Source organism: Mustela lutreola, chromosome 17 (genome assembly GCF_030435805.1).
Source record: "Mustela lutreola isolate mMusLut2 chromosome 17, mMusLut2.pri, whole genome shotgun sequence".
NCBI lineage: Eukaryota > Metazoa > Chordata > Mammalia > Carnivora > Mustelidae > Mustela > Mustela lutreola.
This window is the reverse complement of record NC_081306.1, coordinates 10,625,070-10,913,427: the sequence shown is the minus strand read 5'-3', so window position 1 is coordinate 10,913,427 and position 288,358 is coordinate 10,625,070. Positions and strand designations below refer to the sequence as shown.

At 43.6% G+C, this 288,358-nt stretch overlaps 1 long non-coding RNA gene and 1 pseudogene across 1 annotated transcript; one reads left to right on the top strand and one right to left on the bottom strand.

Annotated features, from left to right (window-relative positions):
• Positions 1–46,827: 46,827 nt before the first annotated feature.
• LOC131820243 (U4 spliceosomal RNA) lies at positions 46,828–46,910 on the bottom strand (annotated as a pseudogene).
• Positions 46,911–98,015: 51,105 nt separating this feature from the next.
• LOC131819598 (uncharacterized) lies at positions 98,016–280,928 on the top strand. Its single transcript, XR_009349252.1, has 3 exons — positions 98,016–98,125; positions 267,947–268,127; positions 280,782–280,928. It is a non-coding gene; the product is annotated as an uncharacterized LOC131819598 (long non-coding RNA).
• Positions 280,929–288,358: the final 7,430 nt, after the last annotated feature.

The following is a 288,358-nucleotide window of genomic DNA, read 5'->3' as shown; positions in this document are numbered from 1 at the left end:
TGTCACGGGGACTTAATATGGCTCTGGAGACAAGCAAAGCTGCTTCAGGGCCTGGGGAACAACTGATGACCCAGGGCTAGCGAGCCTGCCATTCTCCCAGGCTCTGCAGGGAATCTTGCTATTCGGTCTTCTCAGGCAGCTCAACAGATTGGAAGCTTTGGGGGCATCTGGAATAATCTGTTGGCTTCAAACAGTGGTGAAGCTTCCCTCGGCCTCTGGCACATTGGTGCCAGAGCAGACATGAAAGAGCTTGGAGGACTCTAATTGTTAAATGCAGATGGCCACAACGTGAACACTCCTCAAGTTGACTAGAGACCATTTTGAGAATGGTTAATTTCTGCAAACTGTCCACGTAAATGGGGCACAAGTGTTGTCATTTGTGTATCAAAGAAAGTAGGACGACTTTCTCAGGATCTGCCAGCATCAGAAACCTACATCTCCTTTAATCCAGCATTTCCGCTTCTTGGAATCTGTTGTACAGAAGCGTTGAGGTACGTGTGGAATGACATATGTTCCAGGTGTTTATTACGGCATTGTTAGTAGTAGCGAAGAAGTGCGGCCGCCTGAATGTCCATCAGGGAGGGAGTTGCTCAATCACAGTCGAGTGCCATGGAGTTCCTAAAAAGAGGAGAGACGTTTGGGTGTGCTCACATGGAGCTAATCTCCCAAATGTACCAGGTGTATTAAGCTATTGATCTATCTTTATATACATAGAACTATATCTAATATGTACGTAATTATATACAATTACACATGGAGCTCTGTATAAGTAAATATATGTGTAGATGTGTATATATATGTGTGTGTGTGCATACATACAGTATGTGTATGACCTTATTGATATACACTAAATATGCCCCCCAAAGAGAGGCAGCTGGGTTTAACTGATGCGGGAAACAAAGGCAAAAGAAAAACAATTAAATGTCCTTACTACTGACAGCCCACTGACAAGTCCTTGAAACAGAGTTACCTTCCTCTAGGAGTTCTGCTGCCTTGATGTTAATACTTTGCCGAGGGCAAAAGGCAATCTTAGCCTGAACCCCCACCCTCACCCCCAGGATCCTGTAAGTCTAGTATAAGAATTCCTTTGGAGGGGCGCCTGGGTGGCTCAGTGGGTTAGGCTGCTGCCTTCGGCTCAGGTCATGATCTCAGGGTCCTGGGATCGAGCTCCGCATTGGGCTCTCTGCTCAGCAGGGAGCCTGCTTCCTCCTCTCTCTGCCTGCCTCTCTGCCTACTTGTGATCTCTCTCTGTCAAATAAATAAATGGAATCTTTAAAAAAAAAAAAAAAAGAATTCCTTTGGAAACTTCCTTTATCTCTACCCGTCCCCCCAAGATCTATGTTGGCAATCATCCCCACGCATATGATCCAAGGATATACATCTGAGGGGTCTCATGACTGAGTTTTTACTAAATAATAATAAATGACCTTTTCAGAACAATAGCTAGCCCACTCAGGGTCCTGGAAACCTTGTTTCCAAAATACCTTGGAGGTTTGTTCTGTCCCCAACCCCCTCCCGACTTGGAAGCATAATCAGCCACTCCTCAGGCCCCCGGTGCAGCCCTCTCTGGCCACAGGTCCAATCCCTGTGCTTCAAGAAAACCACCTTTTTGTACCACAAAATTCTCAGTTCTTTCTTGGCCACCAGCTCTGAACCCCAGCATTTTTCCTACATCATTAACTAGCTGATCATAAAAAGCCATTGTCTTTGGTTAAGGTCATAATCAAAATGTTCAACTACCCATAGGGTATAGACACTAACTCACCAGAATGGATGTTGGGGTGTGTACTGGAGAACCAACCCTTACTGTGCCAGCTGTTAGCCTTTTAGTTCTTAGATCAGGGTGGAAGAGGGGTCTGGGAAGTCCCAAGAGTGGCTGTTGACTAACATATATGGAAGGCTTTCAATATTTTAACCACTGGTATGACCACAACAGTGCTCCTGGTTAAAGATCAGCCTTGCCAGTGGAAATCACATTTTAGAATTCTGTTAAAAATATGGCAGACTTCCTATATCCTTATCTGTGGTGTCAGACCACGGAGTGGGCTCCGTAGAGCCGAAGTGTCTGTGAGTTTCCTGGCCCAGCTGTGGATTTGCTGCTCTGGGAACCAAATCCCTGCCCTGGACATGGCCTGCGAGTACCGCTGTAGATCACAGTTTTGAAGAGAACTAACCCAATCTTGCAGAAAACTTGGTATAATTAGTTGTTAATAACCAGAGCCCAGGTTCCCCATGGTGCAAATTGTTTCCGTATTGATCTCCACCTGCATTGTCAGCACTCTGGAAAGATTGAACTTTAAGTGCTTAATTCAGCCCCATTCAACCAATAATTTTGGTTTTGTCCTCCAAACAAAAGCACCGCTATTTGTTCTTCTTTTTTCCTCCCACAAATAATAAAATCAATCAATTTCTCCCCCTTCCCCTGCCCAAACCTAGTCTGCTCCTGTAATCAATACATTTCGAAATGTCAATGTATTCCTCTGTGAGGAGCTGGGGCGGGCCCGAGACAGGAGGGGAGGGTACCGGAGCTGATGGGAAGACGGCTTCAGCATCTCCAGGCGAACCGCTCCTTCTTTAAATCTGCTCACGGCAAATCCTCACCTGTGTCCGATCTCTGGGCCTCCTTCTCTGGGTGTGCGGTGTTGGAAATGGCCTTCTGGCTATCCAACGCTTTCACATTTGCTTCACAACCTCAAAAGCATACTGGTAAGCTTTTGGCTTTTTGCATTTATTAAGTAAACGGTGTTAGGTTTACTCTCCCAGATCACTCACCCTGAGTCCCAACTTTATCCATGAAGCTCGTGTTGGTGGGAGGCAATGGAGGAAAGAGGAGAGAAAAGATGAGGGGAGATTTCCATTGGCTCGCTGAACTAGCCAACCAGAGGTCCACTTTTCCGATTTAAGAATTTACTAATGTTCCTGAATAATGAGAGTTTGGATAAGTTGTCAGAGGTCATTGTCAGAGGGAAGAGGCAGTCACATGGGGTATCTACCGTGTGCCAGTAATTTTATAAATAGTATTTTAATTATCACAGTAAATCCTTCTGCATCCCAGAGATGATGAAACAAATGGAGACCAGGTGAACTGCCTCGAGGTCATGTAGAAGGTAAATGACAGAACCACATTAGGAACTACACCATTCTGACTCTAAAACGTGTGTGTGTGTGTGTGTGTGTGTGTGTATGCACGCACGCATGTGTGATCTCTCTGTGCCTCATTTGCCTCATCCAAAAAGAGAACAAAAATAGTACCTCCTTGTGGAATGGTTACAAGGATTAAATGAGCTATGCTTACAAAGTGTTTAGTCATGGTAAGCACTTAAAATAGTTGGCATTGTTATTATCAGTATTATTATTCCCCTGATATGCATAAAGCATTTGCTTTCAGAGATTTCTGGTTTGCTTAGTTACAGAAACTTTTACACATCTTTTATCCTTAAAAACATGAGTATCATTGGAAATAAGAAAGATAGGATCTCTATCCTAAAGAGATGATCGTCTGGTTTTGGGGGGTTAGCGAAAGCATAAAAAAGAGCAAATTACAATACTGGGTCATGCTCCTTACATAAGGAACATGCTGGAAGGAATATAGGAACGAGACCTTATACAGCCTGGGGAGTAGAAATCAGCAAAGGCCTCTGGGGGGATTTGAACTCATGGAAAGATGATGATGAGGGTGAGCTGAGCAGCCAAGGAGTGGGAGGGACACACACAAAGAACCGCGTAGCCAAAGACATGGAGGTAGGGAGACTTTTGGGGGACTTGCAGGTAAGCAGTGGCATGTCATGGGAAGGGATTTGCTGAGAAATGGCCGGAGATAGGTCTGGGTAGGTAGGCAGGGCTAGATCAGGATGGGCCTTCCAGGCTGAGGAGCAGAGATTTTATTTTGGAGGTTTTCTGAATCCTTGAAGGTTTTTAAACAGGAAATTGGCAGATTCACAATCATGTTTTGGAGGATGACTCTGGGCAGCATGTGGGGCTCTACTGGGTGAGACTGGAGGCAGTGAGACCACACGGAGGCACTGTAGTGTTTGAGAGAAGCTCCGCTGAGCACCAAGTGTGAGTGAGTCAGAATCAGCTGGGAATGAAAAAATAAAAAAAAAATTGAATGTGAAACAACAAAAAATAAATTAAAAAGGTCATGGCTATCAGACACATGAAAAAATGTTCATCATCACTAGCCATCAGGGAGATTCAAATTAAAACCACACTGGGGCGCCTGGGTGGCTCAGTGGTTTGGGCTGCTGCCTTCAGCTCGGGTCATGATCTCAGGGTCCGGGGATCGAGCCCCGCATCGGGCTCTCTGCTCCGCAGGAAGCCTGCTTCCCTCTCTCTCTCTCTCTCTCTCTCTGCCTGCCTCTCTGCCTACTTGTGATCGCTCTCTGTCAAATAAATAAATAAAATCTTTAAAAAAAAAACAACACACTGAGATACCACCTTCCACCAGTTAGAATGGCCAAAATTAGCAAGACAGGAAACAACATGTATTGGAGGGGATGTGGAGAAAGGGGAACCCTCTTACACTGTTGGTGGGAATGCAAGTTGGTGCAGCCACTTTGGAAAACAGTGTGGAGATTCCCCAAGAAATTAAAAATAGAGCTTCCTTATGACCCTGCAATTGCATTACTGGGTATTTACCCCAAAGATACAGATGTAGTGAAAAGAAGGGCCTTCTGTACCCCAATGTTTTTTTTTTTTTTAAAGATTTTATTTATTTATTTGACAAACGGAGATCACAAGCAGGCAGAGGCAGGCAGAGAGAGAGGAGGAAGCAGGCTCCCTGCTGAGCAGAGAGCCCGTTGCGGGGCTCGATCCCAGGACTCTGAGATCATGACCTGAGCCGAAGGCAGCGGCTTAACCCACTGAGCCACCCAGGCGCCCTGTACCCCAATGTTTATAGCAGCAATGGTCACGGTCGCCAAACAGTGGAAAGAACCAAGATGCCTTTCAAAGGATGAATGGATAAGGAAGATGTGGTCCATATACTCCATAATACTATGGAGTATTATGCCTCCATCAGAAAGGATGAATACCGAACTTTTGTAGCAACATGGACGGGACTGGAAGAGATTATGCTCAGTGAAATAAGTCAAGCAGAGAGAGTCAATTTTCATATGGTTTCACTTATTTGTGGAGCATCACAAATAGCATGGAGGACAAGGGGAGATGGAGAGGAGAAGGGAGTTGAGGGAAATTGGAAGGGGAGGTGAACCATGAGAGACTATGGACTCTGAAAAACAATCTGAGGGTTTTGAAGGGGCGGGGGGTGGGAGGTTGGGGAAACCAGGTGGTGGGTATTAGAGAGGGCACGGATTGCATGAGGCACTGGGTGTGGTGCAAAAACAATGAATACTGTTACGCTGAAAAGAAATAAAAAATTAAAAAAAAATCAGCTGGGAATGGAGAATAATGGGCTGGGAGAGCCATTCAGACCTGAAATCCACCAGACTTGGGGATAGTTGGATGTGGGAGTGAGAGGAAGTCTCGAATAACTCCAGTTTGGGTGGTTGATGGAGCCAATGACCAAGAAAGAAGTCAGGAAGAGAAGCCATGATTTAAGAGAAAGATGGAATGTCATGTTTTGGATGCTTTGGTTTTCAGGTATCTTGGGCCATCCAGGTGGAGATGAGCAGGAAATGTGCCTTAGCTCCATATGCAGAGCACAGTGATTGGTGGCTAGTAGATAATTAATGAATATTTGAGGGAATGAGTAGATGGCTGAAACCATAAGGTGGATGACATTGTCCAGAGGAACATGACTCCAGCAGGGTACAGAGGGAAGAAGCGTCCTGGGGAACATTATCCTCAGGGATCCCCAAAGTGAATTAAGAGAAGCTTTACATTGAGAAATCATAAGCATATCGATCAAGCAAAGAAGATTCAGGGTATGGAAAAGAGTTGTTTCCAGGACTGATGTTGGCCCTATAAAATTTATAGACTAGCTAACCTTTTTCTTTCTTGAAAGTAATAGCCAACATTTATTGAGTACTTTCTGTGTGCTGGGCCCTGTGTCAAGAGCTTTCCTCTATTTCTTCATTTAGCACTTGTAATCCGATGACAGGGAGACACTAGGTTTATTCCTCTTCTAGGGATAAAGAAACTGAGGCTTGGTGACATTAAGTAATTGCTCACATCCTTATGCTAGTGTGCATTGGGCTTGGGAGTGAGACCCCCCAACCAAGACTTGGCTCTCAGCCAAGCTTCTTCAGCACTCTTGTCTCCCTGTATTTCCAGCCACTTACAAATCAAGGCTCAGGAAAAGGTGCTTTGGTTCTTAAGACAGTCATGTTGAGAGAATGCTACTCTTTTGGAGCAGTGTGGGAAATAGAAGCTGCTGTGTTCTTCTTGTCTATTTTTGGGTCTTTCCAGCCCTGTACCCTCTATTTGTCTTATGTCATCTCTTATGATACTAAGTTGATGGCTTTCACAAAGCTGCCAGCTCTGGGGGAGAGGTCTCAGTTTCTCAGCCATGCCTGGAGGATTTCTCTCCTGCTGGATATTCCAGTGAGAGCGCTGAGATCAAGGATGAGCTAGTCCCAAGGTCAACTGGATGAACAGATCCTTTCTTCTCTTGGTCTGTGGAGACCAATTAGTAATTGTGGATGAATAGATTCAATTAAATGCCTTCAATGAGCTAAGTCAACTAGGGACAGCTGTCAATTCCTCAGTGAAGTGAGGGCCTGCCTGGACTCAACATAGCACCTTGTCCTGGCTTTGGTGGCTTCGGAGCAGCCCCTTCAAGGATCCCATAGGAGAAGGTCTACCAGGACTCCCATACATTTATTTTTTGAGCAGCATGTTTTCCCTGGTTCCCATCCTCTGCAGTGGAAAAAGCAGTCTTTAGAGTCGCACAAACATAGCTTTGGCTTCTAGTCCCACTTGTGATTAATGTTCACACTTGTGCAATGATCTTAACCTCTTTAGACCTTCGTTTTTTAAATCTGAGAAATGGAGTCAGTGGCGCTTACCTGGCCATTCCCTCATAGTGGACAGGAAATGGGATAGCATTTTTTTTAGGTGCTCATCATGTGGCCTGGTACTGTGAAAGTGCCCGATATTTGTGAGCCCTTTTTCCTGAAGGGAATGTGAAGTACCTCCCAGATAATGTGTAGCTGCATACTTATTCTGTTACCTCTGGAAAGTTTGATATTTTCATAGAAATAAAAGCTGATATTAAAATCGCCTCCAGGGGCACTGTGGTTGCTCAGTTGGCTAAGCATCTGCCCTCAGCTCAGTTCATGATCCCAGGGTCCTGGAATCGAGTCCCACATCAGGCTCCCTGCCCGGCGGGGAGTCTGCTTCTCCCTCTGCCTTACCTCTCAGCTTGTATTCTCTCTCTTGCTCTCTCTCTCTCAATTAAATAAATAAAACCTTAAAAAAAAAAAAAAAGAAAAAGAATAAAATGGCCTCCATGTTTTATCACCACGTTGCAAAAGCAATCAGAAATCCTCCGAAGAATTTAAATGTTGTGATAACTTGCAGACCATTGCTTCTCTGTGAGCACAAGGGCACTTGATGGAACTCAGTACATATGCGTCCGTCTCACTTGTGCAGAAGCACATGAGCTGTATTCCAGCTTCACCGAAGAATATCCCTTCCCCCTGAGAAAGCACAGAGGTAGTACAAGGGGTAGCAAGCCAGGCTGACAATTCACAGCCACACTAGCTGGAACGTTTGCCGATGAGTCTGTGAGTCAGGGACAGTTTGGGATGTGGCCACCTTCCACGGGCTGATGAGTAAATAACACTTGAGCAAGACACTTGGCCAGGTTCTGAGAAGAGCATTCCATGAAGAGGGAATCCCAAAGTGCCTAGACACTGAGGCCCAGGCATGCCCAGCACTTTCAAAGAAGGGCAAAAAGTCCAGTGTAGCTAGAATGGGGCAAAATTCGGGCAAGAACAGGGTGATGGGAAATGAAGTAGGAGAGCCTGGATGGATGTTTCCTGGGGTGACCGAGTGAATGTTCGTCCCACTGAAGGGCTCATTGACATCATCATCCTTCCTCTTTTTAACACTTTTCCTTGCTGTGACATTTTACTAGGCACTTGGACAAGCACATTACTGTAGAATCTTCTCAGTCCTTCTAACAATGCTTTGAGGCAGACCATATATTCTTCCTGTTGCCCATAGAAGAAATCCAGGCTTGGGGAGGTTCAGGAACTTTGTAAGGCCCCCCAGCTCCATGGCAAAGGCTCAGGGCATGTTCCATCATGCTGGCCTGTGCTTGTTTGCGTCCAGCCTTCCAGATTTTGCTCCTACCTTTTCCAGTAAGAGCATTCAGGGAGATCTGGTGTATGCCAGTCTGATTTCCTCTTCCTTCTCTCTGGGATTGGTAAAAAAGGAGCGGGCAGATGGAGCTTTTTTTGGTCCTCCCTGTCATACACTACATGTTTGTGGCTCCACCAAATCACATTTTGAAGCCCCAACCTTTGGAGGATGGTAGAAGGAGGTGGAGCTTTGGGGAGTGATCAGGTTTAGATGAAGTCGCACAGGTCGAGCTTCTGTAGTGGGATTAGTGCTCTTAGAAGAGAAAGAGACCTGCATGTCCGCTCTCCAGGAGAAAGTGGCTATCTGTAACCCAGGAAGAGTTCTCACCAGAACTCGAGCACGGCGACACCCTGATCGTGGGCTTCCAGCCTCAAAACTGGAGTTCAAGCCCGGTAGTCCACGGGGTTTTTGGTAGAGTGACCTGGGCTAAGATACTCCTATTCATTTTGCACAACACTTCCTTCTTGGGTTGTGGCCAGGCGGCCTTGTTTGTAGCACCAAACTTCCCCACGTGCTTGGTGATCCTTGGTTGTGAATCTCACCAAATTCTCTCATGCAGAGAGTCCCCTTTTTTTTACTTGAGCTTTGCCATCTGGTTGCAAATTTTTGTTTCCGTGTTTTCTCTCTCCTTGGCCAGTACGTTCAGGTAGGATTTGTCAGGTGTTCATTGCTGCCCTGGAAGCTTCTTTCCTACTTTTACAGAAGCTGCCATGGCAGGGACCTTAGATGGGCCACTGTTGCTGGTCCTTTCCCCCAGGTGGAGAATGGCACTTCTCTGCCGGCTGCATAAGGTTGGGTCCTGTGCATGGAAGTGATGGGTGCTGCTTCTGGGCAGAGGGGTGTCATTAGTGGTGTGGGACACCCCCAGGGCCTTTTCCCTAATGGAGGCATAACCTGAAACATCTGGTGAGATGGCAGGCCCGCGAGCTCCACGAGTGCTCAGTCACCACCCAAAGGACAGTGGCCACCTGTCCTAGAAATCTGCTCCAGCTAAAAGAAAGAATTGTTACTGTATTGTGGTTCTGTGATTGTGGGTATATTGTCCCTGTCCCATCCCCTGCCACATACGGAGGGACGCCACTTTTTCTTCAGATCAAGGTTGTCCAGTCAGGCAGCGCCCTGCTGTTTTGGCTCAGCAACACAGTGTGAGGTTAGAACCGGAGGCTTGTAGGCCGACAGATGGTGCGCAAGATGACCTCGGGCACGTGACTTTACCTTTGTGCATTCTCTGCTTTCGTGCAGATGGAAGAGATGTGGACCCACCTTCTGAGATGTTCGTGGGAATTAAGTGCAATAACACATAGGAAGTGGGTGTCATACAGTAGGTGTTTAATGAATGCTTGTTTTCTTTCTTCTTTTCCTGCACCATCATTAACTACAAGATTCCCTGCCAGTTTGTCTTTTCCCAAGAATTCCACCCCTTTCCCGTCAACCAGTGTTTTCTCGTTGCCAGGATTTAGTGCCAAGTAACCATTTCCCCTGCCACGTCCTTCGACTTGTGAAAGATGAAATCATCAGCTAGGCAAGGCAGGGATTGATCAGATGAGACACCCAGCAGATGTCCAGAGAACACGAGTCCCTACTGCTGTGCCGTCTTGCCTCTGTGCCAGTTTCGTAATCTGTATTAGGCAAACACGGTCTGGTTGATTGCCCTGTAATAGACGTTCACAGCATTAGCACTTGTTTTCTCTTTCTCCTAGTTCTCTGCAATATTTGTTTTCATTTCCAATTTGCATTCAATTCAATTAGATGCTTGTTTTGACTCAGACACTGAGCTGGGCATGGGGGACACAGAGGTAGATTAAGGCATAGCTTCCGCCTGCAGGAAAGTCACTGTGGTGAGGGGGAACAGTTTAACAGTTTTGTTAGGCCGACCAGCCAGACATCCAGCCAAGAGAGCAAAACCCCCAATGCTGTGATAATCACAAAGATGTGAGCAGGGGCATGATAGAGGACGGAGGAGTAACTCATGAATTCTGCTGGGTGTAGGAGCAGGAGAGTGATGAGGAAGGCTTTTTCAGCAAGGTCATGTTCATCTGGGTTTTGATGCGTTCACCAAGTAGATTGTGGAGGAAGAGTGTTTAAGAAAAGGAACAGCATTTGCAAAGGCCCAGTGATGTGAGACATGCACAGTCCTGGGCAATCTGTGAGATTCTGTGTTTAATAGAGCATAAGGGGCCAAGTGGGAAGTAGAAGGAGCTAAGGAAGAAGATTATGCCAGGCAGGTGAGGGGAAGAAGATTAGAGCTGCTTCTCTTTGAGATTTACCCTTTATTTATTTATACTAGCCACAAACTCCACAATTACTAAGATTGTATTTGTTGCCTTGCCTGATAATGTGGGATGTTTAGCCGTCATAGTTCTGGATGGAGTAGAACACTCTGGAGATGTGCTGGAAGGAGCATTGAGTCAGGATAAAGACAGACTCATGTAATCCTGGCATGCTTTATTTGCCCCTGTTCTTGAGTAGTTACCAGAGGTTTCCAGAACCTCTGAAATCATGCTTGTCTCACTGAGTATCTGAGAGGATTGAAATGAAGGAAATACTTAAAAGACCCAGCTCAAGGGTACCTGGGTGGTTTGGTTAAGCATCTGCCTTAGGCTCAGGTCATGATCCTATGGTCCTCTGCAGGATCAAGCCCTGCCTTGGGTTCCCTTCTCAGCAGGGAGCGTACTTGTCCGTCTGCCTCTCCCCCTGCTTGTGCTTTCTCTCTCTCTGTCAAAGAAATAAATAAAATATTAAAAAAAAATTTAAAAAGACCCATCCCAGAGCATGGTATCCCTTGGGTACTTAGTACATCTTCCATTTGGGGAAATGATTTACAGTAGCTGCCCCCCCCATCCCCTGTTTTGTTTTCTTTGGTTGGTTCCCCACCGTCCAGAAGTAGATGATCCTCTTCCTGCCTTGTGGGCAGAAGGTCAGTAGTAGCCTAACACTAGGTCACAGCGCCTACGTCCTGCACCTCACTTGATGTCCTCACCTGGGCATCACATCTTCTCACACAGTCACAAGAAGAAGGATGGGTATGAATCAGAGATTTTGAGAGACAGAGACCATATTCACCTGAATTTTATTAGTATATTGCTGTAATTGTTCTATTTTGTTACAGTTATTATTGTTAATCTCTTACTTTAATTTATGAATTAAACTTTATCGTTGGTGTCTGTATAGGAAAAAACATAGTACGTATAGGGTTTGGTACTACTCCTAGGCATTCACATGGAGAGTGGGGTTGGGGGGCTGGGTTGGGCGGTGGCAAAGGGGTCCTGGAACGTAATCCCCACAGGTAAGGGGGGACTGCTGTATTTGTATTTGGGAATTGTGTTCAGCTCATAGAAAAAGAGCTGAAAATTATTATAATTGATCTAGAAAAATACAATTATGCTTTCTTGTTGAGAAAAGTTTTTGATTCTTTCTCATGACAAACCTTTCACTGCCCTCAGAGGAGGAAAACAAACTTCACACAAAAAAGAAAGGAACTTGAAACAATATGACATTTCTATGGTAGCAAAACCTCAAAGGTCTTACCTTGAGATTATTTTGGTAAATCCATTTACATTTTTTACCTTCTCCTCCCCCCACAAATGTCATGTGTTAGAACACTGCTATTTTGACATCTCCATTGTGATATTTATTTTAAGCCATCAGTAGAGTTTTAAATATCTCCACGGTGAACTCTGGCCTTTGTGGAAGGCAAACTAATTATTTGCCAACCACTCTGTAAAACAAGCCCCTGGTATTTGTTTCCTGCCAGCTCAGAAAGGAAATGAGAAGCCAGTGACTTTTTAAGGAAGAAGATGTGTGGTCAGACAAGACCTCAGGAATTTGGGGTCCACAGTCATCATGGTCACGCTTCAGGAGGAAACCCCAGTGTTCGTGGAGAACAGCTAGGACCAGAGTTCCACGTAAATGGTTTTGCAGAGGACTCAAGCTACACAAAAGTGGAGGTGGTAAAGGGGAAGATAAAGGTTTGTCATGGCAGTTGTCAAGGGCTAACTGAGGTCTCACAGAATCATCTGATGGTCCCAACAACTCTGTGAAGTAGAGGCCTTTAGTTTCCTTTTATAAATGTGGAAACAGAGGTTTAGAGAAAGTCTCCTGCTCAAGGTCACGGGCTAGGAAGTGGAGAGGTGTTTTCTGTCTGACCCTCGACTGTGATCTTAACCATGTGGCTCTGGTGCCTGAAGGTCTTTACGCTGTCTGACCTTGGGCAGCTCACCTAACCTCTCTGAGTGTTTCAGTTTCTTCTTCCATCAGATGAGGAGGACAGTATTTCCTGCCCGCCTCCTAGTTGCGATGATCAGATAGAATTCCTGAGGTAGAAACACTTAGAGAAAATAGGTGGAAGTAGAACATTGGGATTACTTGGGTTTTTAATATACTGACTTCGGTGTCTTACCTTGTTCCCAGCTCCCTCCTTGGTCCCTTACCTGGCCGTCAGTTTCCTGTCATAGATGGTCCCCTCCTTGGACCATAATACATGTCCCTCCTGCCCTTTATCTTTTTCTACCTTGGCATCTCAGGCTTTTGTTCTCACTGATATTCTCTTTGTTAGAGATAATTGTATGTTTCCTGGTGAAGATAAGCACTGGGGGTTTCAGAGTACACAGAAGAGAGATAACCGACCAGATTGGGGATTTAGTGGAGCTTTCTAGAGGAGCTGACTCGTGGGGGATGGAGAGGATTTGGGAAAGGGGAGAGAAGAGAGGGTATAGGGCATTTCTGGCTTATGCAGAGCCACAAGTATTTGCACAACATAAGATGGGCGTGGTGGAATGTCTGTATTGTTTGTTGAAAATTGGATGAGTGTTTTTTCCCCATGTCTCCCCTTCTCTCTTCAACTAGACTGTTAGTCCCAGGAGAGCAAAGACTGCACCTTAATTCCATGCCCCCACAGTATCCTACCTGGGGATAGGCACAGAGTTAAAGACTCAGCTTATTGAGTCATTAATACTCACATGGTCGTGAGTTGGGTTGTATTGAGTGAAATGGGCAGCATAGCAGTGAAGAAAGGACATAGAGTTTGGAGTCCCTCAGACGTCACTCAAGTCACTTCTCTCTGAGCTTCAGTTTCTCCATCTGTGAGATGGGGGCGTGCATACATACCTCATAAAAGGGTGGGCAGAGCCGACTCAGCACGGGCTCATTCTTACTGTTTGGCGGCGTCTCCTATGAGTTGATCCTGGCTGCTTCGTGGAGGCTCCGACCTCACTGACGGCAGCTCGGGGTGGCTGAGTTCTCTGGGCAGAGAACTGCCAAAATCGGCCACAGCTCAGGCTGAGTGCTGCTGCCATACCAGGAGAAGCTGCTTTTCCATCTCCTTCTCCTGGAGGTGGGAGTTTGCTTCCATGGCAGGTAAGGTAGAGGAGAGCGTGTGGAGGTGGGAAGCTTTTTTTTTTTTTTTTTTTACACTCCCCTCTGCCACAGTCTGTGGGAGCTATTATGGGCTTAGAGGACTTAGGAAGTGGTCAGGCTTAATACGGGCCCTTTTAACCACAGCCCTTGACCTCCCTCGAGATTCACTCTTTCCCTGCTAGAATGCCTGCCCCACAAGCGCGGCGATCTTTGGTTTGTATTGCAAGAGCTTAGGGCGGTGCTCGAACTCAGAGCAGGAGCTGCATCATCGTGTTGGAACAGTAAATTCACGAAGCCCTCCCAACCACTATCCCATGTTTGCCCTCAAAATGGAATTAGCTAGATCATATTCTCCCATCCTGTTACGTCTCTCTTCATTTGTGTGTGCCTGTTGCTGCTGTACTATCATTAGCATGGAGGGTAGTACAGGGGCAGAGCAACCAGGAGTGGAGTTCTGTGACATCCAGACACGCGGGCAGGCCTCACTTATTGGCTGCTTCCTTTGGTCTTGGCAAGAGTCCTGGGCCCAGGTTCTTGTGGTGGCAAGAACGTGTATGCTCTGTGCTCTTTGGTCAGCGTGCTCCCGATGTCCTGCTGACCTGTGCATGTGCCTTCACTTAATAACTTGACATACTCTCAAGTAACTGTCCCAAATGGATGGATTTCTCTCCCTTTAATAAAGGACCCATGCGTAACTTTACAGTTCAATACAATTGATGGTCTCAGCGACAGAATCCCTCCCATTCCCCTACCCTGAGAAACTGGGCCAGGTCCCCAGGCACCAGGCATCCAGAATGTGCACTCGCTGTTCATTGTCTTTCCCTCCTTCATCGGTATCTTATTTGTCTTCAGATACACACACGCATCTATGAAATGGACCCACACGTCTAACTCTGTGCTTGTGTCTTAAAAGCTCTCCTGGCTGGGTTTTATGTTACTTTTTATTGTTTGAAGATTTTATTTATTTGAGAGAGACAGTGAGTGGGGCAGGGAGGAGCAAGTGGGAGAGGGAGAAGCAGGCTCGATCCCAGGACCCGGAGATCATGACCCGAGCTGAAGACAGAGGCTTAACCCACTGAGCCACCCAGGCGCCCCAATCCTGACTGGTATTTTAAAAGACAGTTGAAATGATGGTAGCTGTATTTGTCTTGAAAATTCACTTTCATTCTGATTTTATTATTCAGAACAATGTGACATTTTCTTGCAAGGGATATTCTAATTTAGAAGCCAGAAGGTAGGTTAGCTCTGTCATGATAAGAGTAATAACTTCCAAAAAAAAAAAAAATGATTTTGGAAAGAATTAGTGGGTGCAACTCGTCTGCCTGAGTTTTGCTGTTAATTACCACCCTGCCATCCCTCCCAAAGGATGAACTCATTTCTAGCGAAGCTTCAGTTTACGGTGTGAGGCTGGTGATCAGACGCAAGGCTCACACAGAGTAAGAACGCTGGGAGAAAGAGCTCTAGGGGATGAAACTCTTGAAGGTGGAGCATAATGAAGTGGGAGTCTCGGGGATGCAGGCTGGAGTCTCCACCGGCCTTCTGTTTTTATTTCACAATCAATAAAGCCGCGATGAGAGAGAAATATATGTTGGTTACGTTACTTTAAAATAGCCTGGCAAAAATATAATTTCTTATTGATTAGTTTCTCATCGAAGGCAAGGTCTGTAGAGAACAGAAAATTGACTGTTGAAAATTCTTAAAATAAAGAAAGTAAATGAGGGAAGATGTTTAAATTTTTAAAGGGGAGTGAGGGGTGTAATCGATGTCCTCAAATCTGCCACTTACAGACGCACCCGCTGAAGCCAGATCTAAGTCGTTCTTGATCTGATTGACTTACTTTCATTTATGCCAATATTTAAAAATGTGAACTAGACTGACTGGCTATGGAGAGCAAAGGCCGTAAGAAAGATATTTTCAGGTACCTTGGAAAGTAAAGAAACGTAGGAGTGAAAATTGTCCCTGGAAATTAGATAGGGAATTGGAGGGGTCCTTTTGCGGTCTTGATTCAGGGTGTATTGGGCAATGAGTGGGGACCTTTTCGGTTGTCAGGGTTGAGGATGCTGTTGATTGACATTCAGTGGGTGGAAGCTGGGGCTGCTGCTTGACCATTCTACGATGCACAGGACAGCCCCCACCCGCCAGCAGAAAAAGCCAATAGTGTTGCTGTTGAGAAATTCTGGTTTAGGAAAAAAAAAAGAATTTATTGACCCATAATTTAACAATCCAGAGTCGTTCTAGCTGGACTCAGGTGTGCAAACAGTGTCATCAGAAGCATCTTTTTCTCGCTGGCCTGCTCCTTTCCCTGTAAACCTCATTCTTAGGAAGGTTTTCTCCTCTTAGTCCTAAGATAGGATTCAGTGGCTCAATCTTATGAAAAAAGAGCTTGCCTTTTTCATTGGTCTCTCCCCCACAAGAATCCCGAGATCATCTCTCATTTGGCTAGCCCTTGTCCCCTCATTCCTGAATCACTCACCATGTGAGAAGAGTAGGGTAACTGGCCAGACCTGGGCCATGCACCTGCCTCTGGCACTGGGGGGCCGGACATTGGGTAGTCCTATCTAAACCACTTGAGTGAAGAGGGTGGCAGATGTTTCTCCAAAAGGAAGCGTGGGGTGCTGTTTCTGGAAAGGGGGAGAATAGATGCTGAGCAGCCAAACAGTAGACGTCCATTATACTTATTCTCTGAGGAAATTCAGAGGAGCAGTGGCATGGGGGACACTCAGACCCCTCTCTTCCATCCCTTTCCTCCTCCATCATCCAAAGTTATTTTTAATACTCCTATGATCATCTTTCTATAGAGTCTTTTAATACTAGTATTAAATTATAATAAAGTTTTCTGTGTATATACATCCATCTGTTCTCCTAGATGGTGAAGTCCTAACCATAGGGATTCTGTCGAATGCGCGTTTGTGTTTCTAACACCTTGCACAGGGTAGGGCACCCAGTAGCTTAGAATAAAACTTTTTTTTTTCCTTAGAGGAAGGAGTAATAGAGAGCTGAAAAGGCAATTTGGTCCTTTCATACTATCAGATGTTTATTTAGCGGCTACTATGTGCCCAGCACCATGTCAAGCCCTGGACACATAGCAGGAAACAGGGCAGGTACATGTGAAGTGGAACATTGCTGGTGTGGCAGCCATTGCACAAGTGACCAAAAATTTGCATGCTGCTAAGTGGAGGTTCTAAGAGCTATGAAAACCCCAGCAAAGTCCACCTTAGAGTGGAGGTCTGTGGAAGTGATATTGAAAGAGAGTAGTCTGGAAGGTGGGCAAGAGCTCGTTTTGCAGAGAGTAGGTGGAAGAGCTTTCTGTGCAGAAGGAACAGCCTGTACAAAGCCGTGAGATGGTGGTGGAGTCCATGGTCATGGTTTGCAAGATGGGGTTGCATTTCAGCTCTGATTTTAGGAAGGGTGGCCTCAGCTCTTCACCTCAGTGAGTCAGGAGCGATTGTTTAATTTCAAGGAACAGAAACTCATTTAAGGAAAGAAAAGTGAATAGGAAGTTTTATTGTCAGGCCACAGAAGGTTCTCAGGGAATCCAGTGTAGCAGCTGGACCTCATGGGACCTGGAATGCTGTTAACTAACCGTTGTCTCCGTCTTGCTGTCTGGAGCCTATCTCTGCACATCTGTTCCATCCCCTCTCTGCAGACCAGCTTGTGCCATCAAGATCTCACATTTTGCTCTTCATCACTTTCCACTTGCCTGTGGCTCTGGCTCTTCCTCTTCACGACCTTACTGTTCCAGCTTCTACTGTTTCACGCTCTGACCAATTCAGCTTCTGTCTCCATTGCAAATTTCCACATGTCAGAATCTGAGAGGCCCAGGGGGTGGTTGGCATCTGCTCCGTTCCAGTCAATTGAGGCCAGGTAGGTGGTGTCATGTGATGGATGTCTTTGCCATGGATAGGCTAGAGAGGGGATGTGATGGGGGAAGGGATGCAGATGGGGCAGAACTGATGGACCTTTCTGGAGCAGTGTGGCGGGACACTGAGGATGATGACCACAGTGCCACTGCTGGTGCTCAAAATGTGCCCAGCCTCTCCACTAGCTTCATACTCGTTAGCCCGTTTAACACAACTGTGAAGGATTAATATTCTTCTCTTTTACCAAGCAGACAACAACCAAGATGCAGTAAGGGAGAACATTGCTTCCACTGTTGTGTTTGTAAAATGTTAATTGTCTAGGGTGTCTGGGTTCTAACCTAAGGGGAACCGTCACCCCCAGGTAATAGTCTGGGGGATACAGCCACAGTCATTTTCCCCACACACCAGTCGTTCTCTCCTCACTCGGGACACTCAAGCCATGTTGGTATTCTTCTGGTTTCTCAAACGCACAGCCTTTGCACCTGCTGTTTCCTCTGCCAGAAACGCTCATCTCTCCCACTCTCGACTTGGTTGACCTTCATTGTCCTTCAGGTAAGCTGACACATTGTTTTCTAAGCAAGCCCTTCTTCACTCCTTGAGCAGTATTGGTTTCACGCTATTTTTTTCTGGCTCATGGCACCCTGTCCTTTAATCTTAGTTTCTATCAGAATGTGTAATTTTATATGTTTTGTACAATTATTCTGCCTAGACTGTTAACTCTTGGAGGGGAGGAAACCTATCTACCTGGCGTCTGGTAGGTGTCCAGTATCAGTTAAATTGATAAAATAATTATGATTATCCAGAGGGATGATCCTTTGAAAATGTTGTTTACAAAATGTAAAAACTTATAAAGTTATTGTTTAAAGTGACTTCATCTTCCTGTGGAGATAGGACATGCCTTACATGGGGATAACTGTGAGGTTTGATAAGGTTGCTAAATTTAAGAAGCGCAAGTAACTCATACGTGGGTTAGAAGATCCATTCTCTGCTCTATGGTTTTTTCTTTGTGTTATTTCGGGAAGATTCACAGGGTCAACCTGTGGCAAGATCAGGGGAAAGTAAAGGGAAACTAATGGTTATTGACAACCTGCTAATGGCCAGGCGTCTGTGACACACTTTGTAAATACCATCTCATTAAATTCTCTTGACAGCCTAGTAGATGGTCTCCTTCAGCTTCCATTATAGCCTCTGTCAGCTGTGCCGTCTTTTCTTGCAGAGGCTGGGGAGCTAAAAAGCACAGTTCCCAGATTCCTGCATCAAGGTCCTGGCTATGATTCATGTTCCACGCATAGGACACATGGCCATGAGTCTTGGATGAAGACCGTTAGAGGGGAGAAAGGTGGGACACGGTTACCTTGCTGGCATGGATCCCTGCGGAGCAGGTCGCTCCTACAGCCACTGGCTTCCTGACAGGGTGACTTCTACTAGCAGCGGTGGTAGCTATCCCAGTCATCACAAGGCAGGGCTATTTGGGAGCAGGGGTTTGTTCTTAGGAGGTATAACTCTTTGAGTGCTTCCTTTGGTTTTCTAAATCCCCTTAACCCTGGTAATAAATTTCCGCTTCCCGCTTAAAGTAGCTGGAGGGGTTTCTGTTGTGTGCAGTTGATCACCACCGGAAACACTGGGGTTCCCACACCCTGCTCCCAACCCCCATTTTACAGATGAGGGCATGAGGTCTGAGCAACAGGGTTCGAGTGACTTGACCCGGCTTTCCCAGCAGGTGAAGCAGGGGAGAACTTGAAACCAGACTGGCTGTTTCCTTTTGTCCGTCTTCCCTGCTGCTCCCTGTTCTCTCCTGCGGGCCCCTTTTCTCCCTTCCTCTCCTCCCATATCCTTTCCCCGCACCACATTTGGTTCCAAACAGATGGGATCTGACAGGCAAACTCATTCCAAGGCCTTAGGGCCATGATGTAACTGACCCATCCCAGGCATTGCTGTCTTTGAGTGGGCCAAGGGGAGAGGGTGATGCTCAACCCTGAGGCATGCCTCATAAATGGGGTCCCAGACTCAGGTCCCAGCCTGAGGAGGAGGTGAGGGGGGCAGGAGAGAAGTGGGATGGAGGGGCTGCAGAGAGGGTCAGGAAGAAACTTGGGTTCTCCTCTCTTAATTGTTCTGGCCTGATTTCCTCCAGGCATGTGTTAATCTTCCCAATTTGCTGACAGGGACTTGCCCCAGGGGGTGAGCTTTCTAAAGCTTTGGATTCAGGTTTATAAGCCTGTTGGAGCACACCCCCCTTTCTAACCGACCCCCAAGAGCTCTCCCATCAGATTCTAGACATGCCAGCTAATTCCTTTCTATAGATTCGCCTGGCTTTATTAGGAGTAATGGTATCGAGGGTATTTTTCTTTATAGACATTATAATTAGTGATTGTTTTGAAGGGCAATCGCTGTTAAACTACTTATTTTTTCTTTTCCTGGAGGACAGGACAATTTCCAAGACTGATTATTTCACAATTGAAATTCCATGTCTCCCAGAGGTAGATTTTTATAGTGGTTGGTAGAAACAAAATTCTTTCTTTTTATTTTTTTCCATTACACATTCACACACACACACACACACACACACACACACACACACACACACACATTCCTGGGAAGGGAAGTGGAAAGACAAAGCCTCCACTGAGTGTTCAATGGTTTTTATAGATAGTCGCCTGGCTCTCCGGCTAATGGGATAGATGATAAATGCTCCCAAGATACCATTTCAGTCAATTAATTAGTTAATGTTTAAAGATGGAAAGTGTCAATGTAGATGGAGAACACTGTGAGTCTCTTAATAAAAAAGACTTAAAATAAGAAAAGATGGGGATGAGAAGATAGAGCAAGTTACGTCTTTGAACTGGAATGTCTCACTTTGGTTCGGTAGCTTTAAGCAGCTCCCCACTGTTGTGTCCCCAAGATGAGTTTCCATACTCAGGTGGGAAGTTTCATGATAGTCAGTATGGTGAGGTAATGGATTGTATTGGGTAGGGAATATCCAGAGCTGGGCATGTTGTTTGGGGCTCCAAAGCTGGGGTGGAGCAATTGCCTAAAATCAGCCCTCCTCAGAAATGATGAGAAGATGGGGGCAGAGCATACAGACCCTATCCTTAGGAAGGCCCAAGTTTAAAGATCCAGAAAATAAAATCCAGTTCTCTCTTTTGAGGCTTTTGAACTTTGAGCTCAGATAAGAAGTAAAGCCAAGGTGGGACCTTTGGGTGTATCTTACCCCCAATGGTCTTAGTAAAAGAAGAAGGTCCCAGAAAAATACCCGTGGGGCTGCAGGTTCCATCTCCCATGATTTTGCACCACCCACTTCCATGCTCGGTAGGTGGTCACTTGAGGGAGGTTGGGGGTGAGTGCAGACAGCCCATGGGAAATACAGGTCTTGGCAAGTCTATCTGCTACAACCATCCCAGACAGGTGCCTGCATCACCTAATCTGCTTTGACCTCATTTGCCTATTGGGAGGATCCCAAAGAAAGGGAGTGCAGCAGGGAAGCACAGGCACCATTGGTTTCTGGAAATTTCCTCTCTATCCAGTTATTTGACAAATTAGCAATGTTTGATTTGGAAGATATGTCCCAAGTATGACATAATCATGATTGTGGGCTGATAAAAGACTTTTTCTTTCCTTGTCACAGCTGCTCAGACATTTTTCATTAACAGAAGTTAGAAAACAATTGATTAAAGCATAATCTCCTGTCTTCCCACACAGTACGTAGTAGTGATGGAGAATTCAGGCTCTTGGCGTTGGGTAGTTCTGTGGTCAGAAGTCGGGCTGTTACCTCCGGCTGCGTAAATGTGTGGAGTTGACTGCCGTGCTCCAGGTCTCAGCTTCCTCGTCTGTAGTGGGTGGGGGTGGTAATAAAAATACTTAGCTTGGGGGAGGATTCATGAGGAAGTTATTTATTCAGTTCACACCACACAGGACAGGGCAGGCATGTGTTGATGTGGTGGACTCATGCAAATCAGGCAGGAAATTTCTTCGCATTCATGAAGTTTCTTTTCTCACAGGGAGGCAGACAGGAATTGAGGTAAGTTAATTAAAAGTGGTTGCGGGTTCTGAAGAAAATACAGTAAAGGAAGATGGTGGAGAATGGCTGGGCTTAGAAGGTGGGCAACTCAGCTAGGGAGAACCTCTGTGACAAGACACTGAATTGAACGGTGAGGGATGACAAAGAGTGAGCTGCGGAAGTATCTGGAAAAGAGCACTGCCAGATAGGGAACAGCAAGCACAAACGTCTCGAGGTAGAAAGACTATGGAGAGGGCTAGCATGGCTGTTGCATGTTAGGGGCTGTGGGAGCATGGGCAGAGAAGGCATCAGGCGGCCAGACCAAGTAAAACCTCACAAACTGTGGTCAGGAGTAAAAGCTGCGATCTCCACCCTGGCACCTGGCCCAGAGTCAGTGCTCGGGCATCTATTTCCTCTCCTGACACCCCATTTCCCTTGGGTTGAATTTTAGTCAAGATACCAAGTTACCATTCTGGCTTCTTCTTTATCTCCTAGAGCTAAAAGGATCTGTTAGTTTAGCAACAAAGAAGTCTCCTTTTCTCGCCATGCCCTAGGCCATAGGAGGGAACAGAGAAGGAAACTTGTGTGTCTTGGAGGGAGGATCCAAGATGCTTAGGGGACCCCATGGAGTAGCAGAAGATGAGACTTAATCAGCTTGGATTTAGAGATCTGTGAGTGAGTCTCCACCATATTAACTAAGATACAGTACAACTTATATGAGCTGGACTTCAGGCATCTGGAATCTACAAATAACCAGGACACACACTCTATCCTTTGCAATTAGAAGAAGGGACAAAGACAAGGAATATGAATATTAGCAAGTACTTTTTAAAATAAAAGCCCCACACTCCAAAGATCTCTGCCAATTCAACCTAATTTCTAACAGCATCTTTAGTCCTCTGGCCTGCAAGATGCTCATCTCTCTCAGACTCAATTTCTTTGGGGGAATTTATTTACAGTGGGCAGCAATGTGGGCTAACCTATTGATTCTTTTTCCAAGTAATAAGGGAGGAAGTAAATGGCATTTTCAGTTTTATCCCTCAGCTAACCAGAGGGAAAAAAAAGGCCCCCAAACCAAAGCACTGTGTGCTGAATCCTGGTTAATCAAGTTTTTGTCGTAGTTGGCAGACAAAAGCCGAACAGATTTCTTCCAAGTGTGGTGCAAAATGGGGCTGGATTTTTCTATAATTTTGTCATTAGAACCAAAAGAAGAAATCACATCAATCAGAGATAATTTCCCTGGGCTTCCCAGAGGGGTATGAAAGGAAGAGTGAACTCCCTGTTGCTCTGAAGTGGCAGCAAGTGACCGTCCAACAGATGAATCGAACAGATGGGAGGAAGTGGCAATGTGAAATTGATATGCACCCTAGTGATGGGAAAGGAGAAGCTGCTTAGATAGTAAAGCAGGGGATGCATAGAGTGGAGATCTTGCCGAATACCAACGGCCTCCTCTACCCTTCATCTGGCATTTGGAGAATGACAGAGTATAGGGAGACATGTGGCGAAAACCTCATGGTGGAAATACTTAACAAGGAAATTAATTACTTTAATAAACTTTCATTAAGCATCTACTATAACCAGATACTATGCTTAGGTGGTAAGATAAAGACATATATTGAGCTTTTCCTCTCCCAAAGGTCTGTATTCAGGGTGATGAGGTGGGGAGACAAATGGGGAGGGGCAAGGGACATTGATGATTAAATTCAGGGTGATAAGGTCCATGACAGAAAGGACACCGGGCTCTGGAGATTCAGAAATGGCTTTCTAGAGAAGATTTCTGGGATAAATATTTTCTAGTTATAAAAGTATTATATGCTTTCTTTTTTTCTTTTTTATTTTCTTTCTTTCTTTTTTTTTTTTTTTAAGATTTTATTTATTTATTTGACAGAGAAATCACAAGTAGGCAGAGACGCAGGCAGAGAGAGGGGTGAGCAGGCTCCCTGCTCGGCAGAGAGCCTGGTGTGGGGCTTGATCCCAAGACCCTGAGATCATGACCTGAGCTGAAGGCAGAAGCTTAACTCGCTGAGCCACCCAGGCACCCCTAAAAGTATTACATGCTTTCTTAAGTTGAGATCCTGTATTAGTTATCTATTGCTATGTAACAAGTCTCCCCAAAACTCAGGGGCTTAAAACAGTACACATTTACGATCTCATAGTTTTTGTGGGTCAGGAGTCTGGCTGTGGCTTAGCTGGGTCCCCTGCTTTGTGCTTTTCAGAAGATTGCAATCAAGTATTGGTGCAATGTCTGTTTCTGGTCTCATCTGAAGACTCAACTGGGGAAGTATCCATTTCCAAGCTCAGTGACTTTTGGCACGACTGAATTCTTTGCTGGGTGTTGGCCAGAGGTCACCCCCCATTTCCTCTCACATGGGTTTCTCCCACACAGCAGCTGCATTATGAAAGCAACGTGCATTATGCAGGATGGGAAGACAATAGAGTGTGCTAGCAGGATAGACGCCATAATTGTTTCTGACCTAATCATGGAAGCCACACTTCACCTGTAGACTTAGAAGCAAGCCGTACTCCAGGGAGGAGATTGCACAATGTCATGAACACGAGGAGGTATAGGTCATTGGAGCTGTGTCAGAAGCTGTTTCTTGCAGATCCCAGAAGTAGATCCTGGAATAAGGACTCATTTTAAACTGGTCTGTGTGGAAGTGTTTCCAGGAAAAACAGAAGCAAGTGTGTAATAGCAAGCAAAATCCTGCAGAGGAGAACTTTGGCTCAATCTGGAGAGGAGATCTGCAGACAGTACATTTTGAATTTATCTTCATCAGGAGACAACGGAGGGGGACTCTTTATACCCCTGCCCCTGACATTCATTGGATAAGTGCTGCTTTTGTAGGACGTACATTCCCAGGAACTCGTGGCTCTCCAAGCACAAAGAAAGAGTGGGTTTCAGTAGCCCAAGGCTGTTGAGAGTGATAGCCCGTAGAGACTAGTGTGTGTGACAATGTCAGAAGGATCTTGGGAGTGGGAGAGCAGTGACAGCATCTGCTATTCATATTCACTGTAAGAAATTGTGAAAATATAGACAAGTACAAATGAAAATTCTGCAGGAATAACTTCAGATGATTCAGACAAAACGGAGTCTTAAAGATTGTGCAGGAGTGAATCCAGGAAAAGGAGATGGGAGGGGTGATGTAGGCAGAGGAGAACCAGGGAGGGAATTACGGAGGTGAGCAGGCATAGTTCTATAGAGGACCACTAAGCTGACCACAAAAAGAGATTCTAAGTAAAGCACAGTGTAGGGATCCATGGACCACAGAAGGGGCTTGTCTGGGCTGCATAGTGTTTAAAAATTGTTGAGCCAGTACTGAAGAATGGCAGATCTTAAAAAAAAAAAGTCTGAATTTCCCTGATTCATTAGAAAACTTGGAAGGACTTACAGTGCTGAGCCTGTATGCCCATTGGAAGAAGGAACTGAGCCTGTGAAATTGCTTGGTTTTTGAACTGGGGCATATGTTTGTTGTTTTCTCTGGGTCCAGGACACTCCACTGTGTCCCACTGGGGGCACTGAGATTGGGACCCCTGGTCTGACTATGTCGGGGGAAACGTGAAGGGGAGGCTGGCATGATCTACATCATTTGGGCCTCAAACATCATGTTGAGTACTGAGGAGCATGTCCCGGGGCACTGGGAAACCACTGAAGTTTTTAGCAGATGACACTGTGCGATTTCTGCTCTCAAAAACCCTCACCACTTGATCTAACTGATACACCAAACAGATCCGGGGATTAGCTATGTTCTACCTCAAACACTAAATGGATCTCACATGTTCAGATTTAGGTTGATTAGAACCCTCATTCTTGACATACCATCCAAACTTCTCTAAGGATGACTTTTTAAAATTTTCTCTGATTGTTTAAGCATTTAATAACATTATAAATGCCCTCGCATGTATCATGCAGCCTGGGTGCTACAGCATTGACAACAGCTCACACCTATTCCTAGCTTACCTGTTTGTGAGATTTTCTCATCTTTGTTCACCAAGCATTCTCCATCACAGTTACTTGGGAAAGGTTAGATAAGCTTAGAAGCCACCTGATCGAGCTATTTTTTTTAAAGAATCTGTCTATCCAATGATGGAAAATCCACTATTTCAGCCAGCAACCAATTTTAGTTGTTAGAAAGTGGGGCTTACCCGTAACGCCTGTCCACTGATTCTAGCTGTGCTGTCTGTTAACATCCTTCCATTTACCTTGGATCCGGTAAACATAATCTTCATTCAACATGTACTGAGCATCTGCCTTGGATAAAGCACTGTGGGGAATACCAAGGTGGTTAAGACAAGGTTTTCTGCCCCAGTGGAGTTCATCGTTTAGTAGAGGAGAGAAGACAAATACACAAGTAATTATAATACAATGTCAAGAGTGCTGTGTACTATAAAGAGAGGAACAAGAAAAGTGGTATTGGAATTCAGGGAGAGAGGCAGAGATGAATTCCCGGTAGAGGAATCTAGAGCAGCTTCACAAAGGAGGTAACATGTGGGCTGTGCCTTGCTGGGAGGTGGAGATGATGGTTATATAGAGTGGAGCAGGAGGTGGGGCTCATGATCTCCAGGCAGAGGGAACAGCATGGACAAAAACACAGGGTCAGTGGCATCCCAGGTATACTTACGGATGTAGATATCCATTGGTGAGGAGTCCAGACGTAGAAGTCTAACATGGTGAATGCAGTGGCAGAAGAGACCACAGCCTTTCATGGTGTAAATGGTTCATCTGTCTCCCCTCCCCCACAGCTGTATGGATGCTTCCACATGCATCTCCCCCTCCAGGACACCTTCCACACTTCCCCAGTTTGGCTTAGGTGCCTCCCTGCGTACCCTCGAGTCTCCCTGGGTTTGCCTATGTCCTGGGCCTTAGCTCTGTCCTGCCCTGTCCTGTCTGTGTTAATCTTGTGCGTTTCTGTTTTGGTCTCCTTCACAAGACCCTTCACAAGAGCAGTGAGGGCTGGAATCCTGATTCCTGTCCCATCATATCATCAGTACTTAGCACAGTGTCTGCCATAAGCTGGGTATTCAATATATTGTTGTCGAGTGAGGGAATGCTTCCTGTTCTGTTCCAATTACTATTTCTCTCCTTCGTTGTCTTTCCCATTGGACTTAGAATGTGTATTTAGTTCCCTCCACTTTGCCCTCAGCTGTCACTCAAGGTCTTGACTTTGCCTTTATCTAGAATGTATTTTCATTTTATGCATTGTCTTTGGACTCAGATTCCAGCTTCCATACTGGCCCATCTGCAAAGAGATGGTTTGGACAAATCTCATTTATTCCACCAATCTGCTCGGCTTTGAGCCCCAGTATATGATCCCTTGGGCATTTTCCAATGAAGCAGTTATTTATAGAGTGCCTACTGCATGCCAGATGAGGGCAGCCCCACAGTACACCTGGATTGACCAAACTTTGCTGCATCCCGACATCTCGCCTGAAAGACTACAGGGCTGGAGTAAATAGCAAATTCCCTTGGAGGAGAGAGGCCTGATGTGTCAACCAGATTAATTCATCCCTTGCCACAGTTAGATGAGCGTCTGGGCCCTTCAAGCGAGTCCTGACGGCAGCTCCCTCTTCCAGTGATCATCGGGAATCTATCTGGGCTCTTGCGGGGCGGTGGGGGGGAACGAGAGATTGTAATTCTGAAGTGGAACAGAAAGAAATGTAATTGGATCAATGGGCTGTTAATGATGCTATTGAACACTTTTCTGCCAAGCTGGGTTGTGAATGGGGCTGGCCCATGCCATATGAATGCCCGACTTTGACACAAAGCATTCTGTAGACTATAGAGTGTTTTTTTGTATGCATGATCTCGTATAATTCATTATCATCTTCCTTGGCCAGAGATGAGGTTTAGGGTGTCAAAGCAGGCTCAGCAAACATTTGGCTTTGTGTGTGGGCATGGAAAGAAAGATCCACATGGACATTTGTACTTCACGGGATGGTTGCCAGCATCCGACAGCCTTTGGTTTATTGTTGTAGGATTTCTGATGGGGGAGAAATGGGAAGCAAAGTGAGTGCCTCTCACAGGGGAATGGCCGAGTAAATTATAGTGCATCTCCTCGGGGACTAAGTTTGTGCCCCTGAAGGAGCGTGAAGTAGGGCTATATCAGGTGACTTGTGGGGCTTTCTGCAAGGAATTGGTGTGTATGGTACGATCCCATTTCTTCAAAACACACAGGGCCATCCAGACTCATATACGCCCTTAGATCTGCCTCAAATTAAACGAGATTGGGGAATATATGGAAAATCACCAACCAGGCTGCTGATAGAAGGTTTGCAAGCAGGACAGGTTTTGGAATAGGGATGGACATGAGAGCGGGCAAGGCAAGCAACCAAAAAAATGATAAAGAAATTAAAGTGCTGTCTCTGTCTCTCTCACTGTCTGTCTGTCACAGTTTCTTTCTCTCTCACCACACATGCAGAGCATGTGTTGGATCACACATACGCATAGATATAGGCATGGATATAAGGCAAAATAACTTGAAAAAAATAATCAGTGAATCAAATGACATTCTTCTATTTCCATAACATGTATCAGTGAAGAGCTCTGTATCAGGCACTGTGCTTGGCATGGGTTATCCAGTGATAAGGCCCAGGACCCATCCTTTAGAAAGTACTTGGTAATCTGTGCAAGTGCAGTGCAAGGCAGAGTGGTTTGCAGTTCTGGCTGCACATCAGAGAAGCCATGGGAGAGTTTTAAAAATTCTGGTGCCTGGGTCCACACCCCAGACCCATTAAACCTGAATCCAGAGTCTGGACACCTGAATCATGAATTTCCTCTGATCTGAGGGTTGAGAACCACTGTGTTAGAACCTGAATTCTAATACACCCAGGCATATTATTCTAGGCCAGAATATTTATTAATAACTCTAGGGTAGGGGGGCGCCTGGGTGGCTCAGTGGGTTAAAGCCTCTGCCTTTGGCTCGGGTCATGATTCCAGGGTCCTGGGATCGAGACCTGCATCGGGCTCTCTGCTCGGCGGGGAACCTGCTTCCTCCTCTCTCTCTGCTTGCCTCTCTGCCTACTTGTGATCTCTCTGTCAAATAAATAAATAAAATATTTTGAAAAAATAACTGTAGGCTAGGCTTTTACAGACCTTGCATTTATTTAACAAAATGCCAAAGCTAAAGCAAGAATGGTAAATCAGTTTTGGCCCTCTGTAGGGTGACCCCTGAATGCCTGGCCAGTGCTGGCATTCCAAAGCTACTGAGCTAAAGCGGGGAAGCACGGGGTTGGGGGGATGCTAAAACATGGATGGAGATTGAGAAGGGGGTGGTCTGACCTCATGACCCTTTCCCCTTCTCTGTGAGCTCCCAAGTCCCCACTATCTGCTGAAGGTCTTTTTTGGGGGGGGGACTTTATGGCATTCTGGTAAAAGCAGTACTCAAATTAATTGGGGGCTCTCCCTCCTCTAGGATGTTGGCACTTGCTAATGAATTGTTTTCCCTCTTAAAAATACACACTCACATCGCTTAAGGAGACTCAACAGGTGAAGCCCAGTAATTAAGGCTCTCTGCAGGAAGGGGAAACGGCCAGCAGCAGCTGGGTCTCTTTAACAGTGCCATTAATCAGCCCCACCTGCGCAGGAAAGGCGAGGTGCCAATCAAGACACAAGCCCAAAGGACAGGGCCATGCTCCTCTTCAGGATTTTCACTGTCCCCCATTCCAGAGTCCTGGAAGGGAAGGTGCAGGGCCTGGCAGTGCGGAGGCAAGCCTGAGACTAGGATGCAGAATGAAAGTTGCACTCAGCCTGCAGGGGAGCCTTTCAAGAGGGAGAAGGCGGGAGGGGCAGGCCTGTTGAAGCTTAGACAGGAACTCCTATGACATCACTTCTTTGAGATTTTATCGGTCAAAGCAAGCCACTGGGCCAGCTCAGGTGGAAGAGGCCAGAGGAATAGACTCCCTGCCTTCTCGGGGGAGAGGAACAGAGTTGCATGATAAAGATGTGCGCATATAAGGGTGGGAAGAATTCGGGGCCCACTGTCGGTGGTCACTGTAAACCCAGTTTGGCTCCTGACTGCCTCTTAGACCAGCCATTGCTGGTTCCTCGTCCAAAAAAGCGGCAGAACTGCAACATTCCCTGGGAGTCCCAAGTGCCTATAACTGCATTTCCATATCTTTATAGAACTTCAACTGTCCTGTTATTTTTGTGCCATCCTCCCCCCCCCCCCCCCGCGCCTTTTTAAAAAGATTTTCTTTATTTGAGAGAGTGAGTGAGAGAGAGCAGGAGTCCGGGAGAAGCAGAGGGAGAAGCAGACTCCCCTCCGAGTAGGGAGACTGATGTGCCACTGGATCCCCATCCCAGGTCTCTGGGATTGTGACCTCAACCAAAGGCAGATGCCTAATGAACTGGGCCATCCAGGCGCCCCTCTGTTCCATCTTTTGAGGCACGTGGCACATCCCTAGGGTATCTCTGTCAACACTGGTTGGTCCCACACTTCTACCTACTTCTGTGCCCAAATTAGACATGCCCCCCACAACCTTTGTGGGACAGGATTTTTAAAAAATTACTGAATTAATTTTAAAAACTCAATTTTATTTAGCATGTAGTGTTATATTAGTTTTGGGTATACAATATGATCCAGCAATTCTGTGTAATACTCAGTTCTCATCACAGAAAATGTGCTCTTAATCCCCATCCCTATTGCACACATTCCTTCCACTCGGTCCTCCCCTCTGCTAACTGTCAGTTTGTTCTCTGTATTCAAGAGTTTCTTTTTTTTGTCCCTTTCTTTCTTTCTATCTTTCTTTCTTTGTTTTTCTTAGTTTCTTTCTTTGTTTTCCACCTTAGAGGGAAATCATATGGTATTTGTCTTCCTTTGGCTGATTTAATTCGCTTAGCAGTATACCCTCTAGAGCCACCTATGCTGTTGCAGATGGCAGGATCGCATTCTTTTTTATGGCCAAGTGTTGTCCCGTTGTATATGTATACCACGTCTTCTTTATCCATTCATGTTAATGGATGCATGGGTTGCTTCTGTAATTTGGCTAGTGTAAAAGATGCTACAGTTAACCTAGGGGTGCATATGTCTTTTCAAATTAGTGTTTTCATTTTCTTTGGGCAAATATCCAGGGGTGTAATTACTGGATGAGGTGATAATTCTATTTATAAATTTTTGAGGAACCTCCATACTGTTTTCCACAATGGCTGCACCGGCTTGAATTCCCACCAACATCACATGAAGATTCCTCTTTTTCCACATCCTCGCCAACACTTGTTGTTTCTTGTGATTTGGTTTTAGCCATTCGGACAGGTATGATGTATTATCTCATTGTGTGTGTGTGTGTGTTTTTTTTAAATATATTTTTTATTTATTTTCAGCATAACAGTATTCATTGTTTTTGTACCACACCCAGTGCTCCATGCAATCCGTGCCCTCTCTAATACCCACCACCAGGTTTTCTCAACCTCCCACCCCCCCACCACTTAAAACCCCTCAGATTGTTTTTCAGAGTCCATAGTCTCTCATGGTTCACCTCCCCTTCCAATTTCCCCCAACTCCCTTCTCCTAACTCCCCATGTCCACCATGCTATTTGTTATGCTCCACAAGTAAGTGAAACCATATGATAATTGACTCTCTCTGCTTGACTTATTTCACTCAGCATAATCTCCTCCAGTCCGGCCATCTGTATGTCTTCTTTGGGAAAATGTCTATTCCTGTCATAGGCCCATTTTAATTGGATTATTTGGGGGGTTTTTGGTGTTGATGTGTTTAAATTCTTTATATATTTTGAATATTAACTCCTTATTGGATATGTCATTTGCAAATATCTTTCCCCATTTGGTCGGTTGTCTTTTTGCTTTGTCAATACTTTCCTTTGCTGTATAAAAGCTTTTATTTTGGTGTAGTCCCAAGAGTTTATTTTTTCTTTTGTTTCCCTTGCCAAAGAAGACATAGCTTGAAAAATATTTCTACAGCTAATGGTCAAAGAGATTACTGCCCATGTTTTTTTCTAGGAATTTTATGGTTTCAGGTCTCACATTTAGGTCTTCAGTCCATTTTGAGCTTATTTTTGTGTGTGGTGTAAGAAAGTGGTCCAGTTTCATTCTTTTGCATGTAGCTGTCCAGTTTGACCAACACCATTTGTTGAAATGTCTTTTTCCCATTGTGTATTCTTACTTCCTTTGTTGTAGATTAATTGACCATATAATTTGGGGTTTATTTCTGGGCTCTCTTTTCTGTTCCATTGATTTATGTATCTGTTTTTGTGCCTATACCATACCGTTTTGATCATCACAGCTTTGCAGTATATCTTGAAATCTGGGATCGTGTTACCTCCTGTTTTATTTATTTATTTATTTATTTTCAAGATTGCTTTGGCTATTCAGGGTCTTTGTGGTTCCATACAAATTTTAGGATTATTTATTATAGTTCTGTGAAAAATCCTTGTGGTATTTTGATAAGGATTGCATTAAGTCTGTAGATTGCCTTGAGTAGTATGGATATTTTAACAATATTAGTTCTTCCAATTCATGAACATGGAATATCTTTCCATTTTCTTATATCTTCTTCAATTTTTTTTTTAAGATTTTATTTATTTATTTGAGAGATAAAGAGCACGAGAGAGAGAGAGAGAGTGATAGAACACAAGTGGGGTGGGGGAAGGTCAGAGGGAGAGGGGAAAGCAACCTCCCCACTCAGCAAGGAGCATAATGCAGGGCCTGGTCCCAGGACCCTGGGATCACGACCCATGCTAAAGGCAGATGCTTAACCTACTGAGCCACCCAGGTGCCACGTCTTCTTCAATTTCTTTCACCAACATTTTATTGTTTTTAGAGTACAGGTCTTTCACCTCCTTGGTTAAGTATATTCCTAGGTATTTTATTACTTTTGATATAATTGCAAATGGGATTGTTTTCTTAAATTTCTTTTTCTGCTACTTCATTATTAGTGTATAGAAATGCAACACATTTCTCTATTTTGATTTTGTGTCCTGCAGCTTTACTGAATTCATGTATTGATTGTAGTTCTAATAGTTTTTTGGTAGAGCTTGTGTGTGTGTGTGTGTGTGTGTGTGTGTGTTCTATATATATAGTATCATATCTACAAATAGCTAAAGTTCTACTTCTTTCTTACCAGTTTGGATGCCTTTTATTTCCTTGTCTTGTCTGATTGCTGTGGCAGGGATTTTCAGTGCTGTGTTGAGTAAAAATGGTGAGAATGGACATCCTTGTCTTGTTCTTGATCTTGGAAGAAAAGTTTTTCACCATGGGATATGATGTTAGTGTGGGTTTTTCCTATATGGTCTTTATTATGTTAAGGTAATGTTTCCTCTAAATCTATTTCGTGGAGAATTTTTGTTATGAATGCTATTGTCCTTTGTCAAATGTTTTTTTCTGCATCTATTGAAATAATCATACGTTTTTTAATCCTTTTTCTTATTGATGTGATTTATCATATGGATTTGCAAATATAGAAACACCTTTGCATCCCAGGAATAAATCCCATTTAATTGTGGTGAATGATTTTTTTGGATATATTGTTGCATTCAGTTTGCTACTATTTTGTTGAGGATTTTTGCATCTATGTTCATCAGAGATATTGGCCTGTAGTTCTTTTTTTTATTGTAGTGTCTGGTTTTGGTATCAGGGTAATGCTGGCCTCATAGAATGAATTTGGAAGCTTTCCTCCTTCTTCTATTTTTTGTAATAGGTTGAATAGAATAGGTATTAACTCTTTAAATTTTAGTAGAATTCACCTGTGAAGCCATCTGTGTGTGATGCCATTATTATGACCAAAGGAGTATTTAAGTCCAGTTATCCTGGGCCTGGAGGCCTTTTTTCATGATAGCTCATCAGTTTCTTCCCAACTGTACCTTAGCCATATTATGCTTCTCCAGTGTAAATCTTGCAATCAGCTATGCATTTATATTCCAAGAACTGTACGTTCCTGTTGGTGTTAACAACTTTCATGATTTCCGTTGTCCTGGTACTTTTGGCATAAGCCTATTTTTCTGTAGGTGGTTAGGTCTGTCTACTTAAAAAGTGAAATTGAATCTGAATTCCCTAGTTTCTTTAGATCTCTATTCAGAAATCATTTTCCTAGTGAGTCCTTTCCTGGCCCTGCTATTTAAGATCAAAGCCCCTCCCAGCCAGTCTCAAACCTTTCACTTTTGTTTTTCCTCTCCATAGCACTTAACATCAACTGTCATTCTATATGCTACATTTATTTGTGTATAGTCTGTCTCTCCTCTTTCTGGAATGTCTCCAAGACATTCTAGACTCCAGTAAGGTAGGGGATGTTTACCTGTTTTGGTTACTGCTATATCCTCAGCACCTAGTAGATACTCAACAAATAATTATTGAATGAATGGATAAACTACCTCTCTCTGTTTCTCTTCACTTCTATCTCTATTTGTCTGTATATAATTCTGTCTGTATCTGCCTGTCTCCATCCATCCATCTGTCCGTCCACCCACTCACCTCTCCTCCCTCCCTTCTTTCCTTCCAGTGATGGTGCCTGGTTAACACATTAATGTGGCTTAAATCATCATCAGAAGAACTGACACCTCAGAACAGATCCATTAATATCAGAGAATTTTTTTATGACTTTTTCAGGCTCCTTGTTCTTGCTGAGCATGTGTCTTTGAGGCTAGGCAAGACTATAGTCAACATAAAGGTGGTTCTTTAGTTAAACAGAGCCCAAGCCCTGCTATAACTGGAGTTATCATTAGGAGGCAAAAATTCTTTCATTCCTGAAACTTTGAAAGACTGAAACTGCAAACATCAGAGAATTTTTCCTTTTACTCTAAGAAGCTTCACAGCTTGGGGTGAGGGCTGGGAAGGTCATTTCAGGGGGGGTGAGACTCATTCCATCTTTAGATTATTCTTGAGGAGATTTGGGCGTTGTGCTCTGCCTCTCTTTATGTCTCTGTTTATTTAAACATTTGCTGAGGGATTTTTTGTGTGTGACATTGGCTGTGACGTAGTGAGGCAGAGGTTTGAGGGAACTACATTCAGGTCGGTTTGTTGAGGTCAGTGCTGGTTTAATATGAGAAAAGGGGAGGGCTGTCCATTCTGCCTCCTGTCACCGGTGGCCATAATCTGCCCCGTGGGGCTGGGGTGGGAGCATTTGTAGGACTTCTTTTCCCTGTGGTTACAGCTCCAAAAGCAGACTCACAACACAATGGCCATAGCTGTATCTCGGTCAAACCATTGTAGCGTTTGACTGATACAGTGATGATTTTATTGTACTTTTTCTTTTGGGCTAAGACTCATTACATTTCAACACAGGTCTTTGCAGGGCTCCAGAGCAAGTAGAAGTTCACAAAGCAGGAAGAAGCTTGCCTTCTTTAGAAGGGGATGCTTTTGGGCTTGACCCTTGACTGGCATCAGGGAACTCAGCTCTTGCATTGTTCCAAATGCTGCTAAGGCTCATTTGCTCACCAAGGGCACTGAATACCTGCTTCCCTTTTAGGATCCTGGGGTTTCAGTAGTGTGTGGTTGTTGTGCCTATGTGATCAGTCCCCAATAAAATCTCCAAACTTTGAGTTTTGAGTGGGCTTCCCTGGGTAGAAACACTGCATACATGTTGCTGATCTTTGCTCAAGGAAGGAGCATGGTCAGTGCGAACCCTGGGGTTGCAGAGAGGCAGGGAGAATACTGGGGGCCTGTGCATGGATTCCCCCAGACCCCGCCTGATACAGCCTTTTCCCCTTCCTGAGCATGAGCTACAGCCATGACTACAAGTGCCTCTCTCTCAGTCCTAGGTGCTAGTCTTTCTAGCGTATCAATGAATGTGTCTGTTTTATTTGCCTGTAGGCTCTTCTGCTTTTTGTCTCCACATCTTGCTTTCATTCATTTACATTGGATACCATTAAGAGGCCACTGTCTTATACTTAACAGATATGTTTCTGTTTGTATATATCCCTGTAGGGTGTGTATGTGTGTGTATGTATTGTGTATGTATACGCGCACACACACACAAATCTCTGTTCCTAGCTTTATCAAAATATAATTGACATCTGACATGGTGCAAATTTAAGGTTTACGATGCCTTGATTTGCTACACTCATATACTGCAAAACCGGTTACACCACAGCGTTAGCTAATGCCTCTGTTACATCATATAAATGACTATTTCTTTTTTGTGGTAACACTGAAATTTATTCTCTTTGGAACTTTCAAGTACGTAATACCTTCTGTTAGATTGCTACCCATCTTTACCTTATTTCTAATGTACCTATCTATTAATTATGGATTAGGATTCTGCATCAATATGTTATTTCATATTTTAAGTTCTCATTCAGTACAGTTGACTCTTTTGGGGGGTGTATATAGTTCTGTGAATTTAACACATGGATGGCTTCACGTTACCCCTCTCACCGTGATCAGGACACTGAACACTTGCATCACCCCGAAGAACTCCCTCATGCTCTTCCTTTGTCACCATACTCTCTCTCCCCTCGTAACTCCTGGTGACCCTTGAGCTGTCTCCCTCAGTACAATTTTGCCTTTTCAAAGGAGTCCTATAAATGGGATCGTGCAGTCTGTAACATTTTGAGATTGGTTTCTTTCAGTCAGAATAATGCCTTTGAAGTCCATCCAGATTGTTGCCTATGTGGGTAGCTTGTCACTACTGATGGATAGTACTGTGTGCTGTGGGTGTTTGTTTATCCGCTCCCACACTGAAGGACATTTGGATTGTCTCCGGTTCTTGGTGATTATCAGCGGAGCCACTAATAACATTGGTGTGTCCGTGGATATAGGTTTTTGTGTGAACATAGGTTTTCATTGTTTAGGGTTCTCAGGAGTGGGATGACTGGGCCATATTATAGGTATATGTTTAACTTTATAAGAAGCTGCCACACTGTTTTGCAGACTGGCTATGTCATTTTCCATTCCTATCAGCAATATATGAGCATTCCAAGCTGTGTATTTGCTAGTACTTAGTATTGTCAGTTGAATCTATATCTTTTTTTTTTTTTAAAGATTTTATTTATTTATTTGATAGAGAGAGATCACAAGTAGGCAGAGAGGCAGACAGAGAGAGAGAGGAGGAAGCAGGCTCCCTGCTGAGCAGAGAGCCCGATATGGGACTCGATCCCAGGACCCCGAGATCATGACCTGAGCCGAAGGCAGCGGCTCAACCCACTGAGCCACCCAGGCGCCCGAATCTATATCTTTTGAAAGTGCCCCTTCCGTGTTTTATTTTTAGTCAAGGTATAATTAACATAAAGAGCACACATTTTATATGTTTAGCTTGGTATTTTGCATATGTATAGACCGCTGTATAATTACCACCTAGATTAAGATACGGAATATTCCTATCACTGCAGAAATCTCCTTGGTGCATCCTTAAAGTCTGTCCTTCCCAAGGGGAACTCCTGTCATGACCTCTAACACTATTGATTAGTTTTGTGTGATTTTGAACTGTATTAAAGGAATCACACATTAATACTTTCTGTGTTTGGCTTCTTTTGCTGAACATTATCTCTGTGAGATTCATCTGTGCTGCGTTCAGTTGTGGCTCGTCTGTTTTCCTTGCTGTATAGTATTCCATTGTGGGCATATCCATCAATTTATTTAGTGACAGCTGGCTGTTTCCAGTTTGGGGTTATTATGAATTAAACTGCTATGAACATTCTTTAAAAAGTCTTCAGGTAGACCCAGCATTCATTTTTCTTGGGTATAGGTCTAGGAGTATAATTACTGAATCATAGTATTTATATTTGGCTTTAATAAATACTGGCAAACAATTTTCCAAAGTACTTGTGCCAGTGGATTCTACAAATGTGTACACTTAAAAAAATTGATGTGTGTGGAATTGTCCTAATGACCTCATGCTGCTTTGACTCCCCCTGCTCCTTTGCACTGTAGTTGTAAGGTCCGTCTCTACTGCTGCTTGCACATCTCAGGTGTCAATTCTAATAATTCTAATTCATCTACTTTTGCTTGTCTCCTTCCGCAGTCCTTCCGCAGTGATAGACACCCTGTGGCCTTTAACTTTCTAAAACCACAAATAGCGTCACAGCGATTATTTTCGTATATGTTGTTGTAAGGAGCTTGGTAAGAATTGCCTACGGAGCTACTCGTTTTTGGATCTGTTACTCTTGCTCTGATTAAATAGTAACATATTGCTTGGGCCATGCCTGTGTGCATTCCCACCAGCTGTGGGTGACAGTTCTTATAGCCCCACATTCTTGCCCAGACTTGTCGTTTTTGAATCACGTCAGCATACGAGGTATGAATTATCCCAGTAATATTTTAACTTGCATTTTTCTGATACACATATGTTTTAGCATCTCTTTATATATGCTTAATGTTTGTATGTTGTGGGCCTACTTTAAAGTTTTTTTTTTTTTTTTAAATTTATTTGACAGATCACACTACTTGCAGAGAGGCAGGCAGAGAGAGAGAGAGGAGGAAGCAGGCTCCCCGCTGAGCAGAGAGGTCGATGCGGGGCTCGATCCCATGACCTGAGCCGAAAGCAGAGGCTTAACCCACTGAGCTACCCAGGCACCCCTGTGGGCCTACTTTAGAGCAGGGATTTTCAGCATTGGCACTTTCGTCTTTTGGGGCAGGGATAATTTATTATGAGGGCTGTCCTGTGCCTGTAGGATGTCTAGCATCATCTCTGGCCTCTACCCACTAGTAGCCAGTTGTGACAACCAAAACATCTCTAGACATTGCCAAATAACCCTGTGAGTCAGGGAGCAAAATTGCTTCCACTTGTGAATCAGTGCTATAACCGGACCAGAGTGAAGCTGATACTAATAAAGATAAGATAACCAGTGGTATAGACCACAGAGTCCAGCATTTAGGGATGGTAGAGGTAGAGGAGCATAGACATTTTTACATTATCAGGGCCTAAGTAGATCCCAGTGGCATCTTGGTCTGGAGTGTTGATCTCCCACATTTTATTTATCTCCCCATTACCCATCGATTCTTGTCTTGGAGATTTTTAGAGATGCCAGTTGTGATTGAGAAGAGGAGAATCCCATGGCCAGAGAAACCGTGCCCTTCCTGGGAGCTAGAGATGGGCCTCAGAGTCTCAAGCTGGGTAGACCAGGAGCAGATTGGGTGCGGAGCCTGACACAGGGCAGAGAGTGGCCCTGTACATCCTGAGAGTCTGGGAGGTGTGCTCTTCAGAAAGCCAGATGCACCACGGGGCTTCCTTCCTTCTCCCTGAAAACTACAAGGTTGTTCCTGTCTCAGTGACGCAGTGTGTGCCCTTTCTTGTGCCTCACGTGTTTGTCCTTTTGTCCAAGGTAGCCAGCAACTTCTCATCACTTAGAACTTGGCTCAGCGATCACTGCAGACCACCTTTTGTTTACTGCCATGTCCTAGCCCTCAGAACAGTGTTGAATGGATTATGAATTTATCATGTTCATCATTTCACAGATGAGAAAAAAATTCAGAATACTTAAGAAACCTTAAGGTCACACAGCTATTATGTGGAAGAGTTGGGGTTTTGAACTCAGCTGTTTCAAGGCCATGGTCTGTCTTACTATTATATTATACTAAGTATAATATATCTTACTGTACATTATGCTGTAATTATATACTTACACTACTATGGTATCATTACACTGCACTTAAATAGGATAAGCCTTGCCCAAATTAGCAAATATTCAAGTAGGAATCTGGCAGTGTCCTTGACCCTGGAATACAGTGGAGAAGAAGAAAGAGCTTTGGGTTTGTGGAACCCACAGTCTAGTCAGACGGACCCCTATGAAGATGGTTACCATAGAGTGTGTTGAGTTGTGGGGTAGGAGATGTACCTGGTAAGTAGGAATTGGCCAGGCTCGCAGAGCAGGGGATGATGAAGAAGACTGTTGTAGGAAGAGAGGTGTTGCATGTGGGAAGAACCTCGTGACTTTGAAGAGCTCCAAGGAGTTCTGGGTCGCTGGAGGGTTAGAGGACCTACTGGGGTAATGAAGGTGGGAGTCCAAGAGATGAGAACTCTAGGGACAGAGAATCTGAACTTTGTCCCGAGGGCACCAGCCTGCTTCAGGGACTCAGGTTGGATATTACAGATATATGGGGTTTGGGTTTTTCTTGGTGGATCTTTTTTGACTCAATACCTCAAGTACCCCGCAGAGACTTTAATGGAGTTTATTAACCTGGTGGTCACACTGGGCCAGGCACTTGAGCTGAATTAAGTAACCACTTAATTAATCACTTAATCAAATAACTAACCAATTAATTAATTCATTTTAAAAATTAGGTATTGAGTGCCTAATATATACCAGACACTTCTGTGTGGCTGGGGAGGCAGCAATGAATGAAAAAACAGAATCCCTGCCTTCATAGGTCTTACATCCTACTGCAGGGAAGAGAGAGTAAATGAATAAGTAAAATGTTCAGTATGTCAGGTTGTATGTTTCATGGGGAAGGATAAAGCAGGGGAGAGGGATAGCAAGGGAAAGGGACAGGAGGGGCTCTACAGAGTTCAATAGCGCAAGAGAAATTCTCACTGAGAAAGTGACACTGGAGCAAAGTCCAGCAAGAAGTTGGCTGGAGCGCAGGTACAAATGACCTTGAAGTGTCCTTGGCATGTTTGAGAAGTGCAAGGAAGTCCGTGGGCCTAGAGTGTTAGGAGCTCTGGCACGAGTCAGAGGAGTTGAGGTCAGGTAGAGCAAAGCCAAGCCCATCATGTCTGCAGCTTGCAGGGTGAGTATCCCCAGAGGTCCTGGAAATTACAGCAAGGTTGTCTAGGCTATGGACTGTCAGATGGGGTGGTTGGTGCTGAATGGCTGGTGTTAATTACACATTTCCCAGCCAGGGTGGCTTAACTTAGATTAAGTCTCTGATTTAATACAAGGTTTGTGTCCCATGTGTTTAAGGATATGGCTTGATTTAACTGTTGAATCTATAAATTGACCTTCTAGTTGGGGGTTTTCTTTTAATCTTTCAATTAGATTTAAAGATGCCAACTCTCTTTGCAGAGGGATGGATAGCAGTGCACTTCAAGGACTTTTGGATCTATTTGGACAGCCCAAAGGGGATTCAGTTGACTTGGGCTTCCTGCTCTACCCTTTGTTCTGGGGTAGAGTAGTTTCAGCTCTATCCCTGGAAATTTGCACCATATACTTACAGGGGGACAAAAGAACCCCAAAGGAGAACTTTAAAGGAGGGAAAGCAATAATACGGAGTCTCAATGTTCTTGACATGAATATCACATTGATTTTTTTAAAAGATTTTATTTATTTATTTGACAGAGACAGACACAGCTAGAGAGGGAACACAAACAGGGGAAATGGGAGAGGGAGAAGCAGGCCCCCCGCGGAGCAGGGAGCCCGATGCGGGGCCTGATCCCAGGACCCTGGGATCACGAACTGAGCAGAAGGCAGATGCTTAATGACTGAGCCACCCAGGCACCCCCACATTGATTTTTTACTTAAAAAAGATAAAAGGAATTGGAGGTTGGGAAAGGTTACCTTCAGGTTTTGCCAATCAGTCATTCAAAGAATATTGAAGAGCTACCACATGGCAGGCAGTCTTCTGGGTGTTGGGGCCACGTCAACAAAGTCGACAAAAGTCTTGACCTTGTAGGAATTACATTCTAGTAGGGTGGTAGGAAGCAAGAGACAATTTAAAAAATAAGAACAGTATGTTGTATGTTAGATGGTGGTAAATGCTAGCCAGGAAAATGAAACAGGGCCAGGGCATGTTGGCGGTATTGGGGTTCCAATTTAAAATAGGGCAGTTAAGTCTTTTTGAATGCTATGAAGGGAGTAATTGGGAAAATTGGTGAAATATCAATAAGGTTTGAAGAGTAGATAATAGTATTAAGTCAACATAAATTTCCTGACTTTATATAGCAGTTATAAAAAAGTGACTTTGGGGGGCACCTGGGTGGCTCAGAGGTTAAAGCCTCTGCCTTCGGCTCAGGTCATGATCCCAGGGTCCTGGGATCGAGCCCCACGTCGGGCTCTCTTATCAGCAGAGAGCCTGCTTCCTCCTCTCTCTCTACCTGCCTCTCTGCCTACTGTGATCTCTGTCTGTCAAATAAATAAATAAAATCTTTAAAAAAAAAAAAGTGACTTTGGTCTTAGAAAATAACACACTGAAGTATTTAGGGTAAAGGAATATCATGACCTCAGCTCACTCTCAAGTGGCTCAGAAAAAGTCACAAAAATGTGTGTATAAGAAAAGGCTCTATAGCTAGTGGAGTAAAATATTGACCATTTGGGGGAACTAGGTAGAAAGGGTTGTATATTAGAGTTCTTTCTGTGAATCTTACAGCTTTCCTGTTCGTGTGAAATTATTTCAGAATTTAAAATCAAATGCCAGAACTAAGCCAGCAGAGTGGAGTGGTTGTGGGGCCATCGTCATTTGTTCTGCTCATCTCCTGCCACTCTGCTCCCCGTGCTGCACACGATAGCATTCCAGAATTATGTGGGATCCTCTTTTCTTCTTCCCACTCCCTGACCTACCAAACATGTCCTTTTACAGTTTCCTGCCTCTGTTTCCTCCGCTTCTTCCTGGGAAACTCCTGTTCATCCTTTACAAACCCTCATCTGTGAAAACTTCTTTATGTCCTCTCCTGGCCTCTCCAAAGAGAATAAATAACCCTACCCCTTTATCTACCCCCGCCTTGTGTTACTGCATGGAAAACACAGTCCTATTTTTATTTTGGTGTAAGTGGTTTACCCTTTCCTTCTGATGATGAATCCTGTGGGTCTTATAGGACCCGGGTCTCATCTTTCTATCCTCAGCCTAGTCTGGTGCTCAGCTCGTAGTTCAAGCTCAGTAGAACATCATTGATGTGAATTGGAGGGTCTGGATGGAGAACAGGAGCTAGGGAAGGGGTGGCATGGCGAAAGAAGGTTCCTAGCAGTCATTTGACTCAGCGGGAAGACCTTTTTATAGAGCTAGGTAATGACACCTCTGCAGTCAAGGCATCACTGTTTAAGGAATCCTGCGGGGCAGGGGGACCCTGGAGAACATTTATATCCGAGAACTGGCTTACAGTGATTGGGTACAGGGCAGGGACAGAGCAATGATGGGGGTAAGATAATGGATAGAATTATGACTGAGGTTGATCCGAAAATAAATTGAGAGTGGGATGTTGACCAGTTAGCCTTTTTCATTAAATGATCAAGACTTCTTTTGACCAAGATCCTCGTTAAGTTCTCTCGCCGTGTTGAACTAAAAAAAATCACAAGAACTCAGGGCTCAATGGAAGCTCACAGGTCACTATCCAGACCTCATGGCATGCTGGCACCTCTCATTACATTGATGCCCCTGGTCTTCAAGCTCAGGAGGAATGTGACCCTGAATGTTAACCTCTTAAGTTGAATGCAGAACATGAGACTGTTAGACCTATTTCTTTCTCACTGGGTACCCTGGGACTCTTCTTTGTTGTAGGTGACACAATTTTAGTTGTGGCTGTCGGTATAGTTCAAGCAAGACTGTTTCCTAAAGTTTAGAGACCCAGGCACAAATTGATTGGAACAGATTAGAGTCATGTTGGGTCTGTAGGGATCTGCTGATGACCAGGCAAAGGAGAATGCCGTGGAATAGAGTAGCGTGGTGGGTAGAAAAAGAGGAGTCTTGGAGACAGCTAGCTCTGGGTTTGAGTCGTAGCCCGGTCACTCACCAATGGTGAGACCTCAAGCAAGTTACTGGCCCCCTCCGGAAATGGGGGTAGTCACTTACCTTCTCAGAGTCCACATGAGGATGACATGAGTAAATGCTCATGGCATTATAATGCCTGACTCATGATAAATGCTCATCAAATTTAATTAATAATAGTAAAATGAGAAACCAAAAATAAAGTATCTCATTTTCTGGAATGTCTCTTCTATTTCATGAGCACTTCAGAGCAGGGGCCGTGTGGTTTTCACTGCGATATCCCACACCCTCTACAAGGGCTGGCCCGGGGAAGGTACTTGGCAGTTGCATGTCTGGAACTGAGTTGGGACCTACCCACCCACCCCCAACATCCAGACTTTGTCTTCAGGAATGGCCCTGTGCCTGTCCAGCTCCCACATGTATTCTGAGCACCCAGCATGGCAGCTGGCACATAGTAGGCATGAACACATTTGTTGACTGGTAGAGGAATGAACATAAGGGGCAGTGGATGTGGTTTCTGAGAACAATGTGCACGCCTCAGAGACTGCTCGAGGCTGCTGGTTCTTCTGCTGTATATCTCACTGCTCCTATATACATAAATAATATTGTATTAAACATGGTTTACTTATATGTGCACAGTAAATATTATGGAAGGTTGTGTGCCAGACCGTCACCAGTGATTTCCTAAGGGACGGGAACATTCATTTTTTACTATGCACTGCTTGATAGTTTGATGATAGGCATATATTACTTTGGTGGTTAAAACACTAAATAAAATAAAGTCTCGAGTTGCACAGATAGCTGAAAAAGGAGAGGCAAAAGATGAGGAAGAAGGAAGAGGAACAGAAATGAGCAGATTTTCTAGAAAGAAAAATGTCAAGCCTGGGTACGAAACCATTGGCCAAGGTGTTAACCTCCTGTCTCAAAAAGGCTGCTGTCAGGGGCACCTGGGTGGCTCAGTGAGTTAAAGCCCCTGCCTTCGGCTCAGGTCTTGATCCTAGGGTCCAGAGATCGAGTGATGCATCAGGCTCTCTGCTCAACAGGGAGCCTGCTTACCCCCCTCTCTCTGCCTGCCTCTCTGTCTACTTTGATCTCTGTCAAATATATAAAATCTTTTATTAAAAAAAAAAAAAAAAGACTGCTGTTTTTCTTGGTATGCTTTTAAATTTTAGGTTCCCCTAGAAGAGGAGTAAACTGAGCACATTTTAATATTTAGAGGGCAGTATTTTGTTTGGGATCATGCTAACAACTCATGAGAAGAGCTACCAATTATGAACACTCACTGTATACCACATCAGCCGAGGACAGTGTTCATTAGGACAGATTTTGCAGTTGGACAGATCTGGGTCAGAATCGGTTGCTAGTTTGACTCTTTTTTTTTAAGCCTTAAGCCTTGGCATTCTCATCTGTAAAAGGACACCAGTAAGTATCTACTTTCTGCATTGCTTAGAGGTTTAAACGAGGTGGTGTGACGTAGCCTTTGGTGCAGCCTGGTTCTTGGCACGTAGTCAGTACCCTTGATAGCCGTTCTCAGGACAGCCAGCCCGACATTCGGTGGGGATGGATAACCAGCCGCTCAGCTACTCAGTCACACTCGTGTTTCTTCTGCTATCCAGAGATTTACCACTAGAACTTGTTTTCCAATTCCCAGATGCTCTTCTGGAAGCTACATGTGCTGATTTTAACCTGGTCTTCCCAAGATGTCCCCACCTGATGATCCCGTGCAGTGCATTTGGCAGGCTTCGCACTTGGTGAGCTTTTGGTAGTTTTGTTAATCAGCTCTTCTCTAAACCTGCTTAAATCTGCTATTTTACAATCTCTAAAGTAATTTCTTCAGAAATCAGTGGTTGCCTCTGGTCCTTGGCTATCAACTTTCAACTCCTCTCTGCCTCCTTTGGGGCCTCCCTAGTTTCTCGGTTTCTCCCAAAGATAGCAAAGCCCAGATCTTTGAGAGCAGCTCTGTGAACAGAACCGTGAATTGTGACACTGAACTCTGGCTTCTGAACTCAGTTAAAGTGATGTGCTCTTACTAGCTGCTTCTTTAAGCCAGATTTCACATTCTTCTTAATGGTGTGTTTTTCATCTTTTGCTCTTAACTCTTTTTTTTTTTTTAAATCATCAAAGAGATGGCCTTTTGTAAATTTGCACTTCTCTGCTACCTGGGGTCAGGTGTTGTTTTGCTTCCTAGGCTCCTTCTTCTTCTGGTACCTGCTTTTCTTCTGGAAGGAGATTCAGATGGTGTTCAGTATATCCTAAACTCCAGTGTGTGTCATGTGTCCTGGCCTGGGCTGTCTGAATATCCCTTTCCGTTCGCTCCAGTTCAGAGATGGCATGTGACCCTGTTGGTGTGTCTCAGATGTTCTTGCCTCTGTTGGGGAAGGAAGCAGAGGCTCTTTTCTTCTAGAACTGCTTGTAGTAAAGTGAAGTGAGTCTAGATTTCCAGGGGCCACTACCTGGGGCCTGGTACTGAAACCTATATAGTGGAGAACTGAGTTAAAATAAAGTAAGTCAAGATGCTAGTGAGCTGGGACGCCTGGGTGGCTCAGTTGGTTAAGCAGCTGCCTTCGGCTCAGGTCATGATCCCAGCGTCCTGGGATCGAGTCCCACATTGGGCTCCTTGCTCCGCAGGGAGCCTGCTTCTCCCTCTGACTCTGCCTGCCTCTCTGTCTGCCTGTGCTCGCTCTCGCTCGCTGTCTCTCTGACAAATAAATAAATAAAATCTTAAAAGAAAAAAAAAAAAGATGCTAGTGAGCTATTCCAGAACTCAGTTCTTGCTCTGGACTCTTTATTAAGTCAATAAATTCCTTTTTGCTTCATGCAGTTGGAGTTGGGGTTCCTGTCAATTACAACAAAAAGCATCCTAACGAACACATTGCAGAAGGAACAACCCCCAAACAACCTCTCGATGCTTTAAATATCATTTTTTTAAATAGTTTCAAGCTTTTATAAGTCCAGTTAGTTCACATACAGCCTGATACTAGTTTCAGGAATACAGTTCAGTGGTCCAGTTCAGTGGACCACCAAGTGGTCCCTACAGCACCTGGTGTTCGTCATGGCAAATGTGCTCTTTCATCTTCCTCACCTTTGCCACCCACCCCCCGCCCACCTCCCGCCCAGCAACCATCACTTTTGCTCTCTGTAGTTAAGAGTGTTTTATGGTTTGCTTCTCTCTTTTGTTTTCCCCATGTTCATTTGTTTTGTTTTTCTTAAATTCCTCCTATGAGTGGAATCATACGGTATTTGTCTTTCTCTCACTTATATCACTTAGTGTAATAGTCTCTAGCACCATTCATGTCATTGTAAATGGAAAGATCCCATGCTTTTTTATGGCTAATACTCCATCGTGGGTATATATTACCACATCATTCTTTTTCCGCTCAACCTTTGATGGACATTTGGGCTCTTTCCATAATTGGGCTATTGTAGACAACGCTATCATAAATATCAGGATGCATGTACTTCTTCGAATCAGTATTTTTGTATCCTTTGGGTAAATACCTAGTAGTGCAATTGCTGGATCATACGGTAATTCTATTTTTAACTTTTTGAGGCACCTCTGTACTGTTCTCCGGAGTGGCTGCACCAGTTTTCATTCCCACAAACAGTGTAAGAGGGATCCCCTTTCTCTGCATCCTCGCCAACACCTGTTGTTTCTTGTGTTGTTAATGTTAGCCATTCTGACAGGTGCGAGGTGGTATCTTATGGTAGTTTTGATTTGCATTTCCTTTATAATGAGTGGTGTTGGGCATCTTTTCATGTGTCTACTAGTCATCTGGATGTCTTCTTTGGAAAAATGTCTGTTCGTGTTTTCTGCCTATTTCTTAACTGGATTATTTGTATTTTGTGTGTTTCAATTAGCAATAATCGCGCCTCGGATAAACCTCATTGGCTACGATACTGCCACTGCGCAAAGCTTGTATTTTGTGTGTTGAGTTTGATAAGTTCTTTGTAGATTTGGGATACCACCCCTTTATCATATATGTCATTTGCAAATATCTTCTCCCATTTTGTAGGTTGCCTTTTATTTTGTTGATTGTTTGCTTCGCCATGCAGAAGCTTTTTGTTTTGATGTAGTCTCAGTAGTTTATTTTTGCTGTTGTTTCCCTTGCCTCTGGAGACATATCTAGTAAGGAGTTGCTGTGGCCGATGTCAGAAAGGTTACTGCCTGTGTTCTCCTCTAGGAGGTTGATGGTTTCCTGTCTCACACTTAGGTCTTTCCTCTTATTTTTAATTTCATCCATCTTTAATTTTTTTTGTGTGGTATGCGAAAGTGGCCCAGTTTCATTCTTTCGCAGGTCTCTATCCAGTTTTCCCTTTGGTTGAAGAGACAAAACTCAATTTTGAGAGGCCCTTGGTTTTTTGGTTTTTTTCGAATGTTATTCTAGGATTTATGCCTTTCTGACCATTTCCTCGACATTTTCTGCCATTAATCCCTGGTGTCTGTTTCTCGATTATGAAGATCTTCTTTTGTGTGTTGTAGGGTTTTAAGCAAATCACTAGCCTTGACCTGTGACTTCTTTTATTTAGTTTTTTTTTTTTTTTTTTCTGTTGGAAGTTTTTCATTTTGTCACACATCTGAATTTAGAAATATAGGAAAATGGGACAAAAAAATCGAGTGGTCTATTACTCAAAATCAGTTAACATTTTCTTCACATTCTTTCCCAACTTTTCTTGTCCTTGCATAGACTGTTGGAGTACACTCCGTAATAGCTTAGCATGTTGCCTCAAATCATTTCTGCCACGTTGATACATGCATAACGACATGAAATTTCGAAGATCCCACACAGTCTTCTGTACCTTACATTTTTCACTTAATAGTAAATCTTGGCAAGAGTTTTATGTCAGTACAAAGAGAGTCCCTCATCCTTTCATTATGTGGACACACTAGATGCATGATTTAAGTAGGGGTTTCTCCTGTTGGGCACACAGTTTGTTTCCAGGTTTTGTGCCGCAATAAAGCAGAGATGCCCATCTTTGTGCTTGAAACCTTCGTGATAGTTCCAAAGAATGCACTTTCTGAAAAGAAGGAACGTGGTCAAATGACAGGAAAGCTTTTTAAGACTGTTGATGCCATTGTGGAACTACCTCTCTGAAGAACTATTGCCTTTGCTGCTCGCTCCAGGAGCAGATGAAAGGGCTGTGTATTTTTATTTAGGTCTGTTCGGCACTGAGATCAATGCCTGGCACGTAGTAAGTGCTTAATATGTTAGATATTATTACTGCTGCTCTTACTATTTTTCATTTTTACTCTGTTCACTTTTTAAAAATCTCATTAGTATCATTTGAGCACATACTGTCAGTATTTCATTTGTGTAAACCTGTCTCCTAAGCCTGCAGACTGTGTTCTTAGCAACATAATCTTTTCTCTGAACTTTAGGAAATATTCCTTTCCCCTTTCAGAGAATAGAGGACGTAATTCTGAGAAAGAGAAGGAAAGCAGTGATGTCTCCCTTGGATAGGCTGGGATCTAAAATACTTCTTTCTCGGAAGTTTCGTGTTTACTTCCCTTTTCTTTAGAGCCCGCTTCCTTAGCACAGAGCCCAGTACGGGTAGGGACTTAATTTTTGTGTGAATGAATGATCGCTCTATTGCCAGGCTCTTCGGTCAGCGTCTGCATTTGTCAGTGGTAATGATGAGGGAGCAGGAGGCTGGCTGAGGACAAAGCAAAAGCTGGCGCCTTGCACCCCCTCTTCACCTGCTCCCCTCCATATGTGTAGCATTCCTCAGGCACCCCTGATCATAAAACGATAAATAGTGAACTTGCAGGGATCGCAATCCTGCAGAACAGGAATCTCCCTTGCTCTACAAGATGTCCTAGAGACCTAAACAGGGAGGTTACCTTATCAATAGCACAAATTTCCAGAGGCAAATAACTCTTGGTTCCTGAAGCCCTAATGTCCCCCTCCCACCATAAACTGGAGACTGGGGTAGAAGGGAATGTGAATGATAGCCAGATCATAATGCCCCACCAAGAATCTCCCAACTATCTTGATGTTAATGCTTGACCTAAAGACGACACTGATCAGGCCATAAGGGCAAAGACTCCCCCCCCCCCCCCCCCGCACCTTGTAGACCCTCCCTAGCATGTGAGAACTCTGTCGAAATCTCCCATTCCTTCACCACCTCCCCCAACCATGGGGTATATAACATGCCCACCTTCACAACCTGGGGCGGCCGCATCTCTGCCTGCCCACGGGCCCTGTCCCCATGCTCTAATAAATCACCTTTTGCACCAACGACATCTCAAGAATTCTTTCTTTAGTCGTCGGCTCCGAACCTCCTCACCCCACCGAACCTGACTTAGGTTCTGGGACTTCATCAGTAAGCTTGGTGAGGGACCTGACCATCTTTTCCTTTTCTTTCTTTCTTACCAAAAATAAAATGCATATTTGTTAAATAAATGAATGAATAAATCCAGGTGCATGGATGGCTACTGAACTAATTATAAAATAATCCACGTGTTATAACTCATTCCGAGAAAGTTGGCTGCGTTCTTAGCATCATTGCTTCTGATTCTTGTAAAAATTGGGAACAGGTTGCCCGAGACCACTTACACTGACCCAACTAGAAACGTAAGGGAGGGGTCTGGATTCTGTACTTGAAAAACCTCTCTTGGTGCTTCTGATGTGACCGTCCTTATAGAAGATCATGGAGCAGTGCTCCAGTGCCTACTGGTATTTGCTCTCCCAATAGCCCATTACAATTTTTTATTTCTGACGTGGCCTCTTGGCTGCTCTGTGGGTGATCTTATCTGTGAGTACACACTATTTCATCCTGATAAGCCTCCCTGACTCTCCAGCAGCTCCCCCTGGCTTTAATCCTGCTAATAAACCTGTCCCCTGCCCTCTGAGGCTATGCCCTCTCCATCTTGCCCGTTAAGGCTGCAACAAACAGCTTTTCCTAACATCCTTCCACAACTCAGTTTTATTACAAAGTTTTGCTTTCTTTTGGAGAAACAGACTTGAAGTTTGTGATTTCAGTCACCGGGCTCTTGCTGGCCAAAGGGCTCATGAGGTTTTTAATGGGGCTCTGGTGATTCCACCATTGGTGCAAGTAGCACATGGGGAGGGACTTAACATCGGGCCAACCCCCTTTGTGTGCAGACACTGTGCTGGGCACGTTATGGCCATTTACATCCATCAGTGGGTTTTGTTTTTCCACTTTTCAGGTGAGGAGACTGAGGTCAGACACATGAGGACACTGGTTAGCAAGACACTGAATGCTGGGATTTATACCCAGGCCTGTAAGATTCTAGAGTCCCAGGTTGGAGCTGGGGGAGGGCTCAGAACGAGCAAGTCCAAAGGCAGCTGGATAAGATGCAGGAACCAGATCATCTGTGGAAGGGGAGGGCCCCTGGCCAAAGAGTTCGAGAGGATGAGCCAGGAGGGGTCCCTGAGGCTATCCGACTGGGGTTGAAACTTATAAAAGGGCTCCTGACACTTTGCTCTGGGAGGGAGGGAGCACTGATGAGGCATTCGGGTAGTAGGTCTGTAGGCTGCTCCAAATCACAATTTGTTACCAGCTAAGCTTGCCATTTAATTCCATCACTCAACAAACGTTTATTGAGTTTCCTCCTGTGTTCTGGAAGTGCGGGGGACTGCGAAAACAGGGTAGAAAAGGTCCCTGCTATTTTGGAGCGTATGTAATACTATATTAATAATCATCATAATCATTGCAACCAACAGTTACTGAGCACTCAAGTGCCAGGCACGGTCTTAATTACTTTACATATATTAATACGTTCAGTCTTAACAACTACCATAGGAGGCTAGCACTGGTATTATCTCTGTGTTGCAGTTGGCCGGTGGGAGGCTCTGCAGGGACCCTGACCAGTGACTCCTGGCTTTCACGTTGCACCTGGTCCACTGGACTCTGTGTCCTCCCATTTGGCCACTGGCCATTTTTCTCCAACTTCTTTCAATAGCTTTTGATAACTTCCAGTTTCATTTACTGTGTTTTGTGCTCTTAATTGTTCTCACAGGCATTTCTTAAAGAGTCTGCTTTTAAAATGTAAAGCACTTAATTGGCCTCTGTGGTGAAAAAGCAGGCACCTGCATTTTGTAGAATGTCATCTGTATGCAAATTACCAAACAGCCTCCTAGTCATTCCTCTGGGTGGAATTCAGGGTTGCCTGGAGATCCACTCCTGGCTTCCTCGCTGACCTTCTCCCCGCTCCTGTGACCTAAGACATTGATTTGGCATCTGTTGAGGTGCTCAATATGAGACATTTTTCCTTTCTTTCCTCTGAAGTGTTCAGCGGGGTGGGGTTGACCAAGACGTATATGAGACAAGGGAGCCCCCCTGGCAGAGTCTACAGTGTAGCTGTTGAGACAGGATTTATCTGGGGTGGGAATCCTGAGATGATCACAGCAATGCATAATTAAATTCTAAATTATGCAGTAGGAATCGCCGGATGCGACATAGGTTCAGAGAAGGGAAATTGCAGTGTGGATTTCACGAAGGGAGAGAAGTTAGGTTTTGAAAGATTCGGATAGGTGGGAGTGAAAAGGGCGGTCTTTCTGATGGGGTTTTGGAATATAGGGGAGGTTCAGTGGGATGAGGTCTGGCGCCAGTGACCAAGAAAGAATTCTCGAGTCGTCTTTGATGCAAAATGGTGGTTTTACGAAAGCATGGGCACAGGACCCATGGGCAGAAAGAGCTGCTGTCCCTTGGTTGTGAGGGTTGGCTGATTTTATACTATGGGGTTGGGGGAGGTAAGGAACAGGGAGGTTTCAAAAGGGTTTTCATATGTTAAAGAGGACCTACAAGATACTGGAGGCCTTGCCATTGTCAAGTTAAGGTGGTTTTTCTGCTCTAGCGAGGCATTAACATGAAGACAGTTGGGATATCCCTAGAAGTATGGCACACATGTCCTACCTAAGAGTGTGTGTGTGTGTGTGTGTGGCAGCGGGAGGGGGGGAGGTTTCAGGGTGTCAGCTCATGCTTTGTCCTCAGCTAGCCTTAGTCCCAGGCAGGAGCCACAAGGGCAGAGGGATGGTGGCAGCAATGGCCTGATGTCTAAGAAGCATCGAGGAGATTCGCGTTCCTGGAGCTTGGGGTTGTAGTGGTCCTATGGAAGGGAAGAGCTTTCAGTGTCAACCTCATCAATAGTTTAGTTATTTAGTAATAGCTAAACTTTAAGTGCTTTGTATGTGCAAAGCCCCATTTCCACTCTCCCTTTTGAATTTCAAGATACTGCGCAAAGTACATACTGTCTTCATTGTACTTCCTGGAAACTAGGCTCAGAAAGTTCTTTGGACAAGTTTTCTTGTCCAAAGCCACGGTGTAAGTGGTGGAGCTGGGGTTTGAAAGCAGGCAGTCCAGCCTCAACCTCCGGTTCTGGACTCCTCCCTTAGATTCCTAATACTGCTAATTATTCTTCCTGAAAAGGCTCAGAGGGGTGAAGTTACTTGTTCGTGATTATAGGCAACAGACAGCACTTGAGCTAGTTTAAGCAGAAAGGAGCTTCTTCAAGGTATGCAGATGATGAAGTTCTAGAACCTAGGTGAGGTTTGGTGGGCTGAGGTCCGGAGCCGATGACCAAGAAAGAATTCTTGAGACATCTTTGGTGCAAAATGGTGGTTTATTAAAGCACAGGACAGGACCCGTGGGCAGGAAGAGCTGCTGCCCCGGGTTGTGAGGGATGGCAGGTTATGTACCCTGCTGTTGGGGGAAGGTGAGGGGAAGGGAGGTTTCAGTGGAGTTTTCATATGCTAAAGAGGGCCTACAAGGTGCCAGGATGTTCTGTGAGCTCTGCAAGTTAACTATTTGCTTATTGTTCATGGCAGTCAGGGCTGCCTGAGGGATGCTACACTTATGGAGGGGAAAGGGTGAAGAGGGGGTGCAAGGCGCCAGCTTTTGCTTTGTCCTCAGCCAGCCTCCTGCTCCCTCATCACAGAGACTGTCTCTAAGGGCTGGAGGTTGGGCTTGCCAGGAGCTCCACTATAGGGCTGGTCTTTGAAGACCACACTCTTGCTGTCCCTGGCACCAAGCTCAGGTTACTGAGGGATTCAGATTTTGTTTTTAAAGGTTTTATTTCTTTATTTGAGAGAGAGACAGAGAGCACAAATGGTGGGGAGGGGCCAGAGGGAGAAGCAGACTTTCTGCTGAGCAAGGAGCCTACTGTTAGGCTCCATCCCAGGACCCCAAGATCACGACTGAGCCATCCAGGTGTCCGTGAGGGATTCAGATATATATGGCCTGGGGTATGACCTGGACAGCAAAATGTTCAGAAGCTTCCTATATGATTCTAACGTGAAGCCAAGGTTGGAAAGTACACTTTTGAGTAGGTCAACATCTATTTCTAAAACATGGCTTTGCACCAGCTACAATGTGGTTAGATCATTCAGCCCATCAGAGGTTACTGGCCTCCCTGTAAAACAAGGCTAATAATATGCATTTCCTTAGGTTATGTAAAGTGGGACCAAATAGCCAGGTAACAAGCACTTAGTAAGCACCATTATATTCCTTTATTGTGCAGTTTTGTTTTATTCCAGGGAGGCAAGATCATTCATGACAATATTCAAATGAGGGGGAAACCCTCACTTTGAGTCCTACTCCTACAACTTTCCATGTTACTGCTCTTCTTCCTGTTTTGTCTTCCTGTTGCACATATTTCTATTTTGCGTCTTAAGCAAGGTTGCAGTCACTGTGAAATACAATCTGTCCTCAGCTTCTCTTCGCTCAGCTTGCATGGTGATGAGGTGATAACCACTGTTTCCAGTCTGCTAGGGGTTTAGAATTCTGAATATCTCGGCAAGTTAGGATGGATCCCGTGGAGGGAGAGTCACAGAGAACTGTCGGCCTCCCTTCTTGTGATTTTCTTGATGACACTTTGGTCCCTATGAGGCCCTCTTGGCAAGCTCTGGAGCATAAGGTCTGGGGATTGGCCCCAAAGGTGGGCCCACCAGTCCGAGCTGGCTTTTCATCCGGAAGGTCCTGCGGCTCCCTGCCTGCATTCCAGGGTAGAGCTGCTGTGATCTTCATGAGGGATTAACCTTTTTTATTTCTGGGATGAGAGCTTGTCTTCTCTGTGCGACAGTGCGGGGACGTCTGCCTTCACTTCATCTGTCGGCCACCCCGTTACTCCCGCTTGCCACAGGGCTCACGCCCTTCATCTCCGGTCACACAGCGCTGTCCTCCCTGCCCACAGAACTGAGCAGCCCTGTTTTCCATCCAGCTGCCCTCACCTCCAAGCCAAGGGCTTCTTCACGGCTGTGGAAGAGGCACTGTGGTGGATGGAGAGAGGCCTCTGGGATCACAGCCCTGATTCTGATGAGGGAGCAGGAGGCTGGCTGAGGACAAAGCAAGAGCTGGCGCCTTGCACCCCCCCCTTCATCCGCTCCCCTCCATAGGTGTAGCATTCCTTAGGCACCCCTGACTGCCATAAAATGATAAATAGTTAACTTGCTAAGATCACAATTCTACAAGACAGGAATCTCCCTTGGTTTGCAAATGTCCTTGAGATTTACAAACAAAGAAGTTACCTTATCAATAGCCCAAATTCCAAAGACACAGAACTCAGTTTCTCAAACCTAATGTCACCCTCCCCTCCATAAAAACCGAAGGAGGCGGAGGTAGAAGAAAAAGTAAATAAAGTTAAATTTCTTTAAACCTAAATCTCATTAACAAGGATGTTTGAATGTAACATTCCACCAGGAGACTCTCAATTGTCTTTACTTAATAGTAACTAAGCCTTCAATATCCTGATAGTATTCTTTGCCCCAATAACCCTTTGTCCTCACCTACCCAACTCCTGCGTATATAACCAACCACCCCTCACAACCCGGGGCAGCCGCATCTCTGCCTGCCCACGGGCCCTGTCCCTGTGCTCTAATAAATCACCTTTTGCACCAACGACGTCTTAAGAATTCTTTCTTTAGTCGTCGGCTCCGAACCTCCTCACCCCATCGAACCTGACTTAGGTTCTGGGACTTCATCATTTTTGACTCCGATCTGCAGCTTGCTCTCCGATGGACTTCTGGTGATTACCTGACTCTCGGAGCCTGTGTTCCCTTACCTTTCTTTCAAAGAGGAACAGTGTTCTCTCCACCTTAGGATTGGATGAAGGTTAGCAATGAACTCATTTATTCATTCAAAAATATTTACCGGTCACTGTTATGCCACAGGCTGTGGGAGTTGCTGGGAATCTTGGCAAGCAATCTGGGAGCTCATGGAATTTGGCAGAGAGGAGCTTGAGGTAGGGATTGCATACCGGGGTGGTTCAGGTTCAGATGGGAAGTCCGGGATCCTCTGGAAGTCTGTGGCAGTGACAACTAACGTAGTCCTGGGGGATTTTAAAAGTAAGTGTAGTGCATGGGGCGCTTGGGTGGCTCACTCAGTCAAGCAACTGCCTTCAGCTCAGGTCATGATCCCAGGCAGGCAGAGAGAGAGGAGGAAGCAGGCTCCTGGGATGGAGCCCTGCATCCCTGCATCCCTGCTCTGCGGAGAGCCTGCTTCTCCCTCTCCCTCTCTCTGCTGCTCTGCCTAGTTGTGTTCTCTATCTCTCTAATAAATAAATAAAATCTTAAAAAAATAATTAAAAAATAGGGGTGCCTAGGTGGCTCAGTGGGTTAAAGCCTCTGCCTTCGGCTCAGGTCATGGTCCCAGGGTCCTGGGATCGAGCCCTGCATTGACCTCTCTGCTCAGCTGGGAGCCTGCTTCCTCCTCTCTCTCTGCCTGCCTCTCTGCCTATCTGTGATTTCTGTCTGTCAAATAAATAAAATCTTAAAAAAAAAAAAAAAAAAAAGCTGTCCTTACTGTTAAAAAAAATAAATTAAAATTGTTAATAGATTTTAAAATATTTTTTATAACATTGTTTTTTTAATTTTAATTTTTTAAAAAGATTTTATTTTATTTATTTGACAGACCGAGACCACAGGTAGGCAGAGAGGCAGGCAGACAGAGAGAGGGAGAAGCATGCTTCCCACCGAGCGGAAAGCCCGACGTGGGGCTCGATCCCAGAACCCTGAGATCATGACCTGAGCTGAAGGCAGAGGCTTTAACCCACTGAGCCACCCAGGTGCCCCAGATTTAAAAATATTTTTAAAAAGTAAATGTAGTGCAGTGAGCTGAGGGGGCAAATTCACTCTTATTGCTTCTCTTTAATTATAGGGCAATTCTGGGTAAGATATAACAAGAAAAAAGAAATGTAGCTAATCTTGGAAGAAAGAAATCTGGGCTGCACTTTTAGAAAGCTAGAGGAAGTTCAGAGTGAAAGTAATGACCAGGAGCTGGGTTTAGGCCGTCCCAGGTGGTCCCTCCTTGTTGGGAGCTCCCGGCTTCATGCACGATTTACCCATCAGTGAAATGGGATCTCCGAACCGCCACCTGCTAGCTTAGGGATGCAGCAAGCAAGCCAAGATTCTGTCTAGTGCTGTGGGTGGGAATAAAGTCCCCTGAGAGAATCTGGATTCCCACGGGGCCCTGTGTGTGTTTGTACATTCTGGCTTTGCCCTGTCACACAGTGTGGGGACCCTGAGCAGAGGGATTCTCAGAAAAACTGGTTCAAAGGGCTCCGGTCCCTAAGACCACCCAGGGAGCATCTTCCTACCCCAGGGCCTTGGTACAGGCTGCTCCCCTGCCAGGGTACTTTGTCCTGCTCACCCTCACAGCTGGCTGCCCCCTTTTAACCTGCTTCAGTGGACGGTGCCTGACTCCAATGTCACTTTCCTGGAGAGGTTTTCTCTGACTTCCAAAATGAGATCTGCGACCCCTGCTATGCATTCCTGACTTCTTCTTTTCCTCTTTCTTGTTCTTTACCTCAAGCACAACTTAATAATTGTGTAGTTATGTGTTATATGACTGCTTCCCCTACTAGGTTGTTCGTTTGTATAAGTAGGAACCTGGTGCATTTGTCTTTTTAGCTATATGCTGCCATTGCCGGCATGGTGCCTCCCCCACAGTCAGTGCTCAAAAATGGATATTGAATGAAGAATGAATAAATGAATAAATGAATTTGTTTATCCTCAACGCACATTACATGTCCACTACTCCTATTGCCCAACAACCTCAGCTGGATATAAAACAATAACAATGTTATAGTTCATTACCTCATTCACTCATTCATTCTTCATGCTTAGGAGTTACTGCAGAAGAAAAACAAGTGTTCTACAGCGGTGATGTTCAGACTTGAGTGTTCGTGGATATCGCCTGGAGAGCTTTCTCACAGGCGGCTGGGCCCTTCCCCCAGGGTTTCTGATTCAGTAGGTCCTGGTGGGGGGACTTGAGAATTTGCATTTCTGACACCTGCCTCGGTGATGCCAATGTTGCTGGTCTGTGGGTCACACCTTGTGAACCACTGCTGCACGGCAGCCTGACTTTGGCTTGTTTGGTTTTGAAGCCAGAGTTACAGCATATACGCCACTAGCGAGTGCACACGTTGTCCTGAAACTTAGTGTAAATAAGTGATGTGTGTGATGGCTGATGGTGCATAAGCGTTCTTCCTGGGACAGGTGAGCTTCCCGTTTTTCTTGTAAGTGGAGGGGAGAACTTGGGCTCTGGGGCCAGAGCCGCGGCGTTCCAACCCTGGTGCCCTCACCAGACGTGCCAGGACTCCTGATGGTTACAGGATCTCTCTGACTCCGTTTGCTAATCTATAAAATGGGATGAGTTATAGGACCTGCTTCACAAAGTATGGAGAGGTTTCTTTCGACAGTGCCTAGCATGTGGAAATTATTGCGAAAGTGTTCCTTTTTCTAATGGGAAAGGAAAGGAATATTTAACGGTAGGTATTAGGCATCCTGTTAGACCCACACACTGGATCTCATGTAAGCCTCTCAGCAACACTGAAGTAAGTGTGATTAGCCTCATTTTATAAGAGAGGACACTGAGGCATGGAGGGTTAAGCAGTTTGTTCAAGACTGTGTGTACAGGAGGGATATTGGGGCTTTGGCGTTGAGTCTGTTTCATGCTTCGCACTGTTATTGCGGCTTTGCCAGGCCTCCTGGGGTCTCTAGGAGACAGTGAGAGGCTTGGACAGCCCCACCATAGCACAGAGGGAGGGTCCTGGCCACTCTGTCAGCTTAGAGGCACCTCGTCTCCTCCTGTGTTTTCCCTCTTTCACGTGTGCACACACTACCCTGATGCGCCCTTCCAGCCCTCCAGAGACCTGGGATCTGCCCTTTCTCATTTGCCCTGAAGGACGAGGCTGGCAGGGAAGAATTTCACAGGTGCCTCAGCCAAGAAGGCTGCTGTCCATCACACTGAGAGAGTGGCAGTCTCCATGGGCTTCAGCTACCTGACGGCCATGGCACTTCTATAGAGCCACACGGATAGGACCGAAGCTTCTTGTGGCCCCGATTTCTGCCCTTAATGCAGGTTCACCAGCAGCTGCCTGACTTGCAAACCAGGCCCCTGGCTCCTGTCCCAGGGCAGGAGGTGACTTTGGCCTCCCTTTTCCAAGTGGGGGCTGAGTAGAAATGACAGTGTCCACCAGAAATGGCAGCTCTGCCTGATAGCGTTTTAAGTTGGCCCAGGATCTTTCTCTTGACTGTTTTGGGCTCGGTGCTTTTGAAGGTGTTTCTAGGAAAGCATCCCAGTGTGAATGGGGCTGTGAAGCAGGTTGCTTGGACCTGTATTTTGGCTTGCCTGCTCCCCAGAGAATGGGACCACCAAGCCTGGCAGGGGGCAAATTCCCTTCCTTGATTAGAAGGCTTTGTGTGTCAGCAAGCTAGACCACTCCCTTGGGTGTGAGTTGTGGGCTACAGGAAGTTCCCAGACTCTTAGGTCTTATTCACTTAATTTTTCAAACACATAATGGGTTGTGTGATGCTCCCTCTGTTCGTGGCTGCCCATTGTCCTCAGCGGTAAGTTCAGGATGGCTAACAAAGCTGTCTTAGTGTAGGTTTGCCCAGAAGTGGACCATTGAGATAATGGATGTGAGAATGGGTCGTTTATTTGAGAAGGATCTCGGGAAACATCCAGACAAGAGTATGGAAGTACAACCGAAAAAAGAAAGTAACTATTAGAAGACCTCTTTCAAACATGTTATCACCATTACTTGACTGTTACTGCACGGGGCACTTGGAGTAAGACCATGCAGGGCAGCTCCAGGGAACGGTGTAGAACTTGAACTCCAGAGAGCTGCGGTATTTATCCTCTTACCCTTGTCAGTCATTGATTAGGGGCCATTGGGGCTTGAGAAATGAATTCGCTGGCACTTCTGGCCCACTGATATGGGGCCAAAGTGGGACCCAGACCCAGAGAAGCCCCTCAGGCAAATCCACACTGGTGCTGGCGATTGGAGGCCAGCTTCTCGCACTGAAGAAGGGATGCCATTGGGACACCAGCAACATCTATGGCACCATCCATAGTCTGGTCTGGTCTACCTCTTTGGCCTTATCTACACACACACACACACACATACACACTCCCACACCCCCACACCCTGCAGTCCCCATATACACACAATCCACAACTCCCTCCACACAACATACCACCCCCACATAACCTAACACACCTAGGGACATAAAATCTGCAACACACAGTGGTTTGGGCGCGGTGCTTTTGAAGATGGTTCAAGGAAAGCATCCCAGTGTGACTGGGGCTGTGAAGTGAAAAACTCACAACCCGCCATTACCCACCATACACACATACATACACAGCACGCAGACACAGCCCTCCACAGCCAACAACCTTATTATTCCCCTGTTTTACACACATGATAGATAAGGCTCACAGGGTTTATGAGTTATTGCAGGATAGATCTTTAAGTTTCTGGCCTGCTGGGACCAGACTCTGGATCTTCCCAAACCTGCTTGGACACATGTTTCCCTTCTCCCCTTGAGAATGGATATGGGCTTCCTTAAAGTATTTATCTCGGGAAGCTTCATGACAAGTTCAGTAATGCTGCTGCTCCTCTAAATGTCTTACTTTTTCAAAATAAAAAGATCTTTTTAAAAGCAGAAAACTAAAATATGCTTTTCTTTTCAGATATTTTTGGAAAAGACCTTTAAAACAAATCAAAGGATGGTTTCATTTCAGTTTTTAACCAAAGCAGGATGCTGGCCTCATTTGTCCCTATCTGTAAAATAGAAGTGTTGCACTAGGTCAGACTTTCACTGTGGGTCTGTGACTCGCCCACGGCGTGCTTCAGGAAAGCTGCCGATAAATGGAAATTTCTGGGAAAAAAATCCACGTGTGCACATTTTTTTCTGGGAGAAGCATGTGATAACTTTTTCAGATTATTATAGTTCTGTGACCTCAAAATGTTTTTCAGTCATTGTGCTAGATATTCCTTAAGGGCCCTTCCAGAGGAATTGTGTTAAAATCTTTATGAAATGTCAGCAGGTACCATAAACCTGAGGACCAACAATTATTTTTTAAGAGTTGTAGTAGGAGAGTGGGACAGAGGCGGTATATCTTGTATATTTTATAGCCAACATTCAGTAGTCTTATCAGTTGACAGATATTTTAGTTGTTAAAGCACAATGCTGGGCAGAGTCTGTTTTTATCCCCTATGGGGTGGGGGTAGGTGAGGAGTATCATTTGGCCCAATCCTTTGGGGATACAGTTTGACAAAATATATGAAGAACTTTCAAACGTTTATATCTTTGATCTAGTAATTCTGCTGTTCACCCTGTGACATGGGAAAATAAAGGATTATAGAAATGTGCAGTGTAGGAAAAAAGTATTCTCATGATTGAGATCATCATGGTAGATCCTTAAAAATATTTGATAACATCTGACATCTGTTACTGATAATAGGATGATTGGAATCCGCAAGTGCTGGGTTTTTTTATTGACCAGAAAAAGAAATCTATACCAAACTAACAGCTAACCAATATTATGCCTGTCAATGCATGGAGATCCTAATGACATTTCCACTGAATATAGGAACAAACTACTCTTTCTCTCATTACACGTGCCCTGGGATTGCTCACCAATGCAATTATAGAAGAAAATGAACTAAGGATATATACTGGAAAGAACATGGCAAGATAATCATTACATAAAATGATGGGACTATCTACGTAGAAAATCTCAGGGAATTAACTAAAACCTATTAAAAACAATAAGAATTGGGTAGTTTGGTGAACCTTACCTTTTCTTTACTAACAATAGTTGCATAGAAAATATAATCATTTAAATATAATTATAATAATTGTCGAGAGTGGCCACCTACAATATAAACCATCTAGCAATAGATAATTGACATGCAGGCCATATATATTTATAAGGGCACTAAATGTTGTAAAAGACCGTTAGACATGCTCTAGAACAGGTGCCTAGGATTCGTAAGCCACTTTCTGCTAATGTATAAATTTAACACTAATAAGTTTAAGATAAATTTTTATGCAACAAAAATGATTTCTGAATTTTATATGTTTGAATGAATATGAGAGGACACGGAGTTCCATGGGTGAGTTTTGTAATGCACTGAAAAATTCCTGTAGTAGGCTTTTTAAAAAAAAATTCAACGATACACAAAGAGCACCTATTTTTAAGAATTATGGGAAACAGGCAGGGAGTGGACATGATGGGTGGCTGTGCTGAGCTCCCACTGGCTTTGTGCTTTCAGCAGATTATGGTGTTATGGTTATGGTGTGGCCGGCACCATTTCTCATGTATTAGTGGAGAACTTCCAGAATCACCCATTACTTCCCTACAGGTGGTTATAAACTGTGATGCTCCTGAAACAGACATCATTTTCATAGAGGGGGTCCTCTTATGCCTGGTCCTTTGTCCTTCCTTCATTCCCCCAACCCCGCCCCTGTCAAGTTTACCTGGAAGTTGCACGCAGGAAAATATTGCCCATCTCTGGGTCTGGCCATTGGTAACCAGACCTTAACCTTGGGGATTTTTGAGGCAGGGGCAGTGGGAGTTATTGATGGGCTTTGTGTTGGTCCTTACATCTCTTCCTAGGTATGGTATTGGGTCCCCATGGCTTAATGAAGGACATAGGGAGGCAGGGACCCAAGCTAGTGGCAGGAGCTTTCAGGACAAGCGGAGGCTGACTGACTTTCTCCTAATAACTGTCTCAGCAACTCAGAGTCACAATAGTATAGAAACCCAAGTCTGCAAATGTCCGAAGATATCTAGACCCATCTTGCATGCGTTTCCCTTATAGCATTCATTCAAGGTCTCTTGAACGTCTCCAAGGGGTTAAACCTGGTGCTGTGCAATTTATGTCTTTTGTTTATTTTCTTATTCATTATCCTTTTCCCTCACTGGAGTGTGGACTCTCTGCAGGCAGGAAACTAGTCCAATCTTGTTCACTGTCAAATCTTCAGTGACGTCAGCAATGCCTGGCCCACGTGGGTCCCCATTGGATAGTTATTGAATGAATAGAGGTGAGAAAAGTGGTTACTATTTCCACAAGCTCACAGTTCAGTGGGAAAAAAAGGGGGAGGGCAGATACAAATCATTGTAGTGCAAAGTGATAGTTCTCTAGTGAGGGCGTGTGCACGTGGCAAAGAAATAGAAGATGGGAAGGCAAACCTTGCAGGAGATTTCCGAGGAGGCCCCACCAGGGAAGGGGTGTCTGATATGCCTCTTAAAGAAAGAGTGAGTAGGGGTGGCTGGATGGCTAAGTCATTGGGCATCTGCCTTTGGCTTGGGTCGATCCCAAGTCCTGGAATAGAGCCCTGCTCTAGGCTCTCTGCTCAGTGGGAGGCCTGCTTTTCCCTTTCCCACTCCCCCTGCTTGTATTCCCTCTCTCATTGTGTCTCTGTCTGTCAAACAAATACAAATAAAATCTTAAAAAAAAAAAAAAGCGAGTATTTGTCAGATGATTAAAGTATGGGAGGGCATTCTTGGAGGAGATGTGTGTGGGCTCAGCGGTGTCCCCCACTCCAGTTCATATGTTGAAGTCCTAACCCCCAGTGCCTTAGAGTGTGACTCTCTTTGGGGTAGGGTCCTTAAAAAGGTACTCAAGGTTAAATGAGATCATTAGGGTGGGCCCTACTCCAGTATGACTGGTGTCCTTATAAGAAGAGGAGGTGAGGACAGACATGCACAGAAGAAGACCACGTGAAGATGCAGAGAGAGAGATACCTATGACCTCCCATGCCACCTTATCCCCCTTTGGAGTAACCCTGATTGATCCCTTCTTCCTGTGGACCCTGACCCATTGGAAGGAGCTTCCTAGATCACAGATGTCCCTAGAATTGTTCTGGCCTGCCGCAGCTGAAATGGCAAACTGCGTTCTGTCCATAGCAGTGGCAGTGAGAATGTTTAGCATCTCTTGCCTTCAGGTTATTATAGAGTCTCTGGCCCCTGGTGTTGGGATATGAAAATGGGTCTCCAAACAATTAGAGTAACAAAGTGCTCTGCAGAGATCACGGCATGCTAGGACTTGTGATGCCAATTAGCAAATCTTTCTAGGTCCCCACTTGCTAGAATGGCGTGGAAAGAAATGTACTAAATCATACTCTGAGCATAGGCAGCACGACCAGGCCAGAAGTGTGTCTCCCGGGCTCTGGTACGTGCCTGCAGGGTCAGGAGCCCACTTTGATGTGCTCCAAGTGGCCACCGGAGCCACCGTGGGGCATCAGCGGCTGCCGGACTCTCTTTCTTTTCTGTGCCGGAGCCCGCAGTTACCTCGAGGAAGCAGAGTGCTGGGCAGGATGAGCCCCAGGACCTGTTATGGAGCTAATGAATTCTGCTCATAGGTTTACGGTGTCTGCTGCAGCCGCTGCTGAGACATGTGTGCAAAATGGTCCCTGGGCACTTAGGAGGGAGACAAGGTAAGAGTCTACAGTCTGGTGTGCAGGGGGCTGGGCTGCCTCCGATGTTGAAGAAAGTGGCAGAACAGGACTTTGAGAGAGTGGCCCTGGGGGATGAGAGGCAATCTCTGCGGGGGTCAGACGGTATTTATTTTGAGACCCAGCTGGCCTGGTCCTGTAGCCAGAGTGTGTGAGACCTGGAAAATCCAGGAACCTGATAAGGAACATCCAAAGATGGGAGAAAGGAGACTCAGCCATTGATCTCTGTGGCAGAAGCTGAACTGGGGCCATCCACGCATTTGTTTCTCCTCCTAGCTCCTTGAAAGCTGGGTATTAGCAGGGATGCAATATAATTAATGTTGAGTGTTCGTCCTGCTTATGGCTTCATCTTGTTTTTTTCCCAGTTTTATCTCTTCTAAATATTTTTCTCACTTAAGAAAATTATATTTAGAGTTGGGGGTGGATTGAAGAAATCTAAATTGAGGTCTGAAATCTAAATTGTCATCCACACTTATCTGTGCACTGATTGGTTTTATCCGGGGACACATTGTTCAACAAGGAAGTTTGGGGTATTGTGGCTGACAGGAGAGGTTCACAATCCTCTAAAGGAACCTGATGATATCTGCTCCTGAGCCCCACTGGGCCCGGACCTCTAGGAGAATGAAGGTTCTGACACCAGCCGAAGGGGGCACCGTGAGCCATTGGTACCCCAGCAAGGCTGCTGTGGGGCCATCGCAACAAAGCACAGCGCCATCTGCTGGTGGGCTGCAGCTTGGTTCCCACTGTGACCCCAGAAAGGGAGTCCCACCACTCAGCTCTCCAGGCGTTTTAAGTCAGACTGTTCTATCAGAAACAGTTAATACTTCCTTCTCTTCTTGGGAAAGCTAAGTGCCAACACCACATCCCCTTCACGGAGAGCTGAATCTGTCACCCAGCCCCTGTTTGAGCTCCAGCATTGGGGGTGCCGAGAAAGACACATTCTGTTAAGGTCCAGAGAATTGGAACAGCTCTAGTCAGCTGCAGGGCTCCATGTGGTGGAGGAGGGGGGCTGCTGGTCTGGGACTTGTGGAATAGGTCAGGTTTAGCTAGGTGGGTGGGGGCTCATTCCAGGTGGGGCAAGGGGAAAACTGGTTGGAAAAGCAGACCAGCTCCCTGGCTCCTCTCTCTGTGTATGTCCTGTCCCACATGACTTGGTCGCTCCTGGCACCAAAGGAATGGAGTACATTTCCCTGTCCCTTGACTTTGGGTTTGGCCACGTGGACTGCTTGGGCAATAGAATAAGATGAGAGTAACAGTGTGCCTGAGCTTTAAGAGGTCTCGTGTTTTGTTTTGTTTTGTTTTGTTTCTCTTAAAGATTTATTTATTTATTTGACAGAGATTACAAGTAGGCAGAGAGGCAGGCAGAGAGATAGGAGGAAGCAGGATCCCCACTGAGCAGAGAGCCTGATGTGGGGCTCGATCCCAGGATCCTGGGATCATGAGCTGAGCTGAAGGCAGGGGCTGTAACCCACTGAGCCCCTGGCCTCGTGTGTTTCTGCCTGCTCTTTCACATCCCCGCCGTCATCATGAGAGGTGTCTACCTGGGCTAGTTGGCTAGAGCCGGAAGAGGGTGGGACTCACACGGAACAGAGCCAGAGACTCCAGCCAAGCCCAGGTTCCACCAGCCAGCCCAGCTGAACCTCCATCACCCAAACTGTGGATGATGCATGAGCTCTGTGAATTCTCACTGTTGCACACCACTGGGATTTTGTGGTTGTTACTCAGCAGCAAACACTGTTGTAGCCACAGTTAGTTGCTAGAAAGAATTCACTGGTGTCACCCAGCTCTGAAAGGATACACTGGCTTCTGAAGTCTGTGTACACATGTTTCGGATTATTTGTATTGGCCCCTGTTCCCATCTAGTAAAAGTTTCCCTGGAGAGATCAAGTGATTTCCTCAAGGCCATGCAAGTCAGCAGCAGAATCACGGCTCCGGTAGAATACCCCTTAGCTCCAGGCCAGGGTCCATCGAAGCCCATGACTTTTCTGTTCCTGGTAATCATGCACAGCACGCTCTGGAGGTCAGGAAAACTTTTCCTTGCAGGTTGGTGAGGTCTTAGGGTTTCAGCAGACACTAACACTCAGCGATTACCCAGATTGATGGGGCTGTTTGCCATAACATTTAGCAACCTCTCCATCAAATAAATGGCTGGAGAGGCTCTTGACACTTCTAGTACAAAAGAAAGAGGAGCCTTATTCTGTAGCTTTATGAGGTTGGTCAAACAAGACCCATTAAGGGATCCATGGGGGCTGAGGCTCCATGGCTGACTTCTGGGTATCACCCTACCTTACCTAGCATAGCTTCAAGGTTTCGTATGTGTGGTTCTGTAGGACAGAAGGGGCGGGGACAAACCACGGAGCCATCTGGCCGTGTGATTCACCCACTCTGATCCTTGGTTCCTTCATTGTCTGGTGAGCAGCTTTGTGACCTGCGATTCTGTCATCCTGTGAACTTCCATTGTGAGTGATGGAAGGAAAAGGTGGGAGAAGGTCTAGAGAGAAAAATAATGGATTTGGCGTTAAGGATGACGGATTCCCTGATTTCTTTTATTCTCTTTTCATTCGATTGTCTGCCCTCCCTGTCCTTCTGGAATTCTGTCACTCTGCTGGGTGTCCCTCAAGGATCACATCAGGTGGTACTCATTTTACTTCTGATACCATTGGGGTCACCTGGGGAGCTTTTAATAAAATACTGTTTCCCTCTGTGTTGTGTATCTAAGTCTTTTCTTCCCCGTGCTGTCACCCCTTACACATTCAAATGACTTCTTGTCTTAGCCACCAACCCCCCAAACATTTCTCTCTCTGGTTACTGGTTCTTTATCCATATGCACTGCCAAATCCCTTGAACTGGTCGCCCCCACCCTCCACTTTGCTCTTACCTGTTCTAATCACCAAGTTTTTAGATCACTTCTTTACTGCCAGTTACTTTCCTGTCTTTAGGGTTTGGCTAAGCTATTCTCATGTCTTCGAACATTTTTCTACCCGAGGTCTTGTGTGCTTGACCCTTCCTCATCTTTCAGGTCCCCATTCGAGTTCCATTCTTCAGAGAGCACTTCCTTTACTCCCCAGATCAAAATTAGGTCCTCAGTGTTTCTCTTTCTCGTAGCACCCTGTTCTTTGAATTTCCATGGCAATTTAAAATTATACGCACGGAATGTGCTGATCAGGAGTTAAGTGAATTAAAATGAGAGATTATTAGGTTAAGCAATATGTGTAGACAGGTATCCTGTAAACAAGAGTAGCAACGTATAGTGGTTTAGGACTATGGGATCCAGACAGCCTGAGTTCAAGTTCAAATTCAGACTTAACCACCTTTATGATACTGCGAAAATCACTTTACCTCTTGTGTCTCAGTTTCTGCATCTACACAATAGGGATGATAATAATATTACTTGCCACTAGAGTTATTTTGAAGTTTAGTGAATTAGTATATGTAAAATGCCAGGACTGTATCTGACACATTTACAGTGTTTGCTTATAACTATTATTATCAGGGAGTAAGTGACAACTGGAAGAGGTTCTATGTGGTAGGGAATATTTTGTGTATTTTGTTTTGTTCTTATAAATAGTATTGAAATAGTAGACTTAAGCAGTCATAACCTGCTGATAAGATGAAGTCTTTGCCAGAGAGATGGTCAGAGAGCCAGGCATGGTAAAGAAGAAGAGATGTTGCAGTTTTGATATTTTCACAGTCACAAGAAAAGAAAATCACTGGAAGTAAGTCCAGGAGAAATTTTCCCGGAAGGCAATAATGGAGATCATTGGAAAGTTTGAATCTGTGACCAAAAGAGAATGCATTGAGTTTTATAGGCAGGAACTTCTTGGTGGTAGTGCCTTCTTCTATCAGTATTGTTGTAACCAGGATGTATAAATAGAATGCTTGTGAATTCACACTCCTTCACTTGTCCTACCTCTTGGCATTGATCCATGGAGGAAATCCTTGACGGCGTGATAATGGAGGTCATTCTAGTGGCTTTTATAAGCTGGCCTGGGTTACTAGCCATCGTGACATTGTTTCACCTTGATTGCTTTTTTAACTTTTTTTTTCCTGGATCACCAAAAAGTGATGACCCACCTGGAGAGAAGAGGAAATGAAGTCAGCCTCTTGGAATGGTGAGCAGGGTCAGCGAGTCCATCCTGACCATGAGCCCTGCCCTATGGAAGGAAACTCTGGGCATGGGGACAGAGAGATCTCCAGAGAATTACGTGCGGGAGAAACAATACCCATGTAGAGAGGAGCGTAGTTAGGCCCTGAAGTAAGAGTGATCATAGCCATCAAGGAGCTGAAAGACGAGCACAGCTGGGCAGAGAAGGTTTTGGGGAATGCATAGAGAAATGAGGCTGGACAGGAAGGACAGTAGCTATGAAAATCATGGGCTAGCAAGAGAGGGCCACTTTACGAAGCACCCCTTACTAGGTTTAAATTTGAGAGTGGGAAAGGGTTTATTTTTGTGTTTGTTTTTTTTTGTTGTTGTTGTTATTGGTTTTTGTTGTTGTTGTTGTTGTTGTTGTTGTTTTTTCGAAAGATTTAACTATGTATGACCAAATGTCATCAGACTGTCATTTCTTAAGTCATTAGTCACTTATAAATTGCTAGAACTGCTGCATTTTGCATATGGCAGAATTCTCCTTTTGGGATTAAATATGTGTCATAACAATGTGAGTTTTCATTTATTACTGGAAAGATTGCATATAAAATGTACACAATAACCACATGACAAAAAGATAAAATTTGAGAGGCTGAGAGGGTATGTGTAACCTCTCTGTGACTCAGTTTCCTCTCTGTGACGTGGGGGTAATAATACCACCTATTTCTCTCAGAATTACAGGAGTGATACATGCATGTTCAGTGCTTAATGAAGAGTGGGGAATATAATGAGTCATGAATAAACTGAGCTATTATCAACATACTTATTTACTCCTCACCACAACCTCTGGAGGAAACCTTTAACAGCCCTGTTCCATATTTGAAGAACTGCATGGCTATGGAGGTTGCCTAGGGCCACATAGCTGGTAAACAGTAGAATCAGGATTTGAACCTGCTTCTCTTGGTCTCAGAGACCATGTACCTCAGCAGCTTGTAGCTCTGCTGGGCTAGTATTCAGAGGCAAGGAGAGTAACCCTGGAGCCAGACCAGCTTGCCCCAGGAGTCACTGTGGACTTCCTTACAGAAGCGAAGGCAAACCCAAAAGGCACTGGAGGAAATCAGAGTGCCAGCCCCAGGAAGCCGAAAGGCAGACTCTCACGGTGCTCATGCTGGTATTTAATGCATCCCTTTGAAATGCTCTGCTCATAACCTGTCAAGGGCAATTTGGAAACATGTGCTCGTGGAGGGGAGCACTAACTGCTCCCTGACATTGTCCGTGCTGTTATATACACAGTGACAGGCCCCCGACTCAGCTCGGGTAGCCCAGCCCCAGCTGAGCTAGTCTCAGCGCTGGCAGCAGACTTCACTTGAGAAAAGGCAATGCGCGGTTTGGGGAGATAATTATTTTTCCATATGCTCATTTAAAAAAAAAAAAAAAAAGGGAACTTTCCAATTAACAACTGGAATGTAAGTACCATTTTAAATTAAAATTTCAGGTTCAAATGTACAGAGACCTTGTACTGTATTAGAGATGAGGCGTTTGGGTTCCATGTAGGCCAGGGTACCTTTCGTGTTCCAGAACTGTCTTTGCCTCTTACCAGCCAAGTGATCTTGGGTGCTGCTGCTTTACCTGTCTGAACCTTAGTCTTCTGATCCATAAGACCCGCATTCTGATTGTTCTGGAAGGATTGTGCAAAACCTGGCACACAGTAGGTACTTAATGCCTATTTGCTGGTACCAGTCACCATTGCACTGGTGGCTTTGTGACCGGGGGTGAGTTGGTTCCCCTCTCACTATCAGTTTTTTAAATATGAGAAGGTGGGGCAAGAGTAGTTTGAGGTTCCTTCTAATCAGTCACACTCAGACTTCTCTTCAGTCCCTTTGTCTTGTGTCCCCCTGTGCCCGGGAGAACGAATGCATGTAAATGGATTCTAGTTTGCATCCATCCCATCATCTGTCTGTCCGTCTGTCTGCCTATCGGCTATCTACATCAGATGCCTATTCTCTGAGGGCTAAGGGGTAATAGGGAAAAGTCTCAAAACACTCAAAACATTCCCATTCCCTGAGGCTGAGCAGAGTGTAAACTTGCTGTTTGGATGGGTATTGAGTTTGTGGGCAAGGCATTGTCTTTTGAACTTATTATAGCTTTCCTAAGTCCAGTAGAGATCTTGGCCTTGGCTTATTTGATGGATATTTCATGGTTGTTTGACTTCCTCTCTCTCTGCCATTGTTGATAGTTTGGGAGTGGGCTGAGGCTAATGAAACCCGCTCTTACTCTCAAAATGCGTCACCAAATGGCTAAGGTCTAGCTTTTTTCCCCCTCAGACCAACATCTTGAAATAAAATCGTTAACTAATAACACCTTTAAAGGAGGCATACTGCCTAAAAGATGGTAATGGATTTAGATGAAATTTTTTCTGTAAGAAGAACTAACGGAGAGATGCAATTTCCATGAGTAAGAGCATGAATATTAGGATGCTCCCTGGCAGGCAAGGGGAAGGGAAGGTGGGGGAGGGAGCGCGAGAGAAGAACTCAAACCTGAGAGCCTGTTGTTATATAAATGACAGTCATTGTTCCTTGCATTCGAGTGCTTCTCCCTGACCCCCAAAGCACGCAGTCGCAACCACAGCCACTTTGTGAAGACCAAATGCTTTTCCCATTACACAGATTGGGAAGCTGAGGCTCTGAGAGGCTTGCCCAGGTTCTCCGACCTCTGGTAGGTGAAGAACCAGGGTTCCTACCTGGTTTTCTAGAGGCCAAGGTCACAGTTCTCCAAACCACAAGGCAGCCTTCTTAGCATAAACCCCCGCCCTGTGCTCATGCCCTGGAATCATTGAGAAGGAGTACTCGTGGACAGAATATCCACCTTAGCTGGAAACCGTCCAGAGAACATACCCTTCTAGCTGATTTTTCAGAAAGCTGGAACTCACTTTATTCTAAGACTCTATAGGGGAAAAAAAAATTGGAGTCAGAGAGCACTTCAAGATCTTATAAGGCCCGAGCATCTTGTGGTTAAGAGCATCAACGGTTCTTTTAAAATTCCAGGAAAACCTTTCTGCTTATTTTGAGTTCCCTGGTTGCTCGTATCCAGAATAAGCAGATGTTTGCCGAACTTGCGCCGCACTCCCAAGTAAATACTCTCCTCTGGCACAGGAAGCCTCTTTGCTTTCTCCGTTTCCCCTTGCGCTTTTCCCATTTCTTGCTGTGTTGGCATATGTATTAGTCTAGAGCAGTGCGACTTATTAATTAATTGATTATCTCGTTCAGTCAACTGTATTAAGCGGGAGGCTTAAGGACTAAATGCGCTGAGATGATTTTCTGGGCCAGTCTGTGGCTGGGGTGGAGGATCCCATGTGCTGCGAGCAGCTCTCCCAGGTCAGGGAAGCTGGCCTGGCAGCTTCTGTTCCAGGACGGCACCTCTGGAGCTCCGTCCAGGCTTCTCCAGGCCACCAGCTCATCAGCACCCTCTGGGAGAGGTAGGGAGGAGGGAGCGGGAGGGGGCGAGAGAGAGCTATGAGAGGGAGAGAGAGAAGGAGCCAGAGGAGGAAGAGGGATTTGGGCTGGAGGGAAGGGGGGAATTCTCCTGCAGGGCAGGGATGTGTGGCATCTCCTGCTCCGCTTCCTCCAGAGGCCCTTGTCCTTCCAGCTGGGTGTCTGTTCTGCATGCACTGCAGGTCTGTTGTCAGAACTTTCTGTGCAGAGAGAAAGTCGTTTTTATGCAGCGTTTGTATCCTTGCGGTGCCAGCGTAGTCCTAGGTGGATGCAAGTTGTGTAAATCAATTTCCTCATCGCTTGAACAGCAGGGGAAGGAGTGCATTTCTTGAGCAAAATCGCCCCCCCCCCCATCTCCCATTCCCACCCCTGTTTTTGGTAAGGCTTATGTTTGTTTGCTCATTTGCTTATTTGGTCCGTCTGCCGAGGCTGTGGGTCTGGGATAAGGGAAATAAAGTGGGTGCAAGAGACTTAGAATTCTGTTTCTCAAAGGGAAATAAATGTAAAGCCGAAATAGCATTTTGGGAAATGCGGAGAAGGTCATTCATGTCCCAAACCCAAGGAGGGGCTGTGCCCGCGTTACTGTCTTTGTTCCTTAATGCCACCGTTGAGGGGGCCAGGAAGCAAGGGAGCCGTGGGGCTCCACTGAAGCCTAATCAAGGAAGAGGAGAGAACGCAAAGGTAGATTTGCCAGAGGTCCCTGACTCTGAATTCTGGCGTTAAACGTGGAGCCTCCAGTAGTCTCTCCTGATGTCACCGCACACTCAGCCATCCTCGTGGGGAATGAGCACACCATTACTCCTATTAGAGCGGCATCTCCGGGAGCCCAGGATGCTCTTGGTGATTCCTGGGTCAACTGAAGAAACTTCCAGAGTTCCTTGGTTATTTTAGTGATTATTATAAGACAAAATAGAGCCATCACTTCAGACCTGTGTTCTTAGCAGTAACATAAAGTTTCCTTTTAAAGTAAATTAAGTAAAAACGTGGACTGTATTTGGAGAGAAATATTAAGCAGATAATAGGGCAGGTGGGGCACCAGTATGACAGAAACTCATGAGGGTGGTGCTCCCCTCTTGCCGTGTTCAAGGAGTTCACTACAGACTGTCTGGGAGACGTGCCTGGGCACTGCTTCTCCTATAGAAGCTGAAAGGCCACGTACTTGCTTTGCATGATTCCTAGAGGATAGAATGAGGCTCTAGAACAAGCTCAGCCAGGAGCGTGCCCTTTCCTAGGACTGTGATCTAGAGCTGTTGACACCATGACATGGACTGTGGAGGAGGTAGACACACTCCTACTGGATTCTCCTGGGGTGAGATTTTGACTACAATTTGCCTGTTTCTCCCTGATTCTTCCCTGTTTTCAAAGTAGATTTTCTCTTTCCTTTTTGACTATGTGAGCTATTGGATATTCTTCTGATAATCCCTTTTCTGTTTGAATTGCATATAGAGTCCATTTCTCTTGTTAATACCTTGGAACCTAATCCCAGGAGCTGGTCTGTCTAGTACTTACAGAACAGATTTTGGAATTAGGCTATTGGAGTTCAAATCTAGGATCTGCCACTTACTAGTCATTGGCCGTTAGACAGATTCCTTTTTAAGCTTCTGCTTACCCATCTGTAAAATGGGGATTATAACAGTGTCCACCGGATAGACTCATTCAAGTGAGCTATGTGAGATCAACATCTAAAGTCAAGTCTTTTGCAGAGCAGACATTTCATGAATGCTATTACAGTGACCAGATTTGAAGTGATAAAGGGGCGAGAAAGACTTATTTCAGACCCTTTGGGCCTACTCTTTATATTTTGGTTATTGGGTATTGTCTGTTTTTCTTCAGTAGGACTTAATGTGGGGAGGGATCCTTGTCTGGCCCACTGATCTATCCCAGATGCCTTGAACAGTGCCGGGTGCAGAGAAGGGCCTCCATGAATTAATGTCAAAAGTGAATGAATGAGAAAGAGCTAGTCTTATTTTTAATTCTCTGTCTTTAACTCTGCTTCTCGCTTTTGGGTAGGAGAAGCTAATATCTGGATGACAAAGAATTGGGGCTAAGTAGCTTTAGAAAGATAGATGCTCTTTGGGGGAGGGGGATAACTCCCCTTTTTCCTTCCATGGTGTCTTCTTTCTTTACACACATCCTTCTCCACAGTGCGTCCGTCTTCCCTTTTTCTCCCTCCTCGTTCCCACTCAGGAGAACTTCGTATACACGCCGGAGGTCTGTCATCAGGGTCTGGAGGTAGCTGAATAAAGGGTCAAAGCAACATGAAAATCTCATATTTAGGGAAGGGTCTTTTTTAACTGAGCTAGGCAAAGCTGCCTCTTCTGTAAATGAGGCCGTTGTTATAATGATGAGAAATGTGAATTCTGGCGTCAGAGTGGTTTTTCATCTTTCTACTACGCAGTAGTGTGATGACTGTTGGGAATTCTTCTCACTTCTTTAATCTCTTGGTGTTTTCATCTGCAGGACAGGGTTAATAATGGTACCCATCCTCCTACGGAAGTTGTGGGTAGTAAAGCAGTGAGGTACCTCTGTGTAGTCCTGGGTGCTGCGGATTGATTCAAGCATCAGAGGGAAGTGTTGTTTATTAAGATCTAACTCATTCACTGGGGCTCCTGGTTGGCTCAGTCAGGGGACCGTGCCACTCTTGATCTTGGGGTTGTAGGTTTGAGCCTCATGTTGGGTGTAGAGATTACTTAAAAATAAAAATCTTAAAAAAAAAAAAGATCCTCCTTATTCATCTACTCTAACTCCTTGCCAAGGACTAGGAGAAAGTATTTTTTTTCTTTTCTTTTTTTAAAAAGATTTATTTATTTATTTTTGGGAGAGCAAAAGAGAGAGCCCAAGCACACACGTGAGCTGGGTGAGGGGCAGAAGGAAAAGGAGCGTGACTCTCAAGCAGACCCCACACTGAGCCTAGAGCCCCACATGGGGCTCGATCTCACAACTCATGAGATAATGGCCCGAGTAGATACCAAGAGTTGAACAGCTGAGACACCCAGGTGTCCCAGACAATGTTTATATTTCTTTTTTTAAAATTCAATTTAGTTAACTTTTAGTGTATTATTAGTTTCAGGGATAGAATTTAGTGATTCATGAGTTACATATAACACCTAGTGCTTATTATATCAAGTGTGTTCCTTAATGGCCGTCATCCAGGGATCCCTCCCCTCCCCCTCCAGCAATCCTCTGTTTGTTTCCTATAATTAAGAGTCTCTTAGAGTTTGTCTCTCTCTCTGTTTCTATCCCATTTTATTTTTCCTTCGCCTCCCCTATGTCCATCTGTTTTGTTTCTTAAATTCCATATATGGGGGAAATCATATGGTATTTGTCTTCCTCTGACTAACTAATTTCACTTAGCATAATATCTTCTAGTTTTATCTTCTAGTTGTTGCAAATGGCAAGATTTCATTTTTTTGAAGACTAGATAATATTCCATTGTATGTATATATACCACATCATCTTATCCATTCATCTGCTGATAGACATCTGGGCTCTTTCCATAGTTTGGCTATTGTGGCCACTGTGCTATGAACATTGAGGTGCAGGTGCCCCTTTGAATCACTTTTTTGAGTCCTTTGGATAAATACCTAGTAGTGCAGTTGCTGGGGCATAGGCTAGCTCTATTTTTAACTTCTTGAGGAGCCTCTATACTGGGGAACTGTGGAAGGTGTTTACATTTCTAATGGCCAAAAGCATTTTGGGGTGTTCATTTAAAATTTTTTTGGACAAGCACTTTATTGAGTTAGCGTTGTTTTTTTGTTTTTTAAAAATTTTATTCATCTGTTTGTCAGAGAGAGCGCGAGCGCACTAGCAGGGGACTGGCAGGCAGAGGGAGAAGCAGGTTCCCTGCTGAGCAAGGGGCCTGATGCTGGACTTGATCTCAGGACCCTGGGATCATGATATGAGCCAAAGGCAGATGTTTAACCAACTGAGCCACCCGGACTCCCTATTGAATTAGTTTAGTTTGTGCTCCCTTTTTTCTGTGATCCCCATCTCCCCTATTTTTGGCATAAGGGAGTTTCCTTATCCAATTAAAACATTAAAAAAAAGATTGTATTTATTTATTTGACAGACAGAGATCACAAGCAGGGAGAAAGGCAGGCAGAGAGAGAGGAAGAAGCAGGCTCCCTGCCAAGCAGAGAGCCCGATGTGGGGCTTGATCCCAGGACCCTGGGAACATGACCTAAGCTGAAGGCAGAGGCTTTAACCCACTGAGCCACCCAGGCGCCCCAAAACATTTTTTTTACCTAAGGCTTTGGTGTCAGTAAAATGACATGTTTATCTGTGTTATTCAATAGGAATCCTCATCTTCTGGGAGAAATCTGTTGATTCTATTATTCATACTCAGGAATCAGGGTAACCAATGAGTGAAAACCTTTAGGGATCATGGAAAGCAGGCTTACCTCTGGCCAAGGGCAGGCACACTACCCCACAAGATCCTGCTGATGTGGGGCTCTGGGTCTGCTCCTTGCTGGCAATGTCCTCTTTGCTGACTTCTCTCTACCTTTTCCAGCCCCTCTTGTGCTTTTTTTCATTTACTCAATGACATTGTATTTCTCTTATTACAACGCATTTGTATCTTCTCTCCTGTCTGCCTCAAATGATTTGCCCTTCTCTTCTGCTTCCAATTCATCAACTTCTGTGCATCCTTTCAATATCATGCTAAAATCACATTCTCCTACATCCTTGGTATTAGGAGAAAGGCATAAATTAGTACCACATGAATTAAGGAAAAGGCAAGGAGTAATTGTTCTGGAGATCAAAATATCTCTTTGTTAAACCAGAAAAGCTGATGTGAGCAAATAGGGCTTATTTCTGTGGATAAGTGAGATTCTTACCACCACACCCAGAATGAACTGCACTCTCAGTGGTGTAGGTCCTCGCATGATCCCCAGGGGTGGGTCTGCCTCTGCAAAACTGAAGCATGATTGGCCTCCAGAAGCACAGGCAATGAAAGGAAAACTGGACTACACCAAAATTCATCACTTTGCTTCAAAGGTTGCTGTCAACAGAGTGAAAAGGCAACTCATGGAATGGGAGAAAATATTTGCAAAACTTCTATCTGATAAAGGGTTAATATTTAGACAATGTGAAGAACTCCTACAATATAACAACAAGCAACCTGATGAAAAGTTGGGCAATAGATAGATATGGATGGACAGTTTTCCAAAGAAGATCTACAGTTGGCCAGTAGACACAAGAAAAGATGCTTAACATCATTCATCATTAGGGAAATGCAAACCAAATGCAAATAAAAGCCACAGTGAGATACTGGTTGACACCCATGAAGATGGCTCTTACCAAGAAAAGAAATGTTGGCAAGGATATAGAGAAATTGGAGCCCTTGTGCCTTGCTGTTGGGGACTGAAAACGGCACTGCTGCCGTGGAAAACAGTGTGGTAGTTTCTCAAAGAATTAAAAATAGAATTTCCTTCTGGTCCAGCAGTTCCACTTATGGGTACGTTCCCTGAAGAACTGAAAGTAGGAGGGGCCCTGGAGGAGGAGGTGCAGCTGGGTAAGCATCCAACTCTTGGTTTTGGTTCAGGTCATGATCTCAGGGTTGGGTGTTTGAGCCCTGCATCGGGCTTCATGCTCTGTGAGGAGTCTGCTAAAGTATGTCTCTGTCTCTGTCTCTCTCTCTGCCCCTCCCTGCACATACATGCTCTCTCTCTCTCAAATAAATAAACCTTAAAAAAAAAAAGAATTGAAAGCGGGAACTTGAACAGATATTTGCATCCCCATGTTCATAGCAACATTTTCAGGATTAGCCAGAAGGGAGCGACAACCCAGGTGTGTTCTAATGGATGGATAACTAGATAAAGAACATGTGGTATATGCATATAGAGGCAAATTATTTAGCCTTAGAAAGAGAAAGGCAGTTCTGACACAGGAGGCGCCAAGATGGGTGAACCCTGAGGAGATTATGGTTGGTAAAATAAGGCAGTTGCCAAAAGACAAATGCCATATGATTCCACTTATATGATATATCTGAAGTAGTCAGACTCATAGAGACTGGAGGTGGAGGTGGTTGTCAGGGCTTGGGGGAGGGCAGAATGGGGGCGAATTTAATGGGGACAGAATTTCAGTCTGAAGACGAAAGAAAGTTCTGGAGGTGGCTGGTGATGGTTGCACCGTGGTGTGAATGTGCGTCACTGCCACTAAATTGCATCCTTAACATGGGTCAAGTGGCAAATTTTATGTTGTGTGGATTTTGCCACAATAAAAACACAAGCATGGAGGACCCAGCAAAGCAGATCTGGGGGGTTAGACTGCTGAGAGGAAGGAGAAGGAAGGGGACCCAGTAACGGTTCTCTCCCTAACTCAACGGTGGAGGACAGTGGAGGACGGCAGGGCTGTGGCATCACTGGAATTCCCCCCACTTGGGCAGCAACATAGTGCTGGAGAAGAAGCATCTCCCCAACACCATCCTGAACCTGAGATTTAGTCAGTTTCCCCTGTTTTGCTTTTATGTAGAATTGCACATTTTTTTCTGCATGGCTCCTAGATAATAATTGTATTTCGGTGTAATCATTTAAGAGAGATTATGAGATTATGAGATTGCCACTCTTGCAAATGAAGAAGTGGTTAAATATTGGCAATCTTATGTGGTTCAGTACTCAACAGAGAGTGAGCCCAGGAATCAGGGACTGGGCTGGTTTAGGTAACCCATTCTTTATGCCAGGCTTACTTAGCACAGAACCTGGCATCATGTTGAAGCTTTGCAGGGATCACTGTTTTTTTTTTTTTTTAATTTATTTTTATTTTATTTATTCACTTGAGATAGAGCGAGAGTGAGAGAGAGAGAGAGTGAGAGTGAGAGCGAGCATGGTGGTGAGCAGAGGGAGAGGAGAAGCAGGCTCCCCGCTGAGCAGGGAGCCCAAGGTGGGGCTCGATCCCAGGACCCTGGGATCATGACCCAAGCCAAAGGCAGATGCTTAACTGACTGAGCCACTGAGATGCTCCTGTTTTATATACATATGTATAAATATGTCTTAGAACAGATGACTTTGGAATGTAATTAGAGCTCTAGCAGTGGCAGTTTTTATTAATATCATCAATATTAATATTAATTGTTATTACTAATGATAGGGTAACAGTCACTTGAATCAGAAAGTATTCCTGGAAAGTCAGAAGCACAAAAAAAGAAAAGATAGTCAGCTAAAGTACCAGAAGTTTCTTTCTTTCTTTGTTTCCTTTTTTTTTTTTTTTAAAAAAAAGGTTTATTTACTCATTTGAGAGAGAGAGGGTGTGCGCATGAGTGGGGGAAGGGGAAGAAGCAGAGGGAGAGCGAGACTCCTCAAATGGATTCCCCACTGAGCACGGAGCCAAGATGGGGCTCGATCCCAGGACCCCAAGATCATGACCTGAGCTGACATCAAGAGATGGATGCTTACTGACTGAGCCACCCAGCTGCACACCCCCCATCCTTTTTTGAGAGTTGATTCTAAAAGAGGGAGGGCACAGAGCAATTCTGAATCTCAATGGCAGGAAAAGATAGTAGGAAATAGAAGGAGAGAGGAAAAAGCTCAGTCAAATGCACTCCTAAGGTTATGTATGAGAGGGTCAATGAGATGCGCTATTTCTCTGACACTTCAAACTTTAGATACTGCTTGTAAAAAAAAATGGACTCAGTCTTAAATAGAATGGGGGTAAAAGTGATACTGAATACAAATTACAGCAGTCAAAATAGCAGATAATTCTGGGGATAGGAGTTGGAGCAAATCTACCAAGAAGGAGAAGGAGTAATCCGTGACATGCAGGAGGTACGCAGTAAGATTATGAGATGAATCTGTTGAAACAAAGAAAATTAGCATTTGGAATTTGGGAGTTCAAGGCTTATGGGCACAAGTTGACCAAACCCATCTCTGACAGAAGCATTTCCACCTAGACAGTGATATAGCACAGGACCGCTAGGTCCGCTCCAAGATTCCAAGCCATCAAAGGGGATGTGGACTCAGCGTGATGTGTGGAAGTCCCTGGAGAGAGAGAAGAGAAGTTGCTCTCTGCATAGCAATATCCCAGATCACCTTGGAGAGAGGAATGACACTCTGAGCAGGATGAATTATGGATGGGAACCTTCCTCATAGTGACAGTGGCAGATGATAAGGATAATGATAGCGAGCCCCTTCCATGCCAGACACTGTTCTAAGCTCTTTTAGCACATAGACCACATGAGCCACGTATGCTGTCAGTCCTGTGTGCCTGAAGTCTTTGTGGCCTCAGCATCCTAGGACGACCCCCATGAGCTCTGCCTCCTGGTATAGTGCCCTGGAAGGTCTCTTCCTCCTTGAGTATGGGAGGACTGCAGCTTGCTTCTGCCAACACATGACGGATTCCTTGATTAAGTTATGTCATATGGCAATGGTGATCGGCTGTCACTCCCTTCATTGTTGATATGTACTTATATTTGTATGACTCTGAGAAGAGTCATTCTGATCCCTGCTAGCCTTGAAGAGGCAAGCCACCCCGACTTCCACAGCCACAGGAAAATGAATCCTGCCAACAATGTAAGTGATTTCCAAGGCTGATTCTTCTCCAGCCAAACCTCTAGATGAGCATGTGGCCCCACTGATCCCTTGATCACATCTCGTGGGCCCCCAAACAGAGGAGCCAGCTAAGCCATGTCCAGACTCCCGTCCCGTGGAAACTGTGAGATAATAAATGTGTGTTGTTCTAAGCTGTTAAGTATATGGTAACATGTTACACAGCTACACAAAACAAATACCTCTTTCGTCAAGGAATTAGAGCAATGACCTAGATTCTGTGATTCAGATAATCCTTCAGTCTCCCAAGAGGGTAGGATGCATGACCATAAGCATTGGGGCCCCCTCCTGGAATGGAACTACCTGTGTCCCTAAAGTCTCTCTCGTGATGACTTTGAGACATTCTGAGCTCCTTATTCCAGAGTTAGTTGTCCCATAGCACTCTCTGCATTGCCATGAGACACTTGCCACATACAACACTTGCTTATCCGTTACTCCCACTGAAATGTAAGCTCGCTGAGGGATGGGGCTGAATCTAGCATCTTCAGCTTCTACCCCAGTGCATGGTCCCATAAATATCTGTTACATGAAAATATGAACACGTAAGTGAGCAAATGACTTACTGTACTCTGTCACTCAGGGTGTCATAGCCTAGTGATTAAGAATAAGACACTGAGGCATTGGGCACCTGGGTGGCTCAGTTGCTTGAGCAATTGCCTTCAGCTCTCAGGTTACGATCCTGGAGTCCCGGGATCAAGTCCTGCATCGAACTCCCTGCTCAGCAGAGGGTCTGCTTCTCCCACTGACCTTACCCCTCTCATGCTCACTCTCTCTCATTCTCTCCCTCTATCAAATAAATAAGTCAAATCTTAAAAAAAAAAAAAAAAAAGACACTAAGGCATTGAGAGACCTTCCCAAGATATCATGACTAGAAAGTAGCGTATAGCAAAGGTCTGCTGACTACAGCCTGCCAACCAAGTCTAGCCCACCACCCATTTTTGATTCAACCACAACAATAGTTTTTGCATTTTTAAGTGGTTGGAAAAACCCCCAAAATAATATTTTATGATGTGTGAAAATTCTAGGAAGTTCAAATATCAGTGCCCATAAATAAAGTTTTATTGGTAAACAGCCATGCTCATTTGCATCCACCTCCTGTTGTCCAATGACTATCAAATGGTGGAGTTGAGTAGTTACAACAAAGGTTGTATTGCCTGGAAAGCCTAAAACATTTATTACCTAGCCTTTTCAGAAAAATTTGCCTCTAAAGTCAGGCCCTGTGGCTTCAAATCCCAGCTTATTTCTCTGCTGTTTAGCCTTGAAATGTCACTTAAATCTTTTGTTCTCTCATCTGTAGAATGGAGATAAAACATTACCTAACTCAGTCGTGATGAGAATCACTCACAGTGAATGTAACATTCTTGAGCACAAAGTAAATTCCCAATAAATGTTAGTTATGCTCATCATCCTGTTACGCCAAATCATGTCCAGTTCATGTTACAAAAATTTATTCTGTAAGAGAAATGTTTATGTTATGAAAGATGGCTACCTGCTATTTCTAGATACTTATTGATTATTTTAATTTTATTTTTTTAAAGATTTTATTTGAGAGAAGGAGAGTGTGAGTGAACATGAGCAGAGGTAAAGGGAGGCAGAGGGAGAAGCAGACTCTGCACTGAGCAGAGAGCCCACCATGGGGCTTGATCCCAGGACTCTGGGATCATGACCTGAGCAGAAGGCAGTTGCTTAACTGACTGAGCCACCCAGGCACTCTGATACTTACTGATTATTGCAGTTAAGCTTCTGGTGACCAGTTCCACCATCTTCTGCCAGTTCCATGCTGAGCAGAACAATACATTTCCTAGGCTTATTTGTATGTATATATTTGTGTGTGTGTGTGTGTGTGTACATAATACACATTGTACTTTGTGGGTGATTCTCATGTTTGGTAAAATGCCATGCTTTGAAAGGCTCATGATCAGACAACACAGAGATTTTGGACTCACAGAATGTGCTAGGCTCTAGTATCCAATATATGGTCATGCAAGCCAACCTTCATATGACTCTCTCTTTTGGGAGAGAGTAGGGGAGGGGATAAGGTAGGGTTGTCTATAAATAGAGTTAAAATGCTTTCCCCTGTAGCCTTCCTGGTATCTGAAATTCTCCTCCTGGATATTCATTACTCAGGTTCTCAATTTTTTAGTCTTTCAAAATATTCTAGCACCTAGTGGAGTGCCAGGTGTCCTGTAGATAACATATTTCAAGTGAAAACTGGGCAGGATTGTATAGAAATATTGCCGTGCTAGTGGATGGTCCAGTGGAGGGTAAATGTCTCAGAAGAAATGAATGTTTTTCAGGAACCTCACCTCCCTTTTTCTTCCTGAGGTCCTCGTGATGGCTGCATTTTCAGAGGAAAATAACTAAAGGCAAAGAGAAAGACTTACTGGTGGCATCCGAGAGCTCTGCCTAGAGTAGATGTTCTGGGAGGTCTGCTTTGATCCATCCCAGTAAATCTTGATAGCCCCAGAGTTCTTACAAGCCACTGTAAGCCAACTTCCAGAGTGTTGAAAGTCTAGCCACTGGGCTTTCTGGTCTGATGCAGTTCAGTGGTCTGTACTTTGAGCCACATGTTCAAGCCAGAGGTGCCTCTTGAGGTCTTTGGAGGTGACAGCTGTTGCATGCTGGTCACTATACTATTCTCCAGAAAGGTCCTCAGAAGGAATGTTCTGCCGAAGCAGTGACCACTGACTTCATTGAAGAGTCCTCTTCCAGGGCCAGACTCTCACATCTGGATCTAAAACAACAAGGGACAGCACTATAAACTTCAATATAAAAGATTCCTTGGCCTTAGGCAGAGAAGCATTATAAATCTTGCTGAGAACTTGAGACGCTGGTTAAACTCATTATTTGCTGTTCAAGACTCTCCTCTTGCAGTTTTCATCCTTTGTTAAATTTATAATCTCTAAATCCTTAGCCAAGATCCAAGCCTTTAGGGAAGAAGCAGCCAGAAGATTTAAAACTTATCCTGTCCCCAGGGATGTTAATGGTGAAATAGACTTTGGTAATATGTTCTTAATTGTCACCATAAATCAACATCGTCCAATATGTTAAGTTTGCCCATGTAAATTGCCGATTGGAGAGCCTTTTCCATGCTTTGGAGACAGTTGTAACATTGAGGAAACAAGTGGTCTGTCTTTGGGGATGTGGCCCAATAAATATACTAATTCATTCCCCAAATACATGCCCTACTCTTTGCCCTCAGAGAAAGTGTCCTACCAGCTGAGGGAAGAAGCTCCAAGTCTTGAAGTTACAGGATACAAAGAGAAAGGCATTCTTGCCCCTGGGCTATAGTTTTTCACTGAAATCTTTTGTGCCTTAGCAATTGTTCCTTTGAAAGTGTCCTCTGGAATACGTCAGCCAGCTTATCCAGTCTTTGAGAATTTCTCCGAGGATATCCCAGTTAGCTTTTTTTTTTTTTTTTTTTTTTTTAAATACGTGCATTGCCTTCATTTCCTTTCCAATCAATTCATTCATCAAACATTTGCTGCACACCAACTCTGTGCCCTGTTCTTGGCACGAAACTGTCGCAGAGAATAACCTAGCAAAGAACCCCACAGCTCAGAGGAAGACAGTAGGTGACTTATTTTTATAAATGAAAATATCCGGTCCTGTGATGAAAATAATGAATGCACTTCACTTTCAAAGAAGGTGTATCAGGGTGGGGGTCACGGACATCTTATCTGAGGAGTTCACATCTGAAGCGAGACCCACAGGGAAAGAGGCAGCGAGCACTCCACAGTCCAGGGGAAGGGTCGTGCGGGCCAAGGACCAGTGAGGGTTGGGACCCCAAAGAATGAGCTTGACATATTTGATGCGCAGTTCAAAGTCAGAAGCGGCTGGAGTGTAAGAGAGAGGGTCAGTGCAGAGAGCTGGGTTGGGAGAGAGGGCAGGGGTCAGACCACAGAGGGCCTGACCCGGGAGTGGATTCTAAGCATGAAGGGAAGCACCAGAGGTTTTGCTGGCATGTCGTGATTTCCATTTAAAAGGCCAGCTCCTTCTGCGGAGAATGGCCTGCAGCAGGGCGGGTGTGGAAGCTGGGAGATTTCCAGGGGAGGAGTGCCGACCAGGAGTGGGTGACATTTGAGGTTTTGGCTTAAGTAGCTGCAGGAAGGGTGGTACCACTTACTGAAATGGGAAAGAGACACTTGGCTTTTGCTTGGAGTTTTATCTGGGGGACGGGCACTCATCAGTGCCGTTGTGGCCATGTGGAGTTTGAGGAGCCTGGAGAACACCGAAATGGGGCTTTCTGGGCTGCAGGTCACGGTTGTGCCTGGGGCTCAAGGGACAGGTCCGAGTAAAAACCACTACGGGTGTTTTGAAGGGCTTTTTGAAAAACGACAGCTTCCCTCAGCGCTGACTTTTTATGAGCACCCGTAATTAGCTGGGCCTCGATCTGGCAGGGGCATGAGACGAGTAAGCAGATAGGCAGAGTACTGGAGGCCGAAAGTTCAAGTCTGTACTCGGGTCCCCGGTGTCCCACTTGTGTCCTTTGGATCCCAACCCTCAAACATGCTAGTTCTCTATTTTCGAAGTTAATTTTGCTTTTTTAAACTGTCCTATGGTAAAAGTAATTTTGTGTATGTGTTCAGGTTCTACGAACTCTACCACAGGTATATTGTCTTCTAACCACCGCTATAACCAGAGCACAGAACCGTTTGTCAGAATGGAAATTTTCTCATGCTCTTCTTTTGTGTTCATACTCGACCCCTACTCCTGACTGAGTGCACCGTGAGGGACTGGGAGCAGTGCCAGGTTCTTTCTGAGTTCTCCTTCTATGTTTCAAATTCTGTGATCTGTGATCTCCAGCATTTCGGTCCATGTGGACAAGGCCACCCAAAGGTGCCTAACTTGAATGAGAAGAGGAATGCCAGGAGAAGCTGAACTTAGAAAGATATGGCAACACATCCGGCCCCAGAGAGGAAACAGTGAAAGCCTGGGTGCAGGCACTGGTCACCTAGAAGGTGTGCCTGCACTTTACCCTAGAGCTCTCAGCTAGAAAACCAGGGCAACAAACAAGAGAGCAGAAGCCATGCATGCCTACAGGTAACTGGTATCCCCAAGGGTAGGAGAACCCAACAGTTCCGATACCTTCCCTGTGAAATGAACTTTGGAAATGAAAAGTTCTCTTGTAGAAAAATAATGACATTTCTTGCTCATCTCCTTTGGACTCTGATTTTCCCAAGGTGAAGGATGACTTCAGAGGGAAAAGTGAGTCCCTTGTGGTTGGTTATGAATGTGTTGAGGCAGGAAGTAGAAATCCATGTAGTGGCGAGGTTGTAAAGTAGACTTTTGAGGCTAATGGAGGCATGAAGCCACTCAAAGTTCTTCCTACTAACATCTGATGCGCAAAACGGAGTGAGAAAGTAAATTAACCATCCCCAGGGCTGTGGGTGCTGCTGAGCAGGGCACATGGGGAACTTGGGTTGGGAGTCAGTATCTTGCCTTTTCCCTTCCCAGGCTACTTTCCCGGACTTGTACGGCACATTAAACCCTTAAACAATAACAGCTTTCAGGATCCACGATGCATCATTAAATGAGTTAAGGAGCTAATTAAAGGGGGCCCTGTCTCCCTGATTTCATCGTACTAAATCACCTGTGCCCCATTTCAGCAAGTGTTTCCAAGCCAGGAATTTGCCCATAAAATGATCTCACATTAGCCTGGCATGTTGGGTTTCATTTCCTCTTATGCAATTATCTATTAGTAATTGGAGAAGGCATCACCGCAGAATAAATAATAGAACATAAATTAGATGACGTTGGAGTCACACTTTGGCTGCAGAGAGGTGCAGTGTGTCACGTATTTAAATGCTAAGAGTTCAGAGCACCCTGTCCCTGTAGCCATCTGTCCCTGTTCTGCTGGTGTAGAATTCCAGTAGTTGCATATCCTCTTTTGGTAGGTGAAATGCAGACCGTGAAAAGGTCAGACTGTCTGTTCACGTGGAAGAGAAGTTGGCAGTAAAGTCAGGATGTCACCAGGAGAGTTTTAACTGTCTGACAAGGGGCTTCGCAAGCTGGCCTTTATTTGGGGAATGGATTTATCATACACCATCCAGGACCTCCCCAGGCTTAGAAGCTTTCTACATCAGTGTAGGAGAGCAGAATATTCTCTCAGGTATTGGGGTGAGAGCTTGACTCAAGCAGGCTTGCAGAAACGCAGGAGACATCTAAATGTCAACATAAGTCATTCAGAAGGAGGAAGTATGGCAGCCTGGAAGCCAGTACAGAGGGTGCCCGCATTACTCTTGGGGCCACAGTTCATATTGGGTTTCTTGCCAAGGACACACTTTTGCCTCCTGGGCCAATCCTTGTACTCTTGAAGGCAAGTGGCCCCTTGATTTTACAGTTGAAGAAATAGAGGCCAAGATAAATTGGTATATACCTAAGAAATACATTCACCCAATGGCAGAATTTGGGCTCAAACCCAGGTCTTCTGGTTCCTAGTTCAGTCTTACCTCTCACTGCCTGTTGACTTTTTAGGTTACATACCATATGACTCCATTTATATAACATTTCTGAAGTGACCTAAGTCATTTAGAATGGGAGGAGCCAAGGCTTAGCAACAGGGAGGGGTGTAGGTGGGGAGTGAGGTGGGTGTAGTTATAAAAGGCCAACATGAGGGATTTTTGGGGTGACAGAAGTGTTCTGTATGTCAGTGTGATGGTGGATACATGTTCCTATGCGTATGAGGAATTTGCATACAACTAGATGCACAACTAGATAAAAAATGGGGAGAATGGAGTTAGATCAATTGATGTCAGTGCTACGAATACATTACAATATTGTATTAGATCATGCATATGATTGTAATGTATTATATCATACATTATGGTATTGTATTAGATCATGCGTATGATTGTAACGTATTATATCATACATTATGGTATTGTATTAGACTGTGGTTTTGCAAAATGGTACCAATGGGGAAAACTGGGCATAGTGTTCGTGCGGGCTCTCTGGGTTATTTCTTGTGTCTGCATGTGAATCTACAATGATCTCAATGAAATTTTCAACTAAATGAATGAGGGTTTGATATGTAACAGCACAGATAAATCCTAAGTATGCTATATAGTTTTCTGATGCTTGAAATGTTTATTTAAAAACTGCTTAAAAACATCGGGAAGTCTTTTTTTTAATATTGTAATTTTTTTTTTTCACTGTTCTAAGATTTATTGTTCATGCATCACACCCAGTGCTCCATGCAATCTGTGCCCTCCTTAATACCCACCACCAGGCTCATCCATCCCCCCCCAACCCCCTCCCTTCCAAAACCCTCAGTTTGTTTCTCAGAGTCCCCAGTCTTGTGGTTCGTCTTCCCTCCGATTCCCCCCAACTCACTTCTCCCGTCCTTCACCCAGTGCCCTCTGTATTATTCCTTATGCTCCACAAGTAAGTGAAACCATATAATAATTGACTCTTTATTGTGAGACTTTTCGAACATACAGGAAAGTAGAAAAGACAGTATAACAGACACCCATACAGCTGTCCCCTAGCATTTGTTAGCATTTTGCTATATCTTACTCAGTCATTTTAAAGTAAGTACAGACCCATAACACTTCATCCCTAAATATGTGACCCTGTGTCTCCCAAAGAACAAGATCATTTTCCTGTGGACCCACAGTGCCATTATCATACTGGACAAAATGAACAGTTCTTTAATATCTTCTGTTATATTGGTCCATATTTAAATTACCAAATTATATTTTATAACAATTTTTTTAAAACCAGGATCCAGGGTTGCCTTGCTAGCTCAGTTGGTTAAGCATCCAGCTCTTGATTGCAGCTCAGGTTGTGATCTCAGGGTCCTGGGATTGAGCCCTGTGTCAGGGCTCCGTGCTGAGTGGGGAGTCGGCTTGAGATTCTCTCTACCCCCCTTTCTCGGCCCTCCCCCTCAAATAAATAAATAAATCTTAAAAGACAAACAAACAAATCCAGGATCCAAACAAGAATAATGGGTTGCATTTGCTTTTTGTGTTTCTTTTAGTCCTCCTTTGCCGCTAGTATCCATTGTCATTCTCATTGATTGATGGTCTCATGACCATTCTCAGACGTTGGTTGCCATATTCTTAATGACCCAAGGAAAGCCTTGGGAAGGCTGTGTTTTTGGCAACCTTCCTCCAAAAGACTGTCTTGAAAAGGCTCCTCTTAAGAAGTTCTTATTAACACTACCTTATCTTTGTAGGCTGCTGTTTACCTTATGAATGTATTTTTTTAAAGATTTTATTTATTTATTTGTCAGAGAGAAAGCGAGAGTGAGAGAGTGAGTGGACACAAGCAGGGGGAGCAGCAGGCAGAAGGAGAAGCGGGCTCCATGCTGAGCAAGGAGCCTCATGCGGGACTCGATCCCGGGACCCTGGGATCATGGCCTGAGCTAAAGGCAGACGCTTAACTGACTGAGCCACCCAGGCGTTCCTACCTTATGAATGTATTATCTTATCTGCTTCTCTCAGTAACACTGGATGCTCCAGTTTTTTTAGTTATAGACTTGAGATCATATTAGTTTTCATTCAAGTATTAATGAGATATTTCTTATTATCCCCACGTCACACATGGAGGAAACCGAGTTCTAGAGAGGTTAAGTGACTTTCCAAGGTCACCATTCCTGGCAGAAACAGATTCCTTGGCTCAGACATCTTTCTACTGTGCCATTCCTAGGACCACACAAAGAGAAAGGGAAGCCTCCGCGCTGTACACTGTGTCCCACCTAGCAGTTTCTGGAGCTAGTCTGCCTCCCTGCCATATTTAAAATGTGGCAGACTCTTGTCTTGCTGCTGCCAAAGGCAGAAATGGGGTTTACCCAGTATGGCTAGAGGGCTGGGAGGCTCTTCATATCATCTCTGCTTTGACTCACCACTGTTCTTGCAGGTGATACTGGTGTCCCACCCACAGCCCTTCTGCTGTCACTGTTTCTGTGGAAGCTGGCCTAACTTCCAACTGTTGGTCCCCGCGTCTCTTTGCCTGAAGGGTCTTTGTGGTCCCTGGAGCCTACTTTGCCCGTGCTCCTGGGACACTGGAAGGAGTGGGAAGTTAACATCTCTCAAGAGTAGGCACCAACCTATGATGATTGAAAGTTGGGCAACAATTTCCAGCCCTTTTGGATGACTCAACAATGCATATTCCTCATTGGTCCTAGAGAGTGCCAGGATGGCGAAGCCCCAGTTTCTCACGGTGGGAATTTGCCTGGTTAACCTACCCTTCGTAGCGGTTGGTTTCCCTCCCTGCCTCTCTCACTTCTCTTCACCGCATTCATGGGTCCTTGGATCACCTCTGAATAAATCCTTTGCATTTGAATCCTTAATTTTAGGGTTTGCTTCTGGAAGAACCCAAATGGAGACACTCCCCGAGGTCTTTGGCTAGAACCACCAGGAGATGTGGCTTTTGTCTTCTTGGGCACACAATTCATGTTGACTTTACCAAGAAAATGATTTGGGATGAAAAAACAACTTACAACAAGCTAGGAGGAAAGGTTTTCTCCCACAAAGAAGCTAAGTGGCCCGGGCTATAGAAAGTTATCTGGGGTCAGATCTTGGCTGGAAGGAGAATGAGATCCCTAAGGGAAGGAAACCTTAAAACATAGTTTACCATATCCATTAAGGGAGGCCTATAAATTCTAGGACTTGGGAGATCTGCAAGTATAATATCCCCCCCTCCCCAGGAAAAACAAGCCTGCATAAAACTCTGCTTTTAATTAACAACATGTAGTTAAACTAATATTGGTTCATTAGGTAGAGCGAGAGCTTCTACTGACAGCAACTTTCAAAGGGAGAAAGTACCAATCTGATCTATGTTGACTATAAAGCATCGTTTCTTAAGCAGCTTAGTAGAGGTAAGGCAGGGCAGATTTATTTGATCGTTAACCCTGGGAAATAAAACTGGAGCCCAGCGCAGGGTTTGTAAAACGGCCGCCTCACCCACACCGGGGTGCTTGGTTTTCCAGGGGTAGAGAGAAAGTGATGGAAAAGGCAGGGCACTGGTGTATTGCCGCCCACAGAGGAGCTTTGGGTGGTACGTGTCCCCCTCGGGCTGGGCTTTATCTTCTTCCCGGAGATAGCTCGGCCTCGATGTGTGCATTACAACACATCTTTTCCAGGCTTAGACCCCCCTCTCTCTCCTTGGTTGGGGCTGTTTATTGGCCAGTCTGTGCAGAAAAGCTACGATAAGGATTTTTGGCTGTAGCAATGAGACAGCAGCTTAATAATCGTAAATCCCAGGCAGATCTACCCAAAGGGGACATGGGGTGGAACAAGATGTGCAGACAGACAGGAGTTAGCCGGCCTCTCCCAGGAGGGGCAGGCACAGCGGGTTTGGCTGGGGTGGCCGTGTCTCAGGCCAACTACCTGATTGGCCCTTATGTGCTCAGAATGTTCAAGTCTGACCTTTTAAAAAACTGGGGGGAGGAGCAATTTTATATATGCTGAAAATTTGCAAAGGTGGCATAGATCATTCCTGTAGACCCTGTATCTAGATTCCTATGTTGTTAAAAAATTTTATTATTGTGGTACATTGGTCAAACACAGAACCCAACACAGGGGCATCACTATAAGCCAAATTCCAGACTTCATTCAGATCTTGCCAGATTTATTTTCTTTCTTTCTTTCTTTCAAAATATTTTAATTTATTTATTTGAGAGAGAGAAAGAGCGCGCACATGAGAGGGGAGAAGGTCAGAGGGAGAAGCAGATTCCCCATGGAGCTGGGAGCCCGATTGCCAGGTTTTGTGTTTGTATCCTTTTCCTGTTCTAGGATCCAGACTAGGAGATCACATTACATTTCATCGTCACGGCTCGTGAGTTTCCTCTGGTCCAGTGACAGTTTCTCGGTCTTCCTTTGTTTTTCTTGGCAGTTTTGAAGGGTACTGGTCGTCAACTGTCTCTCTGTTTGGGCTTCTTTTATTGGACTGGTGTAATGGGCTTTGGGGAAGGATCCATAGAGAGAAGTGCCCTTCTCATGCACCATGTAGGGGGGGCATGCTGTCGACATGACTGGTCCCTGGAGAAGTTAACCTGATCACCTACACCTGATTCATAAATCCCTATTTTCCATTTTCAGGGCAGGAGCATGGTTGATGGGAATACTTTTGGCTGGCAGGCAAGGGTGTCTTAGGGTTGAGTCAAATAGCACGTTCTCGAGGAGCGCAGAGCCAGCAGATCTGGGGCAGGAAGGCAAATCTGTTGACGGTAATTAAAGATGATTCTGTTGTGCTCCTGCCCACGATGGAGCTGCTGCAGGCGGTTCGAGAACCTGATATGACAGGAGAATTAACTGTTCTGACACGGGATGAAGGCAGCACAGGATGTTGGATGTTTGTATACATTTTAGGTCTCATATTCACAAACGCGAAAACCCCAAATGCCTTTCACCATGAGAACGGATAAATGGATAGAAGCGGATTCGTATAATGCCATACTCCTCAGTCACGAAAAAGACTACAGTGGCAGTATGTGCTGCAGTGTGGGTGAATCTCAGAAGCCTCTTTCTGAGGGTGAAAAGCCAGAGGCGGAGGAGCGCGTTCTGTATGATTCCATTCACGTTAAATCCTAGAATGGGGAAGTGACCCCGTGGTGACAGAAAGGACTGACCATGAAGGGGCACGAGGACACCCTTTAGGGAGTCGTATTTGATTGGGGTATGGGATAGATAGCCACATGCACTTCTCTAAACTTGTCAGGCCATGCCCCCCAAATGGAAACATTTTATTTTACATAAATTATACCTCTTTGATACTGATGTAAAAAGATAAAACTAATTAAGGACAGAGTCGTAGACACTGAGGTTTTATGGAAAGAGGTAGATGAGAGGTCACAGGGAGAAGCACAGACCAGGAATATGAACCTCTCCAAGGGCGTCGAGTCCTCTGTGTAGGTGGCATGTGGGGACAGCATGGAGGGCTTAGAGCCACTCATCCTCCTTCCTGACCCTCCCCACGCCTCCCCCAGGGCCTCTTTCACAGCACTCAGTATTAAATATATCTGTATCCCTGAATTACACTAACTTTTATGATCTTAATGAAATGGCTAATACTTTTTTTTTTTTTTTTGGCCAACTTGAAAATCTCAATTTCTAGAGATGGAAATGTCTATTTACATTTAATTTGTTTAGTTCATATGCCAATTTCAATTTGGGTATAAAATAATACATCATTTTTGGGCACCTGGGTGGCTCAGTTCCTTAAGTAGCTGACTCTTGGTTTCTGCTCAGGTCATGATCTCAGGGTTGTGGGTTTGAGCCCCACGTCAGTTTCTGTGCTCGGTGTGGCGTCTGCTTCAGATTCTCTCTCCTTCTCCCTCTCCCTGTAGCATGTGTTCTCTTCCTCTCAAATAAATAAATAAATAAAATCTTTAAAAAACCCAAAATAATGGGGTATTTTAGAGCACAACTTTTTTCCTCGTGCTCCCATTTCATGGAATGATTTCATCTGGACTCTTCACATGTCTTGGGCCATCTGGGTCTCCACCACCGCCTCAGCCACCCAGAGAGGCATTCGTTCTGTTAGTGAGTCCTGCTTTATGCTTGCCACAGTGGGGACCCATTTGTCTCAAGGCCAACTGGCCCTAGACATGGCTGACATGGGGGGCGGTGACAGGGTTGTTTCGTTAGCCAGTTGGCTGTGTAGCATGTTCAGCACAGAGGATCCAGACACCCAGTGGAAGTGTACCCACTCCTTTAATCTGTACAGAGCATATCCTAAAAGAATGACCTCTCCGCCCACGAAATTTGGCCACATAGATGACTTTCAGTTTTGTTCACCCAGGGGACTTCCACTCACGTGCGTGGTCTGTGAAGTCCAAAGCTCTCTTGGCAGCTACTCCTAGAATTCTCTTTGGAGTCTCTCATGTAAAAGCAAGATCTTTGGGAAGAGCCCAGGGCTCTCTCATAGCCTGTTATCTTACAGATAGCTAACTAAACTTGGCTTTCTAGAAGCGAAATTCAGAAGAGCCTGGGGGAGGAGGAGAGTCTTGGGCCCTTGGGTCAGACCCTTCCTGAATACAGCAACAGCAACTAACTAAGGACTGAATAAGAATAAGAAGAAATTTCAATATTGGTATAGTTCTTTGTTCAAAAACCTGGATTTGAGCGTTGATACCAGGTAACCTTATAGATAATTCCAAACATTTATACACATGGGATTGTTGGAAGAGTGACAGTATGATGTAACTCTACCTGTAAAGCAAGCCTACATCATGCACGTACATTTGTAAATGTTTAGAATTCTGTCACAGTGGTTGAACTCTCTGATAGGAACAGCTGTAATGTTCATTAATTGCTCCCTCCGTTTGTAAGTAAGTACAATGCCCTGGACAATTTGTTATGGTCTGGGGATGTGGTAGTTGGCGTGGCGGTCTTAGAGACCCTTGATGACTTATTCATGGATGCGTTTCAAGATCCCAGAACACATCCAAGTATCTTATACTCTTTTGTCTTTGCATCTCCTACTGGTTACTTCTTCCTTTTTATTTTTTTTTAAACCTATAACTTTAATATTATACATAAACCTCCGTAGTAACTACCCCTGAGGTCAAGAAATAGACTATCATTTGCACCCTAGAATCTTCCCTCATACTCCATCCGAATCAGTATCCTCTGCCTCTCTATCCTTCCTACTGTAATGTTCTCCTTTCCTGATGGTAATTGGTCACTTCTTCCTGATACTTCCTCCTCTATCTGCCTGGCAGGTTCCTGCTTATCCTGGGAAAACCCAGACGATGCATTATCCCTTTTGTACGGTTTTCCCTAAGCTCTCCATGTCACTCCTCCCCAGGCCCTGATGGGATTAACTCCTCCCTGCTGTATGCTATACTCTAGCTTCTAAGTGCTGCGGCTGCTGCTTCTTGTTCTTAGTATTATTATGGTGAATTGCAGTGGTTTTACTTGTGTCTCTCTTTTCCCAATATCGTCATCATTTCTCAGTAGACTAGGAGCATCTTTGGGAAGAAAGTATATATTTTTTTCCCACTTCTGCATCATAATGCCCAACACATACTGAACACTCAGGAAGTGTTACGGCATGGCCTTCTAAGCAAGTTCAGTGTCTAGTTGCTTACTGTTGAAGCCAGTTTTTAAGAGCCGGAGGATTACCTAGGTGACTGGCATTCCACCTGGTAATTCAACTTCCCGTACCCACTTTTAAGTCCTGAGAGGACCCTTAAGCCAATGGTCTTTTGCTACCCCTGACCAAGGTATTGGTCAAACCAATCATCTCTCCTGTCTAATTACCTGCTCTGTGTGCTTTTCTTGAGAATCTTCTGCTCTGCCACCTTCCTGAGCTCTCAGAGTTGCTGCATCTCTTGCCACCAGAAACCTAGTGGGGCAGATAGGGCCTGTCACCCTCAGTCAGAGAAGAGCTCAGAGAAGTTGAGCCGTGTACAAGGTTGTGCCCTTCACAAGTAGAAAGTAGGAATTGAAAGTTGGATTTTCTGGTTCCAAATCTAAACCAGGGTACTTTTCAGAATGGGGAGGCTCCTTTGTCTACACATCCAGCGTGTATCATATGTGCTTATGTGTATTGTGTGTGCCATGTATTATAGAGGACACAGAGAACGTGAGGGTTATTTCCTAGAGGAACAAGCAGACACATGTAGAATGCAGAGAGACAATACAGAGTCAACATGGAGAAGGAAGGAGAGGTGAGAAAGAGGAAAACAGCCCTGGACAGTCAGGTGCTGACGTCACACTCACAGCTGGTCCTTGGTGCTCTCTGGGTGGACATCAGCAGGGGCAGAGATGACCAACACTAGATAGGGCCACCCTGTGGCTATCATGGAGCAAGACAAACACAAGACATTCTGTAATCATGTGTGAGCACAAAACAACACCACTGTTGAAACCATAAAATCTAGGCATCCTTATTCCCTGGCTTAGGGAGTCATGTCTTCTTCCTTACCAGTTATGACTTCAGTTCTGCTTTATTCCTTATGTCCACTAGATAAGATTCATTAGGATCCCCGGTCATAGAATTATCGTCATCTTCATTTCCTGACACGTCCAGTCCAGAGGGAAGCCTTGCTCCTTTGCCACTTCTCTCAATTCACACAATACCATCTCAAACCCTAACAAGTTTCTGCTAATACTACTAATAATCTCTTACTGAGATGCCTCATGGCATCTTCTCCATGGTGGGCCACCCCCCTCATTGCAGTGGTCCAGTAATGCCAACCTCATTTGAGGAAATGTGTTCGCAGGGGTCTTCGACTCATGGGTATACAACAAATGGAAAAAGAAACACCAGATGCCTGGTGCAGATAAATCGTGATTCACAGGCTTCCTGTGAGACCTCTGGAAGTCTGTCAATTCCAGTTTTCAGCATGGATCTCATCTCTTCTCTGAAAGAACCTGAGACTCTCAAAATTCTTCTATTAGTCATGGCATAGAACAGGATTTCCAACTTTGGCTGTGCACTGGAGCCACTTGGGTAGCTTGAAAAACACAGATACCTGGGTTCCAACTCCAGAGATGCTGGTTTCATTGGTGCGGCTTGTGGCCTGGGCATCAGCATTTTTAAAGCTTGTGGGTGAGGCCACTATGCAGACAAATTGGAGAATTACTGGTAAAATATGATTTCAGCAGGTGTGTGTATATATATAGTATAGCATAAGAGGATGTGAATGTATGCTTGACCCCGAGTGCTTGCGCGTATATGATATTTGTGATAGAGGAGCAATATGTTTATGTGTGTTGTGTGGAAAGGGGGTGACTCTGTGTGTATGTGTGCCACATTGAGGCAGGTCTCTGTGTGTGAGAGTGTGCACTGTGCAGCCCTGTGGAAGATAAGGACATCAAATGGCTGTGGGAGCCAGTCACACCTGTAGTTTATCATGGAGACGGTGGCCAGAAGGTATCTGTGCCAGGCTCGTTGGCAGTTGGGGAGGAGTTGCTGACTGGGGGCCTGGGTGGGAAGAGGAGGCTTAGTCAGCAGAGCAGGGCCTTGAGTAGCAGGTGGGAGCATCTGAAACCCACTGGTGTGCCAGTCACATATGGACCTGTGCTGCTGCCGTGATTGGGAAAAGATGGAGTGTGAGTCTTCTACCTCTAAAAACTTACCTCCCCAGTTAATGTTGCTTAGAGCAGGGTTCGCCGACTTTTGTGGGCATCAGAGTCACCAGGAGAGATTGTTAAAACATGGCTTGCTGGGCCCTACTACCAGAGTGTTTGACAGCATACATCTGGGGAGAGGCCTGAGAACTTGCATTTTAACAAGTGCCCAGGAGTTCCTGGTGCTGGTGGTCTTGGGACCACAAATGGAGAACCAATGGTTCTCAGTCTCCCTGGGTGACTGCTCACTGGACCCACTTGGGAAACTAATCTGGTCCTATTCTTATCTTGGACCACTTCAATCAACGTGTGTGTGTGTGTGTGTGTGTGTGTGTGTGTGTGTGTCCCCTAAGCAGTGGGAGTCCTCCAAACTCCCAAGACGATTCTAATAGGAAACCCTGCCTGGCAGGTAATAAGCTTCACAAAGGCAGACATGTTTCTCTTTTGTTCACTGGTATATCTCTGATGCCAAAAAATTGCCTGTCCTGCAGTAGATGCCCAGTAAACATTTGTTGAATGAATGCGTGAATGCTACTTAAGAGGTACCAGCCCTCCAAGACTGAGAGTTAGCTGTTAATTCAGCATTTATCTGAGCCCCTCCTGTAGGGAAGGAGGTGTATGAGAGTAGTTTCTTGCCTCTCCACATTGACGTTCTTAAACTGTTCGCTGGTGTATGTGTGTGTGAGGAGCCTACAGGGCTTGAATAGCCTGGGTCTTCTAGAGCTCTGGAGCTCACCACCCTCAGGTCCCTGTATATGATTGAGATTTTAACTTTTTTTCCCATTTAGCTGTTGGGAAAAACCTATCACTGGTGAAGAGAGCATGGACCAGCCATGGCCAAGGCCTTGGCTCTCTCATCCCCCCAGCCTGGCCCCAGTGATTGAGATACCCAGCTTCCAGTTCAGATTTAGTCCTGAGTGGACGGCATTGTGTCATCCAGACCTCTTTGCCGCTAGGACTGATGCCATGTACCTGGACACCAAGTTTGAGTTCAGAGCTCTTTTATCATTTTTATTCTGTTTATTGCTTACCAAAGAAAGGTGTTCATAACTAGTTTTTGTTGGAAAATGGGACAGATCTAAGGGGGAGGTATGGTTTTATTTCTCTTGCTATGTTGGGTCCTACTTTTTAAAGTACGGATTTATTTATTTATTTGGGAGAGAGAGCAGGATTCCGCGAACACATGATTTGGGGGCAGGGCAGAGGGAGAAGGAGAGACTCTCAGGCCGGCTCCACACTGAGCATGCAGCACGATGTGAGGCTCGATCCCCCGACCCTGACCTCATGACCTGAATTGAAACCAAAAGTCAGATACTCGACAGACTGAGCCACCCAGGCTCCCCAAGGTCCTAATTTTTTTTTTTTTAAAGATTTTATTTATTTGACAGAGATCACAAGTAGGCAGAGAGGCAGGCAGAGAGAGAGAGAGAGGGAAGCAGGCTCCCTGCTGAGCAGAGAGCCTAATGTAAGGCTCGATCCCAGGACCCTGAGATCATGACCTGAGCCGAAGGCAGAGGCTTTAACCCACTGAGCCACCCAGGCTCCCCCCGAGGTCCTACTTTTAATGAAAACATTCTCCTTACTGTATTTACTCAGAAAATGTTTATGAAATGCCTATAATGTGCCAGATTCTAGGAACTAGGGATGGCATGTGAGCAAGACCTGGAATCATGGCTAGGACAGCATTGTCCAGTAAGACTGTGCTGATGGAAGTGTTTCCTATCTGTGTCATCTGCTTGAAACATGGCTGGTGTAACTGTGAAATCAACGTTTGTTTTTGTTTTATTTGAATTAGTTTACGCTTAACTTTAAATAGCCACATGCTCTTTACCGTGGCTACCATATTCAACCAGATGGGACTGGTGAGTGAGGACAGCACATCATTGAATACATGCTCACAGCATCTACGATGTGCTTTGAAGGTGAAACATAAAGTGCTTTGAGAACATCTATCAGAGAGGCATGGTATGTCACCTGGGGGCAGGAGAGAGAGAGAGAGAGTGCAAGCACAGGCCGGTGGGAGGGGCAGAGGGAGAAGCAGGCTCCCCAGTTAGCAGGGCTGGGCTCCATCCCAGGACCCTGAGGTCAGACCTGAGCTGAAGGCAGACACATAACCGTTAGCCACCCAGGCACCCCTCGTTACATCCTTTTAATTGCCCTTGGTTTCTTCTCTCTCTAGGAGTCCTCCTTCTTACTCCTAAGCCCCAGAAAAGCATCCCCATGCAGATAAACCCATGAGAGGAGCCCTGAGTCCACCACTTCAAACACTTCACCATATCTGGGTAAGCGAAAAGGAAAGCTGGTACCATGGCATGTGTATGGCATGTGTACTGGTTATTGTGTAAATATTTCCCCATGGCCTTAGAGATGCTTCTTAACCGTCATTTTGATCGCAGTCATCATGTTTCCCCCTATGTTGCTACACCGTTGTGTATCTCATCAATTTCCTACGTTTGGCCTTTGGGCACTGTTTTGTTTTATCCCCAGTGTAAATAATGCTGTGATGAACATCCTTACGTGGAAATCCATGCTTATGTTGCCGACTGTTTTTTTGGGGTAGATTCTTTGAAGAGAGGAGGGTGATTACTGAATCAAAAGTCATGAAGGCTTTTTAAAAAATTTTTATTTTAAAGGTTTCTGATACATGCGGCAAAATTGCTTTCTGGGGCGTTTGTACCAATTCATAATTTCTTCAGCTATGAATGAGAATTGTGGTGTATTCTGCTCTTCTCTTTCTAAACTCCTATCAAACATGTCTGCACGTTGCTACGGAGACTTCATAACTATTATTTGTAGTGGCTGCATGAAGCTTGATTGCAGTGGTGTGCTATAATCATCCTCTCTCAAAAGAGGTTGCTAATTGATGCTGTTCACGCTGGGCTCTCCATGGCCCCGCCAAGTGGAGCGCCTCCATCAAGTCACAGCTGTCTGGAATCCATCTGGCCCTCCAGAGCTGTTCTGTCAATGTTCCACATCCATGGGCAGCATTTCTTAGGCACCTCCTTTCCTTTAATGATACTCCAGGAAATAGGGGTTTCTTGGAGTAAAATCTAGCCCACATATGCAATATTGGCCTTGGTGAGGACAAAAGATATCTCAACTAGGGCATTCATTTCTGCCTGAAAAGAAAGAACATTGGATTGGGAGTCAGAAGATTTAGGATGAGACCTGAATTTTTTTTTTCTGACATTCTTTGTGCCAATCAGGACTTTTCTGGTTAGAAACAATGGATAGAAACCTACCTCACACTGCATAAACAAAAAAGATAATTTGTTATTTCATATGCAGCAGTGTTCCTTATCTTCAGGGGGTATGTTCTAAGACCCTCAGGGGGTATGTTCTAAGATCCTCAGCAGCAGTTGGAGCCCTCATATACTGTGATTTTTTTCCTATGCTTATGCCTATGATCAAGTTTAATCTATAAATTGGGCATAATAAGAGATTACTACAATGACTATTAATAACAAAATAGAATAATTATAACAATATATTGTAAAAAAAAGGTTTATGACTGGATCTCTCAAAATATCTTAGTGTCCTGTACCCACCCTGGTTGTTATGATGCAATGTGTTGAAATGCCTACATGCTGAGATGAAGTGAGGTCAATGATACAGCTCTTTGACATAGTGTTGAGGCTGTTGTCAGAAGGAGGATCATCTGTTCTTGGTCCACGGCTGACCATGGGTAACCGGACATGGAAAGCAAAACCATGGATGAGGAGGGCGAACCTGTAAATGAAGATATCAGGGGGATTTAGTTGCAGGTGTGGCTGGATCTAGGATTTCTAATAATACTGCAGCCTTGATCTTCCTTTCCAGTATCTCCATTCTGCATCTCTCTACATTGGTTCAATTCTCAGAAGACTGTCCTTTTATAGTCTATCACCAAACATGCTCTTAAAGACCCTAGGACAAGGGCCAAATTTTACTTGCTGTCTATTTTCCTAAACAGAATTTTACTGACACACAGCCGTACCTGTATTCATATTACCCATTGTTCATACATGCATGGCCCATGAATGCTTTTACTCTGGAGCCACAGAACTAAGTATCTATGAGAGAAACTGGAGGTAGCCTGCATAGTGGTTAATAATTGCCCTGTGGTCCTTCACAGAAAATTTTTGCTGACACCTGCTCTTGAAGAAGGGTATTAATCCTCATTCTCAAAATTCTCAAAAATGTCTCCCTGCTCGATCAATTATTAGCTCCTCGGCCACCCTTTCATTCTTTGCTTCATATCATGGTTTCTACCTAACCTCTAGAGTCTTGGGTCTCGTTCTTTGGACCTTCTAAGTGGCTCGGATCATAATCATTCTAAAATATTTTCCTTAAAGGCCATCTTGACCTTAATATAAACCTTGACCCTAAACCCCAACTCTGGACTTAAACCTTAACGCTAACCTTAATCCTCAGGGAAGGCTGAGACTTTGAGTTTGATAACCATCATCTCAGAATGACTTCATGAGCCATGCTCTTCAGTGGATATTGTGTGCATTCTGCACTGAGAGAGGAGAGATGAGAAGAATTGTATTTATGATTTAAAAAGAAGCGCTTTGATCATTGGAAAGGCTTAGTGTATTGTCCCAGGCATGCTCAGGTAGATAATTATTTTAAGCAAGAAATAAGCATGTTCCTTTATGTCAACATGAAAATACAATCCCTGCCTCATTTTTGGACCATCTGCCTCATTTTCAGAGCCCTCACATTGAGAAGTGCCCATTAGAGTTTTCAGCTGTGTCAGAATGGAATTTTATCCCCTGAATCCCAGTTGTTGCTGTTAGGATGACCTAGCTTCATTCATGATCCTCTGACCCCTTGGGTCAACAAAAGCATAAATGGAAACTGTAGGAAAGGAAAGAATATATTCAAGAAGACATGGGAAAGGAGAACCGGATGGGAGGGTGGGAAGAATGGGAACAGATCAGATACTAGATCCCAGGCTTCAATCCCATGCCACAATCTGATCGAGTCAGCCTCCGCTTTACATTCTTCAATGGCTGCCAGTGTTTACTGCATAAAGGCTAAGTTTACTGATGCCCCCCCAACGCCCACCCAGCGTCATCTTACACTCCTGTACTCTGGAATCCTATATTTCAGTCCTGTGCAATTATAGGAAGTTTCCCCAGTACACATTGCTGTGTAATGCTTTTATACTTTGTCCATGCTCTCTTCTCTTTCTGGAATGCTCTTACTCTTTTTATCTGCCTGGATAAATCTTGCCTGTCCATGAAGATCCTGCTCAGGTATCACCCTCCATCAGACTTCCTCTGACCCCTTCCGTGCTCCTCCTCTGCGCCCCATGCAAACATCGATCACAGTACTCATTCCTTCATTCAGCAAGCATTTACTGGGCTCTGCTCTGTGCCCGGTGCTATGATAGATGGCGAAGATTAACGGTCAGTATACCATCTCAATCCCAAGTAGTTGTGGAAACAGATAAATCACCGAGAAACTACCCAACCATGCTGTAATGTGGGAGATTCAAAGGGCTCTGAGCCACAGAGGGAGGCAACCTCCTCGAGCCTGGGGGCTGAGTGTTCTAGCAGGGCCAGCGGCATGATGGGAGTGTGCGAGCACACAGAGTTTGAAGCCCAGGAGGCATAAAAGCAGTTTGGGAAGGGTTAGTTGCGTAGGGAGTTGGGTAGGACTTCAAGTTGTGAAGGGCTTTTCCTGTCCTTAGAACTGTGGGGAAACCACTTAAAGTTGTTTTTTTTTTTTAAAGATTTTATTTATTTATTTGACAGACAGAGATCACAATCAGGCAGAGAAGCAGGCAGAAAGAGAGAGAGAGGGAAGCAGGCTCCCTGCTGAGCAGAGAGCCTGATGTGGGGCTCGATCCCAGGACCCTGAGATCATGACCTGAGCTGAAGGCAGAGGCTTTAACCCACTGAGCCACCCAGACGCCCCTAAACCACCAAAAGGTTTAAGCCAGAGAGTCACATCATCACATCTGTATTTTGGGTTTATTTGTTTTATTGTCTCCAACACTAGTAATAATATCAGCTACTGTTTCCGGAGCCTGCCACAAGAAGGACACGATGTTGGGCTCTATATAGATCACCTCCTTTAAGGCTTGTTACTATCTTATAAGACAGGTACTGCTATATAAACTTATTATTTCATCATTTAGAGATTCAAAGAGATTAATTAACTTGTTAAAAGTCATGCTTTCAACCATTAGAATAATTCTGTACTTTATAGTTCTCTAAAAATTGAGATATTCATAGTTGCTACTCGAGAGAACACGGAGCACATTTGCTTATATGATCCCGTTCATCTGCTTGATATTCTTAGAACACTTGTAAAGGCTTCAGCTCCTTTTCATGAATGATGACACTGAGCAAGTGATTTGGCCAGGTCCTGCCAGGCATGGTCTCGGTCCACTTGGAAACCAGGCTCTCGAGGATTGCCCCTGTATATTGTTAGTCTTCGCGGCTTTGGCTTCACCTCACAGAAAGGACATGGCTGCATTACTCTCTTCAGAGATCAAAATAATAATAATAAATCAAAAAATAATTTTTAAAAATCCTCCCCTTGGGGGAGGAGTGGGCTGGTTGATCTTTGGAGTTAGAAGGATCCCAGAGGCAATGTCCATGGGTGTGTAGATAGGGAAGAGCCCATCTGTTCTGGTTGAAGGGACAGAGCACCTTAGTTTTGGGTGTGTGGGACCCAGTCACTCACGAGTTACAGTTGCTTCATCACAGAGATTCTAGGCTTTCTTTTTTTTAAATTCCTTCTTTCCTCTAGTTTGCTGCTTTTTTCCTTTTTGTTTTTTCTTCCTTCATCATATTCATCCTCACCAACATCATCACCATTAACAAACACGTTAACATCATGACCTCTGCTTATCAGGATCTTATCATGGCACTGTTGTCTTTGTCACCATGATCGCCATCACCTTGATCACCAAATTATCATCATCATCATCACTCACATCTACATCAAAGGCAACAAATCATTGTCTCATTGGGGTCTCATCTTTGCATCGTTTCCATCATTGTTGTTATCATGGTCACCGCTACTCCCCTCACTCCCTTTCAGTGAGTGCTTGCTCTGTGCTGGGCACTGTGCTGAGCTCTTTCCACGCCTTATCTCATAGCACCTTCAAAATGAACTTCTGTGCATGGTTATCCCCCTTTTACAGATGACAGAGCCGTGTCTCAAAGAGGTGAAATAATTTGCCCAAGGTGACAACAGTCACCACTCTCAGTATTGTATCTTCCATAGAATTAAGATTCATCCCAATGACAGCAGAAATTTCAGTTCCTTTTTAGAAATTAAGGAAATTACAAGGTTGCGCTCTCACGCTCTGTGAACTGGAGGCTGCCATGAATCCAGCAAAGGAGATTTAGGGTTATTATTCTCTAGCGACAGTTGTTCCCTAATTCAGAAGGGCTGTTCTTCTTTTGACTAATCATTAAATTTATGTTTATGATTATTATTTCTAAAGGGAAATTTGGAGTTGGACCGTTTTAGAAAATAAATCAGAGTCATGATTCAAATGAGGAGTTGCCGGATTCCAATGCCTGCATTTCCGGCACCACGCTGTCCGACTCCCCTTGGTGATCATGGCAAATGTAAGCCCCACAGTTTCCAGGCTTATGATTATCTACCTTACCAGCACACCTCATTTGGGTCCTTATAGTGTTAAGTCCTCTGTGGCAATAGTTTCTTCCAGAAAGTTCCACCTGAATTGGTGGTCTCATCTCCCACCTCTGTCCTTTCTCCTTTCTTAGTCATCATATAGCTTTTATAAGGAGGTGGTGTAATCACTCGGCATCAGGGAAATACAAATCAAAACCACAATGAGATACCACCTCACACCATTCAGAATGGCTAAAATTAACAAGTCAAGAAATGACAGATGCTGGTGAGGATGTGGAGAGAGGGGAACCCTCCTACACTGTTGGTGGGAATACAAGCTGGTGCAACCACTCTGGAAAACCGTGTGGAGGTTCCTCAAAAAACTGAAAACAGAGCTACCCTATGACCCAGCGACTGCACTACTGGGTATATATCCTAAAGATACAAATGTGGTGCTCCAAAGGGGGCACATGCACCTGAATGTTTATAGCAGCAATGTCCATAATAGCCAAATTATGGAAAGAACCTAGATGTCCATCAACAGATGAATGGATAAAGAAGATGTGGTATATATACACAATGGAATACTATCCGGCCATCAAAAGAAATGAAATCTTGCCATTTGCAACTACGTGGATGGAACTAGAGGGTATTATGCTTAGCGAAATAAGTCAATTGGAGAAAGACAACTATCATATGATCTCCCTGATATGAAGAAGTGGAGATGCAGTGTGGGGGGGTTTGGGGGGTAGGAAAAGAAAAAAATGAAAGAAGGTGGGATTGGGAGGGAGACAAACCATAAAAGACTCAATCTCAGAAAACAGACTGAGGGTTGCTGGGGGGAGAGGGGATGGGAGAGGGTGGTGGGGATATGGACACTGGGGAGGGTATGTGCTATGATGAGTGCTGTGAAATGTGTAAACCTGGCGATTCACAGACCTGTACCCCTGGGGATAAATATACATTATAGGTTTATTAAAAAAATAAATAAATTTAATAAAAAAAAATAAGGAGGTGGTGTAACATGGTGGAAAGTCAGATGGGAATTCAGATACTGGCTGTAATACTTACTGGCTCCCTGACTTGTAACAGTTTACCTCCATAGTTCCGAAGTTCTTCGTTCTTCCTCTGTAAAATAGAAGTAACACTGACTACTCCATAGAGATGTTGTGAAGCATAAGTGAGAATGCACGTAGATGGTTGGATGTGTATTAGGTGTCAATAAATGTTGATGCTAACTCTCCAGAGTGAACTCACCCTTCCTTTTCTGTTGCCTACAGTACCCTGCTAAAAGGCAAGTTGAAATCTTTAGCATACAGGACAGGGATAGATGAAGCTGGTGGGTCTGAGTGGTTCAGTCTTTGCCTAGCAGAGGGTTCTTTGGTAAGTCCACTAGCTTGGCTAAGAATCATTTTCCCTGGGGCGCCTGGGTGGCTCAGTGGGTTAAAGCCTCTGTCTTCAGCTCAGGTCATGATCCCGGGGTCCTGGGATCGAGCCCCACATCGGGCTCTCAGCTCTGCAGAAAGCCTGCTTCCTCCTTTCTCTCCCTGCCTGCCTCTCTTGCCTACTTGTGATCTCTGTCTGTCAAATAAATAAATAAAATCTTAAAAAAAAAAAAAAAGAATCATTTTCCTCGTCTTTTTAACAACCAGATGTCAGCTACCAACTTATACTACTCCTTGAGTCCTCCTTCTCATCTCCCAAATAAAAATCACCTCACGTGAGAGCATTAAGAAGCCAAGCAGAATTTACTGAAGATGTTGTGGGGAGACAGGGAGTGAGTGTCTAAATCATGTTGCCCACAGCAAGCAGAGTGAGAAATTCCCCAGTCTCTTAGAGTTTCATCACCCATGTGTCTATCTTTCCTGATGCCCACTGCAGTGCCCTGGATCCCTTCTTTTCTATTATCAGAGCAATTCTTCTCTGCCCCAGACTTGCAAATTCAACTCAGAACAATGCTTGGGGAAACAAAACAACCCCAGGGTCACTGTGATCATTGTTTAACCAAGGCACTTCCGGTGTCCTCTGTTGTGACTTGTGCATGACTTTTGAAGTCTTACGCTCTACTCCAAACTGTTAATCAGAGTGTTTCCTAAAAAAATACGGTGCTCTCTTCATGAGAAGTTATCAATTCAGTGAGTGAGGGAATCAAATCCTGCTCTACCTCATTACGTGTAAAATGACCGTGTTTGTGGATGCCAGCAGCTTTGTCATTTGAGTCTGTTTATACTCAATAAGTTATGGGCTTGGTATCCTCTCAGGGAAAAAAAAATCTGGTGGTTTCTATATTTGTTTAAACATACCCAGAATCAGACCCTCTCTGGATTGGGTGCAGTTTCATTGGAATTGGAGCTAATATCATTATCTCTCTACGTCTCTGTCCATCATCTCCATACATCTCTTTGCTTGTTTCTTCTTGTGCCACATGGACATTTGCACATGAACCTTGGAATTCAGGCCCCTATATGACCTTATTTCTGCTTTTTCTCTCCCTGATCTGTTTCATATCTTCTCATTAATTAATTAGCCAATTAATTATACACATGTTTATAGGACACCATCTATGTGCTGGGGACTGAGGTAGATACTGAAAATGTGGGAAAGAAAGATGGACATGTCCCCTGCCTTTACAGCCTTTAGTGTGTGTATGGGTGTGTGTGTGTGTGTGTGTGTGTGTGTGTGTATTAATCAACCAGGTAAAATAAGTTAAGGACAAAATTGTGGTATGTGCAATGAAGGAAAAACCTACACCAGAAAATCTGTCCACTTAGAGATGTCAGAAGTTTTCTAACCTCTGCCTCTGTCTCCTGTGTTGAATCCTGACCTCTCTGTCTGGACTTAAATTTTCAGTTCTTTTGGAGGTCATAGAGGTCTCATTCTGTGCTCTGGAGGTGGGACAGAAGGGCATAAGGAGATGAATGCAAATAATGGAAGTGGCAAGTTCAGAAGGATAATTCTGAAAAAGGATTATCACCTGGCCTGGAGGTAATCGGGCAAATCTTCCTAGAGGAGGTGATATGTGGGCTGAGTTTTGAAAGGCAATTAGGAGCTAGACGGGCACAATAGAGAAGGGGAAGAAGAGTGGACCAGGCAGAGGAGCAAAGTTTCAGGGAAGAGAAACAACTGTCGTATAGGTATGGGTGTGTGTGCGCACGTGCACGTGCGTGTGAGAGAGTGTGAGAATTGAGGGGATTTCATGGAGTGGGAGGCATACTGCGGGGAGCAATGAAGCTGAGAGGGCAACACTGGCTGCTCAGAACCTCCCGTCAGAGCTGAGCTCCACATGGAGCATGGTCACAGAGTTCTGTGGAGAAAGCTGGAATGTCAGCCGTAGCCATCCCACTCACCTGCTTCCTTCCAGGCACCTCTTTAAAGTCTTGTTTGTTGAGCCCTGTTTTCTCATGGCTGTTTGTCCAAACATCTCTCCCTACTTAGCCAGGTAATCCGTCCCTTCCCTGACAGTAACAAGGATATGCATCTTGGGAGAGGCTGCCCGGAGTGGCCAGAATTACTCCAGGGGGCGAGACAATGGCGGAAGTGTAAATCACACAAGAAATATTGAACTTCAAAAGACAGCGAACAATAATATGCCACTTTATTCCACTCCTCCTGGAGGTTTATATATGTTACTGTCACTTTTATACTGTTCTCCACCACTGGTAATTTTCTCTCAATCTAATTTTTATTTCCCAAGGGTCTACCAAGGTTAAAAGTGCCGAAAAACCAATGACTATTCTTTTGCCAAGGGATAGTAAATTAAATTAACCGTTGCTGGTGGCCAGCTCTGGTCAGAACCATTTATATGTAAATAGGTGAAACCCCCTCAAGGCATTGCTGCAATTATTAGTTGTTCATTCCAGATGTTGACCATAATAGGAGAGATCATGAACAAAACCGGGAACAGGGGGAGCGGAGGATTTCTGTAGCTCAGGCACCAGCTCCTCAATGATGAAACCTCTCCTGTAAGCTTAGTGAGTTGAGTCTGGGGGAGGGGGCAGTCTTGCTTCCAGACTGACCATAGAAACAAAGATGAAAGGGTTAAACCCTGTTGCGTGAGCATTGGTTGTCGTCCTGCCAGGTTCTGTCCAGTCAGAACAGTCAAAATTTGCATACTGCTTTCTGGATGGCCAACATAAATTATTTCCAACAAAGACCCCTCCCCTCATGATTAGAGTGTTCCTAATGGTTAGAGAGAGAAAGAGAGAGACTGTGTGTGTGTCTCTTTTGAGGTTACTTGCAACAACAAGGAACCTTCTCACCGAGTGGCATGATGTTGGTGGAAAATGTACCAACTTGTTGTCTTTGGTTCGCTGTCAGAGGGTTACAGAGGATTGCTTCGTAGTGGCAAGTCTCAGAGCCTTGGTCCACTCCCCCTGCTCTGTTGCTCCCTTCTTTTTTCTTCTCCCTGCTAAAGCGACTTAACTCTGGCACTCTTTAGGCTACTAGCACTCATGTTATCTGTCGCTCCCTACAACTGAATGGTTTCTGGGCTGCCTTCCTTATCGACAGCCTGTTTCTGTACTTGAAACCCACCTGGATGGCTCCCTAAATCAAGCCCCCCAAGACAAATGAAATTAAGGAAGGAAAAGCAGGCTTATTGAAATAAAAGAGAGAAGATGGTGATTTTTGTGGTTATCTCTGCCTTCTGTCCATTCTGCCCTTCTCACCTGGGAAAGGAATCTCTCCCCCATCCTAGAAGGTCCACTCCGGGGCTGGTATTGCCTTCCTCAGAGCTCCTCGAGCACCGTGAGGTAGCAGAATGGTTTAATTTCTCTGATCTATTCTGAAATACTCTGAACATACAGAGAGAAGTAGTACTTTGGAAGATGCGGTCAGTGCGATAACCCTCCAGGATAGTTTTGAAATAGACCATTGGGGATTTGAGGACCTCATTATCTTGGCCCCAGTAGAATTGTTTTCCCTTAAATTTCCCACAGACACTGTCCTTGGCTTTCACCAAAGACTGCGGTACTGCTTCAGGGAATCCAAAATGTTCAGAATTAAGTCCAGGTCCTTGTGCACCATCCAGCCAAAGGAGTGCATGGAAGCTGATTATCAAGCCAGCATGTGTTGGCCAAGCTGTTTTCCTTTCTTTGGCTCTGTCTTGCTGGAGGAAGGGGTGCCTTCTTCCCTGCATTAGGCCCAGTCAGCTTGCCTGCACCCCCGCTCCCGCCCAGAGAGGGGAAAGGTTATTGCTAAATTGCATAAAGACACTGTGTGCTCAGTAAGTGGAGCCTGCCCCTAGGAGGCGTGTGCGTATGGAAGGCAGGGCGTGGGAGCAGGGTTGTCAGTTCTTCCAGACAATGCAGGTCAGTGGCAGTATTTGCTCAAGGGCCAAGAAAATGTCTACCTCCCCTGGGGAATTATTTAAAGGAAGAGTTTCCTTCTATACCTTGACCGCCAGGGGGCTCAGAATCAAATGGTCTCAATCAAATGGTTAGGATCATGAGGTGTCAGTCTCTGCATTGTATTTTACCCAGTCTTGCCCTAACTTCTGAGTTCTGACTTCATGTTTCAGTTTTACTAAATTGGTCTCCTGTATAATCTTTGGAAAGAAATTAAAAAAAAAAAATTATGCTGTGTCAAAAGGTGGTAACCTGGAGAATGAATGGACCCAGTTGTCTTGGGACAGAGTGTTTCCTAGCACAGAGGAAACACTTTCACTCTCCTTCCTCCTGTTCCCGCTGCTTTAGTAATACATCCTTCTGGGCATGACATGGGGCAGTTCTCCTCACAACCAGGGGCTGGCCCCTCCCTTGATAAACCAGACAAGCAGGGAGTAAATCTCAGAACAAATTAAAGAGATGAGGACGTTGTTCAGCGGACATCAAAACTGGCTTCACTGGGGAAAAGTATCTTCCCACAGACATCATAAAATTATTTTAGGAAGAGAATTATGGCTGGAGAGGAAGGACATTTTGTCACTGTCTGACCCGAGAAAGCACCCTACCTTGAGCAAACCACCTCTTTCCTTCACCCAGATAGCAAGTAAGAAACTTAAGAGAACATTCCCTAAAGCAAAATTCCTGCCCAAATTGCTTTAAACACTGAGTCAATATCATTTAATTGTACATCCCTTGGCACAAATCAAGCAAACCAGCCAGATATATACGCGCATGACTTTATTCGCCCAGGCAGTTAAAGAGTGTTTGTCTCTATACTGGAGAAATTGGTATAAATGAACTGTGGCCACATCCTCCTTTAAATAGTTCATGCGTGTCAGGCTGTAGGGTTCATAAATTAGCCTTTTGGAGAGTTCAATCATAATCGAATATACTTAATATTCACACATTGTAATTTGAACATTAAAGATCTTGAACAAAGATCACGATCTTCGAAGGTATTAAATTAAAAAAAATACTCCCCCAGAATTGCATTTATTAGCTCCTGATTTCTGATTTATGTTTCATTAGCCTGTGGTGATAAGTATGGAGCCGTCTAAAAGAAAAGCACGAATCCCCATTTTGGAACATTAAATCCAGATTTTTGACGATAACCTATTTTTGTGCTGCTATTAGGGGAGCGCCAGCTTGTACCCACATCCAGTTATTAATCTGTGAAATGTTTTCTCTCTGGTGTGTTATGTTCTTTCTAAGTCTGCTGCACTTAACCGTCACCGACTAAGTGGGTTATTAAACGGGAGCGAGAAATGAATCAATCAAGTATATTCAAATGCTCAGTCTCCAGCTTTGTTCTTTGACTTCATTATTTAGGCATTAAATTCCATGCAACACCGGATGTAATTGTCAATACAGAGACTTGATTTGTGGGGGATGAGTTCTCTTTGGCAATTACGGTTTTAGGTTTACAAGCACACCAGAAATCCTTGCTACGTGATAACACCATTAACATGGCTTCCATAATCACATCATTCAGTGGGATCGCAGCCGGCTGTGTTGGGGAGCTGACATGTTTGCTGAAGAACGGAGCTGGTCTTTGTAGTCGTACATGAAAGCATGTGTCTGCTTGGCCGCTGGTTACACAGTGCTTTGGGGTAGGGCTCTCCTTGGTGCTAGAAGGCAGCTATTCTTACTCTGTTTACCCAGCTTAGTTAGAAGGAAAAACATCAGGATGTGTAATGTTAAGAGTCAGACTGCCCAGGTTTGAATCCTGCCTCCACCACTTCCCAGCTGTGTGAGCTGCGTGGCCTTGGGCAAGAGACTTAAACTCTCCGTGCCTCAGTTTTCTCTTCTGCACATGAGGTTAATAATAGCATTGTGTTACTTTGAGTTCCTCAGAAGCAGATACCAAGACAAAGATTTGAGTACAAGTAATTTATCTCAAAGGATCAGAGAAGCTAGGTAGTGGAGTGGGGAAGTGGGCCAGGGAAGGGAAGGCAGCCAGAAAGGGTGTATTATTCAGCCAGTGGCCACTGAGGCTTCACAGAAATCACTCTCAGTGACTTGGGTTGACATCGCATAGCACTCGGCTCCAAGTGACCCCTCTGGAAGGATGAGTGTGCCGGGGTATTAGTCACTGTTGAAGGATGTTCCCAGGGGAGGAGCAGCAGTGCGGGCCAGGCAGGAGAGGGAAGCAAGCTTTGGCAGCCCCAGAAAGCCCTGGCCAAGAAGCAGGTGCCAGAGACTGGGAATCGGCCTGTGTGTCTTCAGTGATCCAAGTGAGGGCCCCTGGCATCTGCTCCAAGGACCTGCCTCCTAGAGTCATTCTGAGGGCTCAATGAGTCCCCCAACTTGTAAAGCTCTCCAAACAGTCTAGTTTTGATCAGCCAGAGTGAGCACGTACACCACCTACCTCCCAGGGTTGGCACGAGCCCTGAGCAAACTGCATAAGTGAACCCCGAATCTGCACAGTGCTCCGCACAGGGGAAGTGCTCAGTGGGTATTTTTTTTTTTTTTTTTAAGATTTTATTTATTCATTTGAGAGAGAGACAGTGAGAGAGAACATGAGTGAGGAGAAGGTCAGAGGGAGAAGCAGACTCCCCATGGAGCTGGGAGCCCGATGTGGGACTCGATCCCGGGACTCCCGGATCATGACCTGAGCCGAAGGCAGTCGTCCAACCAACTGAGCCACCCAGGCGCCCCTCAGTGGGTATTTGTTAAACAAAATACATCTCCTTTATACATCTCTGCCCACGGGACATTCTTTAATTAGTTTATTTGTTCCTCTCTGCTAGCCCTTGCTGGCCAGTGTTAGTCAGAGCCTGTCATGGGGGAGGTTAGAGGGATTTTCACAGTGCTGAAGCACAGAGGCCGAAATCTGCCTGCTTTTCTTACTGGGAGGGCTTGGGCAAGGCTGGGCTCTCCTACAGCTCAGTTTCCTTATCTGTGCAATGGGTGTCCTAAAAGCACTTTCTCAAAGGCATGTTTAGGATAAAATAAATGACGGTTGTGAAGATCTGTAGAGTGTCTAGTCAGTAAGAAGGGCTGCATTCATGACATCCTCATGGTTGCCTTTAGTAGTGGTGGTAATAGTAAGTGACGGACCCAAGATCTGAACCTAGGTCTGGCTGACCATATCACACGCATTGCTTCTGAGAGGTTATCTGATGGGGGTCCTTTAGGCGTTGCAGGGAGCAGCCTCTGAAATGGCTACCAAGGGGTCCCCAACTCCCAGTATTCACGTCCATGGGTAACGCCCTCCCCCAGAGCGTGAGCTAGCTTCCGATAAACAGATCACAGGAAAAGGAATGGGACAGCACTTCCAGGATCAGGTTGCAAAAAGGTTAGGTTCCTTCCATCCGGATTGTATGTTCTCTCTCCCTTGCTCAACTCCGAAGCCAGTTGCCATATCTTGGGTTGTCTAATGGAGAACCCATATGGCAGCAGCTCTGGCCAACAGCGAGAGAGGAGCCGAGGCCCCCAGTCCAGTACCGCTGAGGAGCTGAATCTCGCTGGCAGCCATGTGAGTGATCTGGGAAGTGGAGCCTTCCCCAGCTCAGTCAGCCCAGGATGACTCCAGCTTTGTCAGAGACAGAGGGAAAGAACCCAGCTAAGGTATGCGTGGGTTCCTGGCCCACAGAAACCGAGATGATCAACATTGTTTTTTCTGCACTAAGGTCTGGGGCAGTTTGTTATGCAGCGATGGACCATGAATACAGGGAGTGTTCATTTCTTTTGTGGTTCCTCCTACTTCCAAGAATTGATGACAGTCAATGTCCAGTTTGATCTGTCACCCCGGCATAAATGGGAATTATCACTCTAAGGTCTGGCTCTCCAGGTCCTCAAACACCAATTCCTTTTCATTCTAATGGTGTCTTGAGAGAGGAGAACAGAGTCCTGGAGTCTGGCGGGCCCCTAAAGGCTCCTCGGACCACAGCTTGACAAGCCACTGTGGAGACCTTGTTCCTCAAAGGAGAGATCCGTGTTGTGACATAAAGTAAATAAACATGCCAAACACGTATTTCCCAAGTTGGTGCATCCGCTGACCTGGCAGGAAGGACACTGTGTGCAAGGGAATCTGAGCCGGGAGGCCCTGCTTTTGCATGCGAGGTCTTCCAGGGAACTGAATGTGGTCACTGCGTGGATGTCAGGCTGCATGCAGAGCTCCTTGTGCTCTGCTGTCTCCATCTTGGGTTGGAAACTTTTCAGCGCTCCACTGAAGAGAGCCAGAATGGAAATAGCAGCCTGGGATTGGAGCAGCTGAAAGGTGGCTGGGGGAAATATGGAGTGGCTTGAAGTGGAAAGGGCTTGCTTCTCCTTCTGAATGTAAGAACCTTTCGTCTGCTGCTGCAGGTGGGAAACATAACCCAAGGTCATTTTTAGGTGAGGACGCATGAAACAGGTGGATGCAGCATGGGGTTCCCAAACTTTCCTGGGGCAGGCCTGCTGGGGTAAAAGTTTACGAACGTATTCCCAGGTTCTGTTCCAGATAGCCCAAGCTGCTGTGGATTGCACATGTGCCCAGGGTAGTGGTTATCAGGCGAGGGGATAGCCAGCATACCCATTCCCGGCTTAAGCATCCGTTCATCCCTCTGTTCATCTGCTCGTCTGCTCATCTGTTTAACCAGTGAGCATGGTGTCTAGCATGTGTCAGGCACTATCGCGGCTGCCGGGAAGTGCGCTGAAAAGTGACACATGGTCCCTGCCCTTTAGGAGCCCACAGACGGGTCCAGGAACAGGCACAGAAGTGTCCTTCACAACATGGCATGATGAGCTCAATTTGACAAGGAAATAAAAAAGTAAAGGCAACTATTACATACTGATCGCCCTCCTCCCCCACACCTGCCTCATTTAACTTCTGGTCACCAATTTTTCCTACATGGTTATTTAAAGTGAAAATAATATAATTTAAATATGTCCTTGCATATTTCCTCTTAGGGATAGTTAAATTGTTCATCTGATTGTTTCCAAGGATTTCAAAGGGACGCATTGCCCTGTACTCCCGGAATTCTAATGAGCAAGCCAAGTGGATTCGACTGGATTTTCATACACCCTTTCCCCCAGAAGCACTTGGGCCACAATCTCAGTTATCCTGCCTGCTGGTTCCTTCCTCAGGAACAAAAGTACCACCAGCCACAGGAAATGAGCCCCTTGAGGCAGAATGATTAGCCTTGGCCTCAAACTGCTTTCAGAAGGTTTGCAAACAATATAATGGGAAAGTCTGAGGAACGGGGTGGGTTTCTTTCTTCTCCCTTTTTAAAAATGATTGAATCCCACTGTCTTCTGAAGATGAGTATTTCTGCTGGGCAGATTTGCTTTGTAAATTACAGACTTGAGTGGATTCTTCTTCTTCTTCTTTTTTTTTTTTTCTTGCTTCAGTGAACTGGGAATTAGACATATTTGCAATCAAATAAAATGTGAGGGTTCTTGACAGGTTGGAATTCTGACAACTCTGTGGTATCATGCTCATGCATCGCCTGTTGGTGGGGATCATCTTGGGTTCAGGGCGAGGTTCTGTGTTAGTGATGGAAGGATGTAGCAGTGACCAAGGGAGATGGGTCCCTGCTCTCAAGGGCTGAGGGTCGAGGGGTGAGAGAGATTTTATATAACGGGACAGAATAGGATATATAAGTGCTAAAGAGAAAGAAGGCATGCAGTCAGCAAATTTAGTGAGTGTCGATCCACTCAATAATGCCAGGCCTGTTTCTAGGTGCAAGGAATGTAGCAGTTTCCAAAATAGACAAAAATTGCTGTTTTCATAGAACATTTATTTCTGTGTGTATGTGTGCAGGAAATACGTGCCATATTTTTCTGAGTTACTTTGTTTGTCAGATGGTGAGTGGTATAGAGAAACTTTTAATCTAGGAGATGGGGTGAGGAGTGTGTGTGTGTGTGTTGTGTGCAGATACCTGCATATGCGCACATCTGGTGAAGAGCACGATCTTAGGTTAGATAGCTGTATGTGCCTTCCATTGCTGCTATGATAACATGATGTATTACATGACACTTCTAGAGGTCAAAAGTTTGAAATGGGTCAGCAGGCCTGTGTTTTTTCTGGAGGCTGTTGGGGGGAAATTTGTTTTCTTGCCTTTTCTAGCTACTGAACGCCGCCTGGATTCCTTGGCTCATGGCCCCTTCCTCTTGTGATGACGGTGGGCCTGCTTGGATAACCCAGGACGAGCTCCTTAATCACATCTGCATAGGTCCTCTTGCCACCTAAGGTTCAAAGGATTAGGATGTAGGCATCTTTGGGGAGTCATGTTCAGCCTAGCGCAGTAGCCCAGGAGACTGTCCTGGAGTTTTAATCAAGTTCCTGAAGGAGAGGAGGGCGGGCACTACGCAAATAGCTGGGGCAAAGTGGGTTCTAGGAAGGTAGGGTCATAGGCAAAGTTGGTGAGTGACTAAAAAGGTTTTGAGGAACAGCATGGAGGCCAAGATGTCTGGAGCAGAGTCAAATCATGGGGAGAGCGGTGTGAAGAGGGTCAAAGAGCTGATGGGGGTCAGTTGCGTGTAGTCTCCATGGAGGAACTGGCTCTCGCTCTGAAAGAGACAGGGCTCCCACTGAGCACTGGCTTTGAGAGCTGTGTGTGGGAGCAGAATCTCCATCAGACTGAGAAGGCCGTGGAGCAAGGCAGTCTTCTCAAGAGGAAGGAAGCTAGAAAGAGAGACTGCAGGCTTCCCAGAGATGTCACTCTTCATCATAGATAACATTTAGTGCGTGCTTGGTATCATCTACTATACTGAACATTTTCTAGGTGGACTTCATGGGTTTGTTTACCGCAAAAGGATTCCCTCATGCCACAGATTGCTTTGTGGCAGATGGATTGATTGTTCTTTTACAGAAGGGGAAACTGAGGCAGAAGGATTCATATTAGGGAAAATAGCTAATAAACACATTGGGACTAGACCTTGACCTTGGATCCTTCCACATGTAGAGTCCAGACTTTCTGCTCCACTGTTTCATGTGGCTGCCTCTCCATTCCAAGTTGAGTGGGGGGTGAAGGTCTGTCTACGTGACCACTGGTACTTGGGAAGGTGGGAGGCAGGCCCATGTCAACCGCACTTTTTCTGTTGGTTTGGGACATTGGCATGCACGGAGTGAGGTATGGGAAGCAGAAACATTTGAGGAGGATCTGACATGTTTTATGCCCCATTTATCTCTTCATGACTTGGGATGCCTACTGGGGAGTGGGCCAGAGGTAGGTACTTCTTTTGTAGGCAGCCTGGGTGAGTAATGCATGTGCTGGGTGCTAAAGGCTCATGGCAGAATAGAACAGATAGGTACCATGGTCCTTCCTGTTTGAGTGGAGGACAGACAGTAAGCCAGTGAGACAAAGCAGGATGGTCTAATGGGAATAACTGGGGGCAGTTGAGATGGGTGGTCAGAGAGAGCCCCTCCAAGGAGGTGACCTTTCTTTGAGACCTGAAGGCTGAGAAGCCACCACTTATGGGAACAGCCAAGGAAAAAGTGTCCCGTGCTAAAGGAACAGCAAGTGTAAAGACTTGGGTCAGGCATGAGGTTAGTGCTTGGGAAATGGAAATTGGTCCCTGGTGTTGGGGAGGAGTGAGGGGGCCCCTCTGTACACCGTCAAGTGGATGTCTGCAGACATAGGCCTGTAAGCAGAGCAGTACGTTGGAGTTTGCTCTAAGTGGGATGGGGAGACCCATGGAGGTTCAGAGCAGGGAGTTACCCTAATCTGATTTACATTTTCAGAACTCGCTGGGGTGTTGGGTTGTTGGTAGGAGTAGTTGGGAAGGGGGGTGAAGGAGAGCTACCACCATCATCCAAGTGACCTGGAGCAGTGATGTCACTGGAGGCGGGGAGGTGCAGCTGGATTCCAGATGTGAGGCGTCAGGGAACAGGAGGAACCAAGGGTGATTCTAAGATCTGCAACTTCAGCAACCAGGAGGATGGTCATGGTGACTGGGGAGGGCTGGAGGAGAAAGTGGTGTGACATTGGGGGAAGTGGGGAATGATGAAAAGTATTAGAAGTCTCACATGGAATTCGAAGACAAGAAGTAGAGGTCAAGGTACACAGCCAGACAGAGGCAGGGACAGTGGAGAAGATGAGTGGGATATTTGGTGGTTGAAGGCGGCTAAAGGGAGGGTCCACCAGTGTTCTGTCGGGATTCGGTGCTTTTGGCGACAAGCTTAACGTTTGCCAGGGTGAGCTCTCCACGGAGCTGCTTACACTGTGTCAGTCTCCAGCTTCCAGGAGTGGGTATGATAGGGGAGGAGAATGTCTGGCTTTGTAAAGCCTTTGAAGAATAAGGAGGAATGAAGCCTTGCCTGAAAGATGCTTCTGAACGCTTCCAGCGGTAGGCTGGCTTGGGGACCATTCCCCCACCATCGTGAAGACTGCCACGGGCAGGGATGCAGCAAACCCAGTACCCGTTTGTTTGAAGATGAGGAGCCGGCTCTTTGGGCGGTGGGGTGGGGGCTGGGGGATTGTCTACAGTGTGGTAAGAATGGCAGCACTTTCAGCCCGGATAGCCGTTTGGGTTTTCCAAAGCACTTCCTGCTTTTCATTAGAGGTAGTTTTCCTTTATTGAAAAAACTCTTTATCGAAGTATAACACCCAGTCAGAAAAGTGTATTTCTAAGTCAGTGGCTCAGGGACTTTCACAAACGGAATACATCCATGTAACAAGAAATAAAACATTTTCTGCCAAAGCATTCTTAAATTTCAAAACCAGGTACTAAAATTGCCTGTTTCTTTGAGGTCTCTCCTGTCAGTGGCCGAAATCAGGCACCAAAGTGCACTTTGGTCAGTCAGCCCCAAAGGTGTGTGTGTAGGACGTAGGTTCCCTGTGCTCTCTTGATCAGCGCCCCCACAATCCTACCAGAAGCCCATATCCCTCGTCTGCTTGTGCTCCCCTGTGGCCCATCAGACGTGGCCAGCAATCTCCAGTGAGACACAAGCATTTACGTTTCTTTGGTTCTCATTCACCCAGGACGCAGCCACCTTCTCAGAACCTCCTCTTTATACAAAATGTGTAGATATACATGTGTTACCTTTCCCTTGGTCTAGGTAGTGAGAAGCAGTACAAAGGACCTGGAGTTTCTGGTACAAGCCTTGGATGTCTAGGTCTGAGAAAGTCATCTGGTGAAGAATGGACTGAATCAGTAATAGGGTCTTTATTTTTATTTTTTTATTTTTGGAGGAGAGGGATGAAGGATTCTTTGGTGTGTCAAGGACAAGGGAACATTTTTGTGTTTTTTCTTTTTTCCTTTTCCTCTGAGGTTTGACTGTCCTGCCAGGCAGGTGGCGGGGGGTGCTGTCACACGGTAGTGACAAGCAGGGGCTCTCGAGTTGGTCGGACCTGGATTCGAATCCTCCCTCTGGCTCTTTCCAGCCAAATGAACTTGGCACAGTACTTAACCTCTCCAAGCCTCTGTTTTTCCATATGTGAAATGGAGCTCAGAAGAGGTACCATCCCAGAGAGTGGTTATGGACATCAAAGAACAGATTTCCCGTGAAGGGTTTGGCACAGCATTTTTACCACCACTAGAATGATCCTCAGCACTGAGGGAATAGTAGTGGCCGTGAGAACAATGTTAAACTTCTTGTTGCATGGTTATTATCGCTCTTATTACCTTGCCGTTTGGCGGGTGATGAGAGTGAGACCTGGATTAAGTGACCTGTCTGAGGACACGGGACAGCGGTCATCCCCTGACTCCGAAGCCAGTGCTCCTTGCCCTCAGCACCTCTCTCCCCATTCAGCACACCCGGGACCCTTTCCCAGCCCATCTGGTCACCGATGGCGGCTCAGATGAAGCAGCGGGGGCAGCTGCCAGCCTGGGAAGAGAGACTAGGCAACCCTCTGTGCCGGGCATCATTTAATTAGATGACCTCCAAAGCTGGCTTTTCCAGCCGCCATCTAGCCTCCAGAAGAGCAGCATTAAGGAGTTAATGGGGCTTGGCGGAGGTGCTGGGCCATCTGTTCTTAATTACCCAAAGTGCATGAGGCCGAGGGCAGGCTGGCCTGGGGGTGGCTGGGCACTGCCAACATGGTTGAGTTGGCTGCTGTCTCTCAGTTGCCTGGCCTCCTGCCTCCCAGCAACCCCAGATTTCAGAGTCCCTCACTTCACCTCCTTCTGCCTCTCCCACCTCTGAGTCTGAGAAGGAGATGCTTATGTACCAGAACCCTAAGTGAGCAGAGGCAGAGATGGAGAGCAGGAGAAGGGAGGTGTCCGGTCCAGTACTCCAGATGCAGAGCCTGAGGCAGGGATTCTTGTGAGGGCTCTTGGGGAGAGCCCTCAGGAGGAAGCATGGGTCCTGCCTCTGTGCGGGGTTAGGGGAGGGAGTGGGTAAAGCAGTATCCTGGAGTCCGGCGTATGCAGCTGTGAGTTGCTATCAGCCAATTTTCATAGAAGCTGGGGGAGGGATGCACCCACCAACCAGGAAATCTGGTTTGGGTACTAAGAGGAAGGTGGGAGGGCTATAAGGCAGACCTTTGAAAAACAACCCCTTTTGGAAAGAAACCAAGCCTGTTGTGTAGTTATTTTTTACCCCCTCACAGGAAACTGCATTGTGTCCCTCCCTCCTCAAGCCCTGATCCACACAGAGCCCTTGCCGCTTTTCATCAGAGGCAGATGCATGGTTAAGAGAATGGGCTTGACATGCAGAATTGGGTCCTCTGCTGGGTGACCTGGGGGAGGCTACCCAACCATTCTGTGTCTCAGTCTCCTTGCCTGTAGAATAGGAATAATATTGCTGCTTACATTTTGGAGCTTTCTGTAAAGATTTAATGATTTAATGGTGCTTGTAAGTTACTCAGAACATGCTGGTTCTTGTGAAATTCTTAACTGATCGTGATGGAGGGAGTGACGTTGGTTCTTCTTTGTATTCTCCCTCTCACTTCCTTCCCTTTTGTCTTCTTCCTGTTTCCTACTATTTTTGCAGCTGTTGGTAGGGCTGATGATGGTTGTATCACCTGACAAGTTAGTGGGCTTGGTTCAGAGTGAGGCACAGTTCACTTTAGGGGAAGAGCCCCTACCCATTCCCAGGTGATGCTCTGCTATTTCTAAGACAATCTTGAAAATCCATGTATATGTACATTGTGTGTGTGTGTGTGTGTGTGTGTGTGTGTGTGTGTGGTTTTGCAGGGGGGAATCCTTGGCCTTCCCCTAGGAACCAGAAATATGCAGTCAGGCAGCACAGAATTTGTGTGTGCACTTTGTCTCTTAGAAGCTGTGTGGCAGGGGCACCTGGGTGCCTCAGTGGGTTAAAGCCTCTGCCTTCGGCTCAGGTCATGATCTCAGGGTCCTAGAATTGAGCCCCGAGTCGGGCTCTCTGCTTGGCAGGGAGCCTGTTTCCCTTCCCCCTCTCTCTCTGCCTGCCTCTCTGCCTACTTGTGATCTCTGTCTGTCAAATAAATAAATAAAATCTTAAAAAAAAAAAAAAAAAGCTGTGTGGCATTGGCAAGTTACTCATCCTCTATGAGACTCAGGTTTCTTTCTTTTCTTTTTTTTTTTTTAATGATTTTATTTATTTATTTGACAGAGAGGGAGAGAGCAAGAGAGGTGTTACAAGCAGGGGAGAGGGAGAGGGAGAAGCAGACTCTCTGCTGAGCAGGAAGCCTGATGTGGGGCTCCATCACAGGACCCTGGGGTCATGCCTGAGCCAAAGGCAGACACTTAATGACTGAGCCACCCAGTTGCCCCTCTTTCTTCTATTTTTTTAAGATTTATTTATTAGAGGGGTGCCTGGGTGGCTCAGTGGGTTAAGTCTCTGCTTTCGGCTCAGCTCATGATCTCTGGGTCCTGGGATCAAGTCCTGCATCGGGCTCTCTGCTCAGTGGGGAGCCTGTTTCCCCCTCTCTCTCTGCCTGCCTCTCTGCCTACTTGCAATCTCTCTCTCTATCAAATAAATAAATAAAATCTTTAAAAAAAGATTTATTTATTAGCGAGAGAGAGCGTGCACAAGTGAACAGGAGGTGGGGTGGGGGGGAGGGAATCCCAGGCAGACTCCCCACTTAACTTGGAGCCCATGGGGCTGGATCCCATGACCTCAAGATCATAACCCCATCCAAAATCAAGGCTTAGATACTCAACTGACTGAACCCCCCACGCGGCCCCAAGACTCAAGACTTCTTATCCATAAAATACCTAACGTAGCGACGGTGTGAAGATTAAATAAAGAGATACAGCCTCGAGCCTAGGTCATGCACACTGTGGAAACGCATAGCCTGTGCATTTGTCTGCTTTCTGGCATGCTGTAGGTCCTTCTGAATTAGTTTTTATTCTCACACTAAATGTTGGTGGATTTGGGTTGAGTTCAGCTACTTCTGTGTTGGACTCTGGACCATTTTGTTTATCTCACAGCTTCAGGTGCCTTTGGTTTTGGGGCCCTGGAATCAAAGTGTCTTTGTGGTTCTGAGGCTCTAGCTAGCTGCTCCAGGCTACTGTGCCCTCAGATGTCAGAAAGACAAGGGCTTGGTGCCTGCTTTGCCACTTCCTGCTCCTGTGTCTTCACCTGTAAGATGGAGCCATTGATATGTTCCTTTTAGCATTGTTGTGTAGATGAAATTGGATGATACAGTCTAGTTGTGTCCCACAGTGAACGGAGAAGCAGTGCCACATGGTGTCCTTAACGAAACTGAGGGAGAACGACCTCTTTGTGGCTGCTTGATTAAATTGCTCAGAACTTTCTGGATATTCTAAAACATTAATTCAATAGGCAGGGCTGCGCTGGCCACCTCCATATTCTGGGCCCAGGCTGCCTTCATTTGCACCCTCGGATCCTGGCTCAGGACTCTAGCTTCCTGGTGTACACTGCAGGACGGGAAGAGGAGCCTAATTATGAGGGAGTGAAGGTTGCCTGTCCCTGTGATCATGGCAGGGTTTGATGCCTGGGATCCCTGTGGTCTTATGGAGATGGGGCTGGAGTGGAATGTTGGATCTGTAAGCAGAGCGCTGGGGTCACCGGCCAGGATCACAGCTCAATCGTAAATCTGCCGCAGAGCTCCAAGTTGCTTCTTTGAAAATGGCATCCCTCCTCTCCGTCTGGCAGGAGCTGGGGTTTTTGTCAGTGTTGTTCACCGAATAGTTCCAACTTCCCAGTCCTCTGCTAGGATTATGTGTCTGTATCTACTTTAAAGTTAGATGAGGACATAGGACCTGCTCTGGGCTCAGTCAGCCTCTGTGGGTGCATGGCACCAATGAGGCAGCAACTTATTACATCCCACTGAGATCTGGGGCTTGCTTGTTACTTCAGTGTAACTCGTATGCCCTGACTGATACACCTGATCACTGCATACACGGGGTGGGGACCCTGCCTGACTTTGTGTACTGTCCTTCCTAGGACCTACCACAGTGCCTGACACAGATCAGCAGTAGATAAATACTTTGTTGAAGAATGAGAGAAAAATCTGGGCACCACCAGATCTGAGTTGGGTCCTGGCTTTGCCACTTGTTGGCTTTGTCAACTTTGGGAGTTCACTTAACCTTTCTAATCCTTACATTTTCTCACACTTGGGAATGAGAATACTGTTCCTTGCAACATTACCTTAGGATATTCTGATACTGTGACAGTTTCTGGCACACGGTAGGCACATGACAACTAATGAAAATCTTTTGCTTTGAACAGAGAAGGAAGGGATGGAAGAGAGAGGACCAAACCCATAGAAGTATTTCTTCCTGGAAGACGGATTAGGGTGGGAAGGAACTTGAGGGTGGCATTGATGAGGGAATGAGACCCAGGGAGTGACTCCAGGAGTGAGGAATGGGGAAGGGAGGGATGGGCGAAGCAAGGAGTAGGCAGATCTTCCTCCTCGGAGTCCTACAGAGCTCATTCAGATGGCTCAAAACATCCCCAAATATTTGAGCAGAAGCCATAGCTAGTACGTTTTTAATTACCCTGCCAATAAAGATTCCTGGGCAGAACGGTCTTCGATGCACAGTAATGTTTTGCAATGTTTCTAGTAATTGGGTTAAGATAATTTATTAGAGCACTGACTGCATGTGTTTCAATAATTGCTAAGACTAGAATATTAGCCTTTCCTCCCTGAATGCAAATCACTCCCCAATGGGCCAAAGCTTTGGAGAATATGGTCTTGAATATGCAAATCAGTTTGAGACAAATTCTGAGAGCTGACCGCAAAGCCTATGGTGAGTATTTATTTTAAAGCACACTTGGAAGTTTCCTATACTATGAATGCCACGTTCGGGTCTGGTTTTGTTGGCCAGGTCACAGGCTGTGGTGGGTTGACCTACTACTGCTTCTATTAAAATTAAAGGAAACTCCAGTGCAGATGGGAGGTGAGGAGGGTTGACAAGAGCCCCACCGAGGTTGCCGGCAGCATGAGAGACAGAGTTAATGGCGAAAACAGATTTTTCCCTCATGTCTATTTTTCCTCCTGAGCTTGTTGGGGGGAAAACAATCTAACCCTATTTAAGAAAAATAATCAGCCAAAGAATTAACAGAGGAATTGAGAGAATGAGAGAGTCTTGCTGGGGGAGGGGGGCATGTTTGCAATCAAGATTTAAAGGTAATAAGCTTCCTAAGGTTAATTTGGTTTATCTGGCTTGAACACAGCATGGGGGGGGTGTTTGGGGGGTTGGGGGGAGAACTCACTTACTAGAAGCTTTGCATTGTCAGGGAATAACAATAGTCGTGGGAGTGGTATGTATGGAATGTTTACAGTGCCAGACAGCATTCCAAGCATATTATGTGCATCCTGTTCACTTAAAAATCTGCGCAACAACCCAGTGAGGGGACGTATTATTATCCCCAAGATGAAGTGGAGTCTTGGAGAAGTGAAGCATGTTGGGTAAGGTGTCCCTTTTGTAAGTGGAAGAGCCAGGGTTGGAACCAAGACCTCAGAACCCTGAGCTCTTGCACTGAACCTTCTGGGCTATGTTGCCACCACCATTTACTAAACAGCCACTGTGTTTTGGGCAGCAAGCTAGGTCCATTGCAGGTCCTGGTCCATTTAACTGTTTAAATGCTGATTAAGATGTATGTCACTGCAGTCCGGAAGATGAGGGACAGAGGGGCAGGATCTATGGATCTCTGATAAGTGGTAGGGTTGACACTGGCAAGAAGGGTGATGGTGATTTTGATGGGAGTGGACAGACACATTAGATGTGCGAGGCAGAGACAAGCATTTAGAAGGTGCAAATGTAGGAGAACACCGATAACCCTTAGCTTCCTCATTCATAAAATGGGGATGATAATTGTACCAGCTTCAAAGGAACTTAGTGCCATGCCTGACGCATAATGAGTGCTGAAATATTGGGTATTCATATCTCTTGTATGGGATAATAACAATCAGGATTTTCTGACTACTTAAGAAATGCAAAAGGGCAATAATTGGTCACCACCGTTTGGAAGGTAGTTCAACATGCATCTCCAAAGAGTGAATAAACCTTCATACATATATCCCCAACACAGAGAAAAAAAAGTAAGGCACACTCTTCAACTGTGGACTCCAAAGTAAGACATGAGAGTCACCACGTCTCTGTGTTAATTGCAAAATAACCAGAATCTCACCTTTGTTATTCCACTTTTAGGTCTCTAGGGAGCTGCTGGGGGGAAGAGGTATTCATGAAAGACGGTGAGAAAGGCAAGTGAGAAGGAGGTTCTGTAGAGAATTCCTCTGCTCACCATCCAGCTGAGTGTTGGCGGCATATCCCAGTATCCCCACAGCTGCCATAAATAGGCAAGGAGGAGAGTGGGATACCCACTGTACAGGTGAACAAGGAGACTTAAATACTTCCTTGGTTGAGTGACCAAGTGGTAGCGCAGAGGCTCGCACATAAGTTCTCTGGCTTGTATCTCCCGACCTATCCCTGTTCTTCCCAAGAATCCTGGTGGAAGGTAGCAGGTCCTACCTTCCTAACAAGGTAGCTGGGCTTGTTGAACGTCCCCATTCTCTCACCACTCCCGCTGTATCACTACAGGACTCATTGTCAAGAGAGCCATCACCCCTGTCACAGCCAAGGTAATTTTACCCAGGGTCTCCCTCCTTTCTTCCTGAGCTTTCGCATCAGTTGAGAAACTTAGTCGATCCCATCAGCCTCCCCAAGTAATGGATAGTCTGTATAATAAGAGGACATTACAGCTTCCCCAAAAGTTTCCTAATGGATAATAAATTATGAGAAGAACATTCTTTGCTATGTAATTAATGGAAATTTACCATTTTTAAGCTTCCTCTGGGAAATTTTCCATGTCAAATGAATTTGTTGATGGGACCCGAGAGGGAGGATATCACAACTGCTCCACTGTGTACTTCTTCATTAGTCAGCTGCTGGAGGTTAAATTTTCAGTCACGTCTTCGGATGGCTTTGATCTCTGATGACAGTGTTAACTCTATTTGCTCCTTGGTATCACTCTGGTACTTTAAAACAGTCTTTTAAGATAGCCTTGCTAATTATTTTGCTGGAAGTTTAATTAAATCTTGTCACAGAGGAATATGCTATCTTGGGGTATGGTTGCTAAACATAAGTCAAATTGCTAAGAAAAAGGGAGGCAGAGTAGATATTTATGCATACTAAGAATGGTGCAGAAGATAGGTTTCCTTACTAAAGGACGTGGGATTTACAGAAGTTCAAATCCCTTTGTCTGAACGACGTTCAGCTTTTGGCGAGAATGCCAATTCTGTTTTAATTTTACACTAGGAACCAGATGTATTATGATCAACCAACCAATGTTTTTATTTAGTTTTACTCTGGAACCATAAGGACAAGGTTGCTATCTTCAGGGGGCTTATGGTCTGGAGGGGGAGGAGTATGGAAGGAGGTGCGGTATATTATATATAGAAGGTCAGATGTCCAAGAATATTCATTGTGGCAGTATGGTAAGAGGAAAATTTCAGGAGGAAAAAGCCTCCTGAAAGAATGAAGTAGTTTAGTGTATGGATGAAATTCATATTAATGTGGAGTTCATCCCATTCAGTAAGGACTGATTGTCAAGATATGTTTAAGATGAAAAAACAGAGTAAGCAAACAGTATAGAAAAGGGGTTGGGGGCACCTGGGTGGCTCAGTGAGTTAAGCTTCTGCCTTCTGCTCAGGTCATGATCTCAGGGTCCTGGGATCGAGCCCCACATCAGGTGCTCTGCTCAACAGGGAGCCTGCTTCCCCCTTCTCCCTCTGCCTGCCTCTCTGCCTATTTGTGATCTCTTTCTCTGTCAAATAAATAAATAAAATCTTTTTTAAAAAAAGAGGGGGGTTGGGAAACTTTTTCTTAAAAGGCTGGATAGTGACTTTTTTTTTTTTTTCAAAGATTTTATTTATTTGACAGATCACAAGTAGGCAGAGCAGCAGGCAGAGAGAGAGAGGAGGAAGAAGGTTCCCCACTGAGCAGAGAGCCTGATGCAGGGCTCGATCCCAGGACCCTGAGATCATGACCTGAGCTGAAGGCAGAGGCTTTAACCCACTGAGCCATCCAGGTGTCCCTAGTGACAATTTTTAAAATTAATTTATTTATTTTTAGAGAGAGAGAATGTGAGCCAGGGGAGGGGTGGAGGGAGAGGGAGACAGAGATTCTCAAGTAGACACCCCACTGAGCGCAGAGCCCAGTGTTGGGCTTGATCTCATGACCCTGAGATCATGACCTGAGCCTAAACTAAGAGATGAACGTTCAACTGACTAAGCCACTCAGGCTCCCCTAAAGGCTGGTTAGTTACTGCCATAGACTCTGTGGTCTATATGGTCTCTGCCTGCTTTATGTGAAAGAGCCATAGACACTACATAAAGGACCAGGCCTGTGTTCCAGTAACACTTTATGCATAGTGAAATTTGAATTTCAGAAATGTTTATATGTCACAAAATATTCTTCTTCTGTTGGTTTTTTTTTTCTTTTTTGTTTTGTTCCCCAATCATTAAAAAATATGAAAATAATTTTTGGCTGTTGGCAATACAGGAAACCGGAGGCAGTCTGGATTTGGCCTACAGGCCATGGTTTTGCAGACCCCTGGTGTAGAACATGTCAGTACTTATGTGGAAATAGGTACACAGCACATACACCTATACTCACACGATAGGTGTGATGTTTTTGAAATACTCCATGGTGGTTAATTATTCCCTTAGAAGCCAGTTTCTTTCATCACGGCACCCTTGAGTTATTAAAGCTAAGACATGAGCTGATGGCCCTGGAGAAGGAGAGGACCACAAGGAGTGGAACACAGAGGTCATCACTCTACCTTGACTCTCAAAGATGACTTATTTATTTTTTTCCCAGTAACTGGCAAGAAAATAATCTTTAGATTGAAACTTCATTCAGAGATAAAGGTTTTTGTGCATTTGTTTGTTTGCCCTTTCTTTCTAAATTCTAAAGGCCTTTTTATGCACCAGGGTGCAAGCCCGGACAACTTAGACTATAGGGTTTTAGGACAGGGCATGCGTTCCGCTTGGTGGAGGTGTGAAAGGAAGCCTGTCCTGTCCTGGAGGAGGAGTAGGGCCGGTGGGAAAGAGAAAGGTGTGTATGTCTCCAGTGCCTCCTCTATGATGGATACACAGGAGGTGGTGATAGAAACAGGAAAATAACTCTGGAGGCCTTTCAGAGCAGGATGGGGCATGCTTCTGATTTCCTGTAGTGCAGACTGAATATTCTCACACCCCTGACTTTTAGAAGCTCTGTGTCAGTTTGGTAGAGGAATAGTGAGGGAGTAACATGGGATGCATTCTCAGCAACCTGTGTCCAGAAGTCCCCCTAGTCTTTGCAGGGTGATGTGGAGATGCTAAGAGAAACTGGGGGCCATCTGGAGTCAGAACAAAGAGCTCTCAGAAGACAGGGACTTTGCAACAAGGGACGAGTGGCCAGAAAGAGAAGTAGTTTCCAGTATGATACCTTAATTGTCGAGAGACCCCGCCATCCCTTTTGAAGATACCAGGAACAGACCAGTCCAGCCATATTGTTGCAGGCACTAGAAAAATCCTAAGAGATGTGTGGTGACCTGATACTTCCTTCCTCTCCTGCATGCATGGGATACCTTGTGGAAAAGAGAAACAGTCCTGCTATAGAATTGGACCTTCAGATTTGATTGAATGTTTATCCTAAAAAGTCTGACCCAACTCAAGACTGTTTTAAACTTCCTGAGATGGGGCTGTAAAACCTGGCATGTTTAGTGTTTTCTGTACTACCTAGTGGAGTGGGGCTCTGAGCAAGATGAAATCAGGGAAATCTGAAGTTTGCTGCCTTTTTAAGACTTTTGTTTTTTCTTGAGAAGTGTTAGGTTCACAGCAAAGTTGAGAGGAAGGTACAGAGATTTTCTATTTTCTGTCTACCCCCACACATGCACAGCCTCCCTCACTATCAACATCACTTACCAGAATGGTACACTGGTTACCAGGGATGACTCTACATCGAAATCACCCACAGCCTATAGTTTACTTTAGAGTTCACTCTTGGTATTGTAAATTCTATGGCTTTGGACAAATGCATAGTGATATATATTTACTGTTATAATACCATACGTATTTTCACTGCCCTTAATATCCTCTGTGGTCTATTTCTCTCATCAAGTCTACCCCTGGAAACTACCAATCTTTTGGTCCTTTTCATAGTTTTGCCTTTTCCACAGTGTCATATAGTTGTAACCACACAGTGTGTAGCCTTTTCAGATTGGTTTCTTTCATTTAGCAATATGCATTCAAGATTCTTCCATGTCTTTTCGTGGCTTAATAGCTCATTGCTTTTTAGTGCTTAATGACATTCCATTGTCTGAATAGACCACAGGTTATTCATTCCTTCACCTAGTGAAGGACATCTTGGTTGTTTCTAAGTTTTGGCAGTTGTGATAAAGCTGCTGTAAACATCCATGTGCAGGTTTTGTCCTTTGCATAAATACCACAGAGTTAAATCGCCATATCATGTATTAAGAACAAGTTTAGTTTTGTAAGAAACCACCAGAATTATTTACAGTAGCCAAAACATGGAAGCAACCCAAGTGTCCATTGATAGATGAATGGATAAAGAAGATGTGGTATATAGATAGGTAGATAGATAGATAAATAATGGAATTTTACCTGTGAAAAAAAGGAATGATATCTTTTTTCTTTTTTTGGTGACAGCATGAATGGACCTAGAGGGTCCATGCTAAGTGAAATAAGTCAGACAGAGAAAGGCATATACCATATTATTTCATTTAAATGTGGAATCTAAAGAATAAATGAACAAACCACAGTAAATAAACTGAGTCTTCAGTACAGGGAACAAATGGGTGGTTTCCAGAGGGGAGGTGGGTAGGGGGTTGGGTGAAATAGATAAAGGGGATTAAGAGGTGCAAACTTCCAGGTATAAAATAAATCATGGTAATGAAAAAAGTACAGCTTAGAGAATACAGTCAGTAACATTGTAATGATGCAGTATGGTGACAGATGGTGACTCCACTCATCACAGTGAGCATGGAGTTATGCATAGAATTATTAAATCACTGTGTTGTACCCCCTAAAACTAATATAACCTTGTATATTAATTATACTTAAAAAACTGCCAGACTGTCTTCAGTGGCTGTCCTGTTTTGTATTTCCATCAGCACTGAAGGAGCATTCCTGTTGCTCTACATCCTCACCAGCATTTGGTGTTGTCTGTATTCCAGATTTGAGTCATTCTAATAGGTGTGTAATAGTTTTTCATTGTTGCTTTAATTACATTTCCCTGATGACAGCTGCAGAAAAGAGATGCAGTTCTGCTGTACAGTCTTCTTTGGTGAGGTGCCTATTAAGGCCTTTGGCCCTTTTTAAAAATTGGGTTGTTTGTTTTCTTAATGTTGAATTTTAAGAGTTATTTGTATATGCTGAGTGACAGTCCATCAAATACATCTTTTGTAAATATTTTCTTCCAGTCTGTGGCTTGCCTTTCATGGAGGCAATTTTTAATTTTTAAAAAAAATTTAATGAAATATAGCTTATCGTCATTTCTTTCATGAATTATATCTTTGGTGTTGTATCTAAAGAGGTAATCAAGGTAAGCAAGGTTATCTCCTAGGAGTTTTTTGTTCTGCCTTTTTTTTTTTTTAAGATTTTATTTATTTATTTGACAGAGATCACAAGTAGGCAGAGAGGCAGGCAGAGAGAGAGAGAGGGAAGCAGGCTCCTTGCTGAGCAGAGAGCCCGATGCGGGGCTCAATCCCAGGACCCTGAGATCATGACCTGAGCCGAAGGCAGAGGCTTTTACCCACTGAACCACCCAGACACCCCTCTCCTAGGACTTTCATGGTTTTGTACACTTAGATCTATCCATTTTGAGTTAATTTTTGTGAAGGGCATAAAGTCTGTGTTTAGACCTTTCTTTTTTTTTTTTTTTTTTAATGTCCACTTGTTTGTTCTAGCTCCATCTCTTGAAGGGACTTTGTCCATTATTTTGTCTTTGCTTCTTTGTCAAAGATCAGTTGATTGTATTTGCTGCATTTTTTATGTGAGTTGTAGTGGGTACAGTTTAATCCTCCTACACATTATGCTTATCTACACATCCCACATATTTAGAAGTATACAGGAAAAGTAGGGTTTTCTCTTGGGGGAGGGAGTGGGATCCCAAGGAACAGGAATTGCAAGAGGACTTACTTGTTTTTTATTCCACTGAGAAATGGTCACTGTAGTTCACTCAGGAGGTGGTGGTAGTCTTTTATGTCATGGTTTGAAACTTGTAATTGATTCTATATGTGAAGGGCATTGGCGCTGCATGGTCCTGGTTAGGTGTGTATAACTAAACCAATTGCCTCACTACTAGTCTAGAAGAGCAGTTGGTGGGGCTAAGAGAGAAGGCGCACAAGTCTTTTGAGAGGCTTTTGGCATAATCCGGGAAGAAGAAGGTTGAGGGTTGGACGTGGCTCAGCATCAGTGGCCAGGAGGAGGAAGGAGATACAGAAGATTATTAGGAACAATCTCAGATCTGCATACAACAGAGAAGGGGTCAGAGAGACCAGGAAGGCATCGTAGAAACTGTGGATGGAGAAGCTAACAGAATGTGAAGACACAAGGTAATTCTGATGTTGTGCCCATCTCCTTGTGGCCATCTCTACTTTCCAGGTAGTTTAGGTCTTTATTGCAGCTCTTGGAAATGCTGAAAAGAGATTGTGTGCATAACGTACAGCAGAATTACTCAGTCTCTCTCTCTGTCCTTCCTTCTCTCTGGGCCCCCTCTTTCCCATATTTCCTCCCTCCATTTCCTACTCCCCTCATCATGCATGGTGGTGACCCAGTCCCTCATGCATTCCTTTCCACCTTTCCAACCTTTCTCTTGCAAAACCTGGTCTTTGTCAGCTCTTCTCCCCCTCCAGGTACCCTAACAGCCAGCCTTTGGGATCTGTGCCCTCTCCAGCACAAGTCCTGCTGGCCTTCCCACCCCATCTCCCTTCTTCACCTCTGCCCTGCTAAGTGTTTCAGAGAATAGGCTGTGAGTCAGATTCCCTGGCTGAATTGTGGCTCTACAGCTGGCCAGTTAAGTGACTCAGGCAAAACTGGAACTCTCTAATGTCCATGTTCTCATGTGTGAAAGGGGTGGGGGTAATCCTAGTACCTCTTCCCCTGGGTGGTTGTGAGGGTTAAATGAGATAATAGTTAAAAAGCTCAGCAGAGTGCCTGACATGTTACAAAGTCAGATTAAATGGCAGCCATGGTAACAACGATAGGTTGGTACCATCCTGGTTAACCCAGAAAAAGCCCAGATTCAATCAGCAGTGGCTTGAGCAGAAAAGAAATAGAAAGGAAAACTTCCCAAACAAAATCAAGCCGGCAAACAAAGAAAAATCCTCAAACAGAACAAAATGAAAACCTTCTTACAATACAGAATAGAGAAAGGTTTTGAGGACTCAAAACATTTATGCATGTGTGTATTTTTTTCTGCTTTTTCTGTATGTTCCCCTGCTGCGTAACAAATGACCCCAAAATTTTAAACAAGATGGTTTCTGAGGGTGAGGAATCCAGGAGTGGCAGAGCTGGTTTCGGCACTTCAAGCTCTCTCACTGGCTGTAGTCAAGGTCTGGGCTGGGGCCTAGTCACCTCAAGGTCAGCCGGGGCATTTTCCGCTCCTGAGCCCACCCAGTATTTTTGGTAGGATCTAGAAACTCACAGGCTGTCAGACTGAGAGCCTCAGTTCCTCACTTGCTTGGCCAGAGGCCATCCTCACCTCTTTGCAGGGTGCGACTCTTTCCATCAGAGCAAACGTGTGAGAAGAGGCAGAGAGAATAATAGCAAGATGGAAATCACAGCCTTTTGTAACCTAATCACAGACGTGACATCCCATCACTTTTGCCACCTTCTCTCTGCCAGCAGCGAATCTTCTGGTCTGGCTGGCTCCCAAAAGGGAGGAGGTCACTGGGAGACTGCCAGAAGCTTCACACCATGCTTTCCTTCCTCCTCCTTTCTCCAGTGCCCCATCCCTCAATCCCAGCTCTCTCCGAGAAATCCATCCTCCTGCCCCCTGGATTCCGCCACATCTGATCACTGTTGAATGTTTTGTCATATCTCTGGAGCTTCTCCATCATGATTCTCCCAAGTACCTAAAGAGACGCTGTCTCCTTCCTTCAGTTTAAATGCAGCCTGCTTGCCATCAAGACAGTGTATGTCCGGCTGCAGAGGGAGGCGGGATACCCTGGTGCCGCTGGCGATCCCTCAGTTTCCTGACTTCCTGTTCTGAAAAAACGGAGGGAAAGGAAGTCAAGGTGGCTACCTGAGGGTTCACTGCATGTTTCTGGAATTTACTATGCTGAAATTTCCCTCTTCCACCAAGATCAGATATGGGAGAAAGGAAGGACACTCATGGTGAGAGGCATTGATTATGGTGAATGTGTATTAACTGCCTGTTATCATTATTGGTAATTACCATTGTACTGTGAGATTGCTTGTGAGGAGAGATGATGGCCTTGTCTCTTCTGAAATCAGACTCATTTACTTCCTCCTGGGGCTGTTGCTTTGGGACACTTCGGGTGAATCCAGCACCAGAGAAGAGGCGTTGTAAGCCGCTGTTTAGAACTGACACTAACGTAAGGGCTACACAGACCAGCCCCTTGGTCTTCTGGTTGAATGACAAAGAACTTAGGGATGGTTTGGAAGAACCCCAGTAAAGGGAGAAAGACCAAAGCAGGAGACCGTCAAGCATTTCAGGAATGAGAAAGCGCAACTACTTTGGTTTGGCTTCTAATAACAAATGCATTTACCTGCAGGAGATAGAAAAATCCAGATGTCAAAAATTCTAGAGGTAGTGGCTGTTGGCATTGGCTTTATAAAATGGAAATAATACCTACTTTATACGGTGTTTGGGAGGAGTGAAAGTCAGGTTACTGGCCCAGCTGTCTATCCATATAGGGACTTCTGTATTAGCTGTTAGTGTTGTGAGTAAATATGTGCTTGTTTTTGGTTTGGGGTAAACAATTTTTCCTTGTGGGGAGATAGGAAAAAAAATCCCAATATTTGAATTCAATAAATTACTGCAACTTGCCCCATTTCAGGGAGTGATTTGATACAAGTTTCTAGTCTTGAGAATATAAAAGGCAGTGGGCTTTCTCTTTCTAGAAATAAAGTGGATTGCTCCATGTCTCCTGCCTGCCCCAGTTTCTCCAGCCACATTCTTGGGCTTTTTACCCCCGTTTTTCTGACTGTAGGGCCAGGGGACCCCTGGGTGCCATGTTCTGTTCCCCTGTGGCTGGTTCTTCTCCAGTTTCCTGTCCTTTTCGCTAGGCAGTACACAGGGAACCACCTGCTTTTCATGATCTCTGCTCATCTTTGACCCAGGGGTGACCCTCCCAATCACTCAGAAAGTGCCATTGTACCTGAGTGCCAGAGCCATTTGCATGCAATATGATAGTTAGGAAGTGATTGTACTTTAGTTCCTGAAACATAAAATGTGCTCCACAACTGACGAAAAATAGAGCATCACGCGGCCCCAGTCATTTGGAATAACTGAACAGTGCATGTCGCGTGAGCTCACCGAAGCACGCCGCTTTCAATTAAAGCAAACAAACCAAAAAAGCCAAGAGAAAAGTCCCAGGAAGATGCAATTTGCAAATTGTTCTGTATTTGTTTTGAACTTCTACGTTATTCCAAATACCATCTATCACAATGATGATGTGATCATCATTACAATGAGAGCACAACTTCCTTTTTCTGTCTCTTTCCTCTGCCCCATTCCTTCCCTCTCTCCTTCTCTTTTTGGTTGAGGTAAGGCCATGTTCTGTCCATAGCCTCAGGGATGTCAGACTGATGAGGGACCAGCACCGCCTGGCTCAGCTCGAGGTCCTGGCTGGTTTCTAGTGTGAAGGCCGTGTCCCTCCTAGGCCAAGCAGGTGTGTTGGCTCTTTTTCACTTCGGGTGGGCACCTGCTTGCTGTTTCCCAGTACTCTAGGGATTCCACCTTTGGTGCAAACTTAAGAGAGCCAGAGCAGAGTTCAATGCCCTGAGATAGCCCTGCTGGGGGGACAGAGCTGGGGACTGACATAGTAACTGGCCACGCAGACTTTATCCTTTATTGTCAACGAGTCTGCTGGTACATGTGTCCATTCATCCCAGAATGTGGGTCCACTCGTTCTCACCTCCCCTTTTTGTCACAGCAGTGCCCTCAGATGCGAGGGGGTTGTTGCACATCCCTTAGAGGGATGCCAGGCTGGAGCCCTTTTCCTCACCGTGGTCCACAGACTGGCAGCATCAGTGTCACTAAGAGCCTGTTGGAAAGACGGCTGGGACCTCCTGAGGCCAAATCTGCGTTTCACCTGGAGTTGCAGGTCGCTTGCGCATGCTACAGATGGATAAGCACCAAAGCATGGTCCTCAGAGTCAGAGCTGCATCTGTGGCCTCATCAGGAACTTGCTGGAAATTCAGAGTCTCAGGCCCCACCCAGACCTACGAAATCAGAAAGTCTGGGGTAGGGCCAGCAGTCTGGATTTTAACAGGCCCTCTAGGGGCATCTGGGTGCACGTTATTTTTGGAAAACCAGTAATTTGGGAAAAGTTTGTTACTTTGTTTTTGTTTTTCATTTTTTAAAAATCTGATTTCTCTTCTGGTGTGCTAATCTGTATCTGACATTTATACCTGTGAATACACAGACTCGACCTTTGCATTGCCGTATCCGAGAAGCCAGTTCCCTTTCGTCTGCCCCTGTGAGCGTTGGGTGCCCGTGAACAGAAGATAAAGAACAGAATACCGTTGACTGGCTCTCCTTTAGCAAACTCCAGCTCAGTGAGTCTGTCTGCCCCACCAAGGGGTGGTATTCGACAGCAGTGTTCTCTTACAGTCATCTCCTTGCCCCAGAGTGACAACAGTGACTGTTACCACTAAGCATTCTCATAGCGAGCCTCTGTTCTGGTGGGGTGCGGTGCCTGCTCTCAGCCCTGTCCCTGTCCCTGGGATTGTATAACCCACAGCACACGATGCCACACTGGAGACACAATGATGCTAGAGACACGCCGGAGGCCAATGGGATGTGTGACCTTGTACATTCTGACTCACTTCTGGATGTGTGTTCCAGGGGCCAATCTCATTTGCCCAGAGAGAATAATGCTGTTGCCTAGCCTACCTGGAAGATGTCTTATAAATACCAAAAGGGTGTCTAAATGCTTCAGAAAGCTAAAACCGCTCCATACAAATACACAGAATCTTTCAGGTTGTGAATGGAATGTGGTTAGATTGGGAGGGAGAATTAGAGCTGCATGTTTTGAGGGAGGGAAGGGAATTTAAGGAAGAAACTCTATAATGCTTTTAACTTGGACATAGCCACTTTCTTTCACAAAGTTTATGCTTGAAAATTAACTCAGTTTATTCACTCCATAAAAACTACATCCACTTAAGATGTTCAACATGATGTTTGGATCTCCTTATACACAGTAAAATGATTACGACTGTTGAGCTAATTAACATCTCCATCTACTCACACAGTTACCAGTTTTTTGTGTGTGCCGAGAGCACCTCAAATCTACTCTTAGCAAATTTCCAGTATAGAATACAGTATTATTAACTATAGTCACTATGCTGTGCATTAGATCTCTAGAACTTACTTATTCTCCACAAGTACACACCTTGGTACCCCTTGCACAGCCCCTCCTGACTTCTCTCCATCCTCTTACGGAGGAGGTCATTGAAAGGATATGGCTGTTTATTGACCCTCAGGCTGGACCTGACCAGCTAGAGGCGCTTTACCCCCACCCCTGTCCTTGGGATGTGGCTTTGCCCACTGTTCCCATAGCTGGAGCCATTTCAAGGACATAGCCTTGAGGTAGTAAGGTGTTGTTGAGACTATCTGGACAGTGTATGTGACTAGACCCCATTACACCTTCTATATAAACTTTTAAAATTCCGGCCAGCAGGTGCACAGACCTACTTGTCTTGCAGCCACCTAAGACGAGCCTTGTGTGTAAGTTCCGGTGCTTATTGAAACCTGCCACCCACCCATCTGGACTGTCCATCTGTTTCTTGGGTCATCCCTTGTCCTCCAGGTACAGGCAACACTCCTATCTTACAGCTGCTATAATCCTCCATTTTACTCTTGTTTATAGGGGTTGGGCTTGTTTTAGATTCCACATATAAGTGAGGTACACAGGTTTGTCTTTCTGTGTCTGCTTTATTTCATTTAGCATAATGTCTTCCAGGCTCAACCAAGTCATTATAAATGAGAGATTTTCCTTCTTTTTTTAAGGCTGAAAAATATTCTGTTGTATAATAGAGCTTTTTTATTTACACTAATGTATATTATTTATTTTAGGGGTATAGGTCTGTGATTCATCAGTGTTATATAATTCACAGCACTGTCCATAGCACATACCCTCGCCAGTGTCCATCACGAAGCCACCCCATCCCTCCCACCCTCCTCCACTCCAGCCACCCTCAGTTTGTTTCTTGAGATCTTGAGACTCTTTTGTTTTAAAGATTTTATTTATTTGACAGACAGAGATCACAAGTAGGCAGAGAGGCAGGCAGAGAGGAGAAAGCAGGCTCCCCGCTGAGCAGAGAGCCCGATGCGGGGCTCGATCCCAGGACCCTGAGATCATGGCCTGAGTCGAAGGCAGAGACTTTAACCCACTGAGCCACCCACGTGCCCCAGAGATCTTGAGACTCTTAAGTCTCTTGTGGTTTGTCTTCTCTGGTTTTGTCTTGTTTCAATTTTTCCTCTCTTCGCTATGATCCTCTGCTTTATTTCTCACATATCAGTGAGATCATATGGTCATTGTCTGACATATTTCATTTAACATAATACCCTCTAGTTCCATCCACATTGTTGCAAATGGCAAGATTCCAATTTTTAATGGCTGCATAGTATTCCATTGTGATATCTATCTATCTATCTATCTATCTCACATCTTTTTTAGCCATTCATCTGTGATGTACATCTAGACTCTTCTCACAGTTTCGCTGTTGTGGTGGACATTGCTGCTATAAACATTGGGGTACACATGCCCCTTCAGATCACTACATTTTTGTCTTTGGGGTAAATACCCAGTAGTACAATTGCTGGGTCATAGGGTAGCTCTATTTTTCAACTTTTTGAGGAATCTTCATACTGTTTTCCAGAGTGGCTGCACCAGCTTGCATTCCCACCAACAGTGTGGGAGGGTGCCCCTTTCTCCACATCCTTGCCAACATCTGTCATTTCCGGACTTGTTAATTTAAGCCATTCTGGCTGGTATGAGGTGGTATCTTACTGAGGTTTTGATTTGTGTATCTCTGATGCCAAGTGATGTGGAGCACTTTTTCATGTGTCTCTTTGCCATTTGGGGGGTCTTTGCCGAAATGTCTGTTCATGTCTTCTACCTATTTCTTGATTGGATTATTTATTCTTTGTGTGTTGAGTTTTGTAAGTTATTTGTAGATTTTGGATACTAGCCCTTTATCTGATATATCATTTGCAAATATCCTCTCCCATTCTGTCGGTTGTCTTTTGGTTTTGTTGACTGTTTCCTTTGCTGTGCAAAAGCCTTTTATCTTGATGAAGCCCCAATAGTTCATTTTTGCCCTCGCTTCCCTTGCCTTTGGTGATGTTTCTAGGAAGAACTTGCTGTGGTTGAGGTCTGAGAGGTTGCTGCCTGTGTTCTCCTCAAGGTTTTGATGGATTCCTGTTTCACACTGAGGTCTTTCATCCATTTTGAGTCTGTTTTTGTGTGTGGTGTAAGGAAATGGTCCAGGTTCATTCTTCTGCCTGTGGCTGTCCAATTTTCCCAACACCATTTGTTGAAGAGACTTTTTTCCATTGGACATTCTTTCCTCCTTTGTCAAAGATTAGTTGACCATAGCATTGAGGGTCCATTTCTGGGCTCTCTGTTCTGTTCCCTTGATCTATGCGTCTGTTTTTGTGCCAGTACCATACTATCTTGATGATTACAGTTTTGTAATAGAGCTTGAACTCTGAAATTGTGATGCCACCAGCTTTGCTTTTCTTTTTCAACATTCCTCTGGCTATTCAGGGTCTTTTTTGTTCCATACAGATTTTAGGATTATTTGTTCCATTTCTTTGAAAAAAGTTGATGGTATTTTGGTAAGAATTGCGTTGTGTGTAGATTACTCTAGGCAACATAGACATTTTCACAATATTTGCTTCTACAATCCATGACCATGGAATGTTTTTTCCATTTCTTTGTGTCTTCCTCAATTTCCTTAGCGAGTATTCGATAGTTTGTTGAGTACAGATTCTTTGCCTCTTTGGTTAGATTTATTCCTAGGTATCTTATGGTTTTGGGTGCAATTGTAAATGGGATTAGCTCCTTAATTTCTCTTTCTTCTGTCTTTTTGTTGGTTTATAGAAATCCAGCTGATTTCTGTGCATTGATTTTATATCCTGACACTTTACTGAATTCCTGTATGAGTTCTAGCAGTTTTGGGGTGGAGCCTTTTGGGTTTTCCACATAAAGTGTCATATCATCTGCAAAGAGTGAGAGTTTGAATTCCTCTTTGCCAATTCAGATGGCTTTTATTTCTTTTTGTTGTCTGATTGCTGAGGCTAGGACTTCCGGTCCTGCTATTCCTATGTTGAATAGCAGTGGTGATAGTGGACATCCCTGCCATGTTCCTGACCTTAAGGGAACAACTCTCAGTTTTTCCCCATTGAGAATGATACTTGCTGTGGGTTTTTCATAGATGGCTTTTATGATATTGAGGTATGTACCCTCTATCCCTACACTTGTTCTACTTTTTCTTTATCCATTCATCCACTGATGGGCCCTTAGGTTGCTTCTGTATTTGGTAGTTGTGAATAAAGCTGTAGTGAAGACAGAAGTGCAGATATCTTTTGGAGATACTGATTTTTTTTTTTTTTTATTGTAGCCAGCAGAGAGACTGCAGGATCATATGCATATGTAATTCTGTTTGAAATTTTGTCATAAGATGGGTTTCCCCAGAAGCAGATGCTTGGACAAGAATTGGAGGGCAGGTAGCATATTTGGGTGATAATTCCTGGACATGCTTTGGGGGAGGAGAGTTGGAAAGCAAGACAGGGAAAGGAAAGTAGCCAGTAAATATTGCATCACCAAGCAGGGCATTGCTGTGGGCAACTGGAATTTAACCCTGCCGAGGGAGCTCTAGGAGCGTCTGTGTTTGTGTGGCTTCATTGGTTGGTTGCTGCTTCTAGACCACAGAAGTTCACTGGCTGTTGTGCCTTCCTTCTGTGGGGGCAGAGCAGGGTCTGGTGGCCTCAGAAAGCCCTTCTGCAGAGAGGTGCATAGAGGGGTGCAAATACCGGCAGTTGGAAGTCAGTCCTCCTTGCCCGGAAGTTACAAGGCCGGAGGCATGTGGACAAGGCGCATATCTCTGAGTTATCTATGTCAAAGGGTTCCTGGAGCACTAAGAATCCCAGACCACTAAGGGTCTTCTTCCCAAATCTTTGCCATGCAAACTTTAGCGTGCACCAGAATCACCTTGCGGCATTGTTACAGTGAGATGCACAGCCCCTGCCCCCCACCCCAACTCACTTGTCAGAAATCCTTGATGGAGTCTGGGAACCTGTACTTTCAGTGAGTTCTCTAGATCATTCTGATGCACACCAGTGTTGGAGGACCACTGCTTCAGGCTTAGGGTGTCAGGGGTGACAAGCATGTGATGTATCTTCGACTACTCTCCCACATGGCATCCAGAGCAGGAGTTACTAATCCATCACAGGTCTCTTCCCATCTCAGCCCAAACATGGCCTCAGGATCCTTCTCAATGCCAGGCAGCCACTTCCAAGGGCAAAATTCCATGGAGGAGCCTTAAGTAGGGAAACAGAGAAATCCATTTCTTGAAAAGGGTTCGTTTCATCTCAGGCTTGGGCAAAGGGAACAAAAAGTGGTTTTGGTTCAAGGAAAAGTACAACAGACTTTCATGTCAGCTTCCGGTCCTCTTGCAATAATTCCCATACTTGTTATGGACTGAATGTGCCCTCCCTGAATTCACATGTTGAAGCCCTGACCCTAGGTGGATGGTAGTAGGAGGTGGAGCCTCTGGGAAGTTTGTAGTATTTGAAGTCATGAGGGAGGAGTTACGGGATTCGTGCCCTTCTAAGAAGGAAAAGAGACATTGGAGTTTCTGCTCTCCTGCCATGTGAGGACACAGCTATGAGGTGGATATTCTCTGCAAGCCGGGAATAGGGCATTTATCAAGAGCTACCACTGTTAGCACCTTGATATTGGACTCCCAGCCTTCAGAACTGTGAGAAAAGCATCTCTGTTTTTTAAGCACCCCAATCTATGGTATTTTGTTAAGGCAACCCACCCTCTGTTAATGATAACACAGTAGAAGACTCTGGGCTCAGGTTTCCAGCTTTGCAACCCCTCAGCCTGGTTTCCAGAGAGCCACAATGAAGATGGGATTGTTGCAGGTGGAAAGATTCTTGGTAACACAGCCCATCTCATTTTACAGAAGAGGGAACTCCTTTCCAGGGAGACGACATGACTTATGCAAAGTCACGCAGCATGTTTGTGGCAGAGCTGGGATGTACGTGCATGTTCAACATCGGCTTAATTCCCTTCCCACACTCTGAGTATTTCCAAAACCTTCAGCTGATTTTGGATCTCTGACACCCCTCGCACAATATTTCCCCAAATAGCTCTGAGGTCGACATCTGCTAATCACCGTCTCCTGGAAACCTTTACAGTGAGATTAGAAAAGGAATTGAACGAGGCTCAATGGTCTCCATTGGGACTGAAAACGTAACATGCGGAGTGGGAAATTAAAACAGGGTCTTTGGGGAGAGAAAAAAGGGAGCCAAGAACCCAGCTTCTCTTATCTACCCGCCACATGTGAACTCTGTCATCAGAGCTTCGGTTTTTGATAAGCTCGGCCTGTCTTATCACTGCCTTTGACACGTGCATCAATCTTTCCTTCAAGTGTGTAGGGAGGCACCTCCCTCCTCTCCTCCGATGCCCCCCCCCCATTGCCTTTTCTTCCCTCCCCCTTTGTTTGTGGCTGTTGACATTACTCGCAGAGAAGGCTGCTTTCAGAAATGCATCTTTTAAATAACTTGTCTTCTAGGAGAGGAGGGAAAGGGTGCACATCTATGCTTGGGTGGGTTGCTGAGAAAAATCCCATGCCAGATGTCTGACACCTCCTCCTACTGCGGGGAGACTTTGACAAAGAAAAATGGGCCTTGCATTTGGTACTTCCATCCAGCCTTGTTGCTGAGGCTACATGGCAGATTATGGCAGTGGAAAGGCATGGTCAATGTGGCCCAGTTGCCATCAGGGCTGGATTCTGCAGGGGCCTTTAAAGTGGACCCGAGGAGCCACACCAAAGCCTAGTTTTTAAAAATCATAGTTTTAAAAATTTGGTGTTACTTTCTCCCGAAATTGAAAACCTTAGTCAAATATCACCAGGCAGGGTGCAGACTTCAAAAAAATATATTGATTATTCTCCGGCTTGTGTGACCGATTCTGAGAGCAGCACATTATCATTCTGTAACGGTAAAGCACACATACAATTCAATTTTATGCACTTTGGGGATGGGAGTGTTTAGTGCTTCATCTAATTGATCAGGTGGGATGGAAAGGCTTTGAGAGCTAATTACCTTCCACATTGGAAACCCTTTATTGGTTGGATGACCTTTTTGGAAAACCAAGGACAACTAATGGCCCTTCTCAGAGTTTTGCTGGAAGAATACTGTAGCCAAGAGACAGCAGGAATAGGAAAAATGACTTTGGATGGAAGCATGAATGATATCATTTGTTGTTTCTGTGTTTTAGGTGGTTACTGCTTAATATCCACAGATCCTTTTATGTTTATCAAGTCACTCTGCATTTCGTGATTAGAGATTTTGAACATCTTTGAGATCTTGGGAGGGCTGGTGTCAATACCTCCAATTTATAGATGAAAACCTGAGGAAGACCAAGTGACATATGTGAGATCACACAGCTGGCAATTGACTGAGTTGTAAATTCAACCCAGGTCTCCTGAACTGATTTATTGACGATCTCAGCACGTTAGTTTTCTCTAGGGGTAGATATCTGTTTAATTTTAGCAGATGACATCTGTTTATGAAAAAAGTCATTGGAATGAGTGTGTTAAACAGGTAAGAAGTATATGGCCAATATAGCTGGAGAAAACCATGTGGAATCATGGATGTCTTTGCATGTTGCTCACTAAACAGAGGTCACACTGAAGCCCAGCCCATGATCCCTTTGCCTGGCCTTGCGCCCCAGGATGACGAGTGTGCATCCAGAGTGGGGAGCCCTTTGCTCTCCCTCACAGTGGCACTGTGCACTTGTCCAGTGGTATACCTGCTGGGAGGAAATGGCCATTTGCTGATTTGCACAAAGATGCGACAAGAGCTCTTAGTGACCTTGGTCAAATGGAACTTAAATGTAAAAGTTATGCCCTGAAATCCTCAGAGTTCCAGTTAGTGATAAAAGTCGATGTTCTCTTTAGCAGGGTTGAACTCTGCAGAGTTAGAAGAAACCTGTTCCTCTCTAAAAATGGATTTTGGTTGAATGATATTTGAAAATTATTTCTTCATGGGAAATGCGTATGTATTCATTTCCTAGAAGTTTGCTTATAGGTGATAAGGGGTGCAGAATCCTATTGGGAGGGCAATGTGGTCAGAGCCGATCTCTTTACCTGAGACTGGAGAAAGGACTTTGAACATGAACTGGACTAGCCTGGACATAGCCCTTCTGGGGTAGTGAACAGGCAGACTTTAATTAATTAATTAATTAATTAATTTATTTATTTACTTATTTTCATTTTTATTTAAATTCCAGTTAGTTAATATGCAGTATAATATTAGTTTCAGGTTTACAACTTAGTGATTCAACAATTACATATCACACCCAGTGTTCATTACAGCAGGTGCCCTCATTAATCCCCATCATCTATTTACCCATCCCCCCAACCACCTCCCCTCTGGTAACCATCAGTTTTTTCTTAATAGTTAAGAGTCCATTTCTTGGTTTTCCTCTTTTCTTCCCTTATGATTTGTTTTTTTTTTTTCCTGAAATTCCACATATGAGAGAAATCATATGCTATTTGTCTTACTCTGATTGACTTATTTTGCTTGGCATATGGCTTTCTAGCTCCATCCCCATGATTACAAATGGCAAAATATTATTTTTTTCTGGCTGCTTAATATTCCACTGTGAGTTTGTGTGTGTGTGTGTGTGTGTGTGTATACATACACACACACACAATGTACATACATACACACACATCACATCTTCTTCATCCATTCATCTGTTGATGAACACTTGAGCTCTTTCCATAATTTGGCTTTTGTTGATAACGCTACTGTAAACATTGGGGTACATGTATCCCTTCAAATCTGTATTTTCGTATCCTTTTTGTAAATACCTGGTAATGCAATTACTGGATCATAAGGCTGTTCTGCTTTTAACTTTTTGAGACACCTCCATACTGTTCCCCAGAGTGGCTGCACTAGTTTTCTTTCCCACCAACAATGCATCCTTTGTCCACATCCTCACCAACACCTGTTCTTTCTTGTCTTGTTGATTTTAGCCATCTTGACTGGTTTGAGGTGATAGCTCATCATTGTTTTCATTTGGTATTTCCCTGATGATGAGTGACATTGAACATGTTTTCATGTGTTTGTTAGCCATCTGGATCTTTTCTTTGGAAAAATGTCTACTCATGTCTTCTGCCCATTTTTAAATTGGATTATTTGTTTTGTGAATGTTGAGTTTGATAAGTTCTTTGTAGTTTGTAATGTTAACCCTTTATCAAATATGTCATTTTTGAATATCTTCTCCCATTCTGTAGGTTGACCTTTAGTTTTGTTGCTTGTTTCCTTCACTTTTCAGAAGCTTTTTATTTTGATGAAGTCTTGGTAGTTTATTTTTGCTGTTATTTCCATTGCCTCCAGAGACATACCTAGTAAGGAGTTGTCATGGCCAAAGTCAAAGAGGTTACTGTCTCTGTTCTTCTTTAGGATATTGATCGCTTCCTGTCTTACATTTAGGTCTTTCACTTGCGTGTATGTATAAGAAGGTGGCCCAATTTCACTATTCTGCGTGTTGCTGTCCAGTTTTCCCAATGCCATTTCTTGAAGTGACTATCTTTTTCCATTGGATATTCTTTCCTACTTTGTTGAAGATTAGTTGACCGTAGTATGAGGGTCCATTTCTGAGTTTTCTGTTCTGTTCTATTGGTATTATGTGTCAGCTTTTGTGCCAGTACCATACTGTCTTGATAATTACTGCTTTGTAATATAGCCTTAAGTCTGAAGTTGTGATGCCTCCAGCTTTGCTTTTCTTTTTCAAGATTGCTTTGGCTATTCAAGGTCTTTTGTAGTTCCATACAAATTTTAGAATCTTTTGTTCTACCTCTTTGAAAAACACTGGTGGTATTTTGACAGGGATTGCATTATTTGCTTTGGGTAGTATGGATATTTTAATAATATTTGTTCTTCCAATCCATGAGCATAGAATGTTTTTCCAATTCTTTTTGTCACCTTCAGCTTCTTTCATTGGTGTTTTATAGTTTTCAGAGTATAGGTCTTTACCTCTTTAGTTAGGTTTATTCCTAGGTATCTTATGGTGTTTGGTGCAATTGCAGATGGGATTGATTCCTTGATTTTTCTTTATTTCTACTGTTTCATTTTCGGTATATTAAAACGGAACACATTTCTGTACATTGATTTTATATCCTGTGACTTTACTGAATTCAGTATCAGTTCTAGCAATTTTTTGATGGAGTATTTTGGGCTTTCTATATGTTATATCATGTCATCTACAAATACTGAAAGTTTGACTTCTTCCATGCTGACTTGGATGCCTTTTATCTCTTTATGTTGTCTGATTGCTCTAGCTAGGACTTCTGATACTATTGTAAATAACAGTGATGAGAGTAGACATCCCTGTGCTATTTCTGACCATAGAGGAAAAGCTCTCAGTTTTTCCCAATCTAGGATGATATTAGCTATGGGGTTTTCACATATGGCCATTATTATGTTGAGATAATTCCCCTCTAACCCTACTTTGTTGAGGATCTTTATCATGAGTGAATGTTGTACTTTGTCAAATGCTTTTTTTTCATCAGTTGAAAGGATCATATGGTTCTTATGCTGTCTTGTATTAATGTGGTGTAATAACCTAGACCTTCAGAACTACACTGTAAATATTTTGAATGCCTTATCTGGACCTTAAAGGGTGGAGTTTGCTGTGTGGTTGGAGTGGGAATTTCTTCTGAAGGAAGGGTCTTCTCTATGGTCAATACACTGGGATGGGAAAGAGAAGGCCTTGGGCTGGAAGCATGACTCTCTTTTGCATCTGGGACTTGGGGATAAGAGGAAAAGGGACCTACATTTATAGGATTTCTACTGGAGAGGCAGTAATTCTAGTGGCAGTGATGAATTCCCCTATGTGAAAAATTTTGGAGTTCTCAATTCTTTGGTAAGTATTTATTAAATTTTATGGCCTGGTCTTGGTTCTGCTTGGAAGGGGATTAGTAGAGGGGCTTTTCTCCAAGCTTAGAGGATAAAGTTCGCACAGAGATGACTGCATAAAGGCTACCGAATGCATCACTCTAAAATCTATCCCAAGGCTTTTTGACCCTTTACAAAGGGAATGTCTAAGGGAGCCTTTTGCCAAAATGTTCACTTTTAATGTTGGCATAATAAGAAGGCATCATGCTGTGATGTTGGAGACAAGTTGGGTTGGTTTCAAATGCCGATTCTGTAACTTATGAGCTAGTTATTAACTTTCTGAGCTTCAAATTTCTCCTCTGAAACATGACCATGTTAATCCCCACCTCAAAGATTTGGGGCGAGGCTAATCTTTGAGAAAGGGATGTAGAGCCAGCTGCATAGAGGTGCTCAAAAAATGTTAGTTCCTTTCTTGTCAGAAAAAGGAGATCTTTTAAGATTAAAAAGGAAGAGTTTCCAATGTTTCTTTAATTATTACTTTAAAAAATTTAAAAAATTATACCAAAAAAGCATGATGCTAGACCAGGGATTGGTAAACTTCTTCTCTTAAGAGTCAGAGAGCAGGGGCGCCTGGGTGGCTCAGTGGGTTAAGGCCTCTGCCTTCAGCTCAGGTCATGATCCCAGGGTCCTGGGATTGAGCCCCACATCGAGCCCTACATCGGGCTCACTGCTCAGCAGGGAGCCTGCTTCCTCCCCTCTCTCTCTGCCTGCCTCTCTACCTGCTTGTGATCTCCATCTGTCAAATAAATAAAAATAAAATCTTAAAAAAAAAAAAAGAAAGAGTCAGAGAGCAAATATTTTCTGCTTTGCTGCTCAGATAATTTCTCTTGCTCCCACTCAGCTCAGTCATGGTAGCATGAAAACAACCAAAGGCAGTACATGGACAAATCGGTGTCCCAATAAAACTTTATTTACAAAAAACCACGACAGGCTGGATTTGGCTCTTGGGGTATAGTTTGCAGACCCTTGACCCAGGCAGTGTTCATTTAAAACCTCTGGGTAGATTCATAAATCTTGTCTAGCCTCTCATTCCCCTCTTGGGGAGTCATTTTTTGTTTTATGTCTCTTTTCTCTTTGTGGCCAGTGCACACAGTCACTTTTCAATAAACAAAGCTGCAGAGGAGACTAATCTTTAAATAAAGTGCCCGAAAGAACAGAGAGGGTAAAGAGCTAAGCCCAAACACACAGTGAGATGGGTGCAGAGCCAGCCTAGCGCTATATCCCCAGATCCATCCCATCCACTCCAGCATCCATTCTCTTTATTTAACTCATTGACCCTTTCTGCTGCTTTGGGAGTGAGCTGGATTTGAAATGGCACCTTTAGCATATTTTTAAATCTTTTGCCCTACTTTTCCACATTTATCTACGGATGGTAGAAAGTTTTCAAATTAAGTGTCACTGCTCAAAGTCAAAAATTAATTAATTAGTCAGTGGCCAGACATGTGCAGTGCCCAGAATGCTTATCAGTCAGCCTCAAAAGCTTTGCTAATTAGAAAGAAGTCAGGGTGGAACCAGGCAGATCAAAGAGCCCAATCCCTCTCCCTTAGAACCTCCATCACCCTGGTCCTGGAATTCTAATCAATCCTACCATTTTATTAAATTCTATGGGCTGGGTCTTGTTTTGTTGAGTGTACAGTTTGTAGGCAGAGATTCATCACACGTATTCTGGTTAGCTCCAGAAATCCTTCCATAAAAAAGACCTCATTGCATCCCTCTAAACACAACCCAAGAGGTGGGGACTGCATACAAGATGCTCAACTTGCCCAAGTGTGATGAAGAACTCTGTACTGGAAACTTGCCTCCTCTTTACTCTGAAAACTCCTCAACACCTTCACTTAAGTAAGCATTGGGTGTCTTTTTTTTTTTTTTTTTTAGATTAATAAAATGTTATTTCATTAATCAATGGCAGCGCTTTTTGAAAAAAACTTTTATCATGGCATAATTTACATACCATAAAATTCACCTATTTTAAAGGTACAACTGAATGATTTTTTAGTAAATTGACAGAGTTGTGCAATCATGATTAGAGTCCAGTCTTAGAACCTTTTCATCATGTCAGTAAAATTCTTCATGTCCATTTCCAGCCAATCCCTAATCCCATCGCCAGTCCCCTGGCAACCATTCATCTACTCTGTCTCTGTAGATCTATATTTTGGGGGCATTTCATATACATCATATAATATGAATCATGTAATATGTGGCCCCTTGTTTCTTGGATGTTGTAGTATGCATCAGTATTTCATTCCTTCTTATTGCTGGATAATAATTCATTGTGTGGCCTTCCCATATTTTATTTATCCTTTTACCAGTTGATGAGATTTTGGGCTGTTTCCAGGTTTTGGCTGTTAGGAACATGCTGCTATGCACGTTCATACTGAGGATATATATATCTTTTCTTTTCTTTTCTTTCCTGAGTGAAACTGTTGGGTCACATGGTACATTTGACCCTTTAAAGAAGCTGCTGAACTTTCTTTCCAAAGCAGCTGCACCATCTTATGTTCCCATCAGTTAAGTCTGAGGTTCCCACAGCTCCACAGTCTCACCAATGCTTGTCATCATCTGTCTCTCGATCATAGTCATCCCAGTGGGTATAAAGAGGTACCTTATTGTGATTTTAGTTTGTATTTCCCCAGTGATTTGATAGCTCCTTACTTGCGTGGGGTGATTTGTATCAGGATCTCCCCACTGCATATTTAGAAGAATGCCAGGCCCATGAGATACCTCACAGGTAAAGTGGTTCTCCGGGATGTAAGTTTGGGAAATACTATACATCATTTCTACCTCTGTTTGTAGTTACCGTATTGAGAGCTTTGGCAAGATCTTTGGTGAAGAAATCAATTTGTATTTATTTAACTCAACACTTCCTAGATTTACTTGAAATTAGAAATTTTGTTACCACAGTGGAAATAGGTTTTGGGAAGTGCTGAGGTCTGCTCATTGCTTAGCCTCTGTCTCGTGGCTTAGAGGGGACAGCTGATTGGCTCTGGGAGGAGACCAAGGACCCTTTTATCTTCCTGGAGTTCTGTTTCATTTCCCCATATCACTCCCACAAGCTCCTACTCCAGGCTTGGATTTCTGCACAGTGTGGACTTTGGAGAAGGGAGTGGAAGATCTGGCTTGTGCCACAGAATGAGAGGTCTTGGCATTGTTTTGGTAAAGGAGTAAGGTGAGCTGAATGATGCAGGGAAGATATACCACAACTCTCCAGGGATTTGTTTGTACCAAGGAATGGCTTAAACAGGTGGTTCCCCAAAAGGGAGGTCCACCTGGAATCTGTGAACATGACCCTACTTGAAAAAAGGGTCTTTGCAGATGTACAGGTTAAGGATCTTGAGATGGGATTGTCTTGGATTAGGACAGGCCCTAAATCCAATGACATTTATCCTCTTTAGACGTAGATGAAGAAAGGACCCAGAGGGAAGAGAAGGCAGTTGTGTTGTCACAAGCCAGGGAATGCCCAAATGCACCAGAAGCTGGAAGAGGTGAGGAAGCATTCTTCCTTGGAAACTTTGGAAGAAACATGGCCCAATGGACACCTTGATCTTGGACTTCTGGCTTCTAGCCCTGTGAGAGAATACTTTCATTGTTTTAAGTCTCTAGGTTTGTGATCATCTGTCCTGGCAGCCCTAGAAAACTAACACAGACCTGAGGCACAAGGACACTGAGATGAGAAGACATTTAATGGGACAGGGGAATTTCTTCCCTCTAGCCTACGCTTGGTACTGAACCAGGATGGAGAAGCAGATAACACTGGGCAGATCTGAGAGCTCATAGGTCAAACTGGGTGGAACCTAATTATCCTGGAGTAAAAGTGATGAAAGGAAGAATAGGGAAGGGGCAGGGGTGGAGGAAGAAGAAGGAGGGAAGGGGAGAGTGAGGAAGATCGGTCTCCTACTATTAGGACCCGAGAGTCAGTGCAGAGGAGGTTGGAGCTCTTTAGTCATGTAGATTGAAAAGCAAAGGAGCCAGAGTTGATGCCCAGTGGGGGAGGTGGCAGGTCAGAGGACCAGCCTGGGATGCACACAGTCCCAGACTTACTAGGGTGAACTCTGCAGACCGACAGACTGAGAAAGGCTGCCTTTCAGTTGTCTACTTTTCAAAACCTGGCCGAAGGCTTCTCTCTGCAGTGGAGGAGGAAGTGGTGGTGATGCTGTGGGTGGTCAGTGGGGTAGGAGAGTGCATATGGGGTGGGGTGAGAGGTGGTCATTTTGTTCCCGTAGTAAAGCTGTGATGTTCGTTTCTTGTAGATTCTCGATCATGGCTCTCGTGGCTGCTCAGGCGGCCTTCAGCTGGCTAACCATGACAATATCTGATGCTTGCTCATCACCGCTCTGGCCCCAGGGTGATGGGCTTTACACACAGTACTTTACTCTTCTCCCACCATGACCCTATGAGTTGGGCACTGTTAATGTCCCACTTTCTTTGTGATGACGGTACTGAACCTTAGCAAGACTAAATGACTTGCCCAAGGTCTCCTCACTACTAAGTGAGGGAAGGTGGGTAGCAGTCTCAGTCAGTCTGGTCCCAGTGTTGAGGTGTTCAACCACTCTGGGCTTGGAAACCACAATCTTCTGGATCTTGGGAAAAGGAGTCTGGGCCCACCTTAGCTCTAGAATTTCTCATTCCAGACGGAAAGAAAATCCACAGCTACAGGGAATTTCCAGAGTTACTTTCTTGAGTAATCTTGGTGCTTCGATGCCTATGCGGACATAGATGCTGGCTGCAGGGGGATGCTTCTTGGTATAATTTTGATTGAGAAGTGGGTAGGGAAGAAAGCACAGATGGTCCTGAAGTCTAGTCCTGGCTCCGATAATGACCGAATGGCATATGGAAAACACTGAAGCTTTCTGAGCTTTGGTTTTTTATTCGTAAAAAAGAATTAACTCTCTAGTGTCTCACTTTAAGAGGTGTTGTGAGTTAAACAACTACCTGTATCTCTCGGTCTCTCTCTCTCTGTCTACAGAGCAAAGAGCTGAATAGCACATGTCTGCCTGATACAGAGTAGACACTGAAGAGATGAAAGATCTTGTGGGACTCTTATTATAATTTTTTATTTTATTAAATTTTTAAATTGGATTTTTATTTAAAAATATCTTCCCCCCAAAGTTTCTTTAACTGAAATTATTCACCCAAACACATGCCCCACGTTATTTTAAGAAGAAATGAAGTGTTTTTGAGGCTTGCTAGTTCAAAACATTAGTATTGGTTTTTTAATCTGTCTGAGCAAATTGAAAATGGACTAAACATTTGCAGCCACATGGACACAGTTAACAACCTGGCATCCCTCAAAATAGGTGAATTTTACTGATGACTTTTAAGCATGACTTGGTGCAAAAATTACCCATTACGGTAGCTTCTCTGTCTTAGCTTAGAGACCACCCTGGCTCTAGGAGGCATGGCCCTATGGCCCCCCACTCTCATTTCAGGGCTGGAGAGATGGTGCCTGGAGGGGAGACCAGAGTAGGTCAGATACTCTGGCAGGTGTGGCAGGAATCAAGTTGTAAATAACTCAGTAAATGTTAGAGAATGGGATGGGTGGCATTTGAAATAATAAGCAAGCCCTCTCTGAGCAGTCACTCCTCCTAACCTTTTGGGAAATTACACTGACCTGCATCTTAGCAAAGTATATTTATCAAAAGGAGAACCGGGTGTACTCACCAAATCCCTGGTGAAAAGAGTTTTGCAGTGGGAGGCTTGACAGGTGGGAGTCAAGGCAACCTCGGGGCGAGCCCCCGTGGTACTGGAATTGCTTCCTCTTCAGACTTATATTTTGGGAAAGGTCTGGGATGAAGAGGGCAAGTCAGAGATCTTTTTCCATATTAGTGAGATTGTCATAAGCAAAAAGGACCTTGGTCCACTGGAAGAGGAATGCTCCATGTAATTCATTGGCTACCACTCAGAGTCAGCCAATTGTAGCTGTGTGGGAATATAGACCCTGTGTTGTACAACCTTCTGTTTATTTGCTATCCCCAACCTCTGCTTCCCTGCCCCAACCCCCAGGGAAGGCTTGAGTCCTAGAATGTATGTGTCCCCATTCAAAACTTCGGGAAATGAGTTTTGTTTTTTAGAGTAATGTTTTTCAAACTTCAGTGTGGGACCCATTAGGAGATCCTGGTTTATTTAGTGAGGTATGGTTGCCTTTTAAAATTTTTAAATAAAAGAGGAAATGTCAAAATGTATAACATGTTATGTGATGGTTAGTTTTATGTGTGAACTTCACTGGGCTAAGGGATACCTACATAGCTGGTAGAACATTATTTCTGGACATATCTTTGAGGGTGTTTCTAGAAGGGATTAGCACCTGGATCATTAGACAGACTGAAGAAGCTCTCCCTCCCCAGGGTGGGTGGGGATCATCCAGTGCCCTGGGGGCCCAAGTAGAACAAAAGGTGGAAGAAGGGCAAAGTCAGTCTCTCTGCTTTGGCTAAGGCATCCATATTCTCCTGCCCACAGACATCAGTGCTCTGCTTCTAGGCTTTCAGACTTAGATAGGGGCTTACACCATTGGCTCCCCTGATCCTCAAGCCTTTGGGCTTGGACTGAAACATACCACCTGTGTTCCTTGTTCTCTGGCTTGCAGACAGCAAACTGTAGGACTTCTTGGTCTCTATAACAAATTGAGACAATTTCCATAATACATCTCCTTATCTGTCTATCTGTCTGTCTGTCTATTATCTATCTCCTATGGCTTCTGCTTCTTTGGAGAACCCTAATACATGTTAAATCTAAATAAAGTACATCAGAATAGAGCTACAGTGGTAGAAGCCAGTAGAAGGACCGTTCCATTTAACTTCCTCCCTTCTCCCCAGGGGACCTCTGAGGATCCTCAAATAAAATCTGAAAACCATGGGTCTAGGGAATTTTCAGGGCTATTTCCATTGGCCATATTGTGGTTGGAACTCACTGAAACTACTGTGTTTCTTCATTGAGGAGCCGCATAGCCTTGTAATAGCCGTGGGAAACCACCTTGTTGAGGCCAGATGTTGGGTGGGAGCCAAAAGGGCATGATCTTTCAGCTCTACAGGAGCCGAATTTGAATGCTGAGCCTGTCCAGGTGAGCAGACCCTGAGAAATGGCTCCTGGCATCCAAAGACACAGGAGGACAGCTATATACATTTAAAAAAGTAATCTGCCATTTTATTCATGAGAAACCTAAGACTCATCTGACATAGAGATTTACCTATTCATACTGTCCATCACAGCAACTCTTTTTCCACTTCACTTCTGGTCAGGAGTCAGAAGGCTATTTGATGGAACTCAAGAACAGAAGGAATTAGATTCTCTCTACTGTAAAGTGTTTTGTGATGCTAGGGGCCGTGACTGTGAAGATAGGAGGGATGGTCAACTTTCCCTATTCCTTGGATGCTGTCTGTTTGGGAGACCCTTCCTTCTTCAACAGTGGTGATACTGTAGCCCTTTAAGATGTATTTTCCCTCCCCTTATTCTTACAAAAGAGGAAATGAAAGCTCAGAGATGTTACGTGTCTGGAAACAGAGCCTTGAACGATGTCAAAAGTAATTTCTCTCCATCTCATCTCTTTGGCTCTTGACTTCACATTAGCGCAAGCTTTATGTAGCTCTCTTACTGAGACAAGACTTCTCCTTGGGGTTTAAAATGTGGATGCCAACAGATTCCATTTTCTTTCATCATACAATTTTAACTGCCTTAGAGAGATTGTTCTGATTCTCTTCCTCCTGATTACAAAAATCCGGAGGAAGGGAACTCACTGGCCTAGCTCAGTTTAGGAGCTCATCCCTGGCCAGTCAGCTAAAGCCATGTCCACTCCAGTGGGAACCACATTGGTAGAGATGGGGGTGGAAAGAAGCAATTCCATGAATAAGGAGGGGGCTTGAGAAATAGTGCTGGATAGAAAAATTTTAAAAAAGCAGATAATTCACTCTAAGAGCCTATTAGTATTCAGAATGCCTTACTGTCTGCATATCTCAATGTAGGACCACATTTGTTCATGAATTACTTTGTTCATTCATTCAACCATTATTTAATGACCTCCTAGAAGGTAACTGATAAGTTTTAGCATGTTTCTAGAGTCAAATTAGAATAAGGACAGAGAAAGAGGAGGAATGTGTTGATGGTGCTACCCAGGAGAGCAGCACATTTTGCTCCAAGCACCTAATGTGCGTTGTATTCATTTCTTTCTCCCCCTTTACCAGGCTGACTATGGCATCAGGGAAGAAATTTCATCTTACTGATGCTCATAAAATCCTTTCAGAGTCCTTAATACACAGTTAAGCCATGGGTTCAAATCTCGGCTTTGCCACTTCCAAGATAATCTGACTTTGGGAAAGTTACTTAACTTCTCTGTGCTTAGTTTCTTCATCTATGAAATGGGGCTATTGATAGTTCCTGCCTCATAGCGTATGTAATGCCTCAGAGTTTTTAAAGGAGTGACTATATGTCAAAAACTTAGAATAGGGCCATGTATTTAGCGTATTTAGCGGTGCTTGATATACTGCGTTCTTATGTCCCATTATTCCTTTAAGGAGGAATAAGAGAATCCTGATTGGGGGAAGTGTTTGGCTTTGGGGAAGATGCAGGGCACCCCTTTTCCCTTCTCAGTGCAACAGGGCACAGTCTGAGCAACATTCAGAACGTTATCAAAGCTCATAGTTTCACACAGAATGCATTTTTCTTGGCCGCCCCTTCACCTGGAGGGCAAGAGGCAATGAAGCAATCAAACTCCAAATAAAAGTTGCAATAGAATTTTCTTTTCCTCTTCAAAGAATCTTTCAGCTGTGGCATTCCGTACAGTTTCTGCATGGGGGGTATTGATGATGTGCCATATTTCATTATATTCAGCGCTCTACTTTGTGAACAAAGAGAGAAGGTTCCGCTGTTGTGCCTGGGGGACACACTCCCCGTTATCCAAATGGAGAGCATCCAGGAGGAAATGCCACCTGTGGACAGAGCTGGATGATAGCCAGGGGGAGACTTCAGCTGGGCTGATCTTTAAGAGACCTTAGTTTCTGCACTAGGCAGTTGGAATATAAGACTGGCATTGGGAAGTAACCTACCATCAAGTACAGACTCTAGGACAGTGTTTTTCAGACTTTAACATACCTATGAATCACCTGGGAGTCTTACTGTAATTCAGATTCTGATTCAGTAGATCTGGGGTAGAGGCTGGGAGTCTCTCTAACAGGTGTTCAGGTAAGGGTGAAGCTGGTTCATGAACCACAATTTGAGTAGCAGAGATGTAGCTCACCCGTCAGCCTTCCTGGCTGGTTTACATCAGTGTACTGGCCGTGACTTCGCTCTCTGAGATTAACCTTCCCGCAGGGCTTGATTGTTCCCTTGTTTTCCTATACTAATACTCAGCAAATGTGTATTGAGCTTCCGGTCTGTTCCCGAATTGTCGTAACACATGTATTTCCAAAGCAGTGTTTCTCACCTGTGGCCCTGTTGACATGTTGGGCTGGATAATTGTTTAGGGGGCTGTCTTGTGCAATGCAGGGCCTTTGGCAGCATCCCCATCCTCTACCTACTGGATGTCAGTAGCAAACCCTCCTCGAAGTTGTGACAACCAAAAATATCTCCAGACTTTGCCCAGTGTCCCTTGGGAGAAAAAAAACAAAAAAACACTCTGTCGAGAACCATTGGGACAACTCAAAGTTGGTGACTTAGAACAACTGACACTACAAGCATATCAAGCATTTGCTTGTTCAGATGTAGCATTGCGTATGTAAGATGCTTTTGTGAGTGTGAGCTTGTCCGAGCCTTGCCAGGACACAGAGTTTCCCAGCTGAAGGAGCTGATTTTGTGGTAGAACTGGCACTTGAACCCTAGTCTTCTGGGACCACACTCTGAGCTCTGCTCGCTGTACCACACTGCTTTTTCTCTGCGTTTCCTGCCCATCTTTGGCTTAGAGAGCTGCTGTGCATATGTGGTTTAGTATGTTTTTCTTTCGAATTGTAATCATAACATAAGAATCATTACGATATATTTTCATGCACTTAAAGAGTTAGAATAGTGTGGTGACGAGGAGCTCTCTGAAACTAGGCTGGTGCCACTCCCAGTTCTCCCCGTTGTTTTGACTCTCTATGTCTTCGCCCATTTGGATGAAGCTGACCGAGCAGCTCATTGTCTTTTTTTTTTTTTTTTTTTTAAGATTTATTTATTTTGGGGGCACCTGGGTGGCTCAGTGGGTTAAAGCATCCACCTTCAGCTCAGGTCATGATCCCAGCGTCCTGGGATCGAGCCCTGCATTGGGCTCTCTGCTCGGCAAGGAGCCTGCTTCCTCCTCTCTCTCTCTGCCTGCCTCTCTGCCTACTTGTGATCTCTGTCTGTCAAATAAATAATAAATAAAATATTTTTTAAAAAAGATTTATTTTTGAGAGAGGGAAAGAGAGAGTATACCAGTGAGCAGGGGGAGGCAGAGGAAGAGAGAGACTCTCAAGCAGACTCCCTGCTGAGCACAGAGCCCGACCTGGGGCTCCATCCCAGGACCTGAGATCATGCCCTGAACCGAAATCAAGAGTCGGCTGCCCAACTGATTGAGTTACCTAGGTGTCTCCCAGCTGGGTAGCTTCTTCACAACAGATGTTTGTCATGGTTCTATAGGCTCTGAAGTCCAAGACCAGGGTGCTGGCAGACTCAATGCGTGGTGAGAGCCTGATTCCTGATTCATAGATGGCCATCTACTTGTGTCCTCACATGATGAAGAGGGCTGGGAGCTCTGTGGTGTCTCTTCTATGAGCGCACTCCTCTCATTTGTGAAAGCTTAACCTTCATGACCTAATCACCTCCCAAAACCCTCATCTCCTCATACTATCACATAAGGGATTAGGTTTCAACACAAGAATTTTGGGGGACACAAACATTCAGTCCAGAGTGCTCGTCTCCACTTACTCACATATGAAGTAGAAAGAAGAGTGAGTACCGCACAGCAGTGAGATCAGAAGGTAGAGGAGTGCCTAAAGTCGTTGTATATTCCGAGACTAACTTGCTACTTCCTTTGTGTAACTCCGTTGGTTTTTCTCACTGTTTAAGACTTCAGGGTAGTCATATCCTAGCAGTCTCTTCCAGGATTCTGACTTTTGGGCTCCCCAACAAAGCATATGGTTCCATGTTCATGACAGCTACCTAACACCCCTAACTACATCCAAAGCAGAGTTTCCAGTTAAACCTTGAGTAACAACATGGCCCAAGACTGAGTAGAGTCTCCTATGCTTTCTCCTTAGAATTGAAGACGGTTAACTTGTAGGTCACGTCTGACTTGAGTTATTCATCCAGCTACAGTGACAAGCTCTATAGAACTTGAGCACAGAAGACAGAAGGAAAGCGATGTCTGGGATGTGTTCAAGAGCAAGTGGTCAACAGTGGGTCCTATCTCTGAGGCACACCATCCCTGTCCTTTAGGAAACCACAGTCCAGTAGGTGTTGCCCTCTGACTACTTATTTTAGTTCTTTCCGTTTTTCGGGGGGCGGCGGGGGAGACAAAGGAGTAGAGAGAGTTGGCAGCTTCCTCTGCACAAAATCAGAGTGCTGTCCTCTCCTCTATGAGCCAAGGAGGGGATGTGGGATAAAGAGAAGAGTCTGCCCTTAACAGTCACCTTTTTTTCCCGGAGTGAGGAAATTGACCTCATTTTTCCTTTACCCAAGTCAATTTTAATCCCTTTGGCATCTTGTTACTATTCACTCACTCGATCACTTAATTGCTTCATCCAGGTGGCTGGTGGGGATCACAACTGCTCCTTGAAGGACCCCCTCTGCTTCCAGCAATTATCCCTGTCTCCCCCTCAGAGCAGCACCATATGCCAGAGTGGGGCTTATGGGGAGCCTGGGACAGGCTTTAGGAGAAGCTTTAATTTAGTGCCATCATTGAGAGGGATGCCTTTGTGTAAAATGCTCGTGTAGAATCCACGTACACACGTAAGGAATTTTTATTGTCGCTGTTTTTAATCCCACCCCGTTTTGTAGTACATTTTTCTCTGTCTTGCAATTTTTGCTTAGCAGCACCCATGCAACCCTGGTAAAGAATTTTAATGATATTCTAAGTACGACAGGAAGCTATTGGAAGCTTTTGAACATGGAGTTGTATTTTGTTCTTTAAAAGATGATTCCAGATCAAGTCCATCAGCATCTGTGATAAAACATCCCTGGACCCCAGCTTCCCACTCCTGCTGAGACTCTGTTTCTCATTTTCTTACATCAACCCCCTAGGTTTTCTAGACCCCAGTGCCTCTCCCCCGCTCCCGGATATTCTCACAACCAGACTATCTGCCACCCAGCCACCCTCTCTCCAAAGTTCCATCACTCACTGTTCTCTTTGTACTCACTTGTAATTCCTATATCTGAAGAACTGATTTCCTTTCAACTCCACTTTGAAGTTCTAGTCCTTTGAATTCTTTTCACTTCTTTTATTCTTGAGGAAAATTCCTAATGGATGTTTTTGTGAGCATCCGTAACAAGGAGTTTGCTACCAGCAAATGTACCCTGCCAGTACCATCTCAGTGAATGAATGAATTTAGAGTTTACAAGAATCTCAGGGATTGTCTATGAGAATTGCCCAGCCAGGGCAATTCTAGGACTAAGAGTGGTCATCAGATTAATACTCCCAGGGACTGACAGCTCACTACCTATGAGGCCAGTGTTTTTTATCATTGGACATCCTTGACTTTGACTGTCAGACTTTTTTTTTTTTTTTTAAGATTTTATTTATTTATTTGTCAGAGAGAGAGAGAGCACAGGCAGAGTGGCAGGCAGAGTCAGAGGGAGAGGCAGGCTCCCTGTGGGGCAAGGAGCCTGATGTGGGACTCGATCCCAGGACGCTGGGATCATGACCTGAGCCGAAGGCAGCTGCTTAACCAACTGAGCCACCCAGGCGTCCCCAGACTTTTTTTCTTTTATTTTGTCCCTCTTCAAAGTCTCTAACCTCTACTTCTAAAATCAGAGCATTCCCTACACTACAATGACTGGCTTCTCATATGCTTAGTTTTAATTTTTTATAACTTTATTGAAGTAAAATTGACATACAATTTTACTTGTATGGCTCAGTTGGTTAAGTGTCTGACTCTGGGTCTCAGCTCAGGTCTTGATCTCAGGGTCATGAGTTCAAACCTGTGCCCTGCCTGGAGCCTACTTTCAAAAAAAAAAAAAAAAATCTGTGTGTGTGTGTAAAACTTGATGAGTCTTGGCTTGTCTATTGCGTGTGAAACCATCATCATACTAGAGATAGGGAATATGGTCATCACCTCCCAAAATTTCCACTTGCCTCTTTATAGTCTCTCCTTCCTACCGCTCCCTTTTCCATCCCTCAGGAAGCCCTGATCTGCTCTCTGTCACTATAGATGACTTTGCATTCTCTAGAATTTTATATAGGTGGGATCATATAGCATATACTTTCCTTGCTGGGTCACTTTCATTTAGCATCATTGCTTTGAAATTCATCCATGTTATTGTGTATCAGTAGTTCAGTGATTTTTATTGCTGGGAGGTAATCTATTGTATACACGTACCACAATTTGTTTATCCATTCACTTGTTTAAGGACATTTGATTGCTTCCAGTTTTTGCCTATTACAGCTAAAGTTTCTGTGAATATCTGTGTAAAAAGTTGGTATGAATAAATACTTTCATTTCTCTTGGATAAATATTTAAGACTGGAAAGACTGGATCATATAATAGGTTTATGTTTAAGTCCTTAAAAGCTGCCAGACTGTTTTCCATGTTGTACCATTTTGGATTCTCATCGGTAGTGTATGAAAGTTCCAGTTCTTCCTCATCTTTACCACTCTACCATGATACAGTTGGTCTTTTAATTTTCAGGTCTTCTCATTTTTGATCATGTGATCTTAGGCTATATTAGACATATCTTTATTTTGCCAAAGATTTATCATAGTCTGCCTACCATTTTTGGTGATTAAATTGAGTTATCTGTTGGGTCCAAATTCTTGTGACCTAATAGGCATGAAGTCTTGTGTTATTCAGGACACTGGGATGGAGGCAAGTAGGTGATTTTCTAACAAACGATTTCAAGACTTAAGACATGGTTTGTGGGAGTGCCCACTCAGTGGAGTGGGAGTGTGTGACGTGTTCTGATACCGCAGTGGTACCAGTAGTGCTTAGAAGCAAGAGATGCGGGCAGCAAGAAATAAAGGAAGGTAAGTCCGTTGGGTGCCAAAGTAAATGTTTGGCAGTCGAGCAATTTTGAAGAATGGCTTGACTGGGTCTGCACTTTCTAAAGTTCACTCTGACAGTATAAATGGAAAGGTTCTGTTTCTCTCAAGACACAGGTCCTGCCCCTTCTCTCTTTGTGGATTTATTTTATTCTTTAGGTTCCCTTGGGTAGATCTGGAGACTTTCTCTGTTTTAAATCTCACACGTTTTTGGCTTTAAAAACCAAAATGGTGCTAACTCTGTTTGGGCCCTAGCTGCTGTGTTCTGTGGGCAGACCTGGGTTTTCAAGCAGTCAGTGCTAAAAGTGAAAGTGTGTTCTTATAGAAATGGTCTTTGGCTTGGGCTGCCCTATTACCGGTCAGAGCTCTGCGGGGATGCAGTTTCCTGGGGTGTCCATTTGCCAGGATGCTGAGAGGAGCCACCTGGATAAATGAGGCTAAGTGAGAGGCCAGCCTTGGTCTTTCATGTGTGTGTCTGTGCAGTGCCGACATCGAGCAGGACACTGGTATAGTTGCCCCACTGTGAAAATGTTAAAAGACTTCCCTATTCGTTGATATGTGGCAGCTTCTCTGGAAACCCCAGTGACTGGGGCCCCCTGCCTATACAAAAGGAGTCTCAGATTCTGCTCTGATCCAGCAACTGGCATCCTTCCCACCTGGTCAGTACATATACCATAATAAAATAATTACTATGGTACATATTTAAAATTTATATCATTTTCAAACAACACAGGTATGCAACCGAAGGAGAGATGAAGCCATTCTCATCTAATATATATATCGGGCTCTACTGGGGGTGGCACTTAGGTGTTTAGAAACTAAACCACATTAGAATCTCTCCCTAAATCAGCATGAATATTTCACCAGGAAAGCAGTAGTGTCTGAAGGGTGTCGGTATCATGAAGAATCATTCAGGCAGATCTAAATGAGCGCTTCAGCCATGGTTTGGATTTTGTAGAACTTAAGAGATTCAGTGTCAACTTCCAAGTTGTGACTGATTTTTCAAAGTAGGGGCTATTCCCTTTTATCCTGACTAGCAGTTGTTTTAAAGCCCCAGTTAAAGTAATTCTTTTTGTGTTAACTTCAATATAATTTTCATCACACTTGATTTTTAGACACTGAAATTGCCCATAATTGTGTCTGTCCTATCTCTATGGTAATATGGACAATTATAATGGATTATCCTTTTGTTTTCCCGGTCATTTGTTGATGCCTTTTTTGTTGTAAGGATGTGAAAACATAAGGCAATTTCACCAATTACCGGTAATGTTATTCAGATATTTAATTTATTTTCTGCATGCATAATCAGCCATAAATACATTTTAGCTAATGGAGATGACAAGGGTGTAATATAATTTGAGCCCAAACAAATTCAAAATAGCATTAAGAAGGAAATGCAAAACCATGGGAAGGAAAGAAACAGGGAACTTAATCTGTCTTTATTTTCTCTTACGTGAAATCTACAAGTGTGGACTAGGTCTTTTGGGTTACTCTGTCCTTTGGGTTAACATCAAATGATGAAAGGGGCCCTGGGATATGCAGACCAAATAGTAGGTACTTTAATAAAGAACTGTTTTCTTTCTTTCGCTCTAAAAATCTAGCTATGTATTTGATATTTGATGTGGATTGAATGTTTGTGTCCTACCCAAATTTTATATGTTGCTGCCTAACCCCGAATGGAATGATGTTAGAAGGTGGGGCTTTGGTGAGGTCATTAGGTCATGAGGGTGGAGCTCTCATGAGTGGGATTAGTGCCCTTTTAAAAAGAGACAAGGGAGATGACCTCTCTCTCTCTGCCAAGTAAGGGTACAAGGAGAAGACAGCCATCTGCGAACCAGGAAGAGGGTTTCCCCCAGACACCAGATCTGCTGAAAGTGATCTTGGATTTTTCCAGCTTTTAAAACGGAGTAAGAGAAAGTTTAATGGTTGAGCCACTCTTAGTCTATGGTCTGTTATAGTCGCCCAAATGAACTGAGACAGCATTGTTTCACCTGAGACTGTTCAAATGCTGCCCTCTTCCGTCCAGCCCAATGGCCGGACCTCAGGGTGCAGAAGGAAGGTACGGCACCAGCTCCAAGTGTATTGGCATTAGAGTCAGAACCCGAGTCAGGACAAAAAGGAGAGAACAGAAGTGGAAGCTCCTCCTGCCCGTCCCCAAGAAGTGCCTAGAAAACAAAACTGAACCTAGTGTGACCCCATCTTTTCTTTTCTTTTTTCTTTTTCTTTCTCTTCTTTAAACAAATTTTTTTTACTGGGGCGCCTGGGTGGCTCAGTGGGTTAAGCCTCTGCTTTTGGCTCAGGTCATGATCCCAGGGCGCTGGGAGTGAGCCCCGCATCGGGCTCTCTGCTCAGCAGGGAGCCTGCTTTCCTTCCTCTCTCTCTGCCTGCCTCTCTGACTACTTGTGATCTCTGTCTATCAAATAAATTTAAAAAAAAATTTTTTTTTTTACTGTGTTATGGTAGTCACCATACGGTGCATCATTAGTTTTTGATGTGGTGTTCCAGGATTCATGGTTTGCATATAACACCCAGTGCTCCGTGCAGAACATGCTCTCCTTCATCCCCGTCACCAGGCTCACCCATGCCCCCACCTCCCTCCCCTCTAAAACCCTCAGTTTGCTTCCCAGAGTCCACAGCCTCTCGTTGTTTGTCTCCCCCTCTGATTTCCGCCCCCTTCATTTTCCCTTCCTTCTCCTAATGTCCTCCATGCTATTCCCTACAGTCCATAAATAAGTGAAACTATATAATTAACTTTTTCTGCTCGACTTTTTTCACTCAACATCCTTTCCTCTAGTCCTATCCATGTTGATGCAGAAGTTGAGTATTCATCCCTTCTGATGGCTGAGTAATATTCCATTGTATATATGGACCACATCTTCTTCTTTTTTTTTTTTTTAAGATTTTATTTATTTATTTGACAGACAGAAATCACAAATCGGCAGAGAGGAAGGCAGAGAAAGAGGAGGAAGCAGGCTCCCTGCTGAGCAGAGAGCCCGATGCGGGGCTCGACCCCAGGACCCTGGGATCATGACCCAAGCCAAAGGCAGAGGCTCTAACCCACAGAGCCACCCAGGCGCCCCGGACCACATCTTCTTTATCCATTCCTCTATTGAAGGGCATCAGGTCTCTTTCCACAGTTTGGCTATTGTGCACACTGCTGCTGTGAACATTGGGGTGCATATGGCCCTCTCAGATGCACATTCTGACTGAGAGCCTGCCTGCTCCACAGTCCATTAATGGGCTACCTTTATGTTTTGGTTTCTTGAGTTTGCACGGGCCTGGTAAATGCAGGCAAATGTTTTCTTGACAGAGAAGACTCCCAGCAGCTGCCCACCTTCCCTCTAAAACCTTCCTTTTTGAATACTGATTATGCCAGTGAGAAACTCATTGAGTTGCTAATCTGTCTTTAACACCTGCTAATCTCCATTTCTGTCAAAGAGACTCTGTAACCAGTTCCTGGCTGTCTTCCAGCTGGTGTGGCACCAGGGGACAGGGGCCCCCAATCCTCAAATCCTGATGCACTTCCACTTTGTAATTCCTGGAAGACCCACACTGGAAGGTTTTAAATAGTTGGCTTGCCCAGAGGAAAGTGTGTGAGTGAATCAGGAGCATGTGGCTCTCTGGGAAGGAGCGAGCTGCCACCTTGCTGTGGCTCAGCCCTCTTCCTGGTTCAGCAAACCATCTGAGGGTCCCCGTAGCCGTAGTGAATAAATCTCAAGGTCTTGCCCTGCCTTGAAATACGAAAAGAGGGTCACATCTCTATCCTGGAAGATAGCAGCATCTGGGGCTTTATTGAGGAAGTCTGGGGATGCTTGGCAGTTACGGAGGTGGGGGGGCCAGCGGGGGGAGGGTATGCAAAGTTTTCCAAAGTCAGAGGAGCATTTTCCTTGCTTCTGCTCTAAGACAAATGGCGGTAGCAGCCCTCTGTGGGCTCACCCTCTGTTGCTGGTTTCTTCTGCTCTTTGCTCTTTGGTCTCCACACTCAGACTGGAGGGCCTTGATGTCTGTCTCTGTCTTTGGAAATAGATGCATGTGTTTTAAGCCTGTCAAACACTTGCATGCCTGAGGGGCATTAAATGAGAACCCAGGGCCGTGGAGTGGCATCCTTGATCACGCATAATCCCAAAATAAGGAAATATCTATTTGCTCCTTGACAGTCTTGTTCAAGGAAGGCATTTTACATTCTGGCTGCGCTTCTTTCCAATATCTGTGCCACTTGGTGTGGCGTCTTGGTTATTCGTTTGCTGTTTCCCAAAGAGGGGAAGGGGTGGCTGAGGGTATGAGGGGCTAAGTGAAGTATGCATTTATAATTCTAGTGTAGCCTGTGTGTCTGGAGCTGATGCTACATCTGGTGACCCTGAGGTTAGGGGTCATCCCCAGAAATGAGCAGGAACCGAGTAGAGCCCTTTAATAGATGGAAATGAACCGCCCACCCATTTACCACTAGACTTCCGGCTCGCAGAACTATTACAGAAGAGCGTGAAGCTACAGTAGGGTATTTTCTGAGGCAGAGTTTGGGCCGAGGTCCGCCTGGCTTGCAAGGTAGTGCTCTCAACCCCAGTGATAATAGCAGTGACTGCATGGTCCCTGAGTCACGGACAGGGTGCTGCTGACTGTTGGATACAACCCAGGGCATCGCGGGGGTCTCACCAGTTACACATAAATTGTGTTGGCTCTCTCTCGCTGATTTGTTTGGTTGAGTAGTAACCGTTTGGAAGCACTGAGCTGCAAATGTGTATTCTGATGTATTATACATATCCTAAATGTTTAATTTTTCAGATGCTGTGCTCTTTTGGAGGGAAGAAATCTAAATACTCAACATTTTGCTCATCTGAGATAGGTCCTGAATCAGACATTTAGAGTAAAGGACCTTCTTTTATTCATTGAGATATATAATTAATATACAGGAAGATACACTGAGTTTTGACAATTATACACACCAGTGAAATTCCCACTCAAAACGACACAGATCTCCATCATTCTAGAAATCCTTCGGTTCTTTTTCAGCCAGTTGAGGCTTCACCTCCCACTGCCAGCAACACTGCTGATTTCTGTCATCTTAGATTAGCTTTGTTCATATACCAATTCCATAAATATGGTTATTCTTATGGTTTGGATTTTTTTTTTTTTTGCTTCTGTTGTTTAACATGCCTGCTTTTGAGACCCATGCATATTATCATGTGTGCTATTAGTGTGTTCTTTTTATTGCGGAGTGGTGATAACTCCACTGAAGGCTTCAGCATTCTCCATTCGGTGGGTGTTTGCATTGTTGTACCTTCTGGCAGTTATCCATGTGGCTAAAATGTTCTTCTGATAGGAGATTTTGAGTAAACATGTTTTTATTTCTGTTGAGTAAATATCTAGTTAAAGAACACGTGGATCAGAGGGTACACATCTATTTAACTTTTATAAGAAACTGATGCATAGTTCTAAAAGTGATGGTGACCTTTGTGCACTCATACCAGCAGTGTGTGAGAGTTCCAGTTGTTCCACATCCTTGCCAACATTTGACATTGTCAGTCTTTTGTTTTAGCTATTCTCGTGGGTTTCAGGTGCTGGTTATAGTCTTTAATTGACATTTCTTGAGGATGATGATATTGAATCCCTTTTGAAATACTTGTTGGTTATTTGTATGTCTTCTTTTGTGAAGAAGCTGTTAAGGTATTTTGTGAATTTTTAAAAATGTGGTTGCTTATTTTTTTAATTGTTTGTTTATTTTTTTGTGGATTCTGGATGTAAGTCCATTGTTATATATAGATGTTGTAAATGTATTTGCTAATCTTTGCCTTGCCCTATTCACTGTCATAATGGTGTCTTTTGATGAGTGAAATGTTTTAATTTTGATGAAGTCTAACCTTTCAAAATTTAGTTTTTAGGGTTTCTATTTTTTTGTCTTGTTCAAAAAAACTTTGTCTATCCAAGGTCATGAGAATATTCCCTTTTTTTCCCAAAAGTGTTCAGTTTCTGAATTTTATGTCTAAGCACATGATTCATATTGCATTAATTTTTGTTTATACAGAGGAAAGTGATCAAGGTTCATTATTTTCCCTATACAGAATTCAGTCATTTTAGCAAGATTTGTTAAAAAGATGCTCTTTATCCCATACAACTGAATTGGCATCTTTAGGAAAAATCAGTTGACCACTTAAGTGTGAGTCTATTTCTTCATAGTCTATTCTTTTCCACTGAAAAGTTTTTATCCTACCACCCTACTGTCTAGATTACTCTATCTTTGGAATAAGGCTTGTAATTAGATAGTTTTAGTTCTCCAGCTTTGTTAATATTTTCAATTTTGCTTTGGTTATTCTTGATCTCTAATACTATATATAAATTTTAGAATTATCTTGAGTATTTGTAATAAATAGCATGCTGGAATTTTGATAGGAATGATGTTGAAGTTGCATGCCAGTTAAGGACAATGACTGTCTTAACAACAGTGAGTATTCTAATCTGTAAACATTGTATAACTCTCCCATTTATTCAGGTCTCTATCTTTTCTCAGGAATACTGTGTTGTTGTTGTTTTTGTTGTTGTTTGTAGGAATGTCATACACATATTTCATTAGATTTATCCCTACATATTTGACACTTCTGATATTATTGAAAATTATACTCTTTCTCTCTCTCTCTTTTTAAAGAACTTCAAACTTTCCAAAAAGTTATAAGTAGAGAACAAAGAAACTTTTTCTTAGAAGCATTTGAGAGTAATTTGTCATCCTGGTATCATATCATCCCCTAATACTTCATGCATTTCCTAAAAACAAGGGTGTTTCCTTTAATAACCACAATACAACCTTCAAAATCAGGAAATAAATACGGGTATGTTGTTAACATATAGTATTAAGACTTCATTTAAGGTTTGTCAACTTCCCCAAAATGCTCCTTAAAGGACAAGCATCTCATCCAGAAACCTGTGTTGTATTTTGTTGTACTAATCTGAAATAGTTCCTTGGTCTTTCTTTAAATTTAATGACCTTGACAAATTCTACAATTATTTCATAGGCATTGGATGGCTCTGACTTTTCCTTTTTGTTAGATTTAAATTATTCATCTTTGGCAGAAATATCATGGAAACAGAGCTTTATTATATTCTTACTGCATCCTGTCAAGTGGCACATAGTTTTGATTTGTTCTCTTACTGAGGATTTTTACTTTGATTGATGTTTATTTGATTGATTTAAGGTAGCGTCTATTAAACTTCTCCACTGTAAATTTACTATTTATTCCTTTGTAATAGATACTTATTTAGTGATACTTTGAAAGTTCTTATTTTTATCAAACTTCAAAATTAGTCATTTTTATCAGCATATGCTCATGAATTCCTGTTTTTATGCATTCCTGTTTTATTTAGTAGACTTTATTTTATTAATATCATTCTTTATTTTGTTGCTCAAATTGTCCCAGATTGGGCTGACAGGAGCACCTTCAATCCAGCCCCCCGTGTCTGTTTGACATACCTGCATTGTGCTTTAACTACTCAACTTCCTTTCTAACAAAAAAATATTCCAGGCTCATCTTGCTTTTCTTGCTTTAGACCCGGAAATAGCCTTTTATCCAAGAAACCTTAATCCTTTTATTTCAGAATGGTGTTCAGAAATCAACACTTGGGTCTTAGGTATGCTCATTACTATACATATTGTTTAATGGGTACCTGTATATATTTATAGAAAATCACTGGTTTATACCAATGCATTTAATTCCATCTGACACTGTGGAGTTCATTCTAATTTTCGTCCTTTTCATATTTGTGCATCTCTTTATGGTAGAAATTTAACTTCCATTACCCTCAGTATGTTTACTTATTTGATCACTCCCTCTGTGGGTACCATTCCCCCATCACTGCTGCCACCCTGCTCACCCTACTCAGACTCCAGCACCTTGTGCTGGGCTTCCCTCCCACTTGGATGCCCTGTTCAATCTACATGGGCTTGGTGCCCTGAACCTACCTACCTTCCCTGGTGCAGATTGCCCTGTCCCTCTGCTCAGCCTCTGACACTTTGCAGTGGGCCAATTTCTCTTTTAAATGTTTTCTTTACTAATGCTTCGGCTTCAACACCACGTACTGTTCCATAACAACTTTTTCTTACCTCCCTGCAGAGATTCCTGTGTTCAGGCCCACCAAATGGCATTTGGACAGTTTTTCAGGAAGGAAAGGGGAAGAAAAAAAGAAAGGGTCAGTGTATTTTTAAATTTCAGTTTTCAATTGTTTACTGGTTAGGTGTGGTTATAAAGTTAATTTTTATTTCAACCTGGTGTCCTACGACTTTGTCAAATTTACTAATTAGTTTTAGTAGTTTGGTAAATTCCTTTAGACATTCTGCATACACAATAGTATCATCTTTAAATAACTAGAATTTTATCTTTTCTAATCTTTATACATTTTATTTATTTTTTATTGCATTGTCTATGATTTCCAGGATATTACTGAGTACAAGTGGTAAGAAAAACATCATGGCTTTGTTTTTGATCTGTGATTTTCTTTTTGTAATAATCTTTGTCAAATGTCAATATCAGGGTTCCATAGGGCTCCTAGATAAATTGGAAAGTGTTTCATCCTCTATTTTTTTTTGAAAAGGCTTTGTAGAATTGATATCATTTCTTCTTTAAATGTTTGTAGAATTCCCTGGCGACATTAGCTATACTTGAATATATGTGAAAGTTTTGGTTGTTTACTATGAACTCAATTTCTTTAATATATATAAGGATGTTTAGATTTTCTTCTTCTTCTTCTTCTTCTTCTTTTTTTTTTTTTTTAAGATTTTATGTATTTATTTGACAGAGAGAGAGATCACAAGTAGGCAAAGAGGCAGGCAGAAAGAGAGGGGGACACCAGCTCCCCACTGAGCAGAGAGCCAATGTGGAGCTTGATTCCAGGACCCTGAGATCATGACCTGGGCCCAAGGCAGAGGCTTAACCCACTGAGCCACCCAGGCACTCCTAGATTTTCTTCTTCTTATGTGAGGTTTGATAATTTATTTTTTCAAGGGCTCTATTTCATTTAAGTTTTTTTATTTGACATTAAGTTACTCAAAAAACTCCCTGACCATTAAAGAAAAAATAATGTCTATGTCATCTGTAATGATGTTCTTCTTTTAATTCCTTTTCTTGATCATTTGTATCCTTTTTTGTTTGTTTCAGTTGTGGTAGTGATTTATCAGTTTTATTAGTCTTTTTAAAGAACCAACTTGTGATTTATATATTTTCTCTTATTGTTTCCTGTTTTATACTTTGTTAATTTTTGCTCTTTATGATTTCATCTCTTCTACTTACTTTGTTCTCAGTTGTTAAGGTGAAAACTTACAGTAGATTGAAAATAAAGGAATAGATTCTAAATAGAGGCTTGGTGGGCCATGTGGTTTGTTACAACTACTCTATTTTTTCCATTGCAGCCTGAAGGCAGCTGTAGACAAAATGTAAATGAATGAGTGTGCCTTTGTTTCAATAAATCTTTATTTATGAAAATAGTCAGGAAATTGAGTTTAGCCCATGGCTATAGTTTACTGACTTCTGCTTTAGATTTGATACCCTAAATTTTCCTGGAAGCATTTTTAAAGATATAGCTCATAAATTTTGATATGTTCTAATATTTTCACCGTGACTCAGTCACATTTTCTAGTTTTCTAGTTTTCCTCATCAATTCCTCTTTGATCTATGAGTTATTTATAAATGTGCCATTTAATTTAAAAATTGGGGATTTTTCTAGATACTTTATTTTTTATTCAGTTGCAATTTAATGCTGTTGTGTTTAGGGAATATCTTCTGTATGATCTTTTTCTTCTGTATGGTTTAAAAATTTTTATGTTTATTAAATTCTTGGAGAATGTTCCATGTCAATTTGTGTTATATATTTGAAGCTGTGTTGTTGGATCTAAATTAACATGTAGGATTGCTCTGTTTATTTGATGAATTTATGCTTTTATCATTATGAAAATTTCCTTCTTATCTATGGTAGTACTATTTTCTGTAATTCTACTTTGTTTGATATTAGTGTGGCCATACTGGCTTTACTATGCTTTATGTTTATATTATATACATTGTCTATCAACCTGTATTTTTCTTTATAATTAAAGTGTGTGTTTTTGTGTGTGTGTTGTTATTGTAGACAGCATATCATTATAAGATTCCCCCTCACCCCTCATTGATCCAGCTGTCAGCCCTTTAATTGGCTGGTTTTTTTCATTTACATTTAATGTAATTAGGAATATGATTGAGTTTTAGTTTCCCATTCTGATTTTTATTTTACATCTTTTTCTCTTATTCTTTGTTCTGTTTTCCTTTTGGGTAAATTGAATCTGTTAATTTTTTTTCTGTAATTAAGTTTTAGCTACTCATTTTTATTGGTGTCAAGTAGCTGCTGTGGAAATTACAATATGCAGTTTTAAATGATTGGAGCCTACCTTCAAATAACATTGTATCACTCCACAGAGGATATAAGAACCTTACATCAATTAAATTCCAATACTTTCTCCAACCTTTCCTGCTGCCATCTTGTATTTTACTACTTTTTATGTAATAAGCCTCATAATTATCATTTTATTTGCTCCAAATAATTAAATGAAATTGATGGAAATGTATTTATATAAAATAAAGGTACTAAAATAAAAATGTTTTACATTGAGCCAATTATTTAACCTTTCTAGTGCTCCTCATTTCTTATTGGTTTTCAGAATTCCATTTAGTTTTATTGCCTTTCAGCCTGAATCACTTCTTTCATCATTTCTTGTAGCTCCACTGTGCTAGAGATGAATTCTCTTAGCTTTTGTCTGTCTGAGGATTTCTGTATTTCCCTTGAAATTTGAAGGATATTTGTGATTGATACAGAATTCTAGATTGACTTTTTTTTCTTTCAATACTTTATAGATGTCAGTGCATTTTTTTTTTTCTGATCCTCATTGTTTCTCCTAAGAAGGCAGCCATCATTCGTATATTTTTTTCCATTGTATGTATTATGTTTTATCTCTGGTTGCAGTTTAAGGTGTGCTCTTTATTTTTGGTTTTCTGCAGTTTTACTGTGAAGTGCCTATATTTTTCCTTTGTATTTATCTTGCTTGTTTCCTGCTTGGTGTTCATGGAACTTCTTGGATATGTAGGTCAATATCTTTAATCCTTTTGGGCCATTCTCAGTTGTTTCCATTTCATACATTTCCTTGCTCTCTAAATTTCCAGTTACACATATGTTGGACAATTTGATATGGTGTCACAAGTCTCTAATGCCCATTTTTTCCTACTCTCTTTCTATTTTTGTTTTAGTTTGGATACTTTTATGAACTCATCTATTCATTCACTTGTTCCCTCCTTTTTTACAGTTAGCCTGTTCTTCAGCCAATCTGTTAAATTCTTTTTCCCTGATATTTTATTTTTCATTTTTGTATTTCCAGTTGATATTTTTTTGGTTCATGTTTCTGATAAATTCCCCATCTTGTCATGCATTTTCTCCTAGATACTTTAACATTTTTAATCAGTTATTTTTACATTCTTTACTTACTAATTCCAACCTCTGGGCCATTTCTTGATCTGCTTCAATTTTCTGTTTTATTTCCTTATCATTATAGCATTTCTTTCTTGTTGTTTGTTATGTCTTATGATTTTATTTTGATTGTATGCTGGACATAAAGGAATCATAAAGACTGAAGTAAATAATGTTTACCTCCAGAAAGGGATACACCCTTTATTACACCAGGATGATGGCTAATTCAATCTGATTTGTAAGCTCAGTCTGGGCTTTGCTGCAGCTTTTATTTGATTCAGTTTACCCTTGGCTTCCAATGATTTGATTAATGGCCATTGTATTGCCTGCAAGGTGACTGTTACTGTATATTGTCTCTGTTCCTTTTTGATCTACTACTTTTAGGGTCTCTCTTTGCTTAGAGGACCCCTTTCAATATTTCTTGTAGAGCTGGTTTGGTGTTTGCAAATTCTTTCAGTTTTTGTTTGTCCTGGAAGATTTTTATCTCTCCTTCTATTTTCAATGATAGCCTAGCTGGATATAGTATTCTTGGCTGCATGTTTTTCTCATTTAGTGCTCTGAATATATCATGCCAGTTCTTTCTGGCCTGCCAGGTCTCTGTGGATAAGTCATCTGCCAATCTAATATTTTTACCATTGTATGTTACAGACTTCTTTTCCTGGGCTGCTTTCAGGATTTTCTCTTTGTTGCTAAGACTTGTAAATTTTACTATTAGGTGATGGGGTGTGGACCTATTCTTGTTGATTTTGAGGGGGGTTCTCTGCACCTCCTGGATTTTGATGCTTGTTCCCTTTGCCATATTAGGGAAAATCTCTACAATAATTCTCTCCAATATACCTTCTGCTCCGCTCTCTCTTTCTTCTTCTTCTGGAATCTCAATTATTCTGTTGTTTTGTCTTATGGTGTCACTTATCTCTCAAATTCTCCCCTTGTGGTCCAGTAGCTGTTTGTCTCTCTTTTGCTTAGCTTCTTTATTCTCTGTCATTTGGTCTTCTATCTCACTAATTCTTTCTTCTGCTTCATTTATCCTAGCAGTAAGAGCCTCCATTTTTAATTGCACCTCATTAATAGGTTTTTTATTTCAACTTGGTTAGATTTTAGTTCTTTTATTTCTCCAAAAAGGGCTTTTATCTCTCCAGAGAGGGTTTCTCTAATATCTTCCATGCCTTTCTTGAGCCCGGCTAGAACCTTGAGAATCGTCATTCTGAACTCTAGATCTGACATATTACCAATGTCCATATTGATTAGGTCCCTAGCCTTTGGTACTGCCTCTTGTTCTTTTTTTTTTTTTTTTTGGTGGTGAATTTTTCCACCTTGTCGTTTTGTCCAGATAAGAATATATGAAGGAGCAAATAAAATACTAAAAAGGTGGCAAAGACCCCAGGAAAATGCACTTTAACCAAATCAGAAGAGACCCCAAATCATGGGGGGTGGGGGAGGAAGAAAGGGGATAAAGAGAAGTTCAGAAAAAAAAAATTAAAAAAAGAAAAGTGTTGGGCTGGCAGGAAGGGCTACTAAAGATGGCGAAAGTTCCCGCCACAAGACCTGAGCTCGGACAGGAGAACAAAGGCCCAAGCAGGAATCTGAGACCCCCGCCCCGGGCTCCCGTGGACCAATGGGATCCCGATGAGCAGGCGGGATATCCAAATAAGGGAAACTTCCAAAAGACCCCTGAGCTTCCTCCGAGACCCCTTAAAAGCCCCCTCCTCCCTGCCTTGGGTGCGACTTCCGCCACTCTGCTTTCCAGAGTGGCGGAACCTCGCCCGAGGGTGCCCACCTCCTCCCGGCGCAACTTTCCTGGCTCCCCTTCTCATGAGCCCTGAAACTTCGCCGGAGAGCGTTTTTAATAAATCTTGCCTTGCGCCCACTTTGCCTGGTGTTGTGTTTATCTCGCCAGAAAAAACTTTACAAAAAGAAATAAAGAAAAAAATATATATATTAGACTGGACTAGAACAGGGTCACCCACTTAATTTTGGGAGTATTTTGGTCTCTTAGAAGAAACTACCTCCCAAAATTTTAAAGAATGAAAAACATATATAAGGGTAAACACAATGAAGGGATGGAATATGCCTATGAAGATGAAAAAAAATTTTTTTTAATTTCTAAAAAAGGAGTTGATAAAGTAAGTTGGTTGGGAGAATAAAGAAAAAGAAAGTGGAGAGAATTTGCTCAGGCTGGAGACTAGAACAAGCCTGGAGATAGATTTATGGTATATTTTGATCTATTAGAAGAACTTGTACCCCAAGTTTTTTAGAAGAAAAAACCCTATGTTACAAAAAATAAAGTTAGATACAATGAAGGATAAAATATGAATATAATAATGAACGTTCAAAAAAGATTATTATTATTTTTTATAAAAGGTATTGTTAAGATAAACTTAGTTAAAAAATGTTAAAAGAGGAAAGGGTAAAAGTTAAAAAAATTTTCGTGGATGAAAAAAAAAAATTAACTGCAAGACTAAAGAATCATGGGGAGAAAGCCATGAGTTCCATGCTTTGCTTTCTCCTCCTCTGGAATTCCCCTGTTCTCCTTGGTAAGTAAACTTGGTCTTGGCTGGATTTCTTGTTGATCTTCTGTGGGGAGGAACCTGTTGAAGTGATTCTCAAGTGTCTTTGCTCAAGGCGGAATTGCACCGCCCTTACCAGGGGCCAGGCTGAGTAATCCGCTCCAGTTCGCTTTCAGGAGCTTTTGTTCCCTGAGCGCTTTCCGTAGAGTTCCAGAGGATGAGAATGAAAATGGCGGCCTCCCAATCCCCAGTCCTGAGGAGCCAAGACCTCGGGCCCCACTCCTTGGTGCGCCCTCAGGAAAAGCGCTCAATCACTTCCATCTCCTTGGTCTCTGGCCGCGCTCTGAGCTCACCGAGCCTGTGACCGGTTCAAGGTAACGCCGAGCTGAGAGCTCACTCCTCGGCTCTGTCTCTGTAGCTGGCTTCCCCGCTCTGATACCTGCAAGCTCTGCGACACTCAGACACCCCCGATCCTTCTGTGATCACGTGGGCCCTGAGGCCACGCTGACCCCACATGGGCTTCACCCCAGTTTAGCCTCTGGAGCGATGTCCCTCAGTGGAGCAGACTTTTAAAAGTCCTGATTTTGTGCTCTGTTGCTCCACCGCTTGCCGGGAGCCGGCCACTCCCCCCACAGTCTGTCTTCCCGTCACTTTGGATTCACTTCTCCAACGGTCCTACCTCTCAGAAAGTGGTCGATTTTCTGTTTCTAGAATTGCTACTCTTCTTCCCTTCGATCTCCTGTTGGATTTGTAGGTGTTTGCAATGGTTTGATAAGCTGTCTAGCTGATCTCCTGCTACATGATGTCATCTCAGCCTGCTACTTCTCTGCCATCTTGACTCCTTCCCCTCCAATGATTTGATTAATGGAATCAGGATTTTCCAATGAGTAGGACCTGGGATCTGGGTGCTAGTGAGATTACTAAAATATGTCTGTGCTGTACAAACAAGCTGCCAATTACAAGAGTTGGGGGGGATTTTCCTCTGGTATTCCACCAGCCTGCTAGCACATTGGGTTTCTGGGGAATACTCTGCTCTCCAGTATTGGTCCTTAATTCAGCATAGGAGACTTTTCAGCCCTACTTTTTACCCTCTGGGTCTTCTAAGAGTTGTAGCTATAATCATCATAAATGACTAGAATACCTTCAAGGGAGATTTTTATCACATCTACTCATTCTCCCCCATTCTTTAATAATTGAAAGCCTGAAACATGTTATGGTTTCTCTCAGGTCTACTGTCCTACCTTAATGTTTCTTAGATGAAACCCAGTGTGAATGGGGGAGAGATTTGTCTCATCTCTCCCACCTGCCTCTTCATTCCTTTTGGACAGTAGTATCATTACATGTGAGGAGGAATGAAACATTTCAGGGCTGATTTTTCTCACCTCTTTTTCTACTCCTACTTCTAGGGTACACTCCCACAAGAACCTTTGAGAAAATATTTAGAATATGTGGTAAAACTTGCTTTGTGGCTGGAGCTCTTTGAAATTCTAATTTCTCATGCAAACATTTACATGGCTTTTACATTTTTTTTTTTTTTTAGAAAATTTGTTATTTTCCCCCTTTTCCCATTATCTACAGTTTCTTGTTTGTGTAAAGGGCTTCTCACTTTTTGGAGGTTTGTTCTTTCAGGCCCTGTGTGTGTGTGTGTGTGTGTGTGTGTGTGTGTGTATGCACGCATGGGCTCACATGCACACATGCATGTAGGTTCAGCTCTTTGGTCTGCCTTAAGTGACTTGTTTTGGTTCTTTGTATGAGAGCAGCTGTCTCTCATGACTTTCTGCGTCTGGAATAGAAGGGAATCCACTGTCTTTCTTCTAAATATTAAAACTTCCAGGTAAATTTGAGATACAATGCAAAAAAGTTGACAGTGCGTGCCAACCAGTGTGGTATGTTAATTACAATAAAGGCTTTAGTTTTCCATACCTCCCTCTATCCACAACTTTTGCTATAAGAGTTTGCACTTTTCATAAATAGGTAGCTCCTTTCATAAATAGGTGGATCATACTTACTTTCCCCTAAATTTGGACTCACCTTGTAAGTTACTTTGACCAGTAGAATGTGGTGGAACTGACAGTGTGTCAGTATTGAGACTATACCTCAATAGGCCCTATTTCTTCTATTTTTTATCTTGGAACTCTGTGTAGTTGCCATGAATTAGCCTGATAGATGTGTAGATTCATAGGTTTCAGTCACTCCTTATGATCTGACCAAAAGCCAGCCAACCATAGACATGTGATGCCATCCTTGACCAGCTACCTCTCAGTGACTCTGTCAGCTAACCACAGATACAAGATGAAATCACCCAAACATTGCTCATATCAATAGGACTTCCCTGCTCACCAGTAGATTCTGCAGCAATAATAAATGCTTATTGTTGTTATTCCGGAATAGTTAACTGATAACTTATTCAAGCACTTAAGTTTCCTTCCTGCAGATGGAGATTGGAATTACATTCTACCATAAGTAGGAGGTGAATTTTTTGTCGTCCTGGCACAGTCTTCCTGAAGCATCCAGTCATCTCTGTGGTAGGAAGAGAACAGAAGTACTTGTTTTTCAACAGCCGGCGTTAGAGTTCCACTTGGGGAGAAAATGTTTTTATTTGGAAAAATGCAGTAGAAGCCTTCTTATCTGATATAATTAGAACTGGTAGTTGGCTGGTTAATCTAGCAGAAGAATTAGAGTTGCCTATTAGCCATGAGCTTCCAGCTTTCTGTGGAGAGCAGTCTGTATGTTTTGCAGAGGAAATGGAGAATGGTAGTTATTTTGATAAGGTGGATTTAGTAGAAGTTGGTTAGGAACTTTTTTTGGTAGTTTGTCACTCCCCTGTTTATGCAAAGAGAGGGCCCAGGTGGATATTCTTAGAAGAATCATTATTATGTATAAAAAAATCTGAGTTCCAAGTCACAGATATGGAAATACAGCCCTGTATTCATTCATTAATGCAGAAGAACTTACTCTATTTTTTCCAAACAAAGAAGGGTTTGTAGAGCCCCCCCCCCCACTTGGGAACTTGATGAAATTAGGAACTTTGTTGTGTTCACCCACTATGTATTAGTGCCTGGCACAGATTAGTTTCCACCTACTGGTTACATTTAGAAGTAGAAGTATTGAAACAGGGTAAAAATTAATAATTTTATATCTGGCAGCTGAGTTTCTTTTGGGGAGAGACCTCCTGTTGTTTAGAAGAATAGACCCCTTAGGATTGGAAGGTGGGTGGTGAGATGTTGAGTTAGGAAGGAGACACTGAAATAAAGGCACCTTGAAAACTGGCTTGCATAGGAGGTTAGTAGTGTAACTTAGGAGCTACGGCTTGCAAGGAGCAAAGGAAGGGTGAGGAAGAGGAAGGAGAAAGAATGGACTGAACTGCATGGCCCATGAGCATCCTGCTGGCAGATAGAGAGGTTGAAGGAATTTTTTTAAAAGACTTTATTTATTTGAAAGAGAGATATGAGCAAGCACAAGCAGGGGGAGAGGCAGAGGGAGAGGAAGAAGGAGAGAGAATCTAAAGCAGACTCTGCACTGAGCTTGGAGCCCGAAAAAGGGCTTGACCTCATGACCCCAAGAGCGTACCTGAGCCGAAATCATTAATCAGATGCTCAACCAACTGAGCCAGGTACCCAAAAGGTTGAAGGAATTTTAAGACAGTGAGATGATTTACTGCTTTACTGGCTGTGCTGTAGTCATTGTCCAGACTTTCAGTAGAAAACTGCCATTCCCGCAATCAGGTTTGAAGGGGTGGGGCTCTGTCACTGGTGACAGTGCAGAAATGGGCAGAAAGTGTGCTTATTATAAACTGAATCGTCTCCCCAAACTGTTATATTCCAAGCTAGAAGTGATTAAGAGATAGTGACAGTCCTGTCCCTACAACTCAAGAATCTCCAGAGATCGGGATCAACACTGAGCTTTTCCCCAGCATATGGTATGTGGCTTGAGCTAATTTTGCTTGAATTTCAAAGGAGTGAGTGACTCATGGGCGCCGATAACAGGATGGTGTGGATATCATTTTTAATATCAAGGAAACAGACCTTATAGGAGACTGGCAAGTTGATGGACACATGATGCTAGGAATAAGCAAATCTTCTGAAGGGTGCTTAAAAGGAACTTTTTACCTTCATATCCTGCTTCTCACTGATATAACTGGATAAGGCATAGGGAGACACCCTGCAGCTCTTTCTGCTTTAACTTACACTCAAAATCTATTCTGTGGCTTTAAGTATATTCTTTAAAAAACTGCATATATATATATATATATATATATATATATATATATATGCTCTTAATTAAGTTTATACAATTTTTTTGCTCTTAATTAAGTTTATACAAGGACTGCTCTCTTTTATCTCTATCATACAGGGATTTGGATAATAGGTATTTCCGAAGAATTATTTCTCAGAATGTTTTTAGCAACATCATGATTTTAATATTGTTATGGTTAGAGGATTTTCTCCTCGCCCACCTCAGTTCATCTAGCTTTCTCATGATATGCTTACTGAAGCATCAGTGTAGTGCTAGCTACTCATCACAGTGGAGAGAAATGGGTAGAAAGTAGGCCCACTTTGGGCACCTTTCAGAGAGATTTAGTCATTGAAGAACTTGGTTATAAAGGTCTGCAGCTTGGACATTAGACCAGAGCAGGAGCCCTGCGGTAAAGAATATGTTTCATTCTGACAGCCCCACTCTTGGCATTTGTTTCTTGGAGTAGGTGACTACCTACCTCCAGGTATTTTTTGATTGAAGAAGCAAGGGAACCCTGATGTACATTCATTCCATCCTAAGAGTCCCAAAGGTCTTAATCCATTCCTCCATCAACTCTATAGCCTGCAGTTAAAAGTCTCATCAAAATATCAACTAAATCAAGTGCAGGTGAGATCTGTAGTATGATTCATCTTGAGGCAAAATTCTTCTCCAGCAGTGAATTTATGAAACAAGTTCATGCATCCGAAATATAATGGTGGGACAAGCATAGGATAGATGATCCCATTCTAAAAGGGAGACATGGGAAAGAAGAATGGGGTGATGGGTCCCTAAAAAGTCTGAAAACTAGCAAGGCAAAATCCATTAGATCTTAAGTCTGTAGATGATTATATCCACAGGGCAGCAGTAACACCCCCAGGGAAGCTCCAAAGGGCTTTGGAGGGAAGCCCTACCCCTACTGCTCTCACAGTGGCCCCACCCCTGAGGCACTGGGCAGTTGCAGCCTGGTCCACAGGCCTATGGTGAAGGGTAGTTCTGATTATCTCTGAATCACCTGCAGAGTCACTCATCCCCCGCTTGCTTCCTGGACTCAAATCCTAGGCTTTGTAGAAAGAGCACTGTATATTGGATGCTGATTCAGAGTATATACAGCGTTTCGAAGAACCTTACCCCAGCCCTGCAAGGTACTAGCACCTAGTTGGCACTGAAACTTCAAAAGGCCATTCCTTTTTTCAAAAGGCCATTCCTCAGGATGTCAAGGGGCATGGTAAGGCCAGCAAATTCCATGGATGTGCTTAAAAACCTGAAACCCAGTCTTTACCAGAGCAAGATGACCTGCTAATACTCTGTGGCCGCCAGAAGAAATTGAAATCCCCTGTAGAAAGTAATATTGTACTGAGCCTCTGCTACTTTTCGTACATGGTACATAATCTGTATAATGAGGATAGTCTACTTACCAAATTGCACTGCTGTGAGCACTAAACGTATGGGTCTGGAATACATGAGTTAGTAGTAGAGTCTGAGAAGTGGGGAGAACATCTTCAGCTGCAGAGCTGTTTGTTTGGTAGGCATAATTACGATTATTGTGAAAAAGCTTACTTAATTCTTGGGGCCAGAAGATCTCCATCCTAGTTATTACACTAAGTAGTTGGATGACATTGGATTCCCTCTGAGCCTTAATTTTCTCATCTATAAAATTTCAACAGCCTGCCTCATAGGGCTGTCATAGAGACCACAATAAAATAGAATCCAAGGGAGTGTTTTGTAAACCCTAAATTACAATGTGGGTATAAGATGTCATCTACAACTCCCCACTATATTCATGGCACAGAGAGAATAGGAATAAACTTAGTGAATGGTCATGAATGTAATTTGGCACTGCGTAATATAATAATTCTCTAGGAAATCTTACCAGAATTTAATGAAATATAATAAAACTCCTGATTTTCATAATTTTGCACTATATTATTATTTTAAGGAACTCTTTCATGTTTTGGGGGAGATCTTGAGGTTCTTAAAATGGATGAAATACTTTCCCATACCTTGTCTTCTCACCTTACAAAACATGGATGATCATTGCTCTTTCTTTGCTTTGGAGTGAGAGTGGGAATCTAGACAGATTCTGAAAAAGCTTTGTTAGTATTAAGGAGATGAGGAAGGAAAACAAAAATATCAACAACAATATTTGGGTTCTTACTATATGTCAGGCATTGCTCTAACAACCTTACATGAACTCATTTAATCCTCACGACCCTTTTATTCTTGTTTTTACAAAATGAGAAAAGTGAGGCACAGCGAGGTTGAGTTGCCCAAATGGTCCTGTGTTAGAGGTGGTGGAGCTAGTATTTAATGGCACATCAATGAACTGAAAGAGTCTGTGATCCTAGAAACAGGATTACTTGAGGTTGATTAAATATAAACATAAACCAGGTTATATTAGAAAAGCATAGAATAGCTCATTGAAGTGAAGACTAAGAAAGTAGATAGAGTTTAAGAAGAGGAACCATGAAATCGGTCAATATGTCTGATTCTCTTTCTCTTTTTCTCATTTCCTTTATGTCCACTTTTGGTGGGTTTGCATCCTTCTTCCTTTTCCCTGGCAAGCCAGCTTTTTCAGCTTTTGAATCTATTTAAGCATATGCCTGGCTCACAACCATTTACCATTTACCATTCCAGTTACTCTAAGAGGTTGACTTGTGGCTATAATCCCAATTTTAAATATCTGAGAGAGAATCGATTAGTCCAGCTTCATGCCTTCTCATTGTCACTTGCCCTGAAGGGTGGGTTGGGGATGGAATATCAAATATAAATAGCTTTCCTGGAAATCTAATCAAGTATGGGGGCAGGGATTAGTCCAAGAGAAGGGAGTACTAGTTCATTGGCTGGCCAGTTGATAATATATACATTTAGTAGTCATTTAATGGCAGATATTTTATTTTTAAAGTAATTGACTTATTGTGTAGCATTATATGAATTTTATTTTATGTTTTAAAGATTTTATTTATTCAAGAGAGAGAGCATGTGTGTGTGTGCATGAGTGAAAGTGAGGGAAAGGGATAAGCAGACTCTGTGCTGAGTGTGGAGCCTGACCCAGGACTCAATTTCACAACCCTGAGATCATGACCTGAGCTGAAACCAAGAGTCCAGCACTTAACTGACTGAGCCACTCAGGCACACTCAGCATTCTATTAAATTTAATAAATGTAAAGAGTGTAAAGTTTTTTCTGGTGAGATAAACACGACACCAGGCAAAGTGGGTGTAAGGCAAGATTTATTAAAAACACTCTCTGTCGAAGTTTCAGGGCTCAGGAGAAGGGGAGCCAGGAAAGTTGCACCGGGAGGAGGTGGGCACCCTTGGGCCCCTCGCGAGGTTCCACGACTGGAAAGCGGAGTGGCGGAAGTCACGCCCAAGGCAGGGAGGAGGGGACTTTTAAGGGGCCTCGAGGGGAGTTCAGGGGTCTTTTGGCAAGTTTCCCTTATTCGGATATTTCGCCTCCTCGTCGGGGTCCCATTGGTCCACTGGGGCCCAGGGTGGGAGGGTTTTTAGATTCCTGCTTGGGTTTTTGTTCTCCTGTCTGAGCTCAGGTTTTGTGGTGGGAACTTTTGCCATCTTAAGTAGCCCTTTCTGCCAGCCCAACAAAGAGTTGGATAGGCACTGTCATAAACAGAATACGGAGTAACCCAAAAAACTTTCTCATGCTATCTCTTCGTCATCACAGCCCCCACCTCAATCCCCAGAAACCACTGACTTGTTCTTCATCATAATTACAATAAAGACTTTCTTGAGTGATTCCTGGATCCCCAACACTGTGTCCCTGTGAGGTCCTTGTCCAAGATGAAGCTGAAATTTTCTTCATAGTTGGGGCGTTGACATATATGAGTATACTCATGCATGTGTTCCCCAAATATTGATTCATGAAGTGCAGTTCTGATCTAAAAATCCCCCCCCCCCTTTAGCATGACTCAAACATAGGGCTGGCAGTATTACTGGTGTCTGAGTGCTTAGGACTTACTTTATTAAACCACTACTTACTGCAGGCCAATTAGGTGCTTGATAATGTCTGTTATTTATACTTCTTCTGCAGGAAAAAAACGTGTTTTCTAATGGAGAAAATCAGTGTAAATAATAGGCAAATATCCCTGCCCTTCCGTAGCTTGCATTACAGAGGAATCACAGTCCAATATAGAAGTAATACATAACAAGCATCAAGTCCTTTATGTCACACAGAAGCTCAAGTTCCCACATGGCCAGTCTTTCGCTCATGGGTGGCTTCTTGGGTTCTGTTCCCCATGGGCTCAGCTGGAGGCATCGTGTTCAGTCCTTCTAAATCTCAAGTGGGTCCTCCGTACCTCATTGAGTTCGTTGGCTTATGATAAAGAAAACTGGTCCCAAACGTGGTTTGAGACAGAACTTTTTTCATGATGTAATTCACAGCCTCCAATTAAGAAGGAAATTAAGATTTGTGATAAAATGCTTAAGCATTTTTACATTAAACTTTAATGAGATAAGACTTCTTCTGGGAAACTACCGACCCACCTCCTTAGCGGACTGTCAGTCAAGGGTCTAATGATCTGAACCAGATGCTCTCCATACATGTATCCAGCCTAACTGTGATTACCTCACATTCCTCTTCCTCGACATGGTCCCTTCCAAGGTCAAGCAAGGTCTCTTCTTCCACCATGAGTTTGGAATAAAATGTTGATCTGCAATTAAATTATCTAATAGGCTATTTTAAACTTTAAAAAATCTGCTTGTCCTCAGAGCCTTCTGTCAAAAATAAATGTGGTGTGTACTCTAGTCATGGAAGATGTCACTGAGGAAGGCTGAGTGGAGGGCAGATAGAATTTCTGTGCATTGTTTCTTACAACTACCAGTGAATCCATACTTGTCTCAAAATAATTTTTTTTTAAGATTTTATTCATTTATTTGACAGACAGAGATCACAAGTAGGCAGAGAGGCAGGCAGAGAGAGAGAGGCGGAAGCAGGCTCCCTGCTGAGCAGAGAGCCCGATGCGGGGCTCGATCCCAGGACCCTGAGATCATGACCTGAGCCAAAGGCAGAGGCTTTAACCCACTGAGCCACCCAGGCGCCACTCAAAATAAATTTTAAGTTAGGAAAAGAAGAACATGTGCATCTTCGCTTTCTCTGCTCTTCCTCTTCCCTTTGTTCTCGCTTCTATGGCATTTTTCTTAGCTGTCCAGAGAGGAGTCACTTCCGCTTTCCATTAGGGCCTCTCCTCCCGTCAGTCCTCCTGCTCTTTCCCATCTCTGTGGTATTTCTCACATAGGAGAGCTGTGTCATATACTTAGGCTTGTGTGATCTCATCATTGAGCGTTATGGCCATAAAGATGAAAGTTGTGCTTTATACTTCTTTGTGTTTTCCACATAGGAGATGCTCATGAAATGTTTGTTGGGGTAAATTTTAAAATACCTGACTACCCTGATATCTGTACCCCTAAGCTATTACCTAAGGAAGGGGAATGTACCTCAAAGCTATTACCAAAGGAAGGGGAATGAGGTTGGCCTGGAGAATCCCTTGGTTGCTTTTAGATGAGGAGGGTGGATCAGCACTCCTCAATCTTGACTATTATATTGGATCTACCTGGGTGGCTTTAAGAAATAACAGTGCCCGTACCCCATCCCCAGCAATTTTCACTTACTTAACCTAAGGCGGGCCATGGCATCACTATTTTTTTTTTTAAGATTTTATTTATTTGAGAGAGATCACAAGCAGGGGGAGCAGCAGGCAGGAGAGTGAGAAGCAGACTCCCCGCTGAGCAGGGAGCCTGACTTAGGCCTTGATCCCAGGACCTCAGGATCATGACCTAAGCCAAACTCAGATGCTTAACCAACTGAGTCACCCGGGTGCCTGGCATCTCTATTTTTAAAAGAGCCCTGGTTTGTCTTTAGTTACAAACCAAGAGATCGAAAGATCTCTGATGTTCCTATTAGTTTTCATACTCTAGGATTTTGTTACTTGCCCTATCCAGCTATTCCAGTCACTTAGAAATTTAAAAAGGTCATACCCTGAATATTTAAATATATCATAATTTCTGTTCAAAAACCAGCATTCTATTAAACAGAATCCATCATTGGGTGATGACATCATGGTAGGATGGATGTGCTACGTGAATGAACGAGGGTAAGTAAAGGGAATGATTTCAGTGGAACAAAAACTCCCTGGTTTGGTCTGTAGTGTGGCTGGGTTTGAGAACCCCTGGTACAGAGCAGTCCTTTCTTAAGTCTCTTTTTTTCACCAGTACGCTTAAGGGAGAAAACACACTTCCTGCCACGAAAAGTAACTGACTGTGGCAAAGATTTTCATCTAGAAGTGGGGATGGGAAATGGCTAAGAAAGGGGTGTGTAGTTTGGAACGATTCCCTGCGGCTTTGAATGCCTTCTTAAGAAGGCACACTTAGTTCCCCACCCACCTGCCATGCTACTGTTGGAGTTGCTCGAACATTTCCTCACTGCACAAGGATGGCTTTTCTCTGCTCTTTAGAGGGACGTCAAGGTATAGTGCTTAGAAACACAGACTCTGAGGTTGGGGCGTGGGATTGAATCCTGTCTCTACCACTTGGCAGTTGAGCCAACTGCTGCAGTGCAGTCCGCCTCAGTTTCTTTATGTGTAAAATAGGACAGCAATAGAACCTATCACATAGGATTATTATCAGCATTAAGTTATTCACGGAAAGTATTTAGACTGTGGTGGGTAAGCGCACAGTAGGGGTAAGCTGTTACTTCCACCTCCCCCTCTTCGTTATTGCTATTATTTTCCCAGACATCATGCTAAGTGCTATGATGTAGCGGTGATTCAGGCTGACTCACTCTTGCTCTCACGGAGTTCCCGGGGAAAAGCAGGTGTTGAAAACAGCATACAGCATTGTCCCGCATCAATATCCACCGACCTTGGTACCAACAGATGGAATCAAAAGCTGAGCTCTCAAAGTGCCGTCTTAAGCAGTCCAGTTGTTACCATCGCAGTGGCTGTGATTAAAGCGTTCTGCGTGAGATAAGTTGGATAGGTCTGCAGGATTTCTCTGCCCCTCACCAGAAAAGAGCAGAAGAGGAGGCTGGTTCACACTTTCAGCCCTCCCCACTACAGGTTTGGCTGGCGTGCCCAGATCCCTGACCGGGTGCCCAGCTGGGGACTTTGTTGGCATGGCTATTCTCTGTCATTAACCCAGTGTGACTTACTGTGCCATTAAACCACTGCATTTCGTCCCCAGCAAAGTACCTTGGAATGCTGGGGCGTGATGAGTTGGCATATAAATTGAAGTTGTTGTTTCTTTGTCATCAGGCAAAGGGCGGAGGGAGCATTTGGAACGCCGTGAAATAGACATCCAGCGGGTTTCATTCTTCATAAGCATGGCACAGTGTTAAATTTTTCAGAGCACTGTGCCTCTGTGTAGTCTACTTGGGTTTTTCTGTCTGAATTTATTGAGAGTATAGAATCACAGAAGGTGATTAACATAAATTTCAACCTCCGTTTCTGCCTTTTGTTGCCTCTTAAGTTGTATGAAAACTTTTTTTAAATACCCACTCAGACGAGCTGTCTTTGAGTCCTGCTGGGGCCACTCCCTTGGACGGCCCTGAGTCTTTGTCCTCTGTTTTCACATTTATAAAACAAGTATGCTGATAGCATCTATTTCACAGGGTTGTTATAAGACTCAGTGAATTAATAAATATAAATATGTGTGTTTTGAATAGTTGCTGGCACATTGAGGCATTCAGTAACGGTGAGCTATTACTGTTATTTTATTACAAATGTGATGATTAGCTAGATCATTATAATTACTTTTGGAGAAAAGGGACTAAAAAAGCAACTAATAGTTATTGAGCTAAGTACTTACTGTGAGTGCCTTACATGCACAGTGCTTCTCTCAGGTTCACTTCTGGGAGAAAGAAAGAGAAACTCAGAGGGGTATAGTAATACTTGAGAGTCAGAACCACCCAAAAGTAGGGACAAAATGAGACTGTCAGCTGACACATAGCTGACCTCACAGATCCATGATGTTGCCTTTTTGCCACAGTGCTCAGCATCAGAACACAGTTCTAGGGGCTCTCAGTGCATTGGCTCCAGCCTCTGGGTCTGCCATGGGGAGAAGCCACACTCCCCACTTATGGCGGTTGAGACCTTAAAAACAGTTGAGAACACTTTAAGCACACTGTGCACGTCCACATTTATTTTTCCAGGATTACGACAACCATGTCTGATAGTATCACACTCAGAGTGTGTATTACGCTGATTTTAATTGTCTCACTAAATGAGGCTCAGAGTGGGGAGTTGTGGAGCCAATTATTGGAAATTTCCTCAGTGTTAAAGTTTCTTTCTAAAATGAAAATTTTCTCCTCGCCATGTATCAGAGAGATTCATCTGTCTGTTCTATATCCAGTCAATTTCCAAGTATTGTTGGGTTTTTGTCCGAAATACTTCTTGACCGGACACTCCATCTTGCAGTGTCCAACTCATTCTTCACACGTAAGACGGAATGACCTTCCAAAAATGCTTACTACTGTCACTCCTCCTGCCTAAGGTTGTTCAATGGCTCCCCCTTTCTCTCGGAGTAGAGCCAAATTCTCACAATGGCCTTGCACACATGTTCCAGCGTTCCACTGTGTTCCCAGCAAGGAGCACAGCATGTGCGAAGGGCTGTTGCAGTCTTCTTAGAGCCTTGATGTGCCTTTCCCCTGCAACTCTCTGAGCTACAATCACACTGTTTTTCCTTGTTGGTTCTGCTTTGAAGCTCTGGCCTACGCCATATTGTCTAGAACACCTTTCCACTTGGCCACCCTACTTCTTAACTAGTTCTCATCCATTAGTGGTGAGCTCAGATGTTCCCTCCTCAAGCAAACATTCTCTGACCACCCCATTAGGGAGAGTTCATTAATATTCATATGCAAAGTACCTGTAGTTCGCCTTTGAAATTAAATAAATAATTAATTAAATTAATTAAATTAAACAGTGCCTTGTTTGGCCTCTCCCACCAGTACAGCAACCGAGCAAAGATAGGACATTCTGTCTTTCTTATTCTCTACTCCGTAAATTACCATCCCCTTGCAGAGTAGGTGTCGGATAAATATTGATTGAGTAAAGAAACTTAAGAGGCAGACTGAAATTTTTCTCTCCTAAAAGAGGCTGTGGTTTTATTGATGCGCTCTCCTCTCTTAAAGCAGGATTCCACCTGTGTCTTCTTTTTAAATTGGCTTAATCCCATTGCCAGATATATTTTGGGGGGAAATCCCACTAGAGTGTGCTGTACAGCTAGGTCACTCAGTGTGGCCATCCTTACCTGGGTCTAGAGAATGGAGTTATGTCCCATGACCTCTTCAGCTGAGTCAGTACTTCAGCCCACCTTCTCCGGTATGATTATCCTGCTTGAATATGTACACGACCCACCTCTAACAAATTGCTTTAATAATGGCTGTGTGCAGCAGAATGCACCTGTAAAGGAGGCATTTTTTCCTAAGCTAGGATAATGGAATCGGCCAATGCCATGAAAGGAAGTGCTAGGATTAAGGCAGTATTGGCTGTCCTTTCTTCGTAGAGTTTGCTTTTGTTAAATCTTTTACTCTTTTTAGGTGATAAAAGTCATTTTTCTTGCATCCCATTTCTTGAGCCATCTGGCAGTAGTCTTGGCCTCCAAAATACACAGGCGCAATGAGCTCCTTCATCCCCCGGTACATCCCTTTCTCTCCCCATTGCTGCCGCCACACTTGGGTGCCCCAGCCGCTCAGAGCAGATTCATCAATGACTGTAAGTAGGGGCACTAATGTCCACATCATTCACTCCACTGTGATGGCTGAAAAACGCCTTTAGCTTGAGAGTCATCATTCTTGGTGGATGCTTGGTGGAATTAACTCATGATTCCTTGTCATTTCTGGCCAAATTTCAGAAGAGAGGTTTTTAAGTATTCCAGTGGGATAACAACAGAGATCGAGAAAGTTTAATGATGGTCTCTCCCGACACTTGTAAAACTCAGGAGTAAGAAAAGAGAAGCAGAAAGGGAAAAAAAATAGCAACCAGAATTAAAAAAAAAAAAAAAAAAGGATCTATATGCCAATAACCGGTGATTTTTTCTGGAGTTGAAATCCATGATTTTAAGAGTTGTGACACATGGATGTTCTGACACAGCCATTCTTTCAAGGACAGCATCAGGGGCAGGTAATGCCACCTTTTTCAGTCTGGGTCACATCTGGCAAAGCACTTCAGCTGGGACACCTGGGCTTTGGGAATGGATTGTGAATATGCCTTCTCAGAGTGAGACAGGGATGTCTGATATTCATTGTTTTCTGCTAAGGTTATGAAGTAGCAGTAATAACATAATGTTTATTGAGTGCTTATTAGGCACCAGGACCTGTGTGCATTTTGTGTTTTCCCATTCAGTCCTCCAAAAGCCTATGAATAGGTTTTATTATTAATCCCATTATACAGAAGAGTCTGAAGCTCAGAGTGGCTCAGTAACTTTCCCATGAGCACATTCTAGTGAGCGGTAGAGGCAAGGTTTTGATCCATGTTTGAGAAGTTCCAAATCTAGGCTGTTAAGCACTGCTATGTGCCTTTACTTTATAAAGTTGGCAAATAATAAATCAAGGTCATTTAGTCAGGGGATCCTCTTCTGACCTCCCTAACCCCCTCTTTCTAAATAAATCTTCAGGTGGGAAATGAAAGAGCTTCCTTTACCAGAGTAATTTCCTATTTTCTGTCAGCTAAAATATTTTAACCAGAGGGATAGATTTTAGTCCTCGGAGCTGAAAACTTCTGCATTTCCTGGTGAACGTAAAATCATAAGCTGAGGGCAGCTCTTTCTCTCTAGAGTTCAAGATTGGAGTTCAGTGATGTACAAAGGTGTAAAAGTAAACGGCCTCCCTTGTGGAACTGATTATTTGAAGAAATTTCTTTTTTTTTTCCCCCTTGCTGAACACTGTTGGATATTATGCAAAATTTTCTAGAAGAGCCTCCTAATAAAATACACTGGCTGTTCCCACCTAATGGGATTCTTTTAAAAAACACTATGGTGATGAGTCTTCATGGCCTCAGACCCTCTGAGAACAAGCTCAGCGTTAGCAAAACCAGGGAAAGAAGGGAGCCTGGACTGTTCCATATTAAATTAACCACTGGAGGGGCTGCACATGGAGTTTAAGTAAAGTGCATTGCCAGACATAAAGCTAAATAATTCATAGATGTGTGCCCCAAATGAAAATCCGTTTTTGAAATTTGAGCCTCCTTCATGGAATGGAAAGGGTAAAACATGATGGTATTTTTAAAAAGTGTTTGTTATGCCTTTTATCACTAAACCATTTATTTAAAATAAAGCTCTTAGGGGTTGCATTGGGAGATACTACCCTCTTCTATGAGTAGCAATACCTGACCCCTTATCTGCACTCACATCAGTGCAAGTGACGGACAACCAACTCTGAACTGGCTGATTGCTGAGGAGAGTTTATTGGATCACAAACCTGAACAGTTGAGGACTTGGGCAGACTTCTGTATGGTGTGTTCCTGGGTTGAAGTGATGTAATCAGAACCAATCTCTCTCCATCTCTTGTCTTTGTGTTGAACCCAAGTCCAACAGAAAAGAAAAGTGTGTGAGCTTATGGGGGACTTTTCATTCATGGGAATGCAGCTCATTGATTCTGATTGTGCTATAGGCTAAGCCCAGACCAGTTGTGATGGATGGATGGATGTGAGGGCCAGATTTGTACTGCATGCCCACCCCCGGAACTGGAGCTCCCCGAAGGCTATGGACTGAGATCAGAAGAGGGAGTGTATCCCTTGGAAGAACTGGGGTACTGTTTCCAGAAGAGAGAATAGCTACTAGGTGGTGAAATCAATGAAACAACAACAAAGGCAAAATTAGAACCAACGGGGTAAGAGAGGGTCCTGCTTTATAATTAAAATGAAGTTTGGATCTGAAGAGACCATCCACAGATTCAGGCTTTCACAAGCAGTGTTTTGAGGACGTAGATAGGAAATCCTAAAGAATTCACATGCAAAAAATGTGTTAGAACTAATAAATATGATCAGTAAGGATGCATGGTATAAGAAGAATGTACAAAAATCGATTGTTTTTATATACACTAGCAGTGAAAAATCCAAAAAGAAATTAAGAAAATTCCATGTACAAAAGCATCCAAAAGAATAAAATACTTAGGAATAGATTTAAGAAGTAAAAACTTAGTCACTGAAAACTTAAAAAAAAAAATCATTGGAAGAATTTGAAGATCTAAATAAATCGAAATAGGGGCATCTGGGTGGCTCAGTGGGTTAAGCCTCTGCCTTCGAGGCTCAGGTCATGATCCCAGGGTCTTGGGATTGAGCCCTACATCAGGCTCTCTGCTCCATGGGGAGCCTGCTTCCTCCACCACTTCTGCCTGCCTCTCTGCCTACTTGTGATCTCTGTCTGTCAAATAAATAAATAAAATCTTAAAAAAAATAAATAGAAATAAACCTCATGTTCATGAATTGGAACATTTAAAATTGAAATTAAGATTTAATATCATAATACATCGATATTCCCCAAATTGATGAAAAAACTCAGTGCCATTTCTATCAAAATCCCAGCTGCCTCTTTTGTATAATTTGACAGGCTGCTCTGAAAATTCATATGGAAATAATAGGGACCCAGAATAGCCCAAGAGTTCTTGGCAAAAACAAAACAGAACAAAAAATGGAAAAAGAAAGAAAAGAAAAAAGAATAAAAGTGGAAAACTCAGGTTTCCCTATTGCTAACTTAAACTACAAAGCTATCTTAATCAAGACAGTGTGATATTGGCATAAAGGTACACATATAGATCAATGGAAGATAACTGAAAGTCTAGAAATAAATCTTTAAATTTTCTTCAAAGTCCTCAAGACAATTAAATTGAGGAAAGAATAGTCTTTTCAACAAATGATACTGGGGCAACTAGATATCCTCATACTAAAAAAGGAAATTGAATCCCTACTTACACTGTATACAAAATTGGCTGAAAAAAGTTAATAGACCTAAGAGCTAATGCTATAAAACTCTTAGAATGAAATATAGAAATAGAATCTCATGACCTTGTATAAGATAACAATTTCTTGGATATGACACCAAAAGCACTAACAACTAAAGAAAAAGTAGACTTAATAAAAATTAAGAATTTTTGTGCTTCAAAGGACACTGACAAGAAAGTGAAAAGAAAACTCACAGAATAGGATAATATGTTTGCATATAGTATATCTGACTTGTATTGAAAAGTTATGAAAGACTCTCACAAATCAATAATAAGACAAATATGCCAATTTGAAAGTGGGCAAAAAAAAAAATTGAATAGAGACTTCTCCAAGGAAGATACACAAATGGTAATTAAGCTCATGAAAAGATGCTCGAGATCATAAATCATTAGGGAAATGCAAATCAAACCTATAATGAGATACCACTCATACCTGCTGGGATTATTTTAATAAAAAAGACACACAGTAAGATGTGGGGAAATTGGGACCCTCATACATTGCTGATGGGAATGTAAAATGGTGCATCATCATGGAAAGCAGTTTGGCAGTTCCTTAAAGATAAATATAGATTTATTGTATAACCCAGAAATTCCACTCCTAGGTATGTACCTACAAAAGTTGAAAAATATGTCCATCCAAAACTTATACAAAATCTTATCCATGGATTGCATGGCACATGATTTATGACAGCAAAAATGTGGGCACAACCCAAATGTTCATCCACTGTTGAATGAACAGACAAAATGTGGCATAGCTATACAATGGAATAATATGCAGTTATAAAAAGGAATGAAGTACTGAATTATCTTACAACATAGATGAATCTTGAAAACATTATGCTAAGTGAAATAGACCCAAAAGGCACATACTGTGTGATTCCATTTATATGAAATTTCCAGAGTAGAAAGTTCATAGACAGAAAATATGTCAGTGGTAGCCAGAGGCTGGGTCGGGAGAATAAGTGTTTATTAATAGGAATAGAATTTCTTTTGAGAGTGATGCAAATATTCTGGAATTAGATATTGGAAATGGTTGTATAATTCTATAAATACACTAAAACCTGTTGAAGCATATACTTTAAAAGGGTGACTTATATGGTATGTGAAGTATACCTCAATAAAACCATTATTTTTTTTAAAAAAGTGTGTTTTGAGAATCTGATGAGTTCAATCTAATGCTGATTAAGTTCAAAGGAGTTTTGCACACACAGCTTGGGGTCAAGTCCCAACCCCATCTCCAAATCTCATTTACATCATTTATAAAGTGGAGAGTGGGGGGAAATAGTATTGATAGAGCGTTTGGGAGGATTAAATGAGATAATATACATACAGTTCCTGAAACATAACAAGTAAACAAAAATGGAATCCAATAATAAATTTTGAAAGCAATCAGATAAAGGAAGACTAACCATTTTAATTTTATTTTATTTTAATTTTTTTTTCGAGCGTACCAGGTCTGTAGTCTCACCATTTTTAGAAATGATATTTGGAGAAGAGCTGTGTTTCTAGGGATACATGGCTCTTGGCCTTAAATATGTTATAGGTAATGGGAGCCAAGGGCAGCTATATTCTCCTCCTGACCCCCAGGTCCCGTTACTCTGTGTTTGTCTGCACCAAAGGTATAGTAGGCTCTACAAGATAGAAGGACAGATTTCCCAAGCAATCTTAGGACCCCTAGTCACTGGCTCAGGAGCTAAGGCGAAGAAATGAATCCATAGCTATCGGTCAGCTTCCCTACCCTTTCTTCTCAGTGGTCTCCTTCACTGTGCATCAGAGACTGCTTCCTGGCAGTGCTCATGGGGAAGAAATCAAAACTTTGATGTCCCCTGTCCCTATACGCCACTCAACTCGGACATGGGACTGTGGACTCTACAGAGGTGAGAAAGCTCAGGCCAAGAGTGTATGGTCAAGAAAGGAAAAGAAAGTCTAGCTGGGTCTGGAAGATGCCGCCCGAAGGCAATATCTTTAAACCAAAGTTTACTTTGCATTTGCTGCAGTATCGTATGGATTCTAAAAATCACCACGGATTTAATGACAGCTTTTGGAAGGAGGATACGGGGTGGAAAAAGAAATACTCTTAAATTGTAGACAATTTGATTTTATTCATCCAAAAGAGCTTAAATTTGTCTTTAAAATTTGATTCCTTTTTCTTTGAAAACCACAATCCATTTGGAGTCCAGCCTCTTCCTATTCTGAATCCCAAGGCTCTCCCAAATGACTTTGGAGCGCAGACATTCCCGCAGAGTCATCTTGATGTGCTGCTCTTTATCATGACTCACGCTACTTGACCTCTTTCATGTTCTTAGGATTGATAATATAATTCTGAGTTAAAATGAAGAATATTGGTTTCTCGTCTACAGTTTCTATTCAGTGAAACTTGTGATCCTTTAATTGAATTAGATGCTGAAGAAGTTAAAAGGCTTCTCTGAAGTCACCGCAAGCTTTATGATAGATGGATAGACAGCTCCCGACTTGTCCTTCATGGCCCGTTAATCAACTAACACCAATCTCTCCTGACTTTGATAATTCCATGATTTATTATGCTAAGATATTTGGCGAAGTTAGCATGTGCTCAGCAATGGCTAGATAAAGCTTACTCATCTTTTTAGCAAGTTGTTTTTGGCTTCTCTCGTGGTCTTTTGACCATTTTGCTACTCAAGGTGTAAACATTCTTATTTTTAGGAGAATCTTCCTTTGTGCATCCAGTGGGAAGTACTGTCTTGATGATAGAAGAAGCCAAAGGAACCTGATTAGACCCTCTTTCCCACTTTTTGGCACCTGGAGTATAGTTAATCATTCAGCCTTGGTCAACCAGAGGTTCAGGCCCATGACCTTGAATCTTGAGGGTCTAGTAATGAAAACACCAAGGGTCCAGTGGCAGTGGCAGCACTGAGAGTCCAGGGGCTCCTGCCCTGAGCATCCAGTAGTGGCCGTATCAGTGACAGCATCCTCAGAAGAATGTTTCTGCGTAACATGTGGCTGTGGAACATCTCTGGGCTTTGCATATTTTCTCAGTCTTAACCGACTGAGCCACCCAGGTACCCCGGCATATTTAATTATTTTTATTCATTCTTCTTTTTAAAGAAGTATATTCTTCTTTTTTTTTTTTTCTTTTCAGAATTTTATTTACATTCTATTTAGTTTACAGAGAGTGCAATAATATTGGTTTCAGGAGAATTCAGTGATTCGTCACATACATATCACACCCAGTGCTCTCCTTCATACCCGTCACCCATATAGCCCACCCCCCACTGACTTTCCTCCACTAACCCTGAGTTTGTTCTTTAAGATTCTCTAATGATTTGTTTCCTTCTCTCTCTCTCTCTCTTTTTATATCTTGCCCCCATCCCTATGTTCATCTGTTTTGTTTCTTACATATACAACATCTTTATCTGTTCATCAGTCAATGGACATTTGGGCTCTTTCCATAGTTTGGCTATTGTTGATAATGCTGCTGTAAACATCAGGGTCCATGTATCCCTTTGAATCTGTATTTTTGTATCCTTTATATAAATACCTAGTAGTGCAATTGCTGGGTTGGAGGGTAGTTCCGTTTTGAGGAACCTCCATACTGTTTTCCAGGGTGACTGCACTAATTTGCATTCCCGCGAACAGTGCAAGAGAGTTCTCCTTTCTTTGCATCCTTGACAACACTTGTTGTTTCTTACGTCATTAATTGTAGCCATTCTAACAGGAATGAGGTGTTATCTTGTCATGGTTTTGGTTTGCGTTTCCCTGATGATGAGTGATACTGAGCGTCCTTCCAAGTGTCTGTTAGCCATCTGAATGTCTTCTTTGGAAAAATGTCTATTCATGTCTCCCCCCCCATTTCTTTTTTTTTTTTTTTTAATTTTTTATTTTTTATAAACATATATTTTTATCCCCAGGGGTACAGGTCTGTGAATCACCAGGTTTACACACTTCACAGCACTCACCAAATCACATACCCTCCCCAATGTCCATAATCCCACCCCCTTCTCCCAAACCCCCTCCCCCCGGCAACCCTCAGTTTGTTTTGTGAGATTAAGAGTCACTTATGGTTTGTCTCCCTCCCAATCCCATCTTGTGATCTCCCTGATATGAGGAAGTGGTGATGCAACATGGAGGCTTAAGTGGGTAGAAGTATATTCTTCTTTTTAAAGTTAAGATCAAACTACCTTTGGCCTGTAGGAGTTCCTTCTAGAGAACTGCTTGAATCCTTTTGACCCAGTGGTCTTGCTAACTCTCTTGCCTTCTGGGATAATCTCATGTTCTGGGCCCACTCTTTATATTTTCTGACCAGATGGGGAATTGACCACATATCCAAAGAGTCCTCCTTCCTTTTAGTGGGAAATGGTATGTAGAAACCACAGTCTGGGCTGTGTCATTCTTTCTAGGCCATGTTATTCTTTTTAGGCCTTTTTTGTACATAGAGCTAGGAAAATACATCATGTGTTTCTCCCGCTATCTCCAACAAGCCTTTAAGGTCAGAGGGCTTACCCAAGTTTTCTGATTCTGTACTTGGATATTGCTTCCCCATAACAAAAATCCTCAGCCCCAGTTACAGCAACATAAATACTGACTTGCTTTATCCTACAACACTCTTACAACAGTCCCAGAATAACAAAATCAATATTACAACTAAAAATATGATTTCTGAAAACAACTTGCAATTTCTTTGCCGTTGTCTTTAACCTTAAGCTATATCCCAGTGGGGACATGCAGGCAAATCACTGTATTTTGAAATGGTTTAACATAATTCTTCGCTGTGAAGCCACCAGTCTGATACACAGTTGAGTTCACTTATTTCTTCTTGTTTTAGATTTTGTGGGATCGCTTCTTGCAAATTTTATTTAATTCATTATAAATTTTGCTAAACTATTGTTTTATAAATATTAAGATTTAAAAAACATATACTTGCTTAAAAGTAAAATATCTGGAACAGATTGCACTCAGAGACGTCTAGTTTCCATGCCTCTCCCCTCCACGTCATGTTTTTTACCACTTGCATTAGGTAACTGTTTTTGTTGTGTATTCTTTCATTGTTTTTCTTCTATGTAAGCAAGTAAATATCTATTCATATCTGTTCTTTTCATAGGCTAAAAAGTAGCATTCCATAATCATCCTTTTGCACCTTACTTTTTTTTTTTTTTTTTTTTTTTTAGTAGGCTCTTCACCCAGCACAGAGCCCAGTGGAGGGGCCTCAACTCAGAACCCTGAGATCAAGACTTTGAGCTGAGATCAAGAGTCTGATGTTTAGCATTTAGGCGCCCCTGAACCTTACTTTTTTACTTATGAATGCATCCTAGAGAACACACCTTATCACTATGTAGAAATGTAGGAAATTCTCATCCTTTGTTGTAGTTATATTCAATAAAGTTGCCATCAACACTGAACCAGAAAATCCTGAATCCTTCCTCTTAGGGGAAATACATGGTTAGATTCCTTTGAGCCTCTTGTCATAAATTATTTTTGGCAGCCAATCAGCACATAAACTTATTTTATGTGTGTTTCTGTTTAAAGGTCCCTTATTTAATATATGTTCTTAATTCACTAACATGAGACTCAGACACTAACTCGTGCCCAAACAAAGCTTATCTAACAAAACATACATATTTCTCTGCCAGGAAAATCACAGCTTTCTTTTGCTTAGGAACTCTTAATCGTACTTTGGCATTATGCTTGAGTGTGTTTTACTTATTTATTTATTTTTTTAAAAAAGATTTTATTTATTTACCTGACAGACAGAGATCACAAGTAGGCAGAGAGGCAGGCAGAGAGAGAGAGAGGAGGAAGCAGTCTCCCCACTGAGCAGAGAGCCCAATGCGGGACTCGATCCTAGGACCTTGGGATCATGACCTGAGCTGAAGGCAGAGGCTTTAACCCACTGAGCCACCCAGGCGCCCCTTGGGTGTGTTTTAAACAGTTAAAATAATCAAGCAGACAAAAGTGTGAAAAATATGGCACTAAATACTATGTAAAGAACACAAGTTTATAGTATGAGAACAGAAAGTAGAAGGCAGAGAGTTTGACTCTCTTGTTTGACCGTAACCAGGAATGTACATATCAGACAACTCAAGTGTTTTGTTCTTCTATGCATGTGTGTGTCTGGGAATGACTGTGAAAAGGGCTATCAGTATTGTAGCTAGTGGTTTAATTGGCAAATACAGAATTGCAAAATAAATAAATAAATAAATAAATAAAATGAGCAGCAGCTGCTTTCCTCATCCCTTTTTTACAGTTGTATAGTACTCCATCAAGAGCATGTACTATTGTTATTTTAATTGTTCCCCTGTTTATGGCATTTGGGCAATTTCTAGTCTTTTCCATTATAACGAATACCACAGAGAATAGGCTTAGGCATTTGTGCACTCAAATTTTTGACCCCTTCTCCTTGGATTGGAGTCCTTGAAGTGGGATTGCTAGTCAAAGGATAAGTGGGTAGATAGATTTTGTAAGCATTGGCAATTTCCTCTCCTTGATGGTTGTAGCATTCTGTAATCCACTAGAATAGATGAAAGTATCTCTTTCCTGCAGCCTCACCAAAGGAATATGTTGTCTGTTTTTTTAATTTGCCAATCGATGTGGTTATTTCAAATGTAGTTTTAATTTGCATCTCTTTTATTCTCAATATCTTTGCATATTGCTATGGGGCACTTGTATTTCTTCTTCTCGAGTTTTTGGTTTACCTGTCTCGTGGGAGGAAATTGATATTCTCAGTGACATTGCACATCTTTGCATATTGCTACGGGCCCTTGTATCTCTTTTTCTGTAATTTTGGGCTTACCTATCTTGTGGGAGGAAGCTTCTTCTTGGCAGGGAAGATAGTAAGTCAAGTAAGATATTGTCAAAGTGGATTTTCCTAACCAGGGGGCAGAGGGATGAAAAACACAAGTAGTGGTCAGTATTCCTGGGACCAAGCAGGTGGCAGTGTTCACGTAGGAAATGTGGTCCTACCCATGAGGCCAGTTTGGTATCCTTGGAAGGTATAGGGCTCTGAGCCAATGATGTGGAGCTTAAAACATATTTACAGTCACAAGACAAAAAGTATGCGAATGGAGGCTAGGATTGAGAAACCAGGTCTAAGAAAAAGAGAGAAAGTGGAAGCATTGCTGTGAATCAGTTCAGGGTGGTAGAGAAAGGAGATAATGGAATTGTACAGGGAAGAGCACCGGCTCAGAAAGCGTGCTACGGTGAGACTCCTTTCCTCTCATCACATAGCTGTATGATCTTGCCCGAGTTCATCATCGTCCTGAACCTCATTTTTCTCATAAATAGCAGATGTGACCTCCTAGAGTTTATGTGAAGATTAAATGAGATTTTTGCCTAAAGGACGTTGCGCCATGCCTGGCATAGACTAAGTAATCTGCCAGTGACGCTGGTACTACGAAGTAGAGGAAATGCTCTCCCTTCATCAGGACAGGCCGAAGAATTGAGGGGGGCAAGAAGTGAGAGGAGGGACCTAGCTAGATCCACCCACGAAGAGCAGGGGTTGCAATGAGGTGGGAGAGGACTCCCACCCCGTGGACTGTTCTACAAGAAATAGAAGAGAGGGACGCCTGGGTGGCTCAGTTGGTTGGACGACTGCCTTCGGCTCAGGTCATGATCCTGGAGTCTCGGGATCGAGTCCTGCATCGGGCTCCCAGCTCCATGGAGAGTCTGCTTCTCTCTCTGACCTTCTCCTCGCTCATGCTCTCTCTCACTGTCTCTCTCTCAAATAAATAAATAAAATATTAAAAAAAAAGAAATAGAAAACTCCTTCTCTTCCTTTGTAGAAAAAGAGCTTTAAGTGGCTTCTTTAAAGGGCATACTTAGCATTTTTCTATAATGTCGGTGTTGTATTTGAGGTCTTTGCCACCAGATCCAGGCACACTACTCTTTTCAAGCATACTCTGATTTAGCTGTGGTTCAGTTAGTCCTTCCCCATTTCAGTCCACGTTTTTGGGTGGTGATGAGATCTCACTCCCACTTCCCTAAATACAAGTCAACGGAACCCAGTCGAAGTTGTTCATACTTAGATCTATTTATTCGCCACGGTGATTAGTTCAATGGCTAGATATGTGACCTAGACAGAGCCAGTAGAGCATAATGAGCTTTTTGTTGGGCCTCCAGGGAAAGATATTCTTGCTTTTTCCACAAGGAAATTGAAGCCAAAGGGATGTAATTCTGAAAACATTGCAGTTGTCTCTGATCATAATGGAAGAACTTTTTTACAAGGGGGGAGGGGAGAAAAGAAATGAAGCCACCATAAGGTGGGTCAAGTTGTAATTTAAAGAAAGAGAAATTAGGTTTTGTGGTAGCCTTTTAACTCCTGATCAAGCCACTCCTGCAGCTGGTCCAGCTCCTGAAATGTTCAGTTAATGCAAGTAGATAAATTCCCTTTGTGCTTTAGGTGTGTGGAAAGAGGTCTGTGTGACACCAAATGAATATTAACTGACAGAGTGACCAATGGTTGTTGCCCCCCTTCCTAGTTCATTTGATTTTTAAACGCAGAGCACCTCCCATGTGCCAGGCCACTGCTTATCTCACTCGAAATTCAAAGCATCTTCCAGGTTCCAGGGAAATAGGTGCTTAATCTCCAGACACCGAAAGCCTGGGAAACAAGCACAGGATGACTCTTGTGTACTAAATTTTTATCCAATCAATTCTAGTTTGAGAGGCAGCAGGTGTAGCATTTCATTACAGTCACTCCAAACTCTGAGCTCTTGTTCCCATCTCTGCTCTGGCTCCTGCCTGCTGGCACTGACGTGGCCTGTTGAGAGACTATTATTAAGATAGAATTTGTATAGATTATTTTCAAGCTAACAAAAGAATTTCCTTGTTATTTATTCACAGGGCCTAGCGTGCAATATAAATTTAGCCAATTTGAAGAGCCTGGTTTGCTGATCTTGTTAGAGAGAGCCAAAGGCTATTGTCTGCTGTTCACACCAAGATAGAGCCCCTGCTGGAAATCTCATTTCTAATTGCAGAAGGGTCAGTTTAGAATGCAGAGAGACCCCAGCTTCCCAAGCTTATAAAGCATAAAGAAGCATGTGTTCTGAATCCCTGGAGAGCTTATAACTTCCGGGATGCAATAAAACTGAATGCTCCCTTGACCCACCCCCTGCAAAGAACCCTCTGGAATCCCTTGCCTAAGGCATATGGCAGACATGAAATTGGGAACTGGCCAGGAGATGTCCCAGAACTGACCTAAGATGAAGCACTGAAAATATGCATGAGACCAGGGGCTCCTTTAGCTCAGGAATCTGGCTCGAGCTCCTGTCTCATGGGAATGTGTGGTTTGTGAGCATGATAATCTCAGAATGTCTGAACTGTTTTTTTAATCATCCCAGAAATCCCAAAGTTACTAACCTATTTGAAAAATTCTATCTATGCTTATACTAACGAGTCGACATTTATATTCTTAATGTTTATTAAAAATAGCTAGTATATATTAAAAAGTATGAAGAAGAAATAATCATACTAAAGAGAAATAGTTATCATTTACTTTGATATGTCCATGAGAAGTACTTGCCATGGAGGAAGCCCGGTTTTGGTGTTAGTTATAGTTGTTGATGTTGCTTACAAAAGATGGCAGAGGGATACCTGGATGGCACAGTCGGCTGAGCATCTGACTCTTGGTATCTACCCAGGTCATGATCCCAGGGTCACGAGATCAAGCCCCACATTTGGCTCCCTGCTGACTGGGCAGTCTGCTTGAGGTTCTGTCTCCCTCTCCCTTTGCCCTTCCCCCTGCTTGTGGGCACATGCGCACTTTCTCTTTAGAATAAATAAATCTTAACATAAAGCAAAAACAGTGGAAACTGTTTCATAGAGTTTTATTTATGGCTTTGTTCCTCTTCACAATGGATGTGTTTCCATGCCTTGAAAAACATTTCCATTGTTTTCAGTAGCCATATAATAATTACCCATTACATGAATATATTATAATTTATTTACCTCAATCCCCTATTGGTGGATATTTAAGGTCTCTCTCACTCCCTCTGTCTTGCCTTGTCTCATTTTCTCTCTTAGTTTCTCTGAGTGTGCTCTTATAAAGATTACTATACTGAGCACTTTTTATAGGGAAAAAACAACAACAACAGCCTGTCTTTTTATGGCCCCCAAGGATAAATGCCTAGAAGTAATTACCTCCAGGTCAAGGAGCATGATCATTATAAGACATCTAATGTATTGCTAAATTGCCCTCCAGGAGCCTTTCAGTGTTTTTTATACCCACTATTTATGTATGTTACTTCAGGCATGTTGCTTAACTTTTCTCTGTCTTAGTTTGTAAATACGAGAAAGAGGAATAACAATAACCAATTGCAGTCATGAAAGTGAAACGTTACATATATACACACACAAACAAATCCATTTATATGTATACACATCTCTATTTGTCTATGTATCTGTCTATTTCTATGTTTAAGTGTATGTATGAGTGTAAAAGCACACTCATGGTCAGTGGAAGTTATTAAAATTCTTGACTTTGCTCTTCTCTAGCTCTGTGGCTCAGAAAAGTCATTTGAACTGTGTTGTCTCATCTGTAAACTGGGAAGAAATGATGTCTTACAAGGTTGTTAAGAAGATTAAGTGAAATAATGTACACAGATGTCCTTTGTCACCTCTTGGCCTTGTTCTAAATATCTTAATTCTTTCTTGGGATATAGAAACCAAAAGCAGATATAGGATGTCTTAAGTATTATTTATGAGAATTCATGGCTGTAGACCACCTACTTCCTTGATAGAAAACTATGATTTCCTCATCTCTTCTGTCAGGATACATAGAAGACCCATCCAATTTAAATTGTTATATTCATTTTAGAAATAAACTTCTACATAGATCGTGAAATAGCAGGGCGAGGGAGATTAAAATCTTACCATTTGACACCAGATGTCATTCTAGAGAAGTAAGAAGCCTATTACATGCAGGGAAACTTTTCAAAAGGCTTATTTCCTTAGAGTATGGGGGAAAGGGAGAGGGTGGGCTGAAATACAAAAAAAGCCCCGTGCCCCAGATTTGAGGTGATGCTAGAACAGATAAACAAGCAAATAAAAACAACCCCAGTCCATCTGAGCAGAGAAAAGGGTGCTTAGGGAAAGTATAAGCTTTGGGAGTGTTGGGAGTTTCAGGAAAGACAGGATGTGAGGTCAGAGTTCAAGTTAATTTCATCTAGATCTCTAGAGAAGGCAGAATAATTCTAGATCATTTCTATTACTCTAGAAAATGAAGCCACTGTGAATTGGAAACCTAGAGACTTAATTATAAATATCCATTGTCTCGGGGCACCTGGGTGGCTCAGTGGGTTAAAGCCTCTGCCTTCGGCTCGGGTCATGATCTCAGGGTCTTGGGATTGAGCCCCGTGTTGGGCTCTCTGCTCAGCGGGGGGCCTGTTTCCCCCTCTCTCTGTGCCTGCCTCTCTGCCTACTTGTGATCTCTGTCTGTCAAATAAATAAATAAAATTAGAAAAAAAAAAGTTGATCATTTGTTAAAAATATATATATATATCCATTGTCTTTATTTTTCCTTGTGCCACCCATGTACAGATTCTCTCGCAGAAGGGAACCCCCAACACACCTCCCAGTTAAACACTGCTGATTGAACTCATCCCTTTATCTCCATTCCTCCCTGTGAACTCCCACCTAAATGACATTGAAGGGATAAATGGTATAAATAGAGTGAGAAGTTAAAATAAGAGAGAAGACAATCATGGATAAGGTATGTCAACCAAGTTTTGAGTAATGGAATGGGGACCAGTGAATGGTAACTGAAGTAACAACATGAAGAAAACAAAAATCTTATTTATTTATTTATTTATTTATTTATATATTCACGAGAGAAAGAGAGAGAGAGTGGCAGAGGGAGAAGCAGACTCCCTGCTGAGCAGGAAGCCCGATGCAGGGCTTGATCCCAGGACCCCGGGATCATGACCCAAGCCAAAGGCAGATGCTTAACCACCTGAGCCACCCAGGTGCCCAAGAAAACCAAAATCTAAGGGTTTTTTTTTTTGTTTGTTTTTGTTTTTAAGATTTTATTTATTTACTTGTGAGAGAGACAGTGAGAGAGAGCATGAACGAGGAGAAGGTCAGAGAGAGAAGCAGACTCCCCATGGAGCTGGGAGTCCGATGCGGGACTTGATCCCGGGACTCCAGGATCATGACCTGAGCCGAAGGCAGTTGTCCAACCAACTGAGCCACCCAGGCATCCCAAAATCTAAGGTCTTGTCAAGGTTGGAGAAACATAAATAAAAATCAAGGTGATCTGGGTCACAACCTCAGAAAGTTTCAGGAATTGGAGGTATCACCTACCTCAGAAAGCATGAACAAAGGATCTACTGATATCAGGAGAGTCGGTTCATTGACCCCCAGATTCCCAGCTCCATCCTGGGAAGTTAGGCAGGGAATGGGAGGGGAAAGTTCAGAAAAACTGAGATGGCTCCTTATTCAGAAATATTAAGCACAGAGAGTGGTGGGCATGCTCCTGGAATGTTGACAGCCTGGATTTTTCCTCTGGACACAAAATTAAAAGAATCTTCTTGCAAGAAACAGAAATAACCCCTAAAAAGAGAACTACAGATACTAACATTTAGGTTTATTGCAGGAGGAGAATTTGGTCCATGATAGTGAAATTCTTTCTTGAATTTCAGCTGATGAACTCTGTCCACAGATCCTCCAGTCAGCATGTGAGTGTGACTATGTGTGTGTGTTTGTTTGTGTTTACTTCATTCAAATATTAGTACATTACCAAGTACAATTAGCCATCTGAGAAAAGTGTTCATGAACAAAAAACTAAAACATACAAACAGTAAAAAGGAGGTTGAGAAAAACAGAGACAACACAGGAAGCAGAAGAAAACTTCAAATACATGATAATTATGATTCTCCGAGTATTTAGAGAAAATATTTCATTGCTGCAACAAGAGAAGGAGGCTCTAAAGGGTGAGCTCTGAGAGCACAAGGAACAACTCTTAGGAATTAAAAATATGAAAGATAAGACAGACTTTCAAAAGCTTAATTGAAAGAGAAAGTTCAGGAAATTTCCAAGATGGTAGAAAGCACAGTCAAAGAGATGTAAATTAGGGAAGATTTCAGGAAAGTAGAGGAACGGTTCAGAAGTTGTATATATAACTACCAGAAATTGCAGAGAGAGGAAACAGAAAATGTCAGAGAGAAGCTTATCAAAGGATGAATGCTGTAACTTTTCCCAGAAGTAAAAGGTATGAAGCTCCAGGCTATAGAGATTTACTGAGTACCCAGTAAAATAAATTTTCAAACTCATTATAAAGCACATCATTTTTAAGTCACAGAATGCTGAGGATGCAGAGATCATCCTAAAAACTTCAAGGGAATAATAACAGGTCATATGAAAAGGATTAAGAATAAGGAATCGACCCTGGACTTCTCAGCAGAAGTACTAGAAGCTAGAAGACAATAGATCCCTGCTCTCAAAACTATAACCTAAAATTCAACTCCCACTCAAATTATTACTCATGAGTGAAGAGATAATGAAAACTATTTTTATAGTACAGAATTGTCAGATCATTATGTTGTACACTTGAAACTGGTGTAACACTGTATGTCAGCTATACCTCAACATAAATTTTTAAAAATTTACCCAAGAAGGCTTTTGGACCATGTGCCTTTGTTTAAAAAAAAAAAAAAAAGACAGGGGTGGGGAGCCAAGAGGAAGGAAAATATGGAAACATGGAAATGGGATTCAGCAGAGCCAAGAGGTTAAAGACAGTCCCAGGAAGATGGGAAGGTGTTGAAGGGGAGGAGGGAAGGCGGCCATGTGGGAAGCTCCTCGCACAGTAGATATGCGGAGCAACCCGTCCATGCTGGAGAAGATGACCCAGGTGTCAGTACCCGGTGTCTTTACCTCCTAGGTAAAGGACTGAGAGCTTACTGATGAACTTTATCATGTTACAATTTGTTTGGAGTTGTGGAGAGTTCAGGGAAGAATTCACGTTAGGTGCCTAGACGGTCAAAAAGGAAAAATGCAGTAACTTTGTGAAGAACTAAACCTGAATGGGGGAGAAATGGAACCGTTGTCCTCTGTTTGCCTCAACAGCCACAGTGATGCACTTGCTGGTTATCAGTTTCGCCAAAATGCAGTATTACAGAATTGGCAGGATGTGAGTGTGCGTGGCGGGGGGGAGGAGAATGCATTTTTTTTTTTTTAAGATTATTTACTTATTTGACAGAGAGAGAGAGAGAGAGAGATCACAAGTAGGCAGAGAAGCAGGCAGAGATAGAGGGGGAAGCAGGCTCCCCATTCAGCAGAGAGCCCGACACGGGGCTCGATCCCAGGACCCTGAGATCATGACCTGAGCTGAAGGCAGAGGCTTAATCCATTGAGCTAAGCAGGCACCCTGAGACTACATTTTTAATACCATTAACAGGAAGTTAAAATTGATATATTAAGAAACAATTGGCAATCATATTAAATGTATAAGCATATTGAATATATAAATGTATCAAAGTAACACACTGTGCATTATAAATTTACAAACCACAACATGTCAAATTTATCAAATTAAAAAATTAAAATCTTGAAAACATTTCCATCCCCCCAAAAAGAAAAGCAAACAGTATGACCGTATTATTTCAAAATATGGAGGGAAACTAGAAATGACCAGGAATGGAAAAAAGAATTTATTTCCTCTGAGGGGCATTCTTTAGTGGTGGGGAGGAGCAAGGAAGGGGAGGGCCTTTCTTATTTTTAAGCCTTTTAATACTCTTGACTTTTTGAATTATAATCCCTTGATACTTTGATAACTGTCAACATTAAATTCAGAGAAAGAAGATTTTTCAGAATGTGATTTGGCTGCCAATATTGAGGCAAACCATTGGTGAGACACCTCACCTTTCAACTTCTGCATTCAGCGATTACTAAACACTGATTCTGTGCCAGATTCTGTCTCCTGTGATATTTCATGTAGTCTCCCAATCATCCCCTCCAGGTAGGCCTTTGTATCCTCATTTTGCAGAAGCTGAGACTCAGGGAAGCTAAGTAATCTTGTGAGTAAATCTCGGTGCATGGACTCAAGCATGTCAAGTCCCAAAGTCATGCTTTGCCCATCAGCCCAGGCTGTCTGGAGCTGGTGTCTCTTTATGCTCCAGACTCACTATAGAATCATAGAATTTTAAATTCAGGAGTCTTACAAATCATCTGGTTCAAAACCTTTTATTTTATCAGTGGGTAAATTCAGGTTCTGTCACGTAACTATAGAAATGGGATTATTAGCAGCCGACCTGGCCCGGCATCGGCAACTTCTTCTCATCCACATGACACCGTCGACCTTATGGGGAAAAGTCAGGAAGTTAGGGCTCCTCTGGTGAACAGAAATCATGACTATTTATTTATCCCCTGAATGTAGCTATTTCAAAAGAGAGAAAAGTGGAACTCCAACAATAGAAAAAAATTTTAAAGATTTTATTTATTTATTTGAGAGAGAGAGAGAAGGAGCAGTGGGGAGGGACAGGGAGAGAGAATCAGACTCCTTGCTGAGCAGGGAGCCTGATGTGGCTCGATCTCAGAACCCTGGGACCATGACCTGAACTGAAGGCAGCCCCTTCACTGACCGAGCCACCCAGATGCCCCTCTAATAATGGAAGTTTTATGAGATCTGGAGGTCTGAGTGTGCTGGCTGTGGTCTTGCTTCCTCTGAACTGTATTTTGTGCCCCATGTAACATTTTCCTGGAAACTCCTCATAATCCTCATGAAGTAACATGGGGTGATAGCTCCCTGGGAGATGAGAGTCTCCCGGGCAAGAGTCACCTGCTTTTCCTAGAGGGGCTTCTTGGCACGAACCCTATTGTTGCATTCCAGAGCAGAAAAGCTCAAGATGAAGCATCCACAAGAAAAAAAAAAAACCCCAGTGTTCATTGAACACCTACTATGGAGGCACGGTGCCAGGAACTTCATGCTCGTGATTTCACTTTATGTTTGGAGCACCAGAAGTCCAGTAATCTGGACTTTCTCCAGGCCCTGACCCTTCTTAAAAGTTGGACTTCTCTGATCAACTGTTTTCTCTTCTGTCAAATGGGAGTAACAGCGTGATACCTACGGAGTAGCTCCAGGTTTGATGGTTATGCTGGCCAGTCTGGTCCTTTTTCTGTCTGTCACTCAGGATGACTCTGAAGCAAAGCAGACCCAGTTGGAAGCATACACTGAAGTCAGCGAACTAGACCAGTGTCCTCCATTCTCTGCTTCTGCTGAGCCTTTCACCTAGAGCACCCTTTTTCCCTGGCCTGCCTGACTTCCAGCATACCACCTTGCTCTTGGGTGAGATTGTGTCCCATTAATCCTCTAGGACTACTAGCCTTGGACATCATCTAACCCGGCAGCCTTCTTCACACCTCCCATTCTGGGCTAGAAGCTCGTCCTCTTAGCATCTCTGTTGTTTACCTTCACGGTTTCTCATTCACCCATGTGCCTCTTTCCCAGCCCATGACGATGGCTGTGAGGGGTTCGACCAAGTCAAGTATCCTTCTGGTCTGTGGTGGACTGAGTAATGACCCACTTCCCCGGGGAAGACCCTGTCAGTATGTTACTGCGCAGAGCAAAGGGGGCTTGGTGGACCTCGATATGGGGAGATTTGCCTGGGTTATCCACGTGCGCCCAGGGCAATCACGGCGTCCTTGCAAGAGGAAGACAAGGAGGACCGAGTCAGGAAAAGGAGAGGTTAGAGGAGTGGACTTTGAAGATGGGGGCAGAGCCCATGAGCAAGGAATGCTCTAGAAGCTGGAAGAGGCAAGGCAGTGTGTTCTCTTCTAAAGCCTGCAGAGGGAACACAGCCCTTCTGACGACCTTAATTTTAGGACTCCCAGCCTCCAGTACCACCAGAGTGTAAATGTGTGTTGTTTGAAGCTACTGAGTTTGTGGTCATTTGTTACAGTAGCCGTAGGAGAGGAATGCGCAGCTCCAGGGCTTTGATAGTGCCTGACACATAGTAGGCACATAGTAGGCACTTAATAAATATTTTTTCAAGGAGTTGAATGAGTCATTTGGAAAGCAAGGTTTGCGTCTCTGCCCCACATGCATCGCACTCTAGGTAAAGGTTTATGAGTAAGCAGTCAACAAATGGTGGAAAGGACATTGCTCTGGAAATCTCCAGTGGGGCTTTTACTCTTGTAGCCAGCCGACACTGGTCTGAGCAGCTTCTCTGTGAGTAAATCCAGTAGATTTGCTCTCTGAGTTGGGAAAACCCGTTTAATCTCTCCAGGCCTCTATTTTCTCATGTGGGAAAAGGCAAAAGTTAGTTCAGCATTCTTCCTGACAATGAGGTTCATAAAGACAGATGATGTTATTCAGCCAAAATATTCCTCAGAAGACAAGATACTATATAAATACCAGGTAGGATCGTTGTTGCATTAATAATAAATATTTAAGAAATAAATCCACGTTTTCAAAAACAAAGCACGATGCCCAGAGCCCACCCGTCACTTAGGGAAGGTTGTACTCTCTTCCTGAACTAAAACACTTACTGCTTTTAATAGCTTCACTTTTTAATATCCTGTAACTTAAAAAATGGGGCACATGGATTTTGGATTAAATATTAAAATATTAAATATTAAATTGGACGGCAGAGATCCATCACATACTTGAACCTGCCTGGTTTACTCAGGCTCTCGTAGATGCTCTAAGAAATCTAATCGCTGTTCATATTCACTGAGGTCATTTCTTCTTCTTCTTCTTCTTCTATTTTTTTTTTTGCCAGACACACAGGCACCGTATACATCTTTCTATTGATCCATCTCAAAGGGTTGAATGAAACAGACCCACTACTAACGTCTGTACTTGACATAGCCCATCTAGCATGATGCATCCAGAGGTTACATTTTAATAGACAGGGCCAATTATTCTGAATGAGGGACCGGGGCGTGCTTTGTCTCCTTGGTCCCTGCCCGTCTCTTCTTGACTTCTCATGACAGCAGCTTTAGGAAGCCTGAGCTGTAACCCTGGGCCTGATGGCTGTGCACCTGTTGACTGCAGCAATGGTCTAATGACCCTCTGGGCGTCACCGTTATCCAAATTCCAGTCGCGCTCACGTAAGGCCCTGAGATCCTGTGTACTTGACTGATGAAGTCTGGGGTTTCTGTACCCGAGGAAAATAGCTCTGAAGCTTATCTTCACTCTCTCTGCCTCCCCTGTCTGAGTGTCAAATCCTTGCTCAGAGACTCAAAGCCTTCTGCCATTCAAAATCCATTCTTGGCAAGGGAGCTGATGCTAGTCATTTATAATTCATCTTTTAAGGTGAACCATGTGGTTTAGTGAAAAGACAGAGAGACCTAACTCCCCTCTTAAGCTGGGTGAACTAGAGCCGGGTTTTTTCACCTTTGAAACTACTTCCTTATCTGTTAAAGAGGATGGGAGAATTCAATGTCATAATGTTTCCATTGCCAGTATGTAACCATTCACAAACTGGGAGGTATAAATCAGGGAACACTTCTGTTAGTGATGTGATCAGTGTAATTCTACACCCCAGTGCTGGCCTAGCAGTACCTCGTCTCAGCATGTGTTGGAGGGTTTATTAGTGGGGAAGGGGGGAGAGTGCTTCTCCCCCCCTGACACTCAACCACCGTTGTTTCATGCTATCCGAGGACTGGCTTCACAATTAGAGGTCTGCAGTTGACATGCGCATGCACGGTCAGTAATCCAAAATGCAACCTAGCGCTCAGTGGGCTGGGACACCTGAAGTTTCCAGGCTTAGCCACAGTCTGTGCACAGAATCAGCTTCTGCGACTGTTGAGATGGTGGCTTTGATCTAAATGATCAAGTTTCCCTTTTATTTCACAGTGAATCAGAAGGGAATTTCATATGTTTTCATGTTCACTGGTCGTTCAGGGCCATCTTTGTTCATCAGAGGTAGTCTACTATCATTGAAACGCAAAACAATAAGGGGTCCATTCTCCCTATGCGAATTTGCCCATATCCATTGGTTACCCTAATAATCATTGAGTTTCACATCCTAAGGACTCATAGAATGAGGTGATCATTGTCAAACCATAATCTTGTTCTGATAATGTAGATAAAACATGGCATAGTAGTGGGTACACAACTTCCTTCTTACTTCCCTTGGAACACATTTATTGTTACCTTCTGAATTTCTGTTTCTCCCAAATTTCCCCATTCTTCCAAACTCAGGCAGATGCCACCTTCTCAGTGATATTTTGCCTAGCTATTCCAGATCACAGTTGCCTATTTTTTTTCTCTGAATCCTTCTATTGACTAATTCAGCTTTCAGTCTCCCTGTATGGATGGTCTATTTGTATCTCTTATTGTCTCATGGTAACAGCATGAATAGACACAGTAAGCTTTACATGTTAGACCTTGGACCAAGCCCTTTACATATTTTATTCCCTAACTGATTTGCAGAGCAAATACTCAAACATCCAGTGCTACCCTAGGTTGCTGAATATACAGCATTAAGACATGCCTAGTTTCTACATTCTTGAACCATATGGTCTTGACCGGCATGGCGATTATAGCTGGTGGCCTGCTTCTATATGGTCCGTGAGCTAAGAATTTTTTTTTTTAACCTTTTTTAAAGGATTCTAAACCAATGAGTGAGGAAACTTGCAGCAGAGATCTCACGTGGCCCACAAAGGCTCAAATATTCACTATCTGGGTCTTTATAGAAAAAGCCCACTGACCCCTGGTGATCTTGCTTTATCTTCCTAACTGTCTTGCAGGATAGATGTTTTTTGTTATAGGTATTTTACTTATGACGAATGAAACTGAGACTCCAAGAGGTAAACTTTTGTTTTCCAAGATGATTCAATTAATGCTTTTCTGAGCTGGCAGTGCAGACTAGAATATGTGTAGTTTATCTGGGGCCGATACCTGCTCCTCTAGAATTGGTGGGAGAGTCTAGTGTTCCCATTTTAGCTCTGCCCAATGTAACTATGGAAACCCCTTATTCTCCTGCCTCCATGTTCTTTCTGAAATATTATTAATCAGCCATGGTGGTCAACTGTTGATGGACTCAAGAAAAAAGACTTTGAGGAGAAGGTAGAATGGTGGTCTTAGAATTCAGAGCCTTAATAATTAGTCCTCTCTGGGCCTCAGAATCTCCTGACCTAAAATATAGCATTTGGAATGTTTGACTTCTAAAGTACCTTCCAACCTGAAAATTTCTTTCTAGGGATGTGTATCCTTTACTCCAATTGGACTGTATATATTCATCTTTATCTCTACAGTGGTAACTGTGGATCAACTGAATAATGGTTCAGTGTTTTGTATTTGGAGCACAAATAGTCCTATGCATACCTCTAAAAAGTTATTAATTAATTCTGTTGGAAGGGTTGTTGGCATTATTTTATGTTGTTCTAGCTTGTGCTTTGTCATAAGGAGGGCGAAGAGTTGAAGACAACCAGAATGTGTGGTGACCAGTTGCTCATGGTGGCCAGTGAGCCACTCCCTCTCTCCCTCCCCAGGATATCCAAAACTGACAGCCCCTCTGCCTGCAGTTTCTATTCTGATCCCCAACCACATTTACATCAGCCGATGGAAAGTGTGTGTTTTGTGTATTTGCAATGAAGGATATGTTTGCTGAGGTATCTGACTCGTAGAGATATGGCCCAAATAGCTTGAGATACTTACCTATCTATGTCTATGTACTTTACAGCCCATTCCCCAAATCTGGTTCTCATTATCCTGCCTAGGTCTTGCTTGTCTGGATCAGGTTGTTTGAGATCTGAGAGGGAGGCAAGGGATTTGCTGTTTAATGGGAACGGATGATCGGCATTCCCAGATGTTTTTGAGGACATTGGCTCTGTGTTTGGGCTGTGTATTAGAATCATCTGAGGAGCTTTTAAAAATGCCAAGGCCTGGGTCTCATACCCAGGGATTCTAATTTAATTGATTTTGTTGGGCAAACAATTTTAAATCTCCACTGGGTATTTTAATGTGCTCAAGAGTTTGGAAACCACCATTCTAAGAAAAATTTGATCTACATGTAGATCAAATGGCATAGTAAGAAAGGTATCCAATTCTGGATTACTCAGTTTAAGATAGAATCAAACTCCTATGCATTTATGTAAAAAGAACATGCACTGTACTGTTCTAATTTTTGATCTTACAATGTACAAAAGTTAAGGTTCTGTGGATTCTCTCAAAGAAAAACTATGGGGTAAAACCTGCTCTGCTACTTTTTTGCTAGCTAATTTTGAAATACCCAGGCTAAATGGTGGGTAGGTGAACATCGATGATCATCCTTGACTGTGTTTCTCATGATTTACAGAGCTCACCCAGTTTCAAATGTGTTCACGGCTTCTTAAGCCGCACTCGTGGGCTTACATTTCATATTATTATTTTAAAACGTGGATTTTTATTCCTTACTAACCCTAGCCCTTTTGTTTCTTGAGTTTTAAAATTTTATTTTAGGTTTTTTTTTTTTTTTTTTTAAATTATTATATCCCATTCAGCAGCATTTTGGTGAACTACACAGATTGTAGGGAAAAAAAATTTCTTGCATTTACCACACAGTAAACATCCATAATGACAGCAAAGGCAGCTTTGGTGGATTTTACTGGGTATCCTGGACAAGTGGTTCCCAGCCTTAGATAAAGGGGTGGTGAGGGCTGGGACAGAGGCAGATTGATGTTGTGGGCCACTGAACGCCGGTCTGGGGACGTGGGACCAAAACAACCTTTGATGCCATTGGAGCACCATCTCCCATTGTATTACCCCTGTAATCAGAAGGAAATGAAAGAAAGAAATGAGCTTCACATGTAATTGTGTGATTCCACTGGTCTGAAGAGGTGGGTTGAGGGCCTATTTGGTAATGAGAAATGGCTGTAGGAGACCCTTCAGTAACGTGTGAGGGGACTGTATACAGGTTGGCATTCAAAAGCTCCTACTGAAGAGGGTCCTCTGGTTTCGTGGCAGCAGCATCACTATGGGCTTATTTTTTTAAAAAAAGATTTTATTTATTTATTTGAGGGGCGCCTGGGTGACTCAGTGGGTCAAAGCCTCTGCCTTTGGCTCAGGTCATGATCCCAGGGTCCTGGGATCGAGCCCCTTATTGGGCTCTCTGCTCAGCAGGGAGCCTGTTTCCTCCCCCCTCTCTCTGCCTGCCTCTCTGCTTACTTGTGATCTCTCTCTGTCAAATAAATAAATAAAATTAAAAAAAAAGATTTTATTTATTTGAGAGAGAGAGCGCACAAGTAGGAGGAGGGACAGAGGGAGAAGAGGTCTTCCCACTGAGCAGGGAGCCCAATGTGGGGCTTGATCCCAGGACCCTGGCTTATGACCTGAGTCAAAGGTAGATACGCTTAACCCAGTGAACCATCCAGGCACCCCAGGAATGAACTTATTTTTAGAGAAGAGTCCCCCCAACAGTCTGTGGTTGGTGAGTGTTGTAAAGGCATGTCGAAGCTGATTATGGAATCCCGGCCTCCTGTGGAAACCGTGAGGGCTTAGGAATAAATCGAGATGTACATGATTTTATTCTGCAGATGACATTGTTCTTAATGTGATTCAACAAACATTTTTTGGGCATTTATTATGTCCCTAGGGTGGAGTTAGCTAGTAGGGTTAGGGATGCACTCACGGACCCTGACTTCAGTCTGCTCACAGCCTGGTAAGGAGGAGATGTGTGAATGACAAGTCACATTCCGTGTAGTCAGAGGAGCCTGCATGCCACATGCGCAGGGAGACCACAGGGAAGGCACGGTTGTCTCTGTCAGGTGGAAGGAGGTGGTTGGTCAGGCATGATTGGGTTTACGGGCCAGAGACACACATGCACAAGAACAAAGTTTATAACTGAAGCTGTTACAAAGATGTGGAGAGAATCTTACCAGATAAATGCCAGAGGCTTCTTAGAAACTGTAGAATCACCGGGAATTCCCACTTGGCTCTCTGACCACATCATCTCTTCTCCCCTCAGTCCAGCTTCATCTGCTATCTATAGGTCTGTTGATCTACAGGTCATCCAGTTGAGCCGCTAATTCCTTCTCCGTGCCCCAGTGTGAGATACCCGGGGAGAGAGAGGGTTGTGGGCTCAATCAGGGCCATGTGCCTTCTTTGCTCCACTTAGCAGAGTCCTCGGAGGAGAATCACTAGGTAGGTGCTGTGGACTTTTGGCAAGGTAGATTTTTATTTTTTTAATTTTTTTAATTATTTATTTATTTGACAGAGATCACAAGTAGGCAGAGAGTCAGGCAGAGAGAGAGGAGGAAGCAGGCTCCCCGCCGAGCAGAGAGCCCGATGTGGGGCTCGATCCCAGGACCCTGGAATCATGACTTGAGCCGAAGGCAGAGGCTTTAACCCACTGAGCTACTCAGATGCCCCGATTTTTATTTTTTTAATTGTATTTATTATTATTATTTTTTGAACATACTTTTCTTTATTTTTTTCTTCTAATTTTTATTTCGTTCTAGCTAGTTAACATACAGTGTGATATTGGTTTCAGGAGTAGGATTCAGTGATTCATCACCTCCATACAGCACCCAGTGCTCACACTCCCTGGGTGGTACAGTTGGTTAAGCATCCAGCTCTTGCTTTCAGCTCAGGTTGAGATCTCAGGATTGTGAGATTGAGACCCACAGGGGGCTCCACGCTAGGCACTGAATCTGCTTGAGATTCTCTCTCCCTCCTCCTGCCCTCTCTTCCTCTCTCTCTCTCTCTCTCTCAAATAAATAAATCTTTAAACGAAAAACAGCACCCATTGCTCATCATAACTAGTGTCTTCCTTCATACCCATCAGCCACTTAGCCCATCCCCCACCAGCCTCCCTCTGCCAACCCTCCATTTGTTCTCTTTAAGAGTTTCTTGTGGTTTGTTTCCCCCATCTCTTTTACCCCCTTCCCATATTTTCATCTGTTTTGTTTCTTAAATTCCACATCTGAGTGAAATCATATGGCACTTGGCCTTCTCAGACAGGCTTATTTCACTTAGCCTAATGGTCTCTAGCTCCATTCATGCTGTGGTGAATGGCAAGATTCCATTCTTTTTGATCACTGACTAACATTCTTTTGTGTATATGCACCACACTTTTATCCATTCATTCGTCAGTGGACGTTTGGGCTCTTCCCATAGTTTGGCTGTTGTAGATAATGGTGCTATAAACATCGGGGTGTATGTTCCCCTTTGGATCTGCAATTTTGTATCCTTTGGGCTGATACCTAGTAGGACAATTGCTGGGTCATTGGAGAGTTCTCTTTTTAACTTGTTGGGGAACCTCCATACTGTTTCCCAAGTAGCTGCACCAGCTTGTATTCCCACCAAGAGTGGATGACGTATCCCCTTCATCCACATCCTCACCAATACCTGTTGTTTCCTGAGGTATTCCTCAATAATACCTGTTCCTCAACAATACCTGTTGTTTACCTGTTATTTCCTTGTTAATTTTAGCCATTCAGACAGGTGTGAGATGATATCCCAATATTGTTTTGGTTTGCATTTCCCTGGTGATGAGTGATTTTGAGTGTCTTTTCATGTGTTAGCCGTTTGGATGTCTTCTTTGGAAAAATGTCTACTCATGTCTTCTGCCCATTTTTAACTACCCATTTGTTTTTTGAGTGTTGAGTTGGATAAGTTCTTTGTAGATTCTAGATACTAACCCTTTATCGGATATGTCATTTGCAAATATCCTCTCCCATTCTGTAGGTGACTTTCAGTTTTGTTTGCTTCGTTGTACTGAGGCCTTTTATCTTGATGAGGTCTCAGTAGTTCATTTTTGTGTTTGTTTCTCTTGCCTCTGGTGATGTGTCTAGTAAGAAATTACTATGGCCAAGGTCAAAGAGGTTGCTGGCAAGGCAGAGTTTTTTTAAAAAGCACTGTAAGGAAGGAGGAATTGCCAGAGCAGTTACTACCTGGGATCCCAGTACCACTGTCTTTTTGGCAGTAGAACAGCTTCTAACCCATAAAGGAAGTAGATAAGAAGTGCTTTATAGCCATCCCCATGTACATGCACAAACTTAGAAGCTGTTTACTGTTTAACAGGTCTGAGGAAAGTCTTGTTTTGCTGTTTGGTGATGACAGGCCTCAGCAGCTGCTCCCCCTCCAACAGAAAAATGGGGTAGATCTTGAGTAATCTGAGTAAGACTAGAAGCTTTTGTTTTGTTCATAACACAGTAGTCATAGATTGCGCTGTGATACTGAGGAGCCAGTTAGCTGTTAACTGAGCATCTATTATGTTCAAAACACTATGAACACTATGGGACAAACAGTATAGAGAGTATTATATTTTCTTAGAAGCTGTTATGAAAACTCCAATTTGAAGAAAGTACAGGAATCATTTAGAAGGAGAGCTTTGACAAATGGTTTGGCCCACAGGAGATACTCCAAGAAGTAAGGAAGAGAAGATGTCAGTGAAGTTGGAGTGTTTTAGGAAATCAGGGATACAGAGACACAGTTTTCAGACAGTACGGAAGAGTGAAATTTGATTAAAAGGGAGCTCAAGTGAACTGTGTAAACCTGGCGATTCACAGACCTGTACCCCTGGGATAAAAATATATGTTTATAAAAAATTAAAAAAAAAAAAAAAAGGGAGCTCAAAAGGGAAATTTAGATTGTTGATCTTGGTGTGTAAGTTTAAGTATCTTATTTATCCCACAGAATCTTTAGTAAATTTTACATTATTCACTGATGTATTTATGAGAATAAATTATTTTCAGGGTCCTTTAAGAGGACACAACAAGGCCACTCATATCTATATTACCCAAGTATGGAAAAATGCACAGACCCCATTTTCAAGTCATTTATAATACACAGGAGAATGTCATCAGTCCAGGAGAGTGGCTTTGGACTTTCCAGTTATCGTCTCTGTCTGTCAGTCTTAAAAGTTAATTAAAGTATCGAAATAACAAGCGGCTTTGTTACGGGATCATCTTAGGATCATCAGAACACAAAAGCCTTGACTAAATAACTGTTTTGAATTCTATACTATTTTAGTATTGGGAGCACAAAATGGAAAAATCAGAGCCCTTCCTTCCAGGAATTCCTAGTCTTTTGGTGAAAACAAATATATAAACATGTAAAAATATAAGACATAAAATGAATCAATATGATACCATAATTGAACTTCTGTAAAGAAAGACTCTTCAACAAACATTGACACATTCCAAGGGCAGCAGAAATTGTGAACCAAGAACACTGAACTCCAAAAGCCCCTTGATGTGTGATGATTAGTGGACATTTCTGACAGCATCTCTATTAGCTCTATTGATAACACTTGGGAAAGGTCAAGTTTTGCAAAGACTTTCTGCCCACCAAGAATAGCAAGGAATTGATCGATTCTGAGCACAAGAACAATGTCAGGACCCAGAAGGAAATGCAGTCGCTATCCCTGGGAAGCTCTCCTTCCCTCCAATAAATGTCCTGGGAAATCCACATACACCTTCCTCTAGTCAGACCGTTGGACTCTTTGACTACCTTGGATCTGCAATTTTTTAATGCCTGGGTCTTCTGTACCTTAGTCTAAAGCTCAGATGCTCATCATTGAGGAAAACCTTATCAACCACTATTCAAGGTAATACCCCTCCCCCATCGCTGCATTAATGCCTCACTGTTCATTTCCTTTTTAGCCCTTGGCAAAATCTCAAGTCATCTCACATATTATTAGGTTGCTAGTTTACTCCATGAAATTTTCAGTAAATTTTACATTATTCAGTTACGTATTTATGAACACAAATTCTTTTCAGGGTCTGTTAAGAGGTCATGATAGGCAGCTCCTAGCTAGACTACCTAAGTACAAAAAATCGCATAAGTTCAGTTTTCAAGTTGCTCACAACGCACATCTCCTGGCCTCCTCCTCATCCTCTTCTAGAATAAAAGCAAGCGCTGTGATTGCCTTGTACACCAAGTAGACTGCATGTTTGTGCAAATTAGAGAAAATTGCTCTCTCTAAGCAGGTGAGTTAGAAAACCTCCCACCTTCTTGGCAGACACAGCTGCACGAGTTCATAGCTTGGGGAGTGGATTTGACCCCACAGTTTCCTTCTGTGTGCAGCACAGAACTTGAGCAACATAGGTGGCAGCCCTGCTTATCCATATTTGGGACTTGGATTGCCTGAGGTACACGGTAGGTATTCATTAATACTCGGTGAATGAACAAAGCACCCCCAGCCCTACCGAACTTTCCATGTTATACAGCAATCTCCTTCTAGGAGAGTCCCCAAGAAGCCCTTGCAATAAGCCTTTTCAGACCAGGCCAGGCACGGGCAATCAGAGGCTCACAGTTGGAAGACAGGAGTCTTCCCAGCAGTACAGTAACCAACTGAGGATGACTCCTGTGACCTTCTGGTATTTCACAAATGCATCGACCTCAGGGGCTCTTATCTGAGTCCTGCTGTCAGCCTTGTTGTTGCCGGGTGACTCTACAGCACCCTGGGTGCAGTCAGGTTGACAGGATGGAAGTCTTCCAATAGAGCGCCCCTCCCCCACAGGCCTGGCAAGCCACTGACAAAGCCGGTCTCCTGCTTTTTCAGAGGTGGAGGATCAAAATCTTGCCTGTGACTTTGGCCCCCGTGCGGAGAGACATTGATGGATCTGCCTTTGGAGATGTGACGGAACTTTGCAAAATAAAGACAGACCCACGTCGTTTCCCTAAATCAAAACTTAAAATAAGAACATGGCTCTGGCAACTCATTCCCTGCAGAATTAACCTTTGTTTCTTGGCAGGCTGCTTCTAAGAATCTGCACGGTGCTTGAAAGGGAAGGGAGAGAGCTTAGAGAATGTCTTATGTGTTTACCGCAAAGGAGGAAAAGCTGAAATGAAAGCGAGCTTGAAAAGGAGCTTGTTTCTAACTAATCCAGCCTCCAGACAGGAGTCCTAAGATGCAGGAGTGAATTATCATAAACACAAATCTGAGTCCTTACTCGTAGATATGCAAACGCCACTCCTGTCTCTGCTGTTTCTCTACTTAATTTAGGCAAGGATATCAAAGTTCTGGGGGTTGGAAGGCATTTGCAAACCTGTGGTTTAATTTCTTCTACTCTTTTGGAGCCAAGTTGGGACCTCCTCCTGCAAGCCTTCCTAGATTTCTTCCTCTATAAAACCCTATGAGTTTCTTTATTATTTAATTTGCCACATTGTATTATAGTTATCTGTTCACGTGCCCCAGACAGGGGTGTTGTATTTGACTTGAAAAAAATCTTTAAAGTCAAATACTTAGCACACTGTCTGGAATAAAGTGACATCTCAGTAAGTTCTTAATGAAATAGTCAATGGACTGTTCTATTAACAGTTGCTTATTGAACTCATCCTATTTGTTGTCCCTTTGCGACGCACTAAGGCAGCATGCAAGAGAAAAAACACACAGTAATAACAGTGGTAGCTATCATGTGGAGCGTCTGTTATGAGTCAGGTACTCTGCTAATTGCTTTACAAATACTTTCCTCATTAATACCTCAAGGCAACGTTATGACCTTCATGGCATAAATCAGAATGAGATCCAGAGAGACGAGCTGACTTTTTCTCAAAGCCACAATTTGAGAAAAGCCAGAATTTGAACCGAACTCCAAATCCCCTGATCTTCTTTACGTACTAGGTGGCTTCTCTGACCTTAAGGAACACATGATCTAATGGGGTGAGGGAGGGGGGGAGGGTCAAAATTGCAATGCCCTTAAAGAATTAGAAATCCACAAAGCGCCACATTTAACTGTAGAAATGGGAAGATGGGAATCAGTGCGGCAAGAGTTCTCTGTGGACTAGATTAAACATAGAAAGATTTACGGTGGGTCTAGGACTCAGACTTGATATCAAAATGGAATTTAAATATATGGAGGAGAGAAGGCAGAGTAGGAAAACTTCTATTCATAGAGCACAGCACAGTGGTATTGGTCAAGAGCTTGGAACTGGAGAGAATTCTGGGACTGAACTCTGATTCTGCTACTTAAAAGCTGTGAAAACTTTTGGATTTTGCCCATCCTTTTGAGCCTCCCTATATGTAGAGATATAGTAGCGTGGTATCAGTTAAGAATGCTTTTATATGTGAGTAAACAGAAATGATGAAAAGTGGCAATCACAGACCTCTCCCCACTGACAAATTGAGTAAGTATAAGGACACATATGTGTCTCCAGGTTTGTTCAGGAACCCAGTCACGTTTTCAAGGACTCGGGTACTTTCTGTCCATCTGTTCTCATATTCTTGGCTATAAGCTTCTCATCCCCACGTGTGAAAGATGGCTGCCACAGCACCAGTCATCACATCCATGTTCAAGGCAGGAAGGAGGAAGGGAAGCACCAATAAGACCTGTCCCTTTCATCAGTAAAGCCTTCTCAGACACTATGCTTTTGGAATTTCCGCCATTGTAATTCACTAATCAGAACTGGGTCATGGGTCCACTCTGAGTTGCAAGGAGCCTGGCAAAGCAGCTGTCCGGTCTATTTTCACTCTGTCTGCAGTGGGGGAGGTTACGAGGTTTGGGAATGGCTTTTGGGAGGGCCAAACAAAAGAGTCAGTCACTACTTCACTGGCTGTCCAAGGTGCAAGAGAGAGAACACCAGGGAAGGGCAGTAGAACTCTCAGAGTAACCAGCATGTGCTGCTGTGAAAAAAAGTTGGACAAAATATACATCACTTATGCGTATTTTGTTTCATTCAAAAATGCAAAACCAGGTAGAGGAATTTGGACCTGTTGTAACAAGTACGATAACAGTGGCACTTATGAGCTGAGCTATCAAGCACTGTGCTGAGAACTTTCTACCCATTATCTTACTAGATGCTTCTCTGGGTGATGGTGATTACTTCCATTTTCAGAGGAGGACAAAAGAGGTGATGTCGCTTGAGGGCGGCAGGCAGGGGGCAGCAGAGCAGGTATTTGAGTCCAGGCCCTGGGCCTCCAGGTGCCATGCTGGGTCTTGAACCGTGAGTGATGGGACGGAACCGTGGCAGGGGCTGCCCCAACAGAGTGGGACATGTAGAAGTGAGAGAGGGAGGAGCGAGTGTTCCAGATTCCGTTCTCACCTCTCACAGCACCTCAACGCCCATTTAAGTCAGTGCTTTAGTTCTTTTTTTTTTATGTTTTTTTAAAAAAATATTTATTTATTTGACAGACAGAGATGACAAGTAGGCAGAGAGGCAGGCAGAGAGAGAGAGAGAGAGGAGCAAGCAGGCTTCCCAATGAGCAAATAGCCGATGCAGGGCTCAATCCCAGGACCCTGAGATCATGACCTGAGCTGAAGGCAGAGGCTTAAGCCACTGAGCCACCCAGGCGCCCCTCAGTGCCACATTTCCTGATGGCAGAAAGGCATCCTATTTTTCCTCAATTATGAAATGAGTGTCAACAGGCCACCAACAGTGACTTGCTCCAATCAGGGGGGAAGGCCACAAAGGCACCTGCGATAGGAGGCTCTAACCGGGGATCCCTTCCTGCAGGAAAAGAAGGCAGGCAGCTTGATGGGATTCTAGGGTGGAGATGTCTTCTTTGCTCTGCCCTCGCCTCCCCTGCCCTTCCTCTCTCTTCCCTTCCCTTCTTCTGGATTGATGTCAGGTGAGCTTCCCTGGGAAGCAAAGTCATGACGGGTATTAGAGGAACCAGCTTTTCTCCCAGGAACTGTACCTCACACACCTGGGTGAGGAGCTGGGGAAGTGAAGGCCTGGAAAGGGAGCAAAAGGGCAGCAGAAAAAGCCAATAACCAGTTTGTCGGGAGCACTGGCCTGGGGGGGGGGGGCAGATACGAGGCTCTTGGCATGTCCATTTGGAGAAGCAGGACCACAAAGGGGTGCTCCCAGGGAGCTCTTCGGGGCCAAGGTTGACTCTGTATGGCTGTACCTCTGGGAGTCAGCCGCCAGGTGCCGGGTAGCGGCCTGGGAATGCCGTTGGCCCGCAGGGTGGGTGGTCAGGAAGGCAAGCTTGCTGGGGCGCAGAGGAGAGGGAGGGCACGCAGAGGTCCCCCGAGAACATCTGTGTCCCTCACCATGTCGGACTCAATGACTTTCTTAAGGATTGCAGTTCAATCTCTGCCTTCAAAATCCCTCACAAGTTCCTTTTTTGGACAGTTCAAGCCAGAACCCTACAGGAATGGTGATTCTGGGGGAACACAGACAGTTGTCAGCTTCAATAAGGTGACAGTGGCAAAAACACAAGAGTCACAGACATATTCAGAGATCAAGATCTAGAAGAAAATTCTTAGTCCAACTTGTTTCCAACCTTTATGCTCCCGCCAGGACCTAGCTTCCTTTCTATGTGCTTTTTAAGAAGCTGGAAGAGAGGCAAGGAATGGGGTTTTTTTCTGGCTTCATTTTGTTCCAGTGGAATATCTCACTCTCTTTCACTTCCACTATTCTTTTAGTTCCTCAAACACATTGAATTCTTTCTTACCACGGGACCTTTGCCCATGCTTCTCATTTTCCCTGGAATGCATCCCGCCTCGGATAGGTCATGCCTCTCTTGCTTTCCAGCATCTTCTTTGCCAAGGCAGTTCCTATTTGTCCCCAGTTACGTGCTTCCACAGAATACTAGATTTGTCCTTTAGAATCACCTATATCAATCTCCTTTATCATTCTTAAGATCCACCATGAAAAAAACTTCTAAAAAGTAGTTTCTAGTGCCTTTGTCCCAAGTAAATATAAGTCACATGGGAGCGGTACAGTGCCTGTTCCTTTGAGCCTGGTGGCCCAGTGCCTGGCACACAGGAGCATCTCCACTGCTCTCTGTGGAACGACTGGGTACCCGAATGGTAGAGGAGTGAGCCCATGAGTAAATGAGCAAAGGCTGCTTGTATGTAGGTTGCTCTGGAGATTGAAACTCATGGAAGAGCAGCGTTGGCTGGTATTTGGGCTTAGTATAAGGAATCCAGCAAGCCGCAAGACAGGGATTCACACCCAGCCTGTCCCGCTTGCAGCTGTAGGCCATCTCCTGAGCCGTGTCACCTTTGACAGGCTATACACACTGGCCGCCTGTGCTCCATGACACTCGCTCTTCACAAGGTGCAAACTGCCACTCACCCAGGCCAGGCTGGCAGCCTGTTGATGGAGAAGACAGAAATTCAGGGGCCTTAGCTGGACACAAGCCTGTGCCTCCTCGCAGCCAGGATCAGAAGTCTTTGCTGGGATCAGCCTTGCCTCAAACTCCCTACAAGCCCAGGTGGGTCCGGTACCAGCATGCGGGTGGTGGGACAGTGAAGCACTCAGTTGTGCCTAATTAACATGATTATGCATGGTGCAGGGGACTGCCCAGAGCCTTGGGCCCGTCCCCCCACCCCTGAGAAATGGTGTTTAGCTCCCTAATGGGACCTGCCTTCCATTCCTATCAGTAGCCTGTTACCAATTCCTTAACAACAATGATTAGAATGAAATGCCGGGGCAAGAAAGACGGCTGGGTGTTTTAACATGTATTTTAATAAATAAACTAATGTTATCTGGCTCCTAGCACAGAAGTGTCTAAACAGTGTTCGGGAGACCTATCAATCAGCCTTCCGTACTGCAGAGGCCCCCCGCAGGCCTTCGGTTGCCATAGCAACCCCAAACCAGGAGTGGTAGCTGTAAACTTAAAAAATATGACTTTTTCCCAGCCAGCCATGCTTCTCTATCAATACGGAAACCTTCGCCTGAATTCCAAGCAAGTGCAGGATTTTTTTTTTCTTCTCCTCTCTGCAGTCATAAGTCTGACTCAGAATCTATAGCCACCAAAATTAGACTATAAATCATCTTAATGGTGCTTTTCAGAGAATTCTTTACTGGATCAATTCAGATCATACAAGGTGGCGAGCTTCTGAGCCCAGTCACTAATAATGGTCATGTCGGAGATGTATGGCAAGGGAGGGCGGCATCGGGGTAGATGCCGTTGGAGTTCCTCTCTGGTGTTGGCTCCCAGACCTCAGGCTTCCTTCCTGAGCTTGGTCCTTCTTGAGCTCAGTCAGCTTTTGAGCCACCCTCTGGAGCCATCGCTTCAGAGTCTGTCTCAGACCCCCTAGAAATAACCCCCGAACCCCATAACCTCTGGGATTCTCCCACAGTTTCTATCGTTGGGGTTCATGAGGCAGCACAACCCAGTGATCAGGAAGTTAGCTCCATGTCCACCCCAGCTTCATGTCCGCTGTAACTGTAAGCAGCTGCTTGAGTTTGCAGAGCTGATTTCACTTCTTAAATCCCCATTTTGCTCATCAGTGAAATGGGAAGAAGAGAGCTTATTGTCTATGCTATGTAGACCTGCGAGGCGCTTGGCCTGCAGTAAATGCCCTAAGAATGTTTGCTGTTATTTGCAAATATGTAGGACGTCAAATATTAATCGTTGTTGAACCTAAGTAGTGCTCACTGGGGAGGTGGGTTAGCCAGGTACGGTGGTGCGGGGGGAAGCAGGCTAATGTTGGTGGCAGATGGGAGAGTGTGTAATAAAGCCCTTGGTTTGTTTGAGGGCCTGAAACAGTGCTTTCCTCTCCCTACCCTGCCCAAATCCTGCTGATCTTTTAAGGTTTAATTTTATTCCACTTTCTTCAATAAACATCCGCTCTGTCTGCTCTCTTCTGGGCTCTGCTAGGCACAGGGAGTTGAGTTGAATGCACAGTGGGTCCACATTGGCCCCTGGGCTGTAACTTGCTAAGCCTGACTTGAGAGCCTATAAGGGACCCTTGAAGTATCCATCTGGGGGGCAAGAGGGTTGGTCTTTTGTGTCTCCACATGCATCAGCCACTGGCTATGGGACAATGCTGGGTAGATGAGGGGGGGGGAGTATGATCTCCAATGCAAGGTGCTTTCTGTTAGGTGTGGGCAATTTTCTGTATAAGGAGGGGAGCTGCAAGCCAGTAGCACCCAGCATTCCTAGCGGCTGGAGTATGGGTCCAGGGGCACCATATAGAGGAACCCCGGTGGGGGGGGCGGGCTGTAACAGCACTGATGCCTGCCTGCGGTGTTCCGGGCACCGGGTACCCTCGTGGGCAGGACAGGTAGCTCCTCAGCTCATGGCCACACTCACGCATCTGTGTGTTGCCCCTGCTGCTTTCCTACTCCGGTGGCAGAGTTGAGCAGTTGTGACAGAGATCGCACAGTCTGCAAAGGCTCAAATATCTAACCCTTTGCAGAGAGAGTCTGCCAGTCACTGCTGAGAGCCATGCCCCTGGTGATGGGGCCAAGCTGAGACTCAGCCCATGAGCACACTCTTGCTTTAGTCTTTCTCCTGCTCTCTTCTGCTCACTTCCTCCCTTAGAAGCTTCTCTTGAGGGGTTCTCCTTCCATGACTCATATGCCCCCCACATCTCTCTCTCTCAGCTTTTGCCCCGGGGCACCCACCCAAGATGGAGGCATGCACTGAATATCTGCTGAATGAATGAATGAATGAATGCCTGAGTTGCAGAGAGAAGATGGCAGGAGGTGGAGCAAAGTTTGGGGAAGCATGGGCAGAAGAGGCTGGAGCTGAATCAGCCAGCAGAGTTTGGGGGGCTGGGAATGTTTCTCCCCCACCCACACCTGACCTTGGTCATACACGGGCCTGCTCCTAGGAGAGGCGCTGACTCACACATGCGGCCCTGGAAGCTGTTTTGTGTGAGGCTAGATAAAGGAAGAACCGAGTGAACAAAGGACCGTTTTCCAAGGTCGGCAGCACTGCATCTTCAGAAACCCGCTTCTTCTATGCCAGGCCCTCATAATTGGCACTGGAGGTGGGAGGACCAATTTGAGTTTGTATCTCCTAGAAAGGATCACTTCCTTTTTTGTTGTTGTTAAGGTTTATTTATTTATTTTAGAGAGCAGAGGGGTGGGGAGCAGAAGGACTAAATCCTCAAGCCGACTCCCCGGTGAGCGCGAAGCCTGATTTAGGGCTTGATCCCAGGACCCTGAGATCATGACCAGAGGCTAAATCAAGAGTTGGACGGTTAACCAACGGAGCCATCCAGGCACCTCTAGAAAGGACCACTTGTGCATAGAGCTCCTTGTTAGTGGGTGGTGATCTCAGAAGCTTTGGTCTCCCCGTGCTGGGAAGCTTCTTCAGTACATTCCCATCCTAGCGCCTACCTCTAAGGGAGCAGAAGAGGCTGGTATGGGCCACATTTACTGGGGTCCTCTGTTTTAAAGATCTGTACTGCCCTAAACTCCCTCTTTCCTATTCCTTTCATACATTTGGGTGACTGAGTTGAGCTGAGGGCCAACCCAGCCAGATCCCCTCACTCCTGCTTGTCGCTCAGCCCCCGTAAAGAGACATAGGGTGGTCCGTCAGGTGAATTCTGTCAGCCACACTCCTAATACCTAGAGATCCTCCTTACTCTACCCAGCCAGGACTCTTCTTTGCATTAAGAAGGTGAATGTCAAGTCCATTCTACACAGACTAGCCTTTCTAGAAGGTTCAGCACTGTAGTGTTGGGTATCAGTCCAGCTAATAACAAAGCATTCTTTGCTTCCATTTGGCTAAGGTTCTTTGCTTTATATGTCCTGCAGTAACTCCACCAAGAGGAAGAGTAAAAGGTGGGCAGGACTGGGGAACATCATTGGCTCCCTGTCACCAAAATAGCATTGAAAGGCATTTTAAATCCTAATAGTCTGTTCTTTTCAGCAGAACGCAGTATGGGAAGAAAATGCTTAGGGCGTAATGTCCTGCCGAACGTGCCACTTGGGAGGCTCCCTTCCTGAGAGGCTTTTGTTTCCTCCATCCCCATGACAGGATAAGGTGCTTAACTGTCCCCCCGGAGGATGGTGCTGATTTCCCATGGAGGCTGTGGCCACCTCACAAAATGGGCTTAAATCAGTACCACTCCTTCATTAGGATGTCTGCCTGCAGCTGGCTTTGAGGACTGTGCTTCCAGCACACAGACAGTTCCTTGGAGGCACACTGGCTTTCGTTTGGAAGGATTCAAACCCAGGCTGTCAGGGAGACCCGCCGTGCCCTACCCTGGCCTGCTGCGGTGCCCATTCTTCCCCTGTGTTGGTGGATCTTGTAAAGAGTTGGTGTTCACAGTCTCCCTCCCTAAAAATGGGAAGACTTGAAGGGTCAAGCATTCTTTGAATCAGAATGGGGTCAAGACAGCTTGCAGACATGGTGAAGACTCCAGGAGGGTCTTCCGCTACTGAGGACAGTGGTGATCTTAATCATATCCACTCCGTAGAGGAGAGAGCACATGTTCACGGCACAAGGTTGAAGAGGCATTGGGTCCTGCGCACTGTTTGTGGCTCCTGTTATCACGGATGGATTTTGTTCTTGGGATCCAGCCACTAAGTTCTGTCTTGACTCTAACTTTCCACCATGTAAAAGAAACAAGAAGAAAAGCTTTTCAAGAACCAGTCATGTGCTAGAACTTTACGTATGATTTCATTCCCTTTACAGAGAAATACTAGACCCATATTACAGATGAAAGAACAGAATCCCGAAGAGGGGGTGTGGTTTGTGTAAGGCCTCATGGCTAGCAAGGGGTAGAGATGAGATTTGAGTCCAACATTTATCTTTCCGTACAGATTATTTTACTCCACCATGCTGGCTCAGTGGTTCTCCACTGGGGGTTACTTAAATCTCATGGTTGGAGGTTCAGGGATGCTGCCGAATATTCTATAATACACAGGACAGCCCCCCACCCCCACCCAGAGAATCACCCCAAATGTCAATAGGGCTAAGGTTGAGAAATCTCACATTCGTTGAGACATTCTTAGCAAATGTTTTTTGACCATCTTTTCAGTGTTGAGTTAAATGAAGATGGCTTGAGGTGTTCCTTAGGAAAGCCCTCTGGGGCAGGTGGGCCCCCCACTGCCATGTGAAGGAAGGGTACCCCAGCTTATATGGACACATCAGTTAATTGTCCCTGGTCTCTCCCTGTAGAGGCTGGAACCTGGAGAGGACTGTCCCCACTGGGGTGGTCATGGAGACACGGTCCTGTGCTTCTGTATCCACTTGTGAATTAGGACAGGGAGGGCAGGGGAAGCCGGACCACTTTTCAAAGTCACCCGTTGTGTGTGAGAGAACCCAGACCGACCCACACCCCAATCTTCTAATGCCCCATACAAAGCATTACCCCACCTGCCATGCTCACCCACATATTTTGAGACCTCATTCCACAGAACATGATACAGTCTCTGTCTTCTCCTCTCAGTGCCCCCAAGTGTGGTTATTGACCTGTGGCCTCAGTTCTATATCCACATCCCCATGGGAGGCAGGGACTAGTGTCATCTCCATTTTACAGATGGAGACACTGGGTCACATTGAGATTAAGGATTTTGCCCAAGATCGCACAATGTAGACTGAAAACCCAGGCCTGTCTGAGTCTCCTGCTGTAGTACCCTCAGGGTTTCTCCACCTTGGCTCCAAGGACACTTGGGGCAGGATAATTCTCTTATGCATTGTGCCATGGTTAACAGCATCCCTGGTTTCTCCCTAGTAGAAGTCACTAGCCTCCTCTCTCCTAGATGACAGAAATGCTATGTGTTGCCCCTGTAAGGGCAGTGCCACCCCCAGTTGAAATGTGAGGCCTAGAGCATTCTTTTTAAAAATTTTTTAAAAGATTTATTTATTTGAGAGAGAGAGAGAATGTGAGCAAGCGTGAGGGGAAGGGGCAGAGGGACAGAGAAAATCCTGAAGCAGACTCCATGCTGAGCACAGAGCTGGATCCCAAGACCCCAAGATCATGACCTAAGCCAAAACCAAGAGTCAGACGCTCAACCAAGGAGCCACCCAGGCACCCCGAGGCCTGTTAGCATTCTTATCCAGTCTCATGCCCAGTGACCACCAGGTTGCTGCTCATGCTTCCTCCCAAGACATGCTGGTCCATGTTTTCTCTTCCAGATCCTGTTCCTCTGCGGCAACCCCCACCCTACACTATATCATTTCTCTCAGACATGTTCATGTTGGTGATTTATCAACACTTACAAAGTGATTTCCATGGCTCACTTGGCTCTCTTACTATCAAAGGTTTCAACTGGTCTTTCTCAAGGATTTCCTCTGGGTGCATCCCCCTCTCTGACCCTAAGCCTGCTTGTGTTCCTCCCCCTTGTGGAATCAAGCACAACACTGAATTATTGACCTAACCGCAGGGGTTTGCGCAGTGTTTAAATCAGATCATGTTGCCCCTCTGTTGAAAACCCTCCAGCAGCCTGCTTTGCATCTCAGAATAAAATCCAGGCTCCTTCCCACAACCTTCAAAGTCTTGTCTGGGCGAGGATTTCCTGTCTTCCTCTCAGACGTCACCTCTTACCTGTGCCATATGCCCACTGCAGCTTGGCCCAGTGGACTTTTTTCCAGTTTGGACTTACCCACCTTAGGTCTTATGTGCAGTCCTCACCCTGGGGGAGACCCCACGCTGGAGCACTGTTTTTCTGGATTCTCCCAGATTGGCCACTTAGCTTAAATGTCACCTGGCAGAGAGGTCTCATCCAGTCCCCAGTATAAAGTAGGCGCTAGCTGGTCCCTACTGAGCTGACCATTGTGTCGCTTGTTTGCTTGCTTGTTGCCTGCCCATTCACCCTGCTCAGCTCAGGAATTTATCCTCCATAGGATCTGGGGTCTCGCCTGTCTTGGTCACCTTTGTATTCCCAGTACCTCCTACAACAGTCCTGGCTCCGGGTTGGAATTAAAAAAAAAAAAAAAAAATGTGTTGCGCAGGCCTGTCACGTCCGGTTAGCATGCAGATTTCATTAAACAGGGGTTCCTTAGGGATTCAAATTGTTATTATGGGTAAATAAAGCACACAAGTACATATTTGGCTCTCCCTGTCCAGTTTCCCTCCAACTCTTGAGAAGCGGCATGAATAATATATTCTGATTTTTTTTTGATTGAACTGTCAGCATGATTTATTTCATAGCATCTTCTTCCCTCTCCCCTTTGTAAATAATGGTGCGTCTGCAGAGCTTTTTGCTAACATTTGTCTTGCTAATTTGCCTAGGGGGTGGGAGGAGCCGGGCCTTTATTTATTTATTTTTTTAAACCCCCTTATACTGGGTTCAGAGGAGAATTTTTTTTTTTTTTCCCTATAGCACAAGGACTCGGAAAAATCAAGGTTATATGGTGCACTGACTCTTTGCCGGTTTTACAAACCGGCCCAGATTCATTTCACAACTTAAGAATAATTCAGAAAGGAAATCACCTCCTTTAAAACTATCAAATTAATGGTATTCCCATTACACTTCCTATCCAGCCATGTGAACAGTGAGGCCCAGGCTGGGCTGCTGCGCCTGCCAGCATTCTGCATCAAAGTAAATAATGCACTAACGAGACAGCCATTTCATTCCTGCCCTGAAATTCCCTAGGTATTTCTCTTTCAGGAGGCCAGGATGAGTTCAGCGCAAATCCCTCTGGATCCTGAAGAGTGACTGGAATGAATGTAGACCCCCGAGTATTGAGGATCGTGTCTGTGGAAGGCAGTATGCTTTCTTGAGTTATTGTAATATTTTTGTCCTCTCCTTAGATAAACCACCACGGGGATGGAAAACATGTATAATTGCTGATGGGCTTGTTAGACTCTCTGGCAACATTACGGGAGATGATATATATATAATTATAAATATGTTTGGAGTGCTTCCTCCCACCCACCCTCTTCCCCCTTCTCAGCACCTCCATCTCATCAATCAAAATTGTCAGTTTTACCTCCTAAAAATATTGTTGTTTCCAGACTCTGCTTCCCTAGCATGAGCTCACAGATGCTATTCCTGCTTCTAAACCAGCAGCCTGAATCCTGGCTCTCCATTAGAATTGCCCAAAGAGCCTCTTGGATGCACTAGTGTCCACCCTGCAGAGTGGCTGATTTAATTGGTCTGGGGCCGCCGGATCCTGTCATTGGATTTCTTTAAATGCTCACTAGTATCCAGGGTTCCAAATCACTGCCTTACACCTACTTGGCTTCATTCAGCAAACAGAAGGCTCTGGAATAAAGCCTGCCCATCTGTGTCAGCTCCGGGTTTCACTGTCTGGAGCAGGGTCCCCAGGAGTGACTGGACCCTGGCCTGCTCTCTTGGGCTTTCCTCTCCCCCTCATACACGTGGTATCGTCCAGCAAAACTGGCTGCTTTACAGCTCTTTGATTTGCACAGGCTGATCTCACATCTGGAATGTCCTTTCTCCCCAAATCTGCGTGCAGGTGTTTATTGATCTTTCAAAACTTGCTTGAGGTCTTGCTTCTAAGAAGTGTCTCTTGACCACCCCGTCTCTTCTATGCTCTCCTATTTTGTTGTGCTGTTGAGGTTACTGTAATTGACTCACATCCATGTCCGTCTTCCATTGGACCCTGATGGCCTTGACCTCAGGGGCCACATCCAATCTGTCTCTGTGATCCCAGTGCTACACACTGTGCTGGACACAAAGTAAATGCTCAGCAGGAGCACAGGACTAAAGATGTTCCAGATGGCAGTCCTGGTAAATACGCCTGTCCCTCTACTCCCAAATGGAATTCCCTTTGTTTTTCCCAAAATACGTATCCATGAAGGTGTTTGGAGACAGCAGATCCACGAGGAGTAAACTGAATTAGCACATTGTTGTGAAGTGGAAAAAAATGCAGGTTGCCCTGGATTGTATTCCTGGTTTTGCTGCTTCCTACTTACCAGCTATGTGACCTTGGACAAGTTCCTTAACCTCTCTGAGCCTCTGTTTCCTTGTCTAGGAGTAGGGATACCTATACCTATACCTAATTCATAGGGTGGGGATAAGGGTTAGAGGGTGGAATGTTAGCAAAGTATCTGTCAAGAATCCTGCCGCAGAATAGGCAAGTGTTTCATAAATGATAATTTAAGGTCCTTCATCCTTACCTCCTTTACCAGTTTTCCTTTAAGGCTTTGGGAAAAGTTAATTATTAAGACACAGGGAGAGCTATCCCTAAAGAGCAATCATAATCACAGCTGGCATCGATTGAGCTCCTCACTCTGGGCTTGGCATTTTGCTCAGGACTTCATGTCCGTGATACTCTTCACTTCTTAGGGCAGCCTCCTGAGGCTGGCACTACTCTCATTCCCATTTTGTGACTGAAAAACCGAACCTTGGAAAACCCATGGAGGTAGAAAAGGGGAGCATGAGAATCTAAACCAGGCGGGAGCTGTATTTCTAGAGCTCATCCACACTACCTAATGCTATCAGCCACCTTCCTTCTGGGACTCTGTCGAATTTTGTTTAGCTATCCAAGAATATTAATAGAAGGACGACCAGACTGGTTATCAATATGAAATGAATCAAACTGTTGTTCATTGTATTATATCTTCTCTCCTTGTGCCAAACCTCGAGAATGAGTCTGGAAACATTTTGCATGTGTTGGCAAACAGAATGGTGAATTGACAATACCTCTTCTTAGTGACTAGGGCATGGTAATGTGCTCTGTTGGCATTAATGTAGCACGGATTGTATTACTTAACAGTGACTGAAAGGTATGGCAAGCTCAGAGCATTATTAACGTCTGAAGTAGGAAGCTTCGAGGTGGTGTAGTGTGGCTAGACGGAGAGCTTCTGGGAAGTCAGAGGGCCTGCCTTCTTGGCCTGGCCATGCCACATTCGTGCTGGGAGGCTTTGGACATGTCATCTCACCTTCTCAGGTCAAATTAAAATATTGGATTCTGGTATGTGATGGAGAGAGGTAGAAGGAAAGGGGAGATGCTGGTAGCAAAGACCTGGAGTAAGAAAAGCAATGAGCTTTAATTCACCCTTTCTTCCACCACTGAGAAAACAAGGAACCCCCAGTGAGTGATGGATTTAATCAGGGTGGGCTAGGCTGTGCCATAATGACAGACCAACCCAGAAATTCAGTGGTTTAGCACAACAGTGGTTTATGTGTCACTCATGCAGTTTCCACAGCAGGTTAGGCAGTTCTCCAGGGCTGCCTTCCCGGTGGTTGGTCAGAAATGCAAGCTGCTTTGATCTCATGGCTTCAGGATGACTGCCACCAGGCATAGGTGGTGGGGGCATCTTGCACTGGCCCTGAAGCCTTCAAGCAGGAAGTGGCACAGATGGCCTCCCCTCCCATGCCGTTGGACGCTACTATTCACATGGCCCTGCCCACCTTGTAGAGGCTGGGAAGCATGGGGAAACTCATGGCTGTGAAGTGAGCCATGAGTTGTGTTTCTGACATTGGGAAGATGGCAGCATCTAAATCCTTCGAATGGGCATGGAAAGGAGAGGAGAGGAAACATGCCGAGACCTCTGTGCTTACGTCATCCCATTTTGTTCTTCACTACCCCTCCTACTGTCATCCTCACTTTCCCCATAAGAACTTTGAGCCTCGGAGAGCTAAGCACGGGTGCAGAAATTTACAGCACTGGTAATTTGCTGAACGAGAGTTTTAGCCCAAGTGTCTGATACCAAAGCCCAAGCCCTTTTTATTTTATTTTATTTTTTTTTTAATTTTTTTTTTTAAAGATTTTATTTATTTATTTGACAGAGAGAAATCACAAGTAGATGGAGAGGCAGGCAGAGAGAGAGAGAGGGAAGCAGGCTCCCTGCTGAGCAGAGAGCCCGATGCGGGACTCGATCCCAGGACCCTGAGATCATGACCTGAGCCGAAGGCAGCGGCTCAACCCACTGAGCCACCCAGGCGCCCCCAAGCCCTTTTTAATCCACTACCACCATAACCGCAGTTACCAGAGTCTCCTTGTCTGTGTGACGGTTGGTTTACCCCATCTCTGAAGCTCCATACCCCTCATATTCTTCAGTGACGTCCCCTGCTAGAATGAAAAACAAAGCAAAACTCATTTCAGGGGATGATGCTAAATTTCACTGACACTGACTACAAGTCTCAGAATCCAACACGGTATTCTCTCCCTGGAGGTTTTGTTTACTCATGTATTTTCCAACTGACTCGAAGTACTTATTGCCTTATTAAAATTCTTTGTGATGTCCCTACAAGATTAGGAGAGGTAAAAAGAGAGAGAAAGTCACAACTGGGACTCATTTTAATCTCACAGTAGCACCCAGTGGGTTGAAACTCAGGGGCAGAGGGAGAATATGTGATTTTACCAGTCCCAGAGAGAAGAGGAATCAGATAGGGCCCTCTGGATCCCTTGTCCTTTGGTCTTCACAGCAGGACTCAGGGTGCTAAGAGAGGATTTTCAAAGAGAAGGTATTGCAGGGGGCCAAATGCCACAGACAGGGCACAGATCACAGGAAGGCACTGGATGTGGTAACACAGCGGTCATTGGTGACTCTTTGTAGAAGGTGAAATCCCTCTACAAAGTTGTGGGAACAAAGACCCAAATTTCAGGATGAGTGAACCAGAGGTAAGGAAGTAGAGACTATGGTGTGGGATGTGCTTTCAAGCAGTTAGACAGCGATGGCGGGCAGAGGAAGATGGCGGGAGCTTGAAGACAAAGTAAGTGCTAATTAAATTTGTTGATTGAGTGCTTTTTTGGGGGCTTTTTTTTTTCTTTTTTCTTCTTTTTTTTTTTTTTTTTTGGCTTAGTCCATTTAGTTCTTAGTTACTTCCTGTCCATTAGTTTGATTGCTGCTGCGGGAACAGGGATTGGTTTTGTCATCGGCTATTCTAAGTGGTAATTTACGAAGGTCAGTCTACTGAGAAAAGCCCATATGTATCACCGAGTCCTCCAGGGATTATTTCATAGTTACTCCCTGTTGTGGAGGAAGCAGGCTGCTGCTTTAAACCGTTAACACAGATAATTAAATGCTGTCTCTAACAGGTCAGAATGCCAGTCTTTTGCTATTCACTACAGTGTCATGGTTGAGAGCATGGGCTCTGGGACTCAGTGGCGCCACTTCGTAGCCACATCACCCTGGACGTGTTATCTCGCCGCTCTGTGACTCAGTTTCCTCATGTGTTACTGCGGGGATACTAACAGAACCTGTTGCATAGGGACATTGGGAGCATCAGACGGGCAAATACATATGGAGAGATTAGGACGTGTTAATGTTGGTGAGTTAACGTTGGTACAACAAAGTAACCAGGAAGGGCCAATGTGTTGTGACGTGTGCTCAGATGGGGTAAGTGCAGATTACTCCAGGGCACAGGAGGGGTTCCTTAGATAGACTCCCAGGCACGGAGTGGACTTTGTGCAGGAGCCAGTGTCCCGGGAATGTGTGCCGAGTAAGAGATGCTACTCTGGGCCAGGGCACAAAGGGGGAGGTGGTCTCCACTCTTGCCCCTCCCCACTTCTTTCCCACACTAGTCAGAGGGATTTTTCTTAGAGCCATCACTTGAGCCTGATTATAGGACGGTTGTGACTTCCCCTCGCTTTGGGGATCCATGCAGACAGCCCCGGCGGGGCCTTATGTGCCCTTTGTCCGGCCTCCCCCTCCCACCTTGCTTTCTCTTCTCGCTAGCTTTGCAGAAATCTGCTCTGCAGAAATCTGACCATGTGTATTTCTCCCAGGCTCCAGCTTTCTTCTAGCCACGTGTCCTCCCTTCCCACCCTCTTGCTGAATCAATCTCTACTCACCTGTCATAGTTCAGACGATTGGTACTTCCTCAGGGACCTTCTGAATGCCCCTGTTGTACTTGTCCATGTACTTGTCCGTCGGGGCGCATGGCAGTCCACTCATTCTGTGTGCGATGCTACCTATTCCATGGGATGGGTGCTCCGGGCAGACCTGGATCTCACAGGTTTGGCTCCCGCTCAGACTCCAGAACTTACTGCTGTGCTGCGCCGAGAGAGCACTCAATGGGTATTTGCGGAAAGAATGAGGAAGAGAGCACCTTCTAAACCTGCGAATCCAGGAAACCCCAAAGCCCACCAGAGATCATCACTGTCTGATTTTGCATAGAACCTCCATGTCTGCCTTCCTGGTGGACAAGATAGCCCAATGAAGAGCTGTCCTCTCTGGCCTTGCCGGGAGTCCCGGGGACTCCAGAAGGCCAAGTTCTTCAGTGAAAGAATCTGAAGGGGTCGTGCCTGGGTGGCTCAGTGGGTTAAAGCCTCTGCCTTCGGCTCAGGTCATGATCCCAGGGTCCTGGGATCGAGCCCCACATCGGGCTCTCTGCTCAGCGGGGAGCCTGCTTCCTCTTCTCTTTCTGCCTGCCTCTCTGCCTACTTGTGATCTCTGCCTGTCAAATGGATAAATGGAATCTTGAAAAAAAAACAAAAAAGAATCTGAAGGGATTTGTAGAGCAGGATGGGTAATAGAAAGGTAACTGGCTATTGTTGACATGGCTGCTATACACATTGGGGTGCAGGCCCCCTTCAAATCACTGTGTTTGTATCTTTTGGATAAATACCTAGGAGTGCAATTGCTCAGTCGTAGGGTAGCTCTGTGCAGAATTTAAAAAACAAAACAGATGAATACAGGGGAAGGGAAGGAAACATAAAATAAGATGAAAATTACAAGGGAGGCAAACTGTAAGAGACGCTGAAGTGTGGGAAACAAACCGGATCGCTGGAGGGGAGGTGAGTGGGATAACTGCGTGACGGGCGTTAAGGAGGGCAATTGATGTATTGAGTACGGGGTGTCCCATGCAACTGATGAATCAGTAAATTTCACCTCTGAAATTAACAAAATGACCAAATAACCAAATAATAAATAACAAACAGAGAGCTTCTGCTTTTGGAATTCCCAAGAATAATCCAAGTGGCTGGGTGAGTCTACAGGAAAGAGTGAAAACACTGGAGTCACACCAGTGGGGATTTAGTCGCTCTTGCCAGCGGTAGGACTTGGCCACATTCCTTAGTGTCTTCCTTGTGCCTCAGTGTACATATCTGGGATATGCAAATAATGGCATTTGCTCACAAGGCTGTTAAAAGGATTAGAAATAACATTTAAAAATTAAAAAAAAAAAAAAAAGGATTAGAAATCAAGTAGGTAACTGGCTAGCACCAGACAGGCATTTAATAGGTACTCAAGAAATGGTGGCTGGTGACTGTCATCTCCTTCCTCCTTATCACTAAATTTACCTGACTTTAGAAGCTTGCCAACATAAAAAAAAAAAAAAAAGTGTAGTGGAAATCATTACTGCAGGAAAACCAGTTGATAAAAATCACTCTATGTCTGTTTATGTGGTAGGTCCTGCGCTAACACAGGGTATCACAATAGTGAGAGAGAAATAAGGACTCTGACCTCATGGTTCTTAGAGTCAGTGATGTTTTATTTCTTTTTAAAAGAGCTTTTTCAATTAAAAAGTGGTTGGGGGAAGTATTTCTATAGAAATGTGAGAAAGTAGGAGCGCAGCTATCAGTAGACTCACTATTTCACAACGGCCATAGTAAACATGCTGGTGTTTCTTCCTTTAGTCTCTTAGTCTATGCTAATTATTTCTACTTAAATCTATGCCAGAAGTATATTTCTGTGTTGTTGATAATGCTTTGTGTAAGTAATTTTTAATGACTGCATAATGTTCTATATAATGGATGAATCTACTGAACTGATTACCTATCATTTATATATTTGTGCATAATGATTTTCTCCTCTCTACATTTTGAAATGCTTCTTTAGGATAAAGTCTCAGAACTGAAATATTTGGGTAAAAAGCTATGGAGATTTTTAAGGCTTTTGAAAGATGCATAAGCAAGTTCCACTTATGTTTCAGAAAATATTTCTTATAATGTCCCTTTAAAAGGAGAGGAGATTGAAAATTCTGCAAAGAAGATACGAAGTTAAAGCCAAATTAATCATCCTGGCTTAGCTTGGAATGCTAAATATTAATGTTCCTCTTTAGCATGTGTGGCATATTATGTACAATTCATCTGAATATAAATAGTCCAGATTGTGACATTACATTATTCATGATGAATCAACTGTCCACGGTCTATATGGCACATCACTCAGATATGCAGCCCTTTCGCTAATTAATCAGCAGGTAGAAGATGGATTGTGGGAGGGGGAGTGAAAGGGTCTCATGTTTATTGAGCATTTATTATGTGCTAGGTGCTTTATATAAATCATCTCACTTAATGAACAGCCCTTGAGGTTGGTAATTGATGTGCCAAATACTCTCCTTCCACTCTTTATTCAGGCTGCAAAACTCTGCCCTCCCCCGTGCCATGCCTTCAGTAGCAGCTCCTACATACCAGCATGTAGGCAGGCAGAGAGCTGGATGGTAGCATCACTGGAAGGGCTTGATTTTTCCTGTGAAATGAGAAAGGCGACTTGGTGCTAATGAGAGCATGAGGAGCGTGGGAAGAAGGGAAACAGGTCATGAGTTAAGGTAGAAATTCTAGTGGTCAGTTGCAGTAACCCCCTTCCCCCCATTTTTGGCAACTCAGCTGATTTTTCCTGTGCCTGTTAGCACCAAAGACCCCTCTGCTGCATGTGAGAAGGGGCATAAGGGATTCTGCATGGCCCAAGTACTCTTTCAAGAATACTGAATTAGTCTTCAGAGAGCTCTAGGAACGTAGTGATATTGGTTCCTGAATACCAGCATCTATGATCCTTAGTAACTCATTTGGTGACTTGAAGATAAGTCATCTGTGAAAACATAGAAATCTGTGGAATTGTGTGTCGTACAATAAAAGACATGTTGTTGCATTTTTTGGGGTCATAACATACAAGGTCATTGTATTTTTGCTTAGTTTTTGGCCAGTTGGGGGACAGGTAAGCTGAGTCACAGAGCCTGGCCGTGGGAGCTTGTGCTGGTTGTGTGTTGCGAGGTTCTCGATCACTTTTGGGTAAGAAGTGTCTACAGTTGATGAGCCCTACTGTGAGACACACACTCTTTACCTTATGCTGACAACCCTCCGAACTTCTATCAGTGTAATAAGGCATAGGAAGGGAGGAAAGGAAGGATGGAGGGTCCCCAAACCACGTGGGAACCCCATTGGCACACCTTGAATTGGGAAGGGCAGAGTAAATGTCAGGCAGCAGGTGAATCTAAACCCGATCTCAGGACTTGGCCCGGAAGTGTCCCACTGGGAGTGTCCCACTGCTGCCAGCCTCTGGAAGGTTTTCAGGAAATGTGAACGTGTCACCGACCCAGCTAGGAGCCCCTCAGTTTCATTGCCTGCAGCCATGATGGCGGGGAGCCGTAGTGAGGGACTAACAAAATGGCGGCAGACAGGCTCAGGTTTTCTGAATCATCCAGAAGAGAGAGCTGCTGAGCTGGGGAAGTCTGGCCCGCTGGTGGACGAGAGCATCCCTGACCCACGGAGGCAAAGCATCTTGCTTACAGCTGTGATGTCTTTATGACTGTTAGTTAGTATTGCTGCTGTTGGCTATCGGTACTATCACAGCTACTATTTCTATTATTTTTACATTACTGTTACTAGTCAGAGCAGAGGGCAAGGTCAAGTTCTAGCCGTCCCGACTATCACATTTCTAATGTTTGTCAGTTCTCGTTTCTTTTCTCTTCTGTAAAGTGAAATGACAGTGTCTGCTGTGTCTGTGGTACAGAGATGAGAATTGGCGATGTGAGGGGTGGGGTTGGAGGCCTTTGAAAACCACCTGGTGGTGCTTCATGTAAGGGGATATTGTTACAGTTTAGTTGATCATCTAGGTAAGCCATGTGTGCCGTGTTTAATGGCAAAGTGAGACATGTATGCGTTCTAACCCAAAACTCTGAGTTTCTGCCCCATGAATTGCTATTAGGGAAACCAGTCATGAATCACTTGCAGCCCACCATAACCAAAAGACCAGTTAGCTTAGTCCTTTATCTGGAGTCTTTAATCTAAATCAGTAATTTATGAGATTTGCATGGAACCAAGTTATGTGAACCCGGTCCTTAGCCTCACAGCAAAGCTGCTGAGTTCCCATCTAAGGTCCACTGCTTTAAGGAGCATTCCTGAAGGTCTGCCCATTTAAACAATGCTTTCATATCTTTCTGTTTACAAAAAAAAAAAAAGAAAAGAAAAGAAAAGAAAAAGCCGAAGAAACTGTTCCCTGTTAATGTTCCTGGAGTCAGGGTGTGGTAGATTCCTACCAGGTTGTCCAGGGGCGGGGCGGGGGGATGCTCATCCCTCCAGATATTTTGGTGCACTATCTTTGATCTGAAACCAGGCGCTACAGAATGCACGATTCTCCCCCCTGCACTGTGGCTTCCAGGAAACAACACATTCAACGTCAGCTCTAACAATCTGTATCTCGGGTTCCTGGTGACAGCTGCTACGCTCTTTTCCAGATTTATCCCTGATTGTCTTTTTTTGCATTGTGTTATGCTTAAAAACAAGGGTGTGTTTGGGGAACAGGAAGCACAGCTGTCTGCAGGATTGGCTGCAGGTAATGCCTTAGGTAAGATGAGGATTTTCAGTTAGTTAGTTAGTTGTAGTTAGTTAGTCAGTTAGTAGTTAGTTACAGTTTCAATAAGGCCCTTAAATTTAATAGCTCTGCTCAACAATATGTAGTACGGGGCTTTTTGGTTTTGTTTCACTTTTGTTTTTGTTTTTAACCCTGTGGAATCTGATTTGGGAACAGAAAAGAACCTTAAAGGTCGCCTTTGACTGCTTGTTAAAGCTGCATGGCCTTCATGATCAGACATGCCAGGTTTTGAATGGTGGCTTTGCCCTACGGCAGGTGTGTGACCTTAAGAAAATTCCTTAGTTTTGTCATCTGTAAAGCAGTTGATGGTGACTCCTATGTGGCAGGATTGTTTCTGGTGACAATGATAACTTATGGAAGCACTCAGCATCGTAGCTGGCACACAGGAGATGCACAAAACATGGTAATTACTATATTGAAATAAGAGGAAATAGATGAGGCCGTGGGGAAATTTAAAAGATAATTGGTGAGGGGCACCTGGGTGGCTCAATCAGTTAAGTGTCTGACTCTTGGTCTGGGCTCAGGTCGTGGTCTCATGGGTGGTGAAATCAGCTCCTTGTCAGGCTCCATGCTCAGCAGGAGTCTCTCCCTCTACCCGCTTCCTCCCTCATTTGTGCTTGCATGCTATCTCTCTCTCTAAAATAAATAAATAAATCTTAAAAAAAAAAAAAAAGGTATTTGGTGAATGTTAATTGAATTACTGGATTGAAGTATAAGTACCCCAGTGAGAGGGTCATGCACATTGACCTATTTTAAAGCCTTAACAAGTTCATATGTGTTGATTTTTTTGGTTTACTGGATGATAGAAGATGTAGGGAAGGACCTTGAGGTTTCAGAAGGTGTGGGGGGGATGATGGATATTTAAGTGGGAAGCATAGTTTAAAAATGGCTAATATAGGGAGACAGAAAGATGCCAGTGATGTATGTCATCTACCATAGTTATTTGATTCAAAGATACAGTTTTCTAATGCTTTTTTATGATAAATTCAACTTACAGAAAGGTTAATTTTACAATGAGCACCCATATACCAACCACCTCGTTTCTAGAATTATGCTTTACTCTGCTTACTTTGTAACACATTCTTCCGTCATCTCTTTATCCTTCCTTCCTCCTTCCCTCTATCCCTCTGCTTATATTTTTGATGCATTTCAAAGCAAGTTGCAGACATGATGTCTGCAACTATCAGCATGGGTATCACTAATCAGAGTTCAGTATTTGTGTACATTTGTTTTTTCTTATAAAATTTGCATACAGTGAAATGCATAGTTCTTAAGTGTAATATTACAAGAGCTTTGACAAGTGAATACACCTGTGTAACCCAAGTACCTGTCAAAACATAGGACATTACTGTCACCCCAGAAAGTTTTTTGGGGTCTCTTCCCAGCAAGTTCCCTCTCCCTTCTCCTCCAGAGATAGTCACTGTTCTAATTTTTTTTTCCACAGTAGTTTAGTTTTACGTGTTTTGGTAAATGCAATCATATGATATCTACTCTTTTGTGTTGGACATTTTGCTTAGCAAAATTAGACACATAATGTCTGTGAGATTTACCTACATTGTTGCGCATGTCAGTACTTTGTTTCTTCTGTGTTTTGAGTAGTACTCCACTGAATGAAGATTCTGTCCTTGGTTCAGAGTCTCCTGTTGATGAACAAGGTGCCAGCTTTTGGCTGTTACAAATAGAGGTGCTACTGACATTATTGTACAAGTCTTTAGTGGATCTATGCTTTCATTTCTCTTGGATATCTGCCGAGGGGCGGAACTGCTGGGTCACAGCATAGTAATGTGTCTCATTTAGGAAGAAACTCCGAACTTTTTACAAAGTGGTTGATTGATTTTACCTTCCCACAACAGTGTATAAGACTAATAGTTGCCCTACATCCTTGTCAACACCTAGTGTTGTCAGGCGTCTTAACTTTAGCCATTCTGTCATTCTGTTATATACATAGTGGCGTCTCATTGTGGTTCAGAAATGCTCTTTTATTTTTTTCCACATTGAATATTATTTGGGATGCATCTTCTGATCTAAGTCAATATTTAGGTTGGTCTGCTGCTTATTATACTCCTTTCTCCCGAAACAAATGGTCCCACTCATTGTACTTGTTCCAATCGAGAGCATTTTTTATTGAGGAGATCTTGTACTCAAAATATTGCTGCTATGAGCTTCAGCACAGGGAACTGTCTCTGTAGTGGTCAGTATAGCATGCCAAGGGCCAAGAGCAGTGCCCAGCACACAGTAAGTAATGGAGGGATGAATGCCTTGTGAATGGTAGGATTGTCTGGGCTTCTGACTAAGATTGAAAAACTGACCATAGATGCATTATCTCTGTTAAACTCCCCAGAAGCCCTCTTTCTTAATTCCTCTGTGCAACCCACAAACCCAAAGGAATACTTATAATGAATCCCGCCAAGGCTGCTGGAAGGTCAAAAGACCCAAGCCAACTTCACGCAGACATTGAAAAGCCACGTCCAAGTTTCTGGGAGCCAGTCAGTCAGTACTTGGAAAAGCTCGAAAGAGTAGAAAACTAATCACTTGGTTTTGATCCATTAGCTCAGCTGTAATGTAGCAGAGCTAATGCAGTCATAGACTGCAGACAGCTCTGGCAGGGGAAAAAAAAAATAGAGAGAGCTCCTTTCACTTTTGCAATGAAAATTAAATGGGGAGATAATTCCCTGCTCCTTTTTGGAATATTACTGTGCTATTAACTAGGCTAAGATCATTAAAAAGTAATGACATGAAGTTGCATGCATCATTATTTTAAGAGAGATTGAATGAAAATATACTGTCGATCTTTTCTGCCTCTTGCCTCCTCCCTGGCTTAATAGGCATTGGTACAAACCCTGTGAACATATATTTTCATATTAAAGTTATGGCTTTGGCCTTGAAGAAGGGAATCTGGGTCATTAGAAAGTGGACTGACAGCTCTTATAACATATCTTCCTGATTTTTTAAAAATCAAGTTTTGATTAGTACAGAATTAAGAGTGGCTCTCAAAAACTGAGTTGCTCAGAAAATGGGTATAAAGTTCACCAAAGGTTTGGGGGGGAAAAAACCCTTTCCTCCTTGATGTTTGCAGAAAAAATGTCAGTGGAAAACTACATGGACCTTCTTACAATCCCAAGGACTTGTTTATTTTTCATTGGAGTTACGACTTCTATCATCCTGGGCAAATGTAAATTAAGACAGACACTCTGCCCTGCAGAAACTTAAATTTTACTAGTCACGTGGCATGTCCCATATCCAGAATATCTGATGGGAGGAAGGAGAGAAGGAGAGGGGGTTCTGATTCTGAAGAAAAGGTTTTCATGAAGATATCATGGGTTCAAATTATAATATCTTCTTACATCTCGCCCTCTTTCCTCCTTCCAGCACACTGCAGTGACGAATAGTTTGGTGCTAGCAGGAACATAATCAGGAGTGATTGCAGTATTATCCTTTGTCCGCAAAAGTGTCATCTGTGCCCAGCCTAAGTATGTGTATCTGACAGGGAAAGTAGATGTTCCTCCTCTCCCCTCTTCTGGGCTTGGGAGGAAGGCTGTAATTGGTTTGCAGGCCTTCAGACATGTTTGTTTAACACAGGTACTCGAACTCCATTATCTCTGAAGGAAAGGAACAAAGAGAAAACATGCAAAGAAAATGCTCTCTAATGGTAAATGGACACAGGAGCAAAATCTGAAAGCTTTATTCTCCTTTCAAGTTCACACTCAAATCTATGTTAGAACTCCACGTAAATTTTAAAATTATAACCGAACAGATTGTAGTTACTTAAATGTTTATTTTCCCCCATGACAAAGGCAAATATTTTCGTTGAGGAGAATTTGGAAAATTCAACAAAGTATAAAAGAGGATAATTTAAAGTCTCCATAATGCCATCTGTCAGGAACCATTGTTAGCATGTTGGTGTATCTATCTTCAGGTTCTCCACCTATACCACACACACCTTTTAAATAATTTACATAACTGTGTCATACCCTATGCACAGCTTCACACCCACTCTTTTTTTCCTCTGTACCATGCTCGTGTGACAATCTTCTCAGGTCATTAAAATACTTCAGAAAATCTAAATGGTCTTTCAAACTTTATATTCAAATTAGGGGGATTTGCATAATTTTATTTGCACACACAGTTAAACATTGTGTCATTTGTTTAGGGTTTCAGTCATACTCTTATGGAACGTTCTTAGCACTCACCACAGAAACCACACCAAGGACCTTTAGCATTCATTAGAGAGCTTATCCCTTAACACGTTCCCAAAGGTAGCCAGAGTTAAAATCTCTTATAGGCCATTCTCTAATAGGTTTGTTCTTTACCCAGACAAAACTGGACTTTTAGGTGAAGGAGTTTTTCTGGACTGGAGAAGTGTCTTCTCTGGCCCCAAAGGCCCAGAGGGTCCCTGAGGCAGAGAGCCAAAGACCAGGCCTGCTGAGTCTGCAGTCTGGCACAAGCAGAAGAAGGTAGTTTAGGAACTGCGGTGCAAGATAGTTTGCTATTTTCTGGGCAATCAGCAAGAAAAGCAGCATGTGTTTGAGACTGATGCTTCGATGCCAATGTGAAAAGTCATCTGTTTCGGAGTCAACAAGATGTGAGTTCTGTTTCTGATTCTATACTTAAAAGCTGCGTGTGTCTGGGGAAGTTGCTTAATCTCACTGAGCCTCACTTTTGTCTTCAGTAAAGTAGGTAAGGTAACTCTACCTGCTTTCCCCAGTGGTTGAGGGCAGTAAATGAGATACGATGTGCAAAGCTCTCAGTGTACTGTGACTAGATGGTACTTGTGTAAGGCTGAGATGATCATTGTCTTCCCCGAGCTCACCCAATGATGGGGACATGTGAGTGGTGTCATACACAAGGGCTACATGCATCAGATCGGACATCAGTCTTCACTTCAAGCCCCGTTCTGGCCAGTACCAACCGGCGTGTGCACTTGAAGGCTTATTTCTTAGTCACTCTGAAGGTCACCTGATGTCTATCAAAAAATTACATACAATGAAAAACATCTTTCTATGAGGTTGTGAGGGAGGAATGATACTGTATTCCAGAAGTAGAAGAAAGAGAAATATTTCCTTTAATACCATACACTGAAGTAGCAGGAGTGGTCTTATATGCAGGCGAGAGACATGTAAACTGTTAAAAAAAAAAAAAAGAAGAAGGAGGAGGAGGAGTGTGTGGGGGGAGGCAGCATGTCTGCCCTCGTGAAGTTTATCATCTTATCATATTTGCAGGGGTATAAGTCACATGTGTACATTTCTGCATATTTATTAGAATGTGTATTTCTTTTTTTAATTCAATTTTTTTTCAGTGTCCCCAAGTTCACTGTTTATGCACCACATGCCCTCCTTAATACCCACCACCAGACTCACCCATCCCCCCACCCCTTCCCCCTCCAAAACCCTCAGTCTGTTTCTCAGAGTCCACAGTCTCTCATGGTTCATCTCCCCCTCCGATTTCCCCCAATTCACTTCTCCTCTCCGCCTCCCAGTGTCCTCCGTGTTATTCCTTGTGCTCCACAAGTAAGTGAAATCATATGATAATTGACTCTCTCTGCTTGACTTATTTCACTCAGCATGATCTCCTCCAGTCCTGTCCATGTTGATGCAAAAGTTGGGTATTCGTCCTTTCTGATGGAGGCATAATACTCCATAGTGTATATGGACCACATCTTCTTTATCCATTCGTCCGTTGAAGGGCATCTTGGCTCTTTCCACAGTTTGGTGACTGAGGGCACTGCTGCTATGAACATTAGGGTATAGATAGATGGCCCTTCTTTTCACTACATCTGTGTCTTTGGGGTAAATACCCAGTAGTACAATTGCAAGGTCATAGGGTACCTCTATTTTTAATTTCTTATTTTTTAAAAAAAGATTATTTATTTATTTATTTATTTGACAGACAGAGATCACAAGTAGGCAGAGAGGCAGGCAGAGAGAGAGAGGAAGGTAAGCAGGCTCCCTGCCGAGCAGAGAGCCCGATGGGGGGCTTGATCCCAGGACCCCGGGATCATGACCTGAGCTGAAGGCAGAGGCTTTAACCCACTGAACCACCTAGGCACCCCTATTTTTAATTTCTTTTTTTTTTTCAATAGTTCAGTCCTTTTTATTGCCCAATAGCATTCTCTTTTTTTTTTTCAGCATAATAGTATTCATTATTTTTTCACCACACCCAGTGCTCCATGCAATCCATGCCCTCTATAATACCCACCACCTGGTTTCCCCAACCTCCCACCCCCCGCCCCTTCAGACCCCTCAGATTGTTTTTCAGAGTCCATAGTCTCTCATGGTTCACCTCCCCTTCCAATTTCCCCCAATTCCCTTCTCCTAACTCCCCTTGTCCTCCATGCTATTTGAAGGGCATCTTGGTTCTTTCCACAGTTTCGCGACTGTGGCCATTACTGCTATAAACTTTGGGGTACAGATGGCCCTTCTTTTCACGACATCTGTATCTTTGAGGTAGATACCCAAGAGTGCAATTGCAGGGTCATAGGGAAGTTCTATTTTTAATTTCTTGAGGAATCTCCACACTGTTCTCCAAAGAGGCTGCACCAACTTGCATTCCCACCAACAGTGTAAGAGGGTTTCCCTTTCTCCACATCCCCTCCAACACATGTTGCTTCCTGTCTTGTTAATTTTGGCCATTCTAACTAGTGTAAGGTGATATCTCAATGTGGTTTTAATTTGAATCTCCCTGATGGCTAGTGATGATGAACATTCTTTCATGTGTCTGATAGCCATTTGTATGTCTTCATTGGAGAAGTGTCTGTTCATATCTTCTGCCCATTTTTTGATATGATTGTCTGTTTTGTGTGTGTTGAGTTTGAGGTGTTCTTTATAGATCCTAGATAGCAACCTTTTGTCTATACTGTCATTTGCAAATACCTTCTCCCATTCTGTGGGTTGCCTGTTTGTTTTGTTGACTATTTCCTTTGCTGTGGGGAAGGCTTTTATTTTGATGAAGTCCCAAAAGTTCCTTTTTGCTTTTGTTTCCTTTGCCTTTGGAGACATGTCTTAAAAGAAGTTGCCATGGCTGATGCAAAGAGATTACTGCCTATGTTCTCCTCTAGGATTTTGATAGATTCCTGTCTCATGTTGAGGTCTTCTATCCATTTCAAGTTTATCTTTGTGTATGGTATAAGAGAATGGTCGAGTTTCATTCTTCTACACATAGCTGTTCAATTTTCCCAGCACCATTTATTGAAGAGACTGTCTTTTTTCTACTGTATATTTTTTCCTGCTTTGTCGAAGATTATTTGAGCATAGAGTTGAGGGTCCATATCTGGGCTCTCTACTCTGTTCTACTGGTCTGTGTGTCCGTTTTTGTGCCAGTGCCATGCTGTCTTGGTGATCACAGCTTTGTAGTAAAGCTTGAAATCAGGCAACGTGATGCCGTCAGTTTTGTTTTTCTTTTTCAACATTTCCTTAGCAATTCGGGGTCTCTTCTGGTTCCATATAAATTTTAGGATCATTTGTTCCAGCTCTTTGAAAAACGCTGGTAGAATTTTTATCGGGATGGCATTGAAAGTATAGATTGCTCTAGGCAGTATAGACATTTTAACAATGTTTATTCTTCCGATCCATGAGCATGGAATGGTCTTCCATCTTTTTATGTCTTCTTCAGTTTCTTTCATGAGTATTCTCTAGTTCCTTGAGTACAGATTCTTTACCTCTTTGATTAGGTTTATTCACAGGTATCTTATGGTTCTTGCTGCTAAAGTAAGTGGAATTGATTCTCTAATTTCCCTTTCTATATTTTCATTGTTAATGTATAAGAAAACAACTTATTTCTGTACATTGATTTTGTATCCTGCCACATTACTGAATTGCTGTATGAGTTCTAGTAGTTTGGGGGTGGAGTCTTTGGGGTTTTCTATTTAAAATACTGGGTAATTTGCAAAGAGAGTTTGACTTCTTTGCCAAGTTGAATACCTTTTATTTCTCTTTGTTGTCTGATTGCTGTTGGTAGGATTTCTAGTATTATGTTGAAGAACAGTGGTGAGAGTCAACATCGTTGTCGTGTTCCTGATCTCAAAGGGAAGGCTGTCCACTTTTCCCCCATTGAGGATGATATTTGCTGTGGGTTTTTCATAGATAGATTTTATGAAGTTGAGGAATATTCCCTCTATCTGTATACTTCGAAGCATTTTAATCAGGAACGAATGCTGTATCTTGTCAAATGTTTTTTCTGCATCAATTGAGAGGACCGACCATGTGGTGATCAAGATAAGGAGTCATATTGATATGAATACATTAGTAGTAGGGGATTTTAACATGCCACTCTCAGCGATAGACAGATCATCCAAGCAGAAAATGAATAAAGAAACAAGAGCATTGAAGACATATTGGACCAGATGGACCTCATAGATATATACAGAACATTCTACCCTAAAACAACAGAATACTTATTCTTCTCGAGCACACATGGAACTTTCTCTAGAATAGACCACATACTGGGTCACAAATCAGGGCTCAACCAATACCAAAACACTGAGATTATTCCCTATGTATTCTCAGACCAAAATGCTTTGAAACTGGAACTCAACCACAAGAAAAAGTTTGGAAGGAATTCCAACACTTGGAAGCTAAAGACCACCCTGCTTAAGAATGTTTAGATCAACCAGGAAATCAAAGAAGATGAGAATGAAGACACATTAGTCCAAAACCTATGGGATACAGCAAAAGCGGCCCTAAGGGGGAAATACATAGCCATCCAAGCCTCACTCTAAAAAACAGAAAAATCCAGAATACATCAGCTCTCTTTACACCTTAAAGAACTAGAGAATCAACAACAAATTAAGTCAGCCCCGTACACAAGAAGGGAAACAATCAAGATTAGAGCAGAGATCAATGAGATAGAAACTAGAGATACAGTAGAACACATCAGTGAAATTAAAAGCTGGTTTTTTGAAAGAATCAATAATATCAATAAACCACTGGCCAAACTGATCCAAAAGAAAAGAAAGAGGACCCAAATTAATAAAATTATGAATGAAAAGGGAGAGAGCATGACTGACACCAAGGAAATAGAAACAATCATCACAAATGATCATCAATAGTTATATGCCAATAAGTTAAGCAACCTAGACGAAATGGATGCATTCCTGGAAACCTAGAAACTTCCAAAACTGAATCAGGAAGAAATTGACAACCTGAACAGACCAATATCTAGTAATGAGATTGAAGTTTCTGTGCCTGGCCTTCCTTTGAGAATCTGGCACATTTGGAAGGGGGTGTGTGTCTTATCCTCAGGCAATTGGGATGTCCAAGGGGGGCTCTGATAGGGATAGGGCGGGTGGCAGTGAAAGAACAGTAGGCAGACCTGGACCCAGGGATTAGATTATTGGAAAGTCTTTCTGGGGTCAGTAATTATCAATACTGAAAACACCTCATGTTCATTTCCCATAGAGCTGTTCATAGCCTAAAGTGGTCATGGGGCTTCCTTCCAGTGCTATTATGGATTTTCCTGAGCACTGAGTAAATTTTAATTCGGTTTTCAGGATACTCTTTTTCAGAATCATACATCATTTCTGGATAAGTGTCATTCTTCCAAGAACAAGACCAAGAAAGAAAAGACTTGTCTAAAACTGTGGCTTAGCTAAGAAGGAATGGCTGAGTAATAGGATGAAGTAAATATTCCAAATGAAATATTCATGGTTGCAGGAAATAGGATCCGTGTTTAATAAAATGGCCATGCTAGCTTTCAGGGCTCCCCTGCACCTCTCTGCAAATTATGCCCCCGTCTCCTCTCCCATGCGAGCATTAAAATATATAATTGATGTTCATTGTTAATAATACATTTCTAATTTCCAGTTGCAAAAATATAGCTTTTCCCTCTCTTGGAGGATCACCTATATTTTGTCATTAACATTTTGTCATAAGAGGCAAGAAATGATTTAAACAGACAATAAATCGACAGGCAAGCTGCTGCTTTGGGCTTGGGCCAAACTCTTTGGGGAAGGGCTTCATTTATCACCTGGGACTTAGCATGGTTCTTCTGCTGATTTATGTGCAGGGAAATGAGATGGGATCCTGCAGAGGGGTCTCAGGGCCGGGAGGATTAGTGACAGGAAATGGAGTCCCCAGAGGACCAGCCATCAGAGCCAGAACGAGAGCCAGACGAGAGTGGGATGCGACATGTGATTATTGGTCCCATTCCCCAGCACATCTGGCTCAATAGCTCTGGATACCTAGTGGCCTGCCCCAGGTCTCCATTTTGATAGCTCACTAGCTCAGGAAGCTCGGGGCAGCCCTCACCCAGTGCTTTTCCTCCACCGTGTTTTTCTTCCATGGTCTCCTGTTTCATGAACTTGATTTCTTGAGCCAGAGACCTGTGAGTCCTCTGATGACCTCCTGCTCCTCCCTCATAAATCCAGACAAGCCCGGTTCCTTTCAAAGCACTTCCTCTCCCATTTTCGAATACAGGAAAGTAGGACATTCGCCCATAACCGCACTGCTAATTAATGACCGTCAGGACCTGAGAGGTGGATTTTGGAACAAGGATCTATTTCCTTGGGTACACCCTCCCTCTCTGCTTCCGTGCCCTACAAGGCTCTCTGGGTCTTCCTGGTGTTCAGCCTTCCCTGCTGGGATGAATCCTGTCCTCCCTCAAGGAGAATAGCACTGAGACTGTTGTCTCACCTCGTCTCCATCAGGGCTTCTCTCTCCTGGGCCCAGGCTCTTAGAGATATTTTTTGACTTGGCAAACGTGGTAGTTCATGTAGATAAGCTGGCAGCAATTCGAGGAATTCACGATTCCTTGGTAACATTTTCAGAGGGACATCTGCCCAGGCCTCCAACCTATAGACTCCAGATGTGGAGGTTTGAGTCTGCCCAGGGACAAAGACTCTCTTAGGGTATGTTCAGGGTGGATCTGTGCTAGGGAATTAGATTAAGACTCATCTCAGGCACAGCAGGAGTATTAGCATCTTACACTTTGACCTTTTGAGGCAGAGCAAAAAAAAAAAAAAAAAAAAAAGGCAACAACACTGACATTTCAGGAGTGATTGTGTCCCTTTATGAAAATGCAGTCCACCTGGCCAAGGGAAAGATGGTGATGAATGAGTGACCTCATGGCCTTCCATTTTTGAGTTACTTTGTTGTGCAATACACATTCTTACATATCATTTCATTCAAGCTGCCCAAATACTTATTTTGTGGGACTTTTATATGGATACAGAATCTGATTCAGAGTAGTTAAGTAACCTGCATAAGATCACACAGCAGTTCCATGCCAGGCATGGACCAGCATCCGGTTCCAGATACACAGTATTAGGGGTGGGAAATCAGAGTGGGGGGTACTGTAGGAAGAAATTCTAAAGATGGATGGTAAGGCTGGGACTTTAGCAGTAGACTGGGACATGCCTGGTTCTAAATGAGGTTGCATCACTTGTGAGCTATGAGATCTTGGGACAAACTGATTAATCTCACAAACCTTCTGTTTCTTATCTGTAAAACTGGGATAACCACATCAACAATTCTTCCCTTTAACCTTGTGAATATATAAGGACCCCCAATCAATGAAGCTGTGAAAATGCTTGTGAACTATGAATGCTGTGCGGATATCTGGATGCAAACACGTAATTGGAGAACTTTTATTTCTTCAAATGCAGCAGCGTATATTTGTAGGCACTTTGTGGTGGCGGGACCGAGAATAAGGCAATGAAGACCACGTGTGTTTTTTAACACCTTGAAATTGTATCTGATATAGTTTTTTGGCTGCCAGCTAGAGAAAATGGTAGTTTATAAGAAAATGTCGGGGCATCTCAGGACATGTATTCAGTGATTACTTGAGAATTAAATGCAGAGAAGCAAAGGTAAGCTTAGACAAAGGGGCGACGCTGTTTTGACAAGGTTGGGGGATCAGTGACTCCTTTTCAGTGTGTCACACTTCCTGGGTACTCATATTTCTGCTCCTTTTTCAGTATTACTCAAGGGTTATTTTCTCTTTTGTTTTCTTTTATTTTCTTTTTCTTTTCTCTTTCTTTTTTCTTTTTTTCTTTTTCTTTTCTTTTTTTTTTTTTTTTTGTCTCCAGCCTGGATCAAGAATGCTTTTATTCTCATATTTATTTAGGAATATGCAGGATATGGATTGTTTAAGAATTCCTTCCAGCCTTAGTCCCTTTACAGAGTAATGTACTAAGATGGGAATTTTTCTGCAAAAAAACATTTCTGTCTATACCAGATTGAAATTCGCCAGTGGGTCTGAGCCCCCAATTTCTTGTAAAGGTAGACTTTTGGACCTCAGAGTATGTGAGTTTCCTTCATGCGATTGCCTGGCCCTTTCTCATTTGAATGGCCCGTCACCTCAATAGACTGGTTCAGTCCCCTAGTTCTGAGATTCTGTCCCGTAGATGGACCTATGGAGATTTTGGAGTCCTTCTGCCCTTACTGAATTGGTTAACCTTCAGAGGGTCTGTATCCCAACTGCCTGATGGAGCTGGTTTGGTCATCAGAATTTCTAAGACCCTCACCCTTTGACCAAACCGCCCTGGTCAAAATAATATCCAAGAATAGACTTTTCTGGTACTCCAGAAGTCTGCCCCTCCAGTCTCCTGGCTAGAATGGTCTGGCCCTCCGCTTGTGAGATTCAGATTTCCTGGAGTCCCAGTGCTTCCAAGTGAAGCATCCATCTGTGAAGGCAGAATGGCCCTCAACTAGGTAAAGAGACCTTGTTTCCTGAAGAAGGTGACTTGCTTCATTGAGCCATCCTGCGGAGGATATTGTGGGATGCGTAACTCTGTTTCTTCTCCTTCTTCCCCTTCTTCCTCCTCCTCCTTCTTTTCTTAAGACAAAACGGATTTATGTGCATTTCTTTCCTTCTTTGAATCCTTTGTGAAGCCACTTCTGCTTGGAACCGGGCTGGAACGCATTCCGGTGGTGCTGTTGTGTGGGCCTCCTCCACGGCTGCATCTTTGCTGAGGTCTGCTCTTTAACAATTTATGCTGAAATTAACATGTATTGGCTCAGTTTCAGCTGTTATTTCCTATTGTATATTTTGGGAGGAAGCGAAACCTTGGATGCGTGTCGTAATTGTCGAGCCAAAGATCTGATTCCATCTCTGCTGATGAAATGAGAAATACAGCCTTATGGGCCAGGGAGTTGGTGTTATATATGAATATAACTAGGCCTTTTGCGGGGGGTGACTCTTTGAGGGATGATCTAAAATAGAAATTTATACTTAAACCCCTCAGGGAGGCAGGTAATATTTTTATCCACTGGCCTCGAAGATGACTAGATCCACCTTAGTCCTTATCTCCTGCTGGTTGCCAGAGTGAGTCCCAAACAGAAGCCAGTGTTATGGCTCAAGGTCTTACACTGTGTCCGACAAATGCTGAGGTTCTAGAGATTCTTCAGGGATATTCCTGGGTCAGAGTGTGTGCGCGCGCATGTGTGCATGTGTTTATGTGTGTGTGTAGCGTGTGTGCGTATGCGTGTGTGTGTGTGTGTGTGTTATGGATGCCAAGTGGCCTGGAGTCTTAGATCCCAACTTCACTCTCTATCCAGAGACATTCTTTTTTTTTTTTTTTTTTTTTTTTAAATCTGGGTTAAATATAGAGTTCTAGATCTTTTATTTTAGAAGACTCTCCTATCAGATTTTAAGTCCTAGAAACAAACTAGCTTACTTAGGCACAAAAAGAGAGAGAGAGAGATTTAGTAAAGAGAAATGAGGGGGCACAGAGAAGCAAAACTTGGATAAGTAGGCTTCAGGAAGCTTGTACCTGGGGTAGCTCCAGGATCTGAGGAGCAGAAATTGAATGGGCTCACTTTTCAGGGCTCCAGTGTTGTGCCTCAGTGATTTCCCATCTTTCTGTTAGGAAATGGTTTGGGAGAATTTATGTTTAAATGCTCAGGAGCAAGAGTCTGATTGGCTTAGGTTAGAAAGGTAACTGGGTCAAGTAGGTAGGCTCTTTCTTAAGCATTTTTATAAAAATTAAGGTAATTTATCGAGAGCAGTGACAAGACTATATTGAAAAGCTACTAAGAGAAGCAAGACCTTGTGATGTAGGAAAAGTGATTGCATTATGGCACCCCTTTTTGGTGCTCATCTTCCAGGAACAGAGAGTGAAATTTCTGCTGCTCCTCCAGGTTCCCCTGCCACCCAGCTTTGCTCATAGTACCTTATAGCAAGTCCTCCCCATGGCTTGGATATAGCATCTGGTGTACGCCTGGGAGAAGGGGAAAGACCTTGAATGACATTCTCAAGACAGTGTGAAAGGTTGAGATGATGTGGCCACAGGATGTGACCTGGATGCTAGGTGAGGCCAACAATGGAGATGTCATGCTGAAAGTATTATGAGCTTGGAAGAAGCTCAGTATTCATGCTAGAAATTCTAGGTAAGCCAATGGTCAAGGCCAGTGCTTCTAAAAGCGTGACTCTGGGATCGGCAGCATCCACGTTACCTGGCACCTTGTTAGGCAGGCACCTTCTTGGGCTCCACCCAGACCTTCTGACTCAGAAGCTTGAAGAGTGGGGCCTAGCACCCTGTTTGAATAAGCCTGGTTCTGATGCATGCTTGAGTTCGAGAACCACTGACCTAGTCGATCACTCTGGGTGTTAAGCCAATGTCCAGAGCTTCCTTGACCCCTTCCCTTCCAATAGTTGCTTTTTCTTCATTCTCCCATCCTGCCACCACTGGCTCTGTCTGCACTTTTGGCTCTACAAAAGAGTTGAAACTCTTGAGAAGGCAGTGCTCGCCCTGATTTCGCATGCCTTTGTAGGATCCGCTCTCCCACAAGGTTTCTGTGTTAAGCTTACTCCGTAGGCTTTTTGGGAAATGTCCTGTTATCTTTGGGGGGAAGGAATAATGTCATATCCCAATTTCCAAAGAATTCCATTTTTCTCAAGAAAGAAGAAAAGTATATAGACATAAGCTTGGGAATTCAGAGGGGTTCAGGAGTTACTTGGACAGGTTTAGCTTGCAGAGTACTATCAGATCCCTAGGCTAGATGACAGAAAATGCTAAGTGTGCTCTGTATTACTCTGCAGAACTTTTAATAAGCTAAAGAGAACTGAGAATCTCCAAGAAGGGACTATATCTTATAATTTACCTGAATGCATTTAACCAGGAATCATATTCTAGAAACATATTCTGGTTTAGACAGTGTCCTAGACACCCTCTGTGACCCCCTTCTAAACTCTTTCCCCTTGTGGAGAGTGCCGGGAATTTTTCTGGTGATTGTTTCTGAAATATTTAATGGTGTCAGTGAAATTTGACATAAGGGTAAAAATTAAGCCACCCATCATAAATATTTCATTCCTGCATTCAAAAATTAATGAATGAGTTCTTTGGCCTGAGAATCAAGAAATTTGGGTTCAAGTTCTAGTTCGTACCTCAGTTTCACCAGTGGTGGGGATTTGGGAATGAGGGTGTCAGAGAACATCTCAAGGGCTCGGTGCAGTTCTAATCCTCTCCAAATATTAAAATTCTGCAAGAGGCTATCATGTTTTATGGCATTTCAATTGCAGCAATTTATGGTTAACGTTCAACTTTACCTTTTTTATGACCATTCCAATTTGACATTTGGAGTGTCGTAGAACATGCGAGTATAGTCTTAGGACCTTTTTACCTCAAAAGCAAACTTCTCTGGACATCTTTAATTGCCTGTTTCTATTCAGAGCAAAATAAAGTAAAATTTAGACTTAAAATCTCTGACCCGAAGCCGCCAAAGAGACTGAATTATCTGATATATATATTTTTTCTGTCATAAATTTCAGTAGGTTCTATCATGCCTCCTGCTTGCCAACTGAGAATTCGTCAGAAGCGTTATTTGACCTCACGGCTGGCTTGAATTGGGTCCACATCTGATAGGACCTGCCCTGGAGGAACTGGTCATACCAGTGTATCCACTCCTGCATTTCAGATTCCCAGGGGAAAACCACTCACTTTTTGGGTAACTTCTCAGAGCTGAGCTGATAATGTGGGATTGTCCTTACTTAAGGGTCACGTGGCCTCATTTATCACTGAGTGCTGGCTGGCAGAGATGAGAGTTTGAGACCATGTACTTCAGGGTTGGGTAGACCCAAATTCAGATCTTGTCTTTGCTATCTATAATTTGAGCTATCTCAATGATGTTAACAGAGCTTTGGTGGCAGGGAAGCAAGTGTTCTGGAATGCTAGGGGCAGATGTGTGTGTTTTTATTTTGTTTTGTTTTCAAGGTGACTGAAGAATTCTCTTCTTCTCTCCCCCATTACCTCTGATGAGGACATGACCTTGCCAATACTGAATTTAGGTTTGAGAACCAGGAGAAAGCACACACTTCCTTTCTTTTCTTTTCTTTTCTTTTCTTTTCTTTTCTTTTCTTTTCTTTTCTTTCCTTTCCTTTCCTTTCCTTTTCTTTTCCTTTCTCTCTCTCTCTCTCTCTCTCTCTCTCTTTCTTTCTTTCTTTTTCTTCTTTTACAAAACTGTCCTTAAATGGAAGTATGTAGTTTGTAGGTGAAACTTAGTTTGCAATTCTGATGTGCACCTTGTGAGTATATAAAACTCAAGGATTGTAGTTAGGAATGGGATTTTCCAAATCTGGTGTGTGTCAATGTGTACTTTTCAGAGAGCGTGGAGACCATGAGACACGTTGCAATGGCCCATGTTCAGTGAGGCTCCTCTGATTCCAACAGGTTTCTGTATCCTTAGCTTAATACATTAGTTACCTTGGGGAGGAGAGAGGGAGAAAAGGAGTCAAAGAAGGAGACAGAGATAAATGTAGAGAGATACACAGAGAAAGAGAGAATGCAAGAGAGATGGCCACAGACCTATCACCCACCCCAAATGCTCAGTTGATGCATGAGAATATGAATATACATTGTGACCCACATATAACCAGGGCCCTGGATGGTCCTGTCTTATATAATATCTCATTTTTATAGAAATAGAGCCAAAAAAATATCGAAGCTTCATTCAAAGTCATGAGAAAATGACAAAGAAGGGAATACATCCCAATTTTCTACCTATTTCAGCATCTATTGAGAGTATCATATGGTTCTTGTTCTTACTTTTATTGATGTGTTGTATCACATTGACTGATTTGCGGATGTTGAACCAACCTTGCAGCCCTGGAATAAATCCCACTTGGTCGTGGTGAATAATCTTTTTAATGTACTGTTGAATCCTATTGGCTAGTATTTTGTTGAGTATTTTCGCATCTGTGTTCATCAAGGATATCGGTCTATAGCTCTCTTTTTTGGTGGGATCCTTGTCTGGTTTTGGGATCAAGGTGATGCTGGCCTCATAAAATGAGTTTGGAAGTTTTCCTTCCATTTCTATTTTTTGGAACAGTTTTAGGAGAATAGGAATTAGTTCTTCTTTAAATGTTTGGTAGAATTCCCCCGGGAAGCCGTCTGGCCCTGGGCTTTTGTTTGTTTGGAGATTTTTAATGACTGTTTCAATCTCCTTACTGGTTATGGGTCTGTTCAGGCTTTCTATTTCTTCATGGTCCCAAAGCAACAGAATACACATTCTTCTCTAGTGCACATGGAACATTCTCCAGAATAGATCACATCCTCGGTCCTAAATCAGGACTCAACTGGTATCAAAAGATTGGGATCATTCCCTGCATATTTTCAGACCACAGTGCTCTAAAGCTAGAACTCAACCACAAAAGGAAGTTTGGAAAGAACCCAAATACATGGAGACTAAACAGTATCCTTCTAAAGAATGAATGGGTCAACCGGGAAATTAAAGAAGAATTGAAAAAAATCATGGAAACAAATGATAATGAAAATACAACGGTTCAAAATCTGTGGGACACAACAAAGGCAGTCCTGAGAGGAAAATATATAGCGGTACAAGCCTTTCTCAAGAAACAAGAAAGGTCTCAGGTACACAACCTAACCCTACACCTAAAGGAGCTGGAGAAAGAACAAGAAAGAAACCCTAAGCCCAGCAGGAGAAGAGAAATCATAAAGATCAGAGCAGAAATCAATGAAATAGAAACCAATTTTCTACCTATTTCATAAAACTTCTCTATTTCTCTGTTTCAGTGTCTCATACTTGGGAATGATTCCTTACAAAACCATTTCCCCATTTCTCTGTACTGTCCCCCAATGCTTCTTGATATATAAGCTAAGATATTCTTCTGTTTTTCCACTTCTCTTCCTACTTTAGTATTTTTAGGTTATAAGTATCAAATAAGCCTCTCATTTCTTCAGTTTTCTTCCTTATTTTGTTTTTTTTCCCCCATATTTTATTTATTTATTTATTTATTTATTAGAGAAGGAGAGCACACAAGTAGGCAGAGTGGAAGGCAGAGGGAGGGGGAGAAGCAGACTATCCACTGAACAGGGAGCCTAATGTGGGACTCGATCCCAGGACCCTGAGATCATAACCTAAGCTGAAGGCAGATGCTTGACCCACTGAGCCATCCAGACCCCCTCCAGTCTTTTTTTTTTTTTTTTTTTTTTGATATTTTGTTTATTTACTTTGGAGAGAGAGAATGAAAGAGAGAGGGTACATGAGAGGGGGTAAGGTCATTGGGAGCAGGGAGACCGATGCAGGACTCCATCCTGCGACTCTAGGATCATGACCTGAGCCGAAGGCAGTTGCTTAACCAACTGAGCCACCCAGGCGCCCCAGTCTTCCTTATTTTAATGTCATTTGGATTCTGCTTGTATTTGCATTCTCTAAAGAAACAGTAGGAGCGACATATCATATTGGTTCTGTTCATTTGACAAAATGAGAGATACACAGGGAGAGAGAGAGACTTGTAAGGACATCAGCTCATGCAATTCTGGAAACTGAGAAGTCCCAAGATGTGCAGTTCGCAAGGTAGACACACAGGAGAGCCAGTGGGACAAATTACAGTCTGTTTTTAGTCCAGAGGCCGAAAAATCCCTTGTCCCAGCTCAGAAGAGTCAGGTGGAAGGCGATCCCTCTTATTTGAGAGAGGACCAGCCTTTTTCTTCTGTTCAGGCCCTCCAGTGATTGGATGAGTGTCACCCCCGTTAGGGAGAGTAACTTGCTTTACTCAGCCTACCTGTTCAAACATCGATCTTCTCCAAAAACACCCTCACAGACACCAGGACATTTGGCCAAATGTCTGTCTCCCCTGCCCCCCAGTCGAGCAGATGCCTCAAATGAACCGTCGCTCTGCTTAATAAACAGACTCTCCCGAGCCAGAGCAAGATATGCCCCCTTCACCGGCAGAGCACGGAGCCCGACCACAAATATAATTTAACCCATCTTTCTCTCCGTCCAGTCTCATGAACTTCGTAAGGGCACTGTGAGAATTAGAGAACCATATGTAAAGTCGCGGGTGCATAGCACAGGATAAGGGCTCAAAGGAAGGATGCTGTGTTTTCAGTCGTCCTTAGTTAGATCTGGACAGATGCTCCTGTGCTGGTTGTGAGACCATATACAAAACAAGACAGCGAGTCTGCTTTCCAAGACCTGCCCCCTCCAGGTGCTTGTGTGGACGAGGGAGTGTTAATGCGGTTTAATGCCTTCAATTGGCAAATAATGGATCACCCTACCCCGTGGTGGGACGGAGTAGACGGTCTGGATGCACACAGAAATGAGACCAAGCCTCTTCCCTGTAGGAGCTCACCTTCGCATAGAAGAGATAGTCTGGTAAACAGATTAAAACAAAAAAAAAAGAAAGACAATGTGAAAAATGCTAATTAGAGATACAGAGAGTTCCCAGAACACAGAGGATGGAGTGACAAAATCCACCGGTGGCAAAATGAGGAGACTTTGATCTGGGTTTTCAAGGATGAGTATGTGCTCTCCAGAGAAGGAGAATAACAATTATTTTGCCTCTTATGTGTTAGACATTTTCATGTCTTTTAAATTTTCATGCATAAAATTTTTCATTTAATTTATTCCTAATGAGAACCCTGAGGAAATAGACATCGATACAGATGAAGACGCAGGCTCAGAGAGGTTAAACGACTGGCCCAAGTTTACCCAGCAGGGAGGAGTGAAGCCTAGATTTGAACCAAGGGTTTTCTTTTCTTTTCCTTTTTTTTTTTTTTTTTAAGATTTACTTATTTGAGAGAGAGATCAGGAGAGAAGGGCAAAGGGAAAGAGAGTCGTAAGCAGACTCTCAGGACTCCGTTTCATGACCCTAAGATCACAACCTGACCCAAAACCAGGAGTTGGATGCTGAACTGACTGAGCCACCCAGGGGCCCTTGAACCAAGGGTTTTCTGATTCAGTCCCCTGGAAGGGAAGGATTGCAAAGACATGGTGATATGAAAAGGCCTGGGCACACTTTGAACATGTTTTAGGAGCACATGACCCAAGGTCACATTGCAGGAAAATCTTTCTCTTTGGGGATATAGGCCCTGGTGATGGGGATAGAGAAATAGATCTGGAAGAAGGTGGCCAGTGGGTAGGTGGGGATGGGACCCAGCTGGGGCTGGAGTTGGCGGTAAGTAGGGGGAGTAGTGATGGTTGTCTGTCTGTCCATTTTTAGAGGTATGTTATGGGTGGAGGTCGAGTTTATAATGTTTGTGTTTATAATGATGTGTGTCGTGAAGAGTACAGGGCTCACACGGACCTTCTTTTGAACTCTGCCAATTACCAAGTGCATCACTTCGACAAGTGGCTCAGCCTCTTAAAGCCTCAGTTTCCCCCACCCTTAGAGTTTGGGTATTTTTATAGTATCCAACTCAAAGAGCCATTGACAGGAAAAGCAGACCGTGTATGTAAATTGCTAAACAACGTGCCTGACGTCTATTAATTGCTTGATAAGTGTAATTGTTATTATTAGCGTTACTCATTTTCTTGGCAGGGTGTAGGCCCGTTTTCCCAGTGTACCTATTTAGGGAGCTTTAAGGACAGTCATCATACATTCTTGACAGGGTCTCTGTGTGTATCTGTGCAATCACGTGCTTTGGATACAGCTGTGCTCTCCAAGGGCCCTTGGTAATTAATGCCAGGCTGCTGGTCTCCCAGGCTATTTCTATTTGTTCTGCTGTCTTGTAAGGCCTGCCTCTGCTACATAATCATTTTTGCAGCTCATCTTCCAGACCTATTAAAGCAAACCCACGTTCATCTGCGTCTGCAAGGCAGGTAGCCCTGAGAGCAGTCACTGTGGTCACATGCGACTCATCCCCTATGTACAGGGCCAAAGTAGCTAATGGGACCTCAGTGGTAACAGAGTACCGGTTTCCTGGATTGCGTTCGCCATGCCCTTGGTGTCATGCCCAGTGCTGAGTTCCCATGAACCTGCATGCAGATCGTGATATGGCCATCAACTGTGTGTCCTTGGGTTATTTCCTTAAATTCTCTGAATTCTGTTTCTGCAACTGTAACACAGGGATGGTATTCTCTATCTTGTAGGGAAGCTGTGAGTATTTGGATAATGTGTTTAGAATATTCAGCATCTAGTAGATTTTTAGTAAATGTAAGCAGTTAAGGTTGCTCTGCATATCCATACACTAGACTTTGAATTCCAAAGGAAAGGAACTATGTCCTGTTTCAAGGATTATTTATTTATTTGACAGAGAGAGAGAGCACAAGCAGCCAGAGTGGCAGGCAGAGGGAGAGAGAGAAGCAGGCTCCCAGCCGAGCAAGGAGCCCAATGCAGGACTCAATGCCAGACCCCGAGATCATGACCTGAGCCGAAGGTGGCCACTTAACCGACTGAGCCACCCAGGTGTCCCCTATGTCCTGTTAATATGTGTATCCCCAACATCTATCTCATTTGTACATATATGCATTTGTTGAATGAGTAATCAACTAAGTAATGTTGGAGTTATTTTCCCCCATTTTACAGATGAAGAAATGAAACTCCCAAGAGATTAGCAGGTTATCTAACAGGACAATCACCACGTGGAGGAGAAGGGATTTGAATTTGATTTCTGGAGGACTCCAAAGACCATGTTCAGACCTCTGAAACATCAAATTTGGTTCTTCTAGATTTGGGTGACAATTAGAATTTAGCATCTTAATCTCATTCAACTCCACTTTCTTAAAGTGATGTTAATAAGAGTAACATTTCCCAAGCATCTGTGCACCAGGGACCAAGCTAGATGTTTTATAAACATTACCTTATTGAACTTGCAAGCAAGCAACAAGCCCTGGATTCCAATTCCAGCTTCTTGAATAACAAGCTGATTTTTAAAATTCTCTTCCACACCTGCGTTTGCTTTAGCCAGAGATGTGGGCTCAACATGGGATGAATCTCTGAGATGAAGGATTGCTAGCAGACTTGTTACAAGAGCTCAGGCAGACAAACGCGGAAAGGCAGACACTAAATCAGAATCAACATATACGTGAGGGTCTCCTTGAGATGGGGTGGTTTCTCCCTCTCATATCCCACTAGGACATGGCTGATCTCCATTTACATGCCGGGTGATGGGTATTTCCTGAGGCAGAATAATTTATTTAAACCATCAGGTGCACAAATCAGATTTCAGTTACCATGAAAAGTACATTTTATATCCATTTCTGTAGAAAAGTTAGAGAGCACAAGCCTTGATTAACAATTCTCTCACCTGCACCACTGTTGTTATTTGAAAAAGTCCCAAGGAGACTGTGGCGGTTTTCCTTGATAGGAAGAAAGTCCTTGTCAAGTGCCGAGCTGCTCGGAGAGGACTCTAATTCAGGATAACTAAACTGCTTTGCACTGGCAATTCAGAAAGATAATTACCGGACATTGATTTACTCTGCTTCCTTATTAAAACAACTCTGGTTTTCGTGCAGGGTAGAAATGTACCCAACTAAAACTCTTGATTTTCCAGATTCCCTTGAAGCCAGGAGACATGCCTCATGCCCTATGATACAGATACAGCGGAGGAGGTCAAAAATAGTTTGCTGGGTAGAGCTTCCAGGAAAATTTCTTTCTTGATAAAAGGGGGAAGATGTCCCTTTACTCATTACTCTTACTGCTTCTCTGACTGTGGACACACACACACACACACACACACACACACACACACACACACACATTTCCTGCTTGATGTTACTTATATCGTGGCTATGGGGCCTGGGAGCAGAGCAGACCATGAAGGAAAGCTAAGATAGCTAGCTGCGGGGAAGCTTGAGAACTTGTGATCATTGAACCAAGTCAGGAGCCTTCTTGTTAGATGAAAGGAGAGACCTATTTGTTAATTGGCTATTGTACTACTTGTGGCTGAGAGCATTCCCATATGAATTATATGGCTTTACTGAGGCATGTCTTACAAGGCCTACCACTTAGAGGAGCCTTTCCTGGTTCCCAAATCACTAGGGTGTGTAACCTCGAGTAGGAGTAGGTGTTGAGGAGAACCCGGATCACCTGGCCCTCATTTCCTGCCCTGGCCTAAGAGTTTTATTTTGGGGTCTTTGAATGAACCTGAGTCTAAGGCGAGATTCAAGCTCTCTTCCTCCCTACATTATGCATCAGGGAGCTGCAAGGTCAGTGGGGCACAGACGGGGCCCGTGAAGGAGAACTCTGACAGTGTCTGGTATGGATGGAAAGCTTGGAGATACTTATCACCCTTTTAAGATATGTGACTTTCCCAGAGGGAAGGCACTTGGCTTTTTATTTGAGCTCTGAGGGTGACGGATCCAGAAACCAAGCAGTATGGTGGAATGTAGGCATAAGTAAACCTGATCATCTCTGAGGTGGATTCATCACCATAATCTTTGAAGAGTATGTGGAAGTTATTCCTTGCTCATATATCACAGTCCTTGCTTAGTATCGGAAGTTGGGTTTATGGAGGTACCTAAGCCAGTGAGAACCAGTATGTTAATTGGAGAACTTTAAAGGAAAACAAATGATGAAATGTGTCTGTTCTATACCACTGACTCTTAAATAGATCTGGTACATCTGTGCAAGGAGCTTTGGACCATTTGGAAGCCCTTTGGACCATTTGTAGAACCACCAAATACAGTTGTCTAGTTTGTGCACTGTGCAAAGCCAAGTGGTTCCAGTTGCATAAAATGATCATATGTGACAGCCTCCTGGGAAGTGCCTGGTGATTTTAACTATCTGTGATGCTCATCCCATCTTCTCTGGAAGCCACCCTCATTGCCTTGCTTTTTTCCTCTATTCCTATTTATTCATTCATCTTCTAATTCACAAATAATTTTTTGAGCCCCTGTTCTCTTCCAGACCCCTTGCTAGAGACTGAGAAAATGATGGTGAGAAACAAGCAGATGGGTCCTATTCTTATAGAGATTATGCCTAACCAAGAAGATAAATATTAATTAGTTACAGAAATAAATGTAAATTTGCAGATGTGATTAGCACAGAAAGGAGAGGTATTTCATCCTAGGAAAACTTAAAATGTAGTTTTCAGCTGGTTTTAAAAACCCAGGGATCACTTGAGCCGCAGTTTGAAAGACTAATGGAAGTTACTGGGGCAAAGAGAAGGAAAAGCAAAGAGAAGGAAAAGGTGAAGGAACAATAATAATAGCATGTTCACAGTCCTGTGGTCAGAAGAGGTTTGCTGAGTACCAGGGACTGAGAGGAAGCCAGTGTCACCAGTGTGGTGTTGGAGAGGCTCACTCTAAACTTAATGCAGCCATCTGGTTTTGAAAACCTTTTTGGGCCTACTTCTTGCCAACTACCGTGGTGACGCCTCCATCTTACCTCTTTCACCTCACCCTCATCAGAGCCCCCATCGTCCAGCTCAGTCAAGTGACCCCAGAGGATGGGGCCTCACCTCTCACCTGCCCTTGAGATTCACAGGATGAGAAGCTGGGATGTAGCCACAGCACTCTTCTACTCCCCGTTATCCAAAGAACCCAGGGCTCTCCAAGCAAAATATTACTCCTGCAGATGGGACCAGATGGACCGTCCAGATACTCTCCATTTGCCATCTCAAGTAAAACACTAAGATGCTACGAAAATAAGCCTGGCTTTTCCACTCTTGCTCCGTATCTCAGCACGCGGACCTCAAATTACTTCCATTGCCAATCCTTTCAGAAAATGAACAGTTGAAAGAGCCAGGAGGGAAAGGAGGTGGGAAAAAAGAACACATGGGCTCTTTCTTAAGAAATCAGAAGGGCAGTGGGCGGAGGAAAGGCCTATGTTCGTTCCATCGTCTTGGCATGGCGGTCAAGAGCATGGGCTTTGCTGGAACCAGGTGCTCATCCCAGCTGTGCTACTTTCTCTCCATGTGATTCTGGGCACAGCCTTCTACTGCTCTGAGTGTGTTTCCTTGACTCCTAAAAAAAAGGATAACTATACTTACATTCGAGAGTTGCTTTGAAGATGAACTTAGATAACACATACAGCACTTAGGCATGCGGTAGGTACATTGTCAGTGATCGTCGCTGTTCTTATTTTACCATTAACAAGTATAAGGAACAAAAAGGTAGACTTGCACTTACCAGAGCAGAAATTATAAAAAAAAAAAAAAAAATTTGCTGGAGCTCATTAAAGATGATAAAACAATCTTCTGGGACTGTCAGCATTTTGGATTTCAGACGTTGAAATATCAACAGGATGACCATCTGTCAGGGGTGTTGTAGAGATTTCTACTTTGAGCGTCCTTCTGTGAGGGATGGTAGAGAATGGGCATTTTATTAAATCATTAGGGATTCTCCTTAGCTACCAGATGCTCTGAAGTTTTACTACTGTTCCAAGAGTTTACTCACACACTGATCTTTGGAGATAGGTAGGCGTCATTCCTTCTGTCTGTCTTATGAGATAAACCTGAAAGTTCCAGATGATAGCATTTCTTGGGCTGGTGAAAGATCCTCTGACTTTTTAATCTGATGTTGTTTCAAACCTCTGTTGATGGGGATGATGTCCGGTCAAAAAGTCAGCTCTTCTTATGCCCAGAACATGCTCCCATTATCTCAGTGTCATTGGGAGGGCCTGAGCTCTTCTGGCAGACAGATCTGGGTTTGAGACCCTCTGTGCTGGCTGTGTGACCTTGAGTACATTGTTTACTGTCTCTGATCCCTATTTCCTCATTTATTAGAAAATGATATCTGTACATGAGTACTGTGGTTCGGGGAAGGTTTAGAGGTAATGTCTACATAGCACCTAGCATAATATCTGACATAGCGTTTGGACGTTTAGACCCGGAAACTGGAAATTGTAACAGTAAACCCGATAATAATAATTACTACTACTGTTACTGCTACTCCTTATTCAGTTTATTTTTTAAGCTATAAAAAGAGCTGCTCCGTTTGAAACAGGCAGCCACAGAGAAAGAATATCCTCCACCGAGTCGGGGAAGGAATGCCGTGGAGAGATGCGAAAGACTTGATCTGCAGAAGTTTTGGGCTGTGTGAGTGTGTGTGTGTGTGTGTGTGTGTGTGTGTGTTTATAAAAGTGGCAGCCCTAAAAAGAAGTTACAAGAGTAGCTACCAGGGGAGAAACTGATCACAAAGCCAAGTGTAAGCAAGAATTATGCTTTTCTTCTGTGCTACGGCAGTGCGCACTCTCTAGGGGCTGGTTTTCATTTGTAATCTGAGTAACTCAGTCGAGCTGCAGACAGCCAACCTTGCATTGATTGGGAACTCTGCAGGGGAGCTCAGGCACCAGCATACCCAGGGACCGTAGTTTCGCTTATTAGTTATCACTCTCCACAGTAAGAGTGTGTGTGTGTGTGCGCGCGTGCGCACGCACTAGCATCACACTAAGACCGTTATTTTACGTCTTTTTGGGACCTAGTGGAGAGAACTGCTGATCCGAGCTCTGTCCAAATGTGACTTCTAGCAGCAGAAGGCCACGTCCAAAGGGTGACCCCAGTCCTCTGTTAAAGTGCCTGCTTGAGAAAGCTCAGTGCTGCGGAGGGATTTACTGTTTGTCCCTAGCCAACACCTGAAATAGGTCCCTGACCTTTCTTCCTTAGGCAATCTACCAAAAAGGTCTTATAATTGCGAATATATATCTCTTAAAATTCAAGTGTTTTCCTTAAGGACCTGAGAGCCTTTCATTTTGAATGCAGTGATCAGAAGGATAGGACTTCTGTCTCCCAGTGTCTGCAGGAGAGAAACCGGACCTTGATGACTGCCAGCCAGCAGACACAGCCCTTTGCATTTACCTGACCAGCCCTTTGTAAATTTCCTCTTCTCTGACTCAGCTGAGCCCCCCACTTTCCTCCCACTCACCTTCCCTTTAAAACGCCCAAATCATCTCTGCACAAATGGAGCAGAGTCCCGCTTTTCCCCCTGCTATCAGTAGTTATCAAATAATATAGAAAATTAAATCTGTTTTCACCACTTCAATTAATGTCCAGTTGTGTCTATCCGGGCCTTGGAAAGGCTCTCATAGGGCAGGGTGGATGCATTTCTCTGATGTCTGGTCGCCGGCAGAGGGTCAAGGGAGGTTTCTCTTCTTTCTTTCCTTCCTCCCAAATGAGAGACTGCCCCATCCCCTTGTTGCAGCGCCTGGATATTAAGACAATGGGCATAAAATGGGAATGATAACCATACCTGCTTAACGAAGCTGTCTTGAGGATTAATTAAGTTAATAGAGCTAATTGACCTGGAGAAACAGCATTTCAGACTCCTCACCGTTCCCTTGGAGGCACTATGGATTCCAGTAGTCTCCTAGAAGTCTTACAGCTCTCAGGCCATCCTCTGGGGATGTTAGGGAATGTTCTTGGGGGAAGACGAGAGACACAGTGCAGTTATTTTATTGAGTACTTAAATATATGCCAGGTATGGGGCAGGAGACTGTACTTCCTTTACCTTGGGCAGGTCTTCAACAGAACTCCTGTTTATAAAGTAAGGGGTTGAAGTGTTGGCAGTTTGGCCACAAGAATGTATCTCTTCTCCCTCCTTAAATTTCACTGGAGAGGTAGCAAAAAAGGAAGGGAGGGAGGGAAGAAGGTATTATCTTACAAAGACAAAGAGCACAGGAGAGGAGAGCAGACCATGAGAGATTTAGGTGGATTCTGGGAAGTGGAAAGCAGGAGTTGATGAGTGACATCGACAAGAAGAGATGCGAGCAGAGCAGGCTTTCCGAGGCCCAGGCTACTAGGGAAGGTGGGAATGAGTTGGGATTTAGAAGCTTTATATGGATCTTTGACTCTCCAGGTCCCCTGCCGCTCTCCTGACACAGTCAGACAACCACTTCTCCTTCCACCCCTCACCCCTGCCACAGAAGTGGGATTTTTGTATTAATCCAGGAGACATGCCCAGGACTCTTGGGCTCAACAAAGACAGCAGACAGTTGAAAAGAGAAGTGAGTCAACCCTAAGGTCCCTCAGCTCTCTTCTCCTCACCCAGAGGCCATCTGGAGAAAGTGACAGGTCGATGAGGAAAGATATCAAGGTACTAAAATATTGTGGTTCTCAAATGAATAGGCTGACTCCCTGCCTTCTCGTCCTACACAGAATTTCGTCAGGCAGCTCCCTGCCCTCACATGCATGGAACTCACAACGGCTTCCTAGAGCCTTGATCTTCAATCTGACCACCACCTCTGTGCAGGAAAGGTCCAGTCTGAAAGAGGAAGACCCAAATATGCGAGAAACAAGGCAAGCACAAGAGAAATCTGCAGTATTTCAATATGTGGAGGTAAGTATTAGAAGAATCAGCTCAGGCAGTGGAGAGTGGCTCCCTGGGGAGCAGGTTCAGGAAGAGGGAGGGGTGAAACTGCAGATTTTCATTCTAAGACTTTCAGTACTCTTTGATTTTTTTTCAATGTGTATATTTGGCAAATATAAAATTTAATTTTAGGATAATAATCTTACAAAGAAGAAATGTTACCATTGAACAGAGGAGTAAACTGAGCCTCAGAGGGTAAGGTGACGTGCCCAGGTAAATCAGAGAAGCAGATTCGAGCCCATAAGTGTCCATCTTAGCACAACAGGATGTTTCTGTTTCTCAGGAGCAGTTCCTTGCTTGCTACATAAAAATCAGTTAAAGAAAACCAGCCTCTGACAGATAATATTCCCCTTATGAGCCTCCTATGAAGTCAGTTAGAGGGAGCCGGGTGTGCAGTAAACCCTTCGAGTCCCTCATTAAGGCAATGAGACTGGGGGCCGTGGGCTACTCCCTGCATGATTCCAGGCACGATGTGGCCAAGACGGTTATTGCTGCAACTCAATATGGTGGCCCCCGAGGACTGCCCCGGAAGACAGCAAGGAATGAGAAACCCACGGCCTTAAAATACATTATTGATGTCTGACTGCACTGGGAACTGGGGAGTTTGAAGGCATTCTTTTAGAGTTTGTTTGCTGTTTCTTTCTTTTCTTTCTTTCTTTTTTTAAAAAAATCTCTTTCCCTTTAAAATAAATAAATAAATAAAATGGGTTCCATGCCAGAAATCCAAATCTCTATAAGCATTACATTGTTTCAAGCATTTAGCAGGAGTTTCTGTAGTTTGGGCTGCCCCGAGAAATGCCAACTGCTTATTTTCTGTGCTGCCATTAAAGTCAGCCATGCAGGGCTGCTCTGAGATGCAGCTCTATGTTTATAAATACAGACAAATTAAGAGGGAGAAAGATCAGAGAACTCAAGTACAGTTGGGACTGATATCGGGGAATCTGAAGATTGGAGGCTTCCATTATCTCTTTTCATGGAAAGCACCCTTAGCCAGGCCAATTTGGAACACTGGAAGTTCTTTTTTCAAAGGCCATGTCCTCTCAGAGGCCTCCTCTGACTGCTCACCTACCCAACAACCACGAGATAGCTTAGGTGGTTAGCTCTCAGCTTCTGTGGAAGCCCCCTCTAACTGTTAGCACTAACTGTTTAAATCGAATCGTTGGCTTATTTTACCAGCTTCCTTACCTGATCATGTTTGCAAGGGGAGGGACTGTGCCTTTCTTGTGACATAGAATCGCTCATCACCTGGCAGGTTACCTGGCACACAGTGGCCTTAATAATATTTCGTGATAGGCCAAAGGAATGGAATGTTGTAACTCAACACTACATTCTCCCAAGAGATTTTTTTTTTTTCCATTTTTCTGAGTGGTAGGGTCCACCTTCCCATCCTGACTTAGAATAGCTGAAACGTGACATTCACGCAGACCACAGTCTTTTTGCTGTCATTAAAAAAGCAATCCTAGACAATGTACGTGCGTAAAGCATGCAGAATCTAACACATGTTAGAATGACTGACACAGTTGCAATCTGGAGAACAGTCACCACTCCCTGAGTTGATGCCACTGAACCTTTTTTCTGAATGGATCTTGTGTGTGTGTGTGTGTGTGTGTGTGTGTGTGACAGTATCCAATCTCTCAGCTTTCCAAATCTTAAAATTAATCATGAAGTTTCTCTGCCCTGCCTGACTTAATTCTACATTAAGCTGAGTGTACCAGGACCTCTGTTTTGATATGTCTTTGATCCTGTCCGTTTTCACCGGCCTCAGGTTTCAGCCATTGAGAAGGGAGTTTAATTGTTCTTGTTGACTACCATCTTGTTCCTCTCCTCTTCTCTGTTTTTCCTAAAATAACTAGAACACTAAGTTGTTAAAGCATACAAGTCACAGTGGAGTTTAGCCTAGGCAAAAGGTTGTGAAGCTAACTTTTTCATAGCTGAGATGCCAAAGAAACTAAATAGTGCCCTAACATGGTTGAGGAGAGGAATGGCTGGCTTTCCAGATTATTGTGAGCCTCCCACAGCTCCTCGTGGCTGCAGTGAGACCAGGACGTAAGAACTGCAAGGTGTTTTGGTGGATGTACGTTCTGACCACCTCATTTTATAGTTCAAAGGCTCGCAGACGGGAAGTGAGTCACCCCTAAGTCAAGCAAGTCTCTTTCAGCAATTGGAGAACTAATTTGGGAATGGGAATAATATTTAAAAATATTAATTACTTGTTTTCATCTTCTACCACAAGAATCGTGTTCCCAGAATGCCATTGTACCAATAAAGCCCCAGGGAAAATGAGAAAAAAAAACCCTTTTTTAACCTCAGAGAAGAATAGGATAAAATTTAAGTGAAATTCTCATAAGACAGGAAGGGTAGAAATCCCTCCTTTTTCTTTTGGCTCAGAATGGGTTCAGCTTATTAAGAGAGGCTATTGGGAGACACATGGATCCTTCCCTTCTCTTTCAGGATCAGGCGTGGAGATAGGTTGGGATTTGCGGACTTGACTCCTTCCAAGTTGCCCCTATATTAAAATGGAAACTTCGATACCAAGGTGATAGATAGGTCCATAACAAGATTGCGAGGAAGAGGGGGAGAGACAGACACATAGAGACTCAAATACCATTCCCAAGTGCTACTGGAGTCCCATGTCGTATAATGAACCAAGAAATTTCCCTGTACATCAAGATGAAAGAGGAAGAGGGTAGATAAGAGTTTCTTATCTAGGAAGCTTCCAGGGTGAGGAAATGACCGTGCTACCAGGGGCCACTGTGTAGGATTCCTGGAGCTTGGGACCACGCTGAAATCAAGTATATCCAGCCCAGTATGGTCGAGTCAGAATCTGGGTTCTGAAGAAATGAGAAGACAGTTTCCCGAATTCAGCAGCCCTAGACTTCTCTGTCAGGTCCTGATCGGTGATTGGTGACCAGTGACCAACCGGGCACAGTGCAGGGGAGCAGAAATACAGAGGCACCCAGGGTCATCTTCTTCCCCTCTCCCTAGTGCCCAGAATCTCTCAGGAATGATCAGGACGAGAGGAAGGAAATTGGGAAGATCACATTATCCTTTAAAAAAAAAAAAAGGAAGTTAGTTAGTTTGAGTTTCCTATAATAATTGTTTACATTATTTTTTAAAAGATTTTTTTTTATTTATTTGACAGAGAGAGAGATCACAAGTAGATAGAGAGGCAGAGAGAGAAGGAAGCAGGCTCCCTGCTGAGCAGAGAGTCCTATGTGGGACTCGATCCCAGGACCCCGAGATCATGACCTGAGCTGAAGGCAGCGGCTTAACCCACTGAGCCACCCAGGCGCCCAATAGTTGTTTACATTATTGAATAGGGCCAAGCTTACTGTGTTTTGGACTAAATTTAGCCCCCTACTTCCATTTACCTACTGATCTACCAAAGGAAGGTGGGAGTTCTTAAAGAATGTGAGACTAGTCATAGAAGATAAGTAAGGTACACTTTTCTTTACATACCTCAATGTCATGGGAGCACATTTGCGACCCAGTTACAAGTTTTCTGTGCTATTGCTCAGCTTTCTCTCTGCTTTAATTAAGTCTGGTGCCAAAGGCAGGTGTTAACTCAAAGACTTGACTTACTGGTGAGCCATGGGTATCTTATGGTGTTTGGAAAAGGAGAAAAGTAGAAAAGGGTCACTGATTCAGCCTTTTTGTGAGTGATGCGCTCTTTCTCTTCCATGAGTAGTGGTCACGATGGGCAGTTCAGCAAAGCCTTTTCTTCCTAGTTGAAAGACAAGTTCACGTTTCCTTACAATGATATCACTCAATGTCACTGCCATAGCAGAATGATAGCATTGTTCTTCAGTTAGAGGGGGATTTAAAGATTATTTAACCAAACCCCTTTGTCTCATAGGTGGGAAAAGAAAGCAAGGCTTTGTGAGATAAGGTCATTTTCCCATGATCACAAAGAAAGTTAGTGGCAGAAGCAAGGCCAGAACTCATGTGTCCTAAGTCCTAGTGTTCTAGACCAGTCTGCCCTATACTTCGCAACCTTCCCTGTACTTAAGAGATCTTACCAAAAGAAAAAAACCATCTGGTACACACAAATGGAAGCATTTGCCACTGATGGACAAGAGGCTGAACTTGGATGGTTTTGGGGAAATTTGGAACTGTCTGACCTCTGAGGCTCAGTTCCATACACTTTTCCCTTGAGCTCAGGCATATCCAAAACTTGATGGGAGGAAGAAGTAGCACAGTCACTGGAACTTGCAAAATTCCAAGAAAATAGTGACATGTGGATGGCAGGAATCACAGTGTTCTCTTTCTTCTCGAACGGAATCCACAGGATGCCAAAAAGACAAATGCATTTTTTTCTCCTCCAAATTATTCCTCCTACAAATGCTAAGTATCTCCATCTGGGAGACATTTAACATTTCAAGCAGCTCTTGCTGATCTGTGGGAGGAGTAGCCACATATCAACCGCCTCCCCAGAATAACTCCCCTTATTGCTGCAGGAGCTGCCAAGATCCAGCCCAGACAGGAGAGAAACAGTGTGTCTGGGAGGCCCCAAGTTAGACAGCAAGAACAACCGAACCCCTCATCTGAGGCCGTCCACGCTTCTGTCTTCAGAGGTGTGTTTCGATGAGGCAGAGTGCAAATGTCATTGCCTCACTCTCCTGGAAGGATGGGATTCCAGAAAGAATTTCATCCGTGATGTTCCCCCAGATGACAGTCTCATGTTTCTTCTGACACCTTAAGTTCATTCAGATACTTACAGGAAATCACATACATTTCCTGATAGGCTGAGTGAAAACACGACTCATAAAAGATGGCAGTGATGGGAATATCTGAGTTCTGAGTAAGATCCAAGAACTTGTCTTTACCACTACCCCTTCTGCTCTGCTTCAATTTGCCAAGTCCAGCCATGGGGGAATGAACACCAGACTAACATCTCCAGGCCACTAATCCTGCACTTATCCATTTGCCCACTCTCTGTTTGTTATCTACAGTGCGGTGGTAGCTAAGAGGGAGCCAAGCGTGGAGGAGACACATGGGTTCTATCATCACAGGGTGCATCCGTTAATGGGGAAGGTGTGTAAAATATGCCCACACTGGGACGCTTGGCTGGCTCAGTCAGTTAAGTGTCCAGCTCTTGATTTCAGCTCAGGTTGTGATCGCAGGGTCATGAGATCAAGCCCTGTGTTGGGCTCTGTGCTGGACATGGAACCTGCTTAAGATTCTCTCTGTCACTCTCCCCCTCCCAACTCACCCGTGTGCAAGTGCATGCACTCACTATCTCAAAATAAACAAAATAAAATATATCCAAAGGTATCACTAGACAGGTAGAATGGTATGGGAAGTCCTGATAAAGGATTGTAGGCACTGGAAGAAGTCATTGCTAGCTGGAAGCCAGGGAGTCTTTATGGCGTCCGTGGCATTTGTCCTAAGACCTTTAAGGAAGATTAGAATTTAAATGTGTAGAAATTGGTTGAGTAAAGGACATCTCAGGTGCATAGAACAGTTTGAACAAAGGCAGCTCGGGTCATAAAGGTGTCCTAAAGCTGGACTTCATTTACTCCTTCCTGCCTTCCTTCATTCAGTGGAAGTGTCATATCCTCAGCCCGGAGTACGCCCAGGGTCAGAGAGCTAGGACCCGGGCATATTAAGATGCATAAAACATGACAAGAGTTGGACCTAGTGGGTGAATCAGAGAAGGTGAGGAGAAAGTGCAGTGTAGGACAGCAAGAGCAAAAAGCGAAAGACCGCAGGAGACTGGAAGAACAGAGGCGGGCACTTGCCTCCGGCAGGAAAGGCCAGGAAAGACTTCCTCCTGGGGAGGGAAGCAGAACCAAACACCAAAGATGGAAGGAGAAGTACGTTTCAAGGAGCCCTTGGCTCGGGCACAAGCTCTGCAGTCAGACTAGGGGGCAGCATGCCAGGTGGGTAGGTGGCGAGAGAGTGGAACCTGACCAAGGTGTTTGCATTTTCTTAGCACAGGAGTTCCTCCATCCATTCCTCTATTTATGCCAGTGCCGTGGAAACAGCAAGGTTGTTGATTCACACCACTTCCGCGAGTCCCGCTGGCAGCCGGTGACAGGTGCGAAGGTCTAGTTCTGCAAACATGCAAAGCTACAGTCTACCCCCTTGTTTGTCGGTATTCCCTTCCCATTTTATGCTGTTGGTTCTCTTTCCTCCATGTGTGGTTCTCAGTCACCAGTGACTTCATTGAGAACAGGAAGGAAGCCCTCGGAGCAGCCAACACAGGGCTGAGCCACATAGTAGATGTTCAGTGTGTACCTGATGGCATACTGGGCTTGGGGCGTGCATGTGTGTGTGCGCGCACGTGTGTTGCTGAAGGCGTGCTACATGTGTGAGTCTCTGTGGGCTGAAATTCAGGCTGGTTCTTATACTTGACAGATTAAAATATTTCTCCAGCTTTTATCATCATTGCTGATGCTTTCTTTATATATGCGATTCTTTGTTCTCTCCTGTAGGAATGATACTTTATTGTCCAGGAAGATAATCTTCTGAAAGAGAGACATTTTCAGGCATGTGTTTATATGTGGTCCGCATCAGTGACTGGCCACCTGAACACCTGTCACCAGATGGTTTAAAAAAAACATATATATATATATATATATATATATATATATATATATGTGTGTGTGTGTGTGTGTGTATATATATGTATGTATGTATGTATATATCTCTCTTTTAAGTTGTGGGGGAATTGTGGTATTTGGTAAGTCCCTGTGTATCATTTAAAGGAGAGAAAGTATGACTTTGTACTAAATGATTAAAAGTATTCTTGAGTATTAAAGAGAAAGAAAAGTTAAAAATAAGGCATCTGGTGTTGCTGTTAATATGATGCTGTATCTTTGTTTTCTTCTCTGGATGTGGATGTCAATGTGTGCTTTCGAAAATTAGGATTGGATGCTTAGATACTGACTTCCAGGATGCATTTTAAAATGATATAAATAGCATGTAGACTTTAAATCCAATTATGTGAACATAATTTTTAGAAGCTGCATAGTCTGACAACCCAAGTCTTGGGGGGAGAATGGGCATTTATCCAAATATGCCACAAATAAATATGGAATTTCTGCTTTGGTAAGCTGCAAAGGAGATGCTCTTAGGAAAGAGTAGCTGGTAGGGGATTTGACCTGGAGATCAGGCAAAGCTTCCACAAGAGGCTGAGGAATGTTTCAAATCTACATGATAATTCCAAGCTATCACCAGGCAGGGATGGGACAGAGATGGCCCAAGAAGGGATTCTGCGCCAAATCCCGCCAAAGGGTCTTCCCAACAGAAGACCCTTTGGGGGATTTCTGTTTTCTACCTGATTTTCACTACTATTTGTAGGTCTTTACATTGCTTCTGGCCATCTTATTGAACTTTTTGGACTTCTGATTATTTTCCAGTTGACTTGACTGTGTTTTCTAGAGCTACGGTCTTATCACTTGTGACTCGGCCTGATAGCAGTGGTGATTTCAACCTTTGCCATGTGTCAGGCCCCATGCTAAGGGCTCTGTCTGTGACTGCTTGTGGAATCCTGACTGTCCTTTATGGGGCGGGTTCACTGCTCTCAGACACAGGAAACCAACGGTCATACCAGCCAAGTATTTACCACAGTTGCTAGTAAACAATGCAGCTGGGATCCAGACCCAAGTCTAACCCCAGTGTGTGTGTGTGTGGGTGTGCGCGTGCGTGCACGTGCATGTGTGCAATCTGGCATTAAGCCAACCTTTTAAAAAAAATTTAACCTTTTTAAACATTTATATTTGATTCTGTACCCTTATACGAAAAGTCAAAGCATTCAGGAATTTCTATTTTATTAAATAGGGAATTATATTTTTATTGTGGAAAGAATGCATAACCTGAGAGCTACCTTCTTAACAAATTTCTAAGTGTCCAATACCATGCTGTTATCTGTAGGCACCCTGTGGTCCTGCAGATCTCCAGAACACATTCACCTCGTGAAACTGAAGCTCTAGGAGTTGAATAGCAGCTTGCTGTTCCCTCCTCCCCACAGCCCCTGGCAGTCCACATTCTGCTCTCCCTCTTTATGAGTAGGACTCTTTCAGATGCCTCATATGAGTGGAACCGTGCAGTGTTTGGCCTTCTGTGCCTGGCTTATTTTGCTTACCATGACCTCAATGTTCATGCATGTTGTTGCATGTGGCAGGATTTCCTTTTTCCTTTTTTTTTTTAAGGCTGAATAATATTCTGTTTCATATATATATATATAATTTTCTTCATCTGTTTGTTAGCTCTTGGACATTTAGATTGTTTCTATATCTTGGCTTTTGTGAATTCTGCTGTAATGACATGACAGTGCATAGATCTCTTTGAGATCCTGATTTCAGTTCTTTTGGATAAACACTCAGAAGTTGGATTGCTGGATCATAGGTAATTCTGCCTGTAATTTTTTTGAGAAACCTCTGTTTTCCACAGTGGTTGCACCAATTTACATTCCCAGCAGTATGCACCAGCTTAGGGTTTCTTCACATCCTGGCCAACACTTGTCTTTTGTCTCTTTGGTAATAGCCATCTAACAGATGAGATGTGATGGCTCATTGTCATTTTGATACATAACCTAATATTTTGGGTTTTTCACTTGTCTTTTTAAATATCTAAAGCATTGAAAAGCAGGGACCTTTGTTTTATGTTTTTGTTTTTTAAAACTTATTATTTGGGGGGCACCTGGGTGGCTCAGTCATTTAAGGGGCAGCCTTCAGCTTGGGTTGTGGTCCTGGGGTTCTGGGATCGAGCCCCCCCACCCTGTGTGGGGCTCCCTGCTCAGCGGGGAGCCCGCTTCTCCCTCTGTCTGCTGCTCCCCTTGCTTGTGCCCTCTATCTAGTAAATAAATAAATTAATTAAATGTATTATTTTTTTATTTTTAAAAAATATTTAATTTATTTAAGAGAGAAAGAACATAAGCAGAGGGAGATAGAGAAGCAGGGAGCCCATTGCAGGGGAAGTGATGCTCCATCGAGGGACCCTAAGATCATGACCTGAGCCAAAGGCAGATGCTTAACTGACTGAGCCTCCAAGGGGCCCCGGGACCTTTGTTTTGCCAGGACTGCAGTGGGAGTGTTTCTGGGTCTCGTAGGTGGGTAAAGATCAGCTGTTGAGATGTGAGAGCCGTTCTTTACAAGATTAGCAAAGTAGTTCTTTATTCCAAGATGAGTCAGTCAGAGATGAATACACAATTTTGTCAAAAACCTTGAGGTATTTGATTATGGTCTTTCCTCTTTGACCCACTGGGTGTGATGAATTACGTTAATAGAGTTTTGAATATTAAATAACTCCTAATAGTAAATCATCCTTGGTTTCCTGGAGTAAAACCTACTGGGTCATGGTAAATTATCCTTCCCAAGCTCAGCTGAGTTGCCCTTGTTGGTATTTTATTTAGCGTGTTTATATCTATATCAATAAGGAAGATCGGACTGGAGCGTCCTCTTTCTTCGGCTGCAGTTATTAGGTCTGAGCAGACTCATGCCAGCCCTTATGCCAGCCCCACTAAAGAAATTAGGACACATTTTCTCTTCTTATTTCTTCCTAACCTAACATGGGGCTTACTTATTATTAAAATGTTGAAATACTTAACATTTAAAATAACTTGGGCCAAGTATCTTCCACAGAGGTGATTTTTATATGACTTACTCCAATTTCTATCAAAGTTATACTTGCATTTCTGAGTCATTTTTTTATCGTTTATATTTTCCCAGAAGACCTGTCAATATCATTAAAAATTTCAAATTTATTTGGTATACAATTATGTATTTATTTTACATTGCATTATCTTCTAATTTATTGATTTGTAGTTTTTTAATTCTATTAATTCTCCCTTGTGTTGTGAGGCCAACTAAAGCACGGGTCAGGAGTGAGTCATGGGTAGGGCGGCAGGATTTTTTTTTTTTTTTAGATTTTATTTATTTATTTGACAGAGGGAGATCACAAGTAGGCAGAGAGGCAGGCAGAGAGAGAGGAGGAAGCAGGCACCCTGCTGAGCAGAGAGCCCGATGCGGGGCCCCATCCCAGGACCCTGAGATCATGACCTGAGCCGAAGGCAGCGGCTTAACCCACTGAGCCACCCAGGCGCCCCAGGGCGGCAGGATTTTGATCCCTCCTCTGCTGCATGCTCTTCAGTTCATCAGTTCTCCTCAATTTCTTCATTTGTAAAATGAAGATAATAACAGTACCCTCCTTGTATCTTTGTTAATGAAACCACTGTCAGGCACAAAACTAACAGTATTTGCTATTATTCTGGTTTCTCATCTTTTTTTTTTTTTTTTTTTTTGTCAGAGATAGAGGGAGAGAGAGCGAGTGAGCACAGGCAGAGAGGCAGGCAGAGGCAGAGGGAGAAGCAGGCTCCCCACCGAGCAAGGAGCCCGATGTGGGACTCGATCCCAGGGTGCTGGGATCATGACCTGAGCCGAAGGCAGCTGCTTAACCAACTGAGCCACCCAGGCGTCCCAGCTCATCTTTTTTTTTTTTTTTTTTTAATATTTCTGTTGACAAAATAGCATTCAGGTTTATGTAGTCACCATACAGGTTATTTGTTTTCTTAAATTATTGAGTTTTTAAAAATCTCCCCTTCATGTCTTTCTTACACTTTTCTCAGTTTTCACTTGCTGCCTTTGAAAAAAAAAAAGTTAATGTGCTTTCCTTCGTTCATTTCTTTTCATCATTTCTTGCTTAATAAAATTTCAGGCTAAACTCTTGGACCATCACATTTTTGTATTCTATTTTCTCAGATAAGTTACTTCTAAATAATCTATAACCAGTGTTTTAATTTTCTCTTTAACCAACATGTTATTTAGGAAGGAGATTTTTAATTTGTAAAGGCTTGGACCTTTCTAGTTTTTGTTCCTTTATTTAGATTTTTAAAGAGTGTTTTCCATTATATATGCCCAGAAAACTGTGATTTTTTTCTATATTTTGTATACTCTGCTGTGTTTTCTATATATGCTCAGAGAACGTGACCTAAATTACCACTTTTTGTTTTGAGTACGTGTGACTAAATATTATATAGATTTAGGAAATTGTATTAATTCATCTCTTGAAAGAAGTTTCATCATCTTCTTGGCATAATATTTAGAAGTCTGTTCAATCAATATCATATTATTGAGATCCCTTACATCCTTATTTATTTTGGTCCACTTAATCTGTCGAGAACTCTGAGTGTTAAAATCTCCCGGCACCAAAGTGTTTATATCATCTGCCCTTTGCATTGCTAGTAATTTAGCTCTAGGTATTTAACGATTTCAGTAAGTAAACATTTATGACTCTTGGTGTGCCTTGTGCATTGCGTATTTATCAGAGTAAAATAATCTGTTCTATTTTAAGATATTTTACTTGAATCCTACAGTGCCTGACATTCGTTTTGCAGTCCCTGGCTTAACTTTTGTATGCAGTAGACAGGCACCTCTTTGCTTATTCTTTTGCATTGAACCCAAATAAGTGATTTTATTTTAGGTCTGGCCAATGTAAACAGAATAAGGCTGGTTTCAAAGTTTTGACCCAATCTCAGAGTCTCTGACTTTTCCTTAGGGAGCTTAGAAAATTTGCATTTGTTGTCATAACATGTTTGCTTGGGTTTATTTCTCTGATTTGTTTTCTAGTTTCCTCAGTTTTATTAACTGTTCCCCCATCCTCCCCGCACCTTTTTTTGTTTTAACTATAAGTGGCATAATAATGAAGTAGTTAAAAATGAATCTGGATCAACCACCAGCTCTCTAATTAGCTGTGGGCATTGTGTCCGGTAACCGAGAGTACAATTTGAGGTTTACAGATTACCTGGAGTGCATCCAGACAAGTGTGGTCCCAGTAAAAGTTGCAGCCTTTTGCTACATGAGGAACAGATGAGGAAATGAGATTGGGGGAAAAGTTGAAGTGGTGATTGCTCTGGGGAGAGAAGACAGAGAAAGCCAGGAGACAGAGACAGAGATTAGAGTGATTTTATAGAACTTCTGGATCAGAATTCTAAACAATATGTAGGTCTCGGGAAGTCAGAGCTATGGAAGAAATTCCAAGATTGGACTTTGTTCCCCCATGAAGTCACGAGTTCACAGTCATTAGAGATGTACAAGAAAAAAAAAAAAAAGCTGGACAACATCAGAATGCACTTTAGCTGATGCATATTTTGAGCAGAGGCTGCAACTTGTTCAGATTGTTCAAAACCCTGAAGATCTTTAATTACTTGGAAAATCATGACAAGATTCTAGTCTCTTAACTTTGTAGTCTTTTGAACTTCTTAGATGAGAGTTCTGATTTTGATTCTATAGAATAGCTTTCAAAACAAAGTCCCATGCCCAAACATCCCATATGGATGTGTGGTTTGTATGAAGATTTATCTCTGTACGTATCTACACAGACAGGGTTCTTAACCCCAGCAAAATATTAGAATTGGCTGGGGTGCTTAAAACACACCAATGTCTAGTTCTTATTCAGGGTGTTTTGATTTAACCTTTCTGGGTTAGAGCCCAGAGAGAGTGTTTTGTTTTTTGACACTTTCCTCAGGTGATTCTAATCTACAACCAAGTTAAGAAACATCGGGCATTGAGAAGGTTACCATGAAGTTCCCATTGGGCAAACATGGCAGACATTTTTACATTTCAGGCCACAGCCCCCTGTTTTGGGTGGGAATTTCTCACCTCTGTCTTTCTATCCATGCAGCTTTGGAGGTATTGACCCGTGGATCTGGGTCGAACAGGACTCTCAGACTTCAGCCTCACGTTCCCTAGGACTTTGCAGGAGGCTTCCTTGTTTCAGCTGGATTTGAACCTGGAGAAGCTGGGAGCTCCCCTGCATCCTAAGAATGAAGCTTGCAGAGAGAAAGGTAGGGTTGCAATATGGACAGAAACTGAGCCTTGAGTTCTGTCACACTGTGGTCATTTCACAGATTAGGAAACTGAGGCTGGGTGAGACTTGTTTACTTGTCCCAAATGTCGAGGAGATAGGGTTTAACTCCATGAAGGTCAGATTTCAAAAGGGAAGCAATTTCTGCTATAAGATCCCACCACAACAAGCAAACGTGGCATCTCCTCTAAGTGTGAGAAAGGACAAATGTGGAAACTCGCAGGCCTGAGTTTGAGTCCATCAAGGAGATATTCTGCTCTTTTGGCAATGCCTGTGTTTGATGGGATAAACACTCATACTTTTGTGTCTTGGGATAATTTACAGGTTTTGTCTGCTTGGTTTTTGCTCACTATCCACCGACAGAGTAATAACTCTTTCAAAAATGCTGATGAGTGTCTCTACAATTGTCCTTTCTTGGAGTTTTTCTTTGGGTATATTCTTGCTGGTTCCCCAGATACAAGTGCATAGCAGAGAGAGGGGAAGTTATGGAATGCACTGGAAAGATAGGGAAGAGAGGACAAGGAAACTATCAAATGTGGACCATGGTGTTTTAGGATGGTGTGTTTTATATTTTTTAGAAGAGCTTCCCTGAGCCATTCTAGCAGAGTCTAAGAAACCCTGGCAGATCTATTTGGGCTGGGGGATCTAGGACATAGGAACAAGGGAACAAGGTGTACTAAATCCTTACTGTGTAAGTGACAGGAATGGGATTTGATTTTCAAACACAGGTGCTTTGTTACACTCCACGCCTGCAAAGCACTTCTAACTCCATACTGTTCCGCTTTGCTGGTAACCAGAGTCATTATGAATTTTAAGACGATGAGAGTTATCTTGAAGGTTATCAAGATTTTCTGTTCTTTGGGTGATGTTTATCAGGCTAACCTTGGAACTGCTCAGAAATGGCAGAGCTATTCTCTAAGGTGGGAAGCTGTGAGTGTGGCTTGAATATTTCTTAAAAAAGAAGGAGGGGTGTCTGGGTGGCTCAGTTGGTTAAGCAGCTGACTCTTGGTTTCAGCTCAGGTCATGATCTCAGGGGTAGTGGGATCGAGCCCTGGGGTCAGGCTGTGTGCTCAGGATGGAATCTGCTTGTCCCTCTCCCTCTGCTCTCCCGTGCTTCCTCTCTAAATAAGTAAATAAATAAAATCATTTTTTTTTTTTTAAAAAAGGGAGGAAGCAAAACAAACAAAAAAATCAGATTCCAAGGACTTCCTCTTCATTCAGACTCAGAGTACTTAATTCCAACAAAGAATCAGTTGGGAAGGGACATATTCATATTCTGTCCCAGCAAGTGTTTTGGTGGACTCACCTGGTATCCTACAGTGATAGCACCCAACTGTGACGATCCTAAGCATGGCCTTCTTCAGAGCATTTGTGATTAAAAGCCCAAGAAGCAATCAGAAGCAATAACATGGCATACTTTACAAACCAACTTAATTAAGCTTGACTAGCCATGGGAAACTCCATTCACCTAGCTGGTCAGTGGGATATCATGGTTAACCAAGGGAGAGGCCAAATTAGGCCCAGACCCGGAGGCTGTCTCAATTCCCAGCAGTGAGACTGCTCACCTTTTCTCATCTAATTGCAGCCATCAGTTTAATCCTTAAAGAATTATGTCCAATTGGTTTCCGTCTGTCTGCATTTGTAAATGTCATTCTGCCCAGCGTGTGTTGTAAAGATTAGCTGTGCTTCATCGTTTTGTTAGCATGAATCAATAATGTGGGTTTCTTGGCTCGCTGAATTTTTAAAGTCATCTGTGAATCAATATAAGCTATTTGTGCAGCACCCCTTCTAACATGCTAATTTGATATCATTGGATAAAATGCCTCGTTTGGGGAGACAGTTATTGAAAATTTTAAGATTAACTTTAAGGTTAGCTTAACTGTAGAGGAGATATGCTATGTTATGTCCTTTTGCTGATACACGTTCATGGACTCCGTTCTGGGACAAGGGGTAAAGTGAAATGATCAAAATTTTGCCCAGAAGCATGGCCCAAGAAAATGCAAACAGAGACCCCTCCCAGAAGCTTTGTGATAGGCCCTTAAAAATATCCACCAGAGGTTCAGAAATGCCTCACTTTGGGAAGTGTAGCAGTAGTGCTGGAAATTACATCCTATGAAGAAAACAAGGGGGGTATAATGCATTTCCTGGAAATTGTACCATAAAAGAGGTCCATCTTTCTTCAAAGTAGGTGACAGGCAAGCAGTACTTATGTGGTAATCCCATAAGGCTGTTCAATAATTTTTTCCTTTGCAGAAAATTCACAGTTAGCTTACATGATGCTTTGATAAAGCCAAACCCTTCCTAAGCCTATAGAAATGGGTGTTGATACAATGCTGTTATTAATCACTAAAAGATGCCCTATAAAAATATTTGACTTTATTAGTTATAAAAGACAACAGTTTAATTTATCAAATTAGCAAATACTGAAAGCCTATTAAAGCGGCTGAGGATGAGGTAATTTACTGCTGGGAGGTGTGTAAATTATTGCAATCTTTCCGAAAAGCTATTTCAAAAAAGTATCTGAAGGTTTAACATCATCTTACCCTTTAAACCTAATAAATCCAGTTTTAGTGAATATTCAAGTTTATAGGCGAACATCTATACTTAAATATGTTTATCACTGTGTTAATCCAAATAAAAACTGTGACAACAACCCAAACATCTAACAAAATGAGTGATTGAAATAATTATAATCTCTCCCTTTGATAAACTATCCCAAATTCATAAAAAGGAGCTCTGCAAAGAATTTGTAATTTCTTAGAGAAATCTTTAAGTTTAATATTAGAGGACAAAACCAAGATGTAAAATCATACGTGTGACACCATCTCAGTATGTCAAAAGTACATAGCATTTTGGAAAAGGTGCTTATAAGTTAACACACTGGGATGTTAAAGAGTCTTTCATTCTATAAATAGGTGTTTGTCAGGGACTACTTTTTCAGAAGCTGTTCTAGAACTGGAGATTATAGTGGTACTAGATAAGTTCCTGCCCTCGTGAAGCTTGCATTTTAGTAGGAGACATAGCAGGAAAAAAAAAAAAATCAAGACACTGTCTGGAAACAGTGAAGAGTTACAAGAGGTAAACTATGGCAGTGCGCTCTAATGGTGTCAGCAATGAGGGACAGGGTGGAGGGCTTCAGACCAAGCATCATGGAAGCCTCTAGGCTGTGATAGTTAAGCTGATGAAGACAGGGAGGGCCCAGTGTGATAATCAGGTCAACGAGTGTGCCAGCCAGAGGAAAGAGCAAGTGCAAAGGCAAGGACAGCTGGGGGTATTCTAGAAATACAAAGAACAACTGCTGGAGATACTGTGTGAAGAGGCACAGTCCAAAGTAAGCAGATCTTGGAGGATAGAGTAAGGCATTTAAATCTCATTTACATGTAATGGGAAGCCTTGGAGGCCTCTGAGCTAGGGAGTGACCTAATATAATCAACATTTTAAAAACACCCAGACGCCTTTGGAAATATAATGTAGGGGTCAAGAGAGAAAACGGAGGAAGCAGGTAAGTGGCTTTTTCATGTTCCCTTTGATTCAGCAAACCTACTTCTGGTAGTTTATCATCTGGATATAATTGCATATACAAAAATACTACATTAAAAGATTACTGCATGATCGTTTGTGATAGCAAACCCAGCCGTCAAAGGATAGGTTGATGGACTACATTCTGTTACAGCCATATAATGGAATACTAAGCAGCTATGTAAAGAACAAAGAATCTCTCTCCAAGTATTCATATGAAAATATCTCTAAAGGTATGGTAAAGTGAGAGGAGAACAGGATGTATCATGCGCTAACATATAAATGCTAAAATGTGGTTACCTGTGAAAAATAGGGATAGGAATGAGCCAACGAAAACACTAAGGGTATACATATTTTGATATAATTTGTTGTTCAAACATGTGTCCCATCTATTCAGACAACATTAAGATAGAATGTGGGGATTTCAGCAATCCAGGGGAGGGATAAGGGAGATGCTAAAATAGTGACATTGTAGCCAGGGAGAGGTTGGTAGAATTGGGATATGTTTGGTAGACTCTGTCTATGGAATTTGCCTGGGGGTTTGGTTGTGAGCTGTGAGGGGAAATCAAAGATGGTCCCTAAGATTTTGTTTTGAGAAATGGGGTGGTTGTCATAATTCCTGAATTGAGGAGAACTGGAGTAAAAGGTAGTTTTGGAAGGAAAATCAGAAATTCTGATTTTTGAACTTAGGTTTGAGATGATAGAGATGTCCAGGTAGAAATTGGGGAGGCAATTGAATGTTAAGAATCTAGAGGTCAAGCTAGACATTGGATCTGGAGATAAAACTTAGGAGACATCAATATATAGATGGTTTTTAAAGCCAGAGTTAGATGAGCTTACTTCCTGGCTGAGGAGTGTACCTGGAGAGTGTACTTGCCAGGGCTGAGCCCTGTGACACTATTTCAAGTCAAGTGGAAGAGAAAGATCCCGTAAAGGAGACTGAGAATCCGAGCTCTGGAGTTAGGAGGCAAATTGGTATTTTTGTAGTGACACCACAGTCAAGAGGAAACATTAAGTATTCCAAATTGATAGTACTTATCTATGTCACATGTTGCTGGGGCAATAAAGCAAGAATTTAGAGAAGTGACCATAAGATCTGTCAGTGTGATGGCCATTCCTGATTTAGGGTAGGGCCATGATGTGGATGAGTGTTCTGGAAAAGATGTAAGATGGGAGGTAAAGAAGTGGTAAGGGTGACTGAAACCACTCTTTTAAAGAGTGTCCTTAGCTTGTTTGTTTGAAAAGGAACAAAGGGATGAGGAAATGTCCAGAGAAATGTGATGGTCAAGGGCTTTGGCTTCTTTTTCTGTTAGATGAGGAATATTGGGATATACGGGTATGAGACTGGGAATGGTGCAGTAGAAAAGAAGCTGATCGTGTAGCAAAGGGGATGATAACTCAAGGACTCCAGACACTGAAAAAACATCTCCTGATTAGAGCAGACAGGATCTAGAGCCAAGTGGTTGGGTTGACCTGTGAAGGAACCCAGATCTTCTCCATTGCCAGTGTGGTTCCCACTGGAGGTTAGGCTAATGGATTGTTATTGCCTCCATTCTCCTCATCTGAAAAATGGGGAATCTCTGGTACATACCTCATGAGATAAGATAAGTAAGAATGCCTGCTAAGTGGCATACTTTTGGTAAATAGGCGTCTTTTTTGTTATTTTATTCTGTATGTTTTTCAAATATTCCATATTAAGCACCTGCTACAGTAATGTAGAAATGTATTTTAGTGTTCTGTCTTCTATTTCTTGGTCAGTATGAATAATAGAAATGTAAAAGTGACCCAGACACTCTTAGCATGGGGAGACTTTTTCAGCACCAAGGACAGCAAACTAAATACTAATCAGTTCATAAGATTGCAGCATAGGATTGCTTAGGGGCCAGTGACTATTACAAATACATACAGGGTGGGGGAGGAATAGGAAGGAAGCAAGCCTTAGATTGAGCCCTGCGGGAAATTCCACTTCCCACTTGCAGAGAACAAGGCTGGGCTTTTTCTTTGTGGTGTTTCTGCCATTTGCACATGGTGCTGGCATTGTATGAAGCTCTGCTCCCTATCTCCCGGGAACCCAGTGTGTTTGTGCCTGTTTAGAGAAAAGTGAAGGAGAGCAGGGAAATCAGAATCCGTGTTTCAGAGGCAAGCTTACAGGACACCTGCAATGCTGGGAGAATGGCAGATTACACTGGGATGCGACATGGGCCTGAGTTCCGAATATGTTGACTTTATCTTTTAATAATGCATTTCATTAGGAACAGGGGCTATTGATGTACTCGGCAAATAAAATGCTTTCTTCACAGGCTGCCTCACTCTTCAGTAGTTGCTAAAGCAGAGGGAAAAGAAGCAATGCATGCTGTTTCTCTTATTAAAACTTGCCCATCCATGGCTCTAGGGAAGGGAAGGGAACCAAATTTCACCAGACTCCTGTTTTGAACCAGACTTTTCACATAGCTGAGATCATTTAATCCTCTCAAATATCATTAAGGTAGGCAAGTTTCGTATCTTACTGGAAGTCACAGAGCTCATGAGTAGCTGGTTGACGTCAGGGCTTTCTTTCTGTGTTTACTACCTGTTCCTCTGAACCAGGGTTTCTCAAACTCAATGCTACTGACATTTTGTGTGGGGTGATGTGTGTGTGTGTGTGTGTGTGTGTGTGTGTGTGTGTGTGTGTGTTGGAGAGGAGACTGCCCACTGTTCTGTGCATTGTAGGATACTTAGCATTATTCCAGGTGCAGTAGCCTTCCCCACCACCTCCCCACCCTCCTGCTTGTGATAACCAGAAACATCTCCAGAAATTACCAAATGTCTCCTGGGAAGCCACCTTTCCCCAGACTGAGAAGCACTGGTCTACATGATGCTGCCCAGACATTGTCTCTACAGCTCAAAGCCCAGCTGCAGCTTTCTAGATTGTGGGCATAGATCATATTGGTATGTGCTATGTTCATTTTCTGATACACCCACTCCTTCGGCTGCCCACCGGTATTTTCTGAGCGTCTACTCTAAGCCAGGCACGTTGGTAGGTACTGAGGTAAGAAGATGAATGGATCAAGCTTCCCTTCCCTCAGGGCATGCATTCTGATGAACCGTAGCCACTCTGGGAGTGCAGTGCCAGTTGCTGCTCAGAGAAGAGACAGTGTAGGGATCAAGTCTTGAAGAAAGAAGAATCTACTCGGTATTCACAGTCCATGGGCTGACTTAAAAGATAACCTTATCTTCTGGGGTTTTGCTTTTGGATTATTCTGAGTTTCTAGTGAGTGAAACCTTAGTGACCCAGCTGACAGGATTTGTTTTTAAATATTTTATTTTGATATACATATAGCAAAGGACACATTTCCTATGTGCAGAGCTTGGTGAAATCTTACATATATTCCTACTTGTGTACCCGCCACCATTCAGGGTCCAGATACAGAATATTTCTGTCATTTCAGAAGTTACTTTCTTGCCTCTTAGTCAGTAGAAGCCCCTGCAACAATAAACACTCTACAGTTTCTATCACCATAGATTAGTTTTTCCTGTTCTTGAACTTCATGTAAGTAGAATCATTGCAAGATGTTTTCTTTGGTATCTGTCTTACTTATCTCATCAACACATGGTGAGATTTAACCATACTGTGGCATGTGGTGGTGTTTCATTCTTTTTTATCACCATATAAAATTCCACAAAGTAAATATTGTCATGGTTTTTTTTAATCCATTTTCCTACTGATGAACGTTTAGGTTGGTTTTCAGTTTTGCCCACTATTAGTAAAGCTGTCACAAACATTGCTGGGTCATAGGGTAGGTTAACGTTTAACCTTAGGAGATACTGCCTGGCTTATTTCTGAAGAGTCTCCCCCAGTCTACACCCCCACCTAGCAGCTCTTCAGAGTTTTGGTT